This window comes from Gambusia affinis, linkage group LG20, assembly GCF_019740435.1.
Source record: "Gambusia affinis linkage group LG20, SWU_Gaff_1.0, whole genome shotgun sequence".
Lineage (NCBI taxonomy): Eukaryota > Metazoa > Chordata > Actinopteri > Cyprinodontiformes > Poeciliidae > Gambusia > Gambusia affinis.
Window position 1 is genome coordinate 4,179,637 of NC_057887.1, and position 288,358 is coordinate 4,467,994.

General features: G+C 40.1%; 4 protein-coding genes and 3 long non-coding RNA genes across 13 annotated transcripts; 5 read left to right on the top strand and 2 right to left on the bottom strand.

Annotated features, from left to right (window-relative positions):
• Window positions 1–780: 780 nt before the first annotated feature.
• Window positions 781–7,377, top strand: LOC122823414. 6 transcript variants are annotated; one of them, XM_044103011.1, is made up of 7 exons: window positions 781–1,263; window positions 3,076–5,329; window positions 5,828–5,912; window positions 6,065–6,166; window positions 6,319–6,399; window positions 6,478–6,776; window positions 6,953–7,027. In XM_044103011.1, the coding sequence occupies exon 2, from the start codon at window positions 3,084–3,086 to the stop codon at window positions 4,875–4,877; it is 1,794 nt and encodes a 597-aa protein (XP_043958946.1). In that variant the 5' UTR covers window positions 781–1,263; window positions 3,076–3,083; the 3' UTR covers window positions 4,878–5,329; window positions 5,828–5,912; window positions 6,065–6,166; window positions 6,319–6,399; window positions 6,478–6,776; window positions 6,953–7,027. The 6 variants fall into 6 exon arrangements, 5 of the variants coding, with proteins under 5 accessions (XP_043958946.1, XP_043958948.1, XP_043958949.1 ...); XM_044103013.1 differs by having other exon boundaries at window positions 6,637–6,776; XM_044103014.1 differs by having other exon boundaries at window positions 6,322–6,399.
• A 36,700-nt stretch (window positions 7,378–44,077) lies between these two features.
• LOC122823415 lies at window positions 44,078–45,509 on the top strand. Its single transcript, XR_006369335.1, has 3 exons — window positions 44,078–44,396; window positions 44,822–45,069; window positions 45,197–45,509. It is a non-coding gene; the product is annotated as an uncharacterized LOC122823415 (long non-coding RNA).
• Window positions 45,510–61,274: 15,765 nt separating this feature from the next.
• LOC122823417 lies at window positions 61,275–181,169 on the bottom strand. Of its 2 annotated transcripts, XR_006369336.1 has the most exons (7): window positions 180,964–181,169; window positions 154,826–154,958; window positions 154,633–154,725; window positions 145,893–146,026; window positions 109,514–109,679; window positions 73,535–73,633; window positions 61,275–61,643 (listed from the first exon to the last, which is right to left on the bottom strand). It is a non-coding gene; the product is annotated as an uncharacterized LOC122823417 (long non-coding RNA). The 2 variants fall into 2 exon arrangements; XR_006369337.1 differs by lacking the exons at window positions 154,633–154,725; window positions 154,826–154,958.
• LOC122823416 (transcription factor Sox-9-A-like) lies at window positions 88,143–93,038 on the top strand. The gene is made up of 3 exons (XM_044103016.1): window positions 88,143–88,973; window positions 90,032–90,282; window positions 90,983–93,038. The coding sequence occupies exons 1-3, from the start codon at window positions 88,534–88,536 to the stop codon at window positions 91,777–91,779; spliced, it is 1,488 nt and encodes a 495-aa protein (XP_043958951.1). The 5' UTR covers window positions 88,143–88,533; the 3' UTR covers window positions 91,780–93,038.
• Window positions 181,170–256,486: 75,317 nt separating the features above from the next.
• Window positions 256,487–263,935, top strand: LOC122823347 (serine/threonine-protein kinase 33-like). Its single transcript, XM_044102853.1, has 12 exons — window positions 256,487–256,546; window positions 258,750–258,839; window positions 259,471–259,722; window positions 259,839–260,123; window positions 260,223–260,501; window positions 260,995–261,150; window positions 261,297–261,391; window positions 262,170–262,214; window positions 262,305–262,523; window positions 262,837–263,014; window positions 263,111–263,281; window positions 263,381–263,935. The coding sequence occupies exons 2-12, from the start codon at window positions 258,785–258,787 to the stop codon at window positions 263,470–263,472; spliced, it is 1,827 nt and encodes a 608-aa protein (XP_043958788.1). The 5' UTR covers window positions 256,487–256,546; window positions 258,750–258,784; the 3' UTR covers window positions 263,473–263,935.
• Window positions 263,936–269,586: 5,651 nt separating this feature from the next.
• Window positions 269,587–270,212, bottom strand: LOC122823348. Its single transcript, XR_006369320.1, has 3 exons — window positions 270,107–270,212; window positions 269,765–270,016; window positions 269,587–269,683 (listed from the first exon to the last, which is right to left on the bottom strand). It is a non-coding gene; the product is annotated as an uncharacterized LOC122823348 (long non-coding RNA).
• Window positions 270,213–282,343: 12,131 nt separating this feature from the next.
• Window positions 282,344–287,228, top strand: LOC122823459 (serine/threonine-protein kinase pim-2-like). The gene is made up of 10 exons (XM_044103118.1): window positions 282,344–282,581; window positions 282,698–282,982; window positions 283,082–283,360; window positions 283,907–284,062; window positions 284,209–284,303; window positions 285,080–285,124; window positions 285,215–285,433; window positions 285,714–285,891; window positions 285,988–286,158; window positions 286,246–287,228. Exons 1-10 carry the CDS (start codon window positions 282,344–282,346, stop codon window positions 286,335–286,337), a joined length of 1,758 nt encoding a protein of 585 aa, XP_043959053.1. The 3' UTR covers window positions 286,338–287,228.
• Window positions 287,229–288,358: the final 1,130 nt, after the last annotated feature.

Here is a 288,358-nt window from a genome sequence, read left to right on the forward strand (position 1 = left end):
CCAACAGGTGTCAGTCAGTCAGTTATGGTAGATCTGAAATTTGGTTTGATGACCTCAATGTGAGAAGCTACAGACTTATAGGAGGAACCAAAGAGTTCTGTAAAGGTAAAGGCAAATCTTCTGAAGTTGGGATATAATTAATTTAATTTCACATAATTACCGCGGTAGAAGCCATTTGTTTGTTAAAAGTTTATGAAATATATTTGTTCTATTTGATGTTTGTTGTGAATGACGTAAACTCACAAAGGAATGAGGTAATTAGTTCAACGTTTATTAACTACCGGCTGTTTTGCGCCACAGCAAAGGTAAACAAAGGTAAAATTTGATCAACTCAAAACCACTCCTACCTTTTTACTCTCTCTCTCTCTTTTTGTAGTTTAAGCACACCTGTTACCGTGGCAACCGCCTGCGCCCTGCAAGACGAGCAAAGATTAGGTTAAAAACATAACATTAAGTCCGTTACGATATCAAGTTTCCAGGCTTGATATTTATTTCTCGATAATTAATCAGCGCTTCCCTGAACACAGCGATGGTTGATTGACTAGCTGTACTTGGTGCTAGAGTGGCTAACATGAGTAACAGTTTAGTCCAAAGCGTTTTCTGCTAAAATAAAACCTTTAGTGTATGTCAGCTACAACACACATTGCATATTGATCTGTTTAGCTAACGTAAGACTGTGTAGAAGACAGGCTTCAAGGTGTAGAAGTTGTATCAGCGCTGCCATTATGCTGTACTTAGCTAACAAGAAGCCTGTGTTTGTGAGACGGCCACTCACGTTGTAGCCGCGCTACTACGTAGAATGGGGATCAGCAAATGATCCAGCCAATGATGGAGATCAGTGTTACCACAATGGCCCCTGTGGTAAGGTACATTGTGTCTTTCGTGTGCGAAAAAAAATGCCGTACCGACGTTACGCAAAGGTGCGGCTACTTCTTCTTTTATATTATGGAGGATAACAAGCAACTTTAAGGTGCATACCGCCACCTACTGTACACGAGTGTGTAGCACCAGTGCGTGCGCGTTCGTCAATGAAAGTCATGGAAACGACGTTAGCGTTCTCAACCTTATAAATGACCCTGACCTTCTGAAATCTTTCCCTTTGCGACGGGACTTTTGAGAGAGACACCTGAAGGAGCACTTAAAGCCTCGGAAGGTTTGAGCTTGTCGAGAAGTCTGCTGTGCAAAACTTGCTGAAGAAGCCTGTGGTTAACAAACCTGTGGTTCCTGGCCAGGAGAAGGACCAGCAGGGTGATCAGCTGGAAGGTTAAAATCATTTTTCTACTATTTTTAATTAGGGCTGAAACGATTCCTCGAGGGATTCGAGGACCTCGATTATTAAAATCCCTCGAGGAAATTTATCTGCCTTGAAGCTTCGTTAAATTATATTTTATTAGCCTATTTAATGAACCGAGTTCCGGCCGGGTTATTATTAACGAAGAACAGAGATTCACTTCCTACTGAGTTGTTGACGAACGCTAAGTGTTAGCAGCAGTTTTCAAGTTCGGCCGCCTGGGAGGATTTTATTTATTGATGATAATGTCTGGGTCTTTTGTCATTTTTCGGGGGACCAATAAGCATCTTTAAAATGACTGGCGCGATGCCTGGAGTACGGCAGCTTTTCGGTTCAGAGCGAACAGTGGGGAAGAGCGCTGAAGGTGTATTTACAAAGGTGACCGGATAGACTGAACACAACCGGAAAATTTATTTCATATCATCCTGGTCTCAACAGAACGGGATGGCAGATGTGTTTCTGTGTGTGATTAACAAAGGTCTCAAATCCCGTCGCTAACATGAACACTAAAACTATAAATGTCTGCTAGTTATTTGAAATTTTGGAAAATGCCAGTAAGGCTGGCTGCAATTGTTTTGGTTTGAAAGAAGTTTTGGAAACAGCTTTTTGAAAAATGTGGTACATGTAGTCTCCATGGATACATTGATTAAATAACAACACACATTTTTATCCTTATAAAAAACTTTAGAAAACAATCAATGTGTGCCTGTTGATTTCACAAAGTAACTAAATTATTTACTCAAGACCAGAAAGACAGTGTTTCGTTCCACTCCATTTTAGTGGAAGTTACTTGATGTTAACAGTGAATGTTAAAATTCATTAGAAAAACAAGGAATTCAGTTTCAGGTAGTCCAGTGGTGATTCATTTGTTAGTTAAAATATTGGTGGAACACATAAACACTGCTTATGTGGTTTAAAAAGTCATTTCTGGTTTTAAAAGATCTGTTTTGTTTTATTCAGATCTTTGGAATAAGAAGTAAACCTGGTCCAGGTTTCAGAAAATGCCTCAAAAACACATTTGGTCTCCTTGGATACGTTGCTTGAAATAAAACCTTAATACTTGAATATTAGAAAAGATTTTAGATATATATTTCTCCTGTATTATTTCTAAATAGTTTATTTAGATCCCTGCTTCAAAAGGTCTACATCTATAAAACCTTTAATTTTATACATGTACATTTCTGCTGTTGGCTATATATGGGAGTATGAAGGTAGTACTGAGGGGTTTCAGAGTAGCTGTGGCTGTGATTGTGAAAAGTTATGGAGCTCAAAGGAATCTAGTTTAAGTAGCTATAATTAAGGTTTTGATACTTTTGAAGTATAATAGTAATGAATGGATCACGTATCTTATCCTTGGCTATTATTAAGAATGTAAAATGTACCTGTAGCATCAAAGATTAGTGAGGATGGGCTTGTTGTCTTTAATAATTGATTGGTACCAAGGTGAAGCTGCAAGTTTGTTTGTCTGAGTGGTGATGGTCTATATATGTTTGATCATTGAATTTTAGAGTGTGTTCTGTCTTTTTTATGTAAAATTGTGTTTTTTGCTGTTTTGTGTGACTAAAGATCAGCTTTATTTATTTTATCTCCTAATTCCCATCCTTGTTGTTTAATCACATCTGGCATAGCAATAATATTGTTCATTAAATATATTCAAGAAAAACAAACACATTCACAAACCTGGGTAGTTGTATTGTTGGTATTTCAGTGTTCCTTCTAAACATTCCTTTGGAGGTCAAGATACTGAATTATAGCTTTTTTTGCTTTGTTTTTTTTCTTCACAGCCCATACCATGGCGCTTCCAGCAGATGGATCCCCAATGTTGGAGGGACATCCAGACAATGGTAAGGATCATGGTAAGGTGTGGTTAAATGAAGCCAATGGAGAGGAGTCGAGGTGTAGGTCACCTCTACAGTCTGTGGACTGTTCTACCAGCTCCAGTGGTAGCTCTACTACCAGCTCCAGTGGTAACTCTACTACCACCTCCAGTCGTAGCTCTACTACCACCTCCAATAAAGATGAGGTTGATAATGAAGACAAGAATGACTTTAAATCCCGTCTTCGGGTTGTCCAGGTCCTTCGACCAAACATTAAATTCCTGTGGGGCATAGAAGTACTTAAGCAGTCATTGAAACATCTGAATTTGACGATTAATCAGCTGGGCTCCGCTGACAGTAGTCCAACAGTATACCGTGCCGATGCTGCATCACAGCTGCTTGAGATTCTTCCCCCAAATTTCAAATACATACAAGACATCGGTGTGGCTCAGAAGCCTCAAGAAGACATGACTCCTTGTACTTCACTTGAATTCACATCTGGACTTGGCCAACAGGAAAAGCCCATTTTGCGTCCAGAGAAGTCCAGACCTATCGGTACCTTGCAACATCGTCAGGTAGGTTTGGAAGAGGAAGGGGCTTTTTTGACTTCTGGCCACACCAGGAGCACTACACAGAAGGTGGATGCTGCAAAGGAGGACGACCCACCATCAAAGCTTAGATTTGGTACCGTTCTTCCTTCCAGCTTTAAATTCACATACGAACTTGACAAAAAGCAAGAGCCCAATTTGCGTCCAGAGGACTCCAGTCCTATCAATACCTCGCCACAACCTCTGGAAGGTTGGAAAAATTTAGTGGCTTCTTTCACTTTTGGTCGTGCCAAGAGAACTACAGAGAAGGTGGATGTTGCGAAGGAGGACGACCCACCATCAAAGCTTAGTTTTGGTACCGTGCTTCCTTCCAGCTTTAAATTCACATACGAACTTGACAAAAAGCAAGAGCCCAATTTGCGTCCAGAGGACTCCAGTCCTATCAGTACCTCCCCACAACCTCTGGAAAGTTGGCAAAATTTAGTGGCTTCTTTCACTTTTGGTCGCGCCAAGAGAACTACACTGAAGGTGGATGCTGCAAAGCCTAGTCATCAGGTAGGTTTGAAAGAGGACGTGGCTCATGTGACATCAGTGACTGGCATAAACGGAAAGAGGACGAAGGACAGTGATGCTGAAGAGCAGCCCCCTGCCAAGAGGACTAAGGATGCTGTTGCTAAAGAGGAGCTTGCCGCCAAGAGGACCGAATACAGTGACGATGCCAGCTGGAATGAGGTCCTTCGAAGAATCGGCAGAAGGATTGCATGGAGATATGGTAAAGAATGGGAGGACGAGCCTGTTCCGTCAACCCCTCTGTTCATTCCCTACCGAAAGACAGAATATGAAGAGCCCATTCTGTTATCCCCTGTGCCCAGTCCCTCACCAAGGACGTTGTGTGAGGATCCTGGTCTGTCATCCCCTGTCCTCAGTCCCTTACGAGGTACGGTGTATGAGGACCCTTTTCGCTCATCTCCTGACTTCAGTCCCTCACCATTGAAGCACTGTGAAGATCCCATTTTGTCTCCCCGTGTTTTCAGTCCTTCACCATCAACACACTGTGAAAATCCAACGATGTTATCCCCTGACGTCTGTTTCTGGATGAAGACTGAAGGGGACATGGAAGAGGAACCAACACCTTCAACATCTGGTGGAATTACAGAAACAGAGAGTTCCAGACACGTGTGGTTTAGACCTCGCTACGTTTTGTCAAGTGACTCTGATTAGATTGGGATCTGTAAAAACTGAAGACCTATTAGGGAAGTCACATTAGAACATCATCATTTCTCTGTTGTTTTTTTATTGAAGCTAATGGCTTTCTAGCAAGCCTGAGGCAGCCTTTGGTAGCGTCTTGCACCGGGGCTTTTCTTTATCCCACTGCTAGTTTATCATTTTAGCTGTCAAGGATTCTGGAAGGACTGAGGAAGCATTAGGCAGCGCCTTGCATCGGGTTTTCTTCATCTTTGTGTTTTTCTCTCAACCCCCCCATGTTTCAGGGTGTAATAGCGGTTCTTCCCCACACGGTGCTCTCCAATATAATAAATTATTCTATCCCATTCCTCTACTAATCGAGTCTCCCAGTTTTTAATCTTTCAGGTTTTAGATGCTCATCGTTGGATCCTTTTGTCGTCGTCCGTGTGGTTCCTGTCCTTCTGGACCCCTTGTTTTTCACACTGCTTGTAAGTTTTGCATTCCACATTCACATGATACTACTTGCCTCCTGCTGGTGATGGGGACCATCAGCTTTACTAAATAAAAATAGAATTTCACTATTAGTAATTTAGAAAGTGTTCAACGATGTAGAGTTAAAATTTACATTTAGTAAGGAATGCTTGCCTGGCAATACTTTGTATCAGAAACCAAATTAAAGCATCAGGACAATAAGAAATTAGAAGACAAAGGAGAACATAGACAGAATTTATGATTGAGGGATTTAATTAAGAGCTTTTATTCAGAGGGACCCTAGAGAACAGGATCGAAGGAAAGGAAATGGAGAGCATGTAAAGTTTTATGTAGATAAACTATTAATCTCATGAAACAAATAGTTTATGTGGCTAATAGCTTGTTCATGTGTTACAACACAGAAAGATCATAAGCAGAGAATAGACATTAAAAAAATACCCAAAACTAGTCTCTGATCCAGGTTCTCAGATCAATAATGTCTCTGATCATCCCAGGTTGGATCTCCTCAGCCTGTAAACCTCCACCTTCAACACCACCAGTCAGGAGGAGGAAGATAAGAGAACCCAGTTGACAAAAAAAGTAAGAAAACTTATTTTCATTTTAAATATGGATGAAATTGAAGTAAAATTTCAAAATTGTTCTTTCTTCTGTCCATGTATATTCTATTTGTTAACCCTGTTGTCTTTTCATTGGATTTCATTTCTACATCAACTCATGTCACATGACTTGAGTTGAATAACAATTAAAGCAGAAGACCAGCTCCACCTGTAAACCTCCACCTTCAACACCACCAGTCAGGAGGAGGAAGATAAGAGAACCCCGTTAACAAAAAAGTAAGAACATTTACTTTTACACAAGAGGATGTCAAGGTCAATATTCAAATCTATTTCCAATTTAAAATAGGAAATCTATTTTAAAGACTTAAAATAGATTACATTTTTGTTTTGTCTGATTTTTTTATTTTGACTGAGTTCTTTCATAACAGCAGATAACTGCTGATGGAAGGAGGATCAGGAATATAGCAGAGGACCTGCTGATCTACTGGTTATAGTAGATTTTATAAATGGTGAGGAAATGATTATGACTTGATCAGAAAGTCTGATCCATCCATCCATCCATCCATCCTCGCTCCCTCCCTCCCAAGGCGTTGCCAGGCCAGCCGAGAGACATAGTCCCTCCAGCGTGTCCCTCCGCCCGATGGGACGTGACCAAAACACCTCACCATCCTGACCAGATGCCTGAGTGATCTGTTATTTACACAGAAATTAAGGAATGTGTGTCTGATTATGTGTTGGTTCACTAGCATCACTGAGACAAAACGACAGCACTGGACCAATCAGGAGAGAGAAGACACAAAGTGACACAAAACATCCTGCTGGGAATCCCGAGATGAAGCAAGGGGACACCTGAGGACACAGAATAAAGAGACAGAGATCATGTGAAGTAGGTCCTTCAATAACAAACCAAGCACTGCCGTGAAATCCTATGTTGAAATTTCACCTGTTTATAAGTCAGATGTTGAATATTAAACAATTTAAGAAACAATGTAGAGAAGCCAGCATTGGTTTCTGACCCCAGATTCAGATTCTGCACATCAATAATGTCTCTGATCATCCCAGGTTGGATCTCCTCCTGTAAACCTCCACCTTCAACACCACCAGTCAGGTGGAGGAAGATGAGAGAACCCTGTTGACCAAAAAAAAGTAAGAACATTTCTATCTACACAACATGACTAATCATTTCAAATATAGCTGTGGAAAGCTGAGCTGAAACTTAGAAACTGTTTCTGTCACATGGATGTCACAATTTCTTTCTTTTAGCTCATCTTTTGAGGCAGATTCAGATGGAGAAGTGGGATAAAAAGCAACAGTGGAAACGGGTCAAACAACGACGGATGAGGAGCCGATCACTTTCAAACTCACCCATCCGCCTCCCCCCTCCTCCCATCCGACAGACGCCAAACACTGATCCTCCCTCATCGCTATAGAACACATATGTCAGAGTCAAGGCCCGCGGGCCACATCCGGCCCGCGAGAAGATTAATAAAGATTAATAAAGATTAATAAATCAAGATTGGGCCGGTCCGCTGCACTAGACCAAATGCGTCATTTAAAAAAATCTCAATGAACATTCGATCAGTCCGGCCCTCGGCTTGTAGCTAAATTTTTTATTTGGCCCTCCGTCCATTTGACTTTGACACCCCTGCTATAGAACCTCCTCACCTCCGTCACCGTCAGGGACAAAAACATCCTGCAGTGTCTGTGTTCATCTGACTGGCTGAGGTTGATGCAGACACTCTGAGGGTGAGTTCTTGAGATTTAAATAGCTTAACCTCTTGTGTTTCCCATGATTTTTACTGTAACATTATGTATTCGTTTCCTTCAAATGTTTTGTTACTTGTTTTTTTGTGTGCATAGATTCCTAAATTAGAGCCCTGACAATTGAAAGATGCAAAGCGTTTGTGTCTTCTAGGTACTCAGAGCAGGTGGAGTGTGTGGTTTTCCAGGAGAGTGATGTGTGTGTGTGTGTGTGCGGGTGTGTGTGGGCGTGTGCGTGTGTGTGCAGGAACTACAGTGATTCTACCCCTCAGGTTGATCATTTGTTCATTTTGCATTTCTCTAGAGCAGTGTTTCCCAACCCTGGTCCTCGAGGCACACTGCCCTGCATGTTTTAGATATTTCCTTACTTCAGTCCAGCTGATTTCAATTGATCACTGATTAACAGGCATTTGTTGAACTGCAATCAATTGAGTCAGGCACATTAAAGCAGGAAAACCTGTAAAACATGTAGGACAGTGTGCCTTGAGGACCAGGGTTGGGAAACACTGATCTAGACGGACGGTTCAAATGTTTGTGAAAACAAATGTAAATGTACTTTGTTGGGCTTTTATGTAACAGACCCAAACTAAATATTTGAATATTTTGGAGTAGCAGGAAAGTTCTATCACTTTTGTTTTGGTATAAGAAATCTGAAAAGTTTGATTTTTCTTTTTTCTTTTTCATTTCACTCTAATAGTATGTTGTGTTGGTGTATGTCATAAGGTACAGTATCAGTATACATATGTTGTTGTTTACGGCTTCAGGATATGTTTGAGTGAACAACAACATTGTGTAAAACTCCCCAGGTCACACTGTGAGGCGCCTGATGTGGTTCCGTGTTTCTGGGAGTTTGCTCACCGACCCCAACCAGATCAGCCCGTCTTGTCGCAGGCGAACACGGTGAGAAAAACTGCAACGGCTGTTACTGTTACAGTCAGATGACGTTACTGAAGTGCTGCCTGCATTCTAGCTACACCGGGGGAAACTACTCCAGCTGCTCAGTTCAGATTCAAGCTGTGAAGCTGGGCGATGTGGGCCAGTATGACTTCAGGTTTGAGACAAACCAACCGCCGGGGAGATGGACCTCACTGGACACCGTTACTCTGGATGTAGCAGGTAAAGCTGCTGAGACATCTCAGCAAAGTTTCAGGATTTAATGACGTGTGCTGGACTCTGTGTTTCTCAGATTTGTTCTTCTGTTTCCTTAGCTCGACTCTCCTGTCAACCTGATGTTGAAGGTTTCTGGTGCCTGGCTGGAGACGAGATTCTGACGATTCAAGAGCCAAAACAAAATGTCAGAATAAATAGTTAGAAGCCAGATTTGTTTTCTCTTCATTATTGTTTTTATTATTAATGGTCCACGACACAAAATCTTTAAGTGCTGTAACTATGAGTTTAATAAAATGTTCTTCTTTCAATGTGTTATTACCTGAGGCATTTTTTTTAACCATAATCATTTTTGGAAACATTAAATATTAAAGAAACTCCCACATTTTTAATAGAACTTCATAACTGATCAAAGCACAAACTGGAGAAGAGGATTAACAGAAAAGTATTTATTTTAGTAAGTCTTAATTCATTTGTAGTTACATGAATACAAAATTCACATCTTAAAAACAAACACAAGCCAGTCACACTGAAGAACTATCCTGATGTTGACCTTCGACCCTTAGCTTCAACTGATTCACTGAAAGGTTGGGTAGAAATGACAAACAACCCAGGGACACGAGAGTTACAGACAAAATAATGTATTACAATAAGAGTTTGGCTTAAATATTTTTGAAATGATTGAGAAATATATATATAAAAAAAAAGTAGATAAATAACGAGAAAAAACCCCACAAACAGCCAGACTTAATCGTAAAATGCTAAAGCTACACAGTCGTCAACAAACAACCAAGACAGAAGCTGCAAACCAAAGTCGGGTCCCCAAAGTCAGTCCTGGAGGGCCGGCATCCTGCATGGTTTAGTTCTCTCCCTGGTGGCACCAACAACCTTTTCAGCAGGTCAGTGTTGTTCTTAGGCCTCTAGCGAACCATCATCTGATCCAGGTGTGTTTAACCAGGGAGAGAACTAAACCATGCAGGAGGTCGGCCCTCCAGGACCCACTTTGGACAACCCTGTCTTAAGTCATTGCATTGTTAGATATTTTTTTGTGTATTCTTGAAACTAAGATGTGAAAAATACATTCCTCTCATGAGGCGAGATGAGACATGATGGTGGGTTAGGTGTTTTTTTTGTTTTTGTTTTGTTTTTTCTCAAAGAATTTGTAATCAAACCATGAGTCAGTCCAGGTTTGAGGACGGTGGGCTCTCAGTATTCACCAGAGTTGGGGACCACATGATTAGCTGAAATGTCTGAATACCTGAAACCACTTCAAAAAACATGTAAAGCTGCCAAGTTTAGCAGTCTTGACCCAACACATATCTTAAGATGCATGCATATGTACAGTGGAAACCTTGACTCAATGTTCTGCTAGTAATTTTGAGTTACATTCCACAGAAAAATCCACAGAGAGGTTCCACTATGATCCACTGTAACTAGGTTTGTCTAAATCTGCAGCAGGGCTAATGCCTAAAAGACGCTTCATCCCTGCTGTTGTAACAAGGCCTATCAGCCAGATTTATATGCAATGTGAGCAGAATGTGTAAATAAAACACATCAAAAGCAGGAAGTTTTCCCTTTTAACTTCACAATAAGAGTCCCAAAGATACATGGATAGAGTTTAAACCTAAAAAAACCCTCCTTCCTATAAAGGACTCGTACGCTTCATCAAGGTTCATTTTGACAAACTTCACATCACAAAACAGACTTCATGTCAACAAGAACATATTGAGGTGTTTTTATGCCACAAGATCTTTTGACATCTCTATTTTAAACTGAATCAAAGTTTCACTAAAACATCCCATCATCACACTGTGTGTCTATTTATTTTGAGACATTTTAGGTCGTCATTCTGGTAACATGTCTGTCTGCAAGCTTTGAAAAGAATAACCATGCTGAGTTATCCAACCAAAAGAAAAGCCATAAAGCCATGCAGTACATGAGTACATTTCATTTTAGTCTTTTTTTACAGTTTCCCGTAACGTTAAACCTAATAGTTGACATTTAATGATGATGGTGTATTTCCTTCTCAACCATCTGAAATGCTGACATTTTCAATAAGATTCCTATCGAGTTCAGTTTTTATGTTAGATGCTAACATCTTTCCATAGTTAGCAACTGTGGGAGGACCTGCTTTACACTCTGCAACCCGCCAGACGTTCAACTCAGATAAATAATAAAGAAAAACAACAAAACATTCATTTAAAAGCCTAAAAATATAATTGAATGGTAGTGAGGTTTTTTTTTCCCTCCAGTAGTCCAACCATCTGTCTCTCATCTTTTGAAAGCATTTACCGTTCACTTCCCGTCTCACTGCACTTTCTCTGTGGGAGACTGAAGTGTTGATAGTAGAGAAATGATGGGTGTTACTGATTCCTTATTGTGCCAAACTCATCACCCCAACCTCAGTCTTTGGCCGGGGAGCCGGAGCCGTGGCCAGACTGGATGGACATACAGAGGGAGGCTAGGAGGGAAATCTTCTTCATTAGAAAGAAAATTACTTTTTTTAATCAGAAAGCCACCAATTAAAAAAACAAACAAACAAAAAAACAGCAGGTCACCTTAAGTTTATAAGGTGCCATGTGAAGCATATCAATAATGTACTGTCAGAAACTCATACAATACATTAACATTGGCAAATACCTTAAAATTACTGTACTTATCGTTTTGTGTCTTGATATTCTTTTTATGTATTTATTCTTTATTTACACTGCTTGCCACGATTACTTGTACCTCTTCAACTTTTTCATGTTGTAAAAACCACAAGGGACTTTATGTGCAAGGCCATCTGTGAAGATACAGATTCCAGAATATATGCAGAAAAGCTGCTATTGCGAATTGTTTAATACAGCATTACACCCAAAATACCTAAACTGTTTGGAAGATGAAATACCTCTGTGCAATGCTACTTCACATCCGATTGGCAGGAGTTTGCAAGCCAGCCGATCTAGAACTGCCATTTATTTTTCCTTTGTGCTGATTGACTGTATCCACAAGACCAGAGAGTTTACAAGTGTCATGGTGGACTGGGCTGCTTACTGAACAGCGTGGATGGAGTCATTAAGCAAGGGGTCAAAGCCTTGCTTAATGGCAAGGCTTTGACACGATGCCAACATGACCATTCATGTTGGTCATGCCGACCAACATGAATGTTAAAACATCCATGAAACATGACTTAACACCCAATCACACATGGGAAGGTATCAAATACAGATATTGGCAGAATTGCAAATCGAGATTGACCACCAAAAGAAAAATGGCAGCACAACGCAGAAGATCAAACAACCTCTGAAGTCTTAAATGACAGCCCACCCCTCATGAGCCAGCTGGCCAGCATCAACTTGTGGACGAAAGTCGACGAAAAGCGAAGTGTTTCGAATGTGAACACATTAATTTCACTGTTCTCCCAAGCATGACAAAGGAAGGGCCAACTCAATGCTCACGCAACACCATGGTGAAAACCTTGACCTGTACAGTGAAGCACTCAGGGTGTCAGTCTCTACACGGCTACTCAAATGACCACTGACAGTTTATGGAGCAACCATTTCCTTTGTGGTGACGTCGCACCGATTTGAGCCTTTAGATGACTCAGCACCAGACGTGAAGCTTTCATTAATTTGGGCCACTTAAGGCGATTTTCCAGTTAGGCTTGTTTTCTAATGAGGCAGGGCAGGGCAATTAGGTGATTAGGGTTATGGCAGCACTGTGCTTTTTTAGGCATACAGAAATGGACAGAATCTACCTCTCTGTCTAAACTGTGAAGGAGTCATTAGATAAATAGATGACAAACTGAACGGAGTCACGGGCTCCGCACTTTTAAGGAACCGTTAATGTTTTATTTCTCCCGAGTCTGTTTTACTAAACGTGTGGTCGCAATCATCATTTTAATAACACTTCCAGCTAATAAGGAGGCTTGAAACTGTCAAATGTGAACAATTTCCTTGCCTAAACTGTGAAATAGAGGCGAGGACTGACTACATACCCAGTCGGCCCCCGAGAAGCATGTGAAAGAATAGAGAAACGGCAACAACTTTCTTCTCGGTGTCCTAGCAACCTGTATTTGTTACTTTTCCCAAGTATGCCTCAGTTCTGTGGTCTTTCCAGCCGTCCACCTCATAACCCGCTTTCCCTTTTCACCACCTTGTGAGCATGTCTGGGCCTGAAAGGTGAAAGCAGTCTTCACTGCGTGTGTGTGTGTGTGTGTGTGTGTGTGTGCATGGCGCTAGCCAGTGATTCATGTTAGGATTGTTGTACCAAATGGAAACATGGTGCTGGAGGGCAATGGTTGAGGCTATGCTGACAAGCTGACCCCAGGGTGGTGCAGTAGAGCTGACCACTGTCTGTGAATGCAGACTAATCCCTAGTGATCAGCTGAGCAATGTGAGTATTTGGATTATGTTTTTATGTGTAGAAAGACACTCAGCCAAATTAAGAGCACCTTCCTATTGCTTGTTAACATAGAGAATGAGGGAATCACATGGCAGAAATTCAATCTATACATGGTAAAAACAACTTGACGTTCACAACAATCTTCAGAATGGCATAGAAAGGTCAATAAAAGGGCAGTATTATGTAAAACTAATTTTTTTGAGCTCTACATTATGTTATGTTAGTCCCTCATCAAAACATACCTGGAGAGTTGCCTTGACTCTTTCATACAAGTTTGAGAAATCCTTTAATCTCCCGTGGCAACCGTTCAGCTGTGCAGAACACCTGGGTGGACCTAGCCCCGCCTTTGAGTCGGTGCAGCTTCTAAACTTCTGCTTCCCAGAGCAGCTTTCCCTCACCACTCCCCCTCTCAGCTCCTACAGACTAGCTCCAGCAATTAGCAATCACTTGGTGGACCAGCACATCTCCTGAGCTCATTATAGGAGCTGCTTTCTCAGTGCAACACTAACAAAAACGTTGTGAAAGGGTTAATGGAGGAGCCATGTTGTGATGACTTTCTGAAGGCGGCGTTTCAGAAAGAGCGGGAGTTTTTTAAAAAGCAGAGGCCAAAATTCAAGGTGTTAAATTTCAAAGTCAAATTCCTTTTAATCATATTTGATATGTAGAACATATTTTTACCAAGTGAAGTTAAAATAGTTACCTGGTTGTGTTATGCAATATGCCTGGAAAACCAAAATACTGCCCCTTTCAGGTATTTTCACATTTGATAGTCTGGTAGATTTTATTTGATTGGGGGACAAAATTGCATCATTTGTTCCACTTTCAAATGGTGACGTTCGCTTTCACACTGCAATGTGTCAAACCAACCAAACCTTGTGAAAAACTTGTTTACCAACACATCTGTGGTGGCGCTGCATCAAGAACCACTGAAAGAAACAACAAGCAAACATCTGAAGACGACATTGTACGCAACTACAAGCAATTTCTAACACTAGCACTAGACTTCCACATTTGTTTTGGCTGTATTTACCCAGAATGCCCTGCTCTATATAGAATCAGTTTCCTGCTTTTGGTTCAATTATGCACCATTAAAATCTAGAGTGGCTAATCTGTCAACGAGGATACATATCAAGTCAAACAAAAAAATAAATAAATAAATAAAACATAGGTGGCAATCAGAGAGCAGAAGTCAAAAAGAGACAATTCAGAAACAAAAGGTTGACTTTCTGAATTTTTAGTTATTTTTAGTTTTTTTCCACTCAAAACCTCTTTTGGTAGTTCATCCACTTTCCTTGCAGGAGACCATTTTGGTAACGCAATTTGCAAACAGAACATACAGCACTCAGGGCACTTTAGAGAGTTAAACAGCCACCGTGTCAAGTTTCACAAATAACTGTCAGTCTCTACATGCAGTCAAACCCACTAATGGACCTGTGTTGGTTGCGTTTTCAATTCACTTACACCAGGTTCACATACCAACGATTTGACTAAAAAAAAAACAAAACTGCATCATAAAACAAAAAGAAGCTTCCACTAAATCACGTCACTGACTAAATCCACATTCTATTTCAAGATGAGTTTTTAGGACGGTTGCGGAACATGGAAATAAACTGTAGTCTCAAACACCACAACACGGCCTCAGAGTCCTTTCCCTTTTTTTCAGCTGTTGCCGTCACAGAAAAACTCAGGTAAGAGATTTACTAAACAAAACGGTGTCCAAACAGGAGAGCAAGGAAAATGAAAAGAGCGAGAGAAACATTACGAGACCTCTCCCTGTGTTTACCTTCGCAATTTTGTCCAATTTGTCTAAATTGCTTAGCTGACTTCTATGAAAAAAAAAACATGTTTAATGTCCAAAAAAAAAAAAAAAAAAAAGCAGCAAAATATGACTGATCACGTTAATTTTTGTCCATTTGGCCCGAGACTCTAAATTGTGTATTCTTTCCATGGCGCCAAACCACCCGCCCTGCATTTAATTAATTTCCTCTTCTTTTATAGGCCGTGGCTGCGACTCTACAGGAGTCTTTCTGCAGGTATCGTTGGCTTTCCTCTCACTGGAAAAGGCCAGACTGTTGGAGCTTCGGTTCATTACATCTATTTTTTTTTGCCAGTCTCTCTTTTTGTCTCTCCAGAGCTGTTTTTAAAAAGGCATGAGAAGAAAAAAAAATGGATTAGTCGGAAGATGAAATTACTGCCATCACAATCAATCAGAGTAATGTCAGAGAATGTCTCTCGTGGCACGGTAATGACTAAAATGGCTTCTATAACTCATTTGATGAGGCCAAAGATCTGGTCCAATTTCCTTGTTGATTTGGCTTCCCATGGATCACTGCTTAGTCATTCTGTCGAAGGCAAGAAAGAGATTTCAAATCGCTTCCAGGTAGCGTTTGGGATTGAAGCGCCCCATCGAGAGTGCAAGTTTTTAGATCTAATCTTTATGTAATCTGCTAATTTAGTCAACCCGTTGGAACGCGGATGACGAGGGCAAGCCGACTTTTAAAGATGGGGCCTGGCGTGAGTGAAACGCTCTTGTTAACACACCCTGTCAGTTTCAGCTTTTAAAGCCTGCAGCACCGACCGCGTTCTGGCCTCGTTTCCGTTTCCCGTTAGCTAAAAGGTTGAATGTGTTTTCTTTCTCTGCTCCATATTTATTATAAGTCTGTGCTTGTTTATCTGAAGTTTTTTTTTTCTCTTTTTTCTAAAAATGAGTCACCACTCCATCATGTCCGTCATGGCGCCAAAGCTTGTTTCCGTGAGGACAAGGCCTTCTCTGGAGGGAATGTAATTATCGACCAAGTTACATCTTTTCTCCAGAAAGTATTTGCAGCGACTCCACAAGTATGTTCCATTCTGATTCAAAGAGGGATTAATAAAACATTTAAAACTACTTTTTTTTTTTCTTTTTTACAAAAAGGGCAGCATTATGTGCTTTCTGGGCACATTGTGCCATTTCATACCACAATCAAGTAACAATGTTAACTTCAGTTGCCATAAAATGCTAGATATATCAAATATGACTTAGAAGAAAATTGACTTTGTAATTTAACGCCTTGAAATTGGGCCTCTGTCTCTTTAAAAACTCCTCTTTCTGAAACTCCGCCTTCAGGAAGTCGTCATTACGTCACTTCTCAATCAACGCCATAATAACGTTTCCACCAAAGGGAGACAGAGGAGGGCTAGTAATCTTTGACTTGTCATCTTTCAGTTCATCACATCAACGAGACATAAAATATATATGAAACTTGACACAAACCTCCATGGTTTCATCAGGAGATCTAATAAATAAGTCTGAACTTGACTGAAACAAATGCAATATAAACCGATGAATATTGTATTTAAATATCACATCCCTCATTAAATAAAGGCAATTTTACAAAAGAAAATCTATTATGATGAAGAGACTGATGTAGAAGCTCTTACTATGTACAAGAATTCAGCTGATTAGAAAACCAAAAACTAAGCCAATGTGAAACGTATCTGTTTGCTCTTCAGGTGTCAAGAGGAATGTAGTGTTTTGAGGCAAGTAGAAGGATTACTGTTTTGCTGACTCATACCTCCACTGGCCTTTCCTCTGAAAATGAAAGACTAAGACAGAGTGGAATAATGAGAGTATCTACTGCCAGAAACAGTTCTACCTTCCTGTGAAAGGAGGCAGAAACATGTTGGGGGACATCAGAGAGCCTCCCGCTCCGTCGTTCCAGAAATAGCGCTGCAGAGGGACTCTGTTTATTAAACTCAAACCTGATGTCTCTTTCTCTGTGTAGAAGACACAACACACACACACGCTCGCCCACACACACACACACAGGCACACACACACGCACTCAAATATTCTAAGAGTCAGGATTCCCTGCACTATTTTGGACTTGGCACCGATTCAGCTGTCTGTGTTTGGTTTGAATATTTAACCACAATAGGCCACGAGTTTTTTTGTTTTTTTTGTTTTTGTGTCATAAATGTCACTTTAACTCCTCTGGTTAGCGCTCAACACAAGTCTAGTTTGTTCCTGTTTGGATGTAAAACCTCCTGATGAAGAATGAAGCCTGTATGTTGAGGTGAAACTGTTCCCAACAACAAAAGGAGAGGAGTTTAACCAAGGACACGTGTTGTAAGGATTTTGTGTGTGTGGTGGATAGTAAGTTGCAAAGTTACACTGTCAAAAATTAACAGCAATTATCTGGGTTCTTTATCCTATCATAAGAGGGAAAAATATGGGGCCTAATTTTACAAATTCACATTTTCGCCATGTGAATCATTTATAAATGTCACAGTTTAAAACAAAATATTTTATTTGCAAATTAAATGTTTGGTTAGCAAATCAAAAATTTAGTTCCAACTATTTAATTAGCATACTGAATATTTAGCTCCAAACTAAATCGAAAGCACAGGAGCTAAATATTTAGTTAAAAGCAAAATGTTTAGCTCTGAGCCCATATTATCATTACACCTCCTGTGGGATCTAATGTTACTGTAGATCCATTGATAAACCTCGGCATTAAAGCCTGTGTTTCAAGCTAAAATGTTGTTCATGTCAAGAGGAAAAGAAACAATAATAAAGAGGTAAAACGAACAACAACTGGAGCAAATCAGTCACACCAGCAGGAGTTTATAAAAAGATTTGCTTTTATTTTGGTAGTTCACTTCCTGATATTGGCAAATGGATTAGCAGATCGTAAAAATATCTAGCTGTGTCAATTATTTAGCTTGAAGCTAAGAATTTAGTTTAGAAACTAAATATTTATCTTGACACCATAAATTCAGCTTACAAACTAGGTATTTAGTTTGGAGCTAAATATCTAGCTGAAAATCTAAATATTTACTTCACAGCTAAAACTTTTGCAGCAAACTAAATATTCAGATTGGAGCTAAAAATTGAGATTACAAATTAAATATTTGGCTCAGAGATAAATATTTAGCCTGAAGTTAAATATTTGGCTTAAAACCTAAAATCTTTAGTTTGGAGCTAAATATTTAGCTAAGAATATAAATATTTAGTTTGAAATTAAATACTTAGCTTACAAACTAAATGTTTAGTTCTGACATGTTGCAGAAGCCGGGGCTACATAGGCAAAAACAGCTTGGGAATACAGACGTTCCCACTAACATTCCCAGTGTTCCCAGTGTTCCCAGTGTGGCGCCTCAACATGATTATGTGAAAACATAGAACCCTAGAAACCTGCTTGGTTTTCTAAGTTATGCCACAGATTTCAATTTTAGCAGTGGAAGACATAACTGCTCATTTAGGACCCTTATTTTTGTTGTTTGCAAAGATAAACTCATCGCCAAGTCAATGAGAAACAAAAAATAGCGATTAAAAATCCATTTCGGAGCAGTGCATCTGGGTTTGGTTTTTTATAACTAACTCATCAGCAGTAAGAAATATCCATAACCAGAAACGGGGTATATATGCATTTTTAAATATTTATTAAATGTTTTATACACACTACTCACATTACGCTTGTCTTTTTAAAGGAGCGCTTCATGATGTCATTTATTCGCTCAAAAGCGAGTCTTTCATGAAGAGACAATCACCCGTCCACTTCTCTGCCGGCTCCGCCTGCTGGTTTCCACACGTTGGTTGGAGCGAGTGGCTCATGCTTCTTCTCACTACAGACACAGAGTGACACGTGGGGCATGCCTGGGTTCATCTCAGAAAGGCCTGGGCTGTGTGGGCCGTCAGCACGAATAACAACCCGCTGCCCAGCAAAAATATTTACAGCGCACGGCCGCGTCCAATTCACAGTGGACGCAATTATCCGCGCCGACGACGACGCCGGCGACGCCATGCATCATGTCGGTGGCAACGGGGGATTGCGCCACATCCAAAGCGAAAAAGAAAATAATTCAGAAGTAGTGCTGTTTGCTTTTCTGGCAGGGATCGATGGACAGACGTGCGTGGAGCCGACGTTGAACAGGAGAGTTTCTCCGCAGTGCTGGTGTGTTTTCTTCTTTGTGACGTCCTTGTTCATGATTTCCACACGATGTGATAAATCACAGCGTCGGCTCTGGGACGGTTTTATGACATCGTTCACGCTACATTTCCAACCATGAGCCACTTTTTGATTGGGGCTATAAATCTCTTTCACCACCTTGTGCCTCTAAACACAAACAGGCACACAAAGACAAATGTTTTGATCCATACTGATTTTCCATGAGCCGTAGAGAAGGGCGTTTTCAAACGTCTCAACAAACGGGATTATCATAGACCTTTCATATTGTGTCACTCTAATGAATCTGAATTTGGATATGCATATTTTTCTACCTTTTTAAAAAGGTATTCCTCAGTGATCTCTTTTGAGGAGATCACTGAGGAATACGGTGTTTGGGACAAAATTAGCTATATCATAACAGACAATGCCGCCAATATGAAATGTGCTTTCAAAGTGCACATGCCCCAACTGCAATCTGATGACAGTGAGAGTGAAGGGGATCAGTTAGATGACGAGCGCTTGTGGGAGGACATTAAGACATTAACTTACCATGGTCATGTGGTGAACGTCTTTCCTGCTTGGCGCAGTCTCTCCAGTTAGTTGTGCATGATGGTATGAAGGAGGTCAAGACCATTTATCGGACCATAGCTAAAACGTCAAAGTTCGCAACCCTTTTACATGGCAGCTCGCAATTTAAAGATAAGTTTGAGGCTGCATTTGGCATCAATAAAAGTGTTCCAGCTACAAACACAACACTTTGGAACAGTACATTTAATCAAGTACAGGCGCTTACAAATCTAGAACACAAATCACTCAGTGAAATGTGCAGCAAAGACTGTGAGGATGTGGTGTTCAGAGCGCGGGAGTGGAACCAGCTAAAGGAGCTATGTGCAGTCCTTTCCTCCTTTCCCCCAAGGGGAAAGATCAGTGACTATTAGTATGGTGTTTCCAAACTGTGCTGGACCTGAACACACACCTCCTCAAGATGGAGGAGACCTGAATGCAGTGCTGGCCGTTGGTTAGAGCCCTCCAACAGTCTCTGGTGAAAAGATTTGCTGGAATCTTTACAGAAACAAACATGGCCAAAGACAGTGGAAGAGAGGAACCTTTTAACCACAATGAGTACTTCTTTGCTACCATGCCGGATTCACAGTTTGGCTTTAGCTGAGTGGATTTAGATGTTACCAATGCAGCATCGATGAAGAAGCTCAGAGATTAACTTAAGAAGGTTGGTATACTTTTGTCTTTCCTGAAAAAATGTCTTCTTTGCAAAATTAAAATGTTGCAAATTCGTAGCACATAAAGCCTTAACAAATCCTAACGTGGAATTCATAGTCTTCATTTCATCTATTTACTTTTGTCATGAACATTATTTTGTACACTAAAAGTTCTTGAAATGTAACACAGTCATTGTGTTTGTGCTTTTCAGACACGTTGATCTTTGGGGTGGAGAACATGATGGACAGTACAGATGACAAGTACTCAGACGCCATGAATGTGGATCCAGCCAGTGATTCACCACCGACCAAATGCCCTCGCCTTCTGTCACGCTACAGGGCACAGAAGAAGCACAGCTCCTCTATCCAGGATTCAAGTATTGTAACACAGCTAAACAAATACTTTAATGATTTAAGAGACTGTGACAGTGACAATGCTCTTGTCTTCTGGGGGGAAAACCAGTTCAAATATCCTCAATGTGGCTTTGAAACTGCTATCAGTCCCTATCCTCCTCTGCACCAGTGGAAAGGGTTTTTAGTCGAGGAAACACTGTAATGAGACCCCATCGTGCACGGCTACGTGCAAAAATGCTGCAGTCTCTAATCTTTCTGAAGTGCAGTGAAACCTTACTTTAAACTAATTTCCATGTAACTTTGTATGTGTCGCCTACTTTATGTCAATCACTGTTCAACCACATGGTTATCCTTGTTCTCACATTTTGCCACTGGCAGTTTTCTAAAGCTTTGGCATATTATGAAACTGCTTCCAGTTGGGTCAATTTATTTTTGAAACACATGCAGATGGGCCTCTAAATGTCAAGATTTATTTATTATGTATAAGTTAGTACACCAAAGTTAAAGTTGCAGTAAGTAGCTTTGATTAAAAAAAAAAATCTTTATAAAAGTTCTCTAGTTTTTTTTAAGTTTTTTTTTTACATATTTCAGTCACTACGTCAGTCAGGCTTTTCTGCACTGATTTCAGGGGGTTTGTATTTCTGCAGATGGCAGCAGTAGCTCAGGGAGGAAGTGAAGGAGATCAATCTTTTAATTTTCCCTCAAATGATCTGTCTCCTAAAATATTGTCACGACATGGTGACAGATATAGATCTATTTAAGAAAAGTTATATAATGTAGCTTTAATCTGTATATGAGAGAGAAATGATTGGCATTTTACACATTTGCACATGGTTTTGAAATAGCACCTTTAAAAACAACATAAATGTATGAACTGTTCATGAGAGGCAGAGAAAATACTATTTTGATTAACTTTGACTGAAATTCTGTGATTAGTGCACAGAAGTACTTAATAGAGATTCCAGCTCTGTGTGCTATTATTTACAGATCAATTTAAATGATTTTGATCATGTTTCACATTTTATTGTCACGTACTGTTGCTGGTCTTGGTTTCGGACCCTGAAAGTTTTGGTCTTGACTTGGTCTCGGGTTAAGTGGTCTTGACTACAACACCCATGAAAGTACGAGTGTGCGATTTTCACTAATGGAAGTAATTTTTTAAAAAGACAGAAATTGCATTAACCCTGTTTTTTTTTTGCATCTAATTTAATTTGATAGTAAATATGACTTTGACTGAAAAGCAAACTTGGGCACACACATTTATTGAACTTGACTAAATAAAACAAGAATGAAACATTCTGTTCTTGTTGCTGAAAAAATACGCAGACAAAGGAAACTACAAAACATTGAGGACATTGTAGGATTAAAATTTTTTATTTTTAACAGGCAAACCTGTGGACACCCTGGCATTGTTTCAGATCTGCACTCATCTACAAATCCCTCTCCTCCATAGAGGCTACTTGGCTTGTTTCCACAGACTATTGTTTGTTTTGTTTATTACTGAAAAAAAGAGAAAAATTCTAACTCAATTAGGGTTTTAACATTTTTGACCGCTGTGGTGAATAGACTGGACACCACTGACCCGGACCAAGAGTTATTCTCCAAATGTATCAGATTGAGAAATTCAAATAAGCTTGAAACTGAACATTACCGTTTCCTTCCAATCTGGAGTCACAAAATGCTAAAAATATTTTTATTTTAAGCTTAATAACTATGTCAATATTTCCACTAAGCAGAGCTCAGTGCTAAATTTCACTCAGCGGTCCTGTTAGTCATAATGAGTGAGGTGTAGATGTTGACACGTTGGTGTTACAGGATACGAGTCCATGAACTCATTTCATCGTTACACCGTCAGGCGTGTGGAATTTTCTCCGTCTCTTTCATGCAGGTCCAGAACAGGAGAGGAGCTGTGGTGAGTGAAAACTATCAGTCTGAGGTGAACCGAACAAAAACGCAGATTCGCTCGTTTGCACGTTTCTCGTCGTAGGACACGTTGAATGTTTCCACCTATATTACCACTTCCCCGATTTCTCCCTCCTTCACTAGAGTCAGAAAAACAGAAATCAGAAAAGCACACCCAGTATCCCGGCGACACAAAGCACTTGGAGTCCTGGGGGGGGGAATAACCCATAAGCCGTCCCGACGCGTCTCAAATTCAAATTCCTACTGGCATTCCCGTTTCCCTCATCTCTCGAGCTCCGAGCTCCGGCCCGCGTTGTTCCGGGTACGGAAGGTAGACACAGTGAGGAGCAGGTGGTTCAGGGGGATTTCTGAGCAGACATTTCTGTGATGTCTGGTGGCAAGTAGGTGTCATACAGGACGTCACACATCTGCTGCTCAGTGTTGGCTTTACACATTCACTCTGGCGTTTGGTTTCGACTGTCACAAAGGGGAGAGGAGGTCATATCTTGCACTAATTTGGCCCTGGGCTGAGCAAAGAGCTCAGCCAAGACAGAAACTATGGAAGAAGAGGAAGAAACTTCAACCACAGTCAGAATAGGTTTTTGACTCACTTACGTCGAGGGTCATGTGAAGAAAAAGTGTTGTTCATCGAGGAACTAGATCTGTTATCTCATCCAAAAAGCACTGATGTAGGCCAAGACGAAATATGGTAAAGACAGAATAATAAGAGGGAAGTCGTAATAACACAAAAATAGTTGTAATAGTTTGTAATCTTGCTAGAAAAAGATTGTAATAAAATGAGAATGAAGTTGCAATATGAAAAAGTAGCAATAATACAAAACTAAGTTGACATTACGTGAGTAAAATCATAATAATGTGAAATAATTAAGTTCACGTAATTTTACAATAGTCACAATGTTACTAGAATAAGGTTGTAATAAAACAAGAATAAAGTCATGAGAAAAAGTCACATTGATGCAAAGATAAAGTGATTATATGGTAATGAAATCATAATAACACCAGAACAGTTATGTTACTAGACAAGGATAATAAAATAGGAGTGTGGTGTAGTTTTATGAGAATTCCTCCAAGAATAAATACTTAAAAATTAAGAGGAATGTTAAACATCTTGTGATGATATTTTGGTATCAGCTTTATAAGGAAGGAAATACTCTGAAATAGTCTGATCTGGATAATTATCCAAGCTTTGCCTGTAATTGTTCAGTTCAGTTCAGTTCGTATTGCTTCTAGGTTTTTCAAAAAGTATGCAAGAAAACACTGTTCACTTCATCTTCACTTTCCCAAATCTTCCCAGGCCTCAAACACTTTTTGTAGAACTCTGTGTAATATTTATTTCACGGTATCGACTACATTTTAAGAAATTAGACAAGCCCTTCAAATATGTTGAAGAATTAACAGACTTTCTTCTAACACGGTGTTGTTATTATTATTGTCACGTTATATTTTCACTACACAAAGTTCTGAAGACTTCATACAGGACGTACTAAATTCCACAAGTTGCTTTTCATCAAAGCCTTTCCCAAACTAAAACTGGATTTGGTAAAATCTTTATTCTTTTATTATACAACAACCATATTTTTTTCCTGATATGGACAGTTACACATATATGCATATAAACAGTTGGAAAATACGACTGAAAGGTCTTTAACATTCACAACAAAATGTAAAACTCTAGGTGAAAAAAATGGCTCTCTTCAGGCTTTAAATCTCAAACATTCAAAGTGATGATTATCCAAAGGTTTCATACATATGTTTCTGAAAAACGTGAGATCTTCTTGATGTAAAGCTGCATTAGTCACAGTGTAAGAAAGTATACACACTCACCAAGGCCTGCTTGAGTAAATAAAGGATTTCAAGAAAAATCACCTCCGCTGTGTAGGCAGTGAATCATTTCTGAAGTCTCCATTCGCTCCTCGACATAAATACTCAGACCGCAGAACTCATCAATTTCCAAAGATCCCATTCACCGTTGGTTAGAGGAAAACGGCCGTTATAGGAGTTTCTGTAGTTCAGGAAGTGTTGTTGCATTGAAGGTGACAGTCAAACAGGAGTTAGGCTGGGCGTCCACACCCTCACTTTCATCCACATCTCCTCCGTCACAAAGGTGACGAGGCAAGCTGTTGGTTTGGTCTAAGTGGAATTATTAAACATGTTAACAAAGTGGAATTGTTTCGTTACACATGACGAAATCTGAAAATTTCACAAAAGCCTTTACGTTTCGTCGCGTTACAACCCCAGTCTTCAATGGGTTTTATTGGGACTCTGTGAAATAGACTAAGACAAGGTGTAAGAAAAGAAGAAAAATCAAATACTAATAAAAATCCGACAAGTGTGGCAGTCATTTGTATTCAGCGTCCCTGTTGATATTGTGTTATATGCATTTTTTATGCACGTTTTGAAGTGTCGCATAAGAAAACATCAATGGAAACGACAAACTTTGAAACAACTTGAGTTGTTCTGACCTCCACTTAAAGCCGTTTTCCCAAAAACAGTTAATAGTTAACAGGGGAAATGGAAACACATTTGTCAAATATGTATGTGCTAGCTAGTTTCCAACCTCTACATCTTGTTCATTACAGCCATGTTTCACGTATGTTCATGGAATTCAGCTGATTCTTGCTATGATTGGAGATCAAGTGACAAAGCTGAGTCTCAGCATCATTGAGACGTACAACAGTAAAGGTGTAAGTTCATATCTATCTATTTGACTTTCCATCAACCAGGCTAATTTTGTCAGATGTTGACGCTAGCTGGATGTGCTAATTATTATTATTATTTTTGCCCATCACATGATGAACTGCATTGAAGTTTGTAACAGTTTGTGGAAAAGTTAGAGGGAAAAAAAAAGTTCAAGGCGCAGTAATCATGACCATGCTGATCCACACTGGCTGCATGGAAGGTAATTGAAATGTGTTTCGGGATCGGCGTAAACCACAGAAGGAAGTTGGGAGTTGATGTCCTCCTAAACGTGAAAATGCCAGAACGCCTGTAAGGTGTCAGCCCCAATCCAGATGGATGCAGTGTAAGGAGTGGGCCCCAACGGGGTCTCACATGGTCTGCCACGCCCCTGACTGAGCCGTGTGAAAGTGATTTGACACGCCACCAGGTACACTGGCAGGGCATCGACACAGCCTGATGACGGCGTCGCTGACCAGGCTCCTAAATGTTTGGCAATCGCTTTATAGCCATGTCAGAGAGATAAACTCAGGTTACAGGTCACCTGCTCTCCATTGGATACAATCAAGTGACATTTAGTCTGAACAGACATGGGCTGTTATTGCAAACATATGTGTGACAGAGAGGGGAGCGTATGTGTGTGTTTGGCCTTGAATCTAATGCACTGCATGGACCATTTTCCTAGGACATGCGCTGTGGAGACCTACTGCTCCTTACGAGGTCCAAAGCCTGGGCCCCGTAAAAAAAGGTTGTTTTGGGGTACGGTTTAGGACTAAGGTGTGAACTGAGTTTAGTTTAAGTTCAGGGTTAGGTTTGTAATGGTAATGGTTAGTTTAAGGGTAGAGTGAACTCCCCAACCTCTGCCCTAAACCCTAAACACTTATTTTATTGAAGTGTTCATCAGGGTTTTTTATTTTTATTTTATTTATTTATTTATTTATTTATTTATTTTTTATTGATATCTAAAACATTCAGAGTGAAACAGTCAAAATAGAAATTCCAGCAACACAGGACCAAGCGGTCTGCTTCGGTGGCCCTGACATCCAATCTGTGAATGACAACAATACTGGGTCCGACAAAAAGATGAAATTAGACCGGCTCCATCTCTTGTTGTGAACTGAACCATTTCAAGGGGAATGAATACCTTTGCAAAAAACTTTAACTTTGGATTTTTCTTTTGTTTCAGCAAATGCACGTCTGGCATTCAGTTTGACTCACAGATGTCTGCAGCCAACCCCACAACCACAACATTTATTGTGCTAAAATTGCCAAGCAATTATCAAGATCTGGAAGCAAGAAACTCTAGCTGTTAGATGATGAGATATGCTTGATATAGTCCAAGGTTTGGAAGGAAAAAGAGTAAACTGGAGCGATAATTCTCAAATATATATCCATAAATATCAATTTTGCCGACTTGATTCGTCGGTGAACTGTTTCACTTGAGTTTGGATTGGACAACAATTTTGTTAGGAATACAACCAAAGCTCTATGAAACTATTTTATTAAGAATAGAACCAAAGCTCCAGGAAACGCTGTCCAAGCGGAAAGTTAGACAAAGGTTCAACCAAACCAGAGACGTCTTACCATACAATCCAACTGTGAATCTTGACAAAACGGAACATCTCAAGTTTGTTTCAAATGAACCAAGATCTTCTCCAAAATAAGCAGAAGATGTGCAGAAAAGCAGGAAGTAAAAAACGAACTAAAGGCAAATTAGGCAAGAGTGGAATTAGACATTGGACACATGAATCATCTGTTTCCTTTATTCATTTTAGCTCAACAAAGAAGATGCCATGAGTTCTTTCTGCCACGTTGCATTTTGGCTGGAGATGCAGGTAGAAGTCAGCTGATGACCAAAATGATCAATATCAACTGTTTCAGCCAATAAGAAACTAAAAAATGCTATCTTTTATCAATTGGAGGCCACACCGTACCCAAGTGCTCAGAAATGTACAGTTTGTAAATTTATGTGATTCAAACCAGAAATATAAATATGTCTGAATGCAACAATTCAACTATTCCTCTTTAGGTTCCATGCAGTTTGCAGTTACAGACTAATCTGTCCTAAAAATGCAATTACTTCATAAAATGATTTGCTTCACATCCTGGTCCTGCATTTGATCATTATCATATTCAACTATCTGAAGTCAAGTCACCAAATTATTTAGTATTTGTGCTTTCATTACAAATTTGCGCAGAACTTTGTCAACATTCTGCTAATGCTGGAAAAAAAAACTAAAAAAAAACTATTTCGCAATTGCAGTGAGCGTTTTGTGGGCTGCAGTTTGTTTGTGTAAAGAATTCAGAAAAGAAACATAATCATAACCAGTAAACTCCTGATAGATCAGCTAGTAGCAGCAGTATCTAATCTACCACAGCCATCACTACTTAATAAAACATACTTCTGCAACAGACTGAATGTTCTGTTCTTTGTGCAAAATAGTTGACTGTTCAGTCCTGAAACACAGACTAGCGTTGTTGTCAGGTGCTACGGCAACGAGTCTGTGTGTAGCTTGGCCGACACAAAGGGCGGGAAAGAAGTGGCTTTGAGTTGTACTTCTGTTTTTTCCTTTGCTATGGAGCGTAGCACTAAATTAATATACCCACATTTCAAGTTTCATTGTGTTAATGGAATTATTCGACCACGGCAGCGCTGTTTCTTTGGTTTTTTTGCCTGTCGTTTCACAGGCAAAAATAATAATAATTAGACATCCAGCTATCATGTTCATGGAATTCAGCTGATGGCTATGGATGGCAAGTAAAAGAATAGTCTTTTTGCCCTCCAGCGTTGTATTCACGTGCGAAATTTCCGTACGTGAATAATAATGTGTGGTGTCTATATTTATAAATCGGACCAAGTCAGCGCCTCAGCAGCTAGTTAGGCATCATATCAGTACCAAACCTCACAGCATCATACATCCTTCTCAGCCAGTCAAGGCCTTACAAAAGCAGATCTGAAGTTGACCTAAAGATTCTGATTGATGCATGTCCGATTATGTTACAACAGTTGTAGAAATTAGTACAACTCTCCTCTAAACACACCCAAACGGTCTTACACTTACTATTTATTTAAAGCTATGGCCACATGGCAGCTCCATTATATGTGAAACCCAGCAACCTCACAAGACTCTAGATAGATTTAGCTTTAATGCACCTTTTACTGTACACGTCTGTAGTAACACTAAGACAAATTGTGTATCTTAGCCTAAAAATGGAAACAAATTGTGGGCTTTTTGTAGGTAAAAGTTTATACAAATTGAGTAAAGGCAGAGCGGAGCAGCTTTTACCGTTTTATTTTTGAAAACACATGGAGAGCGCCGCTAATGTGAGACCGCATCATGAAAATGGATTGAGTAGAAAAGGGTTTCTATGCCCACTTGCCCACGTCTGTGTTACGAGACCAGACAGAGGGTATTTTAAATAAATACAGGATGCCACAGAAATGTACACTTCCCTCTGGAGGATCGGGAGCCAGGACTGGATCTGCACACCTAAACACTATATTCATTATACCTTGGCCTCATAAAGTGATTACAGTAGAGCTTGATGATTGGGGGTGAATTCGCTGCCAGGGAGAACTTTCCAAACAGAAAACGGTCACCCTTAATGGATTGCTCGCCAGGTTTTCCTGTTTTTATCACTCTCAAACACCCAATTTCATTGTCAGTGTTGCTCCTTCGCTAATATACTCGCTCTCTGTAAAAGTGTCAAAACGCACCCAAGAAGTTTTAAAGCTAAAAAAAAAGGGCTATTCAGAGGAAAAATCGCCATGTAGATTTGCTTATAATGTTAGTTCTTGTTAATCTGTGACATTTTAGAGGGGTTCCGCAATTACTTTGTGATGAAGTGGCGTAATTTTGCTTTTCAGTGTAGAGGCTTTCCATCCACCCGCCTCGTATGTTCCTGTTTAACTTTCATGCATCTGGGTGACGGAGCGCCGTTCGTTCAGTGTTAAATGAATGGAGGGCGTGCAGGGAAGTTGACCTTAATTGCAGTCGTGTGGACAAACCTCCGACATGACTGGGCTTTGCCTCCCTAACACAAATGTGGTATTTTACTGTTAACCCTCGATTGTAAAAACAATAATTTTGTTCCAGGCTAAAGTAATTTGGTTTTTGTCTGAGTACCTTTCAGCTTCACCAATGTTTAATGGAGATGGTGACGTCATAGCGACGATGGTGTACGGACAAAAGTATGGACTAAGATGTTTGCAAAGACGGCTGGGCTTTAGAGTTCATTAATGGGAAGGAAATATTAAACTCATCATGCCACATAGAGGTTGGCATTAGAACCCCTTTGCTATGGCATCTAAATGTGAATAAAGAAAACGCCGTCAGTAGAAATCACACTTATATTTGAACTTTGCTGTTTAGTCTTCGAGCCTAAATGTAAATGAGCCCTCAATCCAATCCATCTCCCACCCCATCCTACTATCACTCAAGAACAATCTACTTTCTTCCAGTTGAGAACCATTGAGTGGACTCCTCTTGCGTCTTTAGTGTAAACCAGGACTAAAGTCCAAACCACAATCCTCGACAGTAACTATCCTGCAACTTTTAGGTGCATCTCTTCTTCAGCACCAGAACCTAAACTGTGAGCCACTGAAGTGGAAGCTGTAGGTCATGGCTTCGAAATGTCAAAAGAACTACGTAATGCTTGAGATCTAAAAACTCAAGCATTTTTACAGCAGAATTAGTAAAAAACCCTCATGAGGCTAAACCCACATAGGGAGAAAGCTTGACTTTGTGTCAGTGGTAACTAAAAAGTTAGTTGCATTAATCCTAAAGCACTAATTGCACACGCTATTTCTGCTACAGAAATAAAGCACTACACCAGCACTGTATTTATTGGAAAATAGCCACTTCAAAATAAGAGCATAAATATAAAGGCGTATTTAAAGAGTCGACAACCAAAACTTAAACACCAATGTTGGCCTTTAAACTTTCAGTTGAAGATACAGACAAGTAAATTAGCACTTTAGACTTTAGAAAAAAAAATTTAGTTAAGACGTTTTCAAAGCTAGCAAACACAGAGCAAAATGTTAGCTCTGCTAATGTAACATTAGCATATTAGCAAAAATGTACCAACCACTGAATTTGATTGTAGAAAATGCCTAAATTGTTTGTTTTTAAGGCAAGTATGTCTCCAATACCAGAGGTCATTTTCAGAGTTAGCAAAAGGGTGAAATAAAAAGTTAGAAGTGTCCCCACCACTGGATTCGATTACGGCAATTTACTTTAAATGGTTTGTTGTCAATAGACTCACGCAGCAACTGTCCTTAAAAAAAGTTAGCACTCAAAGGACCAAAATGTCAAAGGTGTGGAACAGCAAATAAGTGAAATGAGAAGCAGCCTGACATAACTTTTGTTACTCTTATCAGCTGTGTATCAAGACAGTTCCAGATGTTAACTATAAAAGGTTCGCATGCAAATTCCTCGTAGAATCTTCAAAATCCTAGCAAAGTTCTGGCAGTGACCACTACACAGACCTGCCACCACTCAACTGCTACTCATGACCTAATCTTTCATGCATACACTAATACGCCAGTAAACGTGCAGCTGTTTGACCGTCTTGTGACAATGAAGAGCTTGTTGAGGGGAAACGTTTGATGGAGTGAAGTGGAGCATTCTGGCCTAATGCGCTCCTTTCTTTTAGCTTCACTTGTGTCGCGACTGGCTGGGATAAAGAGTCACAGGAGGAGACGGAAGTGAAACTTCACAATTTCATTTAGTTCTGGACTTTGACTGGGTCACCCTAGCACACAAATATGCTCTCTTTGTAGAGCTGGATGTACATCCTGAGTTGTTTTCCTGCGGGAAGGTGAGCCACCAGCTGGTCTTCTTCTGGGATTATCCTGTCCAATTTCCCATCAAGTCTGAACAGAATCAGCTCAAAAAATCCAGTCCTGCTGAATAAAAGTTCCTCCAGGGCATGATGCTGCCGTCACCGTGACAATGGTGCATTCTGGGAGTGCAGTTAGTTTTCCTCCACATATACTGGTTGGATGTAGGGCAAAGTAATTAGTTTTGACGTCCTGATTCTGTTGGAAGGCGCTTCTTTTGTTGCCATGACAGCAGTTCATCTTGTGTAATAGATGCTGCAATTGTGCTGCAGCTGGGCTTTTGCAGCTGTGCTATAAGGCAGTGATTGTCTTCCACAGGTGTCTCCCTCATAAAGAATGCATCAATGTCCACGCCTACACACACACACACACCCACCCACACACGCATATCAACACACACACACTCTTTTCCTCTGTCCACGGTTAAAATTATGAATAGACTCATTTGCGTGAAAGAGGAAGCAAACCATTAAGATTCCGTTTTTATTCGATGTAGATTATAAGTAGTTTTATGTGGAATTTGCACATTTCAGCCAATGGGACTGAACGCTGCTGCCTCAGCCTTTTGCAAAAACCCGTCCTCCCCCCCCTTCCTCTCGATTTTTCTAGAAAGAAACAAAAATTGTTTGCCGAAAAACTTTTTCAGCTTCCCCGTTTTTGCTCTGCGGTCTTCAAATCAAGCGTCTTTTTTTCTTTCTTTTTTTTTTCTTTCTTATTTTTATTTTATTTTCCTCGAGCCGCGTGCCAGACCTGTCGCCACCCGCCGGCCTGAATGCCTTCTTTCATGGGCCAAGTGAGCTGACCAGGGAGACTCTTTTTCCCCCCGTTTAATACACTTTACCTTCTTTAATTTACTTTTCTTACATAGAGAAAATAAATAAAAAGCATATACCGAACATTGCAAAGTATTCATAGTCTTTAAACTTTGCTTTTCTTCCAATTTTATGAGATTAGGACCAGAAACAGATTTCAATTATTGGGATTGAATGGGATAGAGCGATACAAGCTGATGATCATAAAGTGTAAATGGAACATTATTTTCAGTTTGTATTTAGCTCCCAATAATCCGACACCGTATGAAATCCAGTGCAACCAAATGTGTTTAGTGCAAGTCCAGTTGTTTGAAGGTCTCAGAGGTTTATTAGGGAACATTAGTGAACAATTACCAATGTGTTCACTAATGTTAGTGAACAAATTATACACCAACTTTGGTGTGTAATTTCTCACTGAGTTTTTTTTTTTTTAGAAAAACACTAAATTTTTTGATAAACACCTGTTAGGTTTTTCAAGAATCCTCCAACAGAAACTTGCTGAGTTGACTAAACACTGAAACTGTAGCATCTTTAATAAGGCAAATAAAACAAATGCCATTAAAACATGTTATGTGCATTTTTAGTCTTTATAGTTGCGCTTCTAGAGGTTTGGACTCAAGTTAGTGCAACTGGTGAGGCTTTTGTACTTGATACACGCCCCTTCATAGAGAGGTCATATAAATAAATACAGCCAAATCTGGAGTCATTAGAGTATAATTTTAAATAAAACTATTTAAAATAAAAAACTGAGGGGCAAGTACAGCCTGGCATCCTGCCATAATTATAATACACTGTGGGAAATCCTGTAACAATATGCTGGAAAAAGTTATAAAAAAAAATCATCTGTCATTTTTGATTTCCATTCTTCCCCTGTATACTGTGTGTTGGCTTATCACATGCTATCCCACAGCATCACTATTTTGATACAATGTGACAATGTGACAATGTTCAAGGGGTGTGAATATAGTATAATCTTAATTTGACCAAAATACTCCCCACCTATGATGTGCATAAACTTGCAGACTCGTACAGATCTTGCGTCTCCTTTTCCCCCCTCGTCCGACGTTCCTTCCTCCCCTCCGTTTGTCGACCTCAGGTCAGGAGCCAAATTTATGGTTCCCGGTCTGTGGCCAGGGCCCAGAAAAAAGAAAAAGAAAAAAAAAAGGGTGTAGCATCCCTCCTCTCAAACCAGGTTTGGATTTCAAAGGCATGCCAGCTCGGTCCAGTTGTAGGGAATGGCTGGGAGTCGGACCACCTTGCCCCCCTATCTAAAAGCTCCGTCTGTTTACTGGATGAGGTCGGAGCGTGTGTGCGTCTCGTGGGTGGTGAGTCCACCCACCACTTGACTTTTATATTTAATTTGGTTCTTGATGCTGGATGCTATTTCGATCAAGGCCAATGAAGGGTGCTCTCCTGCTCTCTGACTTTTTCGGGTTTTCTTGACACCCGATGGTGACATGCAGAGCCTGACCGTCCGGAGGTTTGCGGTGGGAAATGAAATCCGTCGCAGGACGGCAGCAGACAGGCACCATTTCTGTCTGTAAAAGCTTCGTCATGGGAGAGGTGGACTGGGGCTGGGAGAGTGAGGGGGCTCTCTGCCTAGGTGGCCTGCGGATGGTCAGTTGATTTGTCGTCCCAAATATTTGCTGAAGTTTGCTGAAGGTGGAAGCAAAATTATTGCAATTTTTCATCGGGAAACACCAGTAATTGGCACAGCCGTGCTGCCAAATACCACAGAGGTTCCTTCAGATCCAGGCCTGCTGAAACTGTCGCCTTTGGAGTCCATAATTATGCAAATCCTACTTAGAAGAGAGTCTCCGAGGGCAGCGGTTAAATCTGAGTTTAAATCAGTGACGCCCGATAAAAAGAAAGCATTCACAGCACCGATACGCCCCGTCAAAAGCATGAGGTGTCTTGGAAAGTATTCATCCTTCCTGGTCTTTTCAATATTCTAAGTTACATGAACAAACTCTAAAGTATTGTATGGGGATGGTTTATGGCAGAACAAGAAAAGGCAAAGTGTGATTTTAAAAAAAAAATTTTTTTGTACAAAAATGTAAAAGAATCTTAGAAGAGTGGCTTGAATTTACTAAATTTCAGCTAGATGATCTCTTAGATTTGTCTCTACCAGTTTTACATATCAAAAGTCTGGAAACTAGATGTAAATCAAATTGGATGGAGACTTCTTAATTGGATTTAGATTTGGACATTGACTGAACCATTGTAATGTACATTTAAACCTTTATTGAAAAAACACTGCAATACTAAGAAAGATGGGTTTTTTACATTAGTATGTAATGTATGCTCTTACTGTGTAATGTCTCACCAGATGTGTGGTAAAGTTTTAGTTTTTGGAGTTTCGGGAAAAATATCTGCTCACTTATGTGTTAAGCTGGAGGGTTTAAGGATTTTAATGAGCTAGCCTCTTATTTGCAGTATACCGGACAGGAAATGGGCAGAGAAATAGAGTAAGTTGCTAGTTTACTTGGATGTTTTGGATTGTCACAGTTCAAAGAATAATAGTTTTGCAAACCTCTGTTGCATTCTTTTCCCCTCCTCCAACATCTCTCCACTCTTCCTTTTCTGTCTACTGAACAGGGCTGTAGCTGGCTAACATCTTAGGCTAACGTCCTGCAGCCGTTGGGGAAGTCTGCTAGAAACAGTGGCGGCTCTAACCCATACATCTCTGCCTGGTCGCCAGGCCAGGAGGAGTCACACACCATTTAACTCGCGTATTAATGACCAACAAGAACCCAGTGCCTCCAGAATGAGAGTATAAGAACCTACCAAAGTGTGTACAGAGGCCAAGTCAGAGGAGGCACAGAGGTGCCAAGGCAAAGAGAAATGAGGTGTGGGGAGGCGAGGCAGAATAAAAACAAAACACTGAAAACTGAAAAAAACAGATAAAGGCTGAATGATTTTTTTTCTTTCTTTCTTAAAAAAAAGTCATGTTTGGAGCAGAGTTTTGAGTTAAGGAAATAAACAAATGTCAGAAATTACATTCAGCAGTGATTCTCTGTCCAAATGGCCCCAAGGAAAAGCAAAATAGAGATACCTCAAGATCCTTTTCAAGTGTGCAATATTCATGACTTGCAACTGATGCGCGAATCTCTCAGAAAATAAGCAAACTACAAGTTATACAGCAGCTTATGTGAAGGCTCTGAGCTTAATGACAGGCTGTGCATCGTATTAGTCAACTGTAACAACTGTTAATGAAAGCAGATTTACACTTCAGTGCAAAACAACATAAAATGTTCCCTCAATACCAACTTTAACATAGTAAAAAGCAAACAAGGTAAGAGTATAGGTATAGCGTGGAAAATTTTTTCATGGTTTCAAATCAATAAAATTCTCAGAATCTTCATACAGTTTAAACCTGTCTGGAACCCAAGGTAAGAGTCGCTGCACTTTCTCCCTCTCCTCCTACATACTGTTATATGCATAGTTAAACCCAGGTGCTAAACGCTCATCATCCATCAGCCATCAAAGGAGACGTCAGCGTCTTACTCAGGCGTTGGAGGGATTTTACAGAATACATCTGAAAGACACAGAACTGTGTGATGCTGTGAGAGCTCTGGTGGAGCCAGCTGCACATCATCCAAAAAAACTAAACAAAACAAAACAAAACAAAAGCAAACCATCATCCTCCTACCACTTCCTGTTGCCTTCTTTGACGTTTTTGCCAGTAGTAAACTCCTGCTGGTGATCACAAAACTCGTGCAATGGAGAAAAAAAAACAAAACAAGGGCTTCCACTGCAGTTTTGTGAAAAAAATCTATGTCGATACGGCTGACAAACCCCTGAAAAATGTACTGCTTTTTCTTTAAGGTAATTTATTTTCGCTATTTCAATTTACGCAGTTTTGCGGTCGATGGAAACGAAGCTAGTGTGTGAAACGTTGAGTGGGCAGCAGTGGGGGAAAAATGTGAGGTTTGTTAAAACAGTTTGGCGGATCAGATCCTCTCTTTGAGTCCAGCTGAGACACGGGGATCAGAGACGGAGAGATGAAGGCACATTTTAATCAACCTCTCTCTGCTGGAACACTGACCTCTGACCTCTAGGCCAGACCACATGCCCCCTGCCCCTGAGCAGTTCCACTGCTCAACAACAGACATAAAGGGCTGCTGGTCTGGCAGTATGAAGGGGTCACTGGGACCACTGGGGGACATCAGCTCCCCACCGGACTGGGACCGTCCCCTCAGGTGAATCCAAATCAAAGTAACTCCTTAAACCTCTAGGCATTTTGTCAGATTACAACCACGAACGTTAATCTGTAGATTTTGCTCACAAAGTAGAGCATAATTGTGAAGCAGGGAAAAGATCCATGGCTTTCACAAGTTTTTACAAATCAAAAGGAAGGAATAAATTGGTATTCACTAGCAAGTCTTTGGCTGTACATTTCTGCCATCTTTGCACGTCTATAGGATTAAATCTGTTGATTGTTCTATGCAACATAACTCACACTTGGACATATTGCATGAAGAGCATCTGTCAACGTCAATTTTCAAGTCTTGGATCATCTTCTCAGGTGGATTTAGGTCTGGCTATACTAACACATGATTATGTTTTTTTATAGAGCCTTTTCTCTCTGAGTCTTAGCAGACATTCACAGCAGGTGAATGCAACCCAAATGCAAATGTTTTTGCCCATGTGACTTTGTCATGGCAATCTGAATGGCCCAATTCTAACTATTCAGCCCCTCAAAAAAATATTGGATTTTGCCATTTATATGTCACTAAATTGCCAGAAAGTTTTCAAAGCATCTGCAGTGAAAACCGTAATGTCGTGAGGTGATTTACGTTTTACGTGATTGACAAGAGACAGACGTCTAGAAGAAACCACATGCACTAAACAACGGCGGAAAATTCTAAGTCCAGAAATGAGAGAAGTCTGCTGGGCCGGATTTTAGCAGGGGCTTACCGGGGCTGTAGCCCGGGGCCCCGGCATTTCGGGGGCCCCGAAGGATGTTTTATATTTTTGTGAATGGATAGTGTCAGAATTTAATCAATGACTACCATGATTTTGACAGCACCGATGAAAAATGTTCCAATTTGTTCTGGCAAACGTCCATCTTGAATGCTTGCTTGTTATTGGTCCACTTTTGACGCATCTTACGCATTGGGGAGGAGGAGCGTCAAGGGAATACTATTTTACAATGGCGGACAACAGGAAATATGACAGCGGAGCGCAGAAAAGAAGGAAGAGAAAAGAAAAAGAGCATCGCGCCAAAGAGGCGACAAACAAAATGCCTAAACTGACAGGCTTTTTTAAACCTGTTAGCGGAGATGAAGCAGAAACATCATTATCCCCGCTCCTCAAACCCTTAGCTATGCTAACACCGGCACTAAGATCCCGCCAGAACCTTTAACCGTGACTGAGTCGGTGGCTGGACTGGCGTCTGTGGAGTCAGAGTTGGTGGAAGCGGGATCTTCTTCCGCAGATGGAAAGACGACTGTGGATCCGTACAGTACCGATCCGGCGCATCGGGGGGAAATTGACGAGTCCGTGCGAGCTTACTGGGCTGGCGAGGACGGAGAGCTGTCAAAATATGAATGTTGGCTTTCAAGCATCAGAGCGGGTGTACAAGCATCAAAAGCGTCACTTCTCCAAATCTCACTTTAAGCAAGATGTTAAATGGTGAGTACATCGAAGACCGTGGCTGCTCTACTCTCCATCCACGGAGCTGCATTTTGTTTTGCATGCCGCATTTTCAGAAATGCTAATTCTCAGTCAAACTTTGAAACTGGTTTCAGTGACTGGAAGCACCCAACTGAACGCAAATGCCTAAACTTTAAAAAATCCTTCAGAGGGCAGCACTTTGGACTTACCTGGGTCAGGATATTTTCTGAAAACTACAGTATGCCTGATCTCTTTTTTCCAGAAGATATTGTTTATATCCATGTTCTGTCTGACTGGCAGAGAAGCACTTTTTTGACATTTATTTCCTCCACTATTTACCAAGAACTTTAAAACCAATGAAAAAGTTTGAGTTTTGATATATTCCACTTGTACTTATATGGACTTGTAAATGCTGGGGATATTTGTATAAATATTGTTTTACTCGCTTTGCTTTGTAAAAGTATATTTGAGCATTGCACTTTCTTGCACTCAATCTGTTTTATAGTTTGTGTTGAAGTCCAGGCAACAATAACTATTCAGTGATTTTATTTTGTGATGCAAGCATCATATTCTAGTTTCAACCCCAACATGTGGTTTAGTCTTTCTAGAAAAGAGTTCAGAGTTGTTTGTAGTTTGTGACAACTGGCTTATTAAAGTTGTAAGTTGTCAAAACTTACTGTTCGGTCATTTTCTGTTCATCCTCTAAAACAAAACAAACACATACAAATATATATATATATATATATATATATATATATATATATATAGACTCTAGCCCAGGGGCCCCCATCCTGACTCTAGCCCAGGGGCCCCCATCCTCCTAAATCCGGCCCTGGAAGTCTGTATCAGCGAAGTGAATCCCATCACAAACCCACCACACTTGGTTCTGACTACACATCCAAACAAACGTCTCTACAGAAGTTGGAGTCAATGATTACAGCTATTTCAGCTTCTGATTTTTCTTTGTTATACTTGATGCCAGTACCATTTTCTGTACTTCCTGTACGGTACCTTTTACTGTTCAAATCTCAACTTCACCTTTCTGACTAAACGATTGAGCTGCTCTCTTTGGTTCAAGTGTTTACTGTAATTGTCCTTCAGTTATTGATCAACATAGAAATAGATTGAATCTACAATGTGACTCCTGTCTGAAACATTATTGGAGCTGCTGCTGTGTAAGTGCAAACTGTGACACCAGGGTGCTGCACATGACCCATCAAGTTTAAATATGCAAACACACACCTATGTGAATACGAATGTAGGCCCACACACAGAAGAAAAGTTCCTCCACGTTTACGCAATCACAGCTTCCTGTTTCACCATCCGAGCCATGGCGCTGTGATGTCACTGATGAGGTCACTGCTTAGGTCACTGCTTAGGTCACCAGCAGCAGCAGCAGCGCTTTGAGATCGCCTACGTGCCCCCAGACAGCGATTATGACTTTGTGGATCAACACACATTTGCAGCCACACATGAGATTGCACAGCTGCTTTCTGGGTCATCTTACAGAGAGCTCTCTCCATGAGTCTGAGAAATCTTCACACCGGGTCTCCAGCCAGGACAGAACGCTCTGGGTGGAGAGACAGGGTGGTGGGGTGGGGGCATGCAAAGCCACATGGCTTTAGAGGAAAAACGTGACGGCCGATACAATTGTGGCACACACACACACACATTGTTTCTTTGGCTGTGAGAGTTCAAATCATTCAATGCATTTTCATTAAGGCAGGTATTTAAATGCATTCATTGAAATTAATTTCAAACAAATTTTAACACAATTTAATTTAATTTTTTTTTTTTACATACAAAACTCCAGAGTAGGAACCTTTGCTGTGTGTTTCCGGTATGCCTGCAACTCTGACGCACAAGTGACATCCGCAAACTGCTACAGAGGATGAAGCTGCTTCTCGTGGTACACTAGGGGTTAACTTTTGCGTAAAAAAAAATGACGTGATGGGATGCTGAAAAAGGCCACTGCTGTGTTCAAGTTGTGCTAAAAGGAGTTGGTCTATCAGCGAAGCTATTCAAACCTAAAGTAGCATCTCAATGCTGAACACTCGTGTTGCAGCAGCGCCGCTAACGTTAGCATCTAGTTTTTCAAAAGCAGTTTTTTCAAGGACATTTTTAAGTCCTTCCTCCTTCGGTTCTGTCATTTTTTCCATCTTTTGTCCGTCTTTCTTCCCTTATGTCCTTTATTTCTTGCTGTATACCTTCCTTCCATTTTTTGGTCCATCCTTTTACCTTCCTTATGTTCATTTCCTCTGTCCTTCTTTGTACTTTTCCTTCCTTTCTTCCTTCATTCTGCCTTCCTCTTCATTTTCCCTTTTCCTTCCATGTGGTCTTTTCCTGTCTGTTTCTCCTTCCTTCCTTCCTTCAGTTCTTCCTTATTTCCTTCTCTGTTCTTTTTTCTTTCCTTCCTTACATACTTACCTCCTCATGTTTTTTTTCTTCCTTGTTTCCTCCTTTGCATAATTCCATACTGAAAATCTGACTACTCTCGAAATATTTGCCATAAACACACCATAAACGTTGTTATTTAATGTCTGAAGAACACCCATACAGCGTCTGTAGAAGTAAGAAAAGATTTGGATTCAGAGCAAAGCAGGTACTGGACACAATCCAAGTTTTTCTTTCCTCAAACACCGGCTTTAGCTACAGCGGCCCACCAGTACGCAAATATGTGGACTTCACATAACCCATTTACTCTCTCTACAGAGGCAGCTGGGTTGTGTGTGTGTGTGTGTGTGTGTGTATTGGGGTGGGGGGTAGAGTGTGATGTGTCCTCTGTGTGGCCGCGCGTTCCCAGCGGGGCCTCAAATGAAAATGACCTTTGAATGCAATCAGGCTCCGATCTGCAGTAATGGACTTTGTATTAGGCTGCCCCCTCGCCGTACCCTAATTACACACAGGAGGCCGCACGCTCCCACTCTATGCCGCCCCTACTGTACAGGCATCCATGTGTGTGTGTGCGTGTGCATATGACATCATGGTCGATCGCAGATTAAACTTCTCAGGGAGCATAATGCGCTGTGGAAGCGGAACATGCTCACATGCACACAACGCAACCATGGAGTCGGACGGAGGGAGTTCATTTATTTGCCTTCATGCAGGTTCTACAAACACACTCAGTCATTTTCACTCAGTATCAGTTATCTGATCGTCTCTCTGCTCGTTCTATAAAGTTCTTAGGCGTTCTTTCGTATTTGTGTCCGAGAATCTTTTTGGATATTTTCTGTTATATGCTAATAGAAAAAGGATTTTGATTATGTTTTCTGGTTCTAACCGTGTGAGGCAAATGGTTATAGTGCCAATCTGGCAGCAGTCCCACTCAGGACATTTGACCTTGGGGAAAGTTTTTTTTTTTCCTCCACTTTTTTTTTTTTTTTTCAGCCCCTCTTTCCTTTTCCCCTCTCGCAGAGGCTAAAAGGCTCAAAAGGGTGGAAAGCAAAATATTTTCTTTAGTCTCCTGGACGCCAGGTTGCCTAAAAGGTTCCAAAGCCGTTTGCATCAAACCTCGACCGTCGAAACCACAAATTCTGTTTTTGTAGCCATAAAACTCCCCCCACCAAAAAGAGGAGGCAAAAGAAAAAGAAAACAGATTTCCATTCAGTTGATTCTTATAAATTCAATAAAAAGCAAAACCGGTGTACACCCCATTGGAAAACACGGTGTTACGTACATGTTTCAGTGGCTCTGCTTGTGAATGCACTCCTTCTGAACCGTGATAACAACTATCTTTAGTGAAATATCACGAGGAAAGATTTGGAGTTGCAGCTTTAACCAGTTTCTCAGAAGTGAACGTTTTTGAATGGGCCAGTAGATTACATTTGGAGCCAGAGTTGGGTTTTACGTTTTTTGGGGAGCATTTTAGATCTGCCTCAGAGAATCTATAACAAAAGATCAAAACATGCATGTCAAGAAACATGCGGTTCTGGCCAACTATACACCAACCAACCTGTGTATAGTTGGATCATATTCAGAAAAACCTGCAAACGCTGAACCATGAATGAATTTTACATTCAAGATTTCACCCCGATTTCATTTGCACCACTCTTAAATTGCAGTTGAGGCTGGGTCTGTCACTTTAAACTCTGATGGACAATAGATTGTCCCAGTAATTATTGCGATTGACGTTTCTAAGGAGTAATGGCATAATAATATTAGCTAGTTTTTCCTCTCAAACACTAAAACTTTCATTTTGTAAAGAACACTCCACACTGGAAGTGGAAGACATTTGAAATATTCTAAATAAAACCACCGAAACCAATAAAGCAGGAATAATAATAATAATAATAATAATAATAATAATAATAATAATAATAATAATAAAATAAAACATCCCACATACAACCAAAACCGTAAATAAAATGAATTATGATGGTTCTGTAAACAAAATTGCTCTTAAAAATATTAATCGTCATGTAATTAATTGACTAATTGCTTACAGGTTTAGTCGAGTCCACATACAATTATTCCAAATGCTACAGGAGGAAATTTTATCGGCGTAAAAGCAAAGACGACACTGGCTAATGTAGGACTAGAAAAACGTCTGGACGATCCTGGTTTGTCCTGGCTGATCAGTATTGTATACGACACCAGGCTCTGTGGATCTGCGCTCATACCTGGGTGAAAAGCAATGCAAAAAAGCACATATGTTGCGTGGCATTATGCATCATGCACGCGTGTTTCCAGCAGTGACATGTTTACAGAAGGACCACACGTGAGTGAAGGACTCCTGCCAAACCTGTTAAATATCCAGCTACAAGTGTGTCAACAGGCGCAGGCGCTCGCGTTCGCACGCAGCACGGAAAGCCACAGAAATGTTACCTGGCAGTGTGCTATATTTTGCTGTAAGTGCCTCTCCCACCCATATAGTTTGTGTTTGTCAATATAAACTATTTGGGCAAACATTCGCTGAGGTCGGCCGAGCCGTCGCTGCCCTCGGCCTCCAGGTATGCGCTGTGGTCGTAACCGACGCGGCTCGTTGGAGGACTTCCACAGCCTTTCAAATAAGGTAAGTCCGGCAAAATAAACACGTTCTGCACTTTAAACATTTTTTGAACAAGGATATGGCTTTTCCTTTAACGTGAGCCCAGGATCGTGTTGCGTTCAATTTATCATTATTTCTAAACACTCGAAATATCATACGTCGGGTTTGTTGGATTTATTTATTAAGGGGTCACTGAGGTGTGAAATTCAGAGCAGTTTCCCTCATAGTAGTAGCAGCGGCATGTTGCAATGTCTTCCCTCAAACTTACTGTACATTTCTATATGTAATGTTTTTTTTTTTTTTATCTAGAAAACATGAACAGGTAAGGTAACACTTAGTGTTGATCTGCAGAGACTAAGAGAAAGAATCGTCACCTTCCTAAAAGAATGCGCCCTTATTTTTTTTTTGCCAAAAGTGATTTTGGAAACTATTCCTGCAGTATTGCAGGCTGATCACCAACGTTCCATTCATCAGGAAAATGATTGAAAAATCTGCATTTCTAAAGTTAAATAGTGTTTTAACAATGACCTGCTGCTGTGACGTCTTTCGGTCTGGTTTCTGTGTTCACCACAGTACCGAGACTGGCCTAGTCAAAGTGTTCAATGACATCCGTATAAACACAGACTGTGGAAGAACCACAGAGCTGGTTCTATCGGACCTCAGTGCAGCTTTTGACACCGTTGGCCATGACATATTACTAAAACAACTGGAGAGTTGGGTCGGACTCTCTGGTCCAGTACTCAACTAGTTTGAATCTCTGACAGATTGAACATAAAATCTTCAACCTTCAAGAACAGGAATTTATTTTTTTTCCAATAGGTAACTGGTCACAGTATACATACGTCACATGTGGAGTACCCCAAGGTTCAATCCTGGGACCCTTTCAGTCTAATATCTATAACCACTAATAAGATTAGATACCTTAACTATGCAGATGACACACAGCTCCACATTACGATGTTATCAGGTGACTCTGAACACATCCAATCACTGAATAGATGTTCAGAATAGATCAATATGTGAATGTGCCGCAATTTTCTTCAGCTGAACAGAAACAAAAGTCAAGTTAACATTTTTGGACCCAGAGAGGAACAATCTATAGTAAACGCACAGCTTCAGTTACTACCACTACAATAGAGATCATGTCCAAAATCTAGGTGTAATGATGACCTATCAGTTACATAAAGACTGTTACAAAATCAGCCTTCTATCACCTGAAGAACAGCTGCAGCTGATCCAGGATGATAGAGCACATCAACCCAGTTCTAAAGACCTTCCACTAGCTCAGATAATAGACTTTAAAATTCTTTTTTCATAAATTATTGAATGGCTTTGCACCAAAATAAATTAAAGATATGTTACATCAACCTTCCAGATCACTCAGGTCTTCTGATTCTAGTCTACTCTACATCCCCAGAACCAGAACCAAACATGGAGAAGCAGCAGTCCTTTTGTCAACTGAGGCTTGTCGGCGAATGTTTATGCACAGTTCTGTTAAGGTTTTGAAGCACCCCACTGCAATCAGTTCAAGGTCTAGCCTTTTTCCACTTGTGTGGTAGGTACACTGGAAAAAGTGTAGCACAGAGTTGTTCATTCAAGCTAATAACTACCATTGAATACAATGTAAAATAATTGACTTGGTTGTGAAAGTCTATTTTTTTGCATTCTGAGGTGTCAATTTTGATTCAGACTGAATTAATAACACTTCTGAAGGGAAGAAAGCAAATATTTTGGTTCCTCTCAAAACATGCTGAAAGGAAATGATGTCATATTTTCAATCTGAGTCACGTGAGAAGAAGTTGGGGAGAAGTGCTTGGAGAGCTTCGTCCGTTTCGGCATGGGGAAGAAGGAATGATTAACGTCCTATCACATCATCAAAGAATAAACCTGCGGTAAGTACTAAACTAAGCTGATGTAAACGTGTCTTAACAAGCCTACAATTGTATTAATGCAAAAGACTGAGTTAATGTCACCTGGTTAGCAAGCTGAAAGTCCCGCCTAAATGTGGGTATCCCAGTAAACGCTTTCTTTTTCGCCGGGTTAAATGTGGTGTAATTTCTGAACTTACACGTATTTCACGAGAAATATAACTATGTGTACATTGTTCGGTTGTAGCTGGAATTAATCAAGGTAGGCATAATTCGTTACCAATCACCACGGTTAGCTCGGCTACACGGTGAACTTGACTAGCTTAACCCATGTAAAGCCATGTTAGCAATTAGTTAGTCTAGTGTGTTTATACCACTATGATTGTAAAGTCCCAGTTTGTTAAAGGTAGCGAGGCCCGTTGAAAATTAATGGTGTACTCCCTTCCCAGCAAAGAATGTGAAAAAGGCGAGAAGAGGTGAGACCAATTACTATCCTCAACCCAGCGGAGACAGTCCAGAAAACCTTGAGAAAGAAAGAGCATCTCTTCTGACTGAAATAAAGATAAGAAACAATGAGAGAACCATACGGGAGAAGATGGCCAGGACTTTTCAGTTCAGGAGGCAAGAGATTGTGGATCAGAAGCCAACCATCGAGAACCTCATGGAAAGATGGCCAGCTTTATTTCAGATGGAAGAGGTACACTTTTTACAACTTTTTGTCTACTTAAGCCCATAGATGAGAAAATGTTTTGTTTTTTCTATTTTCTTTATTTCACATTATTCTTAAATTTTAAGTGTATTTCACAATGTTTTCTTGTGTACAGGTTGATGCAGAGTTTCTGCGGGTTACTGCAGTTCCCCTCCTGACCAGATTTATGGCGCACCTTGACAAGCACTCCCCGCAGCTGCTGAAGATCTTCAGAAAGATGGAGGGATCACTAAAGCAAAAACTGCCACGATCCTTGAGTTTCTTGACCAGGTATGATGTGCAGTATATAATTAGCCACTAACGACAGCCCTCAATCCTTCTACATGAAGAGGATGTGCAGATGATGTGCAATTGATGTACATGGCATTGTTATTGTGTGCCAAGTTTTGCACCATATTCACTATCAACCATTTAAAAACAGAAAAACATGTGCCACCTATGAGTACATTAATATGTAGTTGCGCATAGAAAATAATTTGTGCACCTGTCACTGCACCAAAGATACTTTGACACTATAGGAACCCAAACAGGAGCCATCCAGTCTGTCTTCATATTTAAAGAGGGACTACCAGTGGCCTCTGGCAGATGTACTAGAATGGCTTCACATTTTCACTGCTTTCAATTAGTCTGCCATGGCAATGGAGGGTTAGCCTAGCTGCAAAGAGTCGAGCAGCTAGTAGTAAACAGCTTGGAGCCACGGCTAACTCCGGGAGCCAAGGTAGAAAAGCCTTTTATCTAGAGTCCAAAAGACTTTTTTTACTCCAGAACACATCCACAGTATGTCCAAAAAGAAAAACATACAATAAGTGCAATCATTTGCATATCAAGAGTCTATAGAGGCTGAAGATGTCCTCACTCAGCTCCTGGATCACTGTGGAAACTTTGAATTTTATGTCAAATCTACATGAATCAAATGGCAGAAACTGATTTTCTCACTGCATCTTTGATTCATTTTGTCCAGCTGTAGACTGTTAGACTCTGTCCAATCAGTCAGGTATTGTGTAGTTTGTGCTTTTAATCAGTTTTCACTTAATTAAATCCAAGTATATGGAACACAAAATGTCACTAAAATCGTCAAAGTTCATCGAATTGTATCGTTTGCCAAATATCGTGATACATATTGTATTGTGACCAGAATATCGTGTATCATATTGTGGGATTATTGTATCGCTACACCCCTAATGAAGACCTTTCCAAGTGCCAATTGAATAGATAACTGGCCATATTATGTCTCCGCGCAGAGAGAAGATGGCTCCTGCCATAGCAAAACGATGGCAAAAAATTGTAATTGTAGTTATGTTCTGAATTTAAATGCTGTTTTTGGAAGTGGAAATAATATGATTAGGCGCCCCTCCACTCCTTCCCCTCCTGTCCCGTCCTTAAACACACACACACACACTGAAGGCGTGTGTGTGTGTGTGCGTCCTTTTGAGAACGCACTGGATCGCCATTTTTTTCATTTGAATGATGTTATCTGATAAAATGAGGAGTTTGCTGACATATGATGCTCCTAATAAAAGTCCAGGGAGGAATCAAGAAGACATTTGAGATGGATAAATCTAAGAAAAAAAGCTGTTTTCCAAGTTGTGGTCAATATAACACCAACTGCATCGGAAACATTTACTGTGAATTCAACTATGAACCATTGTCATCTTTGCACTTAATTTGCTAAGATCCACACGAATATTTTCTGAGCCGCCATCGATGAAAGCATGTCTCCATGGCAGAGCACACCACGACCTGGCGTCCTCTCTGACCCCTGACCTCTCGCTGTCTGTCGTCGCCCAGCGGACTTTGAAATGAAGAGAAACGATGAGGGACGGCGGGAGAGCAGGGTGGGCGTTACGCCCATGTGTTGACACTGATCGATTGTCAGCCGGGCAGCTGCTGTTGTAACTACATCCACCTGTGTGACAACCAGAAATAACGAGCCACGACGTTATTCTGATTCCTGAATAAAGTGCCTTCTCGCTCTGATGAAAAAGAACTTTTCCTTCCAAAGGACGAGCATTCCAGTGTTATTACTAACAATAGCTTTTTTAAAAGAGACTTATGATTTTGTTGCAGAAAATATTCTACTTACATGACGAATCCTGTTCTCCATGGACATTAACAGCCCATCTACTAACATTGACCACTCAGAAGGCATTCAATCTATTAAAAAGATATTTCATAAATATTCTAACAGCCAGTGATCAGAAAAGAAACTGCTCCAACTTCTGGAGATTAATTTGAGAAACGATTCTGAATTTAACAGCAAATTCTTCCCTCCAGAGCTCAGCCATGGCGAAGAAACTTACTCCTGCCTATGGTACTGTTTTTTTATGGCCCAATGGGATAAAGAGGCACTAAATACATGTATTAAAAAGCCTGTTTATTAAAATAGATTCCTGCTGTGCAAGAGTATTTGCGTCAACTAATTTTTTTTTGTTTTGGGGGTGCTTATTTGAACCAGGAAACCTATTTAATATCATATAACATCAGTAAAAACAAAATGCTGTTTTCCAATCAGTTCTAGTTTTAAAGTTTTAAAAACATTATGTAAATGTGTCTGAAAAACTAATTCCCCCCCCTAAACATAGTAACTTGCAGAAGTTAAAGGTTTGCATCAACTTGCCTGAATGAGTCCTCCACTTTCAAACTAGCTGCATTTTTGACACCACTGTATTCATTTCTAGTCTCGACATGAAGAATCCCTTTCCTTTGCTACTAGGATTGATGACTTTTTATCATGTGGCAGAATAGGTTTGTTTTTCCTTCACTTATCCATAAGAGAATTTTCACCTCTGTGGTGTAGATGATGACCTGCCCTCTGTCTCTACAGGGCTTAATCTAATTTAAAGCTTGTTTACTTTTGAGAGTCTGCTGTGAAGGATGAAAAAAAAACAAAAAAAAACCTCAAAACGTCAAATATGCCAACTAAATGAGTAACGTAAATAGTCGAGACACTTTTTAATAATCTTGCCTTGTGCAAAACTCACCGGCATGCAAAGCCAAATAACCAAGCTGCATGATTCCTATTAGCACACGGAGCATCTTCATTTAACCGAACTGTATGAGGGAAGTTAAACTCAACTAGTTGGAGACATTTTGTGTTTTCCATCCAAACTGTCATTACTTTCAGCTTTAATTTCAAAGCCAGGCCTTTAGAGAAAACATTTTACAGTGATTAATTCAACTAACTGCTCAATGTCACGATTAGCCGCGCTCACTAAGAAACTAAGAAAAAACAGGAGAAACACTTAGACAATGACTTCAGTCATATAAGCTGCGTTGTCTGTGTAAATTGGAAATGCAAAAATAAAGTTGCTTAAAGGAAACATGACAAAAAAAAAAAAAAAAAGACGTTATTGTGCCAGGGTGATGTGGTTTTTCAGTCTTTCAACCCCTCAACCTGCACCAAAACGCCTGTGTGCCGTTTTTCCATTGTATTACTGCGTCAAAGTCAGGCTCTGTGCCCCCTCATGCGTAACGATGTTTACAGGATTTTTGCGAAGAAGGAGGGGGGGCCGGGGTCAAAGGAGAGACGGGGAAGGTCTGACTGTACCCTAACCCCCCCTTCTTAGGTACAGTATGTTCTTCATATGATTATAAGTCATCTCCACTATCAGTAATGTTGTGTCTACCAGAGGATTCCACTGGTCATTATCTTTCATCAGAGCCTCATTGATGACTGTATGTTGAATCACTGAGGAGTTGCAGTGTTTTGAAGTTTGTATATCAGGTTTTTTCCAAGTGTCTCCAAATGGAGACTGTACATCCTCAAAAATAAACATGTCCACAATGACATTTCTCTTTCTGCTATCTCGATCAGTCTTGAAATCCACGAGCAGAATACTTTATTCTACAGATTTATTGTATTTTCCAGTCCATACATTCAACACTCAATGTGCATTTGCAAGAAATAAAAATGAAAACTCTGGGTGAAGCGAAATTTTTCAATTTCTCTTGTGTTCCAAATGTAATAGCAACAAACTACTTACAGAAGTTACAGTATTAAAATATTTCATATTATTATTTTTTTTAATCCCAATCAGCTAATTTTTTTAAACACAGTTCATATTGTAACAAAAATTTAAATTATGAACCATAAACTGTGACTAGTGATTTTTTTTAATACAGTGAAAATGTATTTAGCTTAAACGTTAGCTGCTAACTTAGCTTAGCCTGTCTATTCGCTCAACAGTTTCACCCACCAGGACGCTTCTAGTCTTCAGCACTGAGAGGGGGATTTGGTCCACTTTGTCCGCACCCCTACTGACCTATAACATTTGAAGTTCAGTCAGTAAATGTTTTATTGGCTACTAATGAAAAGGTTAGCTTAACAGTTTTTCCCATTTTAATTTGACCTACAGTGACAGATACAAGACTAAATATACCCACCAAGAGATTGGTTCCGTTCCTCTGGTCTTCACTCAACTTGACGGAGCAGACACCAGCTCAATTTGTCTAGTTTTCACAGTTTTTTTCTTTTCTTTTAACAATTAGCTTTCGAGTAAGTAACTGTCTCCAATGCATTACTCTTGGCGTCTATAGAGGCACGTTCCAGTCCAGGGTCAAGAGCAGCAGTGGGTGGGGCTTGTAGTTCAGCTAGTCTATTACCCTTCTCTAGGCTCCCTAATTTACTTTATAAAGCAAATGATGTCAGAGAATTAGTAAAATATGTTTACTGACACACACATTGCCAAAAAGCGATCCTGAAATGGAAGTTATGCTACAACGAAAGTTAGCAAGTTTTTAGAACTTCCATTTTGATATGAATTAATTTTTTCCACAAATTACATTTCAAGATATGTTCTAATTTATAGCATCATTTCTGTTTTAGCATTAACTTAGCTTTAGCATGACTTCTGTTGTGGCTTTTCATTTTGTCACCCATCTGGCCCACCACATCGATTTCATTCATCTACTGAAACAGTTTGATCAGTAAGTCTTGTCAGTGGTATTCATAAAATTGTAAATTACCATGTTAAAGGTACAGCCATTTGTAAAATAATTTTTAGCATATGTACTAACAGCAGAAATTAGATTTTTTATAAACATCTGAATACCACAATAATGTGAAATGCTTAGTGTTATACTCAAGGTTTTTATGTCCACTAATAAACTGTGCCAACGTCATTCTACCATTTTCCTTACCTACATAATAACGTTAACAAATTTACTTATAACACCAAACAAAAATACACATAACTATACGTGTTTTTGTGTATCTCTGTGTGTGTGTGGACTCAGCTGGATTCAAACTTCGTGACCTTTCACTGCCCTGTTTCCTGCTGTAACCATACCTCAACCTGAACCCAACCAGTCGCCCCCTCCCATTACCATAAAGCAACACAGCAAGCACAATTAAAGATAATTTAAGACTTAAGCAATTAAGGTCACATCTTCCCTGGAAACGTGCACCCGGGGCGGTCCTGGTATCTGTCTTGCACAGGATGAATTTGGACAGGTTTGCAAGTTTATGATTGTGCGTGTGTAGTATGCCTCTGTAATTGCAACTCAGGCGCACGGGGTCAGCCAGGGTCTGCATGGCTCTGTTTTTGGATGAATTGCCCAGGAGGAGGTTAGGACAAAATGGCGTGCTCTGTGCCTTCTGGCGCTCCGGTTACAATTAGGTAAACACGAGCGCACGCCGTGATAAAAGCACAGAAATTGACACATTCTTTTTTTAATAAAATAAATAAATAAATAAATAAATAAATAAAAATCAGATCATGCCGTTTCCGAGCACACATGGTATAAATAATCCCGTCTTCGTGCAGACCACCAGCAGAACGGATTAACAACTAGAGGCCACAGAGCGGCTCAGTTTTAAAACTACAGCTCCACTGGCTGAAGTTATATCAACACAATTTTATTGAGTGGAAATCAAGTGGGATTTTCTGGAGGAGGAGGACTGTTAGCACACCTTAGGTCTGTAGTTTGGAAACAGTCTGGAGTCTGGTGCCACTGAACTTGGTCCCATATGCTGTCAGGAGCTTTTAACTTCCAACTGAGTGCTATCTGCTAACGTTCCCTGTATCTTACAAACACGTGAAGCGCACCCCTTACTGCTGAGTCAGGATATTCAAGCAGCCATGGAGGATAGAGTCTTCCTGGCTCCTGTGGACAGTGTTCTTCCTGGGTGGTCCCTGCAGCCCTACAGGCACCAGGAGTGCCACCATAAGCACTTTGCTCAAACGAGACATGTGATTTTATGTGAGTGTGTGTACGTGTGCGTGCGTGTGTGTAGACATGGACCGATTTGAAAGCATACCAAAGCTTATAAAAATTTCACGGTTTCAGAAGAAACAAAACTTTTCCACCATGCCATGCCTCCAGTTTAAAACATGGAGGAAAGCCATTTCAGTGAGATACGGGAAGGCGCCAGAGTATCCAGAATGTTTTTTCCCGCTCTACATACGTCTCCTGATCTTGCAAAAGTAAATTATCAGTATGTTTCTAGTGACAGAGGACACGAGATGCGTGCTGGAAAAGAGTGGAATAGAGATTAGAATACATGCAAGACAGAATGCATGTGTGCCAGTGAGAGGGGAACAAGTGGAACGGGGAGCAAAGGCAAAGAAGGTACAAGACGACGTACTTAGGGTCAACCGTCCAGAGCAACGGAGAGAGTGGAAAAGAGGTGAAGAAGCATAGAGGCAACTTGGAATGTGATGAGAGTGTCAGCAAGAATGAAAGGGAAGGTGTACAAGGCAATGGTGAGACCAGCCATGTTGATTGATTCAGCGGCATTGAGGAAGAGACAGGAAACAGAACTGGAGGTTGCGTGGCTCAAGATGTTGAGGGCCTCTCTTGGAGTGACAAGTGTGTTGCACGTAACTATTGATGTAGAGTCTACGTTCTCTGATGCAGAATCATGAAGAAGTACATCAGAGGGACAGCATACAAAGCAGTTTGATTTAACTGCTGTTTGCTGCAGAGACGCTTCTATGCGAGTCAGTGGGTCACAGAGTGCGAGGTCCTAGAAATTGGCTTTTGTGCAAATTTTGTCCAACGGACATCCGCTTTGAGTCAGTTGGATCTCTGGGAAGTTGAAGTATGCCTGAGTATGTTCAGGGCAATAAGAAACTGCTACCATGGATGTTATTTAGCAAGTTGAAGCTAAATTTGAAGCTAGCTAACCAAAGAATGAGGGAGTTAGTTGATGCTACCAACATTGCCTAGCGGGCCTGTGACAGGTTTAGCAGCTAAAACCTGAGAACACTCTTTGGCTCTGGATTGAAGGTCAGTGAAATCATCAACATTCTATTGGATGTATTTTGCACTGATATTGATCACGTGTCTATCGCGATAGGTATCATTGTTTTATCGCCCGATATGAGCAGAGGATGCAGATGATAGGACTAAACGGAGACGAATGATTTGCAATGGCAAAATCTGACGGGAAAAACTGAGAGATAAGAAGAAGGCTTAAACAAAGTACATAAAACCAGAAGATACACCACATTTTTAGGTATTAGAAGCCTGCCTGAATAAAATAGGAATTGTGAGTAATTCCTATTACTAGGTCAGACAACACCAGGTTGTTGTCTGACCACAACAACCTGGTGCAACTAGGGAAGCTCAACAACTTGAAGAGACACAAAGGCAACCGTAGTTGGAGAATCCCCAACACAACACAGATTAAGGTTATGACAGCATTTTTTTATGACATAACCTACAGTAGCTTTGAAATGCAGACGAAGGCATATTGTAGTGTAACTTATTATTTTTTGGGAGAACGCAATGCGTTGGAATAAAAATATTTCGGGCAGCAAAGGAAGCAGCAGTTTCTGATCAGGCGGCAAAGAATTTGTAACTCAATACACACGACTGGTTAAAACCTGTTATCCAGCTGGAATGTGCAGAGTCAGAAACAAAGAAAAACACACCCAAAAACAGCACCGAGGTGATTTTAACTTTACAGCAAATGCTGACAACTAAACATAGAAATGCCCAGCCGTCCTCTGACCAGACTAAAAAGAAAGGCTGTTGCTTTTCACTAAATGTGGAATTGTTATAAATCTATACACAGCAGTGGCAAGCTGTAAAAAAAATAAATAAATAAATTAAATCCTCAACACACACACGCACACACACCATCTGTGTTATCAGCAGCTTCATGTGAGGACAGGGTTGCCACCACGGAAACCAGAGTGATGAAATGCCACCCAGTAGTCAAGTGAGACAAATATAACTTCCTTTGGTTCTACGTTTCACAATTTCTCACGGAGGACACAATTACTTGACGAGAACGCTTTTTTTTTTTTTTTTAAGACATTTTTTGTAACAGTTATCCCTGATAGTGACCAAATGTATGTAAACTTTTGAATTTATGGAAAGTTTTGGAAAAAAGTTCCAAAAAATATTCACATCAAGCTATCTGGCATTTAGGAAATAGATATAATCTTGGCAATTCTAACGAAACTAATACAAGAAAAATGTGGTTTGAATTAACGTCAGTCAATGAGAAAAAAATGTTTCAACTGTTTGACAAACTTCAAATAAGATGCATTTAAGTAACGTGGCAAAAATCATTCAGAACTTCTAACTCAAATTTCAATTCATTATTGATTTTTTATTTTGTTTTTTCCTGTGTGGACAGAAAATCTAACTTTTTAAAACAGAAAACGTTCTAGCAGAACATTTAAAGCAAAATCCAAATAAAAACCAATCTCAGCATCTGTTTACTTTTTAAGACTGTTTATTGATACTGGTTGCATCCTGAGAGGCCATATGGAAGTCCCACAACAGGTGAAACCATATCAATCTGTCAGCACAATGCTTCTGGTCCCCTAAGGTCCTCTGTAGGTGGAACAAAATCTGTTGGTGCTGGAAATGTTTGCAGTCGCCTGATTTGTGCATTTCAAGTTAGCAGCTATAAGGCGAAAGCAACAGACTCTGGGGAAGGAAGAACTCCACACATACATAACCCTAAATACTTTCCATAAACTCACAATGGAATACAGTTACAAAAAAAACAAAAAAAAAACAAAAACATCGGCTATAAAATATGTATTAGATGCAATGTCACAAAATAAGAAAGTACGGTGGGTTGGAAAAGTTAAGTTCTGAGCATTTGGAAACAGTAGAAACTGTTGAATATAAAGAGGCTAACTGAGAATGTTAATTGTTAAATTCTGGTTTATTTGACAAACAATTAGAAAAGGAAAATAATTGTTGATTTCTATGCTTGTTTCTAAGGAAATGAGGGTGAAACTATCTTCACTGTGTTTTTTCTAGCTTAGTAATTCCTTTGCGATGTGTCATTTGTTTGACGGCGTGTCGGGGGCATTGTAGATAGAAAAAAATATATTTTTTTTAAGTTTTATTTTAGACTCAAAGTCCATGCTTTCTCTGCCAAAATTTTTGAATTTTTTTCTAGCACGTTTTTGACTTTTCAAACTCAGAAATTTACATTTTTTTCTATAAAATTTCTGAAATTGTTCTAGCAAATCTTTGACATTTCAAGCTGAAATTTTCCAGAAAGAAATTGAGATTAATATCAAAATCTGAGTTTTCCCAGCACGTTTTTGACATTTCAAACTCAGAAATGTTCTTGCTTTTTCTAGAAACTTTCAGAGATTCATCTCAAAAATTCTGAATTTGTTCAAGCAAATCTTTGACATTTGAAACTTAGAAATTTACTCCTTTTTCTAGACCATTTCTGAGATTATTCTCAAAATTTCTGAATTTGTTCTAACTCAAAAATGTCTTTGTTCTTTCTAGTAAATACTCTAAATGGCGATTTAAAGTCACGTCAAGGGCTGGTAGGTGTCTATTATTTAGAAGGATCTGGAGGAACTGATCTCCATCCTGGCTGCTGGTTGCTCCAGTGAACCTGGAGACGATGGTCTGGTGAAGGACAACAGGAGAACATAACCTACAAAAAAGAAACATAAAAACAAGGGAGGCCACTGAGGCCATTAAAAACGGACGCCCTAAACACCTCAGCTGCCTCTTGAAATTCTGTCCACAAAGGTAATAAACAGAATCGGTGACCACTGCTGGCCGGAGCAGGACTGACAAACTCTCTTTGTAAACATTATGGACGGAAACTTGTTGCTTATTCCCGATACTCTGGCTGAGTCGTTGTTAGGACTTGAAGTTCGTCCAACTTGTGATCTCTGCTGTCGCTCCGAATCTACAACGCTTCCTCCTCAAACTCATCTGGGATTTGTGGCTCCGGTTGAGTTATTATTTCAGCTTTAGCAACGTTAATCAGCTGCTTCTGGTTGTGAGCCCCGTTGTTGCTATGGTTACGCATCATAGCAAATGACCAAAAGTAGAAAAGCCAAAGAAATAAAAAATAAATCCTTCCATCTGCGCAGCATCCAAAACCAGAGAGTTTTATCATCCAAAATCGTGTCATTTCTGCCAGGAACGGCGGAGTAGAATTTTATTTAATTTAATTTTTTTCAAAACAAAAACAAAAAACAAGAGAAAATTGGAATGTGAGAAACAGAGTTTGCGTCAACATTCTGCCACCTGGAGCGGCACGACTCTAGAACACTGATATCAATTTCTAGATTTAGATAACAGAATATCTGTAGGACGTCTAACATGCGGTTCCACCGCCGAACCTTTAGGGCTAAAGCAACCGGATTAATCAAATATTGAAATAATCATCAACTAATTTAGTAACCAATTCATTGTTAACTGGAGTAGACAGACTCTAACAAAAGACACTGGCTAAAAGAACAACCCAGTCAGAGCAGTAATTTAGTCAAAAATGTACAAAAATATATATATTTTGCATTTAAGATATATATTAAAAAAACCTTGTCTAGATATATGTTCAAAAATATGTTCTACCTGAAACTTCTCAAACTGAATAGTTTTGGCTTCAGCTGGATCAAATTCTGTGAAAGTGTCCTGTTAAGCACCTTTTGCTATCAAGTTATTAATCAGGAAATAATAATAATATTTTAACAAGTCAACAAATCACTTCTGCACTGATGTTAATAAACAGTCTGAACTCATGTCGCACGTTTCCAGTCATTGTGACAACTTGAAGCTCTTTATCACGACACGTGGCAGGAGGAAGCCGCAATTGAACCGACAACCTTCTGATCACAGGAAGACTACTCTGCCCAGAGCCACAGTCACACAATACAAACAAAAAGGCCTGAGATTTTCTCAACTTGAAGTTAGAAATATGTTTTGACCGCATATTCAGCCTTTTGCTACAAATGACAAAGCGTACTCTGAGAAAATGCTGTTATTGCATTTTAAGGGTTAAAAGTTGTACATTTGGAGAAAGTTTTTTTTTTTTTTTAATTGGTAATTTTAATGTATTTTTAATATTGTATAAAAAAGATGAAGTGTTAAATTTAATTTAAAAAAACAAAAACAAACTCTGATTAATCAATTGATTATTTAAAAAATGATTAGTGGCAGCCCTAATTCTTTCCATCACTCCTCTGACTGCTTTTCTCCGTCTAGATGCTGACTCACACCCTTCTCCCTGTTTTCTCCTCCCCTTCTCATTCATCACCCATTTGCCTTTTTTTTTTTTTTTTTTTTTAATTCTGTTTTTGCTGAATCATGTCCACATAATCTGTCTTGAGCTTTCCTCTCTCTGGCCCTCTCAAGGTTCTTCGTGCAAAAACCGCTGACGCGCCTCCACCGTTCTCCCGCCTCCTTTTCCTTCCTCTCGCTCTCCTTGGCTTATCTCAACACGGTGACCTTTCTGCCTGGAACCGTTGACGGGGCACCGTCGTGAAAGTCCCCTCAGAGAGTTCGACTTAAGACTGCATGACGTGAGGCGGCCAAACACCGGGATTTAATCCGCCACGCGCCCCTGTCTTTCCCTCCAGAACCGACCCAGATAAAGCTAAAGATGTGTCGAAAGCTGAGACACCTGCTTAGGCATCTCGCTAGAAAGCCCCGACAGAAGGGAGAGTTCAGTGTCTCTCGCACGAGCCAGACCTCTAACGTGGTCCAGATTTAAAAAAAAAAAGAAAAAGAAAAACCGGAGGAGAAGAGAAAGAGCTGTAACTTAGGACTGCTGGAGCTGGAACTCATTAGCGCTTTTCCTTCAATCACCTGTTATTTTGTGAAAACGGACGAATAAAAACGCAGAGACATCTGGTACCGGAATCTGTTTTGGGCAGAATCTGCTTCGGGGCCTGTGTTTCCCCCTTTTTTATTTATGGTACAGAAACAAAACCGCATAAATGGACTGGAGGGAGCAGCTCCGTAACATATGCTCCTCGCCGCAGGAGAGGAAAAATAAATGTACGCCAAACCCTAAAAACCTAAACCAATATAGGAGCAATCTGAACACCAAATTGCACCATGGGGCTAAATAGCAGATTTTTTTTCTTCTTCTAATATGCCGTAAAGTACAGTAAGATTTTTTTTTAATTTTTATTTTTTACAACACAACTCAAACAGACTGTGGATAGTGAGAGAAACACTGCCAAAAAAAACTACGCGTTTAAACATCAGCAAGAATAAAACGTCAGAGAAACGCCTTCGTTAACAATAACAGATAAGACGTAGAAGATGAACGTTAGACACTGCCAGAAATAAGGGGTCAAAATTAGAAAACTGAGAATGCAGTGAAAACGCGACAGCGACAGAAATGACTGTTATTTATTGCATAATGTGGAAACAATTACCCTCAGCGGCGGAGGGGCTGGCACAGAGCAGCAGATGTGATGTCCAGGTTTGCTACCCATGTGGACTTAAAGCACATGCTCTCGCTGTGTGTGTTGCTCTACTCCACACACAGTGGCAGGAGGTATTTAGCTGAGGTGGGACAGACTTGTGTGTTAAAAGTAAGAGTATGTTCGCACAAGCCCCGCTTAGTCTGCTTTAATGGAAACTCTTGTTTGTTAGTCGAACATTCTGGGAGTTTGGTTTGACAGTCCGGTTCGTCTGATCCGCCCAACAGCCTACATCTTGGTTCGGGTGAGGTAAATGAACTCTGCTTATGTGAACGCTAAGCGGACCAGAGACTGCTCTAAAAGCAGCAAGCAGCAGCTGTAACGCCGGGTGTTTCTGGCAAATAGAACCAAAACAAAACATGTGACTCTGGCGCTAGAGGGAGAAATGGCTATTAGTCTTTTGCTAAAGACAAAAGAGAAATCCTACAACCGCTAACGTCTCACACCGCTTCTCTTAAGGAGGAAGTTGTGTGTCGTCTTTGGAGACACGCAACTTGTGTCGCTGCTTTCAGACGTAAAATGCGAAAAAAAGGACGGCATCTAGTGGACCTCTAACCCTACATCAGTGTAGGTTAGGTTTCCAATATGGCAAGTTTTTTGCTTTTCTTAAAGTACGTAGGAAAATGTACTAACAAAAATGTTCCAGTTCATGAATAACTGGTTTCTTTCTTAACGGTGTTAGCTCACCATAGCTCCCTGTTTGGTTTCCATATTTGACTCTGGTCCACAAGCAAATCCAGCCTTTGGCTCATGGTGACGTTAAGATTTTAACCACTAAAATCTGACATCACTCAATTTTTGTTCTTAAGAAGGGATTTTTTGTTGTTCCCTTCGGTGGTTCTTAGTGCAAAGCAGTAAACCCATGCGCTCCATTCGTTATCCAACAGCAAAGGTAAATAAGGCTGTGGATGTTAGCTTCTGTGGTTGTGCTAAAATGATTTTCACTGTGCATATGAATGAATATTAAGGTATATCATATGGTTAGACAAGTGGTGGAACATTTTTAATGGAGTTCATTTCAGGGACAGTCATATTTGTGTTTGGGTCGTCTGTGCTGCTAAACGTGTTTAGCATTGAGATGCTACTTTAGGCTTTTCTTCACTGATAGGCTAACTCCTTTTAGTACAAATTTAATACACTAATGGTCTTTTCCAGGGTCTCATCAGATCATTTTTGTAGTCAAAATAAACCCCCAGAGGGTCAAAGGAACATGTTTGTGAATGGTACTTGTGCGTCAAATTTACAGGCGTACCAGAAACGTGTGAATATAGAGGTTCCGGCCGGAAATCCGGTAAGTAAACGTTTAACGCATTTAAATTTTAAGTAGCTAATTAACATTAACTCGCTAAAATAGGTAGCCATAAGTATCTTTTCATTCATGCTACTCCATTGGCTGACCAGTTGATTTCCTGGTCTACACTAAACAGTAGAACAGATATCTTCCCGGCAAACATGAAAAAAAAAATTATTTGTAACAAACATCTTCAGGTCCACTTTGCTAAAACTTGCAGATTTCCATATTTTCCTTTGCCACAGGGGTTTTCAATGAATCCTTACATAAGTAGGCGTCGTTGAGGAATATGGTAAACAGAAACATACTTCCAAGTCCAAATTGCTTTTTTTATACATGACTTGTGTGTTATTTCATTTCGACATGATTCAGGAGTTCTTGGCCTCTGTGCAGATATAACTCCTTAAAATTAATCACTTCACTAGAAGCTCGGACTCCACCCTGCTCCAGTTGCCAGTACACTAGAGCCACGCATGCCGGCGCACCAACAGCACCACTGCCGCCGCCATTTCCTCTCAGGAAATGAATTAGGACTCCGATTGGCTTCAGTTGCAGCCTGGCTGGTGATAAGGGAAAATCTGATTGGCACAGAAGCGACAGGCCTTACCCAAAGAGGGGGTGGGGCGGGGTGGCGACGCTCAAAATACAAAACATCTTTGGCGCGCCACCACGCATCCGGGTCACCCGGATTCTGATAAAGCCACCAGCTCAGGTGGCTTAAAGCAGCAGATTTATTTCATGAGAGCGACTTGGCCAGCGGACAGAGGCAAACATGCAGGGCGAGAGCGGAGCGTGACTAGTGTGCAGAATGCTGACTCATTTTCCTCCGAGGGGAACACAAACGTCCAATGTAAGAAGCTCTGAACTGGAAAGGTGGAATAAAAAATCGTCGTGGTTAATATCTTATTTATAACTTCACTGACAATTTTTCAAAGGAATATATATATATATATATATATATATATATATATATATATATATATATATATATATATATGCATGCTTAGATCACTTAATCGGCCAAACATTGTTACCATGACAGTCAACAGTGGCGATGTGTTCGTCCGTTTAGCTTGTCTGGAGGAAATGCAGCAACCTTTTGAAAATAAATAAATAAATAAAAAAGATGAAAATACATTCTAAATGGATGAAGTGAAAAAGTTTGGCAGCAGTGGGGAGCTTTTTGAGTTCAGTTGTTTTAATGGGAGTTTTACGTAATAAGGTGGTTTTTACCAGTATTTTAAGACAAAGTAGTGAATGATAGTTTAGCTGTTTGTCTCGGACATCTTTGCACATTTAGAACGTGTTCACACCAGCTCCGTTTAGTCCACTTTAACTGAACTCTAGTTTGTTTGTGTAGGTGAACTGGTCTGCCTAAAAGCCTGGGCCTCGGTTCGGGTTGAAGTGAACTCTCGGATGTGTATGCGAACGCCAAGCAGACCGGAGACCACTCCCAAAGCAGGAAGCGGACTGAAGAGCAGGGCATTGTGGGTAAATTCAACCTTAAGAAATGCACTAGTCTAGAAGTGGCTCATAAACGTCTACCAATGAGAAAAGAGGGATCTTACCCCTGCTAAAATCTGAGCCCACTTCATTTTCATTTACTTTTCTTAAGAAGGAAGTTACGCTCGAGTCTTTGGCCATTTTTTTCAGTGGTTTGTTGTGCAGACATGAAATGCAAAAAAAATAATAAAATGAAAAAAAAAAATCACATGTGGACCCCAAACCCTGCATTACAAGCTGCAACTCTATTAACATTAAAATTGCACAATTTGACATTTAAATAATAAGTAGCATCCAAAATGTTTTGGATGCTATAGTTGAAAATTGTGTTTTTTGCAAAACTGCTATGAAACAACAAACAACCACGTTTGGCACACGTTTGTCATGGAAACACAGCTACTGGAAGTCAGGTTTCCAAACCTGAACTGTGGTTTTTTTTTGGGCCTAAATTAGCATATTTAATGTAAATACTGAATAATGATCCTTCTTTTTTTTTCCCTATTTATTTACACTTCTGCAGAATATGGAGAATATTATTTTTAAACTGATCAAGGTTAATATTTCACCCCATTAGAATCCTATATAGACATTTTATGCATGAAGAAAAATAATAGAAAGAGATTAAAAGCTATTAACGTTGGCTGTCTGAATGAGTCAAAGTGTTTGGGGGTTTTTTTTTGTCTTTATATCGACCCGTTTCAGATTACATTCAAATCCCGAAACACTGACGTGTGTGGCTGTAACCAGAAGAAGTTCATGGAGTGAGTACGACTGTTTCTGCCAAGTTCTTCACAAGGTGGATCTCAAAAGGTAATCCTTTAATGGCAAATGCACCAACAACAAAAAAACCTTCCAGCTCGTGAACAACTGCTGTCGGGTGGAAGCTGACCCTGGCTCCCTGTTTGGTTTCCATCGTTGCCACGAGGCTTCGCGGCAAAACTCAGCACTGCTCTTCGGAGAAATGTTTCTCTTGCTAAAACTCCAGACTGCTGACTCTCCCGGGTCAGAGGTGTAGCCTTACACTCTGGCTCGGACTCGCACAATAACGAAGTGACGCAGCGTGGATGGAGGAACAGACGGGGAACGCAGGGGTGGTGGAGGGATACCGTCTGAGTGTGAAAAGAGAGAGGATGAGAGAAAAGGGAAAGTCGGAATAAGACACTGAGAATGACAGGTGGAAACCAAAAAATAATAGAAATATAGGCCACAATAGTTTTTTAAAATATTTTTTATCCAAAGGTAAGGTGAAATATTACAGTCAGTGTGATCCTCTTATTCGTTTTTGCACATATGGAGATGATTTCTTGCAGTGGTTCAGGCTTTATGAAATGACAGCCAGATGCGTTGACTTAAGATTTATGTTTTGTTGGCTGAATATGACTCCCGGCTACAAGATGTTGTGGCTTACAAGGTATGCCCCGACAAACACGCCGGCGTCTGAACCCTTCGCACGGAGCTCCGCGCCCTCCGTCACCGTCCCGCCACGCCACCCCCTCGCCGCCCTCGCTCGTTATTAGTCTTTGGTTGCCGATTGTCAATCACCAGCCAGTGACTTTTAAGAGGCGAGCTGGAACGGCTCCGGTGGAAACTCAAGAGATTGACGTTGACTCGAGGCGAGCAGGCGAAGCGAAGTGGCCCGAAGACGGAGTGCGAAGCTGGAAGGAGGCAGAGGAAAAGGGCTGAAGAGCTGAAAGACCCTCGCTGATCGTTTTAGAAGAAGAAAAAGTCAACGTTCCGAAAATAAACCACAAAAATTATTGCAACCCCTGGGAAACTTGTTAAAAGCTCATAAAAACTAAAGTCTACTATAATACATGAGGCTGTAATGGAGATCCAGTTCGCTGGGTTTCTTCTCTCCCCCCTTTCCTTTTGGCCGAGCGGTGTTCTTAATTTTTTATTTTCTTACCAAAAGAATGGAAGCGAGAGGTGTCAAAGTGCAAGAAGAACATCTCCTACACGCGTATAAGGTTAAGATTTAAAGTGGTGACCTAGAAAATAGTAATATGAAGTGATACATGTTGCTTTGATAGACAAGAAAGGTAGATAATGAAAAAGTAACCACGTTTTTTTATTCAGATTTGTAACAACTAAACCATCTCTGAACAAGTAGACTATGTTCTATCAATGTAGCTTATGATTATCACCAATAGCAAGAAAATAATAAATAGAAGTACTTACCACAGATAACAGTGTTGTGTTTTGTGATAAGCTACTTTTTAAGATAAAATAATTGGTTTTGTTGTACCAATTGTTAAAAGGTGTTAAAATGATATGTTTTCTAGTCACATAGCATCACCTTATAGCATGATCAAGTCACTGTGTTTTTGTCAGTTGTTATAAAAATGCTGTATAGATATATATCTCAAATATGACCTGAAAGAAAGTTGACTTTGTAATTTAACACCTTGAAATTGGGGCCGTCTCTTTCAAAACTCCTGCTCTTTTTGAAACACCGTCTACAGGAAGTCATCACAACATGGCTCCTCTATTGACCCTAAAACAACATTTTTATCAGAAGAAGAAGCACATCCCCCCCCACTCAGCTCCTTCAGACTAGCCAGCAGCAATTAGCAAACACCTGGTGGAACGGCACATCTGCTGAGCTCATTAGATGAGCTCCATCTCAGAGGAATGCTGGTAAAAACTATGATTAAGGGTTAATGGAGGAGGGAGGTGACGACTTCCTGAAGGCGGAGTTTCAGAAAGAACGGGAGTTTCTTAAACAGACAGAGGCTCAATTATTTAATCAGCAAATTAATATTTTTCATTTTTGATCTATACAGCATTTTTAAATAAAAAAAAAGTAACATAGTTACTTGATTGTGCTATAAAATGTCATTATGTGTCTAGAAAATACATATTACTGCCCCCGTTAAACAGGTGATAAAAAAAATAATCTTTTATCTTTGTAAAATAAGTTCTTTTTTGTGGTAACCCATCTGTACTTTTACCATGTTTTCTTGCTAATGATGGATGGAACATGCGTAACACTAACCCTTTAAGGAATCTCATTTTCTTAAGAGTTCCTGAATACTTTACACAAACCTTCCTTTTTAAAACTAGTCCAAAGAAAGGAAAAGAAAAGAAAAGAAATAATACAAAACAAAACCACGCATTCTGCTCCGCGTCAATCTTTCACATAAAACAAAATGGAATGGATTTGGTAGAAGGCGGTGTACATGTTGCATCAATCAGAACTCCCACCCACCTCCACCCCAACCATGCAGCCACACACATTGGCCCATGTAGGGACAAATTGGAGCTGAGCATGGTCTGAGTCAGAGCCGTCCGAGGCGACTTGGCTACCAGGCCTGCTCTGCGTTCAGCCTAAACGCTTCTGATAGGCCTCGCTTGGAAAACGACATGGTGTTGAAGCGGTGGAAATCGAGAGCCGCTGGCACGGTGTGTTGTTGTAAGTAGTGGGCAGAAACGGGGGGGGGGGGGAAGTTAAGGGAGACCGTCTCCAGGCAGAGAACAGAGAAAGATGAGACCCAAGAAATCGATAAAAGTATGACACGTTCCATCCGTCTGTCAAAAATGTAACCCAGTCTGGTTTTTACTTTACATTTGCTTCGTTTTCTGAAATATTTGGACACAAAAAAATAAAAATAAAAATCTCTACAGTTTTAGTTTCTATGTAAAAATGAGCTTTTTCTCCTGAGCTGATGAATTTATTGTTATACTTCAGTTCAACTCGACACACAACAAAAGAGATGCAAAGTTTTGCACCACAATTAAAAATAAATGTAAAAAAAAATCAAGCGTGCGCGCTCCACCTCTGCGAGCAGCTCGGTTTCTCGCCGACACCGCGGCGATGAGAGCTGTGATTGATCAGCTTTTCCAGCAGGAAATGAGAGGGCATCTCTCAGAGGGCCTGTTTAAACAGCCAGTTATACGGTTACTGAGTTGTTCCAGGACAGCCTGTCACGTGAGGCGGCCGAGGCGCTCCGGCCGACGTGAGTCAACGCTTCCCTCCCGGGGTCGGACGTCTACGAGGCACTGCTCCCCACTCCCCCCCCAAACGTCTCCAGGAGGCGCTTTGTGTTTTTGTTTCTATTGACTGTCCATGTTAGCAGTTTGTATCTGATGTTCCTCAGAAGAAACTGGCTCTTTGGAGTCAAGATTTAATCATGTATTCAGTGTCCAATCGAATGTTTATTTACTTTTCAGTAACATGATTTGATGGCTTCCCCCCCACCCCACACACACACACACGCACACACTCCCACACACACACTTGTGTCTCTATGTTTGACGTGGTGAATCTGCTCAGACTGTCCGGGTCCGTTCCACATCACTTTTCCAACCACATCCAATTGCACATTTGATTCGATTTGTAAAAATCTGATTTCATGCTATTATTTGCAGTTGGGGCTTTTTAAGGTTAAAGTGGATCTGAAGCATGGATTGGGTTTGGTCATCTGAACTGAACAACTTCTGAGAGCACTTGGTGAAAGTTCCAACAGGGCTTGTTGTTAAAGTACGTACTTCAGACGCACCAAACGCCAGCTGTGATTTCTGCTATGTACAGTTTTCACATTTGTTTCATAAACAAAACTCACATTATTCAGAATTTGTTTTCGTTTTAGCCCCTTTGTTGTGATTGCAAAAAAAAAAAAGATTGTGTGGCCGATTGCCTTTCTCAGTAAATAGAGAGTAGAAAAGAACTTTGCATTATTAGAGCTGGAGAGGATAATGGTAACATAGAAGAAGCGGCAGAAATCCGCAGCTCAGGTGGAAACGTCTATTAAGAGCACAACTAAATTGTACAATCGCCAAATCTTGCTTTTGTGGAACAGGAGCGAAAAGATATCTGAATGTTGTTCTGTTTGCAGTTTTGCTGTATGCCACATGAAAGACAGAGAAAAACTCATTTACCATAAAAAGTAACTGCAAACGTTTAGGTAACCTCATCAAGCCCACCAAATTAATCTTAATATGCATCAATACACACAGTGAAAACTGTCTTTGGTCTTCAGTAGAAGCCAATGAATGAAGGAAATTTAATAAAAATAAAATGAATAGGTACATTACAGTCAAATACATTTAAGTTTGTGGTCCCAACTTGAAAAACTGAAAAAGTTCACAATGTGTCAGTCCTCTTGGTGGACACGCGCCTCGCATGGGACAGCATAGCCTAGCTGAAAGCAGTGTGGGTTGAAATCCATGTTGGGAATGGCAACAAGGCACGGCAGTCTGACCCGAGCGTCTGCTTTACCTCCTCATGATAAATGGGCTTTAAACGGATAGTTGCAGCCAGTTAGTGTCTCGCAAAAATTCATCATGCAAACGCTGGTGGTAGAAAACAGCCATTTATGTCCAATGTTTGCACATTTAGCCTTGGCAGAGTGAGCAAAGTCTTGCTCTTGACAAGATACTCTGACAGCACATTTCCTGTCAGGCTAAGCTGCAGCAACTGGAAAGCACTGATGTTGTCCTCCTCGGCCCATGATGCATGGTCACAGCTAATCTGAAGATATTCAATAGAGCATTGATCCAGTACCAAAGCTCACATTAGTACCCATAGTGTTGATATTTAGATCTAAGCGCCCAGCCCTGCCGTTCAGAACATCTGGAAAGTATTCACAACGCTTACATTCTTCTATATTTTATGTTACATCCTTATTCTAAATTGTTTTAAATTAATCTCCTTCCTTAAAATTCTACACCAGCGTGTCATCCTTAAAAAGTCTTAATGTCATGTAATTAATCAAGTAATTTGACCTTAAGTACTTTAATCATAGGTCTTAAGTTTTGTCATGGCAGGACCATTTATTGTTATATATTGTAGGCAATTTTTCTCTTGAGGGATTTTTCTGTCAGGTAAAATTTTGAGTCACATGCAGACATTTTTATTGTGTGCTGTGAGTCCGACAGTTGAGGCTATCGCTAACTAGCTGCTAATATACCCAGAAGAACCATAAACAGAACAAAAGTCAGTAACCAAACTGAGTTTGGAATTTGTATTAGTTAGTTTTTGCCCCGTTTTTGAGAAGACAAGCCGCCATCCTGCCAATCAGAACAAAGTTCTAAGTGGGGCGGAGCCACTGAGAGTGAGAGCTGAGCAGCGAAAGGGACAAAAGCAGAAGTCACCTCACAAACTCTGGAATCAGAGGCTTAGTGGATTTTAAATACAATGATCAAGGACCAGTCAGACGTATTTAAGAATCGTGTTTCAACAAAGTTATTACTATGGAGAAGATGGAACCAAATCAGAAATATAAAATGTGATTTTCTTTTGTTCATTTCTATTGCGATAGATGTTTTAAATTTAATTCACCACCACAACAACAACAACAACAAAAAAATCACATTTACGTAAGCAAATAAAATGAAAAAAAAAAACAAAAAACGTTGTGAATAGTTTCCGGATGTACTGAGATTTGACAGCTAAAATTCTCAAGGAAAAAAAACTAAAAGAAAAAGAAGACTCCTTGATAAAGGAATGAAAAGAAAAAAAAATTGCAGTAAACCTAAGCGCTTCCTCTTAATGCGAACCAGACCGAAAGCTGTGCGAGGTTGATTCCACCTCTGAGGCACGGCGTCCGCAGCACAGGATGCAGGGGAAATAAAACCCTCAGTATTAGCCTACTCAACGCTGCATATTAATCAGCATTTAATAAAAGGAAAATAAATCGCCCTCCACTCCAAATATTATGAGTGACGCTAGCCTTGTTTTGATTTTACCGCTTTTTTTCATGCAAGGATCTAAAGTAAACAACTCAAGTGGAAAAAAAGAAGGAAGGATGGAGCAGAGAAGGGGTCGGTGAATATATATATATATAAAACTGAGTGGTTACTGTATGTGCACAAGCACTGAAAATCTGAAATAAAACAAACAGGAGTTCTTACACCAGTTTCCTAATTATTGAGATTTTTTCTGTCCAGATGGTTTAATTTCCTCACGTGTGATTAAAACTAAAATGGAAATCACCTCCCATTACGACTACATGGGCGTTTAGAATACGAGCGAGGGTTTGACAGGGACATAAATCAAAGCTGCTATCCGCAGTTATATCTGTTTATTATTTCATGTTTTGTTTTTTTGCTTCTTTTGAGGTAAATTGCTTGCAACCACCATTTACGCTCATATTAAGTCCATGCGCAAGCGGCGCTGCCAACCAAATACACAATGACACATTATATGGCAGCAGTGGAAGTGAGTTTCACATCTTAAAGGGACGGTACAGTGAATAAACTGTCTGCTACCGAGTTTTATTGCAAAGTAGTTGGAAATAATCTAAGATGAAAAATGAAAATTAGAAGATTTTGATGTTGGGAGAAAAATGGCCACACTGTCCATCTACAAACGAATGAGAGAGGTGATGGTGTGTCCCCACCTCATGCTACGTGGACAAGTGGGTTTAAAATGATGGCTGGATGAGGACAACAGATGGAAAACCTTTATTTATACAGCTGTGAACGCCTCAAAAGAAAAGTTAAAAAAAAAAAGTTTGTGTGAGTGCACAATCAAAATTGTTTCCAAAAGCAGGAGGTGGACTATAGTGTAGGGCATTCTGGGTAAATAGAGCCAAAACAAATGTTAGCAAACTAACGCTAGCGGCAGAAACGGCCCGTTATCTTTTACAACTGATGGGATCTGACACCACTCCTTTTTGTATACATTTTGTAAAGAAGGAAGTTGCGCTACCGTCTTCTTCAGGAGTTTTCAGGTCGTTTTCTTAAGTGGTTGTCGGTGCAGCGCCACCACAGGTGAGGAGAGGAACAGGTTTCTCTAAAAGGTCTGATTGTTTTGACTCAGTGCGGAGTGAAGGCGAACTGGAGCAGCTGAAAATGTGACAGAAGTTGGAAGTTTGGTCCCCAATCGAAGCGACACCCTTAGATACATAGAATGGTGACGAGAAATTCTGAGGATTTTAGAAATGCTGTTGACCATAAACGTTATTATTGTGCAAAATTTTAATTGAGTCTGTGCACAACAAAAACATTTTTTTATTAGCCAGCTCTCGTAAAGGGTCCACACACGGATGGATGTTTAAAGACTATTTCTGTTCATTATGATGATTATCTAGTTATAGCTAATACAAACATGACACTTAATATTAGAATATTACATCAGACCAATAAAAAAGAAGTATTTTTAAAAAAACGAAATATGAGCGTAATGAAAAGTGTGCTTAATGCCACACTTGAAGGTGGTTATTTTCAAAACATACTTTTAATCTGACAAACGGGCCTCGTCTGACAGCATGTCAGAATCTATTGAATATGACTGTAGATGTCAGTATGCAGTGAGTTAGCAGAAAAGTGAATAAAACCTCAGAGCGGGGAACAGTGAGTCAGACGGGCCTCGGGTTTTAGCTGATTCCAGCCATTTTAAAAGATTGAGAAAATCTAACCAACCACCTTGAAAAAACATCTGTAAAGTACTTACTAACATCATGGAACATTTTAATGGAGGAAAACAGGGTTTTGTTTTTCAGGGGCTCACACAGTAACAAAACGAGGCTGGTAGGGAGCAAACCAAACGTGGAAAAATGATTTATTACTTTTATAGTAGTCACACAAATAATGTGTGACTACTATGGTATATTTATGGTATATTTATGGTATATTTCCACTGCCGGGGAAATATACCATAAAACTTGTTTACTGTAAATTTAGAGTTGTTTTTTTTCTTTTAATTTCTGCCCCTTTAAGGTTAAAATCAGCCACCATAATAACGTTGGTATGATGTAAACCCATTACAAATTATGCTATTAATAGTAGTTATGTTACACACATAAGAGTAGAAAAGGATAGATAAAAGATCTGGTGTTGAGGGGGTGACCAAATGAAAATCAGCTTCGGGCCCCAAAACGGTTTGGACCGGCCCTGAATACACTTCTTTTTGGAAGTGAAACAATAAATCTGGTGAGCTGGTTATGATTTAACTGTTAAGAGTGACATTTGTTTCTGTTTTTTTAGAGAAACGTTTAAGTTTAGACATTTGGCCTCTCAGGAAAAGCTGCTGACAGAAACTCCTGAGCTGGATCTAGAACTAGTCTGTGACTGGACAAAAAAAAAACAATTCATTTATAGATATAAAAAAACTGATACAGGGGAAAACTAATTTTTGTACTACCTCTGCATGCTACCAGAATGCACTCCCCGGCTAAAAAGCTGCAGTTACGGCTCGTCTCGTTAACCCCCGGTGCCAAAACTAGGTGCAAAGTGTCTACGCAGCATTACGGCTCGGCCCAAAAATACTACGCAGACACACTTCTCTTTATACTGTATCTGCGAGTGTGAACAAGTCCGGCGCACACACTCGCTCAGATGCCACACCGAACACATGCTGACACACTGCAGTCCTTTTTACCTGCAGGCTCAGCTCTCGCCCCCCGAGCCAGCTCTCGGGTTACCTGTTTTCCTTCCAGTGAGTGTAAAGTGTATTCATATGCTCCTAAGAGGGCCGAGATTGGAAGGAGGCTGTTTTCCCAGTGATAAAAATCACTTGGCACCTAGCGAGGAGTCGGCATCTCTGCGCAGCGCGCCGCGGCGCGCAGTGGAAGGGCACCGTGTCCGAGTCAGCGGAGCGCCCGCTCTGGCACGGGTTCAGTGTACACAGGCAGGAGAGGAGGACAAGCCGCACATGGGTCTGAAGCAACATCAGGGCCCGGCTGCTTAACCGCCGGGTTAATAGGTTTCATAACTTTATTTTTAAAAGGAGAAAAAGGCAAACACAGGAAATAAATAGAAAAATCGCCCCAAGGAAAGTTCTTACGGCCGTTTCGAAGTACAGTAGCAACTACTGTTCATGCGACGTGTTGCGCTTCCTTTTCGCTGCAATTCAATAATGCTAATGTGACTATATTGATGTATTTAATAGGTCCAGAAGTGTAATTTCTGAGCAATTTACAAGTGGTATCTAATTTTCTGTAGGTGTAACAATACACCCAACTCAGGAGGAGATCTTGTGTTCACAAGAATGATACAAGTAGAGATTTTAGCAAGGATTTTACCCAAAGTAATATCCAGTATTTCATCAGATTGTTTTTTAAAGCAAAGCTTCATCCCCAGCGGACCAAGGGAAGCCGTTTGGTCGTCCATTGCTGCTGTGTGCCAGTGTTGTTTGTGCGTCAGTTTTACTGGCGCACCAGGAACACATGAACACAAACGTTCTGGCCTGTGACTTTGGTATGTAAAGAAAAAAAAGTAGCTTTTTATTAAAATTTTAACCTTTACACGTCAAAATTTTTAACTAATTTTAAAAATTGACAAAATGAATTAATCCAAATTAATGTGTTAAAGTTAGAGCCTTAAATAAAACCTTCAAAAATTCATTTATTATTCACATAATACATGAATGGAAACATACTTGTTCAATCCATCCATTTTCTAACACTCTTGTCCCTACTGGGGTCTGGAGGGCTGCTGGTGCCTAACGTTCAGGGTGAGAGGCGGGGTCACCTTGGACAGGTCGCCAGGCTGTCGCCAGGCAACAGAGACAAACAGGACAAACGATTTCTTAATTAGGAAGACTTGCATAAAGTCTTATGAAGGCAACACCTCTACCAGGCCTAGCTTGGATGCAGCAAACATGCTAGTTGCAAAGGTCAAACTACACAATAGTTGAGACAACCGTATTCTCTGATCGATCGATCGGTTCTTAAATAATGTGTATAACTTCATTTGTACTTATTTTCCATCTGGCTATGACAACTTAAACCTGAAATGTACTTGAAAAAACTAATTTCACTGCCGCTACTGTGGCTACAACATCACTAAAAAGTTATTTTCTTTGACCTCAATGCGTTCAAAGAGCTGCTCCTTGTGTCCCACAAAGATCGTCTGTGCCAATAACCTCTGCATGTCCCCACCGCTATCATACAGGAAGTTATCTAAGCTTCCTATAAGTCTATATTACCCAGAGAGACGTCAACGGGTGTTAGCTAGTGTTTTTCCTGTGCATTAACACTGTGTACCAATGAATTTATTAAAAAGCGCCAGTTCCAAGCAAACATCACGAAATGCCAAAATAAAGGTCTTTGATATGAAGCGGTGCTGATATATGTTTGGCTGACGAGGTCAGTAATGCCTCGGAATTGGCATGTAGGCTAGCTGCGCCGCCGCCGTTCCTGGAAACAGACGTTCCCCTTCGTCGCCTCGGTCAGCTGATGCCCGGCTCTTTCCTGCTCTGCTTGCAGAAGCTTAGGCCTCAGTGAAGTTGACTTGCAGGACAAATATAAGGAGCAACACAATGTCAAGTCTGGGCTAATCATGAGGGATTAGCTGCAATAAAGCAACACTTTCACCCTCGCACACTGAATCAATGTGTAATGTGTCTTAATGGTGGAAGTAAACTGAATACTTAGTTTCAGCACACATGGGTCTCCATATCATCATTGAAAGCCACCTACATCGCTACTCACGCTGCCAAACCACATGGCTGAATGAGCCTATGAGACACACAGAGTGTGTACTGTATGTATGGCCTTCTGGTCTTCCACCGCTCACTCACCACAGTGGGCTGGGACTTGACAAGGGGGTCCCAAGGATAGGGAAGGCAGTGTTACCTTCAGTCTCAGCCCACTGGGCTATGGCGGATTTAGGTATTATTCTATCAGGGTTAAATTTACATCTGAGTCTTTGTCACTCCCTCTCTGCGATTCTGTTGCGTTCTTCCTGAAAGCAAGACCTCTGATTTTAACCTCTTCCCCCGAGTGGCAATATTTCAATCCTCAGATGTCCTCGCAGTATCGGTTCCTTCCTGATGCGAGCTGACACTTTCCACCGTGCTGCCCGGTCCTGATGAGAAAGACGTCAGCGGACATTCCTTCATTCCTGAGTACTGGATCCTGCTTTTATAACAACCCCAGAGAGGGAAACACGATCCTTCTCGGTGTGTCTCTGGCTCTGTTTTGCCAAGTCTCATCTGTTTGTCTACATCTTTGTTTTCTCACCCACTGCAATCATTCTCAAGCTTTTGCAATCATCTCCAGGTACCAACCCCACAGCCCACATAAGACGGCGCGGGAGCTTCGACGCAGTAGTCATTGCTCAGTTGTTGGCCCGGCCTGCTATTTGTCGATATCCATATGCACCCACCCTCTTCAACATCCCATCACTTTCCAAAGTCATCCAGCCTCCATCCAGCACTCAGGCCAAATTCCGGCCATGACTTTCCGAAGGCGGCCCCGTTGGACTCTGGTGCGACTGCGCCTCGAGGCAGGGGTCAACAAAGGTAAAGAGGAAGTAACTGGAGATTTTTAATTATGGGCTTCAGTGGTGCGATGAGCAGCTCAGCTAGTGACTCCGAGTTAAAGAAGACGGGGGGAAAAAACAGAGTTTAGCAAAGATCTTGAGTTTCACAGGGCACTCTTTAAATTGCCACCTGGCAATGGTTTGGTATGAAAGAAGTGGCCATCTTTTCCAGCTAAATCACAAATTGAGGCAGCTTAAGAAAAGACTATGACATTCTCTGTAATTAATACCCTGTGGATTCACCCTATTTGCTTAGATTATAAGTATAGTCAATGGCTCAGAGTCTAATTGGCAGAGAGAGTAGATGGTAAATTAGACATGGCAAGCAAGTCTGTTCCTAAAGCAGAAATCAAGTCTAGTGCAGTGCAGGAAAAAAAAAAGTCTCCAAGCTTTTATAGGTCAACTTATTTTTTAGTTTCTAATTTATTTTAGATGGCTAAAAGGCCCAATTTTCAGAACTCCGCTCGTCCTCAGTGAGGAAAGCAGCTATTGGCTGTTGAAAGTTACTAAATGACATTAAAGGCTTCTACACACTTGGATGTATTGTGCGTATTCTCATGATAGATTCCTTCATTTCCCACAACCCGAATGACTTACGAGCAAGTTTGGTCAGCTGGTTGGGCGCCTAGTAACCGTTCTTTTTCAGCAGGACAGCCACCTCTCAACTGTTTATGCCGACTCCCAACCTTCTCAGCTCAACGTCATATACGAAACAATTTGATGTGAACACGGTTTTCCGCTGCAGTTTACGCAGCAACGCCGAGTAAGTGTACGCAGCGGAAAAAAATTGTACCTTAGTGTGGATGTGCCCAGTAGAGTTTGCCTCGAGTACGCACGAACCTTTGCACACAACCCCACATCTGCTCCAATTTGTAGAACACCTGGACTGTGACTGTTGGAAAAAAAACAAAAAAACACAACCGTCACCATGCTCTCACCTTGAAGGGAAAGTGCTGAAGCTTTTTTCGCCACATAATTTTAAAAGCTTCCCTACTGCAAAAGGTAGTTCAGACTTCCCTACACTCCTGAGTGGATTGCTGTTGTATTGTGGCAGGATGAAGTCAAACTAGTTTCAGTAGTGTAAAAAAAAAACCCCAGTTGATCAGTTTAGAGCTCTTAAAAAGGTAACCACCATTCCTCAACACCTTCTTGTACAACACCGAATTTTGGATTTTGAGGATGGGATTAATGAAAAACATCAACATTTTCTGCTTCGAATTTTCAAAGGGCCTTGGTCTTAAATTTTGTAATGCAAAACTTTCAAATCTAACACAATCTAACATGTTATTAGATCAAGGAGTCAGGTGCTGTTGATAAGATTGTTTTTCTCCTTTTTTCCTTGTGTTTGAATGACGCCACCTCAAACTCCAACTCTTTCTGCACTCTTCCAACATCTTTTTTGTGTGGTTGTACATGGAAAACCTACTATTACCGTGGTAATAGCTTGAGAAGCTATGAAGTAAGATATTTTGATGGCAGGAAATCAGACTGAGCAATTAATTACAGCAACCTGTAATGTGGTCTCTGGGATTGCTGAGACGAGACAGGTCAAAACTGGGTGGGAGGAAATCTGGATTATCGTTGAGGCAAGACGGATTGGATTTGGCTCCTGTCCAGCTGAGGATCAGACATTTTGAGCTGGAACTTCCATGGTTACCATCTTATTTCCCCTCCTCTTCTTGCAATACAAAGTTGTAAGACAATCATTATCCTGTCATTTCCTTTCGGGGGGGCTTTGTCTCACAAGTGATGTTCATGTCATGTACTAAGTAGGGAGCTCTTCAGAAGTCGTATATAATTTTGAGCTTCAAATCAAACCTCACAGACCAGTTACTTGCTTTGAAATGGTAACAGGAGACTCCTGACAATAGACCCTCCCCTCTGTCCACGACTTCCATCTGAACCCTATTTGGCGCAGAGCTGCGAGTCATGGGCACAATCACAAGGCAATCTGCGAGATAAAGCCTGCTCGGAAAAGCTTAGTTGGGAATTAAATGATCAGTGCGCCGCAGGATGACTTTGACAGTGAGGAAGCTCTGGAGGTGAAGAGTCCAGATGTAACAAATCAAGCCAGGACACGGTGCTTCGTCTGCTTTGGTTTAAATAAAGCACATGCTCGAAAAGCCAGACAAAAGCATCACACATGCTCACCAGCGATGTGACGGGTGTTGTTTTAATCGTGTGCAACAAAGTTTTCCTGCTTTAAATGGCAAAAAGGTATTGTTCTCCAAAGTAAAAGCAGGTCAGTCATAGACGGCCCTAAAATTCAGATCACAATTTTGAGTTTCATAAACGTCGGATGGAATTCAAATTTTACAGCAAAACACATTCATGGTTTAAAGATGTGAGACCGAACACTTCGGTTCTGAACTGTGGGAGGTGAAACCAGGACGCGGGTTAATCAGGGGGAAAGAGGAGAGAAGCAGATGCTTACTCGTAGAACACCCTGAACAAGCTGTCAGCAGTAAGAAAGGCCAGCGCCGGACATGCTGAAGCTTTAGCTTTAGTTTCTCCGTACTGCTCACCTGCTTTACGTTTAAAGCCACGTGTTTCTGTCGGGAGCGGTTAGCTCATGTGAAGTTTAGCGCTGATCCGCCTCTATCTGCAAGGAGCCTGATTGGATAAATCTCTAGGTTTTTTTTTGTGTTTTTTGAATGCACTTCAAAAGGCAATTTAATCGGGGTAAGACAGACGGCCACTGTAATCATAGAGCTCTTCTGCCTCAGACACACAGAGCAAACATGTCTGAGCTTGACCCATGGCATGTGTTCTGAAATGTCACGTTTACTGATCCAAATCTGAATTTTAGAACAACTTGTGATAATTAAATCCCGGAAATTTTCTCATACCCAACAAACAAAAAGAAATGACAAAAACGGACTAAAAGATCTATTTTGCAATGAACACTCCAGTTTTCAACAAAATATTGACCTTAATTTGACCAATTTTAATCACTTGTATCATTTGCTTTAACAAATAACATTCTAGCTGAAAAGCAGCTGAGGTATGGCGCAGTTTCAGGATGGCAAGTGAGAAGGAAGCTACTCACTTGTCTTAGCTTTAGACAGGCTAACAACTAGCATGCTAGGCTTGTCACCCAGTGGATTGCTGTTCCGTGTGTTTATTTTGTTTGTAAACCACTTTATGATTCATAATTTTAAAGTTGTTATACGTTTAAAGTTTTACTTACTTACTTTTCTCCCTCTGCTGTCCATTAGCACAGATGGGTTAGCATTAACCCTTTAGCCATTAGCTGAATTGTAAGCCTCAATCAAAACCCAACTTCTCTTTCGTGTAATACAGAACTTTTATGCTTGGTGTCACAGTAAACTCTGTCAAAAGAATATCAGTAAAAGCCTGTAATGTATGACGTTCACAGACATGGATAAAAGTTTTCTTTGAAGTGGAAAGTACGAGTAGCAGGTGACAAGCCAAGGCATGCTAGTTCTCTGCCTATCCAAGGCTAACACTATTATTTGTACCATCTCGTAATGCTTTGTAGACCCTCATTTAGGTTTTTGTTTGAGTGGAAATGTGTCTCCTTTTCCCTCTTCAAATAAAAAAACAAAATGATCAAATGTTCAAATCAAACTTGCAAAAAGATCAAATCAAATTCCAATTCCATACCCTTGCAGATGAAGAGCCTTGTTTGTTTTTTTACTTTGTGTGTGCGGGCATGGGCGTGTGTGCGCGCGTGGGTGTGTGTGTGTGTGTGTGCAGAGTCTGGACGCCTGTGTTTGCTCTGGAAAGTCATAAAGCCAATAAAAATAAGCGTCCCGGACCTTCGGCCGTGAATATTATGGTAAGTGCATTTGTGAACACTACATCGCAAATATTTGCTCTGCAATTCTGATGGACTTTTCAGGAAGAACCGTGTCACTAGAGCCTACTTGTACAGCTCAAAAATGACAAATTGTCATAAGTTGTTTGGTGTCCAGACAAGCGGAAAAAAAAAAAGTCACACTCTCCCAAAAAAAGGCACCAATGGCTTTATTTTCCGCCAGCAGCTTGAACTTCGACTACTTAGGCCATTAAACCTTCCGATGTCTCCCTTTCACCAAAAGTGTTCTCACAATCCGGATGGCTGCGGTCGAAGCAGGATGGAGCTCTGAGTGGAGCGTTCCAGCCAAAGTACCGAGATATCATCACCGTTTCATTAAACGAACATCTCCGAGTTTCCGAGCAGGAAGAGTCTAATGTTTTCTGACGTGCCAGGAACCGGGGGGAATGGCAGGAGGAAGGGGCCTTCGAACACACTTCAGAAACTTTTTAAATTATTTTTAGTTTACGACTGCATTACACATTCAGTTACTTTTACATCCTAACGTGCTTTAAGCTTGTTCTGGTAAGTGATTAAGTTAATGCGTGATAGCATTCACATGAAAAAGGATAAAATAAAGAACACGGATAAAGTTCCCCCCATGCCCCCCTTTGTTCTTCTGCTTTGATTCATCTGCATCTCGGAGAATGCCACAATGGAGGCTAACTTGGAGAAAACACACCTCAACTGTCCAGCTGCTAACACGTTCCAGATGGAGCCGTCTGAGCGGACAGAAACGACATTTCTTGCACAACCCAGTGAAGTTTTAAAATGTACTACTTTACAAAATCTCTGCAGGTTTTTGCAATAGCAAAAAGTGGGGAGGACGGAGCCGGTCGATGCTGCTAGAATCTGTAAGTCAGCGTCACAAAAACTCTCCAAACAAAAAGTACGTCAAACAAGCCTGAATTTCTCTAGTAAACAGAAACCAAACATTCACATTGTAGTTAAAAGTTGGCCAAACCTGGGTTTTTTTTAAAAACCAACATGTGGTCTGTTTTTAATTATCTAAACAATTAAAATAAACATGAAAAAAAATTTTCTTACAAATCCGAATAAGCCTCTTTCAAATGTGGCCCTGCATTGGAAAACTAATTTCTTTTCAAATGGTCATGTTGGATTGTATCCAGTTTCTGTGTCATTGGAATGTGAAGGAAGCAGACATGGCTGACGACAGTGTTGTTGGTTTTGATTGGACGACTTCAGCATTTATACACAAAAATAAACCTTTCAGAGATTATCACAGAGAGGTAACGCATTGCTGACCATAAGATGCCAATGGAGTATGAGACAACGTGGCAAAGATGGTATTCATTCACCATTTGTCCCTTAAACATACTCATAATTTAAGAATTCGTCTTTTTTTAGTTATTCGTAATGTTTTAGTTTAATATTGCTAACTTTGCTTCACATGTTATTGTGGAATTGTTTGGGGTAACATTCCGCTAGCTCATATCCAAGCATGGTTTTAAAGGTAATGCTACTGAACAAACAGGTCATTTAAAAAAACTAGTGATGTTACGTGATGAGCCGAGGCTTCGAGGCGTGTGTCGAGTAATGGAGGGGGCGTTTCCGTAAAACGCGTATCGAGGCTTGCTTCATTTAGGGGAGGAGCCGAAAACGATGACGTCCGAAGCCTCACTGCCCGGCTGTACCACGTGACTGCTTCGGGAAGTGGCTCAGATTTTGGCGCGGGGTTTATAAACCCCACAGGCTTCATTCAAAATGTGGGTTGTTGTAGGCGAGTTGCGGCCAGTTGAGAGAGTGGATAGAGTTTTGATAGTTGATTTGATGAGTTTGAAACCAATATGTTAGCTTTTACTTTTAGACAATATTTAGCAGTGTATTATTCTGACCCTTAAGAGTTACGATGCATATTTTTCAAGTAAAACATATTTGGTGCGTTATTGACGGAAAAAAAAAAGAACTGCTAACAATTCTGTCCCCTTAACCTGCCTTGTCTTAAAGGGGCAGTATGTATTTTCCAGTAATATAGTGCCATTTTATAACACAATCAAGAAACTATGTTACCTTCAGTTGTTATAAAAATGCTACACATCAAATATAACTTAAAAGAAAATCGACTTTGTAATTTAACTCCTTAAAATTGGGCTTGTCTCTTTAAGAAACTCCTGCTCTTTCTGAAACTCCACCTTCAGGAAGTCATCACAACATGGCTCCACTATTAACCCTTTAACAACATTTTTACCAGCGTTCTACAGAGACGTAGCTTGTATAATAGGATCCTCAGTTCCACCAGGTGTTTGCTAATTGCTGCTGGCTAGTCTGAGGGGCTGGAATTAGGAGGGAGCTGCTCTGTGGGGCAGAAGCTTGGAGGCTTGGAACCTGCAGCTCTCAAAAGGCGGGGCTAGGTCCAACCAGACGTTTTACACCGCTGGTTCCCATGGGAGATTAAAGATTGAAGGATTCCTCAAACATACAAGAACACATTCAGGTTATGTATTGGATAAGGAAATAATATTATAACACATCATGTAAAGCTAAAAATAAATTATTTTACATAATGCTACCCCTTCAAAATTTTTGCCTAAACCCCTAAACTTTTGGTTTGCGGGTTCATACCCATGTAAAGATTAGGTTTGCCTTTACCTTAAATCAAATAAGTCTTATCACATCATTCAAACTTCACACCACTCATTTTAATGACTTGCAACTGTGAAGACGAAAAGGGACCCAAACAGGAAATGGAGCAACCGTGCCCAACGTGGACAGAATTTGATATGAAAACAGTAGAAAACGGTACGAGCCATCTGCCCCCGGCCCGCCTCCTTGTACAATTTAATAAAGTGTAAAAATGTGCTGCGTTATATTTGGACCTCCTGTGCCGCTCAGAGTAGTGTTTCGCTGCGTCAGAGCTTCTCTCTCTCCGTCTCGGCGGGAGCGGAGGGTGCTGCTCTCCGTCCAGGCTAAAGCAGGGAGTTTTCCAGTGGCACGAGCCACACGCTGACAACTGCTGTTCTCTTCCTTCCCCGAAGCCTGCCCCCTCATACACACACTCACACACACACGCACACACACACACACACGAGATGTACTGCGCCGCACTAAACCCAAACAACTGCTGAGCATTAAAGTGCGGATCTGTCATTAGTTAGCTTGGCCTAGCTGGGTGAGACCACTGTTATTGTTAAATGGAGGGCTGTCTGCACAAGCCATATCTACGGAGGGAAAACTGTACCGCTCTGCGGCTTTTTCGCCTCAGCCTGAGCGGATTGTGTTTCTGCTCTCCTTTCAAACTTCTCTTATACACTTGAGCACTTGATGCACATATTTTAATCAGCTTAGGCTGCAAGGAGATGGGTCCAGATGCACAAAGTGATGGGAGCGAGGGAAGTGTGGTGGGTATCTGTCAGCCGGTATAGCACGGCATGCAGCTGAAACAAAGGGACAAGAAAATGCATCATGTAGAAAATCCAACTTAGTTCTTTAACTGCAGCAGTTCCAGATCGATGCTCAGGAAGAGCGAGGCAGATGTCACGATCGGACAAAAGAGAAGCTGTTAGCACGACATTATTTTTTTCATTTTATTATGAAAAAAATAATAAAATAAATTTATGGGAATAAAGCCATAATATTATAAAAAATACAATTATATGTGATTAAAGTACAAGAATAAAGTCATAATATTAACAGAATAAAGTTGCACGAGAATAAAGTCAAAATATGAGAATGAAGTCACAGTATGATGAGAATAAAAGCATAACATGTCTTAATTGTTGGAATGCCTTGACTTTATTCTTGTATATCAACTTTATTGTCATACGACTTTATTACCATAGATATGACTATTCTCAAATTATGACTTTAATCTCAATTTACTGTAACTTTATTCTTGCAATACTACGAGTTTTTTCTTATAAGTTTCTTTTTTATTTTTACATAGTACGGCCCCAACACTCCGTCGCAAGTCGGTTCCAAAAACCACAGGAAAAAAACAGAAAAATTGTAAAAGCGTACGCGTGGTCAGTGCGGCCCTGCCGGTACCGCGCTCAGGGTGAAAAGCTCAGGCGGGCTCCACTCGTCCCCTCCTGCGGGAAGGCTAAGAAATATTAAAAGAAAATGGAAGGCATGCCTATGTGACGGATGGTGGACGGTGTGCTGCTCCCCTGGAAGGTGGAGCAGTCTTTCCTAAGTGTTGTTTAAACATCATGGAGAGCCGAATGACATTTAGTTGACGAACACCCAGGGCTCAGGCCATCACATCAGAGTGGAAGAGACACAATGACTCAGCGCAGAGATTAATCACCGCGAACTTTCCAAGAACGGCACATCACACCTAGCCAATGACTGCAGTTGCCAACATGCTTTATTCATAGTTTCTCTACTTCTTTTGACACTTGAAAAAAAAAAACAGCTTTCCAAGGCACCCTAGCTTGATGTAAAAATACAATCGCCCAGTTTGTTAATACAAGGAATTAACTGTGATTAATTATATATTGGGGTTCAATTTTACTTGCCCAACCCAGACCTGATTATTGCCTGACCTGTTCTACTTAACATGACTAAGAAATCATCTAAAATTTAACCGGTCTAGCAACAAGAAGTAGGATAAAAGAACTGGAAAAAAAGAAGCATTTTACACTCTGATCTAAATTAGATTAGAACACAAATAACTTTTATTTATCCACAGGGTTAATTCAGGATTACCAGCAGCAGGTTCAAGGTAAATAGAAGCAGCATGCATGTTCAAATGAAGGTGAAAATATAGAAACGGAAAAGGAAGAAGACAGCACACAGTGTCAAACGTACAACATAGGTTAATAATACCTGGCCGGTTTCAAAAACAGCACACTCATGAAAGGAACTGTGCAACTGAGAAAAGATTTTTTTTTGTTTTAAGTGTACAGATTGTGCAGATTTGTGCAGAGAAAGCAGCTAAAGATTATTTACAGGAAAATAAAAATGGTTGTGGAGACAACAGCAGGGATGTGAACAATGAGATGCAAGGTCACGATGGTTGTAAAGTCTAACAACTTCTGAGAGGAAGGATTTGCGTTAAGGTTCTTTTGTGTACCTAGGATGCAGCAGTCTGTCACTGAAGGAGTCGTCCAGTTCAGCAACAGCTTAATCCATCGGTTGTCCAAGAGCAGGGGTGGGCAATTAATTTCTTCAGGGGGCCGCATGAAAAATCTGAAATATGATCCAGCAATGACTCAAATTTAATCTTTACTCATTATTCATTTTCTCACACCTCTTGTTGTAATAAAATATTTAAGAAGATGAGCAGCTGGGCAGTGTCCCGTATGTCACAGCTCTCATCCAAAGCCAGGGAAAAATACCGGTACTCAAAATCATTCACGCTGTCTTTCAGTTGCAGCACCAGGTTCGTCGCGATGTCCTCAATCCTTCTCGTTACGTTTGCGGCGGGAGAGGGAGATGTTCTCAAAAGCGTCTTTATTCTCAGGACATATTAGCACTGCTTAATATACTCTCCATCAGAGAAAGGTTTGCTCTTCCTACCAATCTTGTGGGATATGACAAAACTTGCCTTGACTGCAGCTCCTCTAGATGCCAGGCGTTTTGTAAAAAGTGTTTGTTGAGCAACTTGGCTACGAGTACAGACGACTCAGTGACGCGCTCTTTCTCTGAAAAGTTCTTGTATCTCTTTCTCGTGTTTGGTCACGTAGTGACGGTGGATATTATATTCCTTTAACACAGCCTCCTGCGCACCACAAACTAAACACACGGCCTTGCCTTTGACTTCAATAAAGAAATATTTCGCTGTCCATGCCTTGTTAAAAATGTAGAATTCGGAATCAACTTTTCTTTTTTTACCGTGAGATGACATTTTGTGGGGATCGTGTCTACGGCTGCTAGCATCACCTGTTGCTGTGCGTTAGCATTTACGTACGTGCATTCATAAACGGTGCGTCAAGCCATTTCAAAATAAAAGACAGCTGTGTCGCATGCACACGAAAATACGGTGTTTTGTTTTGACTGGGGGGACGCGGGCCGGACAGGGATGCCCAACGGGCCATATCTGGCCCGCGGGCCTTAAAATGCCCAGGTCTGTCCAAGAGAGATGATAGTTTAACCAGAGTTCTTCTGTCTCAGATCAAATGCACTGGGTCAGCGGGGCATTAGTGCAAGGCATTCTGGGTAAATACCACCAAAACAAACATGCAGGTCATGACCTAGCGATAGAAATGGCTCCTGGTCTTGTGCCAAAGACGAAAGAGAAATCCTACAGTCGCTAAAATCTGACGCCACTTCATTTTTGTTTACATTTAGTGAAGAATGAAGTTGCACTCGTTGTGTCTTCTTCAGATGCTTTCACGTCGTTTTGTCCAGTGGTTCTTGGTGCAGCGCCACCAAAGGTGAAGAAGGGAACAGGTTTTTCAAAAGCTTTGGCTTGTTTGGCAGTGAAGGGTGAAACCGAACAGCAGCAGCTAGAAATGTTTGGTCCCCAATCCAACTTCATCAACCTGACTATGAGGTGGATCTCAGCAGAGGGTTACAAGGCCATTTCCAAATTCTAAAGTTGTCTAGACAAAGTCCTTTGTAATGTTGATGTTTAATAAACGTTTATTTTTTCATACAGGGGAAAATTATCTGTTAGCTTCATCGTTTCAAATGTGGCTGTGCCCTACACACTGAGGTAAAGGTTTAAGGTCTAAGGTTTTTTGTTCATTTATTTATTTATTTTAATTACATGGTTGAAATGTATGGTTTTGTATTTTCTGAGATCATATTAATAATTTTGGTAAAGGGCATAATTTTCTGGTAGCTCGATTGTGTATTAAAATCCTAGAGTCAGTAGAGAGTGTGCTTTACTTTTGCCGCCACTTAGCAGTCCAAACACTATGGTTGTAAAATTCATCATCATGTCTTTGCATGTTATTAAATCTCTTGCATTGTGAACCTGAAGGAATCCCTCAGAAACGTCCAACCGACCCGGTGAGGCTCCACCAGGGCAGCTGAGGCTTTAGTAGTTGACTTCCACTGTTTGTTCTGATTTTTTACGCTGTAGCTCCAAGTCAAGATGAGAAGTTTCCCAAAGCCTCAGCCTCCTTTGGTTTTGTGTACACAAGCATCTGTCCATGCCCTCCCAACTGAAAAAAAAGACAACAAACAAACAAACAAACAAACAAAAAAACCAAAAAACGACACATCGTACCAAGCCTTTCATCCGACAGCTGTTTTTTAAACCAGAGACATATTGCTCAGATTTTGTGCTGTTGGGACTGAAACTCCGTACATTTCTGAGAAGAAGCGGTCCACATTGTGGTTACCTTCAAAAGTGCTCAGTTGTGCTGCCAAACACCATTAATGAAGCCGGATCCAGAGTACATTCAAGAAGGTTTGGATGTTCTACCATGTTGTTTTACTTTGAAATGAATAACGTGACGTGAACAAACAATCAAATCTTATGTGCCAGTGTGCCACATGGAGGAGACGAAGAAGGATTAGAGTGTATAAACAAAATTCTGCTTTTTCTGTTCAGTTTTTCAAAAATCATTTGGACAATAGAACATTTGCACGTGAACAGCTAGCCAGTCACATTGGCTAGCTGGAAAGCTCAACATTCATTAATTTTGTAACAACTTAACCCACTACTTGTCTTGTTCTTTGTAAAATAATCTATTCTTACAGACTATGTATTTTTTCCTTTTCCCTATTTGTCCACCAAATGTGTTGAGCTTATTTGATAGCGCTGTAGCTAACTTTGAAAACATTTAGCACACTTAGCTAGCCGCAAGTCCAGTTAAATTCTAAAGCGCTTGATTTACTTGGCTATTTTGTAAATGTTCAGGTAAGTTTTACAGTTTTTGATTATTGACTATGCACATTTATATTCATGCTCTTATTTTGAAGTGAGTGAAGACTGTTTTTGCATCTTCTCATTCCTGCCAATAACTTTATTTCAAGCAAGAAACATACAAAAACAACAACAACAAAACACTAAAAGTAAAAAATAAGATTTAAACAAATAAAATATCTAGGGTACCATAGAACATGTAAATCATATATAAAGGCCTTCAAGCTTATGGCTAAAGGCCAACCTGAACATGCAGAGTTTCATGTAAGGGGTTTCCAATATGTTCAAATAATGAATTAGGGTTTAGATCTTGAGCCATGGCCTTCTCCTCCAACATCAGTGTCTGACCTCACAAATGTGATTGTAATCAAAGTCTGATCTGAGAATGTTCTAACACTCATTGTTATCAGAAAAGGACATCCTGATTCTGCTTTTTTTTTTTTTTTGGGCTCTAAATTCCCTTTAAAATTCACACCAGGCTACGTCATGTCGCTCCTCTTGTGCCTGTTCTCTGTCTCACTCAGTGGAACAGCAGAGGAAGAACTTGTGTGCATCTATTTGAAACGGCAATAAAACTCAGCTTTGATGCAGACTATTTTAATAAATTACCTGCTCCGTAAACTAAAGATTCTCCGCCGCGGACTGGATTTTCTGTCCCTCCTCAGACGTCCAACTTCACCGTCTTTCTCCTCCCCAGTTTGAGCTTCTCATCTTCGCAAAACATCAATTTGCTGTATTTACTCTGTCAACAGCAACGCCACCTTTTCCATCCTTCCACCCCGTGAGTCAACGCTTTCACACCGGCGCTGCCCTACACGAGCGAAGCTGCTTTGCGGTTAAGCAAAAGCCATTGAATGCAGCGCCAAATCGAACTCCCTTCTGTTTGTGTTTCGAGCGGAGCGTCCCAAACAAGCGCACGCCTCGTGTAAATAAATGGGGGCCCGATGTTTTGGCTGTGGTGTTGTGGAACCGCTGGCCTAATTGGCGAGAGACAGAGGGAATTATTGAGTGATTCTGCCGTAGGTTCTGCCGCGTAAGTAAAGGCAAACAAGCAAACGCAGCGACGTTACAACATCCAGAGACAGTTATGGGTTCTCTTGTAAACCAACACCAAGAAACAGGGAGGAGGGGGGACAGTGGGTGGAGGGGGGAAGAAAAAAATGGGATGTGTAGCTATTCAAAGAAGAGTGTGTTTGGAAGTGTGTGCAGCTCGGGAGCAAGGAAGCGGGGCGGCGGGGTGAAATTAGCCCTACCTGACATCTGTAAGCTATTAAAGCAACTTCAGGTAGCACATGTCGTCCACATTAGGCTGAACCCAGATTTACATTTCCACATCTCCACAAAGCATAATAAACAATCAAAGGGGCGTGTGCAGGCAGGTTACCATCAGTGAGTACAGACAAAAGGAGTGTGTGTGTATGAGATTATTTAAAGCTCAAAGTCACTCATAGATGATTAATACAGCCGTCAGCAGTGGAAAGTAGAGAAAAAATTTATAAACTGCTGTTCTTACAATTTTTATTACTATAAAGCATTTTGGAAATGTCCTAATCCAATAATCATTTCTTTATATTTATTATTTTGTAAGCCATGGCTTCATTATTTTTTAGGGTGTGGGTCTGGACTTTGACTGGGCCCTTCTAAAGCATGAATATGCTTTGATCTGTTAGTCCATTGAATCGCTTGCTACGCTGGGACTGTTGTGCTGCTGGAAGGTGAATCTTTTGAATCTTATTCTTTCAATTATTTTTCATACTTAATAGCAGGGAAACGAAAGTTGGTCAGATAAAGGAAGAAAAATAATTGAAAGAAAAAGATTCAAAAGATTCACCTTCCAGCAGCACAACAGTCCCAGCATAGCCAGAGATTCAATGGACTAGCATAGATCAAAGCATATTCATATTTCAGAAGGGCCCAGTCAAAGTCCAGACCTAAACCCTGATGAGAATCTGTGGCAGGAAGTCAAAGCTGCTGCTTTTCCATCTGACAGACTTTGAGCAAATTTGCAACAAGAACGATGGAGGGTCAGTGAAAGTCCGAATTCCAGGGGCGCCCTCAAAAGGAGGACTAGGGGGGCCTTGGGCCCTCTTAAAAAATGCTGGCCACCAGACTGGGGTTCAGAGAATCATGTTCATGCCATAGAAAGTTTATTAGGAATGGCTTTGGGTTTATTCAAATATCTAATATGAAGGACACAGAGACAAAAAAGAAAGAGAGAAAGATGAGGGAACAGGGAAAAACCCTAGAAGTCTGAGTATACACCTGCCAAAAGAGAGAAAACCAAACAATTACACAATAATGCCAGCTCTAACATCACTGAAAAGTTGTTCCATTCTAGCTATTCCAGGTTAAAGAAAAGTAATAAAATGGAAAAAAAAAAGAAAAAAAGATCAGGTTCTGGACAGAAAATGAGCAAACAGCAACAGTGAAGACCTTTAGGAATCCCGCAGAGCTACTGATCAGGACCTCTTCAACACAAACCGACAGAGTCCGGAATCTGACTTGATGTTGTGTTTTTGTGTTTGATTTGATGTAAAGCACTTTGAAATGCCTTGCTGCTGAAATGTGCTATACAAATAAAATTTGATTTGATTTGATTTGAGACTCTGACTCCTATTAAAGCTACATTTCAGCAGCTCACAACTTCCATCCCTGGACCTGCAACCCTCCAAGTTAAAGCTGCAGTTTGTTTGCAGGTTCAACCTTCTACTTTCAAAGCCCCAGGTTTCGGTGCCAAAGATTTAGCTGGCAGGCAGCGTGGAAAGCAGTACAAATTAGCACCAGTGTGACCAATTACAATATTATAATGCTGCTTACACATGTAGGCGGCAGTAAAACTAAAATACTGTGAAAGTATTTTAGTATTGCCTACGGCGCACTGCCAGAAACACAGATTATGCTTTTTTTTTTTTTTTTTTGCTTTAATAACACTTTGAACAGAAAAATATGTACTAAACGGGGAAAGGAGAGTAAAAAAAATGCAGTAAGCACCTTTTTTATGGGTTTAAAGTCGGGTTATTGGAAGCAAAGTTTCAGATACGTGTGTAATTCCACAATAGATTTAAACATGTAATCCACTGTACTATTTTCAGCGCTCTCAGATAAAAATCCATTCAGTGCAGAAAAGAGAGAGAGAGAAAAAAAAGGAAAGGTAAAAGCAAGGGGAAGTTGAGGAGTCAGCAAATTGAATAGAATCCACAATTCAGTGGATTATTGCGCTGCTGGAAATGAGATGAGCGGCACAAATCAGAAGCTGATGCTTGACAGCAACTGTTGCTCTGCAGTCACCCTCCCTTCCTTTTGCTTTCCTTCTCTTACCGTTTTCTACACCACTGTCTCCCCCTACTGGTCACAATGTGCAACTGAGTGCAGTGCAAGTCACTAAAAAGAACAAGGCATGAAAAACTTTATGAAAAATAAAAACTATTTATAGCTACTAAACACAAAGACATGTCTTTTATAGCATCAAGAGAAACATTTTACTTATATTTGTTGATTTTATTTTCTCTCTCTTTTTTCCAAGTATATCAATTCGGCCTTGTTTTACAATGCAAAGTGTTAAACATACTGGTGAGATTTAATATGTGATTTTAAAGGAAACGTTGGGAAATTAAACATAACGCATTGTGTGTTTATGTTAATCACAAATTTGTGTGTTCTGAGCAGGGGGAAAAAAACCGTACAGGGATCAAATTCCCTCACGTCTACGTCACATAAGAGCCAATCAGCTTCGGGATTCCCCCCACCCAACCCCCCTAACGATAAGCAGGTTATAAAGCCAGCACGCGAGACGCTTTTAGCAGGTCAAAAGCGCAGGAGAGCGCCGCGAGGATTTTGTACATCGGGACCAGAGAGGAGACCTTCCAACGCTTCACTTCATTTCAGCCCGGCTGGTTACAAACTCGCACGAGCGGTTTCAACTGTGGCGCGCAGCAACGCTCCGCTCTCCAGATCTGGTTTTACGCACCGGCGCAGCTCAGAATCACTTTTTTTTTTGGTGCATTTTCTCGACAAAAGTTTTTTTTTATGTATATATATATGCTCTCAGTCGGTCTGCCTTAGGAAACTGAGTTCAGATTTTGTTTTTTGTTTTGCAAAGAAAACTAAAAGAAAAAGAAGCAAAAGAATAATAATTAAAAAAAAGACTTCCTCTGAATTTCACGCGTAATTTGGGCACCGCTCGGTTTTGCGCATGAATCTCCTCGATCCCTACCTGAAGATGACGGAGGAACAAGACAAGTGTCTCTCTGACGCCCCGAGCCCCAGCATGTCCGAGGACTCGGCGGGTTCCCCGTGCCCGTCCGGCTCGGGGTCCGACGCCGAGAACACGCGGCCGTCGGAGAACGCGCTGCGGCGCGCGGACGCAGCACTGCTGGGCGACTTCAAGAAGGACGAGGACGATAAGTTCCCGGCGTGCATCCGCGAGGCCGTGTCCCAGGTGCTCAAGGGCTACGACTGGACCCTCGTGCCGATGCCCGTGCGCGTGAACGGATCTACCAAGAACAAGCCGCACGTGAAGAGGCCGATGAACGCCTTCATGGTGTGGGCGCAGGCGGCGCGGAGGAAGCTGGCGGACCAGTACCCGCACCTCCACAACGCGGAGCTGAGCAAGACGCTGGGGAAGCTGTGGAGGTGAGTGGAGGACCCCGGTTTCCAGGGGCGACTCTAGAGGGCTTTGCTAGGGGTGCAAAGGGGGGCCACTAATAATGTAAGGGTGGCTGACCAAAACCAAAATCCAGATCCCAATTAAAGTGTTATTATGTATGGAATGTAGCATCAATGTAGATTTAAAAAGGGTTTTTTCTTAGGGTAATCTGTAAATTGATGTATGAAAGTACCACAGTTCAGCTGATTATGTTAGCGCTTGTTAGCAGAAACTTTGTTGTCCATCATTTTAATATATTGAAAGTCTAAATTATGATCCAACTATGTTATCCTGGTATCTGCTGAGGGTGGGGCCAGGAGAGAATGACAAAAATGTAATAAGGGGCTCCATAAAGTACAAAAAAAGAATATTCATCTAAAGAGTTAAATAACTGATTGTTTCAATGAAAGTATTTCCTGGTTATCCTTAAATTTGTGCATTAAAAAAATATTCATACAATATTGCCTGGACAGAGGGGCAGTTAGCACCCCACTCCCTCATACTTTTTGGCACCATTCTGTTTTGCTTTTTTTTTTTTTTAAGCTTCTATGCATTCTGGAAATAATCTTTAAGAACCTTTTCTAGTTTCTACATCTTGGTCTACCCCATCCTGCTGAAATGTTAAAAATCAAAGTTCAAATTAAGGTGTTCTGTAAACACAAATGACATGCCCAGTTTGCATCCTTATAAACTTGTCGTTGTTTTTGCATGGTATAAATCTGAAACCAAAAAAAAGGAAAAGCCTCTATGAGTTAGATTTATTTGTTTAATTAGTCGATTTCTGCCTGTCTTTTTTTATACCTTACTATGCATGCCACCTTTAAATCCATCAGTCATTCTTAGACACCCACTACACATATATGATTGCATCACAACGTAACTCAAAGTAAAATTTTAGTTTTGATGTGCCACCCTATATTTATCACCCTGCCCCCTTCCCAAACGATCCTTGGGCCCCCTTTGAAAACCTCCTGGATACACCCCTGTTGATTGTGCGTTGCTGGCAGATTGAAACCGTTTTATTCACTGCCCCTGTCGCCCTCAGACTTCTCAACGAAGGCGAGAAGCGGCCGTTTGTGGAAGAGGCCGAGAGGCTCCGGGTGCAGCACAAGAAGGACCACCCGGACTACAAGTACCAGCCCCGGCGACGGAAGTCGGTGAAGAACGGCCAGAGCGAGACGGAGGATGGCAGCGAGCAGACGCACATCTCCACCAACGCCATCTTCAAAGCTCTCCAGCAGGCCGACTCCCCCGCCTCCAGCATGGGAGAGGTGCACTCCCCCGCCGAGCACTCAGGTGAGGAGAGCAAGCTCACTGCAACGCGTTTCTGCAACTAACGATTATTTTAGTAATCAACTCATTGGTTATTCTGATGACTAATCGAAAAACAAAATGACACGTTCTAGAGCTTTTTCCTTGAACTGGCTTAGCATTTTCTTTTATAGAATGTTGGAAATACATTAAAAGATGCAAATAAACTTTTATATATATATGTAAAAAACATTTCATTGCCTAGAACGTAATATCATGAGATTCCTTTAGTAAACCTGAATAAGGGTGAAGCTAAAACTTGGAGTCTTGGCTGAATCATATTTACAGAAAAAGGTGTTTTAATTTTTTTATCTTAAATGCAAAATGTATATGCTTTTGTACATTTTTGGCTTAATTTTTGCTCTGAATATGTTTTTTTTTTTTTCACCAAATGGCCTTTTTTTGAGTCTATATATTTCAGTTAATTAATTGATTACTTAAGTTTTTAACGATTATTTCAATAATGGTTAATAACAATTAATCCATATTATTATCTCTTGGTTACTGTTTACTCCAGTTAACGATTAATCAATCACTAAACCAGTTGATGATCTCAATAATCAATTAATGTGATTAATCATTTCAGCCTTATTATTATTTCTATTACATTTGATGGAAAAACTACAAGCTCCATCACCCAGTCAGCTTAAACAAACATGTTCTCCTTTATTCTCCAACCCTCCAGGCTCACAGGGTCCCCCCACCCCTCCCACCACCCCTAAGACCGACGGCGGCTCAGGTAAGATGGACCTGAAGCGCGAGGCGGGGCTCCGCACTCTGCCCGACGGCAATGTTGGGCGCCAGCTCAACATCGACTTCCGGGACGTGGACATTGGCGAGCTGAGCAGTGACGTCATCTCCCACATCGAGACCTTTGACGTCAACGAGTTCGACCAGTACCTCCCGCCCAACGGCCACCCGGGGCCCGTCGGCGCCACTCCGGTCAGCTACAGCGGCAGCTACAGCATAAGCGGCGGGGCGCCACTCAGCCCGCAGCCGGCCTGGATGTCTAAAAGCCAGAACCAGCAGGGACAGCAGCAGCAGATCACCCTCACCACGTTGGGCGGCGGCGGCTCGGACGCTGCCCAGGCGCAGCACAGGACCCAGATCAAGACGGAGCAGCTGAGCCCGAGTCACTACAGCGAGCAGCAGGGTTCCCCGCAGCACGTCCCCTACAGCCCCTTCAGCATGCAGCACTACAGCCCCCCGTCCACCTACCCGGCCATCTCCAGGCCGCAGCAGTACTCCGAATACTCCGAGCACCAGGGGGGAGGAGCCTCCTACTACAGCCACACGGGGGCCGGGGCCGGGGCGGGTCAGGGCTCCGGTCTGTACTCGACTTTCAGCTACATAGGAAGCACCAACCAGAGGCCCATGTACACGCCCATCGCCGACAACGCCGGGGTGCCGTCCATCCCACAGGGCAGCCCGCAGCAGCACTGGGAGCAGGCTCCGGTTTACACCCAGCTAACCCGACCCTGAGCTCAAACTCACACACACACGCACCCACACACACACACACACTTTGTTCCGTCAGAAATGGGGGAAGAAAGCGGAGGGTGGAGGGTCCTTCCCCTCGAATCAGACTTGAATTCTAAGAGGAGCGCTGGACTTTGGGGTGGCCTCACATAGTGCCTTGTGTATTTTATCACAATAGAATCGTATATATTTTTAGAGACTGAAGAGAATCCTCTGTGAGGATTTTTATCAATTGTTAATACTATGTATGTTTGCAGCCCAGAGGGAGGGCTGGGGAGGTAGAGGTCATGCTGTTGGAAGCTGGGTCAGAACCTGACGTTGTGGTTCCGTCACCAGCTGATTTTTTTTTTTTTTTTTTGGATCGTATTTCGTCGTGGCCATAGGAGCGGCTGTTATGCAACACAAGAGAAAGACTTGCAATCCCAATGCTGTGCCGTCTCACTGAGAGACCGCAGCCCCTTCCACCATCCGTGCCTTGATGTTTGTACTTTTTTTTTTTTTACAAAACCCCTTTGTACGTTTTCCCGCCGCGGCCACAGCTGAGACTACAATTAACCGCCCTGTGGCGAGTGTTTGACAGCGACAGGAAGTCACCTTTAACCCCTATGGGTGTCCCCTCCGCCCCACTCTGTTCCCCCACAGCATGCTGGTGTCCTCAAGTCCCCCCCAATCAGTCAGATCCAGTTTAACATTTTTATTTATTTATTTGCTAGTGTTAACTTTATTTCAAAGTAATTATTTTGCATATTATTCTTATAACTAATGAATTGTCTTTTGTGATGTAGACAGCATAGAACTTCCCCCCACTTTTTTTTTTTTTTTTTTGTTTGGCAAAATTTAGACTAAACGGTACATGCTGTAATTTTTGTTGTTGTTTATTTATCTTATGTTATAAATTTCTATTTTGTTGCGCCTCCCCTCACTCCCTGTGCATAACAAGTAGTTTGTTTTTAAGTTTGTGCAGTTTCTTTTGAGTTTGACTCAAAACAATGGCTGAAAGAACTGGAAAATAATTTCTCCTATAAATATATTTACTCCGTTCCTGTTTCGCTCTTTTGTTTGTCGGATCACCCGGACCGCTCGTCCTTTCCGCTCTCTTTCTTTTTCCCCTGATGAAGATCGGATGCTGCCCGAATCTGTCTTCCTGTTTGTTTTTTTTATCTCCTGCGATGTCTCTTATGTATTTCGAATGTCTTTCAGATATCTTTTTGTATATGGATTTGCAATAAAAAAACAAAAATCTATAAAAAAAAAAAAAACAAGTCTACTTTTTTCCCCCTCCATTCTGGATGTCAAGCAGGAATATTTGCCTTAACATTTGGTTTTTCTTTATTTTTTTTGGAAGCCATGTTATATTTTCCCCCCTTTCTTTTGATTTTCTCAATCTTTTTCCGTTCAACTGGAAACCACAGGGGGTCATCAGCAACATTGTTTTATTTTGGGATGTTTGTTGGTTTTATTCCAATTATTTGAAGAGAAAAATCAAATGTTGAGAAAATATTTGCATTTTACAATGCCATTGGTGGCCCAATTATCGGTGCCCAGTTGTTAATTGTATCACTGCCTTTAACCTAATAGCACAACACACATTCTGTCCGCCAACATTTCACAAGGTTGTACCACGCAGAATGACCTTTAACCCTTTCTAGAGCGTTCTGAGTCCCTATGTTTTGCTCTTCTCTCCAGTTCACTCCTCAGATTGAGGATCAGTTCAAAACAGAGACGCTCAAAACTGGGATAGAACCGATACTTGACAATGCCCGTCTTTGTTGACCAAAGACGGGCATTGATCCAAATAATTTGTCAAAATTCTGAGCGTTTGAGTAGCCTAGTCAAAGTATGGACCTAAAACTAACAGAGAAATGTTGTATGGCCTTAACCGACTGACGTTAGAACCAGAACTTTCCAAAGTTTCAGTACTAACTAAAACAACTCTGCTCAACATGGGAGAGTCAACATTTAAATTAAGATATGTTTTGAAATAAAAAAAAAAAAAGAGGAAACCAAATGTCCTCAGAAAACAATTCCCAGCTCCATGGGCTGTCACTCCACCCTACACCGCCGCATGTCGTTGCATCAGCAATGACCTCAGAGACTGATGAGAGTAACATTTCTTTCTTGACCCTCCCTGCTCTGCTCTCACCACAGCCAGGGCCTGCCATGCCCCCGCGGCTCCCACAATGGCGTGGTCCTTAATTGTCAGCCGTATCGAACCGAACCAGCCGTCTGGGAGGGTATCGGGTGATAACCGGCGCGGCGGGCAGCAGTCGGTGCTGTCACAGGGAGCATTTGACGTCACAGCCGCCATGCCTCTGCGATTAGTTCTGGTTCAGTTCCAGGCGGGCAGCATTGTCACCCACGATCAGTATCGTCTTAGAGCCTGCAACGGGACAAACGATGTTCATTAAGACTTTGCAGGGCTCCAAATTAGAACTATGTGTTCCGAGAATAGCCAGAGGCAACTGCTATCGAACCATCTTGATCTCAGGAGATTATCCGAGAGCTGCAGGACAGTGGCACTCACAGGCTGTAGTTGCTGACCTCTGTTTTACTCTAACCATGGAAACTATAACTCATCAAACTTAGTTGATCTTAATTAGATTGGAGACCCGAGGGAGCAGAAGTGGTTAGGCCATCTGATCAAGAACCCATACAGGGGAGTTTGTAGTTACTGGAGCAGATGAAGAGCCAAATTCTTCAATAAATCCTTTCATGCCGGGTAAAACTTTGGGATGCTGCAGAATGAGCTTAAATGTATTGCTGGGAGAAGGATGCCTGGGATTTCCTAGTAGAACTGCTAACTATGCAACGCGATTTCAGAAAAGAGCAGTTGATAGATGAGACAATTTTAAACTGCCCTGACTGTCATCATTCAGGTTGGGTGTTAAGCCAAACATCAATATGGCAGAGACGCAAAAAAAAGTTTCCGGCAAAAAGTTCACAGAATATCCAGGTCTTACTTCCTTTGTAGACCTTTTTTTGTTGCTTTTATCCATCGTTCACATCTTTGAGAGCTTTTATGTCAAACGACTCAGACTGGCTACTTTAGGTCTCCTAGCTGTGAGTCGAGCATCTGAAAGTCCCTACAATGGAGTGAACAAACTCTGTGACAAGGAAATGCAGATCGGCAAGTATAGCAAGCTGCCTTTTCCTCAGTTCATCGTCGCTGTGGAAGCCTGTCCAAGTCCTGGTAAAACCGGTGTGGGCTGGTATGGGAGTCGGAAGCTGCACTTTGTTGTCGACTAAAAATTATTGGAGATGGGTAAAACTTTGTTTTTAATCTCTTCTCTTCAATGTACATTGCATTACATCTGACAGTATGAGGTGTCTTATAAAGATTGATAAATTGAACAAGCCAGCAGAAGAAAAGTATCTAAGACAGAATTTTTGAACTTGATCGTCTACAAGTTTGTCTACAATTTTGGGAGATCGGTTGATACTTACAGTGGTAAGCCGATCGTATCCACTTATCTTGTTTGCTTTGGGAAAGGTAAAATAAATCAACTACTGTCCTTTTCTGCTCTGGTGTGAGAGCGGTTTGGCTGATGGACCGGCCCACCAGGTCATGTCTGCATTTTGCAGTTAATAGTCACCTCCCTGCTGCTAACTCAGCAACTTTCATGCGATATTGACAAAAAATAAATAAATCAGCATTCCAGCTTTCTTAAAGATCAGTCATCAGTGATTGGCCATAAGACTCCCATCAGTGGACCTCTACATCAAATAGCATCTCTGCAGCATAACCCCTAATTTGTTAAATCGGCTTGTTAATTCAAAAATCTACTTTTCCTTTTTTTTTTCCTTCAAGCAAAGCATTGACCATTAAACTCCAATTCCTGCTTCAGAATCTATGTGAGTAGAGCACGTTTCCTCTGGGAAGATTTGTTTTTGCTGTTCTCATGACAACACTTGGATATTCTGTTAACCCCGCCTTCTTTGCATGAAGTAAGGAATATTTGTCAGAAAGATAATGCAGCAAGCTGGAGCTCTGCTAAAGCTGAAGCTCTATTGATCATGCCAGTCTCCAGGAGCTGGAGCTCCTGCTCCTTTAATGATGTGTCTGCTTTCTGTGGAAAACATCCATGAGAAACATGTCATCTGTCCCCGGCTTGTTACCATCATGTGAATCCTGCAAGCGGCTGATGACTTTTTCAGATGACGACGTCTCACAGCAGCAGGTCTACATTCCCTTCTGTCTCATGTCGTTTCGTTTACCCAATTTTCCCACCTGCTCCTGAAAAGCAATTAAACAAATTCCAAAAATGTAATCCAGTCTCTTGCTGTTCCTGACTGGAAAAATAAAAATAAATAAATAATGGAAACAAATTGTCTTCCAATTCATTTTATCTTCATAAGCCTTCCAGGGCTTGCTGCTAAGAAGCTTCCCAACAGCAAGCACATTTCTCGAGTAAAATGTCCTGTTTATAAACTCACAAGATAAAATTTTTAAAGGCGACTATCGTGTTTTCTAACCACATTGAGCCATTTTATGTATGTATGAAATCTAACTTAAAAGAAATTTGACCTTGATATTTACCGCCTTGACATTGGACCTCTGTCGCTCTCTCTCTTTTTTTAGAATACTTTATTTTAGATTTTTTTAGTAATAACATCACAAGTATTAACTGACAGGACAAAATTGGTTCACAATAAAGCACAATTCAAACAATGAGACGTACTTAAAAGTAAAATACATTGACAATAATGTAATACAACAACCAAATGACGAGAAGGACTGGATGGGGGTGGGTAAGGTGTGGGACGAGGGTCATCAATAAGGATGAAATAAAAATGTATATGAATCGGAAATGTGTTGAGAGACAGATGGTATCAGAATTGCTCATAAATCCTGTTGAGTCCAGCTTGAATACAGGAAGATTAGTCAATCCAATGTGCAGGCAGGTTTTGCACGTACTTTAAAAATGGTTCCCATATTTTATAAAAAGTCCTACTTCTGCTCTGCATCCAATAGGTTATTTTTTCTAGAGTCACACAACTATTGATCTGACAAAGCCATATTTTAATTGGAAGGGGACGTCTGATTTCCATTTGGTTGCAATACATTTCTTTACAATTGCCAAAAGGACTTCTGTAACTTTCTTATCATAATTTGTCTTTAGATTGGAGTTTGTAAAGTTCCAATCTGGGTGACCTCTGTCTCTTTCATTGTTTTTTTACTTTTTGAAACGCCGCCTTCAGGAAATCATTACAAAACATCTCCTCTATTAACCCCTTAAAACACAGGTGTCAAACTCCAGCCGCTGTCCTGCAACTTTTAGATGTGCCTCTGCTGCACCACACCTGAATAGAATAAATAAGTCGTTAGCAAGGCTCTGAAGAACTGATCTACACAAGGAGGAGGTCATTAAGCCATTTCATTCCAGTGTGTTGTACCTGTGGCACATCTAAAAACTGCACGACAGCGGCCCTTGGGGACTGGAGTTTGAGACCACTGCCTTAAAACAACATTTCTACCAGCGTTGTAGCTCCTACAATGAACTCAGCAGTTATGCAGTTCCACCAGATGTTTGCTAATTGCTGCTGGCTAGTCTGATGGAGCTGAGTGGGAGAGAGCGTCATCCTCATAGGTTCACCCAGACAGTTTTGCACAGCTGATTGGTTGCCACGGGAGATCAAAGGATTTCTCAAACATGCATGGAAGAATCAAGGCAACACTCCAACTATGTTTTGATGAGGGAATGAGATTATAACACGATCTAAAGTTCAAAAACATTTGACATAATTCTGCCCCTTTAAGAAAGAGTTCAACTAAAAATGTACTCTTACTTTCAGGAGATACTACATTTCTCGAGGATCAATTATCAGTATAATAATACATTATGGGAATGGTTGTTCTTGGTTATATAACAATAAAATGGCACTTTATTTTTATTTTTAGTGGGCAACAATGATATTGTAAGATTTCTTTTAGAGTTTTTCGGGTGTCATCTTCTCCAAGTCTAGAAAGTTTAGTGCTAAGTAAGTTCCGAATTTCAATACAACTCAATGCTGCTGTTTGAATTTGTTGTGAATTCAAACAATCCAAAAAGTGCAATAGGACCATAGCAGTTATTACTAGATCTGACGAGAATGGACTGCTGAGCAACCTTTGCCTTTATGAGCTAGAATGTCAACTTTAGTTCAACTTTGTAGACTTGACACTCTGAAAATGTTGACTTACAAGCACAAATCCAAGGTCAAATGTAATACTCCATAACCAGACGCCCGTCCGTTTAGCAATTTACATCTACATTAAGCCAAGGCAGGGTGTTATCATCACATGACCTTTTTTTTTAATGTGACCTAATTTTTTTTTCTAAATATAGTCATTGCTTTCTAACACTTATAAATGACAAAAGCTGTTTTAAGAAATCCCCTGTCATAAGCGAGGCTGTAAGGCCACATTACATTAGCAGTCATACGCCGCAAAGTGAGTCTTGGCCCTGTAACAGTGCAGCCATTAGGCTCGTCAACCTTCAGAAAATGGAGTGTTCGTGAGCTCCCTCCAATAAGTACGAAAACATTCTGCCACCTAACACATAATACACATTATAAGAACATGGCGTTTGGTCCTCCGACACCCTGGCATCACTCACTGTTTCCCTTCCTTGACCTTTGCAAGGTGCCAGCCGTGTGAAACCAAAGCAAGGGGTTTACCCACCCATCTGTGCCTGCTCCACAGATATGACACCAAAAGATTCAAGAAGTACAACATTCTGACTCCGGGAAACGGTCGCGAAAAAAAATGTCATGCTTGCTAAAATAAATAAAGCTCAAAATGTTAAAATTGTCATGTAGAACTCAAAATATATTGTCATAATGTTAATGAGTGAAAATTAGAAAGCTGGCTAGTTTTCATACAGATGTGTTGAAAATTTGGCCAGTTAGGAAAAGAGAAATACAATAAGCTCCACTGTTATTACAGTCATATTCAATGAATTACAGCATACGTCCTGATGAGTCTCATTTGTCATTAAAAATACCTTTGGAAAATACCAATCTTTAAACAGGTATTAGTCATATGCCAATAAGACCACATTTATATTTATAATAAAAGTAGGTTGTTTTTTTTAACTCGTCTGATGTAATATTCAAATTTAAAATGTCATGTTTTCATTAACTCTTAAATAAATTAAGGCTGTTAAACATCCATCTGTGTGGAATTAATCTGTATAATAAGTTTCACTCTGTGATCAAATTCCTAAAATAAATGGACTTTTCAAAGGGTCTGTAAATAAAACTCAAATGTAAAAGAAACATAATGTCTGAATACTTCATTATGCTACCATATGCAGACACTCTGTCTACGCTGTTGAAGATTAAGTGTACTTTGCATGCTAAGTGCTTGGAATTGCTCACGACATTGGTGCTAGATATGTGGAAAATACATTTTTTGAACCTTCACCGCAGATGGTCAGGCTATCACAACGTGTGAAAAAGGAAAATGAAAAGAAAGTAAGACAGGCGTAAAGAAACAGTCTTGACATAACTTTTTCATTTTAATAATTAATACCCATATAATTTATACACTTTATATGGTGCTTGATGTGTCTACAAGCACCATATAAAGTGTGCTTATAGGCATGTCAGTAAATGTAGACAGCAAGACAGTTGCTTAAGTCAGACGTCAAAACATCGAGGCAGTCAACAGACAGCAAAATGCTCCTGAACAAGCTGTAAAATACACCGAGGGTCACCAGGGGAACGTGCAGCCACTCCAAATGGAAACCATTATTAACAGTTAGGTAGAGGAGAAAACAAAGTTGGATTGGGCTAAAGAGAAGCAGGCATTGGACTCTGGATGATTGGATGAAAGTGATATTCGGTGATGACTCACCAATCTGCATTGGTCTAGGAGATAATGCCAAAAGCTTTGCTCGTGCAAGGAAGTCCAGAGAACTGTGTAGTGATGACTGCTTGAAGAAAACAAACATTTTAGCAGTCAGCGACGATAAGCGAACAGCGTGTCAGGCGAAAGGCAAGGAGAAGGTGGAAGTCATTACCTCAGCGGAGTTAATGCGCAGGTGGATGCTGAGTGTCTGGCACACTTTCCTCATTATTTCAAGCGAACAGCGGTTTGAAGAAGATGAAATCATTTTTGTAATAATGATAATGCACGCTGCAACCATCGGAATGTTGCTCGAGGAGAGGAATATAAGCTCGATAATGCGCTTCATGACTCGGCCTGCACCCCTCATGCTGATTTCCCATGGGACGTTTAAATGCTTGCATCCAGCCCCACCCCAGGTTCAGACAGCACTCCGAGTTCGCTGTCGTTTGCCAACACCGGCTGCTTTCCCCTTATAGTTAGGGTCAAACCAGAAGGAGAATAAAAAACGAAATGTATATTCACTACTCCATCCATTTTCTAACATCTTTGTCCCTAGTGGGGTCACGAGGGGTGCTGGTTCCTATCTCCAGCTAACGTTCTGGGTGAGAGGTGGGGTCACAGGGCATATTCACTACTCATTTCTACATCTTTTGAAGCTTTTAGCAGGTGACAGCCAATTTAGCCAATTAATTTTTTCCCCTTTGAAATGTATAAAACAGAAGTTTATCAATTTACAGCAAAGACTAAATGATTTAGGGTTGCCATTTGAACTTTTCTTTAAGTAAAAAACAAGATGAATGTGGGTAGCATTCAGATCTTCAGGGGCTTCTTGCACAGACTGTTGGTCTAGAAATTTAATGTTTATTTATTGAGAATGCGGACATTGTCAAATTTGATGTAAATTTTTTTTTTATTCAAAATGAATTTAACCTACATTTAATTAAGCATCTTATTTATATCTGATACTGTTCAACATTTAAAATTGAAAGGAATTGTTACGAGTAAATTTGTAAAAGGGCAAAGTGTAATCCTCATACTTTGGTTGTTGTGTTACCATGGCTACAACTTGCTCACAAATACATCTCGTCAAATCAGTAATCAGTAATCAGTGATTTCTTTTGAGTTTAGTCAATTCAGCTTGCCCGGCCTACATTCCTCCAAATGCAAAGAGCAGGAGTTTCTTAAAGAGACGGAGGCAAGTAAAAACCAAGCATCAGTGATTGCTCTTAAACTTGGCCAACCAAATCTGGGCCCTCAAATTGTATTCTGCTCGAGGCCCCACAAAATCTTGGGCTGGCCCTGGTCACATTTAAAAGTGAGATAACTTCTTTTTTTCTTTTTTTTAAAATTGACTCAGAAAGGACAACGCTGAGTGTTCAAGTATTTCTTGTCTTAAGTTGTCTTTGCCTTGTAACGTCTGGCGCTTGGCGCGAAGGTTTGCAGTGATTGTGGGGGGTTCGGGATCAGCTGAAAATCAGCGAATACTCGACAAAACCAGAAGTCGTAAATGTCGAAAATATCGCAAGGAAAAAAGGGAGAAAAAATATTTCTCTTCTCAACTAACGTTGATAGATTTTGTTTTATTGTCACACATTACTCTTGCTGAAAAACACATGCTTTCATAAAATCATTTAACAAAATTGTGCCTTTATAGCTTTAATTAACTGATAATGTGCTGTGAAAGAACAACTAGTTCTCTGTTCTTCACCCTCTTCTCTCTGCTACATCAAACAGTTATTGGGAGTAATTCTCAGAACAGCCGAGCCAGCCTTCCCCTCGCTCCCTCCTTTCCTTCCCTCCCTCCATCTGGTCGCGTCGTGTCGAACCTCCCAGCACGCCCGACAGATAAGCCCGTGATGGATAGTTGGTGTCACCATCCAAAGCTCTCCTTATCTGTTAACGCAGAGCTGATGCTTCATGTGGTGACTCTGCAAAATGTTTGTGTGACTCAGCATTTTTCTTCACCCACTGCGCTCCGAAAACACAAAAGCGTAGAGAGTTATTCTTGGTCTAGTTTCTAGTGCAATGTTAGAAAACATATGAAGAAACATCAGATTTTAGAATGTTGTTTTCTTACTTTGGATTCATTATTCTATAAGTATTACATTGGCTTACCATAAATGGTTTCTGACACTTTCCAATTTTAGTTTCCTGTGAGCTCTTGCTGGATGGTTCCTTCTGTCAGTTTCGCGCTTGCTAGCTGTGCTAGCTTGAGGAACAAAGCCATCGTTTTATCTGACATTCAGCCAACCAGAAAGATGATTGTGGCAAATAACATTTCACAAAATTATTTTAACCTATATTTTGTAACAAAACGGATGAAATTTCATGGTAACAAAATAAAAATGATTAAAACGTGTATTAGTCAATATTTCTACGGTTGCATTTTTTTTCTCCAACTTTCTCAGGGCTCCCTAGCAACGCCGAGTCGTCCTCCAGAGGGACGCAACCCTCACTTTGTAAAACACTTTTTTTTTTCTTCTTTTGTTGACTCACCAATTGGTGCTCTGAAAACAAACATTACCGACTAACAAACAGAGGTGATGATCAACAAAATAATAAATAACTAGTTCAATTTGAGAATAAAAAAAAACAATAACCAAAAAAACCCTAAAATAAACAAAGAAAAGGAGGTACACATTAAAATAGATACATTTAGGACAAAACACAGAACATAACCAAATGGTGTCACGACAAAAATAACATCAAAATAAAAAAAAAAAAAATAAAAACACTGAAAGAAGACAAAACTAGTTTACAAGTAACTTTTCAGAAAGAAATAGGAGCTTGTATTGAGTAAGTTATCCTTAATATTGATGAAAGCGTACCAGATCTACTGGCAGATTATTTCACTTATAACAAGAATTTTATCCCATGTTATAAGTGAAACAATCAGCCAGTGGAACTTGGACTTTTTTCATCAATATTATTGACTAAAAACAAGCTCCTACATCTTGCTGAGAAGTTCATTGTCAGCAAGTTGTGTCTTAATTCAACTGTACTGAGGTGTCTGCAGTGGAAACTAGAAACTAGACCAAAAACACTTTGGCAAGAGTTTGTGTTTTTGCAGTGTAGAGTGGTTCACACTTTGGGTCGCTAGGTGGTGTTTTCAGGAGCCGTAAAAATCCTTTGTGGGAGTAGAAACCTCTACAGGGAGGAGAGAGGAGATGTTTACAGGCAAAGCAGAGTGAGAGTGATCATGGGGGAGTTTATGCCTCCAGATAAGAGAGGAATGATTACAGGCAGCAGCTAAAATACCCAACAATCATGTCTCATTAGGTTAAGTCGGTCTGCTACTGGGTTTCGAAGGTTTTGTTCGTCCTGCCACAGAGTTTCATCAAACAAGATGCTAGTTTTTCAGAAAGATAAACTTCATGCCTCAAACTCCTCCACATGGCAAAAAATGCGTATTTCACATAAATTTTATGTGAAAAACTTGTCAGTGCTGTATGCCTTTGTTTCCATTTTGCTTCAAATTACGATCTGGATCGTCTGTTTTCAGGACTTTGTAGCAGCAGCTTCAGAAATCTTCACCCGGGGTTTTATACAGAACACCTCAAGCAAGGTCATCTGGCAACATCGGTTTTCCAACCACAGAGTATCAATGTAATGTAATGTAATTTTTTTATTTTTGATTTTCAGCAGCAAGACAATTCAAAGTGCTTTTACATGAATTAAAAGGAAATACAAACAAAATAACAAACCAAAGGAAAGAGAAAAAGAAGAAAAAGCTAATAATGTTGATCCAAAGTATTTAACTAGATGTTCCTAGTACGTAAGTAAGCAAATAACTTCTGGTCTAGTTCGTTTTTTGGATTGGAAGAATAGGAATCTAAAAAGTAATTGCTAAGGTAGTTTTTCTGGATTCTAAGTTTGTTCTAATCCCTTTTCTGGTTGCTAAACCAGTGGAAGAAAGTAAGTATCCTCTGGACGTCTGGGTTGGTTCTAATTGCTTTTCTGGGTTGCAATAACAGGAGTCTCTCTGCATAAATATCTAAAAGTCAATCTAAGAAGTACAATATTGGTCTAAATAGTGCGAACTCTACAGTTTATAGTGACTAATAAACGAGAGTCGCTGGATTCCAAGTTTGTTCTAATTTCTTTTCTGGGTTAAAAGTGAGTACTCCACAGTTTCTAACAAGTAATCTAAAAAGTGACTGATAAGTAGGATGAAAAGAAAACATCAGGTAGGATATGGCACATATAGCAAGACAAAAACAAAGACATGCTGGCAAAGTCGGTGAGGTCAGGGAGTGTTTGTTTGTAGCTATGATGTGTTTGCAGATTAGTCCATGTCTCTCACAGCCTGTTGTTCCAAACAAGTCTCTGATACAGGTGGAAATATCAAGAGCGAGTCCTTGAGAGTTCAGCCATAAGACTTCAGGAGGGGTGAGATAGCCGCCAAGGTCTCAGGGAGCCAGATTCAGAATAACAAATTCTTTTTAGATCGGGCAGATGTAAAATTTCTGTCTATAGTCTTTAACCGGTTTGTCTCTTATAGTTCATCCCAATCATCCAAATCAGTGTGGCCGTTCCACTCAACCAAAGCTAACAACTTCTCCATGGTCGATTCCATCCCGCTAGTGGGTTTTTGAGTCCTCAGCTGGGCTGCGAGTCTCAGCAAGACTGGCATCCAACTTGAGTCTCTGTCCCACAACATACAGTCTGAGTGTTCGCTAGCTTGGCCAAATCCATCACAAATTTGTTGATAAGCCAGGTAACCACAAGCTCCAAACGGCAGAAATCCTCTTATCGTGAATAAATCTAGGGTGAATCCCACCAGGTGTGTCCCCGCAGGACAAGAGGGCTCTCCTGTGCCCAGTCTTCTTGTTGAGAAAATTTGATCAATTGCATTGAGAAACCAGTTAACCAGATCTGTAATTTGTAGATTCAGAGGATATGCAAAGAAAGGCTAAAAAAAAAAGCAACAAAAAACAGAGAATGAGAATGAGAGGGGAGAGGAGCAGAGGAAAAAGCGTCCACCTTCACCGAGAGACAGAGAGAAAGTATCAACAGGATCAATGTGGTTGCTTTGAGCAATACCAACACACGAACATGCTTTGATTGGAAATATTCCACTGTAGTTCTGGCTGCAAGTTTAGAGGAGAGGGAAGGTAGAAATGCACAGTGGCGGCCCTGGAAAAAAAAATTCATAGGAGTGGCCAGACCAGGATAGTAAAGATTTTACGTTGGCACAACAAAAATAAGTAAATAAATACATTTTACATACAACTGTTCGTAGTTTTATTTGATTCCTGTAAAGTGTGAGTGTTTAGAAAACCTCCATATGAATAAATTATTATTATTATTATTTTTTATTTATTTATTTTTTTTTTTTCTCCTGTTCACAATTGAAACATTCTCTGGGAGCACCAGCATTTTTTCATGGGTGGTCACGAGGCCCCTCTGCTCCCCCTGTTGGGAACGCCACTGGATATTCAGTATTTTACAGTTTTTTCTTCATAATCACCCATTTCTTTAGCTCAATCCATCTTTCCATCAGCTATGACCAGCTAACTTGCTGGTCATAGCTCAGTGTTGTAAGGGACACTGAGGAAAAAGTCTCCCTTACAACATGATTCTGCCACCAACATGTTTCACAGAGGCTCATGCGCAGCGTCAGTCTTCCACCGCAAACAGGCTAAAAAGTCTTAAATGTATTTAAGTTTTGGGCTTTAAAGTGAGAAAACATGGGGTATGAATAGCGGGGCTAGTTGATGTAGATCTATTTCTTGCACTGAAGCCCAAGATCTACATGTTTCTTCCACTCCAGTCCATGGGAGAGCTCCATTGTGACCCATAAAGTGCATTCAAGTTACAATAAATACATGAACTTTGACTGTACCAAACAATGGCAGCTCTCCATTTACCCCAATTTCCACCCCTTCCTCCCCTCCCGTTTCTTTTTCTGCTCACAGCTGCCCGTTTCCATGGCGTTCAGGGACTCCTTTTTTCTCCAGCTTCCTGCTGGGTATAAATGCTGTAAGAAAAAGACTGAAAAATAAAACTTCCAAGCTAGTTTTCCACATTGATGCAGCGTTTCAGAAGTGGCTTTTTGTGGAGAGGGTCAGGATGTTTTGAGGCACTCACTGAAACACTCCAAGCAAATGGACACAAAGGGAAAAAATGCAATCAAGTAGGCAAAGAAAGAGACAAAAAGAAGCATTCGAGGAGGAGAAAATGTTTACATCCTACAGGAGCGTTCTGTGTGTTTGTGCACTCATAACTACCGATGTGCTCCACAGTGGAGAGTATTGACACTAGTAGGTCAAAGTCGTGCTGTAAAAGTTGCCCCGGAGGGCAATAAAAGCCAACTCTCGCTCTGCATATTTTTATTTTATTTTTTTATTTATTTTGCCCTTTGGCTAAATTAATTTAAAAAGAAAGAAAAGAAACTAAGAGGAACAATGCAGCCTCTCCATTGTTTTTAATAATGAGTTGATTCTCAAAGTGCTGTCCAAGTTGTGGTTTTCATTTTCCCATGTTGTTGGACGGCAGCAGACATGCAATTAAAGTCATTGTTTCATTAGAGCCTGCTGCCTGCGAGAGGGAATGAAAACGACCATAACCGCTGCTGTTTTCATGGCTTTTTGTTGCACACACACACACATGCACACACACAAGCAGACGAGGTTGTATTTCTACCCATAATAGGAGTTTGTTCTAACTTCCATTTATTTTAAGAACTGCACTTAAACCTAACTTACACTAACAGTAACCCTGAATAGTACGATCCTAACCAAAGCTTAATTCATACCAAACCTCTAACCTCGCCTGGCCATTGGCTTCCTGTGTTATTCTGCCTGATTCACATCGTCCATTCAGTGCTCCAGTCTGGTTTTCTCCCATTCACTTGGATTCCTCCAGCAAAATTTCTACCGGGCCAATCGGCGAACAGAAGGAGGAGTTTGGAACGATATTGTTTAGATAAATCAGAAAGCGAGGCGACGGAAACACAAAGGGGAATTTAAAAAAATACAAAAGACAAAATAAACCTGTCATGGCGCACCAGAACATCCAGTGGACATTATAGGTGTCTTTGTGTTGTTTTTTTCTGATAAAAACAGTCCACAAACTCCTGCCACTGCTTCCTCACAGTTAGCCATATTTGCTTGCTCTGAAGTGACGTTTGGTCTCGAGAGGTTTAGCGAGATTTCACGTCTCGTATCTGAATGTTGGGGAGTGAAATCTTTTTGTGTGTGGTGTGTTCTGTTTGCCGTGTAGCTGCACACCACACACTGCACGACCAAACCTGTTTGAGCTAAGGTTTCCTATTGTTGCGTTTGTGGTCTCTTGGGTTTCAAAAATCGGCAGACAACTTTAAAATGTTGCCGCGTGAACCAGGCATTAGTGAAAATACAAGAGAAGCGTCACAAGTGGGATAGATAAACCAGTACACACACACACACCTACACACGCAGGCCTTCCTCTCCATTTCCAAAGACACACACGTACACAAATCACATTTCAGGTTTTAGTTTGCCTCAGGCCTCCAGTGGGTCCTTATCACTGATCCTACGGCCGTGATTTACAGCGCAGAGAAAACCTGCAGAACTCTGAATTTACTTTTCTCAGTAGCTGAACATTTGTTAGCGCAGAGTTGAAATTGTTGGAACATAGCCAGGTCGTCTGCTGAAAACTTTACGAGATAACATAAACAAAGAGCTACAACTAAACGGTTACCCAGGGTTACGAGCAGGGGAAGTAGATTAGTCAGTAATCTGATGCATCGACCGTTAAACCCCAGATTCTTCCAGCAAGACTCAGATTGCAGAAAAAAATACTTCATGTTTTTATTTTTTTTTAAAAACATTTTTCATTCATGCTAATCAATGAAGGAATCTTTTTGATTTTATAGTAATAAAGCCCTTCTTATAATTGCTGACCAGTTTAAACTATCTATATCGAGCTCCAAGCCTTTTAGATTCAAAGCTCCGGTGTGAGCAGTCCAAAATATTAATTTAATTTATAAAAATCAGATGAAGCATGTTGGTAACATGAAGATTATTTTTAAACCATACATCTGCCAAGAGTATGAATAATTTTAGGGCATAAATGTGTATTCATAGATGAAATTCATAGACTGAGAATTTTATCACACAGATTCATATTTCAAATTTTTCTTGTGCATTTGCTTTGATTATTATAGATTAGAGCTAATAAAAACTTAAAATTTCCAAAACAGACATTTTACTAGAAAGATGGAATGTTATGGCCTACGCAGACCGTCGTTAACCACTTTCACAAAAAAGGATAAGCGACAAAAAGTTACTGGCAAAAAGTAAGCTGCTGGAAAATTGAGTGGGAAGAAAAAATGTGAGAAAAAGGATCGTTTGCAACACGGATTACAGTAGCTTTCAGCTAATTGTGAAAAAAACCCTTACCAAGAATTTCATTCAAAAAGCCCTGCACTGCAGCTAGAGCAAGTACTTATTCTTTAAGCGATGTGAAAAGACTCTAATTCAAATACATAGTTTCTTTGTATTCACATGTTTCATGTACATCCGTATATTTGACGTGCAAGCGACATCCTCTAACTACATTGATGGACGACAAAACCGCTTCTCTTTGTCCACTGGGGATTCATTTCTGCTTCAAAAAAAACGAAGCAGAAATGATCTGATGAGGCGTGGAAACGACTATTGTCGTGTTCAAGTTGTTCAAAAAGGAGTCAGTCTGTCAGCGAAGCTATTTAAACCTAAATTTGCATCTCAATGCTAAGCTCAGACATTCCCAGTGCTATCGCTAGCATCCACAGAATCCACGATCCTTGAAATATAAATGGGTAGAACTTTGAATAACCTAAATAACTGGTCAAAAACAATAAATATTGTTGTTGATCTCATTAGCCCTTTTATTCAATAATTTAGCACCAAAGACATTTTTTGAATTAAAATTGTTACTTTTTTTTATCCATATTCAGTTTAATTAAAATGCAATTAATTAATTACAATAAGTCCCCTAAATTGTTTTGATAAAAAATAAAATAAACCCAGATGGCCAAGTGTCCAACGTTAGCATAAGCTATATGGTGGGAAAGTAAACAAATGTTAGATTAGCATGGTTTGCTAATAAAATAACTATAAAATAACTAACTAAATAAATGATCTTATCTACTCAGGCAAAGGTAAACCACAGGATTAAAGTTAAAGTTCTAAAAAAAAAACTCTGGCCATCTAAAATAAAAAAAAAAAAAAAAAAAAAGTTTATTTCTGATAGCGAATGCCAGATTTGTTCATTGTACTCTTGATTAATGATGTCCGTCTGATTCCAGGGGAACTAAAAGCTGGCGGGTTGACTTTGGAAAAGCAGCAATACAGATGGAACATCATAATTCTGTGAAATGTGCCTCTTAGTCTCTCTTCCTGTAACTGTCATGACAAAGACTATCAGCTAGAGCAGATCCCTCGGGAATGACAACGGCTCACGTCCCTGATTAGGACCACCTGAAAGGGCAAGTCATACCCAGAGCTGTGCCAGACACCGCACGAAGGAGCCACATCCTTCAAACCTAAGAATACATGAGCAGCTTATGGGATTGTTTAGTTTTTAGACAATTAAATGGCTTACATTGAGGAATTCACTTCTTAAATTTAAAATGGTCCTTCTCTGTAGCAGCTTCAGTGGGGAAAAAGTAAGCTAGCTTGCTTACTAAAGCAAGTAGTGCTCTAGCACTACGTGTGCTAAAGCTAGAACAAATGATGCTAGCTTTAGCAGGAAGTGGGATTCTCAGAATAAACTGCATAAAGAATAGTAGACACAGCAACCATGTGTCTGAAAATATTTGTATGTACTGTCTGCTTTATTATCCTCTGTCAGTGTTTAAAGCTACAGAGTTTAACATTTTTTTATCAACAACACTATGGGCTAAAAAATAAATAAATAAATAAATAAATAACAACTTACAGAGAAACCAAGCTGCTTCAGGTCCAACTTGAAGTTTCCACAATCAGTGATGAATCAGGAAGCTGTGTCATCTGCTGGTGTCGGTCCAAAGCGCATCAAGTCCAGCGTCCACTTTATGGAGATGCTGATTCCATTTTCCAGCAGGTGTTGGCACCTGCCCACGCTGCTAAAAAAAACAAAAAAACAAAACAAAAAGAATACGTGCGTTAACGACCACGGTATCACTGTCTGATTGGCCAGCAGTGAACCCTGTGGAAATTCTATGGAGCATTGTCCAGAGGAAGATGAGCGGCACCAGAGCCAGAGTTGCAGCTGCACGAGTAGCTTTTAAAGCAACCCAAGCTTCCTGAACACCTCAGCAGAACCACAGGCTGATTGCCTTGATGCCGGACCGGACTGACGCAGTAATTCATGCACAAACAGCTTCCACCCTGCATTAATTGCACATACTGTGCAGTATATGGATATGCTTTTCCATAGGGTAGGAATTCATGATTTTGTCAATCTTATGTAATACTCTATTCTTCTGGTAAAGTAAAATTAGTTTTATATTTAGATGCGAGCTATAATTATCAAAGCTTCCAGAAGAAGACTTGAAATATATGACTAACTGTATAACTTACTACATAACGTAACATGAGTTTCATATTTTTTGTGGAAGTTTTGAAATAAATGATCTTGTAATTTACAAGAAAGTTATTTTCTAATACTAACTTGTAATTAAATCATTTATATTTCTGAGATAAATTAAATAAACATCAATATGTCAATCTGTTTAGGGCTGTTGTAAACGAATATTTTAGTAATTGAGTAATCTATCGATTATTCTAACGATTAATTGAGTAATTGGATAAAAAAAAAGCTAAAATAAAACATTGGTAACATAACAGCAGTTTTACTACCGCATATCAACATCAGTCCAATTTTTCACAGTTGAACTTCCCTAACAATAACTTTGCTGTAGTTTAGAAAATTAACCTGTAACCATAATAGCTCACTTTCTAAGTTAACCTGAAGAAAAGTTAATCAAGAATCTGAAATTATATTCAATTTAATAGTAAAGAGGCAAACTCTCAAATAGGCTTATAAAAAATGTCAATACTGCAGCTTTTGTTTTCATCTTAAGTCAATTTAACAGATGAACTCTCACCTTGTCCAGACATTTTTTTTGTGGGATTTGACACCTTCGTTCGTCACACACAGAAACGTCTACCAGCTACGTGCCGCCATGATGAGCTCCGAAACCCATTTGTTGAGACCGGGATGATATGAAATTAATTTTCCAGTTTGTCCGTAAAGCTACACTTATGTTAATCATCTAATGCGCAGCTGCCTGCAGTGTTCAGTGTATCCGCTCACTTGTATAAATACACCTGCAGCGCTCTTCCTGCTGTTCACTCTGAACCGCCACCAGGCAGAAAAGACTACGGTACTCCAGGCATCGCGCCAGTCATTTTAAAGATGCTTATTGGTCCCCCGAAAAACGACAAAGACTCGGACATTATCATCAAATCCTCCCAGGCCGAACTTAAAGACTGTACGCTATGCTGCTAACACTTAGCTTTCGTCAACAACTCAGGCTGAAGTAAGAGCTCTGTGCAACACGAGTAATAAAAACTCGTCTGGAACACGGTGCATTAAATAATAAAATATAAATTAACAAAGCTTCGAGGCAGATACATTTTCCTCGAGGAATTTTAATAATCGAGGTACTCGAATCACTCGAGGAATTGTTTCAGCCCTAAACATGTCTTTTGATGACTTGAATGTTTAATGAGATGCAATATCTTGTTTGGACAGCAGAGTGCGGACCAGAGTGGATGCCCAGCTATTAGCAGATTATTTATGGAAAATCCGACTTTTATCCCACAAAGTGGAGGTAAGACTATAGATATTAGCTTCCTATGTATTATTTAGATGCTTTCAAGTCTGCATTCTAAAATATATTTGGTATTTGAACCATTAGAATAGAGTTCTAAGTGTAGGAAGCTGTATAAAATCAACCTCTTACCTCCAAGAGCAGCGATAAGAAAGACTCTAGATGTTAGCTTCTTCTATTTTACGCTTTCCACTGTGTGTTTGAAGGATATCAAAGTACATTTGCCATTTAAATTATTTAGTATTCTTACAGAATTTTATATCAAGAAAGTTTATCATTTTACGTGGTTTCTAAGTCGAAATGACGACAAAGCGCCAACACAACGAGGCAACTCACAAACTACATCCTTTTGTATTTCAAAAGAAGAATAACAAACATATCACACATACAGAATGAGAAGCTATAAGAACTCTCCTAAAATCTGTTACCCCAGAACAAATCACAAATTGACAGAAACAGCAGAGGACACCTCAAGACTCACCGGGTAAACATCCGAGGCATTTTAATATCGCAAGATCGGACGCCGCGAGATCACGTTACCCCACGACTAAAGCCTCGTTCTTCTTCTCTACCGACCAGAAGACCAAAACACACACAGTCTGTGATTTCTAAAGCACGTCCAAAGATTCTAGAGGCAGTAAAAAGCATCATCATAACTTTCCTTCATGGTAATTGATAGGCTGTCTGGGAGAAAAGGAGCATTCCTGTAGCCTGACTGCCGGGTCTCATTTTCACTTATGGGACAGTGCCCTGAGAAGATTCAAGCTCGAGGAAAACAAAAGGTACGTATAGAAGAACGGATGGGGAAAGGCACAGCTACTCCGCAGGATGATGGAAACTGAGCACAACGATGCAGGTGATGTATGGGGGACTAACGGAGAGAGATTAGTGAAGGGGAGCATCTTGCCAAAGCGGTAGCCTCTGTTTTTTTGGGGGGCTTTTAGGAGTCGAGAAGCTCTGCAGCTGTGAAATTTAAATCACATTGTGGGAGAAGTGGACCCGGCACAAGTGGCTGGACACTGGGAAGTGTTTATGCGGCCAGATGCTTTAGACATATCTGATCGAAAGACCATTTGGGAGTGTTCTTTCATCATATTGCATCATCCCGCAATATTTGCAAAGTTTGGTAATGCAAGACAGTGGTATGAAAATAGCAGAGCACCCCAAGGGGAGTATGAGTAAAACACGAGAGCAAGGGAATGTTAGTCACGCTGTTGCCCACAAAAGCCTTGAAAAATCATCTTCCCAAATTGTAGATTGTGGATCACAGACACTTTTAAACTTGAAAAGCCTTAAAGCGGGCTACTGAAAATGGAACTGAGAAGACAAAACAAACAGAACAACATTCAGTGGTTGAATTTGTTCGAGGAGTCACTGAACATCAGAATCTCCCAAAAGCGTATTAACTTCCCCGTCCCTGCTGAGGGGTAACGTCCCCACAGCATGATGTTACCACCACCATGTTTCATAGCAGAAAATGTTCAAATTTGAGCTCATCTGATCACAGAACCTTTTTTCCTCATGTGCTGTGTCCCCTACATGACCTGTGGTGAATTGTAATCAAGATTTCATACAGCGCTAGATTTGTTGATTGCACAACTAAAATGCCTGAATCTCCCACCTTAGCTTCTTCCGGCATTAATGCTCTTTGACTGCTTCTTCTCAACCTTGTTACAATTTGTCACTAGCCTGGCTGTTGCCCTCCTGCCCTATTCCACTTGATTCAAACGTTACTTACAGTACAGTATGGGATTTCTCCCATTCACTTGGATTCTTGTGGTAGAATTTCAACTGGGCCAATCTGAACAAAAGGACAAGTTACGAACAATGATGTCAATTTTCTGCACTATTTTAGAATTGTAGTCTGCTTGTAGTTTTAGTAATGGCAGCAGAGGAAGGTCCGTGTTGACCACGCTTCCCATTATTGAGCAATTAAAGTCCGAGCAAGAGGAATAATAAATACATTTTATTGCTGGCGAAGATGTCATGGCCTTACTCCCCTTGGGGTTGCTTACAGCGGACACAATTTCTGGTAAGCTTCATCAAGCTAGCGCATTCTTTACATAATGGACAAACATTATCAATTAGGTAAAATCAGATTTTTTAAAACTTGAACAGAGTCAGCGCCATTAGTAAGCCATCGTTTCTCAGTCGCCATACGAAGCAAAGCGCAGAACGAGGGTCTGGTTTTCAGCAGGCTACCAGCAGAGAAACAAAAAAAAGTAAAGACGACGATACCTTGTTGACGTTCCCACACTTCAAGCTCATCATCCTAGTCGTATCTGCAGGGTCGCTTCGTCTCAACAGCAACACTTTTGTTCTTCTTGTCAAGACCCTCATTTCACATTCACACTTTTCCCTTCATCAGAATATAGAAGCAGAGAGAATATCTGGTGAATAAAAGCGACGTGACGCTACACGGGGTGCAAATCTTCGAAAACGTGTGAGAAGAAGCAGAGAACAAGCCTGCTGAGCAGACCTTTGCTGAACAAATAACATTCAATAAAGTCAAATAAAACTCAATAGGTAGACTAGTGTAGCTAAACATATCACTTAGCAGGAGCTGAGCATAAGAAAATAAAGCAACCTCAAAGTTAGCTGTTACTTTTCCTTTCTCTTCACAGTCTCTTCTTGCATTGCTACTTTAGGTTGTGTCTGAAAACTCAAGGTTTGGTGGTTAAAACATGTAAGTTAATTGCTTAGATAGTGCATCCATTATATGCAATTAAAGTTTTTAATGTCCCTTCTTCTGACCTTGGAGTACAGGTATTAAAGTGACAAAAACAACCCTCCCACATCAAGAAATAATGTACTCAATGGGCGCACCTGTGGATCGTAATCCTGTTGCTAAATCTTCACGTAAGCCCTTTACCTCCCAAGAAAACATCACTTCTTTAATATTCCACAAGTTTGGTTAGAGAGAAAAAAACTTGACCATTCCTCCTTAATTAACCTTTTCAAACAGTTCAGAGCCCTGAGTCATCGATTATGTCTTGACATGTCATTGGACTAAGACAGGTTTTGAAAGGAAGTTGATTTTGAGTCAGGTGAAAAATTTCTGTTTATTGAAATTAATTGGCATTTCAAAGGATTCACGACATTCTCTCTAATACGTTTTTTTTGGGACTTTACTAAAACTAGCAGGTGGATTTCCACAAACTCACTTTTAGTTTCAGACCAAACTCACTTAGATTTGAGTAAATGCCATTTCTTTAGATGTGGGGGCTAAGAGGATGATGGCAAAACATTTCTCTTTGTCTTTATTTCCCAGGCTGTTTTCAGGCTCCAGATATGGAATAAGGTTGAGTTTGTGTGTGTCGAGTCGTTGTCGTTCTGATTTAGTTGGATCTTTTGGATTCATCGTTGACCCGTTTACCTCCAAGCTTTCCGTTCGAATCTCCTGGTGTACATGTCCACTTCAGCTTCACTTGACCAAAGCACAAGGTTCCACTTATCAAACTCCAATCTTATGCTTGTTATGAAGACTTGGTAACCTCACCATCTCACTCTTTAATGCAGCTGTCTAATAATGAGCTTTGGAGATTTTTTCAATTTGATTAACATTTAGCACTGGAAGTGGAAGACATTTTAAATATCTAACATAACACACAACAGCCAAAAAACAGAATTATAATAGTAAAAAACTTGAGATAAATAACACAACCAACTGAAACCATGAATAAAATAGAAAAAAAAAAAAAAGGGAATGCAGTATTTTGAAGCTGATACGTTAACTGGAACTAAATCGGCTGTCAAGACGTCATCTCGGTGAGAAAGTGTGACATGTGAAGGGGGAAGAAGGCGAGGAGAAGGAGGAGGAATTAGGAATTTATGGTAGGCAGACCCCCACCTCCCTTTGCTGGCCTCTACCAATCCTCCCCCTTCCTCACTCAGGAAACCTCCAGAGCCTTTGAGCAGAAACCAGATCACTCATCTCTTGTCTCCATGTTTTGCAGGGATGTTCCTGCCCATTCGGCTCATCTTTCACTCCCAAATGCAAACTGCGTCCATTCCACGTCTTGGTCCGTCTTTTCTATCCCTTCCTGCCCATCCGTGTCATAGTTTTGGCCTCTGAAGCTGCCCGGCTTCTCAGTGACAGCTTCAGCTGACCGTGATGCAATCAGCTGCTCATTAGTCATCCTGATGGACAGTTGGCTTTGTGCGTGTGTTTAGGGCGTTGGATGATTTCATTTAAAACCACAGTTACAGTGGCGTGATAGTTAATGCCTACATATAGGGGTCAGTCTGACAGGTCAAAGGCCAAAACTACTTCATAAAACCTCCATGAAGTAAAATGTGGCTAGAGATAGAGCTGAAAACACCAACCAGTCCAGTGTTGGGAAATTGAGTTAATTCTAGCCTGTCGACATAATATGTTAAATACTAAAATATAATAAAAAGGCGCTGGTTCAAGAACAAATAACTGCAGCCCCAAGCGGGTAATAACTTCTCCAGAAGTCAGGAGTCGCAATGTATGAGAGTATTTCACACATTGCGACTTTTTCAGGTTCTTTTTATTTATTTATATATTTTTTGTGAATACCCAACATCTGTCATAAAGTCGTACTTTGATTGTTCTTTTAATAAAGGGTTTTGTTTTGGGGGGTTCTACCCCTCCAGGGGGTCTTTTGTGGGCTCTAGTGTCCCTTATATGAAAGTAGTCTGACAGGAAAAGAGGGTGGTAGGGGGGAAGACATGCGGCAAATATCATCAGGTCCGGGGGTCGAACCCGTGACGGCCTGGTCGAGGACTCAAGAGCTCCAAACATGGGACGCCCAATAAAGGTGGTTTTTAATGCCACAAAGCCACATCACAGTGTAGCGTAATTGTGATCAGATTTGTCTTAGTCCTGTTCTCGTTTTCTAAGTCCTGTCTTAACTCTCCTCCCAATATTTCCTCAACTTTATGACTGGTTTGAACTAGAGCTCAAGTCTAGATGTGAGGTCTTTTGGTGACTATTAAACCAGATCCCCCAAAAAAATTTACTTGCTACATTGTTTTAATCTAGAAAATAAGGAGCCCTTTCTAAACCATTAATAACTTGAACTTGAGCAGAATATGAAAAAGAGCCAGCTTAAAGGACTCACAACTGCTAAGACGTTGGTAATAAATTATTTGGCGAAGCTAAATGGCCTTCAACTGAAATACACTGAAAAAGTGAACAGGTGATCCAACTTAAACATACTGCTTTATTTAGTCACAAATAATCAAATTAAGTTTATCCCAGTTGATATTGGTCGCAAAGTTAAAGAAACATAAAGTAAGTTTGACAAACTTTAATTGTGACTGAATGAGAACATGTTCCATTCTCTCTTTTCATCGTAGTTGATTATTTAGAAGATGTGGTTACAGCCGATAGATCTGGTAAACGGCTTATGAAAATGCTTGATGTATTTTATAGGATAGAAATAAATAAAATAAATAGAATACATCTCAAACTGTTTTAAAAAATATTTGTTCAGCGTACTATTATTCAGTTCAAGTCACCTAATTTAAGGGCTTGAACTGTCGCAAATTTAGTCCATGTTAATCAAATAGTGGTAAAATAACTTAGTTTCAGCAGGAAGTAATTGAAACAGAGGCTAACTTTGGAGTTGCTAGCGACTAATCGTTAGCCTGTCTGACTTGTATCTTTGGAGTTTACTTTTACAATTTAATTGTTCTGCAGGGTATCCTAAAGACTACCACACACACAAAATGAACTAAACAGAGGTAAGTAGCAGACACTTCTTTAGTGGTTTTGTAGCTGAGCCCCACAAGCGGTAGCTAACTCCACTGTAGCTAACACAACTGTAGCTAACTTCACTGTAGCTAACTTCACTGTAGCAAACACAACTATAGCTAACACAACTATAGCTAACACAACTATAGCTAACACAACTATAGCTAACACAACTATAGCTAACACAACTGTAGCTAACTCAACTGTAGCTAACACAACTGTAGCTAACACAACTGTAGCTAACACAACTGTAGCTAACTCAACTGTAGCTAACTTCACTGTAGCTAACTTCACTGTAGCTAACACAACTGTAGCTAACTTCACTGTAGCTAACTTCACTGTAGCTAACTTCACTGTAGCTAACACAACTGTAGCTAACACAACTGTAGCTAACTCAACTGTAGCTAACTTCACTGTAGCTAACTTCACTGTAGCTAACACAACTGTAGCTAACACAACTGTAGCTAACACAACTGTAGCTAACACAACTATAGCTAACTCAACTGTAGCTAACACAACTGTAGCTAACTCAACTGTAGCTAACACAACTGTAGCTAACACAACTGTAGCTAACACAACTGTAGCTAACACAACTGTAGCTAACTCCACTGTCAACAGGTGAAGAACAAATTTCTTTCTTGCACTTCTGTTACATCCGACTAAGTAATGGCCCAGTGGATTTAAATACACATGTAATTCTAGTCACATTTAGAGCTGACCCAACCCTTAAATGAACTCAGTGGCTCCTTGTGGTGCCCCAGCCCTCAGAGGGCCCCAATAAACGTAACATTTAAACACAGACAATAGATGTCAAGAATGTCAATGCTGTTAAATTTAATGGTTTCAGGATTTATTATTTGAAACATTTCAAATTGTTTACCATTTAAGTTTAATATTTTATGCAGCTGGCAGGTTTACTTTGTAAAAGTGCAAAGAACAATCTTCATAGTTATACTGTTCTGTTACCATAGCTACAATCGGATGCTGAGAGTTTAAACTTTATAGAGCCTGGCGGCCCACCAGGCTTATGATACTCTGGGGAAAATCCTGGCAAGATCTCATGTCATAAGATATTAAGTTCTGGTGTTTTGTGTAATTTTTTTTTTTTGACCAAATTGTTACAAGTGTTTTCATCATTCGCTTGACTACATTCATGGAAAATCGCGTTTACTCAAAAGGGATGTTTCGTAGTTAACCACTTTGTTTGACATGTTTTACTTACTATTCTTACTTTTGGGAGTTTTTTTTTTTTTTTTTGACACAATCTGTAGAAAAAAGTGTAAGTGAGTGAACTTTTCCCACTACTGAGGCGCAACTTGGCTCAAATTATTTTCGAAGTTTTGGGACTCATCCGTGTATTTTCTGTAAGAGTTATAAATATTTCACTTCTGGTCTCAAGTAAAATATACAAGGCTGAACTCCGCCCTGTTAATCATCCAGACTGGAAGGAATGATGAAGAGTGCCGTGTGCTGACTAATCTCAGCTGACCACACAGACAGAGAGATGTCCCGTCAGGAACTCTTCCTTTGGAAAAAAAGCTAGAACATGCTGCGTGATGATATTACGTGGTGTACATTATTACGTATTGTGGATTCCTAAGATTAATCCTGTTTTATAAAACAGTTCTGTCACAGATCCACTTAGAGAGGCCTCTCTGAGCTGCCACAAATCATTTACAAACCACAAATGAAGCTGAAGGCATAGTCTTTATAGACTATGTATGCTTTCTTATATAGTCTTTATACACTATGTATGCTTTCTTATATAGTCTTTATACACTATGTATGCTTTCTTATATAGTCTTTATACACTATGTATGCTTTCTTATATAGTCTTTATACACTATGTATGCTTTCTTATATAGTTTTATACACTATGTATGCTTTCTTATATAGTCTTTATACACTATGTATGCTTTCTTATATAGTTTTATACACTATGTATGCTTTCTTATATAGTCTTTATACACTATGTATGCTTTCTTATATAGTTTTATACACTATGTATGCTTTCTTATATAGTCTTTATACACTATGTATGCTTTCTTATATAGTCTTTATACACTATGTATGCTTTCTTATATAGTCTTTATACACTATGTATGCTTTCTTATATAGTCTTTATAGACTATTCTTCCATACAGCTCAAACCAAAGGAAGCTTCACGACGTTAGCACTGCATGACAAAAATGCTCCTGTTGTTGTACAACTGCCAGTAATATTTTTTTCCTGATCGTTTCTTCTTTTTTCTTTTTTTTTTTTTTAAATGGGACATTACATATGAACATTTACATGAGGTCATAGCAAAGTGGCTCATTTCTACCTCTAGTCCTATTGGCAGGTTGATGCATATGTAATTCATCAATATGAAAAAGTGGGCTCAGATAAAAAACCGTCATTTGCGAGTTGTAGTCTATAATGGTTCAATAATTTTGACTTTAAGACGAAGATAGCATTACGAAGCTAAAAATAGAATTGTCTACAGCTAAGCTTACTAAGCCATATATGCTAACTGTTTGACTAGACAAATTAACTTGTGCCCTAGGAAACAGCAGCAAACAAATCTACTACATAGTTTTCTCATGCTAAACAGATCCATGCGTTTTGATTGGTTAAATAAATAACTTTGTTATTTGAGTTTTGTCCCACTGTTCATTGTATTTGAAGATTTTTAGAGTACCACCCTTCTACAGTTTGTGCCCGTCTCTGGACCCTCTGAGAAAAAAGGTTATATTAGAATCAGGAAAATGAGATAAGGCTTTAGCAATACTTCTGAAAGATAAGAATCCACACTTTTTGAAGTTCGGAAATCAAAAGTTGATGATCTACAAAAAAAAAAACAAGTGCATTCATAGTGCTCTGACCTAATTCAAATATCTGCTATGCTGCATTTCATAATGACTAGAGTTTTGAACGGGGCTCATTATTGGGCCTCATTGTTTATTGCTTATTTGGTAAGATTTATGACATGACACTATTTTCATAATACTCTGGAAATAATAAAGGCAGTAACTTTGCCAAAATGAGTGGCTCTATTGTAAAGCTACAGTGGGGATTTTGGAAAAACAAACAAAAAAAAAAGCCAGTCCTGGTTTTGTTTAAACAAGGACTTTGGCGATGTATTATGATGAGATTATGTGGTCTCTAAAGTTTTGGCAAGCCAGTATAGAAGTTCTCCTTTTAAACTGAACTTGTGTTGCAGATTTATTTTGGATTATAATAGAAAATAGTGCTGTGTATAATGTGTCATAGGTGAGCGTTATTCTAACTGCACTTTTCTAGGTTACTACAAATGCACTTCTCAAAATATCAGACAATATTTTAGCTCCAGTCGGTCTGGACTGGAGCTGAAATGTCTGTGATGGGCAAACATCAGATAATCAACTAATGTTCAATTAGCTGAGATCATTTTTTTGTCTGGTGCTGTCGCGTTTTGGCTAACTCTTTAGCGACCGCTAAATTAATTTTTCCAGATAAGTTCCAGAGTGATAATCCACTTGAATGTTTTGTAAGAATTCAGTGCAATAAAGTTCAACATCAATGTTCAAATTTTAGTTCCTAAATTCTTCAAGCAGCTAGTCGTTTATATCCATGCTTTTATTTAGGATTGGATGAAGACTGCCTCTGTTTCCTCTCCTCACTTACTCTCTCAATTCTTTTCAGGACACTTTATTGAGTAAACGGCAAGAATTCAACAAACAAACAAAGTTTACAGAAGATTACGACACTCATATGACTCAACGACCACAGGTGGAGTTAAATAAATATGCAAAAATGTACATATAAACTGAGATTCCTCATGTTCTCCCCATGACACATGGTGGGTACCAAAATGGTTGAATTTAGCACTTTAGCATTAGCTGCTACTAAACACAAATCAGCTTAGCGCTCTAGCAGTAGCTTTCACTAGCTTCAGCTACCACTAAATACCACTTGCTTTAGCTCTTTAGCATTAGTGGAAGCTTTATGTTTAGTGCTGAAGTGTTAACACCACTGGCCTTTTAGTTAGCGACACAAAACAATGATTTTCTACATTTTAATAGGTTGTAGAGGGACGGGGGTGGCAGAAAGAGGGGCTAGCCGAAGGCTCCATTCATGTGAGTATCACCACTGTTTATTAGAATCCTGATGTACAATAAAAACATACAAAATAGACTGAATTGCTAATGCTAGGTTTAGTTAAATGGCAACTAGCCTTAAATATGAATTTGCGGACTTTTCACACCATCCTAAGCTCAACATCTGTAATCATATTTATATATAACAGGTCTACCTTCCTTCCCTTTAAGCAACACAACAGCATGAGGCTTCAAGGAACAGACAAGCCACCCCCTAAGGGCTATGACCCCTGCCCTGCAAACTTCCTGTCATTAGCCAACCAGATGATAACATCCTGATGACATCACCACTCATCCATCGCTGGACTAGCTAAAGCCTTTCCCGCAATGATTGCAGGGCCACAGATAGTGATTAGCGACTGGGATAGGACGCTGATTATGCTAAGCACGCTGGCAATTGTGTAGCATTTGTGTGTGCATGCATGTAATGATGGTTAATGAAGCTCCGCTCAGTCAGCTGCGGAGATGTGCTCACACTGAAACCTGATTACCGTTCAACCTGCTGACCCTAACCGTGAACCCCCGACAGATGCGAAGCCTCTTCCACTTCCTTTGGCCCTCTCATCACTGTCCTTTCTTCCCGCTAACCCTCCACTTCCTTCTTTTTCGGATCTTGTTAGATCAACCGGTGCTGTTCAGCAAATATTACTCCTCAAAACAAACACATTAAAGTTTTATAAGTTGAGAAAAACAGCCCAAAATCTCTTAAAGATGTCACAACGAGGAGCTAAAGTAACAATATCCAACCTGGAATCCACGCAGTCCTCACTGGAGTTGAGTTTAACGTGACGGCTTTGGGCTGAGAGGTGCAGTAACCCAAACTCTCATTGCCTCTGGCGTTATGAAAACATTAGTTTTTGCCATTTGTTTCCATTTTTCCACATCAACAAACATGAGATATAAACCACAGCGCTGGGATTTTCAGAGTTTGGTTGCACCATCATGAAACAGTGCTAACCGCAAAGTTGGGATGCTTAAAACGGACCATACACCCAACAGAACACTTTGAAACGTTCCTCCGCCAAGTCCTGCCTCTGGTAAAAAATTAAAATGAAATAAAAATCCTCCAGCAATCGTCTGCTTTGGCCGAATCCCCTCCTTTTGTTCTGAACTGTTTGTCATTTTCTTTTTTTGCTATCACTAAACGCATGTACACACAGGTACTTAGTGGTATCACGCGTACGTTTAGCGCCTCCAGTTACCCCCCTGTTTTCTCCACCCCGACTCTCCGGTGTGTCTTTTCACTTGGAGCCAAAAACGCTGAAAGCCAGAAACACCCTGTTAGTGGAAAAGAAAGACACATAGAAAGGAGAGGCTAATTGTTCTGAATTATGCTAACTGCTGTTTGTAAAATTTGAGCTAGCCTAGATGAAGTCGACCAATGGCAGTCATGTTGTATTAGATAATGAAAAATTAAATGTTCGCGTCATATCAGCTCTGTGAGAGTCCACAAATGTTACCGAGTCCAGTAGATCACTTTTCTAAGAAATTCTTCACAACTAAGAAGTTGTGAAGAATTTTGACTAATACCTTTATTAGTATCAACTAACTCAGTCAGATTTGAGTCCAGACTTTGACCAGGTCACTTCCAAATTCAATTACTTGTTCCTTGAATTACACCATGTTGTGTAAAGCAAAGCAGGTCCACACCAACAAAAGTTTACTAAATTTTGGAATCAATCCAATGTCAATTAAATACAGAGCTCGTATTGCCGATACCAATACTGATACTTTTTATTTAAGTTGGTATTTCTTCAAACTTCTGACCTTTTTAGTATTTTTATCACTTTTACTTTGAATTGTTTAGTTCAAACTTAGAAAAGAAGCTCGTAGGTATCTACAAAATACTTTAGTAGCCTGTTAACATGATTTGTGTCCATTTTTATGAAATAAAAAAGTGCAAAGAAATCAAAATTTCAGAACAAATCAAAACAAAAGTTTTTTGTGTGTGTAGAGTTGAGAAACTACAATACAAAAATAAAAACCAAGAGGAAATCTGACAATCTGATACTGATGCAGACTTGGTATCGATGTTGATTTTATGCCACCATTTTATAAGGACCTTTTGTTAACAGTAATCAGAGAGGAAATGAGTACAGACCTGCCTCAAACATCTCAAAGTTGGAATTCAAACCCAGGCAGTCTCATGGAGCTCCTGCTCTACATAATACACCCCAAAATCAGCACCATATTTGACAAGTGTCTTAAACATCTTTTTAGGAAAATGTGTGTGAATTTGGCCTTGGAACTTTCCCGTTTATCTCTTTCTTGCTGTTTCATCATAAGTATTAAACTGAACTGGGAGCCTGCAGTGCTTTCCAGAACCAAAATTACTACGATATTTTCTCCATTTGAGAATAGCAACTGTCATTAGAATTGTGCAATTTGACATTTCGAAAATAAATCGGCTTAACGGAACCGGATGTTACCACTGGTATAGACGACAAAGAAGATGACGATGGGAAGTAGTCGGAGGATCATGGCATCTGTTTTAATGACAAACTTATTCATGTGTGACTTTATTTGCTTTTATTATGCGTTGGTAATATTGAAATTGCAAAATGATGTTTTTTTGACCGTAGAGGAATACTGAAAGATCTTTGCACTTTTGTAATGGAAGGACAGCTACTGTGGTTGCTGAAGAGCTTTAGAAAAGGCTTCATAAGCCCATCAGATACTTTGCTTCTCATCTCTCCTTGATTTCTTTAGACCGGAGCAAAATGTGTCCGTTTTTTGAGATCTTTTAGCCTACTTCATGTTGTTACATTTATTAATTGACATTAAGATAGATTTAGACTCCTTTTGTCAATCAGCAAACGCTTAACCAGATCGCTAGGACTTTCATTTTATTTAAATCTCTTTTTTTTCCTCTTGGACCTCACAAACATATCAAGCATTCACCAGCATAAAGGAATAATTACAACACAACAGTTAAAAATAATTGCAGAGCGTTTCTTCACTATTGCCCATAACCTCAACCAGAAAAATGCATCATTACATTCCAACAGCAATACTGCCAGTAATTTGCTCCTGGAATTTCCTTTAAGATGTGTGCTAATTTGAAATCGTCCACTTGATTGGAATAAAACCTCCTGTTTCGGAACATTCAGCTCATGCCGGACAATCTCCGCCACGTGCAGTCAATCATCCTGTCCTTCCTGTGATCCCCACATTAGTCCGGTTTGGTACTTTGTTAAAAGTTGCTGGCAGAGGTCTGCTAGCCAAAGCTCAAATAAACCTCAGGGTTTCGCTTTAGGGTGGATCAACCTTTAAATTGTGCCTTAAAGAAGTTATGAATGCCTTCTTGATAAATCACGAGCAAAAAAGGGAGATATCCAGTTTACTTTCAGAATAATTAATGTCGGAGCAATAAATAAATCTAAGAAGTTGTTCTGAACATACATAAAGCCAAGGAGATGGCTGCTCCACCAACAAATTCCTTCTCTTCTGAAATCTTAAGAAACAGTCCAATACAAGATCAGGTTTCTGAGGTTGAGTCTGTGGTGAACACCATGGTGCCAATAACAGCGTTCACATCAGCTTTGATACATGTCCCAATCAGCGCCAACCTCCAGTAACGTCCTGGTTCGCTAGAGTCTCCATCGTTTCTAATTGCCCCGCGGTGTTGAGCAACGCTGATGGATTTCTGAACGGCACGCTTATGGATGCTTGGGAGCCTTTTTTGTTTACGCGTGTCGTTTCAAGCACTCATAAAAATGCTGCCTGAAACTTCCACTGGAAACTAAAAGGAAAACAAGCAAACTGGTCCCAGCGTTCCCTGAACAGCGGAGAGAGAAGCAGCGAGAAAAGCTTGCAGTCAGCCAAAGCTGAAGCAGCATTGAACGTTGGGCAAAACGCAGATGCAGTCAAATAACACTTTGGAGACAGTTTAGAAAATGAGAACATTTTACAAATACAAAATTGAAAACTGTGTTATGCACTTGTTTTTATATATGCATGGTACACTTTTAAGATTTGTAAAAGAAAGCATTATTTTTATGCTACATTACAATTTAGATGTAAATGATGTTTTGTTCTGTCGCAAAATACAAAGTTCTAGAAATGTTTGTGGTTTTGAAGTGAAAATGTGAGTAAAAATTGATGTCGGTGTTAGTGGTTTTGTAACGTACCACAGCAAACCCAGACTATGTCAAAAGGAGACGATATATTGTCCCGCAGAAGCTTAAAAAGCGTGTTAAAACGTTTTACAGATGAAAAGTCTTGCTGCAACGTAATCCCTTTTATGAAGATGAGAAGCAAAGAAAGTGAGAGAAGAGTCTTTGACCTGCAGCTGCAGCGGTTTATACAAGCATGGCAACTTTCCGGAACAGTTCCGGTAACGAGCAGCACGATGATGAGGTGCCTATGAGGTAAAAGTGGACGGGAGGAAAGAAGGACAGGCAGGGGAGGATGGGACAGCGCCACCAAAGTCCGATTCGATCTGGATAGCTCCTCTGAAACCTCCCATCACATGAGGTCATTCTTTTAGCTTGGAGACGTTAGCCCTCCGAGAAATATAATGTCCTGGTTTAGTTTGTCTTTCTAGATTTACTTTGTGCTCACTTTAAATAAAACCAAATCATTGTGCTGTTGATGTTTGTCTTCCCTGTCAATGTGCACACTTTAGACAGAACAGGGAAGACAAATTGCTTGAGAGAGAAGTGAAGGAAGTCACAGATATGAAACATGAAAAACCGACCTTGAACAGAGGAGGCAGTTTCATCTTCCTAACGCCGACAGTCCAGCACAGACTGGTCATGCACAAACTCACGCCTTGAGACATGTAACCAAAAAAAGTGTACGTGTTAGCATTGTTAGGGACTTGATAGAGTTATCGTGTTAAAAACATAAACAGGGAATTGAACAGAGGTTAGCATTGACTCGTGTGACCTGGGTTGCCTTAAGTTTTAATCTTTCTAAACCTACACCTACCTTGACTCGTCTCTCCGGGCAGTTTCACACAAACTCACATCCTGAGAAACGTAACCAAAAAAGGGAAATGTTGGCATTGTTGGGGACTTTGGAAGGGTTGCCAGTGGTAACACTAACAGGAAATTTAATCAAGGTTAGTGCAAGAGACCTATGTGAACTACATGGCCTAAGTTTCATCTTTTTAACACCTACTGTACAGCGTCGACTCGTCTCCCCAGGCAGTTTCACACAAACTCACACCTTGAGATGTGATTTTAAAAAATGCACACATTGGCAGGGACTTTTTAGGATCGTCAGCGTTAATGACATCAACAGGAAATTTAATTCCTAAAGCAAAAGACGGGAGTGTGTACAATACGTCATCACGTAAGTAGGTCACACGTTACTGGTGCAGATAAGCGGCTTCATTAAAAAGGCAATTTAACAATTCTTGAAGTACTGAGAACCAGTTCTAGGTTTCCGTTCCTACTTCTCTGGTGACCTATTTCCATGAAGCAGAGAGCATTTTGTATTGCGTTCTCCCACTGGTCCTCTGAGTTGTCATATGACAACTGTTTGCTGACGGCTCCCAGGCTGAATGTCGCTCAAACTTTACCAGAGTGAAGTCCACTGTTGGAGTCATTCTCCCCAGTCCACTAGGGGGCTCTCTAGTTTATTTCACATGGAGTTAAACAGACTTGACTCCAGACCGGAAGTGACTTGTTTGGGAGCTTCAACCATCCAAGGAGGTCTTGCCTCCATGGTGGATGGAAAACGTTGATGTAGTTTCTGTTTGTAACATAAACGACATGCAAGTGTAAGGATCTTTTTCATTATTATGGATATACTTCAAATGTGGTTTTCTTGTGTTTTAAAGTTGCAGTTATGTGATAAATGTTTTTGGAAATTTGATCTTTATAGATATGTGAAAATATAATTATTACTAAAAAAAAGGGGAAGCTTACTTAAATTTACTTAACAAAATTTAAATTCAGTTTTACACAAAATATTAAGAAAATATTTTATACTGGCATTTCAACAGTTTTAATCTGTTATTCAAACTTTTTTTTTGGTAAGAAAAAAAATCTATTTTAATGGACAAGAACTGTAAATCTTACTGGAAGAAAATGTAAAGTAGAACATAATATGTAACATATCAAGATAAGGTCTGAAAAATTTTGTAAAATTTTCTTGATGCAACTGTTTATTACAAAACTTTTGAATCGCTTAAAATTTGTACAATTATGGGACAATCAACATTTTTTTTTTACAATTTAACTTTGTTGTAATTATTGTTTGGTCAATTAAACTGTTAACATATTTACTATATTTTGTATTTGTATTTCTGAGCTTTTCTTGCAACCGCCGCTGTTTTTTTTTTTTTTTGCAAAAACAACAGATTTTTTTTTTTTAGTGTATGCTGAACTCTGCAATACTCTCATTCTACAATTAAAAATCCTCGCTCAGATGTTAGCGAGGGAGTGCTTCTTGACGAGCTTATCTCGGTCTAAACTCCCTACTGGAAGATGAACTTTGGTACTCCGTGGCCTGCTGACAACTTAAAGTTGGAACCGCACAGGAAATAAAACTAATTTCCTTTTAATTTATTACAAGGACAAAGCCAGTGAAAGCAGCCTTATGTCATTTTGTTTGAAGTTAAATTTCATATCTAAATAATCCACATTAGCTTTGATAAGAAACATACTCTGACTAATTGGAAACGTGCATCAACGATGAAGCCATCAAACACGGAGGGGGAGAGGAGAGGAGACCCAACATCTGGTGAACATCTTGTCATGGACCGTCTCCTCCTATTTGTTTGTTTTCCTTCTCCTCCTCCTGCTCCTGTCAGTCTTTGCTGTAACGTTTGCGCAAGGAGCTCAAGTAGAGGAAGCTGAATTATTGTCAAGTGTGTGCTAAGGTCAAATAAATTGCGTTAAAGTTGTGTGTGTGTGTGTGTGTGTGTGTGTGTGTGTGTGTTCACATTCTTTCGGTTCAGTTTTCTGTCTTGTTCTAAGTTCGTACTCTACTTTGGCATTTCTGGAACCTTCAAAGGCGCTGAAAAGGCACTCTTGAAAATGGGCGCATCAAATGTCCAAGAGGATTTGTATTGTGTGAAGTAAAGTGAGGAAAAGTGCACTGAAACGGTTTCACAAAATCACGTTGCGGATTGGAAGATCCAAGTCTAAAACCACCTGGCTCAACAAGGATGTCTCATTTTACACCATGACTGGGGGGCTTTTGCAAGATACTTTAGGATTAACCTCAGAGAATTGCCTTCAGTTTGATATAAAGAACTGAGGTATGAAAAAGTAAAAGAATACCTGATCTTTGACCAAATATTTGCTTCAATTACCTCCATAATGTAAGTTCCTTGTAAGGAAAGAAGCAAGTAAAACTTCTCAACATCCTGAATAAAAACATAAAGAAGGAAGATGGTGTAGAGCAAAGGTACGGTAAGTACAATCCCACATTTGGCCGACAAATCCAGACTTAAAAATGACACGAACTTGGTTTAAAAAGCTTGAAAAGAAGAAAAATAATCTGCTGGCATCTTTTTGTGTTCTGGAACGTGTGTGACCAGCTTGTCTTCCATCACAACCAGTATGTGCTCACCATCATGGACTGGTAGAGAAGGCCACTAACTGCAAAATATGATCAGCCACTCAAACGCCTGTTAAAATTTACATTTAAATAGTGGAGAGTAATAACTTATAACTACACCAAATATTAGCTAAAGAGCTAATGTTAGCTTGCATGCTGTCATATCTTATTGGCTTACATGCTGAGTAACTTTAACTTAACGTATTCAGTGTGCTAGTTTTGCTCTTAAATCCAAATTAGCTTAAAAAGCTAATGTTAGCTTAAATGTTATCGTGTTGTCTTACGCTGGCAAGATGGCTAACGGGAGCTTAATCCATTCAGTAATCTAATTTAGGTTTTTAGGTCAAAATAAGTTACAAAGCTAATGTTAGCTTAACTGTTATCATGTTGGCTTGCTCTAGCATGATGGCTAACATTAAAGTAATCCACTCAGTTAGCTAATTTTGGTTTTTAAGTCAAAATAAGCCAAAAAAAGGGTAATCTTAGCATAAATGCTAGTATAACATTAAACCTAACCTTAACCTCTAGAACCCGACGGATCCACCGGTGGGTCCAGCTGCTATGTGACCTCGGCTTGCTTAGGATGTAAGAGGTTAAACAATTCTTAGGTATCTTTTCATAGACATAAATCTAAGTGCTGGAGACATGAAAGCTGTGTTCATAAGCCCAAACTAGAAGGATTTGTGGCACCAAAAATACAAACACTCAATTCCAAGCATGTAAAAAGGTTAATAACATGATACAAAGAGATGCTTTACTTCACACACGGTACTTTAACTGGCCACAGTGGCCTTACACACACACACACACACACACGCACAGAGATTTAATCTAGCTTTCCAGTGCCTCACTGCAGCACCCAATAATCTTGCAATAACAACGATGACCAATCCCCAGCATGCGTTCTCATAAAATGCATCTTGACGTGAAACCACCGATGGAAAGTCTCTGTTCTCCTAACGGCTCTGGAACGGAGCTCCGTGTCCTGTCCTGAGAGAGAACGGCTCTTGGAAGACGATTCAAAGGTGCCTTACAAAGTGTTGCCACAAAGGGTCTTCGATGACCGCCTTAATAAATGCGTTGGGAACAGCACCGGAGTATGATTTACAATTTACATCACTCAGTTCCCCCCCACCTCCCCTTCTTTTCTACGAATAGCTAAAAAAGTGTTTACTGGCATTTTCTCGAAACACTTCCAAAATAAATTCTCCGTCAAAGCGCGTACGCCTCAGCCCCCGGCCCCCACAGACCTGCCTCTATCTTGTGCCATAAACATCTTATTTCGTGGGTGGATGAGTGGGTGGGTGTGGTTGTTAGGACTGCGGGTTGTGAGTGTTGCTTGGCTCCAGGTCACTTTTTCCAGCATGAGGAAAACAAGTCTATTTGTGAAGTTGCCACAGGAGCAGAATGTACCTTTGCCTGTGCAACAGCACCATGATACGTGTCCTAAGCCCATGTGTGCTTCTCTGTGGGTGTGTGCCGGAGCCAGCTCAGTGGCTGGCTGGCTGCTTCCAGGGACTGTTGTGCCATCTCTGGGCATTTTGGCAGGCGAGCTGCATTAAGGCGGCTAGAGCCAGTCTCTTGCGCGCACTCACCAGGACCGTAAAGGTATTCAAGCAGACACAACTCAAGTTGTTTCATCACATTTTCAAGCATCTTTAAGTCAAACAAGACTTTAAAGCAAAGTTCTTTCCTCAAACCTTTGGACTACAAAAGTATTAATGCCCCACATTTTACAAACACCAATCTTAATATATTTTATTGGGTTATGATTAGGGGTGGTACTGGATTTAAAAAAAATGTAATTAGAGGATTCATAATTAAATCACATAAAAAAAGTAGCTTTTTTTCCTCTTTATGGGTTTTTTCGTGTCAGGAAAGATGAATTCAATTTCATTTCAATTAAAAACTGTAGAACAAAGGTTTTAAAAAATCCCCAAAACAAATTGAATTCAAAAAACCTTATTTATTCCCACTGAGGGCAATTAAAAGAAGCGTGTATAGCATACTGAAAAACACAAAAAAGTGCAATTTTAAGTACTTTTTATTGTAACCAGCCCTCAAATCAACTGGTTTTTTTTTCTGGTAAATTGTCTAAATAGGTTATTTAGGGTTTTATTCTTTTTTTGTCGTTTTTGTGCAAATTTTGACATTTATGTGCAAATTTGTTTAGTTCTCCAATATGTTGCCTAAAACCGTCTTGGTGCTGGCCTCTGCAGGTCAAAAAGCGGCTACTGCAGTTGAACTGACCTATTCTTTCAAACAACGTAGCTTTGCCTCACATGGTACACGACATGGCGAATCCGTTACCCATTTTTTTGATAGAAAAATATCAGTAGAGGCATCTGAAAAGGTGCTCTGAGATATTGTAGAACATCTTTACTAACACTGAAATAAAATTACACAAAGGGGAAACTCTACTTACTAGTTAGGTCTCACCTTAAGGCTATTGAGCTGGATTAGATATGCATGCCACACTTTTCAGATTTTTATTTACAAAAATGCTTTGAAAATCACACATTGTTTTTCTTTTTCATCACAAGTACGCACAGCGTTGGTCTGTCACGTACGTTTTCGATTAACGCTTACCGGTTTTAACGTAGAATGTGAAACCGGCGGGCTGCGAATGCCTTTGCTAGGAGTTACATGTGCTTACATCAGTCATAACCGCGTGAGAATTAAGAAGGCAATGTGTTTGTATTCAGTTGACAGGCTAAACGAAGCGCAAAAGCAGCAAAGGGCTGTAATTTGGTTAAGCCTGAGGTTGCAGGGATATCAAGATGGCAGAACAAATCCAATGTCAGAGTCACTCTGTCTCCCCCTCTGTAGTTAGCATAATGAAGATTAGCTTCAACCCATATACCGTAGCCACAGCCCCTGTGGTCAATACTGGTGTTTAAAACGAGCCCTCAAAGGATTGTTCGTGTGCGAGTTCCCACACCGGACAAAACGGCACCAGAACAAAACGACTATAGGACTGGTTATGCATTTTCCACTGCAGCTCTGGAGTGAGTAAGAAGCTAATAAATGCGCCCTGTTTGCTGAGAAAACCATAATGATATAGGGAGAGGTCTAAAATAAACTACTTTGTCAAAGAAGCTCAGTAAATTCTTGAGGTGACCTCAACTTGTGTCGGGGGAACAAATATGGGTTTTAAGAGATGTAAAGTGGAGAGAATAGGGAGCCCTCTAATGTCAAGTGGCCATGTTTTAATAACTGCACAGGGAGCTGAATCATTTATGTATTTCAGTGAAACCACCAGTGTCGGAGGAGGATTGTAGACTTGGAAGTTGGATGCAGAAGTTCTGTTGACACAGTCAATTCAAAAAGGGTGTCTGTATTCTTTATTCCTTTGTTTTGGCAAACTGTAAAAAATATTAGGAAAGACTTCTATTCTCGGCTGATTTAACAATTTCCAGCAATTTATCGTCTAAATAACTAGCCTAATTTCATTGTTCCATTCATGACTGGAGAACGAAATGGTAAATGGATGATTATTTTAAGTACAATGATTCAGTATTCACTAATTGATACACAAGTGAAAAATCCACCTATCTGTGGACTTTTTCAAAGGGCATGTCTAATATATTCCAAAAAAATGCATGTTAGGAAGCTGAAATATCTACACGCAATGTTACTTGATTGATCGATTGATTGATTGAGAGGCACACTTAAAGTAGATCTCAGTGTCATTGACATTGCATCAAGTAGCATTGATACAATGTCAATGATGAGTAGCGTCAATGATACTTGGCATTGAATCCAAGTAGCAGTGGTGATTGGTTGTACTTCCAACAGTGCAGATAAGAAAGCCTAAAGATGTTAGCTTCTGTGGTTTAGCTTTGTGCCAGTTCGACACTATGAAGCTTACCAGAAACATCCTGTGCCGTAAACAACCGTCCCCCACTGCGAAGAGAGAAGTGCCAAGCTGAATAAGGAGACTGTTAATGTTAATTCAATATTGGGAAGCGTGGCCAACGCGTTCACTTCCTCCGCTGCCATCGCTAAAACTACAGGCAGATTACAATTCTAAAACAGCGCAGAAAATCAATGTTATTGTTCACAGTACCTCCTTGTGCCGCTTGGTCCGGTAGAAATTCTACTGGAGGCAATCCTTGTAAATGTCAGAAAACCCAGACTCTCCAGGAAGCCAGATATTAATTAAGCGGAATAGCGCAGAAAAGGAATGGCCAGGCTAGGAAAGAGCTACATCACTGTTATTTTCTGCCAATTGACTCTCTTTGGACATTGCTAGTAGAAGCAATGAATGCACACCGAAATTGGAGAGATGACTTCGTCTTTAACTGGCTTCATGAAGGTCAAAGTCTAAGCAATCCCACGTTTATCCCTTTAAGCCACATAACATTTCCCCCAAAGTCTTGGAGATCATTAAGATGTTTTTTCCTTTTTTTGGCAAAAGTGAAACAGGTCTTTGTCCTCTGTTTGGTGAGAGATGGTTTATATCTTGGAACTCTTCCATTTTTGTTCAGTCGCTTTGCTAATTATTGAATCATGGACACTGACCTTAACTGAGACAAATGAGGCTTGCAGTGTTTTGGATGTTGCTCTGTGATGGATGAGTCACTGATGTGCCCTTGGAGAAACGTTTTAGACCTGAAAATCCTGGAAAGGTTCATCCGTGTTCCATGTTATTTTGCAGCAAAGTGGCTCTCAATGTGGTACGTTTCACAGTCATAGAAATGTATCTGTGGCAGTTTTAGGTAAAACCAGGGGGAGAAGGGCAATTTTTCACAGGAGCACAGAGCAAAAGAATTAAATATAAAAACAACAATAGGGCAATATTTTCTGCGACAGACTGGCGACCTGTCCAGGGTGAACCCCGCCTCTCGCCCGGGACGCAGCTGGAGATTGGCACCAGCAACCCTCCCAACCCCATTAGGGACGAAGGGTGTACAGACAATGGATGGATAGGGCAATATTTTATGGTTTAATAAATAAAAAGTTGCCGTAGGTTTCTCTCTGTTACACTTCAGCTCCGAAGCCTGACATGAATGCTCTAGCTAGTTAGCATGGCCGCCGACAACAGCGGATAAACAGTTTTCTTATATTGTTAGCTCAAACGTAGTGACAGAATTACCAAATACATGAAGGATTTTTAATATTTTATGTTTCATATTGATTCTGCTGTAGCTTTAAGAGAGCCACAGAGCCAAAAATCCACTTGCATAACTCAAAATGGCTGAAGCTAAAAGCAGAGGTGGCCAGAGTAGCCAAAGCTTTTACTCAAGTAATAGCAGCACTACTTCAGCAAATTTTTACTGAAGTAAAAGTAAAAAGTAGCTGTCCAAAAAAAATTACTCAAGTGTAGAAATGTTTTTGGTAAAAAGTCTACTCAAGTATTGAGTAACTGATCAAATTATCAATCATTTAATATTTAAAAATTACATCAGGCAGGGCAAAATGTAGAGTTAAGTGAAAATGTTGGTGTTTTAATAATCAAAACTACAATAATTTCCCCAAATCAAAAATGTACAGCGTAGTAAAAATACTCCTAAAAGTACACAACTAAAACATAATTCACAAAAGGAGTTGATATTTTTACAAATGGCCACACTGGCTTGGGTTACCTTCTCCCTTAGCAAATGAAATTATGTGAAAACATTTTTTTGTAAAACCTCCGGTTATCTTTGCCTAACATAAAATTAGATTTATCTGAAACATTTAAGTGTACTCTGTGCAGATACTTCAGTGTCAGAAGTGCACAAAAAAACCCTACACATCAGGAGAGAATATTCTGAATCAGCAGAATATTCTAAACATCACATCTTAAAGCACTTTGCAATATATTTTTTACAACTTCAGACTAACAATAATTCCTTACTTTAATAAACTCCCTTCCATCCAACAGGAAGGACGTGAACAATTACAGGATATGTTTTCCAGCAGTCAGCTGTACCTAGTGGCTTAGCTCATCTACGTGAATCTGTTGCGATGGGTCCTGACAGGTTAAAGTGAGTCAGTGGCAGTATTGTGCGCTGTAAGTGAGAGGTCTGTGGAACAATTGAGCTCCAGTGAGGTCACTGGTGGCTTTCTGCATTGTCTGTTGACTTTCATAAAAAGCGTGGGAGCTAACAAACTGCAGACATTATGGAACATTATGAAGGACAATTAGGAGTTTACATTGCAAGGTATCCGTGACCACATGTCTTGGTTTTGTCATAGATGTTGCTCATGGTCCATTCTTACCAACTATGGAAAGCAAATGTTAATCTAATTTATTACCTTAATGCTGACTATTCCACATTATAAGAATGCACGATGTCAAAGCCCATTGCTCTTCTATGTCTACTTTAACTTGAATCCAGTGATGCGGACACATGTAACTAAAGACCCTGTTATATCTCCTTGCGATAGCTGTGTGTAGAGAAATCTCACTTGAACATGCATCCCTCTAAAGTTTGCGCCTTAGTTTGAGCCTCACAACAGTTACTGTTTTTCCTGTTTTACGCCGTAGGCCTCATTGCAGACTAAATCTACCTTATTTCAGCAAATGGCAACAAATGGAGATGTTTATGTAACATTTTGCAGTGAACTATATCTGTGTGTATACTTATGTTTAGAAAAAAAGGAATAGTTAGTTTGCAGTAGTTTGTCAGTTCTGTTTTTTTCTCTTTCCGGAGGTTTAGATGCAGTCTTCAAATGTGTTGACGTGTGTTCTCTATGCTTTATCTGTCCCCTACTCAAATCTCATTTCCTTTAAATCCTTTCCCCACCTCTCACCCTTTATTTTCTCATCTCTGTATCCATTACATTTGAAATAAACCCAATGGAATTGCAAATGAGATTTTATATAATATATATAACATCAAGTGGAGTATTACGGTGAAAGCTGCAAAGCTTCACTTGTGAGAGTAAATCTGTTGGCCTCACCTTGGCACACAGGAAGCCACACTTCCAGACAGGGTACGAAAATAACTAAATGAATAAAAATAGATTTTTAGAGTCTGGTTTCTTTCCAAATGTCCTGTGAACCTTGGTACAGTGTATAAGAGCCTTGAAATCTGAAGAGATGTTGTGAATGCTACCAGTAAACTGAAAATGGATTAATAGTAAGTGTTTCAGTGGGATGATTATGGTCAGGTCAGCATAGCAAGGAATTAGACACAAAATCAACCTTCTTCCATGTCAAGAGATGACAGCATTAGAAAAGGACCTGGGGCCTCGTGCATAAAGCGTGCGTGCGCACAAAAAATGTGCGGCGCCATACTTTACGCGTAAGTCGGCATGTCTAAAAATTAACTTTGCATCAAAAGCTTGCGTAAACATACGCACACTTTTTCAGGGGCGTGAAAATGGGCGGCAGCCACGCAAACTTTTTCTGTAGACAATATCAAACTACAAAGCGTCAAAACTCACCTAAATACACTGACATCCGATGACATTCGGTGTCATCTAGACCAAGAAGCATCAAACCCGATGTTTTTCAGAATTTTAATATTTTATTGTTTAAACGTAAACGATAAAACTGAACCGCATTTATCCTCAGACAATAAGCTAACATGCACACAAAATAGAGAAAATAAAAATAAAAGTTTGAAAACCTCACTCAAATGTAAATAGTACTTTTTCTCAGTTTTTGTCTCATAAAGATGTAACGCATTGGTCCGTGCGCCAAAGCGCATAAAATGCATGTATGGGGTCATTTCATTCTCACTAAAAGTAGAAAACATGGTTGGATCAGCAGATTAACTCAAACCTGTTGATGATAATTAATCAACAGGTTTGATTATTTTTAAGGTGATCAAGGTGTGTGTGCAATCAATAAGCAGCACAAAGGTTGCCGCGTAAATGTGGAGCTTTGGCTCTGATGGAGAACATCGTCAATGGAAGGATTCAGAGGGAGCGATTGATCAGAGATCATATTGATCTGCAGGGAAATGTTGATGATGGTTTATGAGCGTTTAGATTAATTCAGACTGATCATCCTGGAGCTCTGAGCAAAACTTAAAGAGCCGTGCGGTACCGGTACCGGTCCGACTGCAGTCATCCTTCAGTCGAGTCGCCGGCCTTGTGAATGCGCCTTATGGACATGAATCATTCTATTATTCAGCATAAACGTCCACATTCCCCACTCACAGGACTCTCTGACTCGCTGTCTGTCTTTAAATCCCGGCTGAACGAGTTACTGTTCAGGCATTTGCAGGATGTCTTTATTTTTTATTTTATTTGAATGTTTTTGTTTTTCTTTAAAATGTATTTTTTATTTTTGTGAGATGACATTCTGTGTCCTCAAAGTACATTTTAAATAAAATATATAATAACTATTATTATAAATACTTATACTGCTTCAAACAAGGACGTTGCCATGGTTATTGCGTCACTTGGTGGCAGACTTCCAGGTATTTATACTAATTTACATACGTATATACGGGTGGCGACAGGGCGGACCAGCAGCTGCGCTCTGTTTCCTGCAAATTAGGATTTATGAAGGAAAAGTGCGCACAGCTTTATGCATCCAATTTGTTTTGTGCGGCGCACTTTTCTAAATTTTTCCGTACGCCAAGTTTTAGTGTGAAAACTGCGCACTCTTTTATGCATGAGGCCCCTGGACTTTTTGTTTTTCAAAAAGAGATTGTGAAAAAGAAAAATGCAACCGTGAAACCAAAAAAGGCTAAACAGTCTTCATTTGCAATGATAATGATAAGAAGATGCAAGCAAGAGCAGGTTGGCTTCTGTGGAGCGACTTTCTGGTCAGACTCTGCGTAGGAGGCAGGTTGATGAGTGACAGATAAGGAAGTCAGGAAGAATCATTCAATAAGGAAGAAAATGTTTACCCGGCAGGGGTGGTTTCCCAGACTTTCCTCTTCGGAGACTCTGCCCTTGCTTAGCTGAAAAACTTGAGGTTTTCAAAGAGATCAAGAGGAAAGTGTCCTTTTACCAAGATTTAACCAAGAGTCGTGAAACCTTGAGCAGGGACTCGGGTAGCCAAGTAAGCTTGTTTACACTCGCCGCTACAATGGTTTGATTTCACAGGGGGAAAGTGAATAATCACTTTGTTCATAAACCTTTGATCAGTGGTCAGCTAAACAGACCAAGTTGGCAACAGAGCAGGGAGAACAGATCCAAAATCTGTGGTGCAAGAGACATGAAGCAGTGATCGAAGGCACAGGGAACAATACAATCAGAGCATTCAAGGATCAGGCGAAGGTGGTGGTCAAGAGGTAGGGGATGGGTCAACGACACAATCAGGATATCAAACATGAACTCTTGAAGACTGTGACAGAGGTAGATCGGCAGACCAAAGGATGGGACAAGAAATGGTCAAAGACCCTTTGCTCTGAATGTTTCAGTCTTGTGAAAGATTATTGGAGAGCATAAATAGTTGGCCTATAGAAGTGGTCTCAAACTCCAGTCCTTAAAGGCTACAATGTTTAGATGTCTCTCTGCTTCGGCACACCTGGCTCTAAAAGTTGCAGTAGACTGGCCCTCGAATACGGCAGTTTGACACCACTGGTCTATAGATACAAGTTGGTTTCATCAAATTACGGAGTTAGATTTAAGGTAAATTTATTTTAGTACTTTTAGCATCTTTACCAGGAAAACCAACAAATTTATCTGTGTCTAGAGCACAGCAGTGGCACAGGGGTAGAGTGCGTGACCAATGTATGGAGGCATTAGTCCTGGATGCGGCCGTCACAGGTTCTAGTCCTGATGACATTTTCTGCATGCCTTCCCCGTCTCTCACAACCCACTTTCCTGTCTGACCAATCTCACCTAAAGACCAATAGAGCCTATACAATCTTAAAAAATTGTGTCTATATTTCTTCCACACTTACCTCAAATACATTTATGACGTTTGACATGGTCTGAAGCCAGGTGGCAAAGGACCAATAGCGGGACTGGCTTGGAAAGGTGTCCTCAGAGTCTCACCTTGTCCTCCGAGGGGCTAATGTTTCTGGGAAAATCCCACTCTGCTCACTACTCTGTCAGTTTCCTACAGCTGGCACATACCTGTCTGCAAACGGCAGAGTGTGGGGAAAATGGGATCCAACGTGATGATTGGTTTAAGAGCAAAACTTTGCCCAGCTGTAACTCTGATTTTAGGATAATCTTCATCAGCTCTTGGTCATCTTTTTAAATGGATCTTTTAAAATGGCTCCGAGACGTCGCTGGCACGAACAGTCGTTTTAATGTCGCCATCTATCAGTGACAATTAAATCACCAAAAGGCCTGGTCCAGCAATGGCAAAAGTGCTTGTTGTGCAGGTTTTTGCCGCACAGTGATTCCTCTTTACTTCCGAACAAATTAGGTGCCGTTATTGGGCTGACAAACCCGGGCGTACGCTCCAGAGGGGCAGGACAAACTTGGATGAGATGTCTAAACAAATGCAACAATGGTTTTTATTGTTGTGCTGGCTCAAACTTCCCCACATCCCTCTGGCAGAGAGCGCAACTCTCCGCAGAGCAGCCCGTCAGTGCACATACACTTGATTTGGGTGATTATGAACTGAAAGGTGCTCTTACAGAGACAAGGCTTTGCTTTCCCTCTCCTTTTCTCACTCGTCAGGCTTCCATGTGAGCTGGAAGGAGAGATGAAGGGACTGGGGATTGATCGAGACGGAAAAGTGATGGAAAAAGCTTCAAGAGAAATTGCTTCAAAAAAGAACTTTTTTTGGTGAGGGGGAGTTTTTCTCTTCATATGTGTGAACAAAGAATATTGGTGGCTTCCCAGCTACAGTCTGGCCCTTGAAGTTGGCACAAAGCCCCGATCACTGGGCTGGCAAAGTGGTTGTTTAAAGCACAGCATGGTTGGCACAGAAAAAGCCTCTGGTTGTTAGTGGTTAACCCCAGGCTCCCCACGAGACTCGCTGCTCACTCGTCATTCTGCCAAGATCTCGGTGCATTGCATTAAGTTTCCCCTGTCAATGACGTATGAGTGATCGTTCAAAAGTATAGGAGAATATGTACGTTTAATGGCAAGAAATGACCACATTTTCCATGTTTTGACATTAACAAAACCCCAAAAAAGATTTTTTATACAAGAATGAAAAAAAGTTCCTTTATATGGGAATCCTTTCTACTGGGGCTACTATGGGAAAAAGGGTATTAATAGTGCAGTATAGGGGCGGCGGTACAGCTGTACAACGCTGGCCACATTTATCGGAACCTCTAGTAAAGATGTGTTATAAGCTTTGAAATATGAAAGTCTTTTGTCGCAGTATAACCTCCTCCACAACTCACAGGTTTTCTATGGGATAAGGTGTAAAGACTGAGGTTAACAAGGCTGGTCACGTGACTGCTGTAACTATTTATGGTGTTCTGGTTGGATTTCGTTGAAACACTAAATATGCCAGGGATTTGGAAGAAAAACAAAAGGTCCCACATTATCACACAACCTCCAATGTACTTAACAGTAAGCTTAGGGTTCCCAAATCCTCCTAGAGAGTTCACTGACCAAGAAACTCAATCTTTGTCTCATCTGATGAAAGAATGTAGCTCAAGATAATGTACCAGTAAAAATGAACAAACACCAATTGGTTATGTTTGTGATGGTAGGACAGATTAGGCATCGCTCCCAATTATCCGTGGAAAAAGGATTTATTGACGGCAATACTTTTGGTACAACTCCTTCTTCAAATGGGACTTTCTCCCTATTTTGCAGAAAGAAGCAAACGTCAGGACTGATTTTTCTAAGGTTTTCAGAACAAATTATGCCATTGCAATAGAACATGCAATTTCAGGTTTTCTTGCTCATCTTGACCATGAGGGTCAGCAAACTAACTTGACTTTAAGCTATTGGTTTTTTATTTTGCAGTGGTTTTGGAAGACGAAGAACCCTTGAGATACACAGTCGAAACCAGGTGTTTACAACAATGAATAAAAAAGATTTTGAAGACATTAATACATTATCTCTCACAAGAATATTCTCGTTATTGTGGCATTTAGCAAATAGAAATAATTTTGGTAATGCTAACTGACCTAAGACAAGAGAAGTTTGGTCTGATTTAACTTCTGACAGTGGAGGAAAAAAAAAGCACAAGATCTTTATTTGGTGTATGCAAACTTCTGATTTCAGCTGTAAAGCTTTTTACAGTATGAATAAATGACTGGCACCAGTGACTGGGTGAAGTGTAGCTGTAATAAACAAATCCAGAAAATCAAGTCCTTACCAGACACTTAAGGTAAAGTAAAAAGGGGAAGTAGTCAGACCTCTCTGCCTTGATTAGGCTGGCAGCTGCAGGTAGCTTGAACTGCTCCATTCTCCTTCAACCTGACCATATACTGTATACCTGACACAGCTGAATTACTTTGCTTCCTGTACTTCTCCTTCTCACTTGCCTTTTCTCCCTGTCTTACCAGTCACCTTCCTCCTTTCTAACCGAAACTGACAGACTGAAGAAGGGGCTTCAGGTCTTCTGGTGTTCTGGTTAACCTTTTGCTTTTTGTATTCTTCCTCTTCTTCCTCTCTACTTTCAGCCTGTCACAGAAACAACGCACCTCTGCTTTACTACACTGACAGTCCAGCGTTCCTTCAGGTCATTTGTCTGGCTGAAGAACCATCATGCTATTTATCAGCTCCAGTATGCAAGGAGCTTTGTGTCTGGAGATCTCCAACCTCCAATGGTTTGAGCAGTGCTACACAAACAGATCCAGAAGTCTTAAAAAAACGTTTGTAGCAGCTGCTACAATGAGCCAGTTGGCCAAAAACTGGTCAGGTGTTTGTGAAAACATCCCAACAGCTCAAAAAATATGATCTGGTTCTTTGGAAGTATTACCCGATCAAGGAAAGATCACCGAAAGAGACTTGCCACTAATTGTGGTGGATTCAATCAACACACAGTTTTCTTCTGTTTTTGACCGTCATCAAATATTTTCTTTTTCATATCTGTTTATCTTGAGCCAATCAGCAAACAGGAGAATTGAGTTTCTGCACTGTTTCTTGAATAGTGGTCTGCCTGCGGTGGTAGTTTGGTAATGGCAGAGCCATTCAGTCTGTGTTTCAAATATTGAGCGATTAAAGTCAGAGCAATAAAAACGTTTAAGAAGTTTCCATTGCTGGCTAATATGTTGTTTAGCTCTGCACTACTCTTTTTGCAGTGAGCGATGGTTGTTTGTAGCGCGCTCAAGTTCTGGTAAGCTTCATAGCTTAGCTTCCTTCACGATCAAGCCGGCGCTTTACATATGTCATGGTCAAACGTTAGTGATTGGGTGAAATCAGATCCATTCTTTAAAACTTCAACAAAATCTATACCTCCAACAAGCAATAGTTTCTCAATAGCCAAGGGTTCAGACCCTCTGGACTTTGATAAAAACCAGGAATTGTTTTTTTATCAGTCACTAAACACCCATTTTATTGGCTTGAGATCCTGAGACATTGAGACTTGCCTTGCCATCAATCTTTATGTCTTGATCTGCACTTGATCCTTTGACCAACAGTCTGGCCACTGGTCACCTTGTATAATGCTATTATTGATGTCTGTTTTGGCAGCAAAATCACCACCAACAGGCATTTGTGCAGGATGAGGCTCCCCATTAGTTGTGCTAATGCTAGCTTACGAATCCAACCTCCGTTGTCCTGTGCAGTGAAGGACTGTTTGAGAATGCTACTGCTATTGTCCAACGCAACACCAGTTCGTGTCTTCTTTGAGCCCTTTTGAAGTCAAGTCAACATCACAGCTGGCACTGTTTTGTGATATGTATATATTTTTTCCATCAACAAGAAAGCTGTGAGCTGCAAGCCGTGAAGAGATCAGAGGACGGTACTGACGGCAAGAGAAAGCCGGAAAAAAGTCCCAGTAAGTGTCGTACACTTGAGAAAGGTTCTGATACGCAGAAAGTGCTGGTAAACCCTACAGGTACATAAAGACCCACAAAAACCACCGCCTTGAACACATGCATGGCATGAAAAAGTATTTGTCTCTTTACAGATTTCTTATTACACTTAACTCCTTTAGATCATGGAACACATTTTATGTAAGACAAAGATTTCACTTATAAAGTGAAAAGTCCATCAAAGCTAATCTATCTCTATGTAAAAAAAGAAAAAAGAAAAAGTAATCACCCCCAAACTTGACAATTTTGCAACAACTGCAATTAGGCCATTGTGATAGTCTTTTGCATCACTTTTGAAAGATATTGGCCCGTTGTTCTTTGCAGGAATGTATTTAACAAAATTAGGGGGTATGCCACAGCGTCTTAATTAGACTTATGTCTGAACTTTGACAAGGCCACTCCAAAACCCTGTGTTTTTTTTTTTTTTTGCTGGTGGAGCTTAATTGCCCAACTGTATGACCTAAGTAAGCCTTAGTTTAAGGTCATGAACTGACTGTTCAACTAGAGAGCACTCTTTATGGTTCCCTCAACTACAACAAGTCAACCAGGATTGTCAGGATTTAAAGCAGAGATAGGTCTTTGGCAGCAGTGGCACAGCTTCATTCTTACTTACATCTCTCTTCCTTTCCAATTCTCTTTGCTTTCCATCTAATGATTATTTCTCCATACGGCGGTCCTGCATTCGCCTGGCCATGGTCCTATGCTAAGCTGTAGTGTAAATGTTGCATGGTGTTTTGGTTACCGTGGTGAAGCCTGGTACCATTTAGCACTTGAAGAGCCATATTTCAAAGTGCTTCGCGTCCACTTCAGGGAGAGACATATTACAGAAAACTCATTTAGCCATATTTCTTAATTACAAATGATTCAATCTGCGTAAGAGTTTTTCAGTCAACCTAGAGCTTCTTATTACTAACCAAATAAGTGTTCTTTTGTCTCTTGTTTATATTCTATCAATCATTTAGTGAGTGTACATGTCACATTTTGCCAGTGTGTATTTGAGTCTCATCCCCCACCCGCCCATTTTGCCATTAGACTTCAGAGCAGAGGTAGATCCTCTAAAGGGCATGACTCCCGAAACCACAGCACCGTCAGAGGAGAAAACCACAGATGCAGATGTTCAGACAGAACAGAGCAAAGAAAATGTTCCTCTTCCACTCTGTCTCTCTCTCCCTCCCTGCTCCCTTTCGTTCTTCAAGACAGGGCTCATTAAATAGAAGGAAGACCGCTCAGGTCCAAAACCAAAGAGAGTCATGCCCCTAGAGAGCGCTCTGCCGCTAACCGGAGCGCTGGCACGGCGCGGCGTGGAAAACAAGTGAACTGAATGCAACCGCCGAGTCAAAGCACGGCGTTTAAAGGCACAATGTTACCAGGTATTCTGCAGGGTTCCTCAACAATAATTGAGCTATGGCAACAGCGGACGTATTTCACACAACAGTGGTGAAACACTGCGGAAATTTATCACCACTGGAGTAAGTCATGAAAGAGAGAAAGAACTGCACTGGCAGCTTGGAGGCTGTTATGTCCGCAGTGGAGGGTAAAGTCACCACTTTGATGTCAAATGAGATATTTCTAAGCTGTTCAACTTCCAATAAAACTTACAACTCCCCCAGAATGTGGTAAATATTTGACATATTTTATGTTAGTAACAAAGATATTTCTTGTTGAGGGGAACTCTATCTGGTCTTAATTAGCACCGAGAACCTTTAACATTTGTGTGGCAGTATTTTAGGTACAGCCAGTAGAAAAATAAAAAGTGACTAATAATAATAATAATTAAAAAAACATTCACAAACACTGGAGGAAAATATTCCTGCTCACTGTCGCTGCTGCTAGCTGGGCAACATTGAATTAGCTTCTTCATGGGCGCTAAACTATAGAAATATTTTAGGAATATTTGATTAAAATCCAGAGTTTAAAATCTAAACCTAATAATTTGACACTGAATGAACACTCCTTAAAAATTCATTTGCAATAATTGAAACCAAAACATGAAGATAATCCCTTTCCATCAATGCTAGCTTTACAACATGCCAGACAGCATCAGTGTTAGCAGCATTACTGTTCCGGAGAAAAGCGACCGTTATATAGTTGTGACCAAAAGAACGGTAATGACAAGCTAGCATGAAGGTAATCTCAGAAAGCCAGACCTGTGGGCTCTCCTTCACCACCACAAACCTTACCTGGTTAAATAACAAAGTAGGATTGTATTTTCTTCTTCAAATTAGAAAATATTCGGTAGCAATTATCACAATGAAATAGGACTTCTACTGAACGGTTCCTCCTAAAGTTTCAACAGATCTTCACAGTTATTGAGTGAAACAGCCAGGAATTGCATGCTAGCCCTCGATGTTGCTGTGACTGGGGTTTTCATGTACAAATCAAATGTTTTGGAAGTAAAATCACTCTGATATGTGGGGTGAAGAGAATCACATGTTAGCCAGCTTGAACAGTGACCAAAACAGTACTTAGCTAAAAGCCTCATTCTACACAAATACAACATTGCAACGCTACTAAGCAAATCCCCTCCAAATGTGTCCACAAACCTTTATTGATGGCTAATTTATATGGGTTATCAGTCCTGTTTTGCCCATAAAATCATCTTTTTAAAATCTAAAATGCTTTAAGGCATTACAGCCCATTTAATCACTCAACATTTCAGCCATATTTAGATAATAAAATGTGTTTTTAGATGTGCTGTTTAAAATGTTACATTTAAACATTGTTTAAATGTTAGAGTTTGTTCTCCCCATTTTTAAAAAAACATTGCTAAATTGACATCACAGTTACATGAAGTCAACCGGGCCTTAAATGGAACATCAGCCATATTTAGATAATAAAATGTGTGTTAATGTCTTTTATTATATTGTTGCACTGAAATCTAAAAGTTTATATATGATTACAGTCACTGACATTGTTTAAATGTTTTCTCCCTTTCCTCCCCATCCTTCCTTCTGTTTCAGAAGAGTTTGAAGAGGCCGTGGTTTCTTCAGCTACCGGTATCAGTTTTATTTGATACCACAGGAACTTGCGTTATAGCCGTTGCCATGAGAGCAAATATAAACCCCTTACATCATTTATTTGAATAGGTTGCATTAACATGAAGGAGAAGGAGACATAACAGAGTGGTATTAGCGTCGACCACAGCAAAGACACGCAGCAGTATTTTGGTGGAAGTTATTGCCTCGGGGTAAAGGCTCGTGGTTTGTACCGGTCCACCTCTCTGTAATTTGTGAGTTTCAAACCGAGTGGAAACGCAAACAGATGTGATCTTTTGTTGTTTTTGTTTGTTGTTTTTTTTCCCCCCTTTGACAATTTCAGCGTCACTCCAGTTATTGTTTCTGATGCCGCTTACCAACGCACGTCCTGGCCCCGGACAGCCGGGGAAGCCAATCTGCTGCAGTGTGGGTAGCTCAGGTCGGATCAGGGGGTCTTTGCGGTGTGTGAAAGTGGAAACCAGAGCCAGAACGAAAGCCGAGGGTGTGAGTGCTGAAAGAGAGAAGAGAACATGTGGTTCAGAGGGTGTTTATTGGCAGTGCAGAGCTAAATGAAGTCTTAAACAGGTATCCTGCCTCTTATGTAAACTGTTTTCCCCCTGAAAGTGAAAAACCAACCCTTTCACCTTTTCACCAAGCTGTTTTTTGTTTTTTTAACATTTATGGACATGCAGCTATTTAGTATCCAGATGTCAATAACACATTTCAAGAATTCAAAAGATATTTGGAAAGCTAACACAAATTTAGCTCACTTAAAGTTACGGATAAGGACACGGAAACATTTCTCCCCACTGATATTGTATGTAGGTGCATCAAATCAGGGGCAGATGATGAGAAAACAGCTACTCAGCATTCTGACGGCTTGGCCAGCTCAAGCCTCAGACATTTAGCTGTTTGTGTGTTCCAGACTGTTAAAGTGAGATTGACCACCATGGAAAGAGCCGCAGAGCTACTTGAGGCCTTTTAGATCTAGCAGCTTCTAAGTCTGGCAAGTTATTTAAAGAGACCGACAAAATTTAGAATCGGCCCACTGAAAATAGTCGAGAAACGGAGGACGTTCAAAACAACTGCCTCCGTTTTCCAGGCCTGGCTGTCCGAGGAAGTTCATCCTGAGAGCAGACTGCAAGATGCTGAAAGAGGTGTGTTGGGAGGGAAGCATTTGGTGCTCTAAAAACAACATACCACAGAGAACGTAGACAAAGACCAGGACTAATGCTATCAGGAATAAGAGTTTTTAGTCAAATGAGTGTAAAAATGAATCAACTGGACCGAATACAACGTTCCCACTAAAGGATGCCATCGCAACTGGAAATCATGAAGGACAAAGTGTCATGGTCTGCAGCATCATATAATCTATCATAGCTGCTACTGTGTCATAGAGGGCGCTTTAGGGATGAGAGACAATTAAAAAAATGAAATGCTAAAGAAGAATTTGACGATGGATCCAAACCATACCAGTAGAATCCACCAAAGACTGTCTGAGAATGAAGACATACGAAGTCCTGGGCAGAGTCAATATCCAAACTTCAGTTGTGTTAACATACAAACATCTCACAGCTGGAAGTGGCGTCGGAGACAGGTAGATGTCTACAAGGTGTATTTGAGTTAAAAAGAGGATTTTAGAGCGTAGGGTGTCAAAAGTGTTTCCTCAGAACTTTGGTGTATTGAGGAAATAAAATAAGTTTCCCAATGAATATTTTGCCAAGGTTTTCAAATTGAATCACTTTCTTTCATAATAAAAAAGTTACACACATTTATGTAAATGTTTCTTATGAAAGAATCAAGTATTAAAGTGTTTTTTATAAGTGTGTATGTTCTGACTGAGTATTGCCATAAATGTGACATTTGTGACTCATTTTGTTGCCGCTGAAATGCATTCTGGCAAACAACATCAAATTGACAACAATAAGATATGGTATTGCTCCAAGACAATAACAATTGGAGCATGAATTAAGTTTCTTTATTAGTGTCATTTTTTATGGCTGCCCGTTTTCAAAAGAAAAGAGAGGTTTTTGCTGGTCTTTCACTCGTCTTACAGCCAAGAATTTCTAAATGTGCCTCATTTTGTTCCATTTGTTGGCCAGACTAAACTGTGGATGGATGGCATTTGAGTCTGCTTCATTTTTGTCCCACAAACTGTTTCATTTTGGCTTCATTTTTGAGTCCATAAGTAACATTTGGCACACCTTCAGTGAATTTTTTACATTTATTTATTTTGAATTTCAGAACCTGGTAACAACCAGATCATTTACAGGTCGAAGCCCAAGCATTAAAATATTTGGCTGTGTTCCATAAGCTTTGAGTCTTAACAGTGTAAGCATGCCTTGTTTGCAATTCAAATTTGAAATTTAAAAATACTTTCCTTATCCCAAAGAGAAAAATAAATGCATCCAGAGAGGCCTCTGACTAAAAAAATGTTGCTGAATGACAGAACTGTCACAACATGCTAACAGCTAAACGTCCAGGCAGCAGAGACATTTCCCGGGTAACGCCATCAGTCGTTGGCAAGCACTGCTAATCCACCTCATTTGCTTTTACCGCTGCTCTTTAAATCTGTCTGGCTGTAAGGGAGTTTCTACTTTATGTCAGGTTCTCTGCTGAACTCTGTAGCAAAACCTCAAAAGATGCGCAAACCAAGGGTGGGTGGTGTCTGGTAGGCAACTTAGCTGCAATACAAAAATGGGAAAATCAGGGGTCATGTTGGTATTTTATTATATTTTGTCTAAAAACATGTTAAAAAATATCATTTGTAAATTATGTTGTGACTTATTTTGAGAACATCTAAAACTTCCAGGTCAATGAAACATCTTGAAAATACACAAACAAAGAAAATCGCTTTTATTTTAATTTTTTTCCCCTCCAGGGGGTCTTTTGTGGGCTCTAGTGTCCCTTATTCGAAAGTAGGCTGACAGGAAAGGAGGAAGACATGCTGCAAACGTCGGCCGGGTCCGTGAATTGAACCCGTGACCACCGCGTCGAGGACTGAAGGCCTCCAAATGTGGGTCGCGCTATCCCCTACGCCACCACAGCACGCCCGAAAATCATTTTTATGAACATCTGAAAGGTAGCAGACTGAAGAATGGTTCTGATCTTGGTGAATTTGATTTCTCGTCAGTCAACATGTTTGTACGTATCTGTAACAGCTACTTCAGATTCCCCTTTTTCTCCGTAATCCTCTACATTACCATTCACTTCGCAAATCTGACAAAGTCAAGAAAACAACGGTGCTGTTGCCGCCGATACTTCCCTTCTCTGGCAGATGTCAACTCCTCGCTGTGTGCGGTTGGATTACTCGACTCAAGCCGAAGCACTCGCCCCGACCCGATGGAGATCGGTTTCTCCCAGATAACATCAGAGCTGACGGTTACCACAGGCCGTTTGGTTTCCTCTGTGAGCAGAGGATCAGGTTTATCTGCGGACGTGCCGTCTCACCTCTCCCTTTTGGTTTGCGGTGCCAAGTGCGAGTACATGGAATGTGCATGAACACACGTGGCTTGGTCATAGATGGGAAATCATTCACAACTACTGATTTTACTCCAATTTTGTCACATGAATGTCGTAGGTTTAGTGTGTTTTAATAGGACTCTAACACATAATGGATGAGATGGTTGTCAGGTTCCTGCATGAGTGAATTTTAGCTTTCTTGTTTCAAATCTTAAACCTCAAAGATTTTTTTTTTACAGCATTGAACTGTAAGAAGTGTTTAGCTCCATTCATCTTCCCATCAACCAGTCCCTCTGCAGCCTCTGCCATCTATTACTGCAGTGATGGTGTGTTGAAGGTGTTGTTGGTGTTGCACCTGCTGCCTGAAAGGTTCAGCTTTGGCCTCATCTGACCAGAGAACATTCTCCCGTATCTTACCTCTGTCTCCTAACTGGATTCCAGAAAACTGAAAGCAAGACCTCTGATCTTTCTTCAATCGCTTTTGTCTTCTCACTATTCCATAAAGACCAGATTTGTGGTGTTCTTTGACAGACTTTCCATCCTGAACTGTGGGACATTGCAACTACACCCCATAAGCTACTTGACTATATCTGATTAATCCTCTTGTTGAACGGCCTGTCAGTTTTAGCTGTTCTCTGATAGACCTTTGAGGCATTTCATAGAACAGCTGCATTCCTACTGAGACAGAATTTTGGAGAAGTGGACCCTTCACGAATTAGGTTGCCTGGTAAAAGCCAGCGCCTGGTTCCATGATTTGCTTCATTCAGAGGGTCTGATTTTACCCAATCGCTAACGTTTGGCCGTGTCGACTGTGAAGGAAGCTCCTCTTCAAAGCTACCCAGAAATTGCGTACGCTATAAACAATCATTCTCCGTTGCAGAGAGAAGAGCAGAGCCAAGCGAGACGTCTGTTACTGAAAGTGGCTACGACATCTGTTCCAGCAACGAAATGTCTTAGGCGTTCATCTTTTTCTGTCTTTAAATGCTCAGTATTTGGAAGCGTGGCCATCATGGACTGAATGGTTTTGCTCACTTTCTCCGCTGCCTTTACCAAAATACAACCCTATATAGGCAGACTACAATTCAAAACCAGCGCAGAAAATCAACGTTGTTGTTCAAAATGCATTCTGGTTGCTGATTGCCCAAATTCAGCTGGAGAAATCAAACTCAATGTGAGAAATCCCAGGCAGAACACTGAAGGGAGATGAGAATCAAGTTGAATTGTGTAGGAAGGGAATACAAACTGGGTGACTATTTAAGTCTATCAGTTGATCCAGTGATATCAGAGTAAAGAGAGATGAATACAAACATACACCATGCTTTTCATACTTTCATTGTTCTATTGGTTGTAATGCAACAAAACGTAAAGCAGTTCCTGGTGAGTAGAAAGTGCAATTTCACAAGAGCACAAACTAAACTGCAACGCAACAAAGTCTGGAAGATGAAAGGAAAAAACTGCAGTGTTGTATCGAGTAGAAACATTTTGTTGTAGTCATGGCGACTGTTGCAGTCAGCCAAAGAAATTTCAACCGCAGATTTTGCCATCATTTCCATAAAGATGACAACTATTTATCTTGCTCCTCTTTCAGCAGCCAAATGATATGCATCTGATCGGTTTCACACGAGGACGTAAAACCTCAACTAAGCCACCGAGCGCCACGTACTAATCCTCAGGTGGATGAGCAATTAATGAGTTTTCCACAAATAATTACAGAGAGAGAGATGACTCTACAGGTAACAGTCGGCGCATAGAAAAGCGCCGTTTCTCCGAAACGGCATAAATTTACCCCGATGCGGAGTTAGAACATTTCACCTTTGCACCACTGTAAATTTCCAGCTCCCTTTAATTAAAGGCCATGCTACTGACAGTTTCTAGCAGATGTTTTTTCAGTCAGCGCAACCTGCCGTCCATCACTGGCAAAGCCGCACGTCAGTCTTCACCTTAGCTTTGCAGTCAGCCAACACAAACACTGATCCACTGTGTCTGGGAATTGGGAAGTAATTATTAAACAGATGTGTCACCGTCTAACAGCCAGAATACAAACCGCAGCGTTTCTCTTGCTCCCATGCACACTTTGTGACCTCTCTCCTTAGAATCTCTGGGAATGAAACCACAGGGGCAACTTCTGATTAACACTCGTTGGTCCGGTTCAGTTTTGTTTTTAATGGATACATTTTATCCTCCCCACCCCCACCAAACAAAAAAAGTTTTGTGTGGTTCTTGGCGCTGTGACGATTGCCATTTGAAGAGTCTTTCTGCTTCTGCTGGTTGATTCATTACAAGTGGAAAGTGTTCAGTCCATCTGTTCACACCTGCCAATTACAGTGGACTCCCAGAACGCTCACTAATAGCAACAATCCACAAATACCTGAAGCACCCTCTATAAAGACGCTTGTAAGGTTAAACACCAAATATACTTTAATATACATTGATATGCACAGTGGAAACCATCTAAGCGCTACATCTATTGCGTTGCCCACTTCCTCAGTGCCAAGGAAAATAAATGTTGCTTCTGGACTGCAACTGCAGGTCAAATAGGATTGTGCCTGTAGGTATGTCAGCTTCTCAGGCTCACTAAACAATAACTAAAAGCTGACTGGTACTTCATAAACAATTTCAGTCACCTGGATATATTAGTATTTTTGACATTCGTAAAACTAATAAAACAGTGACTTGTAGCTCTAAGTCAACTTTTGTCATGACAACAGCAAACCTTGTTGCACTTTATTTAGTGTAAAAGACCAAAGCAAACAAGTGCGTGACACGTAGGAAAGACTGTGGTCTTCAGAAATCTGCAAAAATATGGAAAAATAAATGTGAAAACGTTGCTTTGAATTTGTACACAAGCTTCGACTGGTATGAGCTGACAAAACCCAGAAAGCCCAATTGCTTTGAGAAATCATCTAATTAGTAATTAGAGTCCACGTATGTGTAATTTAACCTCTTCTGTGCTGATCTCAATGGTTTCGTAGGGAACATCGGGGATCAAACAGCATAAGTGAAGACTGAGGACCAAATCAGACAAGGCCAGGAACGACGTCTTAAAGCGGGTTGTGACGACTCCCGTCTCCTCCTGATCAACTATCTTTATTTCTCAGGTAAAGTGTGTGTGGAGCACCTGGGCCAAGGCTCCCAGCCTATTTAAACATGGCAGCTCCTCACACCAAATGGCTGCTCATGCTTTCCTCTTAACAAGCAGTCCTGGTATTTTGTTGGGTTTGTTGTTTTGATTATATTTAATTGGATTGTTTCGCTGGATTTAGTAAGGTCTTGTGTTGATTTCTGGTTTTCGTTTCTTTTCGGGTTGGTTCTATGCCATACTGTAATTCTTTTGTTTGTTTTTTAAAGTTTAAAACTTATGTCAACTTCATAAACATTTAAAAAATTTGCCTTAAAAAAAAATAGGTGTATCTTCATTTTTTTGCTTCTTGTTTTACAGCCACCTGGGAACTGCTGTTTGAATTAAAGGCATCTAAAATGTCACTGAGATGCTGAAAGATTTGTTTGGCACAGTCTCAACATCATTTCAGACACAGTGACACAGCGCTAGGTTATGAACAATATCCCAAGGTTTGAACATCTCAAATGGTGCTATTCTATCCAGTCGTTTTCTGGTGCAGCTGAAGAGTTACCCTACTAAGATGTGGCTGTACACCTAAACTAATTGGCCAGAGAGGGAGAACATTTATCAGAGAAGGATCCAAAAAGTCTCTAGGTAACTCTAGAGGAGCTGCAGAGATTTACAACTCCTGAGGGAGAATGTGATCAAACGACTGCAACTCATTGACTTTTCAAATCTGTCAAGAAGAAAGTCACTGGCTGAAGGGACGCCATTTAAAAAGTCCTGTTTACAGCTTTTTGGCCTGCTGACAAAATGTCAACTGGGGAAAACCTACACTACACACCACGCTGAACACACCATACCTACGGTAAAACGTGTTGGTGTTGGCGTCACACCGTGGGCATGTTTTACTTCTTGATACTTAGAAAGTGGCTCACTTTCCAGTGACCCTAAACGCAGCCAGAACTCCACCAGAACGGTCTAGACCACGAGTGTGCTCGAACCGTGTCCTCGGGTGTTTTGTACCGACAAAACAATGTCGGGACACTTGTTTGTTGTGGCTTGACCCGTCCAGTCGACACTGTATGTACAAGTACTGCCTTCGTTCATACAGTGACGTAAATCCACTGGCCTATCAGCGAATTCAGTCTGTTGCCAATCAAATTACTAGGACGTAATATCTAGTTTGGCCTGACTTATAACCTCCCTTGAGGCGGTTCCAAAAGAAAATTAATAAAAAACGGGTAGGAATCATACAGGATCAGCAACTGGAGACGAATTTGGCAAGGACCGACCGAAGAAGAACCAGTTAAAGCCATGCCAGTGGAGAAGGGGCTATGAATCATGGGTAATAGACAGTGAGAATTCAGATGTTTGATTGAGGTGCGTTAGTCCGAGCACACATTTAAAAAGCTGCAGGACCCTGGCTCTTGTGAACTGAAGTTTGATACCCCTTGTTCAGATCAGTGCATAGTCAATGTTCACACCCAAATCCATATCAGAAACTAAAAAAAAAACAAAACAAAACTGACATTCTCCATCCAATTGAGATTAAGGTATTTAGCAAAGAAGATTGAGGAAAACAAAATCACCTGGCAGAGGCACACACTTGTTATAGACTTGCAGCTATAACAAGTGAAAAGTGGCTCTGCAACGTATCGAATACAAATGCATGACTCAACCCTTAAATCATTTTTTCACAGTTACGTACGACTCCATGTTGATGTATTACATAACCCTCAGCCAACCGCAAAAAAAAAACAAAAAACACATTGAAGTTTGTAGCGACAAAATGAAGTCGAAATGTTCAGTAGTAATGAATACTGGCAAGGCAATATATATCATAACGTGTCAGGTAACCGTGTTCACTGATGAGATGAACATAAGTCCAAAGCACAAAGTGTTTTTCCCCTCCAGATTTAAAGGAGTTAGCTTGAAGAAGTGACACCATAGGGACTGAGGTACCATAAAAAAACAAGCAACTGTTCACACCTTCATACACCATGCACACTTGCGTCATCCCTTCATTAATGAAACGCAGTAGCAGCAGCATTTGGAAAGGAGACGACGGTCTTCAGCGTTCAAACTCCAGCCCAGGCAGGTGAAAATTTGCCAGTAAAAGATACTAGAGCTCGTTAAGTTTAACAGGGCAACAACCTCCTACCCTGGGTCCCACCCTAAGGTTCAGGTTTTACTGACTTATTACTGACAACGTCAGCCTGTTTGTCTGCTGTGAGTAAGTCAGGCACACGCATCATAAACGGAATGACGATAGATGGTCAGTAGTGCCAGAGGATTACCGGTTGCAGATATTAAAGCATACAGGATGGTGCCAGCAGGTTAGCGCAAAGGTTTGTGGTCATTAGACACACATGGCTCACTCTCTCCATGCTAGCATTGACTGCAGTTGTTAACTAAAAGAAAACTGTGGGGGACAAACTGCTATAGAAAAACAAGGAATTTGTCTCCTGGAGGTGCATGTAATGAGAGGGGCAGAAAGGGCAAAAGCCCCAAAAAATCTGGTGCCAAAGTACAATGTCACTTGGACGGCATGGAGCAATTAACGTTGCATCTACCTCTAGTCTGGTCATCACCTTTCCACGCGGTTCTGCTCAATTCTCATCTCCCGTCAGTGCCCAGTCTGGGAATTCTCCCATTGAGCTTGATTTCTTTGGTTGAATTTCAACCTGGCCAATAAACAAACAGAAGGAGCAGTTGTGAAGGACCAAGTCATTTTTCTGCACGGTTTTAGAGTTTTGGTCCACATGCAGGAGCACAACTACCTACTTCTGGAGGTGTAAGCTGACACACGCGTTGCACATGGCTCATTCCCACTTTTTGTGCCACGGTTGTAGATTGGCAATGGCAGCAGAGGAAGTGAAAGAAGCCATTCAGTCTGCGTTGGTCAAGCTTCCAAATACTGAGTGATTAAAGCCAGAGAAAGAGGAATGTTTAAAGCATTTTATGACTGGCAAAGATGTTGTGGTGCTAATACACACAGGGTTCTTTACTGGGCACACAATTTCTAGTAAGCTTTATCGAGCTTGCACATCAGGTACATAACAGACAAACATCAGCTATTGGGTAAAATCAGATTCAAGACTTCAACAGAGACCTCACCTCAATAAACAAGGGTCCAGACTTTCCATAAGAAGCAAAACGTAGAACAACTGGCTGGTTTTTATCAGGCTAATCTACTACAGACGGTAAAATCACAGATTTCTACTGGCTAACCAAAACGTCAACACAAACTCCAACCTTTATTCAGTTGCAAGTTGACAAAACAGCAAAGTAAATAAGCACTTCAGAATGTATCCAGGAAGATCAATTAAGGCGAAAGTAAGTTCATTAATGTTTTGAAAGTTAGCAAAAACAATAAAGCGCTCAACAAAAACTTAGCTCCGCTGTTAGCAGATTAACGGAAGCGTGCCCACATCCGAACATTTATTTTTTCATCTAAAAGAACAACCTGTCAATGTATTTCATTTCAAAGTTTGTGAAAACTTTGAACTTCTTAGTTTCCAGACTGAACCAGTGATTTGTGGTCAGTCTGTTCCAGTGCAGCTTCGTCCTCGACGCGACGTCTCTCTGTTTGGAAAAAATAAATAAAAAAAAGGTTTATCAAATCAATAAATGATTCATTCATAATCTCCTGGATGGTCTGCCAGAGCAGCTGTAATGAGGTTTAAGACATTGCATGGAGTAAAAAACAGAGCCACTGTAAAAATACAGTATTTTATTGCTCAGAGCTACGAAAACAAGAAAATTCACTAAAACCACTAAAATAAGGCCTAGTTCTTTAATTTAAGTGAACAATTTAGGATTGCCTATTTATATTTTTCTGCTTGTTTCTTTATGTAACTAGCATATCATTAAAACATATTTCATATTTGGATTTCTTTCTTTACATGTTACCCACATTTTGATTTTGTAGACAAAAAGTCACAATAATATAAAAATATTATTGTCAGAAACTATTCGACAGTCTATACCCAACAGGGCTTTCACTTTTAACAATGTCAATCTACAGAAAAATGAATCAAGGGAACCAAAGTGAATTATGTGTCACTACTTAAAATGCCCTAAAGGTTTTATTGCATTTAAACGGGTTATTTATTTATTTTTTTTTAAAAAAGAGAAAAATCTGAGTTCCTTTAATTGATGGAAATGAGTGACCACAACATGTTCCTAAGTTTGAGTTATTTCAGCTCATTTCTGTTATTAAGATGTACTGCTGGATTTTACAGTGTGGCAACCCTAAATTTCCCACAGCAAGTATCGGGGGAGCGCGCAACTGGCACGCCGACTCCGGGAATTCAGTGTTCTTTTTAGCGCCGTAAGCGGTCTCCAAAGACACTTCGCCGAGTTTGGCTGTACATCCAACTGGCCCCACCACCGCACGCCATGTGTCGCCATGCCAACATCCAGAATGTTCACCTAACGAGATTGCCTGGGACAGGTCACCAACGCAGCTAAGGCAACAATCGATATGCATACTCTAAAAAAAAAAAAAGTAATAATAAAATTCTGGACAAACTGCCAGAAACGTTGTCAGGGAAGCTTGTTGAAAGCTTGTTGCCCACATTTGAGTTTCGACTGGACTGCACTACATCTTCATAACTGACCTGAGAGGAAAAATACGACTAGATGGCGTCCATATTGTGTTGCGTTTATAATGTTGTTGAGCGTGGAACCTCAGTTGACATCGTGAAGTCGGCTCAACAAAAGGAATACGGCACATTTGATGTAATAAAATTCGAAACCAATTGAGACTGATCCACGAAATCATAAAACAACCCAGAACATCTAAAACACTGCGTGCCTCACTGGCCTGCTGTGTTCATGATTCAACAATAAAGAAAAAAGACCACTGCTAACCAAAAACAACACCAATGCCCATTTCACATTTGCCAAAAACATGCTTATTGTTTCCAAGAATTTCAAGAAAACTTTCAGTGCCTAATGATGCCGATTGTTTGGAAGTCGTGGTTTCTGTTGCTGTAGCAGCATTTCAGAAAAAGGACGCAGTAATATTCAAGCATGGAGGTGGTGGTGTGATGGACTGGTACTGCTTTGCTGCTTTACAACTTGTCATTTGTGAGGGAGTCATGATGTCTTCCCTCTGATGTAGCTGAAATAAAACGATTCTGCAAATAACGGGCAAAAATTCCTACACAGTAGCTGGGTTTCCACTGAACACTAAATTGCTCAATTTGACATCAAAAATAAATTTGCTTACAGAAAAGACGGCAATTTTGAACAAAGTCATTTGACAAAAAAATATGGAGCTTGGACGTGGTGGTTTTTTTTGTTGTTGTTTTTTTGGGGGGGGGTTTTGTCATTTCAAAATTGATTTATTTCGGAAAACCGCAATGGAAACACGAGACACATGACAACGAACAAATGCTGCCACTGACATAAACTACAAACAAGAAGAAGACAGGAAGTAGTTTGAGTATCATGGACTGGCGTATTTTCTAATGACTTATGAACAAACGTATTCAGGAGAGTTTATTTAACACTGAAATTAGTGGAATATTGATAAAGTTTCACACATATTCATAAAAGGAAGCGCAGCTAGTGACAGATGACATTCATTGCTTTTTGTTCAGATGACATGGGTCACAATAACATTTCCCTTTGAATTGAATGATGGAATGAAAAACCAATAATCATTGGATCAAAAGAGACATTTTGATCAGAAACTACTTCTGTTGACCTCTTGAGATTCAGTCGTTTTATTTACTGAATGCCCTCTGAGGATTCCCCAAAGAAAAGGAACTTTCCATTACTTTACCACCGTATGTTTTTAGTTCCTGTCTTTTTCCTGCTAATTTGGTCGTACAGTTCTGTATCTCTACCCGTGGCCTATATTTTATGTGTATGCTGAACTAAACTACTGCCCTAAAAGTTAATAAGCCTGTTTTTATTCCCTACTTGTAACAGCTGGAAACTTTAATATGCCAGATAAGCATATTAAATTTGCTAAATAGTGTGAAGACCTTTCCTTTGTTTCTTCTTTAGTCTTTTCCTTTAGTAGCAATACAATATCTCCGCTGTGTATGCCTGTGTGTCAACAGACTCTTCCGTCTATTGTCCAGATAGTATCTTGTACGACATCCAGCCAACAAGGCAGTCTGGCTCAAACACAACCCAGGGACAGATTTATACTGAGGAGATTTGGATGATTACCCACCATGAAAATTCTCAGTGACTGAGATTGGAAAATCATACCAGCCAATACATCAACTGCAGCAGTCAGTGTTGCAATTAAGAAAATCACTTTGACTTGTAATATAAGAGTAATCTTCGACTAATAGCACAAGAAGAAATGTCCAGATTTTAAGCTTTTCTCTTTCTAAGCGTTTTACTCGGAAGATAGTGATTAGCCATCAGGATCGATTCATCAAAGTCAAGAGTAAGAGCCATGGACTGAGCGTTTGGTTTGCAACCTTTGGACAAAAGCCCAGACAGTTGCCTGCAGAAAGATTTCTTTCTGAATGATTGCCACAGCAATATGTCTTAATGAAAAAAAAAAAAAATACATCCCTCTGCAGGAGGAATTTTTCATGACAGTGGGAATATATCTCTCATTGTTATGGTTTACAGAAGCTGGATTTGGGTTGCCGCTTATGAGCTAACAAAGTCAAAAAATTAACAGCTATAATTTAGATTATTTATTCGTTCATAAGAGGAAAAAAAGTGGTGGTTCATTTTTCAGTCATATTTCCACCATGCTAGTCATGCTAGTTTATAATTAGCACAGTTTCACACCAAAATTGTCATTAGGAAGTTAAATATTTAGATAAGATACAAAATATGTAGCTTCAAACTAAATACTCAATTGGTAAGCTAAACAAGCTAAAACTTTTGTCAAACTAAATATTTAGTGAGTAAGCTAAACAAGCTTCACATTTAGCTAGCAAGCTAAATATTTGGCCAGTGAGCTAAATAGGCTAAATATTTAGTCAGCAAACTAAATATTTAGGTGCTAAACATTTAGCTCCTAAAAATTCAATTGCTTCAATTTGGAAGCTAAATATTTAGCTTCCAACTAAATATTTAGTTATCAAGCAATTTTTTTTTACATTGGAGCTATTTATTCAGCTCACTAACTAAAAAGTTTAGTTTGAAAGAAATTGGGCTTCTTCATCTTTCCACCATATTTATTCATTTGTAAATGTCACTTTCAAACTAACTTTTTTAATTAGCAAGCTAAAAACTTAGCCAGGAAATTAAATACTTAGATCCAAGCAAAAATATTTAGTTAGAAAGTATTCTGGAATATTTTGTGTGATTTTAATGAGAAATCTTACAGTGAAGTTGAAGAGTTGGTTATAAAACATCCTTTGCCTGAACACATCCAGAAGAAATTTTCAATCTACCACCTAAAAGTGGCAAGATTGATAGAACTGCATTCACATGTTCTGACCCTAAGGCTGCAAAAGTAAACATGAAAACTGACCAGATTTGGTCCCGAGTCCTAATCCTACCAAGTATCTTAGATTTTCCAAGCTCAGGCGATGTCTGTCTGACATCATTCTGCTGTCCTCCTGAAGGGCACCAGGTAGCTCTCTTACCAAATGGTAATGACTGTATAAAAGGTTTAAAGGCATTATTACTGCAGATGCTTACGAATCCCTTTAAAAATCACAGCATGAGTATGTTTCCTATTGTGTAAAACTGCCCAAAGAACATTTGGAGCTTGGCCTCAATCCACAGCCTCCTTTGGAAAATAGACCTTGGTCTCAGCGCTCTCTCTTGCCCAACATTTTCTAAAATCTCCCAATTTTCTGGGTCCTCTTCTGCCGTTCAGGTCTTTTCTGCCCGTCTATAAGGAGGCAGACTGTCTCCTCTGTGCACTGGTCCTGGTCCAGCTGGCGTCGAGTTAAACAGCAGCAGCACAGCCTCCATCCAGGATGGCGCTAACCGATCCCAGATGACCCGAGCGGCCTCCCTGAACGCCTGGTTGCACAACCGAGTCTTCTAGTCTCTTCTTCTATCGCTTACTGGTTGCCACGTGGATAATCTTAACTCAACCCCCCCCCCCTCCTACCGTTGGAGTCTCGATGCTAAACTCATTTGTGCACAATATGGAAATATGTGTTTAATAACAGGGCCTAAGCTGTGCCACACACTGCAGCTCATAACCCCTGATCTTTTTACAGGGCACCCTATGGCTCCTGTCAGGCTCAGAGGGCAGTTTACAGTACGTGGGAAAATGCAGCGTTGGGAAAAGACCCAACACATTCATCGCTCCACAATTTGAACTGTACATTAATGCTAAGAATGGAGGAACGTTTATGGCATTGTGTTTCCACTGAGTAAGGTAAAATATGCAATTTTATTAAGCTAAACAACAACAGGCAGGCGCTTACAAGAAGATTAATCCAGGAATAATCATGTAATATATGAACATGGGCTTCACACCGTTAAAGCAGCTTTAAATCTCAAACCTTTCCTTTAGTTATTGTCTTTCTAAGGTGTTTTTACAGTGAATCATGCATTGCGAAAGCAAAACCTTGTCAGTGTTATGTTGACATGAGTTCATGAACATGAGTTCGGGTGGTTTGGAAATCATTTTTGAAACTTAAAAACAAGAAAGTGGAAGAGTTTTCTTCTAGTCAACAATGGGGCTGCAGGTGTTCCCCAGGGATCCAACCCTGGACCTGTTTTTTTGTTTTGTTTGTGTTTATCAATATTTAGCTGTGAGAAGAAAGTTTTATTAGACCAAAGATTCAAAAGTTATGCTTTCAAACCAGAAAAACATTTTGTCCTACGGTTTCCTTGGCACCATTGTTGCTGCGCTGTCTTCAGCCTGTCACACTCTACCAACTTACTTCTAGATAATGTAAATAAAGGTTAGTAATGCCACACAATTTTTGCAAAGAAGGAAGACTTGGATGACTTTATACATGTTTGTGTTCATCAGGTAAAATTGTGGATTTTTTTTTTATTCAGTGTTCTAAGAGTCTCTAACAAGCATCCTCCTTCTTCTGAACCAGATGTTCAATCCTACGCTGATGATACTGATGTATTATGTTGAATCTACAGCTTGTGAAGCATTTTGTTACCAAAACTCAACTTATCTGGTTCCCCCGGTCAAATTTATAACAATTTTCATTCTGAAATTAATCTATCTGATCACCAGCAGAAAGCAAATGATCTCTTCAAGTCTCATAACCAAGAACTGCTTTGGAAAATGATGGGTGAAAGTTTGATTCTTTAGCATCAAGTACTGTCTTTTAACTTTTCTGTCTATGTAGAATACTATTGTTATTTTATTTGCAGGCCTCTTCACAGCCCTTACATGACACACAGTTAACCGCGGCGCATTAAAGTTTGTATGTATGATCAGTGTATTTCCAGTTTGAAGGTTTGCTTTGCACTGACACATTCCCACTAATAGGGATATTCTTGTTCCTCTCCCTTCATGCAACCATTTAACACACAACTCTTGACTAAACATCCCAAAATGGAAAACATATTTTCATGGGGTTTGTACAAGGGAGGATGTCTGAGTCACTAAAGAGGAGTAAGTAGGAAGTTAAGAGAAACATCTAAAGGTCAGGAATAATCATGTAATATATGAACACGGACATAGCATTAAAGTGTGCATTGATGTAACTTTTAGTAAATTTTAAGAACTGAACGTCTAAAATCAATCACTGACATCAGCATGCTAAAGATCAATCTGATTCCCAGTATTTGTGATCCCAGTGAACATTTTCTTTGTCGGAATGCTGCACTGGCAGCGTTAGCTAAAACACTGGACCAAGATTTAAAAAATAAATGATCATAAATATGAGAAACAATCAGGACTGGAATACTGCTAATGCAGGGGGAAAAAATGCAATGGTCTCCGGGGAATCACTCAGGATCTACAGGCTGGCTGCTTCCTGCGGGAAGAAAGAAAAGGCATGGGATTGTAAGGCCCAAATTAAAACTCAAACTAAAATCCTGGCTGACAGCTGAGGCGATGGAGCCGGTCCGCTGAGATTTCAGGTGTGCATCAAACCTACTTTGATCTCATCAGTGTAAAAGATATTCTGTGGGCTATTTGTAGCCTTTTAGGCTTCACAGTTTTATAAAGCTTGACTCAAACAAGCAACGTGAACTTACGTGTTATTTTTCTAGTTCTGCTGTCATAAACTTCCACAGTCAACAGGCTGATTTATACGTGTTGACATTCTGTTAAAAAATGTTTAAGAAAAAAACCCGGAGAAATTCAGTCAAAACAACAAAACTGTACAATATCAGTGATACAATATGATAGTGGTGTTTATCTACGACTATCATAAAGTATAATATCAGACAAAAAATTATAGTAAATTTTACATAGCAGTTCTGTAAGTCACAGAAAGTTAAATGTTTTTGTTTTGTGAAATAATGTTTGCTTGAACGCATCTGGTAAATAAATGTGTTTTATAAAACTGAATCTGAATGTTTCTCTAGATGTACACCTGAAATAGAGGTTGAATGTAGTGTGATGTAATAATAGTCAAAAAAAAGAAAAAATGTCTAAATGTTTTCAGACATTCTTATTGGTTATCAATATAAAGCTAATGTGTTTGGAAAAATATGTACATCAGATGTGTAAGGCTTTTTTTTTTTCATTATGGAAACTTTTGTTTTAAAGTTGCCTTTAAGTGAAATGTTTTTTGGTTTTGTTTTTGAAACTCAATGTACAACAAACAAAACCTATTTATTAATCTTACTGGAAGAAAATGTAAAATAACCTCATTGTAAGGGTAATTCATCAGAAAAAGTTGAAGTTTACTTAATAAAAGTTTTTATAACAAAAATGACACTTTAAACTTGTACGACATTATGTCACAATCAGGTTAACAATATTGTAATCACTGTTTGCTCAGTAAAGCTGTTTACATGACTTCTGTACTTTGTTCCCTGCATTACTGGGGGAACCACAGCTGGCTTTTTTCTCTCCCTGTGTGTAAAATGGATAATGAACTTTTGGAAGACATGTACAGAAATCGGTTTTTCCTCAGTTATGATCCGTAGAGAAAACTGAATCCACTGGTGATGTTTGTTTCCCTCATCTGCCTATAAAATGGTGACTCATTTGTCCCATGTGCCTTTCCATGGCTCGTCCTCGTTAGCATTAACTCGAGGAGTTGAATGACCAAGTCAAATGATGTAATCAAGCAACAAGAAAAAGAAGAAGAAAAAAGAAGAAAATTTGGTTATTTACAAAGTTTGGTTACTATGTTTCATTTTTATTGTTTTTTTGTTTTGTTTTTCTGGATGAACCTTCACAGAGAAACCACTCTGTGCTTTACTGTCGGTTCCAGAATGAGGATAGCTGCGTTGTGTTGGCGGGAGGAAGCCTCTGAGCGTTTTGTGGTAAGTTAGCATTTCCCCCATCTCGGTGGGTTAGCGGGACGTCAGCGGTGAAAACTCCACGCTCTGAACGACCCGCTCACAAAATTAGCTTTTGGGTTTTCAACAAGAAAACTGTTGGAAAGCGCGCGGCACACTGTGAAGGAAATGACATTTAAAAGGCCACACACCCACCGTCACATAAATGTCTACGTTAAATAAAAGCCTCATGTTTATAAGTTCACGGCTGCCATGTGCGTCCTCCAGCCGCTGGGCCGGCTTTAGTGAAATGTGACGCGTAAGTGCATTTTGTAGGCGGCAGACACTTCCAGCCAGGAACATGTTCGAGCATCACCTGTGGTTCCTGAGCAGTCAGCGCCGATTTCTTTCTGATTCAGCTTCTGATTTCAGGCCTGACCGCTGGCTAGCTCGTAACTAAGGAGCTAAACACAGCTGCTGTGACAATTCATGCGAGTATTAAGTAAGTATTTGGGTTCATTTTGGACGTAATCTGTAAATTTAAGGATAAATAAGTAAAGATTCAGTGTACTGGACAATCCGTCGTTTATTTAAATTGGGTTTCCAAGCGGCTGAATTACATCTTTGCCCAAATTTTCCTCTTCTCCAGTGAATATTTGTTCAGCACCGGATACGTTTTAAACATTTTCACAGTTCGTTGCAAAGGCAAATTACATTTTTGTATTTAGTTTTAACTTTACATGACAGACCAATAAAAATTGCAAAAAACACATACTAGTAAAGTGGGAGAAAAATTAGCCCCGGTTTTCATCACTTTTTTTTTGTATGGGATTCAGTTTCAGTTCAGCTGCAGCGACTCGCTGCTTAGGTTGCAGAATCTGTTGGCAGGATAAATCTGGACTTTATGGAAGAGCAATAAAACAAAAACGGCCATGAGAATTTCATTTAAGTTTGCCACGAAGAACACATCAAACATGGAAAAGAAGTTGCTTTGATGAGATAAAACTGAAATCATTTCTGGCTTTCGTGCAGAGCGCTGCTTTGGCAGAGGCCGAGAGTCAATTTGACAATTTATATCCCAACTTCATATCGACAGCTTGTCGCCGTTTTCCTACCTTCAAACTCACCATTTTGTTCCCATACACTTAAATCAGTGCATATATATTTATTTTAAACTGTATTTCATAAATAATGATGACAGTCACTAAAAACTGAAAAATCAGTACTTGACTGTGTTTCCATATTTGGTCATTTTGATTAAATATGACATCATGAGCCCAAATCAAATAAAAATAACTTAATATCTTCTTCACATTGCATTCTTCTAATTATCTGTTTACACTGCATTTGTTGTTGCTAAATAACCCTTAAAGCAGAGCAAATGTAGAAAAATTACTACATAGACTGGAATTACGTAGATCTGCATTGTTGGTACAGAACGTCATGCTGTAAATAAGAAACAATTACATAAGATGTGAATAAGATTGTTTATGTGACAATTTGTTTAAAAAACAAAAACACTGCGCCATCATCCTCCAACCACTTCCTGTCTTCTTCACGTTTTGTGCCAGCGGCAACGTCTGGTTGTTGATCATGTGACTCGTGATGCCGTGAACGTTTTTCCACTGCGAGCGACGCCAACTTAAAAGCCGCCTCAGCACCAACCGTCATCGACAAACGAGTTTTATTTTGAAAATTTCTGATTGCATCAAGCAGATTTCTTTTCGAGATGTCAAATTGCGCAAATCTATTTTTATTTGATTTTAACTGTGAACACAGCACTTTGAAGGTCAGGCACGTTGGTGGTGCCGTCATGGTGAGGGGACGCTATTGTTCAGGGCGGAGGCCACGAACACGGCCTCCGCCCTGTAATGTTTGTGGGCGAGAGACGGAAATGTAGCGTTGGAAAGATTTTTCTGAGCACCTGTACATCGGAATTTACAGAAATCTCTAGGATTGCTGCGGTTCTGTTAGCCGTTCGGCTCGTCATGTTCCCGCCGTCAGCCCATCCTGAGACAAGTCACTGAGTTTTAATGGATCAGGCACAAACACCGTGAAGCGCCGATCCGTAACGTTGCTCCAGTGGCCCTGAGGGTAGGGCGGCACTGTGGCGTCACCTGTGCAGCTTTATGCTCCAAACATTAACCAGTGATGTCAATTTTTATAAGGAAGTAGAAAAAAAAAAAGACTGGCCACCAGAGCCGGGTCAGTTGACCTCTGCGGTGGGAAACCCGTAGGGACAGACGAACGTTAATGCCGCGCCGCGTTCCATCTCAGTGCCACAGGGTCAAGGCTGAGCTCATTGTTGCGGTTTTCACATTTTGCCTGGTGCATGATGAAGAAGTAAAAGGAAAATAATGCATGGTTTTTGAAAAGAAAAAAAAGATTTTTCTCTATAGACAGGCTATGAACACTATGAAATGTAGCGTTGCAAATCTAGTGGCATTTTCCCTTATCTTTGATGTTTTTGTGTTTCCTTTTTCTTGTGATGCGTTTTTACTATTATAGTGCTTTGGTCACCTTAGTCGGTTGTTGCTGAGCGCTATATACATCAATAAATCAATCAAATCAAATCATTTGGAGTTAGGTTGCACAGAAAAATCAGCAAAAACCCAACCTGGAATTTCTTTCCATTTCACTCTCACTACGCTTGTTTTGGACACCCAACCTGAAATCCCATAAAAATAGTAAATAAAAATGCAGTGATAGTCTTGTAACATGACAAAACGTGAAAAGGTCACAGGGGAATGATTTATCGGCGCTCCTGGGATGATCTCCTGGAGCCGAGCCAAAACGTGCAACCGGAGAGCCCGGCTGTGTGCAGAACACCGGAGTAAATCTGCAAACAAAGTGAAGTTCATACTTTCCGAAGCTCTCCTTGAGGGATCCGACCGAAGAGCGCCGCGGCATTTCGACAAGTCGGCAGTAAATAACGTTGGAGCGCAAGTCTGGGACCTGGGGCTCGGCCAAACGGCTCCCATCGCTCCGGGTGACCTCTAACTGCGGGGTCAGCCGCTCTGGGTCCATTAATGCTCCTTCTGACACAAAGCCTAGGATCATTTCACACACACAGACACACACACACACGCACTCCAACAATCTAGTGGGTCTGGGTGAACTGTGATCCTAAATGTTACAAAGTGACACTTGCCGACTCCAGAGGTAGTTTCCCCGACACGTCTTTGTTTTTCCTCTGGTTTTTGTTACGCTCGGCTGCCGGCGTGTTTGTGAGATCCGCCGCCCTTCATGCTTCAGTGGGTGTCATGTGGATCTGCTGCATGGGTTGTTGTTAAATGTTCACTGTAGTATGACGTGTTGTGTCTCTTTTTCTGCGCATGACAGCTAAGGCGATTCATGAAAGAAGGGCGTCCTGAGGGCGATTTCTGACCAGTTTCATGTGTGAAAACCTCAAGAAGACAAATCTTGAATTGTTCTTCTTACGGGAAATAACGACAAAGCATGAGGAAAGCATTATGAAATAAAATCTTCATTTCGCTGGCTGTCAAGACTGGACAGAAATTGGGAAACCGAGGCACCAAACAATGGACGCGTTTTTAATTCTTTTCATATAAGAAAACAATTTCTATCAATATCTGTCAGGATAACATGAATCCAGTCCTGCTTTGTGAGGCAGAAGCTTGGAAACTTGGAAACTGCAGCTCCTGAGGAGGAGCTTCGTCCTCGAAGGCAGCGCTAGGTCCATCCAGGTCTTTCCCATAGCTGAATGGTTGCCACGGGAGATTAAAGGATTTCTCAAACATGCGTGAAAGAATCAAGGCAACACTCCAGGTATGTTTTGATGACAGAAAAACATTATAACATGATGTAGAGCTCAAAAAAGTGGATTTTACGTTATCGACTACAAATGAAAAACTACAACACTTTGTGGGCATTTTTCTCACGTTTCTGTGATATGGAAACACAAACAGCTGAATAAATGGGAAGCGGAAGCAAGTAGAAAAACACCTGAGAGGTGTGGTGTGTCTTTGTATTCAGCTCTCCTCGGACGATACGTTGTAGAACTGCCTTTCATTTTTAGCGCGTCTCCAGCAGCGCTGAGACCGACACAATGTTACGCAACTGGAACAAGCAGGTCTTTAGAAGTTGCTGGGTATTTTGTTCTAGAGACGTCAAAAATAACTCCTAGATTTTTCAAGTAAGCTCAAGTTAGCCGGGATTGCCTTTGTGATGCTTAATGAAAGGGATAGCACTATCTGGAGCAACGGTCTGCTTTACTTGAGTTTAATTGTAGATTGTTTAACCTCTGGTTCACGTGTGGAATACAGTTGGTTGAGAAGTTCAACTTTTGGGTCTGAGACGTCTTAAAAGAGGAATACGTTTGAATATCATCAGGTGACAGACATCACTAAAACCACTGCATAAATCTATCCAAGGGCACATAAAACTGGGCCGAGAACAGAGCCCTGAGGTAGACCACGGGGACGTTTAACGAGATCAGGGTTGTGTTATTTGCTGAGACACAGGAGCTCCTGACAGTCAGATAAGCAGAGGAGCGGTTCTCAGTGTCTCGCCGTCACAAAGCGGTTGCAGGATTATGTACTGTACAGCTGAAAAGTTCAAATTAGCATCTTTACAGAGGGAATAGTGAAACGAGGTTCTCTGCTTGAGTTGAAGCCACACCCAGACACAGTAAACTGAAAACATGTCGTTTACTTGTGATGATTATACCGTTTTCAGTAGCGTGAGCAGCTAAATGGCTTTATATCAACGCAGCAGTGGCTCGTGTGTGTGTGGTGGAAACCTTTGAGGGGTGTGAATACTTTTGCTAGGTAGTTTATTTGTGTTTTGGATTTAATGTTTTAACAGGTAAAAAAAAAAAAAAAAACGGTTTGTGAAGGGTGTAGCATGCTCCTCGTTCTATTAACACACATCACAGGAAAGTTAAGAACGCCAGTCATGTATAATCTGACAGTAAATCTGGTTGTGAAGAGAGTTTTGTAATTTTGTGAAATAAAACGACTGGGAATGTTCTGCTGTCTGATTGCGAATGTGTGCGTGTAAAAGGTTAAAAAAAAATCCATTGGATGTACATTTTGTTGTGCCTTGTGAAGCAGAATGTGAATTAATGTTGATACCTCGTAAACGGAAATGCCAGTGAGTTTTGTCTTGGTGTATTCACAGATGACAATTTATGCTTTCAAGCAAATTTGTACTCGCAGAAAATTACAAAAATTAAATTTTTTAAGGTCTGTCTACAGATGGAAAGCAAAAACTACATGTCACTATCTTCCTAAAATAATGGCTTGAGTACTTTTTTAACAAAAGTGACATTTTCTTTTTTTCTTTTACAAATTACTTTTTTTGAAAATCACTTTTGGCTAAAAAGAAAAAAGACATGCCATTATTTTAGGAAGGCGACGGTGGAAAACTCTGCGCTCAAGTTCCTGTGCTTGCAATTGAGTTTCAACTTAAAAGTTCACATTTCAACCAGGATTTTTAATCCTCAGCTGATTTGATCACCATAAGTGTGATCAAACAAAGAAAAATAAAAGTAATTTGCGCATAAGTGCAGCAAAATCACACAAAAATAATAATAAAGCCAAAGGGCAGGAGTAAGTGTTAGAGTAACACTGTACTTAAAAAGTGTAAGGAATGGTAAATTGTTCAAAAACGGAGAATGGATGATCACTGCTCCTCTTTTGTTTGGACCTGGGAACGTCTGAGAACAAACGGTAGCTTGACCTCTGTGTTCATAGATGTACAACAGTTACAGAATATCAAAGCCAACTAGGCTGAACACACTGCACACACCTCCAAATTGCACATACAGTGCAGTCGGCGTGTTGACACCATATATATGGTGATGAACTGTACAGTTAACTCTCTCAAGCAGCGGCTTTTTAAGTAACTTTATACAATAGTTGTGTCACAACTCAGGAGTTAACTTCAGCTCTGCTCCGGTTGACTCTAGAATATTTTTGGATACAGGGGAGTTAATGTCCGTCTCGGTGTCTACAAGGTGTCCACCGTGTTGTTTGACAGTTGTCAAACACCCCATGCAGTTTGTACATTATGTTTGTGTTGATATGCTTTGCTAGCTTCGCTCCAAGCATGACCTGGCGCAATAAGAACAAACAGCTCCACTGTTGTCTCATTGTTGCAGACGTGTTGAGTCTTCATCAGATGCAACTTTCCGTTTAGAGAGAAGAGTCTCTTAACAAACTCCAACCTTGTACTACCAACCCTGTCAAACTGGTAAGAGTCTATAGAGTCTATGGATTCCAAGCATGTCCCAAAACACTTGAGCTTTTGATTATATGCATATAGATGTACAAGAGAGTAACAGTCTGCGGCGTTCTGGAAACAAATCCACTGCAAGTAGAATACGACTGAAAAAAGGAGGAAATTAGTCGAGTACAGCAGTAATTTCAGATTTTGTAATAGAGATGATGGTTTAGTAGCAACGCACTGCCACTCCAAAACATAAAATAGAGTGAAGCGCTCCAACCAGGATGGCTAAGGTGCTCTGAAACTGAATTTAGACCAGTTTTAACCCTCATGTTTGTAATAATCCACTGAATTTAAGATTAAAATGTGAAACAAGTAACATAGGAATAATAACCACATAACACACATGCAGCAGGTGCATTGGTGAATGATGCTAGGACGCTGCGGTTTCTTAAGTCCCATTAAATTTCCCGAGGCAGAAGGAATGTGTAGCGTCTTGTCAAAGTTTTGAGTCTGTCCCGGGGAACTGTCTTGGCCGACATGAGCTTGAAAGTAGCTGACTATAAAATTGTGCAATTCCGAAAATAAATTTGCTTAATAGAAAAAAAGCCCATTTCTAAGAAATCTCTTGTTTGTTTGTTTTTATCATATTGGCTAGGATGCAGTGAGGTTTTTTGGCCACATCAAAATTGGTTTATTTAACAAAACTGCAATGGAAACACATTTCTACATCACACCAGTTAGTAAACGGCACAAACATGGTTATTTGTAGCCACTGGCCTCTTTGGACAATCAGCACTCGGCTCCACAACAGGCCTACCGCCTTCACACAGTTCATCAGAAGTTGAGTTTGTCACTTGAATGTGTTGATTCTGTAAAAAAAAAAATCGCCCACTGCAATTTCCCCAAAACACCGTATACACATAGACGTTTTTGCAATCTGTTGCAGGCACAATATTTTATGACATGTTGCATGAACAAACAGTCACGTGTGATTTTAATGGAATTTCTTATTTAATGGAAACACTGTAATTGTGAGGTTGTGTTTTTTACAATATCAGTGGAACATCGACAAAGTTTTGGGAACATTTATACGGAAAAGCAGCTACTGAGGGTTAGACTACAGCTGGCTGTGTTTGGACTTCAGCACATCTAAAGACCATCTACTTCCCCTCTCCTTGTTCTCAGTCACATTGTGGAGAGAATCTGTACGTAAATTTTCTAGTCATGCCACAGTTTCTTCACTGGACGTTTACAGTCCTACGGCACGAAGGCAAACCTTCAGCCCAGCCTTCAATCTTTCAAATCATCTAACAAATTTTCCCTCAAAACTGTCCTGTATCTTGTTTGAGCAGCTCTGACTTTATATAGAACGTATCGCTAGAGCATGATGCTGCCACCTCCACATTTCACAGTGATCACGGTCAGTGTTAGCTTTCCACCACGTTCATCATTTTGTTTGTTTGCTGCTTTCCTGGCATGGCTTGTAGCAAATTGGACTTGACAAGTGGAAAAGGTCTGAATCTAAGTGTGTGCTGTAGACATACTGTGATTCTGTATCGTCTCTAAACTGCGGCTTGGCTCAGCTGAAGTAGTATGGAAAAGAAGTCACTTAGTATTAGCTTGGCGATATTACCGACAATGGAAAAACTATATATTAAAAAACATACACACACACACACACACACACACACACAAAGTTAAAGAGCACTGTACCATAACATATAACAGAAAAAAAACACAAAAAAAAAACGCAATGGGCGCAGAACAGGACAAGGATTATTTATTTTACCTTCCAGCTGCAGGCACTTCAGAACAGAGTAATCCGATACCTGTGCCTGATCCTGGGCAGCAACAGTTCATTGCACAAAGTGAGACAAGCTTAATCCTGAGCATCTGACGTCGGCCAAAGCCATATGAGAGAGCGAGAGGGTAGCGAACAGGAGAGACGAGACAAAAAAAAAAGCGTAATAAAGGCAAGCTTAAAGAGTAGATTATGTGTACATATGTGTGTAGATTAGTATCCAATTTATCTGGGTATTAAAAGCCTGATGGATAAAGCAGGAACGAGTTTACATGAGGAAACTCAGATAGGATGATGTGGTTTACTTTTCTTTCAAAGTTTTTTTTTTTTTTTTTTATTCAAACAAATCCTGATGTAGCTTCTAATTGTCCCGTCTCTGCTGGCTGAGATCCTGACTGCTGGTTTGGATGCTAGAGGAGGACGACTGGAAAATGAAAACTCCCAACAGATAGAGAAATAGTCTTGCCAACTCTCTAAGAAAATCAACATTAACCTTTTGTTTCTCTCTTTTAACTACTCTTTATACTGATATTTAGGCAGCTAAACACAAAAAAGTGATGAAAACTTTGCTGACACCAACATTTTTTTACATCGTGTACATAAATATCTGATGTATTATCTGCTGAAAGCAAGTATTTAAATACACTATGTAAAATAAACCTTCTTTTTCTCCACTGACAATAATCCTGAATAGATTTTTGAGGTTTAATGTGATTTTTTTGTTTGTTTGTTTGTTTGTTTGTTTGGGTGTGTGTGTCCTTTATGGAAATTTTGCTATTTATCTATGCTAAAATTACAATTTGGAAGAGGTAGAGTAAAAAAAAAAGGATTAAGCTCAGAGATCAAACTGGTCTTATATTCGAAACATTCTCCTTTTAATCAGCAAGCTGCTGTTTGTATCGAAAGATCCAATCTACCAGCCCTCTGATTCTGGTTACAAATTCACTCTGATTTTAGTCTCCTTCACCCTCTTCATTAATGCATAATAAACATTTATTAATGATTTATAAAGTGTTCAGAGATTAATTAATAATAGATTCTGTTAAGCACCATGTTGGTAAAGTGCTTTAACATGAGCAGAACTAACTTTTTTCCCTTTTGGTCCATTTACGCAGAGAAAAACATTTGTTTTTAATAAAACAGATGACAAGCTGAGGTTCCTAATTGTTAGCCTCTCCAATGCTAATGCTAGCCTATCTGTGGTAGTCGTTAGTTAATATGAGTCTATCCATGCATGCATGGGCAGCAGAGGAATATAATAGGCATTCCAGTGGGTGATCAAATGCTAGTCATTAGCCTCCCCTAAGCTAGCCCAGGCGAGTCTTCCTCTTTTACCAGTGCTGGTTGCTTAGTAACCTGTGCTGGCTTACTAATCAGATCAGTAACTGGCTTCAGAAGCACAACAAGGAAATAGCCACCAGTGGGTGCACAATAGTCTTAATTTTGCCCATCATTACACCCCGTACCTTTGTGCGCACACTATAGCCATTATCTAAGAAAGGTTCAAGCACCATGCTCCAAACGGAAATGCACCTAAATGATTTGTGATTATCTTATTTTGCAGTTGTGGAAAATCGAAGAGGTTAGAGAACATCAGGGTAGAAACCGCATCATGACCAAGAAATACAGCAGACATGTCATGTCAGGGAGAAAGGTGTAGAAAAGCTAACTGCTGGGTTAGCTTAAAAAAAAAAAAAGGTGTTTCAAAAACCAATGAAACAGCCTCTATTTAAACAGCCAAACTCTGATTTCACATCTCATTATCTTTGAAGCAGATCATTTCTCTGGACGGACACGCTTCACAAGTTCTGCTTTGCTGTATCCGCTTCAAACTGACATGTATTCTGGACCAGGTTGCTCCTTTTATGTAAATATCCGCGTAATACCAATTGAACAATTGCTGGTTAAAGGTGCATAAAGTTGCGCTAGCAAGACTTGCTCTGACATTTTCTCCGTATCGCAGTTGCTGTGACACCAGAGGAAGGATTCCTACGAGTCACGTGACAACGGGTGAGATGGTGTTTTCCGCTTTCGCTCATATTCAGAGGAACTTGATACGCCGGACAGCAGAAAGAACAACGCTAACACCCCAAATGACTTCTACCTCCATTTATCAAGCTCACCCTGCTTCCTTAGGCGTGTGCTGTTTTCCCATCGACGCTCACATCAAACGGCAACACCAACACTAAACCCATTTATACACACACACCTCATAAAAGGCCACTCCAAAACACACTGCTGAGTCATAACCAAAAATGGAAAGTTTTCATCTTTGCAGTTGTGTTTTTTTTTTTTATTCTTCATTTCTTACTTTTTATTTCTTACTCACAAAAAAACAAACTGAGAAATAGGAAAAAACAGTCATTAAATAAAAACCCCCCAAAAAAAACCAGGTCATTTGTCATAATTTCCCGGTGCCGGTAGCTGTGGACAGAATGAGAGAGTGGTGGCAGCAGTTTTTTAGTGAGAGGGGAGGTGTGGCGGTGGGGTTAAAGCGGCTCCTGATTGGCTGCCTGACATGTAAGTTGACGTGAGTTTTGATGTGATGCTGAGACTCTGGTCAGTGTAGCGAGGCCCGCTGGTCTCACTGGTCCCGTGACTCCAGGACAGAAGCCATTTGTTACACACAGACGGTTACACACCACGCTAAATGAGGCTGAATCAAGAGTCCCACTGGACGTGTGTGTGTGTGTGCGTGTGTGAGAGAGGGTGTGGTTAGGTGCGGTCTGGCGTTTACTGTGGTTCTTCACAGTGTAACATGCTAATGGAGCCTGCTGCTTGTCCTCTGTGTCATGACACCGGGCGTTTTAAAAGTCATCACAAGAAAATCTCAGAACCAAAAGAAAGGCTGAAATGAGAAGCAGTTAGCACTCGTAGGTCCGTCCACGCTGGATGTGTTCACTTTGACTGAGCCGCATTTTCCAGAAAAGATGAAAAGAGTTCCGACAAAAAAAAAAAAAAGCTCTTAAATCATAGTACATTGAGTCTCTCTATAAGTAGTAGAGAAATAAATGCTTCATTTGTCTCGAGTTACCGGTAATTTAAGAAGTAGTTCACAATTTCTTCAAGTTTTTGTAATTTTTTTTTTTTTTTTTTTTTTTGCAATCAAAACTACTTTTATGGTTTTTATGATTTTATGGTGCAACTTTAGAAATATTTGGCAAAGGATCCTGCTATATTTTTTCCCTCATTAGACCCCTTCCAAAATCTACATACAGAAGAAAAATAAGACAAAAATCAATGGGCTGACAGATTGAAGATAAAATCTTCAACCTTCCATTCATCAGTAAAATTATTGAGGAAGCTGTTTTAACAGTTAAACAGCTTCCTAAAGATAACCAACTGCTTTGATGATCTCCATAGTACCGAGACTGGCCTAGTCAAAGTGTTCAATGACATCCGCATAAACACAGACTGTGGAAGAACCACAGAGCTGGTTCTATCGGACCTCAGTGCAGCTTTTGACACCGTTGGCCATGACATATTACTAAAACAACTGGAGAGTTGGGTCGGACTCTCTGCTCCAGTACTCAACTAGTTTGAATCTCTGACAGATTGAACATAAAATCTTCAACCTTCAAGAACAGGAATTTCTTTTTTTCCAATAGGTAACTGGTCACAGTATACATACATCACATGTGGAGTACCCCAAGGTTCAATCCTGGGACCCTTTCAGTCTAATATCTATAACCACTAATAAGATAACTATGCAGATGATACACAGCTCCACATTACGATTTTACCAGGTGACTCTGAACACATCCAAACACTGAATAGATGTTCAGAACAGATCAATCAATGGATGTGCCTAAACTTTCTCCAGAAACAAAACTGAAGTGACAGAAAATACAAAAAACAGCTGTTAAATAATGATCGGCCATCATTTTGTGGTCTTAAACTCTTGTTTTATGCAACAGGGCAATGATCTGAAGGCCACCAATAAATCTGACTGACTCAAAGAAAAAAAAAGAAGGTTTATGTGTGGTCTAGTTAAAATAAATTTAATTAAGTTCATGAGAATTTCTAAAACAGGCTGTTCATGCCTCATTGCAATTGTTGCTGCCAATGGTGACACAACCGCATTTTAGGTGTAGGTGGCAATTATATTGTTGCATAGAGCCACTCCAGTTTGAATGATCATTTTTCCCATAATAAATATGTTTGTATATTAAATTTAGTTTGATCTGAAACATTAAGCAAAATTGACTTTTTGGAGCTTCATATTATGTTATAATGATTTTCCCTCATCAAACCAGGAGTGTTGCTTTGGCTCATTCATCCATGTTTGAGAAATCCTTAATTTTCCATGGTAACCACTCAGGGGCGCCTAAATGCTTGGTCTCACAAAGCACCTCCTATTGCAGCTTAGCTCCTCCTTGTAGCTCTGGTCTCCACACCACAGAGCGCCCACTCCGCCACACAACTCCTCTAGACTAGCGGCAGCAGCAATTAGCAAACACCTGGTGGAACTGCACGTCTGCTGACCGACAAACCAACTACTTTTCAGTCCAACAGTCCTGTAAACTGCACAACGGAGAAGCATTTCTGTCATGATGTGCTAAAGGGGGGAGGTGTTGGAAAGGGCAGGAATGTCTTATGTCTTAAAGAGACAGAGGCCAACTTCATGGCGTCAGTTACGGTTGTAAAGCAAAGCTAAACCTCTTTCAAGTTGTTCTTGATACACCGTTTTCCTAACAGCTGAAGGTAACATTCAGTTGATTGCGCTATAAAATGGCACTGTGCATGGAAAATGCATAAAACACCCAATTTAAAGTGTGACAAACAACAAAACGAGGAGAAATATTATAGGGGGAGCAAATACTTTCCACAAAGAGAACATTTGAAGACGATGCTTCATTATGACTGAGAGTAAGACACGAGGGACACAACACTAAATGCTTTACAGGATTAAAACAGAGACACGAATACGGCCCAAAGTTTGTTGCAACTATTCTTCATGCTGTCCCCAAGTGGCAGCACCGTGGTACCACATGTACTTCAGCTGTACCGGTGGAGCGCTGCAGAACAGAGGCAGAAGCATGGTTAAGCCATTAGCTGACTGAGAAGCCCTCTGATTTATCCCATGACCCGTCAGAAGTAGTTCCAGTCAACTCCATGTCCAGCAGTTAGAGCAGTAAAGATGGGGTTTAAACACCAATGCTTTGGATTTTCTGATGTTATAAAACCGCTGTATGATCAGAACAGCTGGACCAGAACCTCCTCATCTGTTACTGCATTATTCTCTGAATTATTCAGGGGTATTTCTTGTGCAGTTGCGGTATACCTGCTCCAACTTATACAAACGTGTAAAATATTTGCTAATCCAATGATGTCATTTGGGTTGCGTGTGTTAAATACATCCATCCATCCATCCATCCATCCATTTTCTGTACACCCTTGTCCCTTAGAGGGGTTGGGAGAGGTATGTTAAATACAGTGCTTTCTAAATGTGTTCATACCTCCAGAGTTATTTCAAAATCAGTCTTTTGAGGTACGTTTCTGCTAGCGTAACAGATCTACTGACATTTTGGCCCATTCTTTGCAAAACATCTCTAGCTCAGTCAGAGCCGACGGAGGCCATCCGTGAAGATCGATTTTCAAGAGCTGCTATAGATTTCCCTTTGGGATTTTGGTCTAGGCTTTGACAGCGCCGTTCTGACACAGTTGAAGACGTTTTGATCTAAATGATTCCACTGCGGCTCTGGCTGTTTGGCGTTCTTGTGCTTCTGGAAGGCGAACCTTCATCCCCGCCTCAAGTCTTTGGAAACGTCTAACAGGTTTTCTTTCAGGATTGGCATCTGCTTTCCTGTCTCTGGTGAAGAACCTTTGCCACATTTAGTCACCGCAAACGTTGATAAACAGATACAGATTTGCAGAGTACAGAACTAAAAGTTGCGTTTTCAAGAGAATCTTGGGAGGTTTGGAAAAGAGTCAATCTCCTTAAGAGTTGTGTGAGATGCTTAAAGCATCTAACAATGTTTTACAACTATGGGCATGACCTATGCATTTGTTTTGATTAAATATGTAGATTCTAATGCATGATTTTTTTTAAACACAATAAAAAAATCTACGTACAAAGGTTTCGAGCCGGAACCATTGCATTGTGTTTCTCTTATGCACGCAATCTGACGCACAAGCAACATCTGCAAGAGGCAACAATGGATGACAAAGTGACTTTTACTGGCTCACAGGGGCTACATTTGATTAAAAAAACTAAACAATCTGATGAGACGCTGGAAAAGACTACTGTTGTGGTCAAGTTGTGCTAACAAGGGTTAAGTCTGAAATAAATCTCAAAGCTACTCATGATGCAGCAGCTCAGACGTCTCCAATGTCAGAGTCCACAATTCACTTCTTATTTTCTTTCAAAGAAATTAAATGAATAATCAGGGTTTCCTGAAACACTTGAGAGCTGGACGGGTATAATATAGCACTTTGTTTGATGGTCAGGTAACCTAAGTAACAGATTTAAAACAATAAATATCTTTGTTGTTGAATGCATATGTTAATCTATTCAATAATTTAGAAACTTTTTTTTTTCCCTGAAAATGTTTATTTTGTCCTACCACCATTTATAACCTAACCCTGCCATAAACATGTTTATAACTTCATTGCTGGTCTTCATGATGCTGTTTGTCCATCTATGTTCTCTAATAAACCTGAGGCCCTCACAGGACAGCTGTCATCACACGGAGGTTAGATTGACCACATCTGGAGCTCATTTACTAAACAGGTGACATCTGAAGGCATTTGAATTTAACATCAAATTAAAGGCGCTGTCACAATTTACAGCATTTTCACCTGTAAATAGTTTTTTTCTTTCCTTCCCATCCACAACTATGTACTAATTTTGTGGCTCGATCACAGAAAATCCAACTGAAATAAATTACAATTAGTTAACATGAAACCCAAACACTTGCACAACATGCATCTACGCCTTTATTTCAGAACATCTCTAATGTCAGACGCAGTTTGTGGATATTTCCCCTTTTTCTCGTCTGTTTCATCCGACCTCTGATCCCTCATTTGTTATCACCTCAGTGATTTATTCTTCAGGCCCAAATCAGCTCCCGCACACTCCCTGCCTCTCCGCCCACATCTCCAGCTGTTATGCTATTCCTGCTCGCTTCCAGGCCTCCATCGCCATCCCTTCCATCCCCCTCCTGCCCCCCGACTCCCGTCTCTGCCTGCTGCCTGTTTCCTCCATAATAAAGTTAATAAAGGGAGCTAAATGGATTATCCAGATTCCTGTGGCGGCCGGCCCGAGCAGCGCTCCGTCTCATGCTTCCCTCTGTTTACTGCAGGGAATCATTCACCGAGCCTTATCGCTTTACACCAACGCTATCCAAGCGGGGGGCGCGCACACGCACGGGCCGTGTAAACACTCAGCCACTGATTAGCAAGGTGTTTACACGGAATTTCAAAAGTTAAGAGGTGAGGAACTGGAGATTTTAGAGTTTTGGAAAGCGACAGGCCATTTTTTTAAATTTTTTTTTTACTAAAGCAGATCAAACAGAAAATAGACAGGCAGCATCTTTTTAAATGCTTTCCAAATGATTCCTCTTAAAAAAAAAAAAAAAAAAAAAAAAAAACCTGAAGTGAACCTTACTCCTGGACCCATATTCCCACCGTCAGCCGCTGTTTAATTCCCCTAGAAAACTTCTCCCTCATCTAATATAAACTAACGAGGCAGATCACTCCGTCGGACTCTGCCAGACAGTGTATGGGGAACAGCTGACATGCTGTACTTCCATTAAACTGCACATTCTTGAAGGTTCAGGGTTGTAGAGAGCGGAGCGGCACAAAGTCGGGCTTCCCTAGTCCGCAGCTCTGAGGCACTTCATCTTGTGGTCTTGAGTTGCTTTCTGGGCGATCACTGCTCCGTGTGAAAACAAGAAAACTAAAATGAAAAATTCACAAGCAATTTGAGCGTGCATCTGGACACACACGACACAGTGAATATATCCGCAGGATACAAGTGCATCTTTACCTAAAGGGTTAGGGTTTTTTTTTAATTATTATTATATTTGAGGGATCTTTTACCAGTAGGGATGCTCCGATCAGGTTTTCTGCTGCCGATTCCGATCACCAATGAGGGCCGATCTCTACCAATCACCTGGATTGGCTGTTAATTTTTTATTTTTTTGCTTTAGGTATAAATGATACTATGCTATCTGGCAAAATGGGAAAAATGATCTGCTAATAAATTCACTTAATTTAGACACAGAACATGTAAATTACATGCCGACACAATACAAAAAGACAACTGAAATGCCTGCAATCAGTAAAATAATATTTAACAGCAAGGCTCTCAACAGCCAAATTACGCTTGAGACAAATAAATCTCACAACACTGCCTGCATCAAATAATGTCAAGTAAAACAGGATTCAAAGTCAAATGCAGGTTGCACTAAACTAACACTTCCTGAGGGCGTGGCTAATTGCTTGGTGCTGGCTCTGATTGGTCGTTTCTGACTGAGGTGGGTAATTCTGCAGAATGCCAGGAGGAGGCAGAGAAGATCGATTTTTTTTTTTCAGAGATTATCTGTTTTATGTTAGGACATAGTGAATGTTTTATAAATCTGAAATCCCTTGTTTTTGTTTTTGCAAAAGCTGCCCCGTAAATTTGTCAAAATGAAACCAGCACAATTTAAGCCGTAAAAAGGAGACCAGGAGGAAACAGAGGCGAGACTGTGGCAGAGCGGCACGAGGGGGGGAGGCAGGAAAAGAAACAGGATGGAGAGCGTACCTGAGAATGAATAAGCACTTTGCAGTTTCTCCTAATGCAATTATCCAACTGGCCCAGAGGCGCCAGGCCTCAATCGAGGCAAACACGGTCAAATGAGTTGGCATCCAATGTGGATCAAAATGGGAAAAGTTCTTGATTGAGTTTAGATGAGGGGTAATTTTGTGAAAAATTGGAAATCAAAATACTTGTGTCTTTATGTTAGAGGAAGTGCATTTGGACGCCAATTGGGATGATGCAGGAGAGTAAAGAAACCAATCAGATTGATGTAAGGCCTCTCTCATCTCCCTTTACTTTCCTACGCTTAGTCTTTCCTCCTACAATCTTTCAGACATCATCCAGGCTGTACATTCATATAACACTTTGGATTAACCAGAACACCTATCCTTCATGAACTCCATCTTTCCTCCACAGTACAGCTCAGCACAGTACCACTGGACTGGAGGTGAAACCTAATTTGAACTTTTTGTACTTTTAAATTCTTTCAGCCTTGTAGGATGAAATGATATGAAGGAAGGACCCCAAAGCAGTACTTTGCCACACTGTTCTCTACTTTCATTGTCACTATACTTTCTACTGTTTCCTCTTTATTTCTCCTAATATTTTTGCACCTACCCTCCCCCACTTCCCTCTGCTCTAATTAATTCTGCTGTGGATTCATCACCCAGGGGGGACCCTGCCCAAAAACACACACACACACACACACGCCCACACACAAAAGGGGATAGTGAGGAGGAATCTGCATTAATTACTTTTCCTCAGCGCGCGCACACACACGAAAGAAAAGCTTGAAACAAAAGAAGCTAGCAAGTGAAAGAACATCGACAACAAAAGCACGATAAACAAAATTGTTTACTCTGCCCTCACCTCTGTAGCTGATCCCTCATGGGGATGTCATTAGGAAGACTCCCTCTTTCTACTCTTTTATCATTTTTCTTTTCTTGTGTTCCTGTCTCCTCCTCCCGCCGCTTGTTCCCCTTTGATGAAGTTTGAAAAAGTTCAGAGGGAAGAACGGTGCGACTGGGACGCCGAAAATATCCACGGGAATCCGCCAGCCTGGCCACGGGCCTCTCCACACGTCCTCATGTGTACCGCTACGTTCCTTAGGGCTAGCATGCGCGGCTAATTGAAACTCAAAACGTAGTGAAAAATGCTGACCAATCCTGATACAACCCATCCTAAAGTAAATGGGCCGTGTGGGATGCCTGTTTGTAAAGTTAGGTGTAATGTATATGTATGTATATATATATATATATATATATAAAAAGAGCCACAACCAAATACCTTCAACGAATAAGACAAGTCCTGAGAAGCCAGCTCAATGGCAAGAACAAGATCCGTGCAATAAACAGCTATGCCCTACCAGTAATCAGATACCCTGCAGGAATAATTAGCTGGCCAAAGGAGGAGATACAGGCCACAGATGTTAAGACCCGGAAACTACTAACAATGCATGGAGGGTTCCACCCCAAATCCAGCACCCTGAGACTCTACACGAACCGCAAAGAAGGAGGCAGAGGACTAGTGAGTGTGAGAACCACTATCCAAGACGAGACATCCAAGATCCATAGATACATCAGGGACAAAGCCTCAACAGACAATGTGCTCAGTGAATGTCTCAAACAATGGGGAACAGAAGCTGAGGTGCCGGAGGAACCATCATGGGAGGACAAACCCCTGCATGGGATGTACCACCGGCAAATAACCGAAGTGGCTGACATCAGAAAATCCTACCAATGGCTGGAAAAAGCTGGACTGAAGGACAGCACAGAGGCCCTCATCATGGCCGCTCAGGAACAGGCCCTAAACACCAGAGCAATTGAGGCCCAGATCTACCGCACCAGACAAGACCCAAGGTGTAGGTTGTGCAAGGAGGCCCTGAGACAGTCCAACACATAACAGCAGGGTGCAAGGTACTGGCAGGGAAAGAATACATGGAACGACACAACCAAGTGGCAGGCATAGTGTACAGAAACATCTGTGCAGAATATGGACTGGAACCCCCAAGATCAAAGTGGGAAACACCCCCGAAGGTAGTGGAGAATGACCAAGCTAAGATCCTGTGGGACTTCCAGATCCAGACAGACAAAATGGTGAGGGCGAACCAACCAGACATAGTCGTGGTGGATAAACAACAGAGGAAAGCCGTTGTGGTGGATGTGGCAATACCAAGCGACTGCAACATCAGGAAAAAGGAGCATGAGAAACTAGAGAAATACCAGGGCCTAAGGGAGGAACTGGAGAGGGCCTGGAAGGTGAAGACCACAGTGGTGCCTGTGGTCATCGGGACCCTCGGGGCAGTCACCCCCAAACTGGAACAGTGGCTACAACAGATCCCAGGAACAACATCAGACATCTCAGTCCAGAAATGTGCAGTCCTAGGCACAGCCAAGATACTGCGCAGAACCCTCAAGCTCCCAGGCCTCTGGTAGAGGACCCGAGCTAAGAGGAAGAAGAATCACCACCCGCGGTGGGTGAGAAGGGAATTTTATATAATCAGCCTGTCAGAGGACAACAAGAAAAGAGTGCTCAATTTTCAAAGTTATATATTCACCAGTGATTAGTGCATTCATAAATGTCATAGTCCCCAACAAATGATTTAGCTTGCAAATATTTATTTTTCAAACCACTTATTTTTGTTATCAGCTAAAGGTTCAGTAATGAGCTAAATATTTAGCTTACTAAAATGAAGCTCCTGATTAAATATTTTGGTTTTTTTATTTTCCAAAATAGCGTAGGGGATAGCGCGACCCACATTTGGACGCCTTGAGTCCTCGACGAGGCCGTCGCGGGTTCGATTCCCGAACCGGCTGAGATTTGCTGAGATTTCCTGACAGACTACTGTCGTATAAGAGACACTGGAGCCCAGAAAAAGACCCCCGGGAGGGGAATATATATATATATTCAAACTACATGTAAATGTTATCCAAACTAAATATTTAGCTCAGACCTAAATATTTGGCATGCTAACAAAATATTTAGGTTGTTAGCTAAACATTTTGCTTGCTAACTTTGTATTTGGACCAAGCTAAATATGAATGATTAAATGAATTCATGCGTCTGTTTATTCAATACTTTTATTCAGTACAGTTGAAAATCATGCTTATTTTGTCATTATACAGTTTTAAACTTTTTTACTGAGTCCCACCACTTATACAGGGTCTTTTGAAGAGTTTTACTATAATGGAAGGCTACCTCTTCATTCTTTCTAAACTCCTTTTCACTTTTTTTTCCAGAGTCACATAAACTCGACAGGTAACCACGTCCGTCCAGACTGCGGTTTCCTTTGCGCTCCTTTTCTTATGACAGAGGCTCTGTGACCGCCGGATATCGCATTTCAACTTTTTGTTTCCCAGCGCTCTTAAAATCATGAAGTCTTTTGTTTCCTGCTGGCGTCTCAGCACGGTCCTCTCAAACATGCGTGCATCGAGTCGACGTGAATCGTCGAGCCGATCCAAGCGGCATCGTTCTCACCTGGCTGGATGACGCCCGGTGACGGAACAAAAACTAAACATACATGATTCGACTGGCCCTTTGGGAAAACACGGAGCCTTCCATGTGGCACCGTCCCGCGCTCCCGCCCCACCGCCGTTCCCAAACCAAACTGTAAACATGTTTAATTGGCTCATAGTGGAGCACCACATGAGGTGAATTTTTAATGGCAGCACAGAAGCAAATCCTTATAGTGATTCATGTTTGTGGGGCAACGTTAAGTTACAAAGGGGTTTTGGAAGAGGAACTTCAGCAGAAAGAGAGAGAGAGACAGAGAGAGAGAGTGAGAGAGAGAGAGTGAGAGAGAAAGTCAAAATCCTGCCAGCATATTACAGTAAATGACACTGCATGCGGATGAAAAAAAAGTAGACTTGTTATATAACTTCTGGTAAGGTTTGTACTTCAGCTCCAGCCTCTTTTTAAAAGAGTAATCATGTTTTGCCAGGCTGGGCTAATGGAGAGAGGGTAAGTGTTGCCTGATCACCACAGAACCATAAAATCTGCAGTTTTTACTTTTTTCCTCTTTTTTTTTCTTTACTTTGAAAAATTTAATTTTTACCAATAGTTCTTCAAGAAAGGGGTAAAAGTTATTTTAAAACTATACATTTTCTAGTAAAAATAAATGATATTCTTTTAAAAAAACAAACAAATAGGATACTTGTGAAAAATCAGGACGGTTTTAGTGTCTTGATCTCTAATTTGTTCATAAATCTCGTTTGGGAAAGAGATGTAATCTACCTTTGCTTTGATTATAATAAAGGCAGTGATCAGAAACGTCTTTGGTGATCAATTTCATGCTGATACAGAAGTCAGATGATTCCTTGATAATTTCTGACAGTCATTAAAAAGGAAGGAAAATACACGGTTCATACAGTTCTTCTGGCTTCTGCCACTGCCCTGAACGAAATCCGCAAGACTGTACTGCATAATTGAAAACAGTCAGTTCTGGGTGGACTTTACAATGTATGGTAGTTAATTCTTGTGACTGGTAAGTCAATCAGTGTGCTGAGGCAGCACGGTTCGTCAGACGGAGCGTACTGTGAATGATCTGCAGAGATCCAGTAGCAGAGGATACCAACTTCAACCACAGATATGTTTCCATCCAATTGTCAAGCAAATTTTTGAGCAGACTTTTAAAATGTTGCAAAAATGAAAGAAAATGTGGATTAACCATATTTCCATCTATTGGTTTGGAGCGACTCAATGAGGCTACGCAAAGCATGACCTTGTCAGACGTTGGCGCTATGCATGGCTATAACAAACAGGAAGTAGAGGTTACAAACTAGCATAAAGCACACAACTCAGAAAAGTGGAGAGAAACCTCGCTGTCCCGAGCTAGAGGTTTAGTCTTGAGTTTTGTGCCTCTTGTAAGGTACAGACCGACCAGTCGATGGGAGTGTTTCATCAATCCCATCCCAAACAAGAGTGCTTCTCGCCAGCCACTTCAAGCTGGAAGTTTGGACTGGGAAAGTTCACTACATCAGAACTTATTCTGCAAATGTGTTTCAGTCTTTTGCACATACAGAATTGATCAGGCACTGAGGCATTAATGGAATCCAAGTAAAGATCAAACTAAATTTCTCAATCTGCCATTCCAGACACTTCGTCACTCTGTGTGACTCTGCTTTCTGGTGTTGACTCAAAAAGGTTTAATCCTTCCTAACTTGCTCTCTGCCCATGTCCTCCAACCTGATATCAATCAGCACCGTTTGTGAGGGATAGATTATGGAGGCGTCATGGTGTCACTTTCCATAGCCTGCTCCATGACCACATCAGACTTTACCTCGGGCCAAACCCACCAAACTCACATTGTCTTTGCAATGCCTCATATTGCAAGAACAATGTGAGGCATCCATCATCAAGACAGACTTTTTCCCCTTGGACTAGAGGATCTGCACCCAAACGTAAAGGGTGGTACTTCCTTGCCCCCAGCTCTAATCCCGTTTTCTGCCACAAACCAATTAGCATCTACCCCAACCCAGGCCAAAAGAAAAGTCAACGAAGAGCCAAGTTTGCATTAAGCACACCGTCGTTCAAGTAATCAAATCAGAGCTTCCACACACACACACAGACAAAATCAGGCAGATTTACTTCAACACTCCACTTAGTCATAGTCAGACTCGGCTGAGGGAGCAGAGACCAACTTGTCCCTTCCTTATGTCATGTCCTGGGAAACTCCACTGTAATCCTCATCCTAAACTGGCACCGGCTACATGTGGGGAGGGCAAATGGAGGAATTGGGGGGGTTCTTGGGGAGAGCGCTTCAAGACGAGAGACATCCATACAAACCCAAACCAGATGCAGGGATGTACGGATGGATGAGTATAGAGGAGAACCTGACTCATCCTCTCAGTGTCTCCCTATGGATCAGATTTTTTCTTTTTCCTTTAGGGATTCCGATGTAGATTTGTTTCCGTGAATGTTTTACTTTTGAGGGCACCATTGAACGGGTAATTTCATCTTGATTTGATTGATTAGTACAATAGCCATGCAAGACGAAAGTAGGACTACTTACGCCGAAGTCTTTATATAGTTAGGAAATCTAATGCAACATGCAGATTACCCCCCAAAGACTCCATTTCACAAATTCTCAACTTGAACCCTCTGATACTGACAGAGTATAACTCTACCATGATTTATTGACTTTAAATGATAATGTCATTGGGTAGCACATGACCTCAGTTGGGTAACTTACACGTTTGTGGTCAAAGAATCAAAAATTGTACAATTCTTCTTATTTTTGCTACAATTGACCGACTTACAAAACTGCGCCGCTTGGTTTGTTTTGTACTTTAAATTAATGATTTTGATCACCTGTTGGTTAATTGTTCTGGACAGGAAGCAGGAATGACAACTTAAGCAGGCAACTTAATTGGGTCATGGATGTGTCAGTATATTTGAATATTGGTAAGTAGCATGTGTAGCATGGAGTATTTGTAGTTTGCATCTGTGAATCAATACTAATGAATACTTCCTGTAGGAGGAGCTTCCTGTATAAAGCCAGGAAGTGAAGATTCCTCCTGAGGTTTGTGCCTCAGCAGGTGTTGAACACCGGATCTTCCTACCTACTGGTCGAATTCTGTTTTCTATATTTTGTTTTATGTTTAGCTTTATTATTTTGTAAGTAATGGAGTTTTTTTCCCACAGATTTTTGGTTTTTGCAATTTATTTTCCCCCCCAGTTTTTTTTTTTTTAATCCATCTGCACTATTGGACTTTGCTTGCTGGGGAAAGAAGAAAAAAAAAATCAAATCACACCACCAGCTGAAACCTCAAATCCCCGAGTCCTTTCATCGTTTGGCCAATTCCTACAAATAGGGTTCCAGGTCTTCTAGGATTTTATAGTTCCAATGCTGACCAACGTTATTCGCACCCCAGGCAATAATATCCCAAAAGCCCTAAAAATACTCATTTTCTGATGCAGTCACATGATCTCATACTAATAATGTCCAAAATTGAACCTTTAGTTCAAGTATATTTATTCAACAAGGGGAAAAAGAGCATGATAATTAACTCATTCACCAGTACCCTTTTAGGGATTCTTTTAAATTGAACTTTTTTTTTATTTTTTTATTCATATTTAGGGATGGGTTCCTTTGGCACTTGAATCGATTCGGTACCAGTATCCGGTGCTTGGGAATCAGTATCGGTTGTCAGGGGTACCAATTTTTGGTACTTTTGTGTGTTATTATCTTTTTATAATAAATGTTAATTTTATTTCTTAATATAAAAAAACTAACTAGTATATTAAGACAACATCCCACTCTTTGTAATATAACATCACAGCTGTTTAACAAATTTTATTAAAGGGAAAACTCTTCAGAACAAGTAACGCAGTGTTTTGAGGTGAGGTATTACAAATTATGAAGATGAAGCAAACTTCTTTGCTGTGAATTACATGTCCTGCTTCTCTTCCCCCACTTTTTCTGGCGAGAGGCGAGCCAGCACTGCTCCACCATGTGGAGGAAACTCGCTCTGAAGGAGAGGAAGTTCTCCTTCTGAATCTTTTCAGCCACTGAAGGTGCACTGATGTCTGTAGGAGCGCTGCCTGGTCTTCATCTTCACGCAGCTGAATGTTTCTTCTTACTTTTTCCAGGTGCTGCTACCATTTCTTCTTGTTTCATCATACCCTCCTCTTCCTCCTACTCTCTTCTTTCCTTCTTTCTTCTTGCAGGGTCACTTCTTCAACCTTTAAATACAGCGAGCACAGCAAGTGATTAAAGTAATATGACTCCAGTTGTCCGTTTTACAACTACAATGTGAGCAGGCCTTGTCTCCGCTGAAGAAAAGCTGCAGCTGCGTTTTCCAGGCGGATCCAAACAGCCTCATCATGAACTTTGACTTTGAAACGAGGATCTAGAGCCGTAGCGTCCTCAAAAAACGGTTGATGCTCTTTGTTCGTTTTCCTCCTTTCGACATTAAACATAAAATACATTATTTAACAGGGATCAAATGCACCATTAGGTTGATGGTTAACAAATACTCATTCAATTGGACTTTATGAGAAAGAATGAACAAAAGTAATCCTGACAAATATTGAGGAAAATAATTGAGAGCTGGTAGATATTATATTGTCAACTAGCTTAGGTTATTTTTTGACCAATGAACTTCCTCGTTTTATCACCAAAAGACAATATAGGCAAAAAAAAAAACTTTTAGCAAAAAAAAAAAACAAACAAGCATTAATTTAGGAAGGAAACCTATTGTCCTTGATATATAATGGCAGAAATATCGATAATATCTCCATAATGTTCTAAGATGATCTATAAGAACTGTGGAAATGCGAATCATCTCCCATTTGTTTCCCTTCTTCTTTATTCTCCACCTTCACTTTCTCTAAGACTCTCACAGTATTCTTTTCTCCAGTGAAACGGGGCAGACGGGTCCGTCACTACATCCATCGCGCCCTTCCTCGGCTCGACTAAATCTTTCATCGCCGAGCCCGGGGAGAGGCCATGGTCACCGCGAGTGTCCGCAAGTAAAAACCCGCATAATTTAAAAAAAACGTCCAAGCATTAGCGATCGGGGATGAAATAAAGAGTGAAAAATAACAAGAAACACGACGGCTGTGACGTCACCCACCATTGGAAACCATTAGTGGTTTCAAGTGTTCCACTGAGCGTTTTTGAGTCGGCGTGAAAGCCCATTGACATCTCGCTGTCACCCCATAAGTAACTCCGCACACACTGGTGTAGGCTCAGCGGTGAACCGGGCGGAGCGGAGGAGGAGGAGTGGGGTGTCAGCTTCAGCTGCACCCAGAAAATAAAGAATAAAAACCCCTCCGCACAAACACACTTAACACCCTCTCTTCACTCCGTCTTCGCTATCAGCACCTGGCAGCAGATGTTGTGATGTCGCTCGAATCGGGCCATCCTCGTTTCTCCTCGAGGTCGAAGTGTTGAGCTGAGGCGATGCAGATCTGAGGAAAGAAAGATGTATAGAAACAAACAAACAAACAAAAAAAGACATTTACCTCACTCTGTTTTCGTGAATTACAAAATGTCACCGACACACAAGGATAGAGAGGGTTTAGTATGCAAATCTTAAATATTTTAAAACTGTTGAACAAAAGATGAGATCTCAAACAGTATCTGATTGGAGAGTGAAATAAAACACAACTCAAACATCTTAAAATAGCAGTATTGTGTATTTTCTAAGTACATAGTGACATTTTTATAGCACAATCCAGTAACTATGTTACCTTCATATCAAATATAATGTGAAATAAATTTGACTTTGTAATTTAACACCTTGAAATTGGGCTTCTGTCTCTTTGAGAAACTCCTACTCTTTATGAAGAGAGAAACCCTTTAACCCTCTATTAACCCTTGAACCATGTTTTTACCAGCGTTTCACTGAGAAGTAGCTAGCACAATGAGCTCTGCAGATCTGTGTTGTTGCTAATTGCTGATGGCTAGTCTGAAGGATCTGAGTGGAGTAGGGCTGCTCTGTAAGGTGGAAGCTTAGAAACGCAGAATCTGTAGCTCTGAGGACGAGCTTCACCTCGGAGGCGGGGCTAGGTCCAACCAGGTGTTTTGCACAGCAGCACGGTTGATGACGGTTGTCAAAAAAATCAATTTTATATAATACTGCCCCTTTAAATAAAAATTAACAAGATTTACATGCAAAGAGCAGAATGCACACACATTCATCCTTTCATAGACTTTACCATAACATTTTGAGCTTCACACAGGACACTGGAAAATAATTTTCCAAAGTTGAGCTGTGGTTCCAATTTAAGTCTGACTCATAGCTGATAACTTAATTTTGCTTTTCATCCCAACTCTACCGCAGCAGGGAGAAACTGAAACTGCATCTAGTTATTCTCCTCTTGCACTGAACTTGTCATATTCCTGTGCAATCCGAACCCAAAACACAACCAGCAACCCAGGAAAAGGCTTTAAAATATATTTATACAAATTAATAACAGCAATTTTACGCGGTTCATCTTTGGCATCTTTCAATTCACAAGTCTGCCTCTGTTGTTGGAGGAGATCTTTGTCTGTTCAGAGTTTGGCACCAACAGCTTTCTAACCAACAATCAGCCAATACTAGAATTGAATGGTTTTCACAAAATCTTAAGATGGGCCAAACATAAATCTGTCACCCATTTTAGGCCTCTTTACAGGGATCCAGCTGCTCCTTTTGACAACCTCAGAGGGTGGAGTCTCACACACCACCACCTTTTGAAACCAGGTGCGAGTGAAAGTTTTCTGTAAACACACACCCCACACCAGGTGTGACGGACTCCGCTGGTGTAACAGCGCGCATGCGCTGAACACACAGCTGTAGGTTTTATTCTACCGAAAGAAAAGTACCATTTTTATTTTGGTGAACCAAAATGTTTTTCTTATCTCAGTAGTTTTAGTTAACAATATAACAATAGTATCCTTGCTGACAAGGAATATGTTACATGGGAGACAGGTGACTGTTTACTATAAAGTAGAAACCAATGAGGTGCAAGGCAAGGATCAAAAGCGCATGACATGCTAACATCACATTGCCATCTAGTGGCCCGGCATGACAACGATAGCTAACTTTTGCTGCCTAAATATGGAACTTTTCCCCCAATCAACATTTGAAAATTCCGTCATTTTCCAGCCTCGGCCTCGTGTAAATGTAGCTCGAGATTTGTATAAATTTGGGAGAGTTTGCTTCCACCTCAGAACCACACACCACTTTCTCTTAACATCTTGGAAAATAAAAAAGCAAATGAAGATCGTTGTAGCGTGACAAAATGAGCAACAGTTCAAAAAGGAGTGAAAACTTTTGCAAAACACAAAGTAGCCTGCCAGCTACGCAGCCAACGAGCTGCTTTATAGGAACAGGGGCTGCAAGAAGGAGAAGAAAAGGGAGGTTGTTGGGGTGGAGAACTTGAACAGAGGGGAGTTATGTTTCCATGCCTTCCAGTGATTGTGGACGGTCCACAATGGGTCCAAAATGTCATGTATGTAAATGTCACAGTTAGGAAGCAGAAGCCAGCACTAAAATGCCTGTAAGCTCTTCTGTTAGAGGCCGTAAACTCAGCCTGAAATGGAACAAAGATTTTTATCAGATCATAGACCAACAATGTCCTCCAGGGAGACTCTTGGAAAGACACACAAAGTTGGAGATTTGTGATTTCACCTTTATTCAAAGGACTCTTCTTTCTTTTCTCTCTTCATATCAAGTCAACAGATCACATAAGATTACAGCCATCGCTGCAATTTTTTCTTCCAAGACCGAGGGACCCATTTGGCATGCGCCTCGCTGCTCCCGGTCCAAAGTTCAACACTGCCTTCATGGTCAATGAAGTCTTAAAGGCGGAGATAGCTTTTACAAAAGACGTTGCCAGTTCACTGTGTCTTATAAAATGCAGTGCATGACTATGTGGCAGCGGATATGAGAGGAACATGAGATTTTACTGCGTGACTCAGCAAATACAATAAGAGCAGATGAGTCATTCGCGAACGTAGTTACTGTTGAGCTGGAATAGCACAGGCCACGTCGAATCCGCGGCACAACGCGGCGCGCCAAGCCGAGGGGTCTGCAGGGAGCTTTCTTCTGGTTCTGATTATTTTGCAGAGAGTTGTCTTTTCTGCGCGCCCCTTGCTGTTATAAGCTTAGCACATTTTGTGAAATGTGAGCGCCGAACACTAACTTAAACATCCAGAGGGCTTGTCAGATGCGAGGCAGGGTGGAGTGAAGGGGGAAAAAATGGTACTTTAGTGGTTTTCATTTGGGGGCTCTAAGGTCATCCAACGTTTCATAGCTTTGGAGAAACGGTGGAAGTTGCCACCCAAACCAAACGGGTTGTATTGGTTATGTCAAGGTGTTGATGGTGAAGGATCTTTAATTTGTCTTCATAGTTTCCAAAGATCTTTTGTCAGTAAGGAAGAATATGCAATATCAGATTTAAATTCTGATTTTGTTCATGTTTTTTTTGCATGTTTTATGCAACGCAATCAACTTCTAAGTGATGCAGCAGGCAACTGTCCTTAGGAGCAGTACCAATAAGCTGTCACCGCATCAAAAGTGATTCATACCCCTCAAATTGGTTCACATTTTGTCCCGGAAAAGCAGCCGTACAGTGTTAGCTTTCTGTTACCATCCATGGTGTCTGGGATCAGTTCTTTGACCCCATTCTTAAATTCAACAACAAAAAAATTTACTCAAACAGTTTTTTATTGCCTAATTCATTTTGTAGCTCTCGGTTACTTTATATGGGTTTCTTCCCAAACAAAAAATTACAATGGCAAAAGGAAGGAATCTTTGAAGAAGCCTTGGATCAAAAGTTAAATACTGAGGCTTCCCATTTGGGTAACTGGGGACTGGATTCTAACTGAAGGTCAGCGTGAGCTGCAAAAACAGAATCTTAAAGGAATCAAATTTCCTAAGAAGAGGCATAGGGTGCCATTCATACCAGCCAGGTTTAGTCAGCTTTAATTGAATTCCAGTTTGTTTGCCTAGAAAGTTTTTTTGGGGGGAGGAGTGAATGCAAAATGAAACTCTGAAGTGGACCAAAAAAAAAACAAAGTCTGGTCCACCTAAAAACCTAGGTCTCAGTTTGGCTCCAAAAGCCAGAAGCAGATCACAACTCAGGGGATTCTGGGTAAAATACAACCAAAGCAAATGTGCAAGTCTTGTGCTAGTGGGAGAATGGCTCATGGCCGTTTACCAAAGACAAAGGAGAAATCCCACAACTGGACTTTCTATGTAAACAAACTAGAGTTCATTTTAAATGGGCCAAATGGGGAGAGGGGGGCTTATCCCGTCAGACTGTCAGTTCCCAAAACCACACTCACAGAAAAAAATGACCCCATCTCTTAAAAACGTGGGAAGATTAATGCCACAGTTGTTCATTCATATGTTTAGTAAAACGCTATTATTTCGTTTGGCCCTCTGTATAGTAGGACAGACACCATCACCGCAATTTGTTTCAATGTCCAAAGCTATATTATTAAAAATACTTCTATCATATTGGCAAATTACCAAAAAAAACAAACACACAAACAAACAAACAAAAACAACAGATGCTCTACATGTAAGCCAAACTAGCTTCTGAGGGAGCAGAAAGCTGGGATTGTTTGAGCTCGGAAAACCTCAGCAAGATGTCGTCTAAGCCTGCAGCTTTTTGGGATAACCGAGAAGAAGAAACCTCCCCATGACGTAAAGCTGCCAGGAGTTTACTGCTCTGTCTGTTTACTCTGCAAACCATTCTGCGGGGAATCATCTGGATGCAATACAGCCATCAAAAACACGAGCCGGGTTTGTCGTATAAACACGACTAGAGCGAGTGCATTCCAGAGGCCTCCACATAATAATTACTCGAAGAGAAACCGTAAAAAAACAGAGAAAGAGTTAATAAAAAGTGATCATTAGAAACACAAGAAATCACCTGGCATGACAGCAGCCAAGGTTCTTAAAATTAAGTTTATTTAAAAAAAAACCCCGTTATATAAGATTTTTCTCTTTTTTTCTTTGGTGACTTAAACTGATAGTTTAATTTTATTTTTTTGCATTTAGTTGATTCTAGCAATTAAAGTATGTAAGATGCTGGTTCTAACTGTGTTTACAGTTTGAAATGGCGCTTTCCATATTCACATCCGCTGGCCTTGGAGATATCGTCATCTTTTCGAGAACCAACAGTTGCAACATTGTTTAATGCAAAATGCAAAACATAATGTAAACTGGAAGAGATGATCACGAATGAATGCTTTTTTTGTCTCTGCTTTCCCCTTAGGAGAGGAAGATATTAATAAAATAAACTCACATGTGCGAGTAGATAGAGGCAGAGTTACTCAGGCCAGCTATCATTATCCCAGTTAGAAAACATTCCCAGTTTTCAGTTTGCAACTGAAGCGATTCTTTTTGCTGATGCTAATAAATCAAACCGGAGGGTTGAATTCTTGACCCCCCCATCACACTTTTTAGCAGAAAATGTGGAGTTTTGTTTTCGTATTTCTACTAATAATGCACAATCACACATCAGCTAAAGCTCATAAGAAATATCACTGAACCAAATACCAATAGAATCCAGATTTATAATCAACAAAAATAACTATTGCCCAACACAGCAAGAAAACACAAAGACAACATGGATCAGACAAGGACTTCTCTAAAAAATAAAAATAAATACAAGTTGAAAGTGGGGGATGAATAATTAAATTAATAAGCTGATTAAAAATCTAACATTTAATATTGTTTCACACTCCAAGAATCATAAAGGAAATGGTTTTGTGGCCTAAATTTGTGAAAAGGTGCAACAGTAATAAATTATAAAAGGATTCCCCAACATGTTCTGTTGCATCCAAGGGGAGAGGAGAGAAGAAGAAGAAAAGAGAGCTACAATCAGGATTACATCCTGGTGTTCAAACTCTACTCCTGTTATTTCACAGCGTTTACTCTGTGAAATTGTAATATAATCCCTTCAGCGTCAGAGGAAGTTCACATAATTCACAAGTATTTAATAAACAGTGTGAGAGACGTCTCCTCAAAAGACTCAAACCACAAACACAAAGGGCAGCACTTTGTCGTTTATGAATAATCTGTTAGGTATTTAGACCAGTTTTAAACCCTTAAACATTCCTTTTGAATTAAGGATTTTATTCCTCTTTATCAAATTCTATTTAATTCGATCCCAATGAGAAATTAAAATGTTGCATAACTCATATCATCGAAGTATCTTTAAAGAGTCAGTAGCTGCGTTTGTCTATATTCCGCTGATGTTGGAAAACTGTCATGTTCTGTGTTTTCCTGTGTTTATTTTGAAGTTTCCTGTGTGTCTGAGTCTCTGTGTTGTCCTGTCTCCCCTTGATTAGTTCCCAGGTGTGTCTCGTTCCCTGATTACTCTCTGTGTATTTAGTGTCACCTGTGTCTCTGTGTCTTGTCGGATCCTCGTCACACGTCACACTTTGTCGTCCTGTTCACTGTGTTCTGGGGTTTGTCATTAAATTCATTATTTTATACTCATCCGGTTCATCTGCGTTTCTGCCTCACCTCCACCACCGCAAATCATGACAAAAACACACAATTTCACAATCTCAGTGTCTCCAAAAAATAAGAAACGCAATAAAAATCACACATGAATACGTTTGTTCAAGCGTTAAGTCATTAAAAAACATGGCACTCCATGATCCTCATACCACTTCCTCTCATCTTCTTCTTCGTGGTTTCTGCCAGTGGCAACATCCGGTTGTTGACTTATGCGACGCGAGAAAAGTGTTTCCATTGCAGTTTTGCAAAATAAACCAATTCTGAAATGGCTAAAAAACAAAGAAAAAAGAAAAACACCTCATCCTAGTGCCAAAACTTTGTAGCGAAAAACAAAGAGTTCATTCCAAAGTTGCCGTGTTTCCATTACTTGAATGTGGAGGGATCTACAGTAGCAGTCTGTATCGCAACAGATCTCAAGCAGCTTCTGACTGAAAACTGTTGCTATGCTGCTTTAGCCACACCTCTTCAAATCTGTTTGGTCACATCATCAGAAAGTCATACGTCTATTACAGAAAATATTCTGCAGATTACAGGACATGTAACATATTTATCATGCCGAAAACATTTTTACCTTAGCACTCTTCTTCCACAAATTTCCATCCAAACGTTTTGTATAAATGAATAAAAACTACATTTCTACCAGGGCTGGCCTCATTCATACCCTGGTTTTACTCTGGGAAAATAAAGGGAAAAAATGCACGAAGGGGAAAATTACCGTGTTTCCTTGAAATAGCTTCTATAGCTAAACTGTGCATACATAAAAAAAAGACAGCAAGCACATCTCCACAGTCATTGTTAATATGGTGTTACTTGTCAGGTAAAAGAGCAGAGCAGATGGTAGTCATTATCTCTACAGGACCCTGAAATATGAGATATATTTTTTCTCATTTCATCAGTCCAAAGTCAGCTTGGTTGTGAAGGAGTCGTTTTTTCCACGATTATAATGCATCTGTCGAGCAAACAGAAAGAATTCAGACTCTTCCCTCAGGAAGGACAGGATTGAAAAGTTCTGGTTCTTGACAATAATCCCTCCTGCAAGGCTAATCTGTCAGCTGCTGTCGAAGAATGTTGGATCCTGATTGATGAAGCACTGATTAAGTTGCTCCCTCCAAGAATTTCAGTCGTCGGATTAATAATAGTGCTGATATTTTTGCTTCAATTGGCGGCACAGTAGCACAGTGGGTAGTGCTGTTGCCCTGTAGGAAGAAGACTCTGGGCTTGTAACCATTTTGAATGGAGTTTTGCATTTTCTCTTTGTTCATAGATGGCTTCTCCCCAGATACTGTGGCATCCTGTAGCCTGAAGACATGGCAGTGCGGTTAGTGGTCTCTAAATGAACCGTGTGAATAGTTGATTGGTTGTTGGATAATGGTAGTTGAAATGCTGTATGGTGTTATTCCCTCATCAGAAACACACCTGGATTGTTGCCTTGATTCTTTAATGAATTTTTAAGAACTCCTTGAATTACTTGTGGCAACCATCCAGCTGTGTAAAACGCCTGAGTGGACCTAGCTCCGCCCTCGAGGACAAACCTCCTCCTTGTAGCGGCAGTTTCCAAGTTTCTGAGCTTCCGCCTCCCAGTGCAGTGTAAATAAACCAAACTGAATTGAAAACTGAATTTGAGGCCCAATTTTCAAGGCGTTAATTTAGGAAATGAAATTTCTTTTAAGTCATATTTTATACATATGGCATTTTTTTAACAACTGAAGTCAATATAGTTACTTTATTATGCTATAATAAACATATGATACAACATCTTTAAATGATTTTGTCCAGGGCTTCTCAAAGTGTGAAGTGTACCTCCTCTAGGGGGCGCCAGAGTTCTTCAGGGAGGACACAGCGTGAGGGGAAAAAAACAAAATCACAGCTATTTAACCTTCACCAAGAGACAAAATGGATAGAGCTGTATTAACTACAGCTATGATGAGTGAAGCTAGACTTATAGCTGACACACTGAACTTGATGCTAGCCCAATGTCATGCACCTGTGAATTCTTGGAACTCGTCGCATCACCTTTCACTCAAACTGGCCGATTTGTAAGGTGCTCTTGTAGAGCAGGTTCATCTGCACCGACATTTAGACGATCTCTGTGCATCGGCTCAGTTTTGGAGAATCCTGCACCCAAGTAAGCGTCAAGTATAAAAGCCATGCCATAAAGCCACACTGCTAGCTCTGATCGAATCCCTAAAAAGCACGACTATAACTCAGCTGTAAAGAGTCTAGGCCAAGCAAAATTTTTATTTTATTTTATTTTATTTTATTATAAAAGAAGGCAGCATAACCATGATGATTTAAAGTTTGGGTTTAATGAAGTAGGTCTGAAGATGCTCCATTGCCAGGGGTTGTCTGCCAAGCCCTGGGAGTTTTTTATTTTATTTAATTTTTTTAAGGCTAAAGAAACTGCGGTCACAATTAGAAGAGAGAACAAATCTCAGCTTTAAGTGTTTAAGTCGGTTCCCCCGTATGATTAGTGCATTTCAAAGTCCTTCGCCTTGTCCCTCGTTTCACCTTCCCCTTGAATTAACTGCTCAGCCGAGGTTGTCAGCTTTGTCCAGTGGTGTGAAAAAGTCCTGCATGCTGTATTACTGTGGTATTGGCCCTAATTATGTTAACTGCAAGGCAGCTTTCACTGACCGCACCACCAAGGGTTTACAGGCCTCTCATTATGCACTTAGATTGTACTGTAAACCAAGAAAAACATGAAGCCAGAACCTCCTGCTCCAAAACCACACTGTTTCCTAACATAGTTGAAGCAAGGCTGTTTCCTTTCTTTTGTTGTTTGCTGGGATCTTTAAACAAATCGGACAAGAACCGGTTGAGGTCAGCATCGGGTCTGGTGGCTCTCGTTTTCGTTCCTGACCAAGGACAACACAGTAGATTACAGGTTTTTCTAGGGTAGAGCCTTCTGGTACCTTTTAAATTACAAAAGGATGTAAAAATGTTCTTTGTCACTTCACGTGGTCCATTTTCCCCAAAGTTTAAATCTGCAAACATGGACAGATGATGATGCCAGAACTGAGACTGAGAACGACACTCTGTTCAATGCACAAACATACAAGTAACACAACTGACAGGTAATTTGGGTTTCTTCATTTGATGCTTGAATTCCCATCCCCCATTTCTCATGCCACCCTGGCACATTGCCCATATCAAATTCAAAAGAAAGCGCTGGTGCTACCAGTGGTATAAATCTGCTTATTTGCACTTCTGACAATTTGTATCTTAATAAACTCAGTATAGTGTAATAATGAACATTACTTTTCAATGTTTAAAGGTACATTTAAACACTAATTCTATAGTCAAATTCTATAGTTCGTTTGCCAAGAAAGTCCGGGTAGGTTTGGGTAGGCGTGAATAAACAATCAAACTATGATTCGGACTTTGGCTTGCCTATAGTTCTAGGTCTCGGTTCGGTCGGAGTGAACGCTGGTACGTTTCAAATGCACATTGGAACGTCAAACGGAGGCAGACTACGGTGCAGTAGTTCAACCAAAATAAACTAGCAAGTGTAGTGCTAGAAGGAAAAATGGTTTGTGGTCCTTTGCCAAAAACAAAAGAGAAATCATGCAACCACTAGAATCTGATGCCATTCCAGTTCTGTTTACATTTCGTGAAGAAATCTCTATTGAGTACTGCTAAAGACAGTCCGGTTACCATTAGAGGTATCAGGCTCTGGCTCATTTAGAATAGTTTTAAAACAGTGAAGACACCAGACACTTTATTTTGGATGGCTATGAAATGTAGCCATCCATTCATCTGTCCGTTATACAGCAGGCCTATCCACGTGTTGATGCCTATCTCTGGTGGTCAACGGGCGTGAGGCGGGTTACGTCCTGGACAGATCGCCAGTCCATTGCAATGAAATGTAACTGTCTTATTCTTTTTTTAACTTTTCCCTTCAGGTCTCACCGCAGCAAATCATCTGTGTTACAACTTTGTATTTTAGACCTGGAATGGTAAGAGATTCTCAAATTACCTTTTGTAAAAATACCAAGGTCGGGTATTAACGCAAAGATTTAAAACATAGTATGCCGTGATCATATTGCTTTTATTTGAAACGGCGAGGCTAAACGTTTGTAGTTTAATAAGAGCGATGAAGAAGCAGGAGTTTTGTTTTAGTCAGCTGACAGGCCGTGCAGATATTAATTTGAAGGAACAGTATGAGGAAGGGCTTTGCGGTTTTGAAACCATAACTTTAGGAAATCTTGGTACACCTTGATCTTGGTAAACGACCCATTCCTGGCTATATTTAGTTTGAAACACTTTACCGGTTACGTTGACCTTTAGGATCGTTGTAAACACGTTTGGGGCTTGAGGAGGTTTGCCAATGTAATATTACTTCCTTAAGGTTTTACAACTTCAACCTTGTCAACTTTATTTCGTGTTAGGACACTTTTCCTGAGCTTTCAAGCTTCACATTACAATTAACGGTTGCATACACACTTCATACCAGTTCGGAAGAAATTGGTAAATGAACGCTTTTGTTCTTTTTGTAAGTAGAAAACGATAAAATACACAACGCAGAATACAACGCAAGAATAGTGCCAGCAGTTGTTGGGTTCCAGTGACATGTCAGGGCCTGTGGAAGTTTACACAGTTAGAGTTGAACTTTATACGTTGGTGTGCCTCACAACATACAGTAGTTTACGTGGATAGTTAAGCGCCACTGATAAAGCATAAATAAAAACTTTTAAGATGGCAATAAAAAAGCAACACCCTGGCAGAGGCCCCCATCTGCACTGATCAGAGCCAAAACTGTGCATTAGTCGAATTAGAGGCTATTTGAGAGCAGCTCAACCCAAAGCCAAGAGCGTTGGGTATGCTCCTAAAGATTATAGCCCGGCCTGCAGTCCTGTTTCCAGCGCATTTCTGCTAAAGATCAGAGTCCTCTGGCTAAATAGCTCTGCAGTAAGTGCCATGAAGGAAGATTCGCGTTCAGCCAAGTACACTGGTCCACTGGCAGCAGAGAGGCTGGCAGAAGAAATTCCCAGTTCCATAGTTTAAACAGCCAACAGTAGATGATTGGCCTGGCAAAACACACTCACTGTGCCTAGCAAAACAGATGGCAGTACTTATGTTCTTAACCCTTACTCAGGCCTTGCATTATAAAATATAGAAAATATGCAGCAGCAAATAATAACTGATGGCTCTCACTACTGTCCCGTTTCACAGTGAATTCTACGAAAGGTTTCTGTAAATTACGTTGAGCTGCCGGATAAAAGGAGCCTCATTAAAACAGGTGCCTAAAACCTCAGATATAACAGAATAAATGAGGCAGGGAGAATTTAGTCTATTACTGAAAAAAAAAAAGTCAGATGATTTATGTATTTATTTAGATCAGGGTAAGTTTTTCTAGGGATTTCATGGAATCATGATTATTTGATCAGCTAATGTGGAATGCAGATTTTCTAAATGTATGTGGTTTTGTACCGGTTTCGAAAGGAAATCCGTTGGAATTTACAAATGGTTTTAAAAGGACATGTTTTTATTAAATATACAGATATTTTTAGGCTCCTTTGTGAAAAAAGGGGTCACCTGCTCTGTGCAAAGTTGGCAGGGACTGGAAAACCAAGTAGCTAGCTAGCTCTGCCGCTAGCTTGACGGGAGTCTCTCAGTTTCCTGAATGGGGGCACTAACTGGAACCAGAAGGTTCTCTGAATTGGGAAAAGATTGGAGCCTGATGGGCATTAGAACTGTACAAATAAACAGGGAAACAGTGATTGCGAACATTTTATTTTTTAATTTGAATCATACATATTTGTTGCGTAACAAAGATTACCTCCCTACATCTGTCACATGTTGGTACAGAAAATAACAAAAATAATCAATCAGAAGAGTTTGGTTATTTTCAGTAGAGACATTTTTGTAATGAAAACTAATGGAAAGACTTGATTATTAACTAGTTCTCTTTCCTTTAGAACTACTAGCGTTTTGTGTCGTACACATATTTCCTGCATCTCCTGAAGCCAAATTACTTCGCATGCTATTATGTTTATTTTACCTTTATTCCTATTGAGTTATGAATTCAAAATTCAGTACAATATGCCATAATGTGGGAGCAGATGCCACGCTAGCTAGACGTTTTTGGTCGATCTGACTGATGCGGTTAAAAAAATCAAATCACAATCAACTTTTACCCGTCAATTTTTAAATTGTTATTAATTAAGATGAATGAAAATTAAATACAGTTGAATTTGTCATCAAGTCCAAACAAGCTGAACAGGGAATCCACATCATGCCGTCACACATCAAGCAGATGAATACATGCAACTTTTTGTTGCCAAAACCACTGATTGTGGGCTCTGGTGATTACACAAAAATAATGAAATTAAACAATTGCATTTACAATGGCCCCCTTAGCTCTGAGTTCAACCAATTGCCTTCACAAGTTGATGATTGCTAATTATTAGAGCAGTGGCGAAGCTAGACTTTTTTTTTAAGGGGTGGCCAAAGGGTGAGCAAGGCTGTATCAGAGGGGTCTAGGGTGACCAGACGTCCTCTTTTTCCCCGGACATGTCCTACTTTTCAGACCTAAAAAACTGTCCGGGGGGAATTTAAAAATCGTCCGGGATTTTGGTCAACTGCCTCAAAACACATTACATAGCTTACAGTGGCATTGTGATCACATTGCCACTCCGTTCCAGTACTCCATTCCAGGTTTCTTTGTATGGCAAATTAGTCACGCCCTTCTCCCCAAATCCAATCACGTTGCATTATGTGTGCGAGTTTGTGTGGGAAAAGTAAAGATAGCTGAGTTGACTTGTACACCGGCCGCTAGACTAGTTAAACCTTAAGTGTGACAGGCAATAGCACGTGTGTCCGCCGATTGTACGGCAAAAATGCCTAAACGAAAGTGTACGTTTACGGAGGAATTAAAGAAAAGATTCCCGTGCTTTCGTCAAGGTCGTGATCCCTGTGAGGTGGGAGTGTTTGTAAGGTAGGCACTAATGTGTCTGTGGCAAATAAAGGTGCCAACGACCTGCAAGTGCACGTGAATTCAGCAAAGCACGCGAAAGCAGCCAGAGGTGAAAGCTCTTCGGCTAAAGTCACAGATTTCTTTGTGACAAAGTCAGACAGTGCAGCCGTCCCTGCAGCAGAAGGCAGCTTTGCTTTCAATACTGTTAAGCAGTATAAGGTTGGTAACGAGACACAATATATTATTATTATTATTATTTATTTATTTTTTTGCTAAAAAAAATGTCCTCCTTTTCAGAAACCCAAATCTGGTCACCCTAGAGGGGTCCATATATAGGGTGACCATATTTTCATTTGGGAAAACCAGGACACCTTGGAGCGGGGGGATCTCTGATTTCTGTACCTAGCTAAAATAATACTAAATTAAGAATAGATTAATTAAATTAATTAATATAACTAGTTAGGTTATGATTCAAAGCTTTCATATGACATAGCCTACTTACATTTCAGTCATTATAAAACTTAACAATGTTTTTTTTTACATATTCTTACCACACATTTCAAGCAAGAGCTGGGAGATATATCCTGGCCAAATGAATAAAACATTACAGGGCAGCATGTGCACTAAAACATGTTAAAAGAATCTGTCTAAAACTAACTGAGCAACAACTGCCTGTTACAACAGCACATTAGATGCTCCTATAACTTTAATTATCTTGTTTGGTGGATTTTGGATGCCTGATCATTAGCTCTTAGCAATGCTAAAGCTATCATCTGCTTTGCAGGTTCTTTTCAACATTAAAGTGCAGTTTCACACTTTTTAAAGGAATCCAGATTGTAAATATTTGATTCTCCACAACTTCTTGATTTTTAACAAAAGCCACTCAACCCTGAGACTGTGTGAAGCTTGAACTACGTTACTTTCCGCTGATTGTGATCGGATTCTTTTCAGCACAGTATGTCATTTGTGAAACAGTTCATTTTCTCTGAAAGCAAAAGAGAAGCGGAGTTTAATTGTTCCCGAAAACACTGTTGGAATCTTGTCTACTTCTCATAAACTCTGTATTTTCCATTGTCTCATTTTGTGAACTTAATGTATCATTACACTCCTGGGGACTTCTATGTCTGCGCGCACATTCTGTACACCTGTTTTTTATTTATTTAGAATCTCTTTTTTTAATATAACTATCTGGATTGCCATTATGGCGATCAAAACCGAGGTCTAATGCAATGAGAAGTCATTGTTACATATGGACCAAGTTACAAAAATGAACTGAACGTCTTGACAAGGACGGGATAATCAGCAGTGATATTTGAGTGGCACTCCATTGCTTTCAATTGCACCAGGTGTATGTCAGTACAAAATCAAACTCAATATTCTAAAATATTTTTCAACTGAATTCAAAAATACTTTATCTATCCTAAAAGGAAATTAAATGCTGTTGTAACTTTGAATATCATCCTAGTATCTTCAGCGTCAGTTCAGCAGTGAGTGGGTATCCATCTCTTGCCCTGATTTTAACGTAAATATTCATGTAGCCGTTGACACATTGATGGCATTTCATTTAATCTGACAACATCAAGGAGAGCGCTAAAAAAAAAAAAAAACTTTCGCTTGAGTTTATGGAACCCTAATCAATAGACGAATAAACTGAACGCATGAGTGCACGGCATCTGCAGCACGATCTACACGTTGTCGAAAAAGAACGGCCTCCATCCACCTTGAGGCAAATCAAACACGAGGGCATAAGTGGCAAGCTAAAGGAAAGGTTCCCATAGCAATTTTCCATTTATATCAACACAGGTCTGTTCTCTCTGTACAAATGCCCGGAGATAAATTTTGTGACACACAAACAACTGAATGAATGCCACGCTCAGGATCGGGTCCAAACCTCAAGCCGCAGAACTCCAACCTTAAGGCCTACACGTGGCTCTACGGTGAAAGTAAAGCCAAACAGTAAGAGACCAAGTAAAATAGAAGCCTAATTAGACAAAACCAAAAAAAAAAAAGGCAAATGCTCCTGGACGGATTGTAGCACAACAACAACAAAGAGTCCAGAAGAGTTGCAAGTGGATACAGTGTGTTTCTGTGTTTTCAATGCTGCACGGGGAACGAAGGAGATCGGATTGCAACTCTAAACTCCACCAGTCAGGTTTCTTGGATTGCCTGATGTACTGCCAGGACAGTGTCAATAATATGAACCGGAGGACACTCTCCGCCTTCAAAACCTATTAGGAACGCCACAGAAAAATAAAGCTAAAGATTTATTTGTTATTATTCACAAGACACATAATTCTCTCTGTGGTTCACTAACTACACTTTCTTTTTTTTTTTTTATGCCTCAGACAGAATTGTTACACTCGGCACACATGGCACATAACCCACTGCTGCTTGGTTATTGCTGAACGTTTGCCATACGGCACGGTAAATTGCATGGATGAGGTCATTGCGAGCTATTGACAGTTGCTTGTGTTTATATATCCCCTGAATAACCCAGCCTGTATATTCTTTATTCTGACTTGTTTTATGAATCGCCACAGCTGCTGTAGCCATAGATTTCTCAAAGGAGGTCATTAAAGTTTCATCTCATTTTAATCCACAGATATAAAAATCTCATAAAGAACCTCAGGTGACTGCCAAAGTTGAGCAAGAGATATAAATATGTTTCTTTCCTATACAGTTAGGAAAGAAATTCTCACAATTTCTGTGGTTGGCAAATTTTTAAGCATTCATCTTAACTTTGATGATTATAGCTAATGGGTAATAAAACAGCCTTCGTTCTGTTTTATTCAAAAATAAAAAAGTAGCAAAATGAATTTGATGGGCATGTTATATAGCATATGAAATCAATGATAGTTGCTTTGATAGTTGATTAGCATATTCAATATTCTGACACCCACCACAAAGTGCTGTCTCCACACATATTACAAAGTTAGGTGGAATGAAAAACTGTTTTGCTCAATTTTCATCTCCCTTCAGTGCGTTCGTACAGGAATGTCCTGTTCGTGGCATTTCTTGACATAGATGTTGTATGCAGCCTTTGAGGAGAGACTTTGGTCGAGGTTTATATTTTCCTCCTCAGCAGCAGACCATGGTTGCCCCCGTCCAGCAGGAAATGTTCGAGGTTTCGACCTTGCCATTGTTTGCACATCATCCTGGTCTTCAACGGCCTGCACATCTTCAAATGGCTGCTCCTCCACAACCTCCTCTGGTTTTTTCACCAAAGTCCTGGGAGTGACTGGCACTTGTACCCTGTATGGGATATCCTCCTTCAACTTCCATATGAGGAAGTTAAACACTTTCGGGAGGTTGAACTGGGATTGTATCTGCCAGCTTTGGAGAAGTGCCTGACTTATGGTAGGACTGAGGTCTACCAGCAGAGTTCTTAGTTGGCTGTGATCGACATAATCCCCATTCATTATCATGCCGACACAGCTAACAAAAGTCAAGACATTGAGGAGCAGTGTTCCTTTGACTCTCGAAGGAATCCTTTGAAGCACCTTGTCCATCCACATCGTGCCATGGTCACAGTACTTTTCCAGATTCCTTGAGTAACTCAAGGAACACCGCTCTATCTCAGTACAGACCTGCAGAGTGGCTGTTACGACCTTTGAAAGTTGCAGGTCATGGCCCTCAGACCCCAAAATGAAATAATCTCTGGTGTTCCAGAAGAGTTTTTTTGAGCCACGGATATCGCGGAACTTTATAGCTGGGAAGAACCGCAATCCCTCGCCGAGGAATCCCTCGACCAGGCACTTCTTAACATCCCTTCCGTTCTCCACCATCATCTCACGTGCTCGTCCGAACGTAAGTGGTGCTGGAAAGCTGTTTTTCGTGCTGAGATCTTCACAAAAAACCTCCAGGTCGATGGAACCAGAGAGCCGACCTCGTGGACGTTCAGCTTTCAGGGCAGCAAAGGGGATGTCCGAGTTCCTTCGATAGATGTCACACCGCAAAAGGTGGACAGCCCTGACACCTAGAAGAGCTGGAGTGGCATCTAGGGCCTGGCAAAATGGAAAGATACGTTCCAGCCGCATTGTTTGGAGTTCGTTATGTGTCCAATGATGTAATGGAGGGGGTACCTCGCCAGCACTTGCAGCTGAGTGTGGAGCCAACCAGATAAAGCCTCGGGTGTGAGTGAGGCTGTGTGGGTTCACAGTGTTGGTACCAAGGCTCACACTCAGCTGGAGAGGGGATGCCCGTAGAAGAGCTCCTCCAATGCTAGCTCAAGCTGGAAGGCTTTCCAGCAGGGGTCATACTTTGCAGCACCCTCATTTTTGATGAAAATGTCCCTGAGTTGCTTCACGAAGTGACCAAGAACATTTTGTAGTGTTAATTGGAGGCCGTATTCGAGACCCGTGTCCTTGAAGGGGGGAGAACCAACGCGTTCTCCATGAAAAGCATGTGAACTGCCTTCATGCAGAAGGAATCCATGGGATCAATCTCGGATGGAATTTCCCCACTCTCAAATCTACGGACATGCTCAATCCTTAGGCCGAGTTGGGTGACTAATTTAAGTCCTCCATATGGTCAATATAGCCCCATGCCCTTGACTTAAGTGCCCGCTGAAACTGGGGGTGAGACATCCGGCAGGTGGCCAATGCACCACTGACTGGGTGCCTGTATGGTTGTCGGACATGGACATGTGGTGATTCCACATAGAACTGCACGAATGTCAACTTTCCCTCAGCACTGATGAGGTTAAGGAGTGTAGGGTGGAGGCTCAACTCCAGGTTATCCAGATTACTCTGGTAATCGGTGGCCTCGTGGATCCCCAAGACAGAGTACAGGGATCCATGAGAGCCTACCGAGTCCTGAAGTGCAAACCTGGAGAAGAGCAGGTGGATATCTGGGTCACATGCTGTTATGCTACAGGCAGTGTGGACCGAGAGACTGGCTACACCATGTGGAGCAACAAAGTCACAGATATCCAAAATATCCTCCTCCTTCTGACCAAAGGCTGTGATATAAAGAGCAGGCTTCAAGAGATGGCTCTCACCTATGTTGTTCATGGCCTTGTCTAGAAGGTGAAGAATGTAAAATATGTCTCGCCTGAGAACATGGTACCTGCTTGTGTGGATGGAGATTTGTTTTTGGAGGGTTGGCCTGCTTTTGTCCTTCGCTGACGCAGCCTGAAGCTCCTTCTGGAATTCATGGACAATGCAGTTAAACATTTCACATGAATAAATTACAAAAAGAGACTTCTTGGTGAGGCGTGTGTCAGGGTCAGTCAGTGATTGTGGTGTGAAAATTATTGATAAATGGTACCCACCATCAATGTAGGCAATCGTGTACCCACAGCTGTGTCGCAAAGTACTCAAACCAGCTGGGGTACACTGTTTCAGGTCTACATGCTTTTTGAGAAACATATAACAATCTTTCAGCATGTGGGCCTGAACCTTAGGAAGTAACAAATAGTGGAATGGAGCTAAAAGTGCTGTTGCACGTTTCAGCTCCACCACTAGGCCATCAATGTCGAACTTGAAGAACAGATAATCTTCAGGTTCGCTTATGAAGGTAGGATGGAAGGACATTCTGATGTCGGCTCCCAAAAACTGAGAGACCATAGAATGCTCTGAAAAAGCTTTGCTGAGTGTTCCTGAATTGAGGGACCCGACCTCAGCAATATCAGAGAGTGACCTTGCCATGTTTACTGATCAAGTGCCGGAGTGGAAATGAGGAAAAGTTAAATGAATGTATGTGTAATGTAGTGCAAGATGTTGTTTGCTTGTGTGCCTGTTGTAAAATGAAAGAGGTAAGTAAATGTATGTGGAATTACTGAAAGATGTTGTTTGCTTGGCTGCAGAATGATAAATGAAAAAGGTAAGTAAATGTACGTGTAATGTAAATGTATGTGTAATTACTGAAGGTTTTTTACTTGGGGGGCTGTAATAATGTTAAATGAAAGAGGTGAGTGAATATACATGTGCACAGGTCGGCTGCTGGATGGCAAATGACACAATGAGACTGTGCATCTACTTATAATTACAGAGTGCTTACACATTGCAAAATTACATAGAATAATGTTAAATCTTTAACCCTTATCTGCCCTTTCTGTGTTAATGCATAAATAATTTTATGCTTAACTGACTCTACATGTCCCACAGATATCCCCTATGTGTCCAACATGTCCAAAATGTTCCCCGTGTCCAAAAATTGTCCCCTAACACAAAATTAGTCACTTATGCTAACCCTGAACCCTGGGTCCAAAATGTCCGACATGTCCCCCATGTCCAAAATGTCCCCATGTCCAAAAATGTCTCCTTACCCAAGATTCTTCACTTAACCTAGACATGAACCCTGGGTCCAAAAATGTCCAAATTGTCCAAAATGTCCAAAATTCAGTGGGATTTCTCCCAATGAGCTCGATTTCTCTGGTTGGATTTCATTCGGGTCAACCAGACGGAGTTGAGAACAATGATGTCAAATTTCTGCTTTGAATTGCAGTCTGTCTGGTTGTGGTTTGAACAAGAAGCAGGTGGTTGATTAGCAACAGGAAGCAGCTGTGTGGAGGGACATAAAATTAATAAAGATAAACTGTCCAAAGCAAAGGTCAAGGCAGTTGGTTCAAAGTTCCGGCTGTGAAGGCTGCAGTTATTGGCGTAAAGTCTAAGGTCAACTCAAAGACATGGAAGCTATAATCTGGTGAGATTAAACTCAAACCACACAACAATGGCAAGAATGGGAGCTTTAGGGGGACCTGGGTCGCCCTTGACCATCTCATCTCACTGATTCAAAGAAAAGGAACCTGAGATCAAGGCAGTTCGTCCCTCTTTGATGGTAGGGACAGGAATTGCAGACAGATGTCGCTGGGCCCTTTTCAGAGAACTTGGAAAGGGAGATGGTGGCTTGTTCTTAAGGCCTTCCTTGGCGATAAGAACCAACCAATGAGATGAGGTCATAGTGAATGATGTGGTGATAGTTGTGCATGAGGCGGCGGTGGCTTGAAAGAAGACTAGCACTGGAGCTTGCAGACGAGAATTGGGGTCTGGTGCTTTTGAGGTGTCGGCGTGAATAAGGAACAATGTTTTTGTGAGGACTTAAATCCTTTCCCTTTCTTTCTCATTGTAATTCTCGACTCAAACTTCAGAAAGCTGTCTTCACCAAGTCCACATGGCTAATTACTGCCAATTGGCTGATTCACAATTGAAAGAAACAAGAAATCAAACAGGCGTTCCTAATATTGTTCCTGGTAAGTCAATATGTCTGAATATGCTTGTCTACTGAATCAGCTATTGTGTATTGAAAGAACACAAGAGCAGAAGATTGTTGCCTCGCAACAAGGTAGGGATAGTTTGCCTGCTCTCTCTGGTTTTCTCTGGGTACTTCTGCTCCTCCAGTCACCCAAGAACACACATTTCGTTAAGCGATTGCGCTCAGTTGTCCTCAGGTGCACAACATGTAATGATGCCAGCACAGTGTTTGTATCTTTGTACTTTGCTCAAATATCGCCTGTCAAAGTGCAATATTTGGGGGTAGTTGTTCGAAATATTAGGGGCTGAAGTCTCCATCAGAGTACTGCATCTTTTGCGTGTTTTGAACTAATTCCACCTAGTTACAACTGCTAAGCTCTAACAGGTCAACCACATTTTAGAAAGTATATTTAGCATTAGGAACAAAGATTAAGACAGAGCAAGAAACAAAGTCTAAAAAATTATCTCCCTATAGCCCACCAATTCCAGTAGATCCCCGTTTTCTGTTTTTCATTGCCATTTGAATTGTGTGAGGCCAAAACATGTTGGGGAAAACACAAACAGAGAATCAAATGGTATAACAAGTTAAAGAAGTTATGATTCATCTTTGCCGAGACATCTGGACCAGGGCAGCCGATGGGAAGGCGGGTGAGGACATAGAGCTTTGTACAAAACCCCGCTGTCAGGTCCTCACGCAGGCAAGCAATGTCACATTTCGTTTCAGGACGTTTTGGAGAGCTCCAGTGGCCTTAAAGCTCTTTTATCTCAAGTACTGATTTAGAGATACAGCAATTACACAAGAGTGGAAAACACATGGTGCAAACCATGAGAGCTTGCTGGAGCAGTAGCACTGGAAGACAGAGTGCACTGCGGAGTACACTGGCTTAATTAGGTAATTCACTGTGACAATCAATGTCTGCAAGGCCTTTAGTCTCAAACAGCAGTCTTGATCTAATAAAAGATGAGTAACTGCCAGGGAAATAAGATATTAGTATAAGATTTCATATGTTTTTGACTGATTTTAAACATTTTGAAGCAGAAAATGTCACAGTAAGACAACTTAAGACATGCTAGAAGGAGAATAATGGCAGCGAGTCAAGGACATTCTCAAAGCAAGCTGTCTGCTTTGGCAACATGTGATATCATCTCACCCCACTTGCAGTTTCAGTTTACATTGTAAAAGAAAAATAAAACTTTGTTGTCGTAAGAAAGTTTAAAAGTAAGATCGTGAACCCTGTGAGGAATTCTGTGTGCCCTCACACGAGTGCAGATATAGACCGTCCTAACTAGAAAAGTGGCACAATTACGCAATAATGAAAACAATAAATCTGTACATGGGTTTCTGTGAAACATCCCCACAGAGCTGCAACCTACGTAGAGAAATTTGTTCATCTGAGAGTGTTTGCCTGAGCCAAGCCCCCAAACAAGGACGATAAGACTACTGACAGAACCAATCAAAAAATGATGGATGAAATATTCCAGAGGGAAAAAAGCATTTTGCCAAAAGCAAAAAATAAATAAATAAAGAGGTAGATTCACGTTAACATAAATGACTTAAGGTCCTTGGTGTTGCAAAAGCAACAATTACATCAGCAGTGAGCATTTTAACATCTTACAGAGTTTCAGCAGCTTTTAAAGGTCAATGGAGCTCTTGTCCTGTGTTATTCTCAAAATGTGTCAAAATGTGATGACCGGCTTTATCATAAAGGATTTTGATTTATTACACCAAGTAAACTCAACGGAAGATCCAAAGATGTTTTCAAGGTCGACCTGACATTTATTCTCTCCAGGCTACTCTGGGTTAGCGGTAGTGGCCTCCCTGCCTCACCTGTCTGGTAAACCTCTGAAGGGAGGTTTCAAGAAAACATCTGGATCATCTGTCCAAACTCTGAGCTCCACAACCTATTTTGCAAGGCAGATTGTAGCCATTTCAGCTATTTGCTTCTAGTCTTCTCGTGTTTTAGAGTTTATTCACAACCAACACATTTGGTCCAATTTACACGGACCAGAGTTTGTTTGTCCCGTTGGTCTGGACCTGTTGTGGAGGTTTGACGACACTCAAGTGAATCTAAACAACAGGACTGAGACCCACTTGCAGCCGAATTTGTCGATGCGGTCCCAAAATTTACATTACATCGTTAAACCTGCATTGTCTGAGTAGCTATTGACATTCAAAATGCTATTGCAGCAGAAAGGAGTGGAGCAAGCAGGACTTCCAAACTTTGCTCATTCCGGGTCTGGGCTTTATTTGATACCTCCCCCTGTGCCCTCTGTGATCGTCACACTCTAGGCTTTGATTACAAATTATAGTCCACTTGCAAAAAAACACAATTTGAATGCAAACTACACCAAGTCATAGAATAAAGTCTGCTTTTGGTCTGTACAAAATCAGCAGACCAAAGAACTTTCCTGATGTAAATACTATTAATGATACCACGCTTACCTCCTCAGGTAATGTAGACAGATTGGTAAAGTGAATGCTTTTTCTTTAGGCACAACTCTTTCCTGGAGAAATGCCTGCTAAAGTCTATCTTACAGAACACCAACATATTTGAACTCCTCTGCCTGAGGCGAAAGCTAACTCATAAACCAGATGGGGCAATCCAAAATCATGACTTAAAGATGCTAACAGAACATTAGCAAAGATGAGACCCTGAGATTCCCAAGCCAGATACCGTCCTCTCCTGTCTCAACTTCGGCAAAGTCCAAGCCACACTGAGCACCAGCTCAGCCAGCCCGTTACTGCTCAACACACAGGCAGACAATTGCTTCAGCAGTTCTGCGAAGGAGAAAATCAGGTCTATCTCAACACTACTGTGCCTACATTCTGAGTCTGTTTCAAGTGTAATTCAAAGATTATTATTTTCAGCACGTTTTTTCATAAACGGGGCAAAAAAAAAGGGAATGTATAAAATGTTTAATTTACTTTTTATGCAATATTTTCCCATCAGGATTAGGATTATTAGAAATGCTAATATCATTGTGCCAATGACTACTTCATCGGTTGTTATGGCAGTAAGCCAAAACCTATAAATGCATTTAAAGTTAACAACAAGAATGGAAAATACTGTTTAAGCTGTGTACCAAGATTGTATGTTAGACTGGCAAATATGACGTCAAACGTTACTGTGGCTATCAATTTATGTGTAGCATTTGATTTGAACAAACTGGTAGAAGTAGAGTAGGTATAAATAAAATTCATTTAAAGACAACTTTTCATGTTTTTTTTATATATAATTTTCTGTCCAAAAACACATTAATGTACATGACATGGAATGTAGAATACTATCCAAACACAGACAGCATTTCCATTAAAAGACACAGCAGCACCAAAATGAGAAGCGATACCATGTGAAACCATTTTTTTTTTAACTCACATTTTCAATAAAAAGTTGCTGTGTTAGGATGTACGTATCAAGATAATATTTGTATTTCACCAAACTGCAATGGAAACACTTGTTTTCGCATCACACGAGTCACATGATCAAGATGTTACTACTGGCAAAAACTACAACAAAGACGACAGGAAGTGGTAGGGGAATGATTTTTTATTTTATTTTATTTTTTCAGACAATGTGTAGCTGGTTCCACCAGAACACTCACAGCATCAAACAGTTCATAAAAAGCTGTGTCATTCCAACATGTTCAATCCTTAACTCTTCTGCAAAATCACTGACTACAATTTCCCCAAAATGCTGCATACACAGCCGCTCCCAAGTGTAAGGGGTTTGTCGCTCCAACGCCTGAATAAGACGCCGACGTCTCCTCTGATGGCTGACAGTGTTAGTGTCATGGCTGAATTTTGAATAGATTTCATGTAACTGTTTACGTCTTTCGCTGCCATGATTTTTAATGACTTATCATGTGATAAGTCATTAAAAATGACTTATCATGTGATAAGTCATTAAAAATGACTTATCATGTGATAAGTCATTAAAAATGACTTTCATGTCTTATCTAATGAAAACAATTTGGCAGAATAGCGACAAAGATTTACACACATTTGTAATGGAATTGCAGCTATTGTCTCTTTCCCTTCCTCTTTCTCTCCTTTTTCATGTCTGCTTCTCATAAATTGTGTTTTGCCTATAACGAAATCTCAGTAAACCGTCAGTGATCTCCGTAGGGCCACTGTTCTTTCATAGCCACGCAGTGCCCAGCCAGGGCACTGGTGCAACATAAAGTGATTAGAAACTTTATTGTCGGTTTAATTTCCAAAGGGTAACCCTTTCCTCTGCCCAACCACCAGTACCAATCCCACCTCTCACATTAAACTGGAACTCCACTCTCAGACCCAGCCCAGATCTGTTTCTCCATTCCCACTGCTGAACCAGGCCGTAGAGCATCCAAACCCCATGCACAGACCAGGCCCCGGGGTGGGCCCGCCGCTCGCCGGCATCTGGACTCAATCTGGGGTGTTTGTCGTCGGGAATTGAATCAAATTAAAAAGTTTAATATTTAATGCGACACCAAATGGAAGCAGAGAGGGGAAAGAGGGCTTGTGGTCAGTACTAATATCCCTTCTTCAAGAGTCGTGATGCATTCCTGGAGGGAGAGTTGCTGGAAATATGCACACATGCATCTGCAAACGTCCACATGAGCACTGGCACTGGCAAACCCAATAAACACGGAGCGCTCAAAGGAGGAGAAGGAACAACGGAGCACGTTGAGTCGGAAGAAGGCGCGCAGAAGAGACGGTCTGTCAATCACACCCAGAGAGCTCGGAAAAACTGTATCTGTTAGAATTCGAGAAGCTATGAGCCATTTCTTGTTACACGTGACTCAAAGACGGCAACGTTTTGCGATTAATGCCAGTGCTGTTACTTTTATTGACAATGGCACCACAGCATATTGAGCGTGGGTCATTCTGTGGCTTGTTTTAACAGCCCCACTTCATAGACTTCAAATATTTAGTGGCAAAATGCACAATGATTGACCTAAATGCAGCCAACACTGGTTTGGGGTCTACCATTGGATGATGACTTAAAAGACGTGGAGAAAAGGGCAGCTAAGGATTTTAGAAGTAGGAGTCTGTTAAAAAGATTTACCTCAGTAGATAAATGTATTGCTGTGTCCATTAGCTGTAATACCAGATAAATCTGAGCACCAGAGCTTTATCTGGTAGTAACATAAAGCTCTCATCTTTATAAGATATCTTATAAGCTATAAAGATAGTATCTTTATAAGATACTATCTTTATCTCAGTAAACTCAGAACACAGCATTTTTTTTTCAGCATGCATTTTACCCATTAGCATAAGATGCCTTCCTGGTTGTAGATTCCTCCTCTGCAGTTGCGTACATCCAACACCATATCTACAACTCTGTACGACTGTTTAATCAGGCAAGTGAAAACACCTGTGTTTATGCACAGTGACGGCCGCTGAGCTTTGGTTTCTGTAGGGTTTTACCAGCTGCGCAGCTCAAGGTTGAGTCTGTTTAGTTGTCAGCAAAAATATCTCCAGACTTTCACTTGTCTTTTTTATTTATTTATTTTTTGCTCCAGTACATGGATACACACTCCTTCTCTTTCATGTTTAGTGAACTTTTCAACAATTTCATTGCTAAATGCTAATATAACATTAATGAATGTGTTGAACGTGACTCCTACTCTTTTTTGCTAACAAATCAGCCCAACTAATTTCTGGGATCAGGGATTCCGTAGCTGTTTAAGGCCACAGGTGCATATAATATCCAGCATCCAGACATGGAGGCTGGTGAATTCCAGCAAGCTCTTATGCCAGCACTGGGCTATGGAGGAGTGTTCTTTCGAGTGATGAATCATGCTGCTCTGTCTGGCAAACCAGAGGGTGAATCTGGGTTTAGCAGTAGGCATGAGAACCACACTTTGCCTGACTGCACTTTGAGTGTAAACCTTTTGGAACGGGCCAGATAATGGGATGCGACAGTTCTTCACAGCTTAGTTCAAGTTAGTTGAAATTTTGTACTTCAAGCTTTTAGGAGCAGTTTTGGGGATGGTCCCTTCCTGCTCTGAAATGACTGCGTATCATTGTTCAGCGAAAGGCCAATAAAGACATAGAAAAGCAAGGTTTGGTGTAAAAGAACTTATGTGGGATGTAGAAAATCCTGACTCTTCATATGAAAAGACAACTTTGGCTCCTCTCTCTTTTTAACCCTTTTTCTGCTCAGATCTCACTCTTAGTGGCTCCGCAGTAATAGAAGTGAAAAGTTTGATTAAAATACTATACAAAAGTAAGAATGCCCAGTTTTCTAGCCAAACAAATACATAAAATTAATCAAGTAAAGGACTTCTTATATAGGGGACAGTGTATGATAGATCCTTTCACATTCAGACAGTCAGGGGCCACAGAGCCGGCTCTTCTCTCTGAAAAGAGCCGGATGTCGCATCACTATTTCTAATAAAGTTGAGTCAAAACTACGAACCAGGCCTTCTTGTCCAACATCAGTGTCTGACCTCACAAATGGTGAAAAAAAAAACCCCAACATAAAGTCACTTCTATACCTTCCAAGAAGAGTGGAAGCCGTTATATCTAGGAAGATCACAAATTATTCTGTGTAATTCAATTGCTGCACATTAAATTGTCTATAAAGAGAGGTAACGTAATAATTTTGCCAATACGGTTTAGAAGTTTCAGCGACTTTGATAAAGTTTGTCCTTTCGTGCACATTTGCTGACATCGTGGTTTTTATGTCTCTCATATTTGTGACACATGACGAATCAAAGGCTCGGGAGTTATGTAAGCTGTCGACACAAATAACAACGGAGCTAAGCAGATATGTAGACAAGTTTTTTTTTTTTTTGCATACTTTTCATGCCAGCTGCGATAGAAAATGTTAATGTAACACATGTGCAGCGTGATTAAACTGGCTGATTGTCCATGTGTGCGTGTGATTAACAGTAATGAGGATTGATTTCAGATCATAAGACCACCCTGACGGCAACAAACGACTGGGCACCACCTGGTTGGCTTTCTCTGCGTTCAGCGCGCACAGACAGAGATTCTGTATCGCTCAGCATCATAAAGACATTTGACATCATTGCGTCCCCTCCAGCAGCGACGTCACCTGTGATGTTTCCCACAGTTCGGCCTGTCAGCGGCCCAACCATCTTCCACCAACAGTTGAAAAAAAAACTCAGCCAAATTATAACCACATGCGCCATTATCTGACTGTCAGGACGGAACCACATCAAGCGGTGAGAAATCTATTAAAGTTGGTGTTGGGAAGGAGGTAACGAAAGCGAAATAAACAAATACAGGCGTCCGATTTATTAAGAACAGATCAGAAGAGTCCTGCTGCGATGTTGACGAAACGATCCAACGATGAAATTAGTTGAAATCTTAGATGTAGAGCAGACATGCAGTTAGTACTCACACCCACAAACCTCAATGACTTTTGATCAAAGATGCAAATATGAATTTGTGCAAAGCTGAAGATCGTTCAGATCAGACTTTGAAAGTCTTGTCACAGATTATCAGTTGGTTGTAGGACTGAACTTTGACTGGGTCATTTGTCACATAAATGTGATTCGTCCTATGCCAGCAGTGGGACTCCAATTAAAGTTTAAAACTTAGTTAATTGCAGGGTTTGTAATTGTTTATTTAATTCCAATTATTTATGAATTGTATATTGACAAAATGATTTTAATTCAAAATCATTTTTGCTGCTAATTTATTGAATAAATAGACATGTGATCTCAACAATAATATAATTGATGGTTATATAATAATGTATAACCATCAGATTGGTGGAAAGAGATATTCTACCCATTCAGAAAACCATCTTTAGAAATGTGGACGCTAATATTAGCATTGCGGACGTCTGTGCTGTTGAAATATGTTTAGCATTAAAAGGCTATTTTAACCTTGAGTAGCTTCTCTGACAGGCTAACTTCAACACAACACAAGTCTTTCCCAGCATCCAATCAGATTGCTTCTTTTAAGCAAACATCAACCCCCATTGGGCCAACAGGAGCAGCTTCATCACTTGTGCGTCAGATTTACGGTTGTACGAGAAACGCGCTCTGGCCAGAACCTTTATATTTAAAAAAAAAATGCGATTAATCGCGTTCAAATTTTTTACACGTTAAAATCTGTCATTAATTAAACAAAATGAATGAGTCAAAGTTCGAGGCCTGATTTAAACCATTTTGTTGTAGCGCTGCCGATACGTTGAAACTATAACTACCTTCCTAAATCAATAGTTTTTTGTTGATGTCTAAATATTAACAATAGTAATAATTTGTGTGCAAATTTTGACATTTTTGTGTCCATTTTTTTTGTTTTGCCTGAAACTTGCCTCAGTGCTGCCTTCCTTCAGTGGCAGGAACGGCGTCTCAGAACCGCGGTAGGTTACAGCGGTACATCACAGCTCCGCCTTCAGATGTAAAACCATCTCATTGTAGGTTTTTATTGCTCCTTTATGAAACATCTTAGTGAAATACGTTGAAGGTCATAATTATAACGTGAAGAAATGTTTGTAACAAGTCTGTTTCCAATGCAGCAGGTGACATAGTTACTGTTACGTTGCATCAAGCTAGCCCTTGGGTGAAGGCCAATTTTTTGTGGAGATTACAAGCTCTCTCTGTTCTTGACTGGATTATCTCTTGGTATTTGGTTATCTTCTCACTGTCCAGTCTGTATGACCAGAAAAAAATCCACATATGTTCAGTCTATTTACCAGAGATAGTTTGTCTCCTGCTTCTCCTTTTGATGGGCTGCTGACCTGTGTTGGGTGTAACCAGCCTCTTGACCGCCAGAGACGGCCTTCAACCCACCAACATCGCAGGAAACCAGCGGATGGACATATAATTTAACATCAGGGTGGGGAGAAATTCATATGCTGATGCAAATGGTTCGGATTTATGGTCTTGTTAACAAGCCGCACTCCCTCATTAGATATGGTTTTCTTGCTTTTTCCTCGTAATTTTCCTCACACGTCTACGATCCCCTTGATTGCCACATTTTCAGTTCAGCAAACCGGCCAAAGCTCTCAATACGCTGCGGGGAAAAGCCAGACTGACCACCAACCTTCTACTCAGCAAACGACCTCCTACAAACACGGCGGTCGAGAAGCTGCCAGACCGCATAAAATCAAATCTTATAAAAGCTGTGAGGTATTGTTCCTCCACAACATAGTTTCTTCAAATTTATGCTTTACAGCAAAGTAGGATACAGTGAACTAACTGATATACCTTTCATTCAAACTGATACTTTGAAATTTAGAGACATTGTGCTTATGATGTATGAAGCACAGAACAAAAGTCGTTCCTTTTGCACTTCAGAACTTATTTAAATTGAGAATAAATATAATTTACGAGATTTGTTAATATTTGACATACTAGAGAGAAAAGTACAGTAAAATCTAGATGTTTCAGTTATCAAACTAATTGATCTTAAATTATGTGCCGTTTTGGTGAGCTTTATGTAAAATTATAAGCATAATGCTGTTATGTAGATGTACATACCTGCATATTTAAATATAAATGTGTGTATGCATGCTTATGTATGTTTCATTACAGTGGACTGCTGACTATGAATATTGTAGGAAGGTATAAATCTCGGCTCATGTCTATTCCTTTTTTATTAGTATTAATAGTTTGTAAAATAGTATTTTATTCTATTTACCAAAGTACAGTTTGAAATATCCTGACGTGATTACTTCTGTTGAGATCGAGACTTTTCTACTTGACCCATTTGTTAGAACAAAACAAGACAGGATCTAATTAGGGCATGCAGAGAAATAAAGGTCAGAAGGAAAAATCCAGTAACGCAAAAAAATAATAAATCTGACATCTCAATGCTAATGTTTTAGCTTCAGTATTTAGGTCTGGCATCCAGGCATTTTCCAGCGTTTTCTTTCTTTTTTTTAATTTTTTTGTTCACACTCGGAAATACTGATGAGTAAGTTCCAATGTGAGGAATTGTTAATATTTACCAATGTGGAGTGACTAAAGGAACTGCTACTACGTTACTGGTTTCCTTTTAGATTTGTGCGACTCGGTTTCTTCGACGGCAACGCGACTTCGGTAACCGGAGGCAGCGTCAACTTCACTTCCTACTGTTTACGTTGGAGCGCGAGGGCCCCCGCTCCGCGGTCTTTTACTGCCGCCGTTATGGCAGAAACAATAAAACGATGGAAAATATTCCAACATGAGTGTGTGCAATAAAAAGATTTGTGTGTACGTGCACATTAAAAAAAAAAAGCGTATGTGTGTGTGCGTGTGTGCTCTCACGTGTTGTCTGAAGGCATGTGCGAGTGCGTACAGGCATGTGCGTAGGCGTTCGGTATGCCTGCCAGTCTGGGGCTCTCCTGGCAAAGAGGGCTTCCCAATGCAGCATCAGAGGTGACGAGGTGCGAGGGCGTTTACACACGCGCCCGCGCGCGCGCGTAAACACACACACGCACACTCACACACCGAGGGTTTTCCTCAGTCTCATGCCAAAACGGAGAGAGAGAGAGAGAGAGAGAGAGAGAGAGAGAGAGAAAAAGACCGGTGTTGGGTGCTGGGAAAAAAGCAGTTTTAAAATCATGAGGGCTTTTTCCACTGGCACATTCCCACGTTTGGGAAGCACAACAGAAGTGACAGGTTAGTAGGTTTGCTGTAAATTCAGCTCACACAGACACGTACACAGAAAAAAGCAAACAAACAAACTAAAAGGAAGAACAATATGCTCAGCGTACACACACTGTAGGAAACTAAACACAAAAGCTGCTACCAAAAATGAAAAGTCCTCAAACTTCCCCACATTTTGTCACATTACGGCGATGAACTGAAGTCAATTTTATTGGGATTTTATATGTGATTTGGTTTTCACTTTTAATTTATGGGATCTTACATCTGTGTGCTGTTTTAAGTCTCTACATATTTTCTTTTGACTTACTTGAACTATTGTTTTTTTTTTCCACTGATTCTCTTTATCTCTCTGTCCCTCTTATTTTTACATTTCTTCTCCAGCACATCAGACTGTTTTACAAAATCTGCTTTGTAAAACAATCTGACTTGACCCGACACAGAAACGGCGTTTCTCAGAATGGAAAAAAAAAAATCTCGACAAGCAACGCAACATTGCTTTGTGATCAATGATGTCTCAGCAACACCGTGCCAGCTTTACGCCATCTTCTCTGTTTTGGATGTAACTTAGTGGCAGGATGTCAGCTCTTTCAAAAATACATTTTCTTTTATTGGAAGTCATAAAAATATTGTGAACATTCAACAGTCATGTGGACACAACCTAAAATTGAGCTAAAATGAAAGGAAAAAGTGAAATTCACACTAAACCACCACAGCACCACTATATTTAGCTATCGATGAAGAGCTTTTATTTATTTTTTATATGTTCCTACCAGCGTGTGTAACTTCATTCTGCAGCCAGAGACCGGAGATAAATGACAAAGGAGTTGCGTTTGTAGATCTAAAAAGAAAGAATGTAATTATTCCTCGAGTTCTTTTTGTGGTGGGCGGAGGTTTGCATTTTACAACTTTAGCTTCTTGCTCTAAAAGGGCTGTAAACATCCTTGCTTGGTTGTGTATTTTGAATCGTTCCCTTCCCATTACCTTACCCATTTTCCCTTATTAAGACCCAGACCAAAAATTGCGGCTTTGCTCATAAAGCATCGACACAAGTAGCTCACTCTGGTGACGTCTTTCTCTGCCTCCGGTGAAAGGTTTCCCTACAAATCAAACACAATTAATCCATAAAAATCGGAACATTTTGTTTTGATGTCCAGAGTAGAGGAGGGTCACATGTGCAAAGCCAGCAGCGAGTGGTCACAGAGACTCTGCCCCATCCATCCATCCATTCAGGGCGTAAAGCAATCAAATCCACGGCAACACCGCAAGGTGATCGACGGCAGGAGACGTGACTCACCTTTACCGCGCGGCTCGTCAAACACGAGCTAAAGTTTTACAGGAAACCGACCAGAGTCTATATTAAGTTTTCATATGTTACAGGTTGTGAAAGAGAAGGGGTTACTGGGAAGGGCAACAGCATGAGAGCACCAGTGAACAAATGGACGGCGTGATGTCAAATGGGCCTTTTGGAGTTTTTACGTCGTGTTATAATGTTAACCCCTCATCAAACACAAGCCTGGAGTGTTGCTTTGATTCTTTCACGCTTGTCTGAGAAATTATTTTAATCTCCGTGGCAACCATTCAGCCGTTGGTTGAATCTGGGGCGGGCCGAGAACGCCTTTGAGGACGAAGCTGCAGCTTCCAAGCAACTTTCCTACTCGGCTCCTTTAGACTAGCCAGCAGCAATCAGCTGGTGGAACTGCTCATTTTAGGAGCTACTTCTCAGTAAAAATGTTGTTAAAGGGTTAATTGAGGAGCCATGTTGAGATGACTTGCTGAGGGCGGAGCTTCAGAGAGAGCAGGAGTTCTTAAAGCGACAAAGGCCATAAATTCCTAAGTCACAATTTTAAGTTATGTTTGATGTATTTTGCCTTTTTTAAACAACTGACGTTAACATAGTTATGTGATTGTGCTATAAAATAATTCCATGGGGCTGGAAAACAAAAATATTCTAGCAAATTCTACACTTTTCAAGCTCAGAAATGTTCTTGTTTTTTGTAGATTAGGCTCAAAATTTCTTAGTCAGAAATTTCCTACCTTTTTTTGCAGCTACGATTTCCCTAATACACCGTCATACTTTTCAGTACAACCCAGGCCATGTAATATTTTTCTGTTTTATATGGGCATTTTATTCTCTTGAATTCTCCCGTGTGAATTTCTCAATGATTCTCCAAAATCAAATGGCTTTGAATGTTCGCGACTGCAAATAAGACGCCGACTGTCCTCCGTGAAACCAACTTAAAATCGACTCTTCATCTAAGTAACTGTGGCTCATAAAAACTCAATTTAGAAATTTGAATATTTAAACAAATCAAGATTGTTTTGTTACCCAACGTTTGTGTTTGAATTGTCGTAGCTTGATCGGTGTTTACCGGTTATGGGATGTGAAATCCTTTGGAATGGAGGGGAATAAATTGCCATGAGACGCCGAGGATTGTATGAGTCATCCCGCTTTCCCCCTCAGTCATTATTCTGTCAGAGAAATTTCACTCGAAACCCTTGCAGATACTCGACGTAATCCAGACTCTGCCTCAGCCACGAGTTAATACGTTACTAATTGCAGTCTGCGCCCTCTGTGTGGGCGCAGCAGGTCGCAGACAGGTTGGATACGCGACACTGTGTCCGGCAGCGGCTACTGTACTCCCGTCTGTCCTGGTGAAAGGAAATGACTTTCAGATTATAGATTTGACAGCTTAATTGAGAATAAATGGAAGCTGCGCTGAAAGTAGTTCTTTCAGACGCCTAATAACCCGAACCATTTGGATGTACGGCGTAATTTCTTTGTTTCGATTGAAAATCTCCTTGCCAGAATGAAAGAGCCTTTTGTACTCCAAAAATATCTACGTTAGTTGAATTTCTACTTGTTTTTATGCTGCAATAATCATAACCACTAGTGTGTTTCATGGGCATTTTATGTAATAGACAAACAAAATAGAGTGAATACCTTTAATGTGGGAGAAATACATTTGGTTTTATACTTTTTTTAAAATAAAAAATCTTGTGATCTTGTATTAAGGGTTCACCATAGGGCTGGACAATAATATATACTGTGACAAATGTGATCAATATCAATAGTTAATACATCTGATAGAATATTCAATAATCTAATTGAATTATGATGAACTGCACAGCATTCTGGGGAATGTAGGAAGAAGAAAGGCTTCACAGCTTGGTGGCATCAACTACCGCTCTTTGGTTACCTAGCAACAACCTCTTACATGCCATGCACATGTTTTGCCACCATGCCTTTAAAAACTGAAAAAGAAATGGCATGGAGTGGAAACCGGATAAAACAGGAGTGGCACGATTTCAGATATTTAAAACAGAAAAAGTAATCAATAATTATCAGTATCGGCTGATATGAAGTGCTCGTATCACGATACGATTTTCAGCCGTATTGTCCAGTTCTGGAGCGCCCAGGTTGATCCATTGTTGGACCGACTCTGTCTGCTGTTACGCAGGAGAAATATTGTATCTAGCAACTTTTAACAACTATGGACTGAAATTTCTTCCCATTTGTGTACACCTGAATAAACACAAATAACTTCTCTCCAAAACATGCAAATTTATTAAAGGGGCACAATAAGTACCTATGTTAATGTCAACTGTGGAAAAAATGCTGAAACAAATTGGGCCTCTGTTTCTTTAAGAAACTCCTGCTCTTTCTGAAACTCTGCCTTTAAGAAGTCATAACAAGGATTCTCTATTAACCCTCTAACAATGTTTTTACCAGCGTTTAAGTAGCTCCTATAAAGAGTTCAGCAGATGTGCAGTTAAACCATGGGGTTGCTAATTGCTGCTGGCTAGTCTGCAGGGGGTGAGAGAGGTTTGGAGCAGGGTTTCTCTGTAAGAGAGAAGTTGGAAAGCTCCGTCCTTGAAGGTGAGGCTAGGTCCACCCAGGTGATTTTCCACAGCTGAATGGTTGCCGTGGAGATTAAAGGATGCATAAAGGAATCAAGTCAGCACTCCAGGCTTGTTTTTTGATTACAGCATGATGTAAAGCTTAAAAAGTTGATTTTACACAACACCGCCGCTTTAACGACAATAGATGAACCTTACAGTCAAATCAGCCACTAACCTCAGTACTGGACCCAGGCCCGGCGCCATGGGCGGGCTTTGGGGGGCATTGCCTGCCCACAGAGCCAGCTGTGTCCCCCACCCCAGACTGGAAGCTGTTTGTTGTTTTTACAGTAGAATGGCCAACTTTCTGTTATTCCTATATCAATTTGATACACTTCCCATACCTGTGTCCTCTGTCACTGTTTTCAGCAGCTAAAACTGTTTAATCCGCTGTTAACATGTCGTAACCTGTTTTTTCGAGCTGCCTTTAAACGCAACATGAACCGGCAGCGGCCAGAGCTGCTCAGGTGTGTTAGACTCATGGCAACAAACCAGCAAAACGCAAAGAACTTGGCACAGTTTTTCCCCCAAACTAACTGACTGAGTTGAGTAAAGCTACTGGATGCAGGTAATGTTAGCTAAAATATGACTGGCTAATTATAATACAGCATGCTCTCCATCTACTGGTGTGAAGATAGTGAATAATTAAATCAACTAATAAATTACTATGATAAAGGGAGCAAAATACAGAAAAATACCTTCAAGAATAATTTACTAAATGATATAAAGTGTCAGGAAAACAGCGATTATGTAGTGATGTGACCACTGAGTGTGGACACATGAAGAGGGGAGAGGAAGAGAAGAGAAAGGTGTGTGTGTGTGTGTGTGTGTAAAGCTGGTGTGTGTCAGAGATAGAGATGGAGAAGGGGGGGCTGATGATGTCCAGACGTGGACAGAACAGCGCCAAACTGGAACAAAGAAAAGGGCAATAAAACACTGGACATGTGGCCTGGTTTAGGCTTGAGAGCTCAACAAAGGGAAAGTAACTTCACTGAGGGAAAAACTCAACTAGCTTCTATGTTGTGCCTTCGTGCGTAAGGGCGGAGGAAGAGAGAGAGAGAAAAAGAGAGAAAGAGAGAGTGAGAGCAGAACCGGTGTGAAACTGCCGTCTCTTTGGATGTAATCATGTCAGCACATGGTGAAATAAATGCAGCAAAAAGCTGAATAAAACAATAATTATAGCACAACGTGGAAGAAGCAAATCATGGGTAAAATAATGTTTTACTTAGAATATCTCGGTGCCCAAATGCCGGACAATTCGGTGACGAACAACGCTTTAATGTGCTGTCAAGCGTCGCAAAGATCATTTTGAGCGTGAGTTCAGAGAGAGCATTTATTTATAGAGCATGTATTTTTAGAAGGAAATGAGAAAACAACACAGTAATTAAAACTAAGATTTATGCCCCAATTTTATTTAGCGGTCATATTTTTATTTAATCATGTTCTCTGAGCTACTGCTTTGTACTAATTTAGCCGAGTTTCAAAGATCTTCTTACGTAAAAATATGTTTGTTGTTACTGTTAAGAGAATTTGTGAATCAAAGTGGAGTTTGCTTTCTTTGCTTCTCATTTTCCTTCCACATTTCTGACACCGCCTGGTCCCCCCTCACACTCCTACGACTGATATGTGTCTTTTTCTAAATATTTTTTATTTATTTTTTTCACTGCTGTCCTATCACATAAAATCCCAGTAAAATACATTTAGGTTGGGGTTGTAACTTGACAGAATGTGTAAATATTACAAGACAGTACATATCTTTATTGAGTTTTATGGAGAGTTTTTCTTTTTGTTTTTGTGCTGCTGTCAGTTTTTGCCTCATAAAGTGTTCATGCTTCTTGCAGTCAGCTAATAAGCAAACACAGAAAGTATTTATTCATCTCTCAGAGGTCTGATTAAATCTAAACCTTTCCTGGTTTCTCTTCTTTTCCGTGACTGTGGTTTAATGCAAACAGTAAGACTCCAGCATATATGGAGTGTTTGGAGTTTTTTTTTATTTTTTTTTTATTCAGCTATAGGAACCTCATGTCAAGATCACTCAACGTGATATTGCAAATCCAAACATCCCATATTCCGCAGCTGGAATTTCAGGAATTAAACTTCCCTCTATCGCTTTGGGGAACCTGCTGCTAAAATGACTTGAATTTCAGTCCAAGCACTCAGAGTCCTTCAATCCGGTTAGCCAGTGTGCTACAAAACGTTCACAAGTAAGTTCACAACTTTTCCTGAATTCAGAATGAATCGCAAGCTGAATGTAGAGTGTGAAGTTAAAGAGGAAACATGGACGGATTACACAGAGGAAGACACCACAGCGTTTTGTCGGGAGCCTGATTGAAGAGCCTCAAAAAAGCTATCCTTCCTCTGTGAACTTTTCTCTAACTCCCATTTGTTTTCTCAAAGAAGCGAACCGCCAAAATACTTCATTACAGCAATAACACAATTAGGGCTGAAGGTAAAGAGAATTACACTCGAAGGGTAGCCGGTGAGAGGGACTGCTGGTGTTAAAAGATCTGATTTGTCAAATGCAGTTTCCATTAGGGACTTTTTAAATTGTTCTTTTTTTGTACCCAGTGGTAATGAGAGACGTAAAACGACTTGGAAAAGCAAAGGGAGAGCTGGATGTTTCCAAGCAATTTCATCCATATGGGGTTTTTTTTTTCATCCTTTGGGAGTTTTACTGCTAACGCTAACCTAAGCTACACATTTCACGCTAACTGCTATGGTTTTCTCTTCCTGGGCGTATATGAGCAGATAAGAAATGTTTCAACTCTTCACGGAAAGGTTTGTTTGTCTACCTTTTGTTGGCACAACACTCCTGATTGGTCTCAATGTCATTGTCTCTATTTTATGAACATTAACTTTGGTTTTTCTTCGCAGTGGAGGATGATTGTTTACAGCGCTGGCAAGTTCCGGTTAGCTCATTTAAAACTTGAACGCAATCAACTCCTTCTGGAGGCAATCGTTTCTTGATAGCCACTTGCTCAGACCGTTTGTACAAAGTAAAGCGTGAGAACAAGACGCTGGTTTTTACCTGGCTAATTTTTCAGCGTTTAGAAATGGATTGACAATAAATAACAAAATAAAACCAGCAAAGGGATGAAGTGATGCTACTCAAAGTAGTATGTTTCCATCCAGTTGTCAACTTTGAGCAGACTTCTAAAACATCATAAAAAAGAATAAAAAGAGCATGCGTGTTTCCATCTACTGATTTGGAGTGAATCGATCAAGCTATTGAAATTTTAATTTTGTCACATGTTGACCCAGTGAATAAACAGGAGGTAGAAGTTTCCAAACTGGCATGAACCACATCCATCCATCCATCCATCCATCCATCCATCTTCCGCTTATCCGGGGTCGGTCGCGGGGGTAGCAGCTTCAGAAGGGAGGCCCAGACTTCCCTCTCCCCAGCCACTTCCACCAGCTCCTCCGGAGGAATCCCAAGGCGTTCCCAGGCCAGCCGAGAGACATAGTCCCTCAAGCGTGTCCTGGGTCTTGCCCGGGGCCTCCTCCAGGTGGGACGTGCCCGGAACACCTCACCAGGGAGGCGTCCAGGAGGCATCCTGACCAGATGCCTGAACCACCTCAACTGACTCCTCTCAATGTGGAGGAGCAGCGGCTCTACTCTGAGTCCCTCCCGGATGAGTGAGCATCTCACCCTATCTCTAAGGGAGAGCCCAGCCACCCTATGGAGAAAACCCATTTCGGCCACTTGTATCTGCGACCTGGTTCTTTTGGTCATGACCCAAAGCTCATGACCATAGATGAGGGTGGGAACGTAGAGAGCAAAGCGAGCGAGGCATGAACCACATGTCTCAGAAAAATGAAGAGTATTTGTTTCTGTGTTGGAGTTTCATGCCTCTGGTAAGGCACATACCCACCTGTTGATGGGGGAGTTTGCTACGTCACGACTTATTTGGCAAATTCATTTCCATCTCTCCTTTAGTGTATTAACTTTCTTTTTTTTTTAGAAAAGCCATAAACCACCTCAATCAGGTGTTTTTTTTATTATTAATATTTCGCTGTTTCCATCAACCTTTTCTAATACGATACTTCAAAACGCTCATAAACATGGATGCAAAATATCACTTCTGGTACCAAGGATGCTGACTTTACAATCAACTTTTTACTTGTAAAAACAAATTGAACATTCTGAAAAATTAATCTTATTGTCAGTCAACTTTATTGATACCAGTCAGTAGATTAGGTTACAATGAGGTGAGTCGGCTTTCTTGACAGACAGGAAGGCTGATATATACACACAATAAATATAAACATATAAATCAATATGGCCCGCTGCTCAATACTTTAAGAAATGAAAAGCAATTAAGACAGTTAAAAAAAAACCCAACTAAGTTTCCTCATTGGACAAGATTTTTAAAAATATTAATTGATATTAAAACTATGCTAAATCGAATTTTCTAAGCTTATGACATTTCATTTCCTATTTGGGAACACAGATATTTGCCCTGGTGGTCTAAAACAACCTAACTTTGTTTAACTCTCAGTCTTCCTAACTTTAATCCACTATTCTTACATCATCCTAATAAGTTTCCCTCGGCAACTGTCAAAGCATGTCGGTAATAACAGCTGCTGATCAAGAGCTACGTCCAGGCCTGTCAGCAGCCAGCTGAAGAAAGCAGAACCATTCTTTTTTTTTTTTCCACTGTAAAACTGAGTTTATTACAGAAGACAACAATAATCAACCTTCGAGCTGACGGCTCTTTCTTCTGGAGAGCAGCCCAAAGGCATCGTCCTACTTTTCCACTGTTTACCACAAGGTCAGTAAATGTTTACATTACAAACCCAGTGACTAAATATTTATCTGGACTCTATCATGATTAAGAAAAAAAAGGCCTGCTGACACAGCTGTCATCTGCAAACAGAACATCATTCTACACACTTCAGCAATGTAACAGGTATCAGTGCAAATACACACCTGGTGACGTATTTATGGTTTTAATGATGGGTGTGGTCAAACCCCCCCGAGGATTATCAGACTAAAAAGAACAGCTCAGACACCAGAACGCTACTAACCAGCTGTGGTTGGCAGCAAAAAGTGAAAATAAATATATATTTAAAAATAGTCAAGGGCAAAGGTTTATGAGGTACAAGAAGTAACAGCCTGACTAATACGTCTGGAATCACATCGCTATGATTGCACGTTTTTCAGGTGACTGTGAAGGTTTTGATTGATTTCTCTTTACGATCCGTGACAAAAATAAGTGAAACAGATATTCACAGCTGTTTTATTTTTGATTTTTTTTTTTTTTTTTTTAAGTTTCGTGCCATCAGAGTTTTAAGCATCATACGTTGGCAAGTTGTATGATGGGAGTGTAAGCGCCACGCTCAAAAAATGAAAAAGAAAAAAAAATGCGGTGATGGACGGAGGAGTACACTCCTGTTGAAAAACTCAGAAGTTTGTAGATCGTTTTCAAGAAAAAAAAAAGTGGATATTTCATAGATTTACAAGACAAAATGCTTTCTGATTAAAAGCATAAATTTGTAACATTAAAACTCGAGACGCGCCGATCCGATACTAATGTCTGCATCAGTTCCAATATTTAAAAAAATATTCTAGATGAGGTATTGGTGACAACGTGGCCGATCTACTCAGTCTAATTCTATGCTTTTAGCTCTGAGTGATGCCATGCTTTATTGTTTATTTAACATTAAATGTGAAATTCCTATTTGCACTTTCTGAACCAACTTGAAAGAAGTTTTTTAATATTTTATGTTTTTACATGTTTGACCAAGGTAGTAAGCCTATTGTTTTTTTCAGTTTCAGTTTTTTAAAAATAGTTTTACTCTGGTTGTTGCACTGACTGAACAAATGAAACTATGTTGCTTTACATGTTTGACAAAGCCAGTGAAGCTGTTGGTGTAGTAAAGTGCTGTACTGGCGCAAAGTTGTCAAATCAGTTTAAAAGTCAGTACATTTGTGTCTGTTTTTAAACCAAAGTAATGCTTTAAGTCAGTTCAGCTGGTTTTTTCTGTATCGGATCGAAATCGGCCGATGCTAAAACCTCAGATGCCGGTATCGGAAGTGGGAAAAAAGCGAATCTCTAATTAAAACTGAGATCTTATCTAACATTGTGAAGTCAGAAGTTTCCCGGAAAACAACAGAAGTTTATTGTTTATATTCTGAGAAGGAATACGGGTGACGTTTTCAAGGACTGAAGTGGTAAATTTGAGAGAGGCCAATCTGAATGTCTTCCACAGCGTAAGCGGTCCATCTGAGCTCTATTCCTGTATGAGAATCGCGCTGGTGCAGACTCACCACCAACAACATGATTAATATGATTCGATTCAACACTTTAAACTTCGTCTTTTAAATGACTTTCCCTAAGATACTCACCTGTTTCCCTCAAGATAAATCTATATTGGTACAAACAAATGTAAATGTATGTTTCATTTGCATCTACATCCCCAGATGGAGCAAAATCCAAGGTAATAACATTGATAAACGTGTCCATGTGTGTGGGTGTGTGTGTGTGTGTGTGTGGGTGTGGGTGTGTGCTTCCAGATGCAGCTGAGTAACCAGGAAATGGGATGTTAACCAGAGTCTCACATCAGTGGCCCGTGGGTTAAATGGGGTCACATTCAAAGGAAAGGGTTAAATGGAGCCACATGGACAAACACACACACATACACACATGATGGATGTGTGTGTGTGTGTGTCCACGAATGAAGACGTTGTACACAAACAAGTGCATGACGAGTTTCAGAAGACGAACTTTTACAGTCACTGCCAAAGGTTTTGGCAGCGACGCTAATAGCGTCTTGTGGCTTCTGTCTTAATAATTTTTTAATTTTTGTTTTACTTCCAGGGTGCCCTGAAACATTCCACAGGAAAATTGTAAGGTATTCACACTCCTGGAATCTGTTCACACACCCCCCCCCCCCCCCCTTTCCCTTTTCATGACATTATATGGGCCTAACATGACAGAACAACACAAAGAGATTCACAGACAGAGAGGAAGAAATCCTCTCAACGGGATTTAGGTCAGATCTTTGACTGGAACAATTCATCACGTGAATCTGATTCAGTCGAATGTGGGCCAGAACAGTTTGTTATGGAGTGATCCAAGCAGAGCATCAAGTAGCAAATAAAGCTATTTGAATCAAATCATTGTTCATCTGATCTAGGGGTGTCGCAAAATGTGGCCCGGGGCCCATTTGTGGCCCCTGAACTAATTTTGTGTGGTCATCTTTTAATCACCAAGCGTTCTGCTCTCCCTTTTGTTTCATGGTAAATACAAACATCTCTTTCCATTGAGTTAAACATTCAAGGGAGATGTTAGGGCATCCAAATCTGTTTTTATTTACAGTATTAAAACATGGCTCTATACAGGCAGGATTTTTAATAAAAAAAGAACAAAAGTGAGATAAATAATGTTTTATTGTTTTCAATTTTCTTCATATCACGCCTAAAATACATTTCTAAAGCAGTTGTCTTTCTTTTTATAAGGGAAACTCTTTGGTTGAGGATTTTGGAGAATGTTATAAAAAGTTTGGACACCCCAGATGATGATCCAAACTATTTACACACTATTCCAAAACAATGTGAATGTTTTTAGAGTCAAAAACTGAAGCAAACAAAGTTACCAAAGCATAACATTTGTTCCCTTTTTTTTTTTTTTTTTTACTGAACCAAAATACGCCAAATTCTGCAGCATATCTACTTCTTAAGCTTGTCAAAGTCAAGCTAGCATAACTGACCTACTTTCCTCTCTTGCCATTTTTGTAAAAGAAACATTTCACTGACCTGTGAAATGTGATACCCTTGAGTTTTGTTTACTTGTTGTCGTACTGTTGACAATTGATAGCAAAACCCCGCATCCCGTTTTTTTTTTGTTATATTTCACATTTATGATTTAATGCATTTTTTGACAACTTAACAGCTAAAACCAGTGGTAGTCATCATGAGCGGTTTTTGTCCTCCAGCAGGGAGCCGGGTGCAGGATTCTGTGCGTGTGATGTCATGTTGCAACGTGTCGATATGGACAGGATTCCAATAAAAGAGCCCAACTCTGTCCCTGATTCTGTGTTTATCCTCTGCTTAAAGGGCCAGCGCTATCGCTGCAGTCAGTGGGAGTTTGTTTTCTGTATGAAAGTGTCCGAGTGAGAGCAAACTGTGTAGCCTTGGGACCTGCACCTCAGACCGGCAGCTGAAAGTCTTCTTCTGCTGCATATTAGTGGTTTTTGTCAGACTCGTGTGTTTGGCCACGGTGCCATGGCGACGGGCAAGCTTGAGGCCTTCTGTATTTATGTTAGCGCAGCTTATGATGGCACGGATCAGAGGAGGAGGAGAGATAGAGTCCCTGACATTATTTTATTTTTGTTCTAGGCAACTTCCACATTTTACATTTTTACAAACTAGAGCATATTTATGGTTTTTATTGACTCATGAAGAAAATAATAAAACTTGCCTTAAAGGGACATCATTTACAGACACATAATGTAATTTTATAACACAATCAAGTAACTGTTAGATTCAGTAGTTATAAAAATGTTGCATATATCCAATATGACTCAAAAGAAATTTTACTTCCTAATTTAGCGCTTTGAAATTGGGCCTCTGTCTCTTTAAAATCTCCTGCGCTTCCTGAAACTCTCGCCTTCAGGAAGTCATCACAGCATAGCTCGCCTGTTAATGCTTTTTTTTTTTTTTTTTTTTTTTTTTTACAACGGTTGCTATGGGAGACTCAAGGATTTCTCAAACATGAATGGAAGAATCAAGGCAACACCGACGCAGCAGAGCGTCGGTGGACTCTCACTCCAGGTACGATTTTGATGAAAGAATTTTATAAAAGGATGCAAATCTCAAAAAAAGTCGTTTTGATATAAAATTGCCCCTTAAAATATATACATTATTCTGTAATTTAACAAACGGGAAATTTTTTGTTTGAACTTAATTGACCAAAACTGCCAAAGGTTTATCCTGATTTCACTTCTGACGGTGTGAAAAAAAATAAAAAATGCATGCATGCACCTTTTCATATATCGTATGTAAACTTCTGGTTTCACCTGTATACAAAAAAACGTACAAATAAAAAATTTCTCACGCCGAGAAAGCACCGACCCTCTCATATCACGACACAATTCACACAGCAGTTGCACCAGCTGTGACACACCTAAAGTGTGTGTCATGATGCCATCCTGGATTATTGTTTTACACAGTTTGTGGTGTTCTGCTTTGTTAGCAGTGCAAACTATGTACTAAACCCGTTTTCCGAAGAAGCGCCGGGTGATTCATGAGATAAAAGCGTCTCCTGTTTGAACAGCTTGCCGCTTCCTTTGTGCTGCGTGTGAAAGTCGCGTTCTGTGGCCGCGGGTCGCTGCTCCTGAGCAGGTGAAATAGTTTGAGGACGAAAAATCAACACTCTTAATGAATCCGGGAAGAACAATAAAAAAAATAAAATAAAAAAAAGTCTTGTCTGTCAAGATTACGAGAAGGAAACCAATTTTCATACGTCTATGACACAATTTACACTAAATTACACACAAGCTGAACAACACCCACACAAATATCGCTGGATCCTGGTTACATCGGTCCAAAAAATAAAAATAAAAATCTAACCACACTGTTTATCCACCTACGCTCAACTGCAGCATGTCACCATGACAACGGCAGGAGCCATAAATCCCCATATTGACTGAAACAATCATTAATCTTTTTCAAGTCTCTCCCAGCGGCCCTCATAATAATACGTTAGTATTCCAAAACTCCTCGCAGCAGAGCGTCGGTGGACTATCACCCGGCGTCTAAAAATACGAGGCCTCGCTCAACGTATCTTGGAGACGGGAGGCTCGCGATCAGAGGGGTTGCCGGTTTGAGTCTAACAGAAGCCGAGGACAGGCCTGAGCTGCTAAAGGGTGTCCATTCTTTCAGGATTCAGCTGGGACCGTGGAAAGTACACAGTGAGCCCGAAGTAATGAGTATTCAACGACTTTATTGACCACATGTGTTAAAATAAAGTATGTCCCTAATACAAAAATCCTCTACGGATGGGGACGTTCGAGTTTTCTTTTTTTTTGTTTTTACACGGTTTCTAATTTTTGGTTTTGTGCACAGCATGCGGTTGTAATATTTGCCTCATTTAAAGCTCTAGTAATTGCTCAAAACTTTGGAACATTTATGTGCCACAATCAGCGGGGCTCAACCAAATCAAATGTTTCTTAAAATGGGGTCTTTTTTTTTAGTCAAACTGGGTAAAGATGGACTGCTTAGGCTTTTCCCGTCCATTAAAGACAGCTACAGTTTTCTGATGAATTTTTTCTGATTCCTGTTTTCTACTCCCAGGACCGGTTATTTGTGTAATTCCTCTGGTTTCACAGCTGTTGTAACACAAGTAAGTCATGTAATTGTGTTTTAAAAAAAATAAAAATCATGTCTTTTACAATAAACAGTCCAGAGAATCTTGATAATCCTTAAAATTACGGCCAGGACTGAAACAACAGCGACAGATAAAAAAAGCTGCTTGTCTTGAGCCCGTTTTATTTTTATTCATTTATTTTTTTTAGTTTATGGTCCAAAAAAACGACCTGATGGGACAATGGAAAAGACTTGTTGCCTAAAATCGCACCTCTATGCTAAACATTAGCATGTTATGCTAAACATTAGCATGTTATGCTAAACATTAGCATGTTATGCTAAACATTAGCATCTACAGTCCACATTTGTAAAGAAGGATTTTGTTCAGAGAGGCTACATGAATAATCAGGAGTTTCTAAAACACTTGAAAGCTGAACAGTGGAGCAGCACTTTGCACCAGCCTGATACCTTGATAACCCAAATAACAAATTAAAAGCAGTCAGCTGTCTTTATTATTGAGCTCCTATGTCTGTTTGTTCAATAATTTAGCAAAAAAAAAAAAAAAAAGCTTTCTTTAAATTAAGAATATTTATTTTCTAAATACATTTTCAACTCAAAACATGAAATTTGTGACTAGCTTTGATTACTTAATTAAAGTTTAAACTCGACCTTTTATCTCTGGACACATTTATGTTGCCACCTCCCTGGGATTCGCAACAAAGGAGGATTTTTAAGTATGGAGGAAACTGAAGAAAAGGATGTTCGATTAGCCCAGTTACAAATCTATTGGCAGGACTAAAGATCAGAATGCACTGAAAAGGTCTGGTGATTTGATAGGTGTTTGAGTGCAACAATGGCCTGCAATCAATCAATCTTAGGACTTGTTCCCAACACACGATTGGACATCTTCAAGTGTTCACAGCCAAAAAGGACTCTTGTAAAATTCTGTAAATTCATTCAATATCTACTCCCCAGCTCATCCCAATACATAAAATCGTTTTGGATTCTTTGGCTGTTGTTGACATACACTCAAAATTTCCCGTCAATGGCTCCGACGGAAAAGTACTTCTTGAGAACAATGCTAACACGTTTGATACGTTCTGGATGTTGGAAAACCCAAATCTGACGGCTTTGCTGCGTCAAGCTGGCAACTCAAATCATAGAACATACCCAGAGCTGCATTCTTCATTTTTTATGTTTTATTTTTTTTTTAGCTGTCTGTTCCACCACATCATCATTCCACCATCAGGCGAAAAGGCTAAGTTATACAACATTGGGAAAGCGTTGTGCGGTGGGTTATTAATGCAGTATTTTATGACAGAGAGTTATGATGTTGTGTTGCAGGGCAGCAGCTCTGGGGGGTGAGATGGATTGTGCAATGATCACATTCCCATCTCACCATAATGGAGTTGGATTACATGAGAGGAGAGGGTTTGGTTTTTGAAGGTCTTATTTAAATATATTTGACACCCACACACAAACGCTTCAATGGAACCTCGCTTAAAAAAAATTTTTTTAAAATAAATAAATATCTCCACCGCAGAACATAAAATGCCACACTGTTAATAAAAGCCATAATATGTAACAAGAGTGCCAAGTCACCACCCCAGTCAAATATTTGACACGCGTGTCTCTATGGCTGCCGCCCATGGGAATGCGAAACCTATGGAAGGAGAAAGCGCTTAACATCTCTGACAGTCATAAAAGCTGATTGTCGATGTAAAACCTTGAGGCCTTAAACACAGAATGTTGTTATCAAGCCCGTAAAAGCAAATAAGCATAAAATCTCCAGCTTAAAACCGTGGGTGGTGCCTACTGACTGAAGAGACTGGAAATCTAGCATCCGTTTTGAGTTTTCAGGTCAAAAACATCGGAAACCGTTTTCACACCAGATTCAGATTGAACCCCGATATAAGAAGTCAGTAATAATACGTTGGTCTTCTCAGAGTGAGAGTGTTACCTGGGGTGGATAAATAAAGTTGTTTCCTCTCAAATTCAGTTCAACTACAAAATACTTCGAAAAATGAAATGTTGCAATGCACTTAAGTAAAGAGTTATTGTAGATGGTGAAGGCTGTGGGCAGAAAACGCCTCCTGTAGCAGTCTATATCACAACGCATTGGAAGGATCCCCTGACTGAAGACACTTTTTCTCTAGCTGGGTTTCCGTTATGTGCAAATCTTTGTCTATATTCTGCTAAGGTTGAAAAAACACAATTTTGTAATTGCTGTGTTTCCATTAAACGGGAAATGAACTTTGAATCACACGTGGATAAGCTGGTTCATGTGATAAGTCCTTAAAAATCACGGCAGCGACTGATGTAAACATTTACATGAGATATATTCATAAGTAGCACTCATCTATCAGCCATCAAAAAAACAAACCATCTTCCAACTCCTACTTCCTGTCGTCTTCTTCATTGTTTTTGGCAGTAGTGACATTCAGCATGTGATTTAGTGGGAAAAAAAATAAAAAAAGTGTTTCCATCACAGTTTTGCAAAATACATTTATTTTTGATATGGCCGAAAATCTCCTCATACTATCTTCTTAATGAAAACCTGAGTTACTTCAAAATTGGTGCACATTTCATTAAGCACATTTATTTCTGCACTTTCAAATTACACAAACTAACGGTTAATGGAAACGCAGCTGATAACAATCTTATGAAGAAAGCGTTTGGTAATTTTCTGTAGATGACAGGCAGTCTTACTTGTGCTGGAAGTCTGAAGTGTAAAGAGTGAAAAGGAACGGTGGGCGTACAGCGCCCTGTGGGACTCCTGCACTGCTGACCAGCAGGTCAGACACACAGTCCTTCAGGTTCACAAACTGTGGTCTGTCTGTCAGGCAGTCTTCGATCCAGGTGATCGTTGAGGCCCCCACCTCAACATGCTGACGTTTTCAAACATCCACAAAATCTTTACTGTAGCAGAATATAATAAGAAAACGACCCCAAAATGTCTACAACATTTCAACATGATGAAATATTGCAAATTATGAACCCTGATACAATTAAAATCACTCAAAGTGACCTTGACCAATGCTGGTCACTATGAGTTTTACTTCCTAAATCAATTAATCACAGAACATATATTAAGTCCTTTGTTGTTGACGCGAGTACAAAATGTTCCCTGGTGGGTTTCAATCGATGCATTGTTGGTACAAATGACTAGTAGCAGTTTGAACGAGCAACACTACAAAAGTGCCAAGTAACCACCTTCTCTTTGGGGTAAATTCTATAATAATATGCTATGGTAACCATTTTTCTATAGTACAAATACATGTTTATGAAATTGATCCTTGGCTACAACAAGCTCCATGAGAACGTAGCTAGTTTACAGCCAAAACACATAAACAACCGCAGAGGCCAATTTTAAGGATGCAGATTTTGATACGTTGACTTCTGAGGCTCACAGAGTTAGAACCAAAAACAAGAATCACCAAAACACAAAGAACGTAACTGGGTGTGGTAATATCTCTTTCCACCCTGACGATGTTTTCCTTACTGGCACTGGAGTATCAATGAATTTTAAGGGTCCTTTCTTTCCTGCTTTCTTTCTGCCCCTCTTTTTCTCCGTTTGACGTCAAACTGTACAGCTGTGAAATGTGCTGCCTGGATATGGCAGCCTCACAAAACTTAATAACACATGTCAAGAGTCCCGGAGTCAAAACCAGTTGTGTAACATCAGGGGATCATATTATGTTCTATTTTTGAACCGCCTTGGCAGCAGTCGGCCTCTTACACAATAAACGGCCCACCTTATTCCTAATTCACTCGACTTTTATCAACATAAACTAAGGCTTTAGACTGAGGGCCTTCTTTTGGTTGTGTTTCATATTATTGAAGTTTTTTGTTTTGTTTTTTTTGTGCTGCTTTGGAAAATTTTGACTTCAGAAACTAATTTGCATGATCTGCAAAGATCAGCAACATTTATGAGCCAGTTGCTCTTTGTCTCAGGGAGGAGCAACTTGTACTTTTTCATAGGATTTGGGGGTTAAAAAGCAATTTGTCATCATTGCTATATTAGCTTGTCAGAAAAAGGCCCAAAAAATATTTTCGTTTCAAAATTTTGTGCTTTAATCCAAGGCTGTGTCTGGTTTTGATACTGTGATAATGAGAAAATGTCAATGTAGGGTAAATATGTAGGTTTTAATTTTCAAGCAACATCAAAACCATGAAGACGTGAATTGGATGAATGAATGACTAAATCAAAGTTTCTTTCTCTTCTTTAATGAAGATGTGAGAAACTAGTTTGGTTGTTACCGACTGTAATCTCTGAGATTAGAGTTCTATAGACGTAAGAGTTGATCAAGTTCAGAATAGAATCTCTTAAGATTAGTTTTTTTTGTTGTTGCTGCTGGGATTGAAACAACGTTATAGAGACAGAAGTTAATATTTTATCTTTCTAATTCCCGGGCGTTGCAAACGCAGACATTGCAAAGAAAGAAAACAGCTGAATGAATTTAAAGTAGAAATGTAGCAACTAGAATTTTGTGGACTATTTCTGATTGTCCATAAAAGTTTTATAAAATTTTCCATTTCTAATTGGTCTTTTTAAAATCCGTAACATGAGAACTTTTTGAAATAGGACTTAGCGTATTTTGTTTGCTTTCATTACCATGAGCTGACTTTTTATATATATATATATTTAAAGCAAAATCGATCATGCCATTGTCCTCGTCCTCCAACCACTTCCTGTTGTCGTCTTCTTCATGGTTTTCGCCAGTAGCAACATCCAGTTATTGCCATTGCACTTTGGAAAATGAACCAATTTCACTACAGCAGGAATAAAAACTCATTGGAGTGCCCAATCTCTTTTTCAAAAAATCTAGAGATCTTTGGAAATTGAATTGTTCAAGTTAAGAAATTGTATTTCCAAAATGTCAAATTGTGCAATTATTTGTTCAATGGAAACGCAACTTGTGTCACAATAATTTTTTTTCTGTGCATCTGTTTTAAAGACTTTAGTCTTTGGTATACACATTTTTCAAAACTTAATTACATTCACTGCTTTTATCTTCTGCCTTTTATCAGTTAAACGAGCATGCTAAGACATTATTATAAGCAGTCCATACGTAGTTTCTAAACAACCCTGTAAATGCTAGTATTTTTGGATTCTCAGAAAGGAACTGATGGGCCAACATTGTTATTGTGAATTGGATTTCTGTGACTTGAACCTTCTGCTCGCGGTGGTCAGGAAGCGAGTGCTTCAAAGGCTTCCAAGAGCTTCCTGGGATCCTCACTGGGTGAGATGTTTCTTCCTTTTCATCCTAAGAATAGGGATGCTAATCATTCGGAGTCAGCTTTGAGGAGGGTGCCAACGCATATGAAAACTCAGACAGAGAAGCATCTCAGGTCAGAGGAAAGAGAAGGGGACTCCCTGGTGGGATTTGGCCAAAAGACACTCACCGATGCTGCTTTTCAGAAATAAAAAAAAAAAAAATTCCACAGGAGCAGAACATTGACTTTTTAATAACCTCCACTTTTTGACCGAATTTGAAACGCAAGCCTTGCCTTTGACTCTTGGAAAGCTTGTTAATTAGATTTGCAGAATTACAAGGAGATTCGGTCTTTAATAAGTTGATCGTTGATTTTGACTTTGACTTGTGTAGAATTTGGTGTTTAAGTAACTTTGCCAAACTGGTTCTTGAGAGTAAACAAAACAGGAATGACGCAATTTGACACAAGAACACAAATGTTCAAGATCTTCCACACGAAGGTAGATAAGTCATCCAAAATATACTGGTGTAGTGTAGTTAGGCTTTCCTTTCACAGGAACTAAAGACCGAGGCTAATTAATGAGAAACAGACCCACACCAAAATATTAAAACTGCACCAAACCTTAAATTTGGCAAATCCAAACTCAACCATGGGCAGAGTTGTTCCACTTCATCATAGCAAGAATTAATTCTGACTAAATTGGCTTCACCCTAATTAAGGTGAACTAATTCACATTACAATCTACAACTACATATTTTTTAGTACCTAGTTCTTGCTCATTTCACGTATTTTGTCTTACATTTAAAGGGAGCAACGATTAGTTGTAACAATAAACTTTATTTGGGAAGCACGTTTCACATGTTCAGTCTCTCTTTAAAATATTGTCACATGGACGTCGCCGTGTTGTTTACGCCGGGCCAGGTCCAGCCAGAGCAGTGATTTTGGGTACATTTGTTACGTTTTCAGCTGGTGTGGTTCACATACACACTGCACTGCGTCAAAAAAATCTAAAACCCTTTTAAAGAACTGTTCCCCCTTTCACCTGTGGTGGCGCTGCACCAAGAACCACTGAAGGAAAGGACACAAAAACCTCTGAAGAAGACACTGAGAGTTCTCTTTTGTCTTTATCAAAAGGCCACAAGACATTTCTCCCGCTGGCGTTACACATGTTTGCTTTGGTTGCATTTACCCAGAATACCCTGCGCTTTAGTCCACTTCCTGCTTTTGCAGCGGCCTCCAGTCTGCCTGGCATTCACATAAGCATTCATGCTTACCGAACCGAGACCTGGGTTTTTAAACAGACCAGAGCTCACGTTTTTTGGTCCGCATCCGAGTCTGAATTCACACCTCCCCTTCTAGGCAAACAAAGTAGAGTTTGATTAAGGACGACTAACCAGAGCTGGTGTGAATGCATCCTGAAGCTACAGAGTATTGCTGCTGTTAAAGCAACCTGGTCTGGAATGGACAGTACATAGACAGACTGTTCAGTAACTCATCTTTTCTGAATATATTGCTGTTGCACTTATGTAAAATTCTTGATCTGAACTTATAATTACCTTAAATGTAAAGTATTGATATGGAGGTATGTTGTCCCACCGCTTGCTCAGCTGTAGCTCTTTGTTTTAAACAGAAATGTTAGCCCTTATGTCCTTCATCTGTTTTGCCAAAAGAGATGGATTGGGACAGCCCCATACCTGAAAGTGAAAGTGAAAAGTTTTAGGGGAGGAATCAGTGGTACAGGGAAAAGGTTGACATGGACCTCACTTCTATAATACTGTGAAGAAATTTGACCCCAGCGGTCCCTTTTTTCAGTAAACTCAATGCTCACAGTCGCAGAAACAGCATTGTCATACTGTTTGTGCTTAATTTTCCTTCCTGCTCTTGTGGCTTGGCGTTGTACATACGTTCTCCCAACGAAGCAGATGTCTTGACGGAGATCCGGTGACAAGATGTTGTTTTAGAAAGAAAAAGGAATCAACACAAACAGTTTAATGGCGACCAAATGGCGCTGCCCTCTGTGGCCTTTGATGGTTGTTCTCACAGCTTGGATGGTGTGATTAGCGCGCTGAGTCAGTGCGGGCACCATTGCTTGTGAGGATTAGTGGCGAGAGAGGAAGGCGCCATTAGCGAGGTGACAGGGGAGGAGTTAGGAAGACTTGGGGGTGGAGGGTGGGGGGTGATCAAAGAGGAAGTCAGTCATTGTTAAGGAGTTGGGTATCATACTGGAGCCTATAATGACAAAGTTTGGCCACTGAAGCCCACCTTGTAAACACATGTGCATCCAAGTCCGGCTTGTATAATATCTGCGTCTGTGATAATGAGCAGAGAGTTGCAGCAGTCTGTCATGTTTGTTTTTCTGACACATTTTACTGTTCTTACTCCCCCCCTCCCCCGCCTCCTCTCGGTCTCTCTTGATGCCACATAATGAAATCCATCCATCCCAATTAGGAGGTGTCAGAGTGTGTTGTAGTACGGAGGGGCTTGGAAAACCAGGGAGTGTTTGCTTTGCTTATGGAAAGCAACTGTACAAATATGTCTACAAGTGAGAGTGTCCTAAATCCAACGCGGTCTCCATGTGTTGGCTCCGTTGGAAAGAATTTTGAACTCCAATTGTTTTGGAGGATGTATGTGCTCTACAAGTCATGAGAAAATCCCTAATTATGAACATTTGTCAGCTCCGAACACTTTGTTGATCTTTGCAAGTACGCATGCATATTGACTTCCTGAATTTCCTAAACACTTAAAACTTGGACGGAGGTTTACCTTCCAGCAAGACAAACAGCCTAAAGCTCCAATGAAATGGTTTACATCAAAGCATGTGAACCATTAGAATGATTTTCTATGAGCGTAGACCTCGATTCCACTGGAAACTACAAGAAAAAACAAAAACCTAACAATGTGTTTATCATGTTTATTCTATAAAGTCATCTAGGAGCTCAAAGAACATTTAGTGGTGGTGCCGATACTAACTTGCCTTCCACTGAAGCAGTATTGCAGTCTGTAATTTAAGTTCACCATTTTTTGGGGCATAAAGTCGAAGAAGACTTTTTTACTTAATCATAATACTCATTTTCCTGTTTATTTTCTTGTTCTCTTTACTTGTTTTGATACAAAATTAACTTTTGCATGAGCAGAATTAACTGATAGGCAAAATAAAAACGGGACTTGTAGTGAACTGCAGCTCTACAAAGTATTGACTCAAGCACTGTGATATTGTGACAGTCTCTCTTTAATATTAATAATTAAGATACGTCAGTTATTTTAATTCTAGTTTCTGTTTTATCCTACCAAGCCATATCATTGCCTAAATCCAGGCGGTAAAGTGGGTCTACTGCTGAAAATGCTTGTTTCACAGAATGTCCCACCCACCACCTCCACCACCTGGGCCAACAGGCCGCTGGAAGGTGTTTTTGTTTCCAGAGGAAGATGGGTAAATTACTTCCATTCTTTAATCTGAAACATCTTTCGACCTCCCTGGGTTTTTTTTTTTTACCTCTACACTCTAAAAACAAAGCAGTCAGTGGCATTATGTAGAGGTTTTTATAAACTTAAAGATTTGTTGGGATTGTTGTTGTTGTTGTTTTTTCGTTCACATTCTAAACCTCACTTTAGAAAAACACATCTGAAAAGAAATTTTCCATGAATCTCCACATTGGTGGAACGTGACTCCGAATTATTGGCGGAAACAAACAGTGAACTCGACATTTTGTCAAATCAAAAAAAAAAATCTAATCAAAATCATCAATCAAATATGTTGATCAGTGGTCCACTCCCTGTTACTCAAAGGCAACTCTATACTGGTGGGATAAGATTAGAACATTTCAGAAAATAGGAAATGATAAGATAGAACATTCTCTCAATGGTCACTTTGTATCATTGCTCCAACTTCTTCAAATGTTACTCACCCAGTATGGCGCTGTTTAAACACTAGGTGGCGTTTGAAAGAAATCAGTGTCTCTTAGTAATGTTTGGTGGAATCTAGCCAAATGATTCCTGACCTTAGAGATATAGAAGACATTCGTGAACGGCAATCAAAAGCAGGTCTCTTACAGCCTCCAGCACTCCTACATTCATTTGCTGTGGATGCTTTAGAAGGCACCTTCATCTGCTTTTCTTCTCTACTGGATATTACCCAAAAAAGAACAATAATAATAAGGAGAAGAACATTTTGACGGAGAGAGGAATGGTGGACTTGTTCTTACTGACAACAGATACGTGAACTTCCCATTGCCGTGTCGTCTATTTTATCCTGCAGGGCCGTTACTAATAATTGGAAAAATCTGAAACAGTCAAACAGTTATTGATTGATTTTTATTACAGACTCAGAGTCCAGATTACATACAAAGAGAAAACAAAGACAATAAAAGAATAAAAAGTACAAAAAAATAAACAATACAAACACATGACTTCTAGCCTTACAAAAGGCAATCATACCAGTGTCTCCAGAGTACAGATGAGTACTTTATTGCACTATATTTAACATTTGCCAACAGTAGTATAATTTTATTATTAGACTCATTTAAGCGACAAATAAATCTATACATAAGTTTTCTCAAGACAGCCATCAAAGTGCTGACTCGGGCAGATACAAACAGTTCACTGGCACTGGACCATCTGGGTTTATTTAATAAAAGTCTAAGTGCATCATTGTAAGCCACCTTCAATTTTTGAAGACTGGCTTTTTTAAAATTGCACCACAAATGTGCAGTATACAGTGATGTACAATATGATCTAAACAAGTTCAGCTTCACTTCATCCGAACAGAATCCAAATTTACGGACAAGAATATTTGCCTGAGCGTATAACATTCGAACCTGACGGTAAATGTCCTCATCATCAGACAGACAATCTGTCAACATATGACCAAGATATTTCACTTTAGTTGAGACTTTCAATAAAGACCCAGACAGTTTGAAATGTGAAATAGTCTATTTTTGTCCTCCTTAGTGCGACAGATCAAGATGGTGCTTTTTGAAGGATTGAACTTAACATCATGTAACTCACCATATGCTGAACAGACATTAAGCAGCTCCTGAAGACCAGCTGAACTTGGGCTAAAAACCACTAGGTCATCAGCATACATTAAATGATTAATAATAGTATCACCAGCCATGCAGCCGGTTCTACACAGGTTTAGCTGCTTAGAAAGATCATTCATATAAAAGTTAAACAAAATAGGAGATAAAATGCTTCCTTGTCTGACTCCATTGCTGACATGAAAGGATGCAGACATACAGTTGTCCCATTTCACCTGCATAGTTTGATTAGCATACCAGTAGGACAGACATCTTACTATATACTTAGGTACACCAGCTTGGCACAATTTTAAAAATAGTTTTCTATGATTAACACGATCAAAAGCCTTGGTGGCGTCTAAAAAACACAGAAAAACTGTAGAATTTTTGCTGTTATAATTTTTCAGTAATTCTTTTAGTCCATATATACACATATCAGTGCCATGTTTGGGCTTGAACCCAAATTGATTTTCAGTAGACATTACTATCTTTGCAAATTTTGGCAGAAGAATAAGTTCAAAGACTTTAGACAGTGTATTAGCTAGGGCTATAGGTCTGTAATTATCAGAGCTGCCAATTTTACCAGCTTTGTTTTTAATCACAGGAAGTAAAAGAACATTCATCAAGGATTCAGGAATAAAACCATGCATAATAAAACCAGTGAAACACAAGGCAAGCAGAGGGACAACTCTTGAACTGGCAAATTTGAGATGTTCAGCTGAAATAAGATCCATTCCTATAGATTTATTTACAGACAGTTCTTTAATTGCTTGATAGACCTCGTGTGTTTTGATAGTTTCTACAGTGCTAACTTTGTCAACCTGGAAGGGTTCACTCTGTACACAGGTGAATAACTTGCTGTAGTGGTGTTGCCAAAAATCTACAATCATATTCACCCCAGAAACACCATCAACAGTGTAAGGGAGAGGATTTATTGTTATTGATAGTTTTGACCTCTTTCCAAAAGGTTTTTGTATCCTTTCCTAAAAACTTTTTTGCCAAGGAATCAGCCCTCATGGTTTGCTCATTCTGTTTAATGAGTGCATATTTGTATTTTGAAGTGGACAGCTTTTTCTGCTCAAATATAGGGCCCTGTCTAGGTTTACCTGCTAGAGCCCAATATTTAGTAGCTTCGCGGGCTTCATGGTGGAATTTAGACACATATGTGTTCCAACCTGGTCTATTTTTAATCTTTACATTACTCTTATTATAAGGCAGACTGGCTCCCATAAGCGCTTCAATTATGTCAAAATATAAGCTAGTTATATTGATCCTATGTTCAATTTTAGAGCAGTTACAGTCTGTGCAAGTAACTGCCTCTCTTGGTAAGTTAATGGAAGATAACAGTTGATCAGTTTGGGCATAGTAAGAGGCTCTTTGTTTATTAGATAAAGAAGACCAGTCTATTTGCATCTATATCTAACTCATTTAGCTTTTTAGAGTGCACACCAGCCTGGAGGAAGAGAGTGTAGGAGGATAACAAGGAGATGAGGGGGTTAAAGAATTGGAAGAAAGGCTCAATGGGGACCAGCTGTAGGGTACTGGGCAAAGGCCAGAGAACGTTCTGCATGGATAAAAGGAGGACGATATACCCCCAGGAGAGAAGGGAAGGCCAGAGAAGAAAACACCGCAGATTAGATTTAGACTGAAAAACATAGAGGAGGGAAAACACCGGGAGATACTCAAAGACAGAAAAGCAAATAGAGAAATAAACATTACCAGCAGGAGAAGGAAAAGAGGAACGTGAAACCTGCATAATCTGGACTTGTGGTTTCAAGACTCGCAGCTTTCACAGGTTTGCTTAGTTTTGTTTTTCCTGTAACTGTCAGCGGCAGCACAAAACCCTCCAGAACATCAGCATTTCTGAACACAGCGAAACAATGTCAGAGATCAAGTGAAAGATCAAGTTTTTTGATGAAACGGACGGTCATTTGCTTAAGAGAACGACGGTGTTTTCAGTAGTGACTGTCCAACATCCGGTCCAGTTGAACTGTGACTTGACTCTGTCTCTTCTAGCTCAATTGCAATGCAACATCATGCTGTGAGCAGAGAGATATTTTAGGAATGGCTGCTTTAGCATGAGAAGCTGAGGTGGCTCAAAAGTTCGGAAGTTGCTGACTGAAACGCGCTGAGAGTATCTTATAAATTGGCAAACCCAGTTTCTGAAATCTGCAACGTCATCATCAAAGTCCTCGCTATTATTAGGCCCTCAGACACAATGCGCAGCTCTAACAATAGTTTCACACTGTTCCACGAGATCAGCAGGTGCTAACAATCTATCAAACTAACAGGGTTCCAGCACAAGCAGGACAGTGGAAGAGGGTTCCAGCAAAGGGAAAACTGTTTTTTATGCATAAAAAGAAAATCTAGATCGTACTTATTAACTAGTTTTGTAGAAACTACTGTATTGGTAGCTTTCCCGTTACTAAGTTCCTACATAAAAGACAAACACATTTCTCCAAATTGTTTGTTGAAGGCATTTCAACTCTTACTTTTGTGACTCTTGTGGTCTCAGAGGTTTTATTTGTGAGTTACTGTGCTGTAGAAAAAAAGTATTTGCCCCCTAAGAGATTTCTTTTGTTTTTAGTCCCATTTTATTATTTCAAATTTCAAAACAATTTTTAATGTCAGACAAAGCTGTCTAAAATTAATTACCGCCTTTTCACCTAAACCTTGCAATATATTGTGGCATCGTTGGGCTCGACAACTGTCGTCAAGCAATTACGATGACTGGCAATCTAACAATTTTGACACACAGTTTTTTACTGAATTTATTTAACCCACCTGCAGTCTTAGCGTGAAAAATTGGAGCACAGCAGGCAGCGGGGAAACGGGGGAGTATCTCATCGGACCGTCAGTTCCCGAAACTACACAGAAAAAGCCAGTGCAACCCGCCGCACCACAGACTAAATAGCTCAATGTGTCTTATAAACATCGTCTCTTAAGACAGCAGAAAGGTTTTTAATTCAAGAATATCAGAGCGTTTTCAAGTAAAGCAGTTTGTTTAAGGTAATAATAGTACATTCATCATAAACCAGACCAATCTAAACCCCATGTTGTGCTGGTTCTTTGAGTCTTACAGCAGTTTGCTCTTTATGATTGAAATCTGCTTAAGGTCACAAACCGATGAGATTTTCTGTCATGTTTCTAGTGAGATGAGTCTCTCTGCAACAACTAGGCACTTTTGAAGACTTTAGTGAGATTGCTTATGTAATGATTATTTTTTTCTTCGTCTCAGCAGTCTTCCAGGATGCCACTGTGAAGGAGAGGCCAGTGGTTAATGATGGGTTTTGAACAACTGATGACACAGGAAGAAAACGTAAGACACGGATCTCCCTGGCAGTGGATGGAGTCGAGTTCTAGGAGTGTTGAGTGTTTGGGCGCTTGATGATGGTTTATTCAGTCCTTGATTCTCCAGATTTTCCTTGAGACTCTGAGAAGGCCTTTGAGCAGATGGTAACTAGTCAGACAGGACTTCAGACTGAGGGACAAAGGAACAGGAAAGGGAATTTGGGCACGAAGGGAAGTTTCTGACAGGGAAACTCAGCATTCAGACTCTGGTGAGAAAAACAATCAGGCATCTGACGCTAGCAAACCACGCCCTCTCTCAGGTCAAGGTCCAGCTTCTTTAATGAATTAAACATCTGACTGACAGCAGAAACATCAGTGATAATTTTACGTGTGCAACTGGATGTTAATTCTGGCATTAGGGGTTTCAAAGAAAGGGTGCTACTGTAGGCTGGGAGTTTCTATCAGATGCCTAGGAATGCAGGAGAGGAACAGTCAAAACATCAGGGAACCTCAAGCAGCTGCTGTAGGAGTGCTGGGAGTTTCCAGCAAACCAGAGATAATCAGCTCTTCACAGCTAAGATGCCCCCATGTGTTGAGGAGCAGCTTTCTCGGTGGAGCAATGCTGCCACCTTGTGGTATGGAGAGCAAGTGAAAGGTCATGATCAGATGATTTCTGTGAAATGTTTGCCGACATGTTGGTTTGGTTGTATTTAATGTCTACTGCGCAATTTATGTTTTTCATAGTGTCAAATCACCATTGCGCTAACAAAAATACCACACCTCCAGAAACTGTTATTTCACCACAATAACAGTTGTTAGTTTTTGGAGGGATGTCTCTACCATGTTTCCACATTTTCAGCCCTAGTTCTTTGCAAAATGTTTTCAAATGTTGCCACAGATTCTATTCTTGGATCTGGACTTTGGCTGGACCATTCTGTTAGATCTCTAGATGGATGTTTTCTGTTATCTAGCTCGAAGGTGTACGCCTCCTCTTACAGGAATACCTAAAATTCAGCCAAGTGAGAAATATTAAATCATTTTCAATAACAAAGCAAAAAAAAGCACAGTAGACGATGGAAAGTTCAGCTTACTTCCTTGCTCTTCTGGACTGAAATTAGCAAGAATACCTGGTCCAACACTAAAAATATGAAAGTGTGTGTGAGGCTGAAGCTTGAGACGCTACTTGTTCTTTTATATTTTCGAACATGATCTAGCAGGAAGTTTTAATCCTTAATGAGAACATCAGTGAGATTTCCTGGGGTCTCTGAGCTTTATACTATACTTTCAAACCTTTACAATGGCGCCATCTAGTGACCGATTTGAGTATTTTATGCAATGAAAATAAAATATAAGGAAGGCAGGTTTAGTGTGTTTATGCACAAAAGAAGTCAGCACACATGTATGAACACACACAATCTGCTTGGCTCACCTTTGAGCTTCACTGCAAAGGCCTGGTTTGATGTCTTTAGATTTTACATGATGTCATGTGTCTGATGAAGCGCACCAGTTCCTCCTGCAGCAAAATGTCTGAGTTTCTCAGACATTTTGATGGCCAGCAATAGGTAAAAAGAAGAAAAGAACTGCAGATTAAACATTTTTGCCAAGATAAGAGAGATTTCAGCTGAGTATATAACAGAAACATACATGTCAAGTCTCCCGTTTTGATCAGGAAACTTCCGTATTTTACCCTCCGTTCCATTATTATTATTATTATTATTATTATTATTATTATTATTATTATTATTATTATTATTATTATTATTATTAATTTATTTATTTATTTATTTTTTTCCCTGTAAATATCCCGTATTATGGCCTCCCACCGCTTTTACGCCAGTTTCTTCTCCACGGTCTGACGTCGGAACTGCATGGCGACATTTACGTATTCTGAAATCCGAAACTTGACAGGTATGCACAGAAACAGTAGCTCATCTCCAGGCCAAAAGCTTGCTGGAACCTCTGGTGGCCACTAGGTGTCACTGTGACACTAGCTTGTAAGAAACCTCTCATCCATCTACTGTCTGTCATGTATATTCCCAACCTGATTTAATTTGCTCTTGTACTTAGTTAATGGTTGTTTTTTTTGTATCAATATTATGTTTTGCGATTAGAGGCTTCTACTTTCTTTATTGGTTTAATTTATTTCATAAAGGAGGGAATTTAAGATGAACAGCTTTAAAAACCAAATAACTTTTTTTGTTACCAAGGAACCAAAGGGGGATTTGGAGATATCAGTTACATACAGATGGATAAAATAATAGGAAAATGTTTCATAAGAGCTTTGACTAAGTACAACTCTGACATAGTGAGAAGTGCATAAATATCTAGCTACCCACTGTTTGTGTGTAATGTGTCCAGGTGGTGTGGTGAACCTGAAGCTCTTCCCGGAGAGCAAATATTGAATCAAGGATTGTTAAACACAGACGACGCGGTTGGATTAACGCTTAGGTCTTCGGTCAATAAGCTAAAGGTTTTTCCTTTCCAAAAATGCACTTGAACCTGGTGAGGTGCCAACAAACCCCAATGGAATTTCCTGATTGTTTGAGATCAGATCCAATTGCAAGCAGAAGCTCTGAAGAATCGAGATGTGAAGATGTTTTTTGGGGGGGGTTTTTATTGTTGTTTTTTTTACATTTTTTTCTCCAAAGAGTTTTTGCTGTGCTAGTGGCTCGTATTTTTGAGACAGTAGGCAGATACATAAATGAGTAGAAGCAGCTGGGGAAAAGAACAGTCAGAGGAAATGAGGTCTCGGTTCAGGTGAAGCGAACTCTGGAGTTGTTGGAAACCGGAAACAAGCAGGAAGCGGTTACATACAGATGGATAAAATAATAGGAAAACATAAGAGCTTTGACTAAGTACAACTCTGACATAGTGAGAAGTGCATAAATATCTAGCTACCCACGGTGAATGCAGCAAACAGGTGGTGTGGTGAAACAAAAGAAGCTCTTCCCCGAGAGCAAATATTGCAATCAAGGATTGTTAAACAAAAGACGACACGAATGAAATGCAGCAAACAAAAAGCTTAGGTCTCCAGTCAATAAGCTAAAGGTTTTCCTTTCCAAATGTGACCAGATGCACTTCAGAACCTGGTGAAAGAACAAAAATGGAATTTACTGATTGTTTGAGATCGATCCAATTTATAAAAGAAATATTATCTGAAGAATTATTATAATATAATATGTCTTCTTTAATAATATAATATCTCTTCTTTAATAATATAATATGTCTTCTTTAATAATATTAGAAATATTATTATAAATATTATTATAATATAATATGTCTTCTTTAATAATATAATATCTCTTCTTTTATAATATTTCCAATTTTATAAAAGACGGCGTATCTGAAAAGAAATATAGTCATACCTTTACTTTCCTTCAAATTTCTTTCTCTGAATCTTGCATCTGGTCCCATAGAAATGAATACTATTTTCTTTGACTCCCCCTAGTGGTCTGGAGCACTTCCGTTTTCAACACTTTTTATTTGCTGCATTTCATTCGGGGGCGTCTTCTTTTTTGTTTGCGTCTCTCTTTTTGTTTGCTGCATTTCATTCGGGGGTGTCTTTTTTTTTGTTTGCATGTTTTCTCTTTTGCTGCGCATTTGCACCTGTCGGCCACCGTATCCAACTGCTTTGTCTCACACCACTCCATTTTTGTTTGCATTTTCTGAAGAAGGAAGTTGTGCTCAGTGTCTTCTGTAGAGGTTTTCCTGTTGTTTCCTTCAGTGGTTCTTGGTGCAGCACCGCCACAGGCAAGAAGGGGAACAAGGTGTCCAAGGAGTTTGACACAATGCAATGTGAAAGGGAACCGCAGCAGCTGGAAAATGTTATGGACCAGAGTTAAACTAAGCGCACTGGACTTTAACGTATGATAACATACCTTAACATTGCGATAACATTATTGCAATGTTATCGGCCGAACATTGCGATAACAACGATGACTGGACTTCTAGTGGTACGCTGAAGTCCGCTGCTCTGTGACTCCATTACAATCACAGCGCAGCCCACCAATCTCCACTGGGAAACTGTAAATGTTGTACTGCAGCTCATGAATTGTTGTCTTAAGAACCAGAATAAAGGCCTTATTGAAGGAAATATTTGATCTTGGAACTGTTTTTGAAAGTATAATGAAATTGCGTCCTTGTAAACTCAGTCTCGTCTTGCACGTTTTAGGTATTGATTCTATTGTTGGATCTGGACTTTGGCTGGACCATTCTGTTAGATCTCTAGATGGATGTTTTCTGTTATCTAGCTTGAAGGTGTACGCCTCCTCTTACAGGAATACTTAAAATTCAGCCAAGTGAGAAATATTAAATCATTACTTAATATTCATTCATACACACCATGGAAACCGTGGTTTCCATGGCTTCTGCTTCTTCTTCTGCTAAGAAGAAGCAGAAGAAGTCTACATCTACAAGTCTTTATCTCTGCTGTTAGGTATAGCCAATCAGTGGGAGAGAAAAGGGATTGGCTGCTTCGCAAACCCCAGCCAAAGCATGTCAACTAGGATTGGACTAAAAGTATTTCAGCTTCCTAAACTACGCTGTAGCTATGCACTACAAGGAAAATCTGCAAATGCTAAACTGTGATTAGGAGGGGTTCCACTGCATTCAAAAGTATCAACATAAAGCAGCATGTCCTGAAAACTATTTGCTCCCACTTATCAATTAATCACTAGCTTGTGTTGCTCTATGAGATAAAAATCAACAAAAATATGGAAAGTTTGACCGGCATGAAGTGACAAAACGTGGAAAAATTCAAAATCATTCAACACCGGCTTCTGTTTCTTTGGATTGGTGCTTTTGTTGTGCGTGGCCTAATATTGCATTCAGAAACCAAGCTTGGTTAATGACGGCGCGTCACGATGTTGGGGTTAGCATTCAGTCTGCAGCCTGCCTTCCTTCTGTCTTCCTACCAGCAGCCATCCAACATTTCAGACAAACCAGCTGCACCGAGTTGTTCTATCTCCCAATGAACACCAAAAAAAAACAATCTCTGCCTAAATATAGAAGTGTGAAAAAAAGTTCAACATCAATAAAGCAGGGAGCAAGAAAATGTTCTGCTTATCAGACACTGAAACGAAACTGAACTGCCGGAGAGAAAATGCTGAAAAAAATACCACAAAGTCTGTGATACCATTAGCCAAATAGATATGTACACTATAGATACTAAATGGCAGGCAATGTATGAGCTCCACTGCTTATTAATTTCTTCAGATGCTGCTGGTAAAAACTCTTTCCTTTCTTTTAATTGCTTTTCTCTGCAATCCACTTTTGTCGTTGCATTCCATTAATCAGGTATCGACTCCATGTGTGCACCGGCAATGTTTCAGCCCAAAATGCCCTTAAGCTGCAGTCAATTATCACTTTACAAAATCCAGGGAACGTTTTGGTTTTCCCACATACAGACGAGGAAAGTCGACTGAACAGCAGCCAGTGAAACAACAGCAGGGATTTTAGTCTCTAAAGAGTACAATTGTAGTTGCTTTGAGTTTTTTATCGTTGTCCATTAAATTCACACAGTTTCAATTGTTAGATGTTGCGACCTAAATTCTTTAAGCCCTTTAATTTTCAGATCTCTTATGGCTCAGACTCACTCATCTATGTTGTGTCTCATGGTTGTATTGTTTAGGATAAGCTTATGTGAGACACATTCTGGAACTATTAAAAAATGTAAAATGGGAGTTCAATGTGAGCATTTCCTCTAGATTGTGAAACACTTGTACTGATAGATGCATCCTGTTACCTGCAGTGGTAATTTTAGGGTGTGTTATCCATTTTCATTTACCCTTAGTTGCTTTCGTTTTTCTAAGCTTGATGCTATAGGAAAGTAAAAAGTAACACTCATTGTTGACATTTTATTCTATCGCAGTGTCCCATCTGTGATTTAAACACTAATTTAATGTACTTTTAAAATTCATTTTCAGTCAGAAATGATCACACTGCCTGGTTGAAGTACCAGTCTCCATCTGCAAGCCAACACGGGTGGAACAAACATTTAAGCGAATGCTGAGTTTATATGACGTTCATGTAGTGCCTCATTCTACCTTTTGCTTTTTTTCAGTTTTCCAGCTGATTGACAAGATATGAGTCTCAGGCTCAACCTGCGACTGGGAAGACCGTATCCATGATGCACACCATCCTGAGCAAAGTCTGAACTCAGTGACTTGTTGCTCTCAACCCAGTGCAAGAATCCTTTCATCACCGGTTTTACTTCTACAATAGGTTATCCCTGGTATGGACACATGCTGGGTTTCTATTTTTTTGTTTTTTCACAGATCTCAGTAATACCATGAGGAAACTGGACAGGAAAAAGCATCTGTACTTTTTTAACTGAATTTTTAATTAGAAATTGTTTCTTAAGTGGATTACTTGTAATCTGTATTTTTGTTTAATTTGCCCTTATTTTCTTTATAACTGTCCATATTGAAATGCTGACAAATTACACTTCCTTGTGTGTTGTACTGTCATTTTTATTGTAAAATTCTGGTAAAAGCAGCTACCAGTAATTTACCAGAGGTTTTATTTTGTTTGTTGTTTTACAATAAAATGTCAATATATCACAGTCCTGCTGTGTTTTTTACTTACGTAGACTAATCTTTACAATATATGTGTTGTTTTTATAGTAAGTTGCATAGAAAAGGTTACAGTTCTGAACTGCTAAAGTCACGGTTGCGGAGATATTAAGCCTCAGGCAGTATGACCGGATTTACTATGGCAAAACCACATTTTCATTTTTTCTTTTAACCCTATCTTCGGAAATACTTTATTGTACAAACTTTTTGGTATATCGGGAAATACGTTAAAATACTGGCAGTTTTCGTTGCCTGAATTTTACCATGTTTTTATAATACATGGGTATTTTATGCATGCAACATAGAATTAACAATCAAAACACAACATTAAGACAGGTTCCGTCAATAAATTTGTAATTGATTACGTGTCAAATACAACTCTAAACAAGTGGCTTTTTAGTTGAGATTTAAAGGAAGTCAGCGTTTCAGCTGTTTTAAAGTTTTCTGGAAGTTTGTTCCAGATCTGTGGTGCATATGTAACAGCTTCCCTATTACCCGTCCCGTCATGCACACACAGAGGCCAATTGGTTGGCATTTAAGTTGTTTACTGTAATGAACAGTTCACACAAACGGCGCAGTTAACTCCCCCTACTGGTCCACCACTCATTCTGTGTACCGCAACAAAACTTCAATTTAGTTCCCGAACACAACCACAAATACTAGTCAGAGGAGAACCGGATTTGATGACTTACCACAGCAGGGCGCAAAACAGTCTGTGTGGATCTCTAATGTATTGTGGTGCCTAACCATTGAGTGATTTATAAACTAACAACAGTATTTTAAAGTCTATGCTTTGAACTACAGCAGGGGTAACCAAACTCGATCCTGAAGGGCCAGCATCCTGCATGGTTTAGTTCTCTCCCTGGAGGCACCAACAACCTTTTCAGCATGTCAGTGTTCTTGTTAGGCCTTCTAACGGGCCATCATTTGATCCAGGTGTGTTTAACCAGGGAGAGAACTAAGACATGCAGGACGCCGGCCCTTGAGGACCGAGTTTGGGGACCCCTGAACTACAGGGAGCCAGTGGAGGGACTTTAAAACTGGTGTTATGTGCTCTATCTTCCTGGTTTTAGAGAGAACGCGAGCAGCAGCATTCTGGATCAGCTGCAGCTGTTTGATTGATTTGTTGGACAGACCTGTGAAGACGCTGTTGCAGTAATCAATACGACTGAAGATAAACACATGAATTAGTTTCTCTAGATCTGGCTGACTCCTGGCTGACTATTTAAGTGACTCCAAGGAGATTTGGGAAATTAATTACAAAACAACACAACAGTCACTAATCAAACTTCAAAAAGGACCAATAAGAGTAATTAACAAGGCTAAGGACCGGGATCAGACTAACCCATTATTTATCCAAATATTTTGCACACATACATTTCGTACTGAAGTACAAAATACTCTTCAAATAAATAAAACCATTACTGTCCAATATATTTGAGAATTTCCATTCATGAATATAAAAAAATATTCTAAATTGAGTACTGCGTTGCCATTTAAAATTTGCCATTGCAAAAAATTTCTAAGCATAATATTTTGCATTGAAAATTGTCATCTGAACAAAGATGCTGATGATACAAGTCTGGCCTCTTTTAGCTGGTTAAAATACATATAATATATATATATATATATATATATATATATATACTGTTTACTTTGGAGGCTGGTCTGGTTCTACACCAAATTTACTAGAGGGGTCCATGTAGTCTGTGTGTTTTTTTCCTACGAAGACACTTAAAAGAGAATTAAACAAAGACAGCTAAAACCTTAAAGTAAAGTACTATAATTTTAATTCATTGTTAAAATAAAATTATGAAGATTTAAAATATATCTACCATTGAATATTTTAAAAAAGACATTTATTTAGTATCATTTCTTCAGAACCCTTCTTGGACCCCAGTCTAGAACGGCTCCTGGGCTGCAGGTTTGGTGCATTTTTGCTTGGCATGTTTTGTCTTCATTGATAGGAAGTCAGCTGTGGTTTACTAGTTTTAAAATTGTTATATCTAATTTATTTTAAATTGAGAATTTGTGAATTTTATCTTATTCAGTTATTTTTATTTATTGTTCGTTGTTTTTGCCTGCGGGGGTCGCCCTTCTGCACTCTGCCTCGTTTGTGTCTCCTTGGCTTCCGTAGTTCATTCCAGTCCTAGTAACTCCTCCGCTCCCTCCTTTTCCCTCAGAGCGATTTTCCGCGCTGCTGTGGGTAAGTCAGAGGAAAGTTCGCTGCTGCGATATATGTTTGTTTTTCTGTATGTATGTTGTTTATGTAGAGGTCTCTACCATAAGTTGTTTATTATTGTTTCTTAGTGTGTTATTTTGCAATTTTGACCGTCATTGTGGGTTTTTATAAACAGTTTAATTATAATTTCCTTTTTTAAAATTTTGGCGCGAACAACCGTTGCTAGTTCAGCACAGCTAGGTTGAACATTGTTTTTATTTTCACCTTTAGGACTGGAGTCCAGGGAGAAGGAGTTGAAGATGTGGTTAATTTGTTTTACTCTTCTTCCCCAGGTATGTATTTTTATTTTAAGTTATATTTTTTATCTCTTTTTATTTAACTCTCTCCCACTGTATTGTTGCTGTGGCCACCAGGTGGCGTTTTCTCCTCTTGTTTTTAGTTTATGGTGTTTGTGAGAAGATTTCTTTTTATTGTTGACTTTTGTTGAATCAGAGAAAAAGAAATGTTAGTAGAGAGCGTTGTTCCGCGCTGCTGTGTGGCTGGAGTGCAGGGAGAAGGAGTTGAAGAGGTGGTTGATTAGTTTTACTCTTCTTCCCCAGAATAAAAAAAATATCTCATTGAAACCTGACTGAATGACTTCCGGAAATTCATTGATGCCACCCGTTACATATGATAGGCGTGTCTATCGAACAGTTATCGGTTCTAATTGAGACACACATTTAATGGCCAAATATGGGACGACTCCGTATTTTACGGGATGGGTGACAACCCTATTCAGGGGCGCTGCACTCCTAAAACTGGAGTTTTAGGGGTGCTGCGCCACTGGGAAGTCAAAATTGGAAATCAAAGAAGAAAGAGCTAATTTTTATTTAGAACAAGCACATGCTGGCAGCAGGCTCGACAGAGAAATTTCTTAGATCTCGTACCCCTTCATCATGGAAACCACACAAAGAAGTTCACATGATGCAGCTTTTAAGTCGCGCGCTATCGATCTAGTAGTATTGGAGGAAATAGAGCAGCTGCATGTTAACTCCGCGTGAACGAATCGCCACGCATGCGCCATTGCTGTCCATTGAATCAAGAATATCGGTACTTAGTCCGGAAAATACCACAATCACTCAAAGAGTCTGAAAAAAGGACGCAATGTTTTGCTGTTAATTCAACACTGATCGTTAAACGTAACAAGGTTCATGGGTTTAACAGGTAAGAAAAAGTTTTAGATTAAAGAAAATATTGAGAAAAGGAGCAGTGGGTAAGTTATGCTAGCCTAACTGTTGCTAGCCTGCTACTGACTTCGGCAACCTTAACATGTGCTGTGCTAATAGAGGACAACCCTCACACCAAGTCATCAGTAAAGCAGGTGTTTAAATCAGCTAATGAACCACCACGTACTTTTTTATACTCATTTCAATTACCTGAAATGAGTGGTCAACTGCACACAAATAGTGCAGTGAACTTCTCTACTGGTCCACTAGTCACTCTGTATACTGTAACAAAACTCAACGTTAGCCTTTGAACATAAGCACCAACATTAATCAGAAGAGAACCGGATTTGATGGCTTACCACTGCAGAGCGCTGAACAGACCATGTGGAATTTTTGTCGGTTTTCCATCGTATTTAAAGGAAACCAGTAGGGGGCGCCAAAACCACAATTATGAGACATATTATGTTTAAAATATATATATATATATATATATATATATATATATATATATATATATATAGTGCCATATGCTGCCAGCCCTGAAAAATCTTGCCGCCTCATAGATAATTTTTCTAGATCCGTCCCTGTGCAGTGCTCTGCTGCGTCCATGTGAAAATCCGAGAGCAGCAGAGATATCAACTGTTTATGACTGGTACAGCGTATGTATGCACGTTTCCAGTTTTGTGTTTTTTTTATTATAAACACTGCAGATGCGGCTTATAGTAAGGTGCACTCCAAAACTACGGTACTATTATGTGTGTTGTTTTCAGTTCAGGTAAGATGAAAAAGAACATTCTCAAATATAAAAATATTTTATTTTGGCTTATTTGCATTCTTTTATTATGAACATATTTGGCACTGATGGCAAAAGGGTCGGACACCGGTAGTGTAAGCCTGCCTGTCAAATAAAATTTTATTTGGAAATGCTATAAGTTGCTTCTTTGAATCATTTTTGATTAATAAAAATGCTATAAATAGCAGCTGAAGCTCTTAAGATTGTGAAGAAAATAAAAACTAATGAAGAGCTTTGTGTGGCTCCAATATTTGGGATTCATTCCTCAAACTCTTTCCTGGAAAACCAACAGAAAATATATTACTTTTATTTGTTTTGGGGGATTTTCCTGTTCTGTAGGTTTGTTTTGGTTTAAGTCAGAGGGTTACTAGGCATCATCACTTCCATTCTAACATTTGTGACCCAAAGTTTGGAATGTTTTTCCTGATGTCACACTGGTTGGGTTCAGAACCCAACATTCTGTTTGAGCTCAGTTCGTCAGAAATCTCAGATAGAGTGAGACGTAACTTTCAGAGTTCAACCTGCTTTGTCTTGTAGTGAATAAATTTACACGGAAATCTCCAAAAACAAAGATGGACAAAGAATCTGAACAGAAACGTAAAAGCCAAGCCTTGAGGAGAACAAAAGGTAATGAGTTTGAGTTTCACTCTTACTTATCAAGACAAGGTTTATGTTTCAGTTTTTTGGAAAGTTATACTGTAAAATATTTGAAGATGGTTTAACTTGAAAATGAAAGTCTGCCTACTGCGTTGAAAATGTAACTGAAGTCAACAAGAAAATTATATTGATTTTAATTAAGAAATTAAAGTTCATGCTGTTGATTTAACAACAAGAGACAAGTTGTTTAAACTTGTTTTAAGTTCATTAATCTTGAATTGATTTTTAACTTAATTCTGCAATTTAAAGAGTAGAAGATAGTAGAAAAAAATAATGTTTTAAAGTGTTGTGGTTCTAAAAAATTTAGGTCATTTTAAACACTTAATAACAGTCTTATAAACCTCTTGATGTATAGTTAAGAGAGTTTGAGTTTTTATTGCTCAGAAATTCTGTTTTATTAACTTCCATTGGTTAGGAACATTGAAATGTGTCAATCTCTGTCGGCTTCTCATAGAAACATGAATTTGTATGAAAATGAGTTAAATGTTCAACAGTTTATGTAATAAAGTCCCTGATCAGATATCAGTCTGTGAGGTGATTCAGAAATACTAAACATGCACTCTAAACAATCATTAATTTTCCATAATATTTCTCAATATAGAGCGAAGCGGCATTATGACATCACAATGTACAGAATCTGCTGAGGACTGTGAGAGTCAAAGAAAAAGAATCAGGACCTCTGAGATCGCTGGAACCTCACAAATCTGCCAGGACCAGATAAGGACCAGTAAGACACTGAAGAGGAAGATGATGGAAGAAGAAGAAGGTTCAACGCCGGCCAAGTGTAGGAAGGAAGAACTCCAGGAGCAGGTTCCAACCAGAGAGTCTTCCTCCTCAGTGGACATCCTCATAGGTTGGCTGCTTTGATCAAACTAATGTTCATTTTCTTTTCTGTATGTTGACAGACCAAAATGTCAGACCAAACTGTAATAAGAAATTACAAATTTTCCTCAATTTCTTTTTCTTTAGAGACAAGCAGCAGCATAATGCTACAAACTGGTGAGTCTGCTGAGGACTGCAGACCAAATAAAAGGAGAAATTCTGGAGATGAGATCCACAGAAAAAGTATCAGGACCTCTGAGATCGCCGGAACCTCAAGAATCTGTCAGGACGAGATCAGAACCAGGAGGATACTGAAGAGGAAACTGACAGAAGGAAAAGAAGAAGGTTCAACACCGGCCAAGTGCAGGAAGGAAGAACTCCAAGAGCAGGTTTCAACCAGAGAGTCTTCCTCCTCAGTGGACATCCTCATAGGTTGGCTGCTTTGATCAAACTAATTGTTAATTGGCTTATAGTGACAGACCAAAGATGTAATAAATAATCACTATTTATTCCCAACATCTCTTACTTTAGAGATCAACAGCAGCAGCATGATGCCACAGTGTGCTGAGGCTATTGAAGACAGCAGACCAAAGAGAAGGAAAAGGGTTAAAAAAGAAAACCGCCGAAAATGGACCAGGGTTTCTAAGATGTTCGGACCATCCAAAAGCCACCAGGACCAGAAGAGGATTGTGAGGAGACTGAGGAGGAAAATAACAGAAGAAGGAGAAGGATCTCTAACACCAGCTAAGAGGAAGAATAAGGGGCTCCTGCAGCAGGTCGTAACCAAAGAGCCAGTGGACATCAGCACAGGTTGGCTACTTTGGTGAAATGTCTGTTAATTTTCTCTTCTGCATGTTGACAGACCAAAATGATAGATAAAAGCATATGTGTGACTGAAAAGACTGGACATCATTCCAAAACATGACCCTATAATTGCCTAGTCATAGTCCAAACAAATATCAGATTGATAATCTGTTGCAAGGTTTAAATATATCTGATTATTCAAAACTGATTGAGAAAAACTTCAAAAGATTATCATCTGATGTTGCAGCAAAAAGTGGTTCTTTAAACAATGCTTAGCACTTGAAAGTTGTGCTTTACATTATATTGGTCTTTCTTATAAAATCTCAGTAATATACTCTAGGTTTTGTGGTTGTAATGTGACAAAATGTGCAAAAGCAAGAGGACAAGTGTTTTTACACATCACTATAAGTCTTATGTTTCTGTTGGGATGTTTTTCTCTTATGGAAAATATTGTTAAAACACTCATGCTGTTTCTGTGTTTTTTTTTTTTCATTATTAGAGTCCAGCAGCTCCAACCTGGAACTTTGCAGCTCAGGAATAGGCGATTTACGGAAGAGGAATCTGAAGAGGGAGGACAAGGACATTGAGAAACCACAGCTGAGGAATAGAAGGAAGAAGACCAAGAAGACAAAAGAAGAAGTGGATTCCCAAAGAGGTCAGAGGTTAAGTCTCAATAGAATTGTAATATAAGCATTTGTTAGAGAGACTTAAGGTGTGGTGATAATTAGATCTAAGATAACATTAGTGAACAGAGTTTATTCTGATGCTTTATGAAATTTAAAGATGTGTTCATGTGTTTAGCTGAATTCCAGGAAAAATATACTGAGTTGCATCTACTGGGAAAAGGAGGCTATGGATCTGTGTTTGCTGGATATCGAGAAGTGGATAAATTACCTGTAGGTGTATTTGGAATACTTAAAATGAGGCTCTGTGAAGTTATCAGTAATAGTTCTTCTAACTGTGGTCAGTAGGAGTCAAAGTTTGTAAATAAAGAGTTAATATCCTCATAGTGGTGAAAGTCTAATGGCTAGTCAGACTCTGTTTCAGGTGATTTTAGCTAATAACATCTCAAACTGAAAACGTTCAGATCTGTAAAGTAAGACTATATTAGATAAATTATTTCATTAACCAATGAGACTTTAAGGATAAAGGTGCAGATGTGTAATATTTACTAATAAATACTAGAATTGCACAACTGTGAACATTTTCAGTTCTTGTAATTTTAAATTTGATTTTGGAAAGACCAAAGTAGACAGCTAAATTTTCTTTCGATTCTAATGGTGCATTCACAACAAATGCATTCCACACATCAAATAGGCGTTTGACGCTTCAAGTTCAACGCGTGTGCACTTTGAATGCAGACGCTTGACATATCTTGCGTTTCGCTGGTTTACATTTTAAATCCATGTGGAGGTGCATCGGACGCTCTTGACGTGTCAAAACCTCCAAACGGTTCAAATCACGTTGCGCTGGACGGTGGACACGCAACAGCCCTCGACACACCTACGCATAGACTTTGAATGTAAACCAAACGTGCCTGACAATCAAAAAGCGTTTGGTGTGAACTCACCATAATAGTCAAAACACTGATAACTCAACGTCAAGCAACTTCAGAAAATATGAACATTTAAGGACATTCCCATTGCTGAGCAATCTTTGGTTTCTATTGTATAGGTGGCCATCAAACACATTCGAAATGACATGGTGTACAAACACAAGGTAAGTGAACAACAGCATCTAGGACTGACTTTAAGTCCTATCGGATTCCAGATGCATTGTGGGTTTCTCCTGTTTGCTTTGATGTTTCAGGATGAGAACGGTAGGCAGATGGCGTTGGAGGTGGCCATCATGATGAAGCTTCAGAATCGGACTACCAGTTCATCAGGGCGGTTAGCCACAGTGTCCCTGCTGGACTGGTATGAACTGGAGGAGGAGCTGCTCATAGTGATGGAGAGACCCATGCCTTCACAGGACCTCAATGTCTACCTTGATGACCATGAAGGTTGTTTAACTGAGGAGGAGGCCAAGGTAAGCTGCTGGATGGAAATTCGAGTGGATTTTTTAAATATTGTCAGTTACTGCTTCAGTTGGGGATTTTGTTTCATCGTGAATATGATAAAATCAGAGGAATGAAATACAGTGCAATATTCTCTCCGTAAAACAATTTTGTAAAACTTTATGCTAATGCATCTCATAATGTCTCTACAAACATTGAAGTGTGTGGGTGTAATGTGAAAAAAATCCATATGAAAATGAAAATCTTTACAAGTCAATGTATTTCTCACTGAAGTCCAACATCAATCTGCAGAATTATGAGCTTCAAATCATTTTTGTCTTTCAGATCATCTTGAAACAGCTGGTGGAAGCATCGATTCAACTTCAGGATGCAAACATCTTCCACAGAGATATTAAAGCGGAAAATGTCCTTATTGAGAGGAGCTCAGAAGGCCTACGAGCCTATCTCATAGACTTCGGTCTGAGCCGCTTTGACCGTGGAAGGAAATTTACCATCTTCCAAGGTACGATATCCCACTTCTTTCTATCAGTTCTGAGAAATCAAAGATTCTTTTTACTGTTCTTCTTTCTGACTCTCTTAATTCTGACACATTTTCTAGGGACCCATGCTCTTCGATCACCAGAATATTGCACACAAAAGAAATATTCTGCTGGACCCACAACAGTGTGGCAACTGGGAGTGATCTTGTTTGAAGTTCTCCATTATAAGAATTTTGAGACAAACAAATTTCTCAAAAAGAAGCTGAAGATCAGCAAGAAGCTTTCCAAAAGTGAGACAAACATTATATTCTATGTTCTCATAGCATATATAAATCTGTCCTCTGTCCACAGCTCTAATTGTTGTTGCACTTTGACCTTTGACCCTCCAGACTGCCAGGATATTCTGACTAGGTGCCTGATGACAGACCCAGAGGAGCGTCCCACGCTGCAAGAACTGCTCAATCATCCATGGTTTTTGTAAACTACACATCACACAAACATTACGATACAACATTTAACATTTTTTGTTGGTAGTTAGTTTAGTCTAATTTGGGATGAGGATTAAGGTTTAGGGTTAAAGGACAGGTTCCGATCCTCGGTAGCAGAAGCTGGCTCTTGGGACGTGGAATGTCACCTCTCTGGTGGGGAAGGAGCCAGAGCTAGTGTCTGAGGTTAAGAGGTTCCAGCTAGAAATAGTTGGTCTCACCTTGACGCATGGCTCTGGTTCTGGAACCAGTCTCCTTGAGAGGGGCTGGATGTCCTTCCACTCTGGAGTTGCCCTCGGTGAGAGGCACTGGGCAGGAGAGGGCATACTTGTTGCCCCCCATCTCGGTGCCTGTACATTGGGGTTTGCCCCGGAACGAGAGGGTACTGGAGCCGGAAAACGGTAGAGTGCCTTCTCCGGGTCGGGGGGATGTCCTGCCCCAAGTGGAGGAGTTTAAGTATCTCGGGATCTTGGTCACGAATGAGGGAAGAAGGGAGCGGGAGATCGACAGGCAGATTGGAGCAACGTCTGCAGAGGTGGGCGCTGTACTGGTCTGTCGTGGTGAAAAGAGAGCTGAGTCAAATGGCAAAGCTCTATTTACCAGTTGATCTACGTTCTCACCCTCATCTATGGTCATGAGCTTTAGGGTCATGACCAAAAGAACCAGGTCGCGGATACAAGCAGTCGAAATGGGTTTTCTCCGTAGGGTGTCTGGGTTCTCCTTTAGAGATAGGGTGAGATGCTCACTCATCCAGGAGGGACTCAGAGTAGAGCCGCTGCTCCTCCACGTCGAGAGGAGCCAGTTGAGGTGGCTCAGGCATCTGATTCAGATGCCTCCTGGACGCCTCCCTGGTGAGGGGTTCTGGGCACGTCCCAAAGGGAGGAGGCCTCGAGGAAGACCCTGGACATGCTGGAGGGACTTTGTTTAAACTGAGATTTTTAGGATTCATGACCTCATCTATGGCCATGGGTGTTTAATAGCATAATTGGAGTTTCGTAGATTTTGCTGGGTGAAATTGAGATTAATAGGTTTATGCTCCTTTCTTCCCATTAGACGAAAAAGGGTCCTTTAGTTGAAGTAGAGATCAGTGAGATTTTTCTTGGTGATCTATTTTTCATCCTCTTGAAAAAATAAAACACGTGTTTTAGGTGGATATTCTGCATCATCCTTAGATGATATAGAGTGTGCAAAATTGTCTTTGGGATGTATTGTACTACAATGTTTAGGTTTTATTACACTTATTATCCATTGCACACAAAAACTTCATTGGTGTGCCCCTTTTATAGGGTAGTGGTCTTGGTAGGCATGTGGTAGGAAGTCCTTATTCTATGGTAGGATGGGGCATTGTCGGCTGACTTTAATCACCTGTTTTGTTGTTGGCTTTTAGTTGTTGTTCCTGTCCTTTAGAGTCTGTACTGGGTCAGATGCGTCTATGGGGCATGGGTTCCGTAGGAATAGCCTACATTCATGTTGTTGATAACTGTCTTTTACAATAAAAATGTAGATTTCACATTAAGTAAATGAGTTAGGACACAACCACAAGCACTATTACATAGTTACATGCACACAACAAAGATACAGAGCAGCTGAGAAAATGAGGAACAAAGTATCCTTGAATTTGTAGTTTACATATGTATTTTGTGCAATGTATATTGTTTTTGCTTGTCAGTTGTCACATTTCCATTGTTCACTCCATCCTGTCTCACTTTCTCTCCTGTCCCTTTTCTTCCATTTCTTGTCTTTCATCAAATCCAGACATTAGACGGGCACCAGACACAACAAACCTCATATGTTTTTGTAATGTTCTACCACTAACATGATCTTTGTCATTTTCAGGTCTGTTCTTCCATCAGAGCCAGAGCTCCACTGTATGTTTTGTTTGTCTTGTCCACTTTCCTGTCCTCTCCAACCCCAGCCGGTCGAAGCAGACGGCCGCCCACCCTGAGCCTGGTTCTGCTAGAGGTCTCTTCTTTGAAAGGGGAGTGTTTCCTCTCCACTGTCGCCCCGTGCTTGCTCAGGATGGGGGATTGCATTGATATAAAGCTTTGATGCAATCTGCTGGTTTCCTCCCCTTCGCAGAATCGCCACCTTAACGTGGTGGAGGGGTTTGAGTACCCCTATGGTCTTGAAGTCTTGGCTGTCTGTGAGTTTCATCTCTGGTGGGGTCTCACATGGCATAAAGGCTTCAGGGCGGGGTCAGACCAAGAGCGATTCATAGACTTTAATGGCCATAAAAATTACAGGTATCAATTGGACAACGCACCTTCCTGGAGGGAAAGAGCTTCAAGCAACCAACTGCTGGTCGACTTTGGCAGGATAACCTGAGAGCATCACTAACTCCACTTAACATGCAACACCTGTAGAAAAGGACAATGAGGTCAGATGCCATGAAAATGTCAGATGATAAGCCATGAAAATTTCTTCTTGTGTGACAATCCCCTCCTGTCCAGTAGGTGTCTCTAGTCCACTATTTGTTTGTTTTTGTTCTTTTCAGGAAGCAGGTAGACGGGCTGTTAATCGAATGCACCTGGTAGCTGATAAATACTGACATCCAGTCAGTCACCGGCTCTGCTTGATTGGCCTCCAACCAGACTGGGACAAGCAGCATTGGTCCACGTTTCTCTCTGACTGGCTGAGCAGCAAAGATCTAAACCGTCGTTACCAACTTCAAGAACAGGATTGTTCTTGAAGTTGGTATAATGTGAAAGTGGCACTTTTAATGCAGCTTTGTATTAAAATGTCGTTTACTAAATGACACTTCATGACAACAGTCGTAAACATTCATAAAGACTCCTTCATGCTCATGACAGATGTTATGTCATGTTAGTCTGACACAGCCCGTCAAATAAAGTGTAACTGATAGCTCTATCTATGACATATTCATGCTTGTATATATGAGCTGCCCAGTGTAGACAAATGAGCCAAACACATTCAAGTGAAAAACATAAGTGGGTTTTATTCCTGACTGTCCTCAGATGGAACAGTATTAATTTTGGTTTGATTTGTACAGAAGCTCATTGCTAAAATTCAGGAAAAAAACTTTTGTCTAGCGCTCTCACGTTATAGAGTGATACTTATCTTAGACGAAATACGTATCTTGTTAAAACTATATACGCATCACGTATATTATTAAATGTTCTAGCCAACATAGTAAAATAAGTTATACATCTGGACATCGATTTACACATTTCCTTAATATGGTTTGTAATGAAACAACATGTTTGGGGAAGAAAAAGGGATTCCTGAAATGTTAAAACTAAAACCTCTCATCTTCTGTTGTGTTTTTTTTTTTTTTTATAAATAATTTCCACAGTATATTGTTAAAACGTGATACGTAACTTATTTGTAATGACATTCTTTAAATATATATAAATCATATTGCAAAACATGAAAATACAGCGTATAAAAAGCTTACTTTTAAAATGAAGATTCTTTAAGAAATGAAAAATAATACAAATTTCAATATTGACCCTACCAGCAAGCATGGCATTTTTGGGATCCCATATTAAAAAATATTTTTCCCAGCCAACTCTGCTATCTTAACAAGCTCAATTTTTTGTAGGGGTCTGGGACTTTTTAACAAAGATTTATTAGACCACAAAATGTTTCCAAAGCTCATTTCACCGATTTAAAATTGAGTATTTTTTGACCACTCTCCAAATTTGTATTTTTCATCAGATTTAAATAAACCTTCTCTACTACAGATAAATTAGGCTGCTGAATAATATAAAATCATATATTTTGTCAATCTTTAATAGTTTCTTTGATATTAGTGGTAGGAAATAGGAATTTATTGTTTGTTATGTAAAATATCTAATTTTAGTTAAGTTTTCACTTGCACTAAAATATTTATTTTTTTATGCATTTCATTGAAACTTCCTTCTTAGACGTTAATTAGGCTGCTTCCTCAGATAAAAACATTCATTTATATCTTTAGTAGTCTTTTTTATCTTGCTGACAGAAAATAGATTGTATTTTAGATTTCTTTTTTTATGGAAAATTCCTTACTACCGACCATCTGAAAAAGGGCAGAAGAAAGTACAGTTTTTCATAAAAAATCTCCTGAATATATTATTTTAGTATAGATACAGCCACTTCATCATGCCGTCTATATCAAAAACCGAGAACATCTGCTAACGGTCATCATGTGCCTAAACTACATATACATATATATACAGGTCGTCATGCATAATTCCTGTGACCAGATTTCCAAGACTAAATCTGGGGACATTTCTCACTCGGCGATAAAGAAAAAGCAAATTTATCAAATTAAAATGGACAGTTACAATTTACATATTTATTAACATTTAAACATTAAAAAAAATAAAAGCAGGAACGTGTCTCTCCACACAGTGGTAATATTACTAATAATAAAAGTGTTAATGAACAAAAAGCCCACAGTGGTAACTGAAGTAACATGAAACTGACAAAAGTAATAAAAAATGTTTACTGACAAACTGATGAAAGTCAGTCTCACCTACCCCATTTTCTTTTTACTCACTTGGTTGACGAGGGTGGAGGTAAATAGTAGTAAGCCTTTTGACAGAGATTTTCCGGTCATCTATAATTACTGTTGATGAAATGCATCGATATTGGGGTTTTCTTTAAGCTTTTGGTAGACAGAATTAAACCCTAATGAAATTTAAAAGTATGTTTTTCTAATTTTGTTCTGCGATTGTTTAATCAAAATAATTTATGTACACTTGAGTCCAGCAGAAAGGAATACAGAGTCATTATATTTATCATCTTACTTGAATGTATGTGTTTTGAAGGGATTATAGTCTCAGTAGGCAGGCTATCTTTACTGTATCCACGTCAGTAAACTAGCTTCGCCATATCGTTACACAGCGAAACAATTCTCAAACATTTCAATTTTGAGAAAGAGACAGAACAAGGCAATGGAAGAGGCTAAAATACGGGAACTTATGAAATTAGATCCGATTGATACAGAGAGAGAAAAAGCACCAAAAGACAAACATGACAAATGGCATAAAAATGCAGAAAATGTAACAGCTCTAGTGATGGCACATTTCAAGACAGTTTCAAGAAGACGGCCTATAAAAACAAGAGTGTTAGTGATGGCATCCAGTCAGAAAATATTAATCAAAAGAGGGAGAGAAAAGTTCCTAAAATAAATACATTTCAAGACAGACGTAACCAGATGGCCTATGAAAATCTGGAGAAAATTAAGAGAAAAGAAATTGCCAAAGAGGTTTTAGAGCAGGAAAAGATTAATAACAAAATCGCTAGGCGAGCGTTTCTCCAAATGTTACGTGAGAAACAGGAGAGGGAAAAGAAAATTGAGATGCAAAAGTCTTTGACTGATGCCTGGGATAGTCAAGTGGCCTATCAACGGCAAAAGAAGATAGGAATGGACAAGGCTAAAATGCAAGGGTCTCGTTACCTGATAGAATCAGAAAGTCTGCAACGAATTGAGGAAACTAAGGAGCAGCAGCAACTCAGCACACAGAACCAGACTGAGTCCACGTCAGTGTTTGCAAAAGACGAGCGTGAGATGAGGGTTCCTGAAAAGGTCCAATCTCTAGAGGATCGTCAGAAGATTGTTTATGACAATCTGGATAATATAAAAAATTAAGAAGCTGCTGACTTTGTACGTTTGGAGGAAAAGCGTTGCAAACAGAGGACTGAGCTGCAGTTAGGCCAAAAGTTACGAGAAGAACAGCAGAGAGAAAGGAAAGCCAATATGAAAAAGTCTCTGGCCGACACATTGAATTCTCAAATTGAAGATAAACAACAGAAGAAGGAAATGGCTGAAATTGAAAGGCAACAAATGGCTGTCATCATGGAATCAGATAGACTGCATCAGATCGAGGCAATTGACATCAGGAAACAAAAGATATTGAAAAACCAGATATTTTTGAGAGAAGACGAGTCTGAGCCAAACACAGAAGAGGTGAAGAAAAGTATGGATGACAGCTTAGAAGATATTTTGAAGAAAGAAGCTGCAGATGATGCCCGTTTACAAAAACAGCTTTGTAACAGCATGGCCCAGGAGAAGGGTAACCAAATTTTACATGAAATAGGTCAGCTGTCTTGTTGGGTTTGAATCTACTAGCCCAAATGCAGAACACAAAACGGGAGAAGTGAAATCAGTTCAAATGATTATATTACAGCTCACACAATTATCAGAATGTCTCAGAGTGATCTGGTCCAGGGAAATCAACGGTAACGTGCAGCAATAGTTCACTGAGGGAGAAAAGCAGAGTGGTGAGTTTAGGGGTTGTGGGAAAATGGAGAGATCTCAGACAGACAAAACGCTGTCCTTACTGGTGGTGCTTGGATCCGAGTCTTGGGGTGGTAGGTACAGGACAGGTAGGCTCGGAGGCAAACGAGACACAGTGGAGCGGTACGGCCGCCAGCTGCGGGGTCCAGAAGCTTCTTGCAAGCAACGGAATAGATGAGTCTGGGAACTCGGGCAACCAGTGGGTACGTTCCACGGCGTCACAAAGGTTTCCTATTTGAAAACAGTATAAAACAGCCAGGATCTAATCGACGGATCCAGAGCGTCCAAGGGATCACCTGAAGGCAACAGAGAGACAAACAGAGAATTACTAAAAGGCTCAGAGCAACGAAGATCAATGAGACAGGGCTCGAGGGGCTCAGAGGTACCGTGACTGGCACAACACTCAGGCGACGCTGGACTGGCTGCCCACTCTTTATGTCTGCTCCCCTGATGAATGTAATCGGGGACAGCTGAGGATAATAATGACACCACCGGAATCTGTTGCCTTCTGGTGGTAAGATGGGGAAAAGGCACATGGGCAAAACCCCACCAAGAAGACAAGAGAGCCCCGGAACACAACATAAGATAAACATTATGAGACTTCCGGGTGAGCAAGCAAGATGGCGACAGCATAACCAGGTGGCTCCCCGACATATTACTGAAAATCACAGGTTCGACACAAGTGCGGGATATTAAGTAACTTAAAAGTGGGCCGAAATGCCCAAGATTAAATCAAAGAGCACTTTGCAGTCTCGACACCTAATGTTAAGAGAGGAAGAATCGAACGAAGACGATATGGCTAACCACTCGGGCCTGGATGCTCCACTAGCGGCTAACGATTTAGCCAACGAGACAGCTAACCTACAAACTATTCTCGAAGAACTAAGAGAATCACGTCGAGAGAATAGTGAGGGCTTCCGAGAGGTTAAAGAGGAAATAAAAAACGTAAACAAAAGACTGGACGAGGCAGAAACGCGCATCTCGGAGGCGGAGAACAGGGTTCAGCAGCTCGAAGAGGTAGCATTGAAGCTAAGTAAAGTGCAGGACGAGCTCGAGGCTAAGCTGGTGGAGCTCGAGGGGAGATCGAGACGGGAAAACTTGAGGCTCCACGGCATTGCGGAGGGCTCTGAGGAAAGCTCACCATCTTTATCAGCTTTCATAGAGAATCTACTCAGAGAGAAACTGGATATTCCGACATCGCTCGACTTGAATATTGAGAGAGCCCACCGATCTCTGGGACCCAGAGCTCCACCTGAAGCCCCCCCACGTTCAATAATAGTTAGGTTTGCCACATCCAAGGTCAAAGACGAAATTTTAAAACGAGCCTGGCAAAAGAAAGGCTTCATGCTAGGAGGGAAAAAAGTCATAGCGGATCACGACTATGCTCCAGACGTGTTAAAACGGCGACGTGAGTACCTCGAAGTGAAGCGGGTCCTCAGAGAAAAGAAGATTAAATTCCAAACCCCGTTCCCGGCCAGGTTGAGAGTTTTCTACGAGAACAACACATGTGTTTACAACTCCGCGGCAGAAGCTACAAAAGACATGGTGAATCGAGGTTACCAAATCACCGTCATTCAGCCATCTACGACGTGGGTCGACAAAATCAAGAACACGATGTGGACCAAGTCGGGAAAGAATGACAAGGATCATCCACGAAATGGAGCGCGGGAGGAATATAAGAAGAAACTGGAGGGGTTTAGAAGAGGACAAGCACAACCATAGGAGCGGAGGGATCAAGCATATCCCGGTCTGTTTTGTTTTGACTAATAATGCTTCATCTCTTTTGACGTTATTTGGAGTCGGGGACCACACCGCCTAGAAAATGGGACGCCATAAACAGGTAACGCCACCAGGGGGCCCTTCGCAACCACGGAGTTGCGCTGGTTTTCCCTCAAAATCGCTCACAAACTATAACGTCACTGAGGTCATTAACAAGACCAAAAGAAAGGAAGTCCTTAAATGGATGCGTGTGAACTTAATTTACAATGCTAAAATGTTCTGTTTGTTCTCAGTTCTTTGTTTGAGTAGTCTAGGGTTGTCACCTATTTCACTTGCTTGGAATTTCCAGCGTTATATAATCCAATGACTTCATTATCTCCACTGCGAATTGTAACCTACAATGTAAAAGGAGTTCTTAATCCTATAAAAAGGGCGAAAATATTGGGAAAGATGAAAAAGGAAAAAGCAGAGGTGTTATTCCTACAGGAAACCCATCTCTCAGAGGTAGAGCATAATAAACTAAGAAGAATGGGCTTCAATCAGGTTTTTAGTTCATCACACAAAACAGGTCGTAGAAGGGGAGTGGCGACCTTAATATCTCGGAGGATCACATTTGAGATGATCCATGAATATAAAGACAAGGAAGGCAGATACAACATAGTAGTGGGCAGACTCGAGGGACAAGAAATTACTTTTGTCAATGTATATGCTCCACCACGTTCGGAGTGGTTATTTTACAAACATATTTTCGATATGATGATAACTAAATCACAAGGCTTAGTAGTCTGCGGTGGTGATTTTAACATAAGACTAAACCCCTCTGAAGATACCTCTAAACAACCCAGAATTAATAGCAGCTTAGATAGGAAGATCAGGACTATGATCAAAGAGTTGGGGATAATTGATGTCTGGCGTGAATTCAATCCCAGAAAGAGGGACTATACATTCTACTCGGCTGCTCATCATACATATTCTAGAATTGATTATTTCTTCATGTATAACAAGGACGTAGGACGAGTAGAAAAATGTCATATTGGGCTGATGGACCTCTCTGATCATTTCCCACTTCATATAGAAGTAAATGTTAACAAAACAAAAACCCAGTTCTTATGGAGACTTAATTCTAGTATACTCAAGGGCAGAATTAAAGAGGAGTTAAGGCAAGAAATTCAGACATATATGCAGGACAATGACAATGGAGAAGTCTCACCTGCAATATTATGGGATGCATGTAAAGCTGTCCTGAGAGGAAAAATAATTGCAAAATCATCTCTTATAAAAAAAACAAAACAAGAAAAATTAAACAATTTAAAACATGTCTTGACCGAATTAGAGGGGAAAAATAAAAACAAAGTAGATCTACAAATTACACAAAAAATAAAACAAATCAGAGACGAAATTGATCATGAATTGCAGACCAACATACAGAAGAAACTTTTATTCCTAAGGCAAAGTTACTTAGAATCTGGCCCCAAGTCATCAAAATTTTTAGCATACAGATTAAGAAAACAACAAGAAGAAAGAACTATATATAAAATTAGAGAACCAACAACTAATAAAGTTTTATATAACGGTACAGAAATAAGAAAATGCTTTGAAAAATACTACCAAAAATTATATGCCCTAAGAGACCAAGAAGGAAAAGATGAAGCTAACACACTACTGAACAAATTGTTACTGCCCACTGTAACAAACGAGCAAAATGAAAGCCTGACCAAAAATATAACGCCTCAAGAAATTGAAAAAGCAATAAATAACTTAAAATTAAACAAATCACCAGGACCAGACGGATTCAGCGCTGAATGGTATAAGATCTATTTAAAAGAGCTGTCTCCTATTCTTTTGAGAACATTTAATTGGGTTTTAAATGGGGGGCAAATTCCTCCTTCCTGGAGGGAAACAATGATTACAGTTATCCCAAAGGAAGGTAAAGACAAACTAAACTGTTCGAACTACCGTCCAATTAGTCTTCTTAATCAAGACTATAAAATCTTTACAGCCATATTAGCTAAAAGACTAGAACATGTTCTTCCAGATATAATAAATTTAGACCAGACAGGATTCATAAAAAAGAGACGTACCAGAGATAATATTAGAAGAACCCTAAACGTGATTAATCATATTAAGAGGACTGACGAACAAGCAATAATACTGGGTCTAGACGCCCAAAAAGCATTCGACACTGTAGACTGGGCATTTTTATTCAGAGTCTTGTCCCAATTCAACTTTTCCAATAAATTTATAAAGATAATTCAGGAATTGTACAACAAACCTACAGGTAGGATTCGGATCAACGGGGGATTATCAGAAGAAATAAAAATCGAGCAAGGGTGCAGACAAGGATGCTCTATATCCCCATTATTATTTGCCATATTTATTGAACCTTTAGCACAATGGATTAGACAGAGCACCAAAATACATGGCATTAAGATAAATCATACTGAACAAAAATTAGCGCTTTTCGCAGACGATATTCTAATCTACTTAGCAAAACCCCGGGAATCCCTCCCAGAATTACATAAAACCTTGATAGAGTATGGGAAATTTTCAGGTTATAAGCTGAATTCCCACAAAACTCAGGTTTTGACATTCAAATATTTACCCAATAATATTGATAAGGAAAACTTCAAAATAAATTGGGACACGGACTCAATAGTATACCTAGGAGTAACCATTCCTAAAGACCCAAGGAACATTGTCTCAGTAAATTATGACCCATTAATGACTAAAATAAAAAAACGACATATCCAGGTGGAGCCTGTTACCCTATTTGGGTCTCATGCAAAGAATAGAGGCTATCAAAATGATGATGCTGCCAAAGTTACTATACTTTTTTCAGTCACTACCAGCAGAACCAGCCAAATCTATGTTCCAAGAAATTGACAAACTGATTTCAAGATTTATTTGGCAAGGGAAACAGCCAAGGACTAGATTTAAAACTTTACAGTTAAATAAAAGTAAAGGCGGTCTCTCACTCCCAAATATGAATAACTACTACAAAGCAGCACAAATAATCCCACTGGTGGAAATGTGTGATCCCTCATACACAGCAAAATGGAAGGAGATTGAATGCAAAAGCATTGGTGTCCCCTTGCAAGCAGCAATTGGAAATATAGACTTAATAAAAGACCTTAAAGAACTCAATCCATGTTCAGAAACAGCACTCGAGACCTGGTCAAAATTAGTAAGAGAAAATAAAGAATCATGTTTACCAATCAGGTGGATAGCATATGATCAAGATTTTACCCCAAATAAAACAGATATTACTTTTAAAAAGTGGATTGATAAGGGCTTGGTAAAATACAATGACTTATATCAAAAAGGTCGTCTGAGGACCTTTCAAGATATCAAGCAAAAATATGGCCTTGATAACAGAGATTTTTTCCGTTATCTACAAATCCGGCATTATCTAGAAAAAACAAACAAAGATAAGCTAGACGGAACATTTGTCGACATATTGAACATCTTTCTAAAATCGTATCAATCAACCCCCGTTAATAAATTAACGTCTAAAATGTATAATGAACTACAAATCTTGGCGGGTGGGAATACACTATATATAAAGGAGAGATGGGACAAAGAAAGGAACGATCAAATTCACATTGAGGATTGGTCTGATATTTTGAATAACTGTTGGAAATGTACATCATCACTAGCCTACAAGGAATTTGCCTGGAAGACTGCTACACGCTTCTTCAAAACACCAGCTCAGAGGGGCAGAAATGCAGACAGAACATGCTGGAGGTTATGTGGGTCGAGTCAAGCCGGCCACTTTCATATTTTTTGGAGCTGTCCTAAACTACTTTCCTACTGGGAGACAATTAAACAAAGTGTAGAGTTTGTTATTGGGGTCAATCTTGTTCTGGACTTTGAGACGTTGTTCCTAGGCAGAAGACCAAATTGTGTAAAGGGGTTCTATAAAACATACATGTTCAATATAATGCTTACTGCCAGCAAAAAAGCAATCACTCGAAAATGGATGACGGATAAAACACCCACACTACAAGACTGGATAAACATCATCCAAGACATTCGCAAGATGGAGGAACTGACATTCGCACTGAAACTGGAGCAGGACAGATTTGAAAGATCCTGGACCCCATGGCAAACTTTCATGGACTCCAGATCTGATAACAATGAAAATGAGGTGACACCCACTGTTCTTTAGCTACTCTGTTCGATGTATTCTGTTTTACAGTTCACGAAAGTTTTTATGACGTGGTACCAGTTTGTTCATTCTTTTTTCTCCCCGTTCCTCTGAGAGGGTCCGGGGTAGAGGAAGGGAAAAAAAAAAAAAAAAAATGGAACACTAAATACCGGAGGTAGGATAGACACAGGAAGGGGTATGTAATATGGATCAATATGTTAAACTGAATGGATGCTAATAAATGTCTGTACCACCTTTTGTAAATGGAGGTGATACACGCCCTCCTTGTTGTTCCATAATAAAAATTTGAATAAAAAAAAAAAAAAAACATTATGAGGAAAACAAAGAAAAACATAATGTTTACCATGTCAATAGTATTGGCACCCTTTGCAGCAAATCAGTATGAAAACCCAATTCGGCTCACCTGTTGCAAATCACAACTAAAGATCACTTGTGATGAACTGCCTCCACACATGTGACATGAATTAACCAATGAATGATCATGTTGGTACTTTAAAAGCCACCTGTTAGTCCATCTTAACATGTGACAATGGTAAAGACAAAGGAGCTGTCCGAGGACACCAGAAATGCTATTATTTGTAAGCACAAGACCTCCAAAGGGTATAAAGCCATCTCCAAAGACCTTGGTATCCCTGTTTCAACGGTGCGTAATGTTATTAAGAAGTTTTCCAGGCATGGAACGGTCAAGAACCTCCCTGGACGTAGGGGGAAGAGAAAAATTGATGACAGAAGTCTTCGACGGTTGGTGCGAATGGTGGAAAAAAACACCACGTCAAACATCTAAAGACCTAAAGACCAACCTGGAGCAGTCTGGTGTGATTGTTTCAACAAGTACTATACGGCACACACTAAACAGAGTGGGGCTTTATGGGCGGAGGCCAAGGAAGACCCCATTGCTGAAGAAAAGACATAAAAAAGAACGCTTGATCTTCGCAAAAGAGAACCTGGACAGACCTCAAGCCTTCTGGGACAACGTTTTATGGACAGATGAAACAAAAGTGGAGCTTTTCGGTAATTCACACAAACAATATGTTTACAGACGGCGCAATGAAGCCTTTAAAGAAAAGAACACCATACCAACAGTCAAGCATGGTGGAGGATCCATAATGCTGTGGGGCTGCTTTGCGGCATCTGGTACTGGAGGCCTTGACTGTATCACAGGTATTATGATATCAGAAGATTAACAAGCAATTCTAGAGCGAAATGTCTTGCCCAGTGTAAGGAAGCTTGGTTTGAGGGAATGATCCTGGGTTCTCCAGCAGGATAACGACCCAAAGGACGCCCCCAAAAGCACGCAGGCATGTTTGAAAGGGAAAAAATGGACTGTTTTAAAATGGCCAGCAATGAGTCCAGATCTCAGTCCAATTGAGAATCTTTGGAGGGTGCTGAAATCTGCCATTGGAGAAAGGAACCCTGCAAATGTACAAGAGCTTGAGCATATTGCAAAAGAAGTGTGGGAAAAAATGCCACCCGAGAAGTGCAAGAAGCTTATGGATGAATATAAGAAACGTTTGGAGGCTGTCATTGCTGCCAAAGGCTGTGCAACCAAATATTAAGGAGGGGTGTCAATATTAGTGCACATGCTGTGGTTTTCTGTTTTGTCCTTTGCAATAAAAATATTTATGTTGAAATGGTAATTGTCTTTGTTAAATTACTTTGGACCTCAAATTGAAAGATACTGCTGATTTACGTTTTGAACATTTCCATTTATTTCTGAAGATATTCACTCAGCTATGCAAAACATGAAGGGTTGCCAATAATGGTGAGCAGGACTGTAAGAAAGAAAGAAGCAAGCAAAAGGGCTTTTACAGAGGACAAGTTACTGAAAGAAATGAAACATCGGGTAGCTGCAGAGCAAAACTGTCAAAAGATGGAGAAAGAGAAAAAAGCTGCAGCTACCAAGTCTATGACTGATTCGTGGGATTCCCAGATAAAACAGAAACAGCAGGAGAAGAAGGAACTCCGTGACCTTGAAAGGAAAGAAATGATTTCCTTAATTAAATTGGAAAGAGTGTCTGGACGTGAAAATAAAATATCCTAGCTTCAGGAACAAAAACAGTCCATTTATTATGAAGTTTGGAAGAGTCTGCCAGCTGTCAAGAAGAACCAGGAAATCATCCCTCAAGTCCCCAGTGTGGGAAGAACGGTGTATACTGCTGACAAACATAAAAAGCAGCAATATTTCCAGACCTTTGAGTCGTCAGAGAGTTAGTAATATCATGCCGGACAGAATTCCCTCACTGAACGTCAAATCTGTGCAGCTCTCTGAGAAATGCCGAAAAGAAACGGTAAAACTCCCAGTCATTCCCAGGCCAAAATGAAGAAATACGTTTCACAGCTGACCAAATTTTCAAGACGTCATTAATAATCCTGAAGTGCAAGGAATTGTTTGAACAATAGGTTTTCTCTGGGTGCTCCAGTTTTCCTAGAAAAACAATCGATAGATTACTTAATTTTACTAATAAAGAAAATTACAGAGAAATTACTGACATCGATCGATCGATCGATGTCAGTAATTTCTCTGTAATTTTCTTTATTAAAATTACACAGACCTTTATACTCGGGAGTGAACTCCTTCATCTCAGGAGGCAGAGACTCATAGAAACGGTGCTCTCTGCTGATCAGAGGCTTACACACAATGTGGTCATCGTACCGCAACATGCTGGTGTGACCCCCACCTGCAACACACACGCACAGGCATGAAGAGCTGCCAGGCATCCTGGATTTACAGAACTAAACAAACAAATCTACAAGACTCCAATTATGTTAATAAACACCCATGGCCATAGATGAGGTCGTAAATCCTAAAAATCTCAGTTTAAACATAGTCCCTCCAGCATGTCCAGGGTCTTCCCTGGGGCCTCCTCTCGGTGGGACATGCCCGGAACCCCTCACCAGGGAGGCGTCAAGGGGGCTTCCTGACCAGATGCTTGAGCCACCTCATCTGGCTCCTCTCGACGTGGAGGAGCAGCCGCTCTACTCTGAGTCCCTCCCGGATGAGTGAGCTTCTCACCCTATCTCTAAGGGAGAGCCCAGACACCCAACGGAGAAAACCCATTTCAACTGCTTGTATTCACGACCTGGTTCTTTGGGTCATGACCCAAAGCTCATGACCATGAGGTTGGGAACGTAGATCGACCGGTAAATCGAGAACTTCGCATTTTGGCTCAGCTCTCTCTTCACCATGACGGACCGGTACAGCGCCCGCTTGACGGCAGACGCTGCGCCAATCCGCCTGTCAATCTCCCGCTCCCTTCTTCCCCCATCTGAAGAATCTGAAGAAAAACAGCTCCATCTCTGATCTTTATGGACCTGTCCTAACGAAATCCCCCGGTCTCCGCGCTACTCTCTGGATTATTGTACTTTCAGTCCACTTCAGGTTCGTTGTTATATCAAACAAATTATTTTAATCTACATAAATTATAAGAAACATCTTAGACAACTGACGTACCTTAAAGTAACCATGTTTGATCACAGACGCACAGCGACTTGTCTTGCAAACTTCTAGGTAACCATGGCAACAATAAACAAACATTTTCCATTTCAGTTGTAGCACAATTTGTAATTGTTCCTCGTTAATGTTGTAGTAATTTGTAATTGTGCTTCGTTAATGTTGTAGTGGTTTTGTAATTATTCTTTGTTAATGTTGTTGTGCTTTTGTAAATTGGAATTGTGCTACGTTAATGTTGTTGAGCTTTTGCAATTGTTCTTCATTAATGTAGTGCTTTTGTAATTTGTAAATATGCTTTCAACTTCCTGAAGTGGTTTGCACCTCAAGGCCACCGTAATTAAGTGACCACTGAACAATTATTCATAAAATATGTCAACATTTTTAAATAAAACGAAAAAAGTAATGTAATGTAGGAAATATTTATGTATTTACTGTTAATCTATTCATATGATTTGTTCTTTGAATGGAAACCCATTTTGGCTAATGCTATTATTTAAATATAATCCAAACTCAACATCCTAAGCAAACAATAAAACTACAATAGTCAACTAAAATCACACTAAGAAACTTAATCAATCATAACAAAATGTTCTGTACCATATCAGCATCAGGAGATGATTGAGGATGAAGAGACTCTGATGTCTGGTTCTTTAGGTTCTGATGGGTGTCGGATATACAGCAGCACATTGCGCCACGACAGACACTTTTTTTGGTCTTTTGACAATACACAGTATCCATCATCACTGTCTTACTTTATATATATATATAGATATATATATATCTATATATAGATATATATATCTATTTCTATCTATAGATATATAGATAGATATATATCCGAGAGATGGGAGATAACAGCGGCTTATAGCCCGGTGCGGCTGATATACATACGTTTCCAGTTTTTAAAAAGAACTTTGTAGCTGCGGTTTATAGTAAGGTGCACTCTATAATCTGGAAAATACGGTACTATGCTTGTTTCATTAAAATAGTTTTTTTTTGTTCAAGTAAAATGAAAAAGAAAGTCAAAAAATATAAATATATATGTTACAGGTCCCGAGTGTCAGAACTGCTGTAACAGTGATGAAACAATCTAGAGGACAAACAGACAGGAGTCAGGAATGAATCGTAGCGCTGCCTTTAGCATCCAGATTGCTTTTTTAAAAATTGTAAACACACAAAACCTTTGTATTATATAACAGTAAATCATTTTACATTGTCACAGGTCTGCTTTCATGAAAAGCCAAATTAACCTCACACTGTTGAAGAGAACCGGGGCACATATACTAGAGAGGAGAAATCAACTGCCGCAAAACCCGAAATACTAAATAAAACTTCTCAAACATAAAGACGTTAAAATGTAACGGTCCTACAAAGATACGTTATATTTCAGCGGCCCCACACGAAGAGGTTAAAACATAACGGTCCTCAGAGCCAGCGGGTACAGCACCAACACCACCCTCGTCCGAAAACACCGACATAACGATGCACAGAAACCGCGACTCAGTGATAAACCACGGCAATCAACATATAAACATCGTACAAAGTTGCCTTGGTGGGTTTTTTCACTATATACTGATCTAGACTAGAGGACAGACAGACAGGGCTCAGCCATGAAACGTAGCGCTGCATTTAGCGTCCAGATTGCTTTTGGGGCAGACCGGAAGTCCATCCCAAAATCAACCTGGAAGTAACGCCCCCCCTAACGAAGGTTCCGCTTCGCCGCTACCACTTCAATCCCAACCTCAGGAAAGCATTATAAATGTAAACAAATGAACTTGCCTAACTGTAAACAAAATGCTATTTGTTATTTTATTATTATTCTTTTAGAAAATAGAATAAATTTTATCTGAAACTATTTGAAAATTAATTTAAAAACTAAATACTGTGGTGGGATTTGTAGGTGTGCCACACACACAGACACACACACACACACACACACACACACACACATATATATATATATATATATATATATATATATATATATATATATATATATAGATAGATATATATATATATATATATATATATATATATATATATATATATTGACCTATTTGCATTCTTTTATTATTAACCTATTTGCCACAGATGGGAAAAGGTTCAGACACCTGTGGCGTAAGTCTGCCTGTCAAAAATTATTTGGAAATGCTTTAAGTTGCTTCTTTGAATCATTTTTGATTAATAAAAATGCTATAAATAGCAGCTGAAGCTCTTAAGATTGTGAAGAAAATAAAAATTAATGAAGAGCTTTGTGTGGCTCCAATATTTGGGATTCATTCCTCAAACTCTTTACTGGAAAACCAACAGAAAATATATTACTTTTATTTGTTTTGGGGAATTTTCCTGTTCTGTAGGTTTGTTTTGGTTTAAGTCAGAGGGTTACTAGGCATCATCACTTCCATTCTAACATTTGTGACCCAAAGTTTGGAATGTTTTTCCTGATGTCACACTGGTTGGGTTCAGAACCCAACATTCTGTTTGAGCTCAGTTCGTCAGAAATCTCAGATAGAGTGAGACGTAAATTTCAGAGTTCAACCTGCTTTGTCTTGTAGTGAATAAATTTACACTGAAATATCCAAAAACAAAGATGGACAAAGAATCTGAACAGAAGCGTAAAAGCCAAGCCTTGAGGAGAACAAAAGGTAATGAGTTTGAGTTTCACTCTTACTTATCAAGACAAGGTTTATGTTTCAGTTTTTTGGAAAGTTATACTGTAAAATATTTGAAGGTGGTTTAACTTGAAAATGAAAGTCTGCCTACTGCGTTGAAAATGTAACTGAAGTCAACAAGAAAATTATATTGATTTTAATTAAGAAATTAAAGTCCATGCTGTTGATTTAACAACAAGAGACAAGTTGTTTAAACTTGTTTTAAGTTCATTAATCTTGAATTGATTTTTAACTTAATTTTGCAATTTAAAGAGTAGAAGATAGTAGAAAAAACTAATGTTTTAAAGTGTTGTGGTTCTAAAAAATTTAGGTCATTTTAAACACTTAATAACAGTCTTATAAACCTCTTGATGTATAGTTAAGAGAGTTTGAGTTTTTATTGCTCAGAAATTCTGTTTTATTAACTTCCATTGGTTAGGAACATTGAAATGTGTCAATCTCTGTCGGCTTCTCATAGAAACATGAGTTTGTATGAAAATGAGTTAAATGTTCAACAGTTTATGTAATAAAGTCCCTGATCAGATATCAGTCTGTGAGGTGATTCAGAAATACTAAACATGCACTCTAAACAATCATTAATTTTCCAAAATATTTCTCAATATAGAGCGGCATTATGACATCACAATGTACAGAATCTGCTGAGGACTGTGAGAGTCAAAGAAAAAGAACCAGGACCTCTGAGATCGCTGGAACCTCACAAATCTGCCAGGACCAGATAAGGACCAGTAAGACACTGAAGAGGAAGATGATGGAAGAAGAAGAAGGTTCAACGCCAGCCAAGTGTAGGAAGGAAGAACTCCAGGAGCAGGTTCCAACCAGAGAGTCTTCCTCCTCAGTGGACATCCTCATAGGTTGGCTGCTTTGATCAAACTAATGTTCATTTTCTTTTCTGTATGTTGACAGACCAAAATGTCAGACCAAACTGTAAAAACAAATTACAAATTTTCCTAAATTTCTTTTTCTTTAGAGACAAGCAGCAGCATAATGCTACAAATTGGTGAGTCTGCTGAGGACTGCAGACCAAATAAAAGGAGAAATTCTGGAGATGAGATCCACAGAAAAAGTATCAGGACCTCTGAGATCGCCGGAACCTCAAGAATCTGTCAGGACAAGATCAGAACCAGGAGGATACTGAAGAGGAAACTGACAGAAGGAAAAGAAGAAGGTTCAACACCGGCCAAGTGCAGGAAGGAAGAACTCCAAGAGCAGGTTTCAACCAGAGAGTCTTCCTCCTCAGTGGACATCCTCATAGGTTGGCTGCTTTGATGAAACTAATTGTTAATTGGCTTATAGTGACAGACCAAAGATGTAATAAATAATCACTATTTATTCCCAACATCTCTTACTTTAGAAATCAACAGCAGCAGCATGATGCCACAGTGTGCTGAGGCTATTGAAGACAGCAGACCAAAGAGAAGGAAAAGGGTTAAAAAAGAAAACCGCCGAAAATGGACCAGGGTTTCTAAGATGTTCGGACCATCCAAAAGCCACCAGGACCAGAAGAGGATTGTGAGGAGACTGAGGAGGAAAATAACAGAAGAAGGAGAAGGATCTCTAACACCAGCTGAGAGGAAGAATAAGGGGCTCCAGCAGCAGGTCGTAACCAAAGAGCCAGTGGACATCAGCACAGGTTGGCTACTTTGGTGAAATGTCTGTTAATTTTCTCTTCTGCATGTTGACAGACCAAAATGATAGATAAAAGCATATGTGTGACTGAAAAGACTGGACATCATTCCAAAACATGACCCTATAATTGCCTAGTCATAGTCCAAACAAATATCAGATTGATAATCTGTTGCAAGGTTTAAATATATCTGATTATTCAAAACTGATTGAGAAAAACTTCAAAAGATTATCATCTGATGTTGCAGCAAAAAGTGGTTCTTTAAACAGAGGGTGGCTGAATACAGTTCCATGCTACAAGTTTTCAGATCTACATTTATAAATATATGCTTAGCACTTGAAAGTTGTGCTTACATTATATTGGTCTTTCTTATAAAACAGTAAAATACTCTAAGTTTTGTGGTTGTAATGTGACAAAATGTGCAAAAGCAAGAGGACAAGTGTTTTTACACATCACTATAAGTCTTATGTTTCTGTTGGGATGTTTTTCTCTTATGGAAAATATTGTTAAAACACTCATGCTGTTTCTATGTTGTTGTTTTTTCATTATTAGAGTCCAGCAGCTCCAACCTGGAACTTTGCAGCTCAGGAATAGGCGATTTACGGAAGAGGAATCTGAAGAGGGAGGACAAGGACATTGAGAAACCACAGCTGAGGAATAGAAGGAAGAAGACCAAGAAGACAAAAGAAGAAGTGGATTCCCAAAGAGGTCAGAGGTTAAGTCTCAATAGAATTGTAATATAAGCATTTGTTAGAGAGACTTAAGGTGTGGTGATAATTAGATCTAAGATAACATTAGTGAACAGAGTTTATTCTGATGCTTTATGAAATTTAAAGATGTGTTCATGTGTTTAGCTGAATTCCAGGAAAAATATACTGAGTTGCATCTGCTGGGAAAAGGAGGCTATGGATCTGTGTTTGCTGGATATCGAGAAGTGGATAAATTACCTGTAGGTGTATTTGGAATACTTAAAATCAGGCTCTGTGAATTATCAGTAATAGTTCTTCTAACTGTGGTCAGTAGGAGTCAAAGTTTGTAATTAAAGAGTTAATATCCTCATAGTGGTGAAAGTCTAATGGCTAGTCAGACTCTGTTTCAGGTGATTTTAGCTAATAACATCTCAAACTGAAAACGTTCAGATCTGTAAAGTAAGACCATATTAGATAAATTATTTCATTAACCAATGAGACTTTAAGGATAAAGGTGCAGATGTGTAATATTTACTAATAAATACTAGAATTGCACAACTGTGAACATTTTCAGTTCTTGTAATTTTAAATTTGATTTTGGAAAGACCAAACTAGACAGCTAAATTTTCTTTCGATTCTAATGGTGCATTCACAACAAATGCATTCCACACATCAAATAGGCGTCTGACGCTTCAAGTTCAACACGTGTGCACTTTGAATGCAGATGCTTGACATATCTTGCGTTTCGCTGGTTTACATTTTAAATCCATGTGGAGGTGCATCGGACGCTCTTGACGTGTCAAAACTCCAAACGGTTCAAATCACGTTGCGCTGGACGGTGGACACGCAACAGCCCTCGACACGCCTACACATAGACTTTGAATGTAAACCAAACGTGCCTGACAATCAAAAAGCGTTTGGTGTGAACTCACCATAATAGTTAAAACACTGATAACTCAACGTCAAGCAACTTCAGAAAATATGAACATTTAAGGACATTCCCATTGCTGAGCAATCTTTGGTTTCTATTGTATAGGTGGCCATCAAACACATTCGAAATGACATGGTGTACAAACACAAGGTAAGTGAACAACAGCATCTAGGACTGACTTTAAGTCCTATCGGATTCCAGATGCATTGTGGGTTTCTCCTGTTTGCTTTGATGTTTCAGGATGAGAACGGTAGGCAGATGGCGTTGGAGGTGGCCATCATGATGAAGCTTCAGAATCGGACTACCAGTTCATCAGGGCGGTTAGCCACAGTGTCCCTGCTGGACTGGTATGAACTGGAGGAGGAGCTGCTCATAGTGATGGAGAGACCCATGCCTTCACAGGACCTCAATGTCTACCTTGATGACCATGAAGGTTGTTTAACTGAGGAGGAGGCCAAGGTAAGCTGCTGGATGGAAATTCGAGTGGATTTTTTAAATATTGTCAGTTACTGCTTCAGTTGGGGATTTTGTTTCATCGTGAATATGATAAAATCAGAGGAATGAAATACAGTGCAATATTCTCTCCGTAAAACAATTTTGTAAAACTTTATGCTAATGCATCTCATAATGTGAAAAAAATCCATATGAAAATGAAAATCTTTACAAGTCAATGTATTTCTCACTGAAGTCCAACATCAATCTGCAGAATTATGAGCTTCAAATCATTTTTGTCTTTCAGATCATCTTGAAACAGCTGGTGGAAGCATCGATTCAACTTCAGGATGCAAACATCTTCCACAGAGATATTAAAGCGGAAAATGTCCTTATTGAGAGGAGCTCAGAAGGCCTACGAGCCTATCTCATAGACTTCGGTCTGAGCCGCTTTGACCGTGGAAGGAAATTTACCATCTTCCAAGGTACGATATCCCACTTCTTTCTATCAGTTCTGAGAAATCAAAGATTCTTTTTACTGTTCTTCTTTCTGACTCTCTTAATTCTGACACATTTTCTAGGGACCCATGCTCTTCGATCACCAGAATATTGCACACAAAAGAAATATTCTGCTGGACCCACAACAGTGTGGCAACTGGGAGTGATCTTGTTTGAAGTTCTCCATTATAAGAATTTTGAGACAAACAAATTTCTCAAAAAGAAGCTGAAGATCAGCAAGAAGCTTTCCAAAAGTGAGACAAACGTTATATCTTCTCATAGCATGTATAAATCTGTCCACAGCTCTAATTGTTGTTGCACTTTGACCTTTGACCCTCCAGACTGCCAGGATATTCTGACTAGGTGCCTGATGACAGACCCAGAGGAGCGTCCCACGCTGCAAGAACTGCTCAATCATCCATGGTTTTTGTAAACTACACATCACACAAACATTACGATACAAAATTTAACATTTTTTGTTGGTAGTTAGTTTAGTCTAATTTGGGATGAGGATTAAGGTTTAGGGTTAAAGGACAGGTTCCGATCCTCGGTAGCAGAAGCTGGCTCTTGGGACGTGGAATGTCACCTCTCTGGTGGGGAAGGAGCCAGAGCTAGTGTCTGAGGTTAAGAGGTTCCAGCTAGAAATAGTTGGTCTCACCTTGACGCATGGCTCTGGTTCTGGAACCAGTCTCCTTGAGAGGGGCTGGATGTCCTTCCACTCTGGAGTTGCCCTCGGTGAGAGGCACTGGGCAGGAGAGGGCATACTTGTTGCCCCCCATCTCGGTGCCTGTACATTGGGGTTTGCCCCGGAACGAGAGGGTACTGGAGCCGGAAAACGGTAGAGTGCCTTCTCCGGGTCGGGGGGATGTCCTGCCCCAAGTGGAGGAGTTTAAGTATCTCGGGATCTTGGTCACGAATGAGGGAAGAAGGGAGCGGGAGATCGACAGGCAGATTGGAGCAACGTCTGCAGAGGCGGGCACTGTACTGGTCTGTCGTGGTGAAAAGAGAGCTGAGTCAAATGGCAAAGCTCTCTATTTACCAGTTGATCTACGTTCTCACCCTCATCTATGGTCATGAGCTTTGGGGTCATGACCAAAAGAACCAGGTCGCGGATACAAGCAGCCGAAATGGGTTTTCTCCGTTGGGTGTCTGGGTTCTCCTTTAGAGATAGGGTGAGATGCTCACTCATCCAGGAGGGACTCAGAGTAGAGCCGCTGCTCCTCCACGTCGAGAGGAACCAGTTGAGGTTGCTCAGGCATCTGGTTCGGATGCCTCCTGGACGCCTCCCTGGTGAGGGGTTCTGGGCACGTCTCAGAGGGAGGAGGCCTCGAGGAAGACCCTGGACATGCTGGAGGGACTATGTTTGAACTGAGATTTTTAGGATTCATGACCTCATCTATGGCCATGGGTTTTTAATAGCATAATTGGAGTTTCATAGATTTGTTGGTTTAAGAATCCCCAAACATTTTAATCTGTTTTCTTTAAACTTTGAATTACAAGTTTATATGATGGCATTTCAAATAACTTTAAATGACTAGATTTCCTGGAGTTTCCAGGATCTGTGCTATGGATAATTTAAGGTGGCTTCCTGTGCTGTCATTGGTGTGCCCCTTTTATAGGGTAGTGGTCTTGGTAGGCATGTGGTAGGAAGTCCTTATTCTATGGTAGGATGGGGCATTGTCGGATGACTTTAATCACCTGTTTTGTTGTTGGCTTTTGGTTGTTGTTCCTGTCCTTTAGAGTCTGTACTGGGTCAGATGCGTCTATGGGGCATGGGTTCCGTAGGAATAGCCTACATTCATGTTGTTGATAACTGTCTTTTACAATAAAAATGTAGATTTCACATTAAGTAAATGAGTTAGGACACAACCACAAGCACTATTACATAGTTACATGCACACAACAAAGATACAGAGCAGCTGAGAAAATGAGGAACAAAGTATCCTTGAATTTGTAGTTTACATATGTATTTGTGCAATGTATATTGTTTTTGCTTGTCAGTTGTCACATTTCCATTGTTCACTCCATCCTGTCTCACTTTCTCTCCTGTCCCTTTTCTTCCATTTCTTGTCTTTCATCAAATCCAGACATTAGTCGGGCACCAGACACAACAAACCTCATATGTTTTTGTAATGTTCTACCACTAACATGATCTTTGTCATTTTCAGGTCTGTTCTTCCATCAGAGCCAGAGCTCCAGTGTATGTTTTGTTTGTCTTGTCCACTTTCCTGTCCTCTCCAACCCCAGCCGGTCGAAGCAGACGGCCGCCCACCCTGAGCCTGGTTCTGCTAGAGGTCTCTTCCTTTGAAAGGGGAGTGTTTCCTCTCCACTGTCGCCCCGTGCTTGCTCAGGATGGGGGATTGCATTGATATAAAGCTTTGATGCAATCTGCTGGTTTCCTCCCCTTCGCAGAATCGCCACCTTAACGTGGTGGAGGGGTTTGAGTACCCCTAT

Coding starts and splice junctions, on each gene's coding strand:
- LOC122823459 (XM_044103118.1), top strand. CDS start 282,344: ATGACATCACAATGTACAGAATCTGCTGAGGACTGTGAGAGTCAAAGA. Junction 282,582..282,697: donor CTCAGTGGACATCCTCATAG/GTTGGCTGCTTT, acceptor CTTTTTCTTTAG/AGACAAGCAGCAGCATAATG. Junction 284,063..284,208: donor AGAAGTGGATTCCCAAAGAG/GTCAGAGGTTAA, acceptor TCATGTGTTTAG/CTGAATTCCAGGAAAAATAT.
- LOC122823347 (XM_044102853.1), top strand. CDS start 258,785: ATGGACAAAGAATCTGAACAGAAACGTAAAAGCCAAGCCTTGAGGAGA. Junction 262,524..262,836: donor TAACTGAGGAGGAGGCCAAG/GTAAGCTGCTGG, acceptor TTTGTCTTTCAG/ATCATCTTGAAACAGCTGGT. Junction 263,015..263,110: donor GAAATTTACCATCTTCCAAG/GTACGATATCCC, acceptor CACATTTTCTAG/GGACCCATGCTCTTCGATCA.
- LOC122823414 (XM_044103011.1), top strand. CDS start 3,084: ATGGCGCTTCCAGCAGATGGATCCCCAATGTTGGAGGGACATCCAGAC.
- LOC122823416 (XM_044103016.1), top strand. CDS start 88,534: ATGAATCTCCTCGATCCCTACCTGAAGATGACGGAGGAACAAGACAAG. Junction 88,974..90,031: donor ACGCTGGGGAAGCTGTGGAG/GTGAGTGGAGGA, acceptor TGTCGCCCTCAG/ACTTCTCAACGAAGGCGAGA. Junction 90,283..90,982: donor CTCCCCCGCCGAGCACTCAG/GTGAGGAGAGCA, acceptor CCAACCCTCCAG/GCTCACAGGGTCCCCCCACC.